The 242,943-nt window shown below is 41.2% G+C and overlaps 2 protein-coding genes, 2 long non-coding RNA genes and 1 pseudogene across 6 annotated transcripts; 2 read left to right on the forward strand and 3 right to left on the reverse strand.

Moving 5' to 3' along the window:
• Window positions 1–3,249: 3,249 nt before the first annotated feature.
• RBM47 (RNA binding motif protein 47) lies at window positions 3,250–121,665 on the forward strand. Of its 3 annotated transcripts, XM_090266960.1 has the most exons (7): window positions 3,250–3,296; window positions 32,154–32,242; window positions 92,258–92,381; window positions 111,626–112,794; window positions 113,593–113,799; window positions 116,389–116,591; window positions 120,808–121,665. In XM_090266960.1, exons 4-7 carry the CDS (start codon window positions 111,666–111,668, stop codon window positions 121,045–121,047), a joined length of 1,779 nt encoding a protein of 592 aa, XP_090123086.1. In that variant the 5' UTR covers window positions 3,250–3,296; window positions 32,154–32,242; window positions 92,258–92,381; window positions 111,626–111,665; the 3' UTR covers window positions 121,048–121,665. The 3 variants fall into 3 exon arrangements, with proteins under 3 accessions (XP_090123086.1, XP_090123087.1, XP_090123085.1); XM_090266961.1 differs by lacking the exons at window positions 3,250–3,296; window positions 32,154–32,242 and adding an exon at window positions 49,091–49,150; XM_090266959.1 differs by lacking the exons at window positions 3,250–3,296; window positions 32,154–32,242 and having other exon boundaries at window positions 92,328–92,381; window positions 113,596–113,799.
• LOC150020203 (small nuclear ribonucleoprotein G pseudogene) lies at window positions 73,066–73,292 on the forward strand (annotated as a pseudogene).
• A 43,277-nt stretch (window positions 121,666–164,942) lies between the features above and the next one.
• On the reverse strand, window positions 164,943–177,873 carry CHRNA9 (cholinergic receptor nicotinic alpha 9 subunit). Its single transcript, XM_090268187.1, has 5 exons — window positions 177,454–177,873; window positions 177,000–177,145; window positions 175,894–176,048; window positions 168,542–169,074; window positions 164,943–165,527 (listed from the first exon to the last, which is right to left on the reverse strand). Exons 1-5 carry the CDS (start codon window positions 177,515–177,517, stop codon window positions 164,986–164,988), a joined length of 1,440 nt encoding a protein of 479 aa, XP_090124313.1. The 5' UTR covers window positions 177,518–177,873; the 3' UTR covers window positions 164,943–164,985.
• Window positions 177,874–220,513: 42,640 nt separating this feature from the next.
• LOC150020205 (uncharacterized) lies at window positions 220,514–222,157 on the reverse strand. Its single transcript, XR_016509327.1, has 2 exons — window positions 221,621–222,157; window positions 220,514–220,967 (listed from the first exon to the last, which is right to left on the reverse strand). It is a non-coding gene; the product is annotated as an uncharacterized LOC150020205 (long non-coding RNA).
• Window positions 222,158–236,429: 14,272 nt separating this feature from the next.
• Window positions 236,430–239,862, reverse strand: LOC150020206 (uncharacterized). Its single transcript, XR_016509328.1, has 2 exons — window positions 237,448–239,862; window positions 236,430–237,028 (listed from the first exon to the last, which is right to left on the reverse strand). It is a non-coding gene; the product is annotated as an uncharacterized LOC150020206 (long non-coding RNA).
• Window positions 239,863–242,943: the final 3,081 nt, after the last annotated feature.

Below are 242,943 nucleotides of genomic sequence, written 5' to 3' on the forward strand. Positions count from 1 at the left end.
CCCACACCACCCCCCATTTCCTGCTGGCCCAGGATTGCCCTGTTTAACAAATGAAAATTATTAGTTGTTTATCTGAAATTCAAATTTATCTGTCATCCCTCTGGCCACACCCCAGTACGTGTCAGGGCTCTGTGTTTGCTTTGCACCCCACTGGTCCTTTGAGTTGCAGGTCCTTACATCCAGGTCTGGGAGAGCTCTGCACACCTTTTGAAGGAGTGGGGAGCTCAGTGGGGAGGGCAGTGGGCTGAGGCCCCCTGTCCCAGCTGACACAGCCAGGTCTCAAGACTGGTCAGGCCAAACAGAGGTTCTGGCAAGTTACTGACAAAACAAACAAACAAAAACAAACAAACAAAAAAACATCAGTGCAATGCCACTCATGGTGCTGCCTGGCAGAGGGCCAGTCTCAGGGCCTAGCAAGTCACTACAATTCCTTGAAACTGCAGTTCAATGCTTTTTACTTCCTTGGAATGAAAACAGGGAAAATACCAAGTAACCAGCATTTGTTAAGGGCACTACTCTTTACTTGTGTGATTTAATTAGCAATCCTAAACAGTGGGGCATCCCCCTCACTCCATGCCCTGGGCGTCTTGTTTAATTTTTATGGCTACCTTTAATGGGTGTCATTGTGCCCATTATTAGAGAAAGAAACCATGGCTCTGAGGGTTAAGGAAAGTGCCGGGAAGGGTCTTTTAGTTGTGAGTTAAGATGCGGAGAATGCCCCCCACCCCCCACGCCACCCCTACATCGCCAATATTTTATTTATTGGAGTGAAGTTACAGTAAACTCTAAAACATGCCTGAAGGGGAAAAGAATTCTTAGAAGCAGAAGGAAAGGGCAATTCCTCTCTCATCCCTCTCTGCCTGTCTGTAGCATCCAAGGCCTGTCACAGGGTCTTAACGCATGTTTACTGAATGGGTAAATGCTTGGAACCGCAGGGAGGGGTGAAGGGAGTCAGGGCCTCTGGCCTCTTCCTTACCTTTACTCCTGCCCCTGCCCAACAGCTTCTTCTCCAGCCCAGCCTGTGGACCCTGTGCGTAGCTCCAGCCCCTAGCACGCTCCTCCCAACTCCGCAGGCAGGACTTCCCCAAATGCACCACAAGCATCCCCAAACTTAAGGCTGTGAGTCTTTGTTCAAACTGTTCATGCCTTTGTCCCTTCCCTTCCGGTGGTCTTACTAGATACGCAAATACCCGACCCCCTCATTCCCAATTCAAGTCCTTCTTTTCCACAAAGCCCCTTCCAACCACCTAGTACAGCGGAATCCTGCATTCTGAACTCTGAGCACTTAGTGTGTCAGCCATGTCAGAGCAGGAAATTCCCTTTGGTAAAAACATTCAGGCCAAGCCCTGCATGTTATGGATGAGGACATGGAGGCACAAGGAAGTCCTGTGGTCTGCCCAAGGTCTCGCCATTCTCTAAAATATTTGTTCGTTGCTTCTGTACATCTGTTCTGAATCTGTGGTTCACCACATCAAGCAGCCATCTTGTATTTACCTGCCGCATGCATGTGTGTGGACTTGTTCTGTACAGAAACTCAGAAAACACCTTTAAAAGGGAACTCAGATCCTCCAAATGGGCACTGGAGAGCGTCACAGTGGATGGGTGTCTGATCCTCCTACCTGTGACTCTTATTCCTGGACAGCTCTTACCCATTACCATTACCCCCACCTGCTTGTTCTCAGGAGCTCCACTCCCACTTTAAAATTTGAGTCCAAGCTGGATATAGGATGCTTGAGGGGGTGGAATAAACACAGAAAGTTACATGCAGACTACATACTCTGATTCACAAGAGAATGCTTTTGCGTCTTTGTTGGTAGTTGGGCCTGTGCTCCAGGTCTCCCTCCCTCTTCTCCATGAAACGAAGAGGCTATTAACCCCTGTTATCTAGGAGCGCCCTCCAAAAGTCTGACTCCACACCCAAAAGAACACCCCAAGTCGCAGGAATTCCTGCTTCTGGTGGTCAAAGGCTTATCTTCCAGATTCTCTTTCTGATTTGAGGAGCCTGTTCTTTTCATAATTACATTCTTTAGGTGACCCCAACCCCCACCCCACTACTCAATAGGGTTCTTTATCCCAAACCGCAACAGGATGAACCTATCAGATGCCTTCATGGCATCTCCCTAACATGTTAATTCTCTAGGACATGCACCCTCTCTTTCTTATGAATTTTTGCCCCCTTAGCATTCAGCACTGTGCTGGGCATTTAGTGAACACTTGAACCGAGTGGATTTGACACATCAAGTGTACCTGAGGGAAGGAGCTTGGGGTGGGCGGGAAAGGTTGGTGTGGAAAGTGATAAAGGGTGCCATCCTGTTAACCACCTCCTGGAATACTGAAGGATGCCTACTCCACTGTTGTTCCCCAGAGTGTATTCATTCATTCACTCATTCATTCTTTCATTCTTTCATTCATTCATTCATTTACTCATTCACTCAACAAATATTTCTACAGTTCTTGTTATTTGCCAGGCATTGTATTTAGTGCTGGGTGTCAGCAATGAATAAAAAAAGCTCTTTGTCTGCCCTGAAGAGCTTTGATGGATAACCTGTCATGATCTCATAAGTAGTAGTAGGAGCATGGTTAATGAACCAGGGTTATGTGCTTGAGCAATTCTGTCTTCTTTCCTTTGGTTTTGTTGTGAAGTATGGATGTGAAGATGGGTTTTGCTCTGAGAAGCCCCACAAATGGGGTTACTGTGGTTAATAAAGACCACCAGGAAAATCATAGGCAGTTGTGTTATGTATGTGCTTTTTCTTTATACAAGACCTTTAAAGGTCAGTTTATTGGAGCCCAATGAGACAATTAGGTATATAGGGGGTAATTTAGTTGCTTCTTCCACAGTAAACGTGGCAGTTCTTGATGTTGGTGAACTTGTTCTGGTGCTCTGAAATGAAAAGGATACGTAAGACTTAGGCCCAAAGGAATTTGATCTTATTTTCCCCTTTTCTTTTTTATTTGGCTCATGAACTTCATTCCATACCAGTTTTTTTTTTTCCTGTGCACAGTAAAGTTTTAAAATAAACAGCAGCAACTCTGTTTTCCTAGTATAACTAACATGGAAACACATAATCCTCTTAGTTTTCTTAATTTTTGCAAACGGGGATTTGTTGGGATAAAATCTTTAAGTAGTCCAGTCACATGGACTAGATATTCATTTAATGACCTCAAGTACAACCTATTAGAAAAGTGAAGTAATGAATTAATAATGTTCCTCACAGTTATTTTCTCTCCCTTATTTTCAGCCATAGTCTGTACAACTTTAATGGAAGTCGTGAATGCACAGTTAATTCACCCCTGTAAGTAGAGGGCAGTCAGTTCATATTGGCTAGCATTCCATTCAGCTTTCTGACCTTTCCATTTTGAACATTTGAAAACAAACAAACAAAAACCATTATTTGCAGCTGTGCTGTCTGAAACAGTAGCCATTGGCTGCTGTGGCTTCTGAAATGTGGCTAGTGTGACTGAGCTGAATTTTTGGTGGTGTTGTTGATTCTAGAGAGAGGGGAAGGGAGGGGGAAGACAGGGAGACAAACATCAATAGGAGAGAAACATCGATGGGTTGCCTCCTGCATGCGTCCCAGCCAGGGACCGAACTCGCAACCCAGCCATGTGCTCTGACCAGGAATCAAACCCACAACCTTTGGTTTGCAGGATAACACCCAGCCAACTGAGCCACACTGGCCAGGGCTGAGCTGAATTTTAATTTTAATTAATTTAAATTTAAAAACTGAGGAGTGTAAAGTATTTGTTTGTTTGTTAAATACAACTTTATTGGGATGCTTGTAAGTATGTTTGGAACAACTTCGATGTGTGAATCTACATTTTTCAACTGTAACATATATAATACAGATTATTTATTTTTTAAATTATTTATTCTATTATAATTGTCCCAATTTTACAGATTATTTCTTATGAATATTTAGCATCCAAATTGGGGTGTGCTATAGGATAAAATACACACCAGATTTTGAAGACTTGGTTAAAAAAATGAATGTGAAATACCTCACTTAGTAATTAATTTTTTTTATACTGACTTCTTTTTGAAGTGATAATGTCTTGGATATGTTGGGGTTAAAGAAAAGATATTAAAATTAATGTCACCTGTTTTGTTTTTTTTCTTGTACTTTTATAATGTGACTACCATAAAATTTAAAGCCATATCAGTGTTTCTCACGATATCAATACAAAACAGCCTGTTAGATCGAAATGAAAGGTCCCATGTCATGGTCCACAGGGCTCTCACCAGTTTACCTTGTGAGAACATCGTAATGAGCTCAGATAAAAACAGTTACAACAAATTCTATGTCTTAGCAAATCATAAAACATATTTAGTAATTTGTTTTTTTAAAGCTTGTCCAACCCAGGTGGTCTTGGATACTTTCTGATTACAAAACTGTACCATATATTTAATTTTACTTATCATGGGAGAAATCTCATAAATATAAACATAGAATTTTAAACAACTCAACTGGTTAAGAAAGCTGTTCAACAGTATGATTAAATGAATCTAATCACAGATACCACTATAAAGCATTTAAATAATATTTTATGCTATGGACACCATAGTACCTGTGGTTAAAAGCTCAGGTTTTAGAGTCAGGCAGTTGTGGGCTTGATCTGCCACTTTCTAGTTGTGTGACCTCGGACTAGGATTTTAAACTTGCTAAGCCTTGGTTTCTTCATCTATAAAATGAAACAATAATAATCCCTACATAATAGCATTGTTACAAGGATTAAGTTATAACCTATGTAAAGTCCCTGGCATATGAGATGCACTCAGTTGTGGATAACTGTTGTTGATTACAAAGTTATTGTTATTATTATTATTGGCCTTATAAAGTACCCAACATTGTCTTCAAGGTCCCTATCAGCTGTCTTGCTGTTGTATCTGGGAGGTTCTGTCAGAGCTGCCATTCATCTACAAGTTGTTAAAATTATTTAGAGTTAAAATTACGTGCTCTCCTTGTGCCTATCCTTGACCTTGTTTTGTTTTTTCTCTACCCTTTGTTGTTCTTTGTCTCATTCTGCAATTAGCCTTTGATCCTGAAGTTTCTCTTCTCTTATTTTGTCTTTTCTATGTGGGCACATTCCATATCTCTACTAAAGTTTTATTTATAAGCATGTGTTGAACACTTATTATGTGCCAGACTCTCTGATGGGTGCTAGGAATACAAAGACGAATAACAAAGCTCCTGTCTTCAAGGTGCTTATACTAGTCCAGGGAGAGAGTTTATAAATGAGGACAATAAATGTCACAGGTGCTCTGATAGAAGTTGCAAGGGAGTCCAGTGTGAGCAGGGGCAGGAATGAGACAGTAGATTCTACCAGGGTGGCGATCAGGAAGGACTTCTTAGAGGAAGTGACAATTGAATGGTTTTGATAGATGAGTGGGAATTGAGGATAATGTATAAGGTTGGAGAAGAAAAGGCAGGCACAAGAAACAGCCTGACACCAGAATAGTGTGTTCAGGCAATGCCAATAGTTTGTAGGGACAGTAGGGTAAGACAGAGTACAGAAAGATGGAGTTGGGACAAGACACTTGACTGCAGAGGGGGCAGGGAACCGATCCCAGAGGACTTGGTATGCTTTGCTAACTCGTTGGTCCTGAGTGACACGATCAGATCCCAGTTGTGCAATGATCGCTTTGGCAACAAGGTCTAGAGTTAGGGGTGGAACCCTGTAAGGAAGCTATTGTAAGAGTCTGAGTGAAAAGCCTGATGTTGGCTGTAGCAGTAGAGACATGAAGATTCAAGATAACTACATGTGGCGATGGATGTTAACCAGACTTACTGTGGTGACCATTTCACATTATACACACATAGCAAAAATTACATTGTACGTCTTAGGCAAGTACAGTGTCCACTATGGTGAACTGGGGCAGCTGTGAGGAGAGAGGTCCAGCAGGCACTGGTCTACCAGCTGGAGTTCAGAAGAGAAGCTGGGTCCCGAGCTCTGCAACTGTTGTAGCTTCTGCTGCTTCTTGTTTTCCTTCCTATAGGACATGCCACTCACTACCACCAACCCTTTCCCTGAATGCTCTCAGGGTTATCTTTTTTTTCTTTTTTTTAGGGTAATAATTTATTTATTTTTAGAGAGAGGGGGAAGGAGAAAGAAACAGAGGGAAAGAAACATCAATGTGTGGTTGCCTCTCACGCATCCTCAACTGGGGACCCAGCCTGCAATCCAGGCATGGGCCCTGACTGGGAATCAAAGCAGCAACCCTTCGGTTCACAGGCTGGTGCTCAATCCCCTGAGCCACACCAGGGAGGGCAGGATTATCTTTTTAACCACTTTCTGTGGTAGGTGGTTGAGCTCTGTTCTAAAGAAGAAATCATTTCATCTTAGTGCCCCTGCCCCTTCTCATCATCTCACAAGCAGAAGGTACCAACCTGGAAGCAGACTTCCTCCAAGAAACCAAAGCAACCATCTCTATGTGATGCTCTCTAATTCTTCATCTTCCCAAGTGTCCCCCTGTGAAGCTTAATACTCCCCAGTGACATGTCCTTGTATTTAGAATAAGACCTAAACTCGTGACCATGGCTCCTTAGGCCCTTTACCACCAGACCCCTGGCCACCCTCCACCCTCCCAACTCTGCTCTTTCTCCTCTGCCTCTATCACCAAATTCCAGCTGCAGACTCCTGTTCCTGGAATCAGAAACAAAACATACAAGCCAACTTGTCCTACTGCAGGGCATTTGTGTCAGGTGCTCGCCTTGTGTGTGCCCAGACTCTTCTCCCCTCAAATCTCTGCTAGGCTTCCTTCATTTCTTCATTCAGTTCTCGGCACAAACATCTCAGGGATCTCACCAATCCCTGTCAGGCTCCACCCCATCGTCCTGCCTTACTGACCTCACCGTACTTACCGCTCTCCAAAATGATCTTAACTATTCACTTACGTGTAGTCTGTCTTTCCCCTTCAGTGTGGAGGCCTTGGCTCCCACCTGTCCCCACCACCTAGCACCTGACACATAGCAGGCACTCATCAGGTGTTGTTCTAAGAGCTTGAAATCTTGGCAAAATATCCCTAAGTGAAGGTGTTCTCCCCAGTCAGTTCAGCTAAGTTGTTTTGAAACAAACACTAGTTTTTGGAGTGACTCTCTTTTGTGGGAGGAAGGGGAGGCAGCTCTATTGGTCAGATTCCCAATAGGAAACAGATGTACACTCAACAGGATAATTGAAGAGAGATTATTAAAGGGATTATCAAGGTTTAGGGAAACCAAGAAGGGATTGTGAAGTACTGCCAAAAACCCAGAGAAAATAGTTGCGTGGAGGAGGCCTTGGCAGGAGCCTTCAGTGACGGGCTGCAGCCAGCCCCCTGTCACCCGGAAGTCGGGGAGCCCAGGGCATAAATGCCCCTCCCTTTTCTGCTCCCAGCCTCTCATCTTCTGCCTGTGCCCCTGTGGGCTTAACTCAGTGGGGTGCCAGAGAGCAAGGGAGACAAGTCCACGTGGATCAGCCTCCAGCAGTGGAAAAGAGTGTGGAGTAAAAGGAGAGAAAATCATATGATGTGTCCCTGCCAATTATTTTGTTCCTTAATCAAACACTGTTTTGTATTGTTACTTATTCTAGGTGCTTGTATGTGAGAGAAAGGTATTTGAGAACAGGGAACATGCTTATGACTCCTTTTAAGACTCCAGAATGATGTGAGAGGGGATTATTCCTCCGTATGTGTGAAGTTGCAGCCTAACTGACTCTGTAGAAACTTGTGAAATAAATATGTTTTGAAACCAGACTATTTTGAGTAAATCTTGGGAATGACAAGCCATAATTTAACCCTCCATCATAGCTTGTCCGTAGTACCCCAATGCCTGATATAAAAGAATGATACATGGTCATTTTTGTGGGTTGTTTGCTTGTTCTAGTGCATCATTTATGGCCGCAGTCATAAAACTCTATTTGTTCCCAGGTCAGACAGACTTCTCTGTAGGGCAGTGGGTGATTGATGAATCTTCCAAGACACTTTCTCTGTCTCAGCTCATTCTACTCTGAGGCTGACAAAATTCCCAAAGGGTTAGCGATTCAGCATTGTCCTGTCAAGTAATATATTTTAGGAACAAAAAAAAAAAAGTGATTTAATTTAATGTTAAAAGGCAAGGCTGAGTTCTAACATTTTTTACCCTTTGCTGAGTTAATGATGTAGACCATGAGTTCCAAAATGTCACAAAAAATAACAGCTACCTCCTTTGGGCTCCTGCTGTATACCATGCACTGGACTCTACCTGACATGGCATCCAGTACTCTCATACAGCTGGTATTAGTGCCGTGTTACATTTGAGACAGATTTAAGTCATCATCAGGACAGGCAGATTCAGGATTCAAACATGGCATCTCTCTGACACCAAGGACCGGGTTCTTGCAGCATGCAAGACAGGGGCTGCTGGGATCCCCATTTGAAACCTGCAGTGGGGTCCAGGTGGGACCGCTTAACGTGGTCAACAAGGAGGACAGGACTGAGGGTGGACACATCACTCTCTTGCTTTGCTATGCGGGGGGAAGTAAACCATCACGGAGAAGGATGAGAGGTGCGAAAGGGCCAAGAGGAGGGCGGCTGCCTTGTTGGGGGGCACTGGCAACCATGTTTCGAGCCCCTTATCCTTCCAACCTGTACATCCACTGCGACTGTGCTTATGGTGATAAGGCCTCTTCCGTGTGTCTGAGGTTTCTCACTTGGTGCCCAAAGGTTATCCTGTGCTGTTCTCAGAAACTGTTGAAGCCTGAAACCAGAAAGAGGACTGAGTTTAGGTCCCAAGCGAAGAACCTAATAAACTCATTTGTTGTGCGGTTTGATTATCTTTCGCAACTGAGAGAGAAGGTATTAGAAACTGGGGGGAGGAAAATGAGAAAGGGAAAAGGATTCAGGCATAAAGCTAAGTCACTTGGAGTCTAAGACTGTCTTTTTAAAAGAGAAAGTAAACAAATTTAGAAAAACCATGAGGTGGAATCATTTGACTTCACTAGTTTTGTTAGTGAAAAGTTTCCTAGTAGAGAGAGGTCCGTGATATTCAGCAGGTTGGCATTTAAACAGAATTAGAATTTAGGAGCACTCTAAAAACATTTCTGGGTTTAAAAAATAATTACTAGATTTTGCATAAGATTTCTGCACAGTAATGATCAGGGTGGGAGAAAATGCCTTGTATTTCTGCTGGTCAATAATTACCCTAACGTTCACTTTCCCAGCACAGTAACCCCAAGGTCATTGGAAAAAATGGCAGCAAAGAAAGACCCATAGAGAAAAATGCTTTGTTGGTTTTCCCCAGAGCTTCTTGTTGATGTGGATCTACCCACGAGTGTGACGACGTGCTCGGATTTGAACGACCTCCACAAAATGGGCCCAGTTAATTCTCTAGTTCTCCCTGCAGTCAGATCTTATGTTTCATCATTACTTTTAAAAGTTACAAAATTTTGCCTACATGCACAGTCTGAACTAGTAATTCTGTCTAATTGAGGGGTTTTGTTCACTGACTGTAGCCATTATGTGTTGGGCTGTGCCCTGTGCACTAGGCATTGTGCCAGGTATTTTAGGAGCATTATCTCTGTCCATCGCACAGCAAGGACGGTTCCAGCACCATTGGCAGGTGGAGGAGCCGAAAAATAGAGAAGTGAAGTCTCTTGTCCTCCTGATGCCCTAGGTAACGTGGGAACTCTAGAAGCTAAGGTGAAAGAGAAAACGATAGAAAAAGCCCCCAAATATAAGCTTTTAGATGCAAGAACAGTGAAATTTAAGTAGGCTGTGACACTAGGTAAAGGATATTGAGAGAAAAAGCTAAGAAAATGGAAAATGAATGAACACAGAGAATGGAGTCAGAGGGAGACCATTTATTCAACAAATATCTGTTAAATGCTGGGGTTAGGGTTGGAGGGACCCTAAGTGTGTGTTTGTTGGTTTCTTTACCAGGGAAGAGCACTATGGTACTCCCATCTATCTAACCCTAAGCTTTGGGCTGAAGTAAGAGGAAACCCCAGAGTTTGAAAGTGTCTGTGATAAGGCTGAGATGGGGCTTTTGGTTTGTTGTTTGGCTGCATTCCTGTCTCTTGGTAACTATAAGGTTATTCCAGACCTTTTTAAAAAAGCTTGAAGCACCATAAGTGGATTTTTTTTTTTAATTGGGAGAGAATAAATGGCAGAGGGACATCTTTATATTGTAATGGAATCTGATCAGGAGCCTATTATACTCTCTGCATTTGTTTGGACTGTCACATGAGCTGTCTCTAGAACTGTCTTCATGAAACTGTTAACTCCTGGATCTTTCTGAGGCTGCCTGCAAGGTGTTTGGTGTGCCAACAGGCTGTTGGTCAAGGGCCCTCATTGGTGAGCAAGCGTTTCTCAGTTTGAGGAAGTCTCTGTGGCTGGCCGTGCTAGGCTGGGGTCACCGGCTTGCAGAGAGCTGGAGTGTGGGCACAGGGACTGGGGTTTAGCCTCTTTCCCAGAACTGAAACCGGCCCCGTTCGTTGGCTCAGCACTCGAGGAAGCTGTTTCAGGAAACAAACCCAGGAGGAACTAAGAGCACAGTCATGTGTTCACGAATGACTCACTCAGGGTTTCTCCTGCAGCACATGACCCTCAGGCCACAAATGCAAGCGGTGGGCTGAAAGTTAGTGATACATTACAGGGGTACCTTATTGGAGCAACTCCCTTTCTCCTGCAATGGCTTGAGTGACAGGTAGCATCCAGAGGGAACTTGGGAACCAGCCTGCCTGAATCTAAAGGTTATTTAATATCATTTTGCCTCCCTTTCTTCTGTAAAATGGACATCGGAATAATAATACTTCATAAGGTTTTTGTGAATATGTATTATATGAGCCAACACTTGTGCCGTGCTTATAACAGTGTCTGCCACATGGTAATTATGAATGTTTATCAAGAAAGAGAAACACAGCTGTCCAACGCTGATCTTAAACACAAGTGATTTCTCATTATGACGTTAATCCATTACATTCATTTTATACTTTACAGTTTGTGAAATGCTTTCCTATATGTCACATCCCGTGATCAGAGGATAGTCTATAGAATATGTTCCACATTTATAAGGAAGAGGCTGAGGAGAGAGTATAATCTAGGAAAGATAACGGGAAAGGACTCCCTTCTGGAGGAATGCATTTCATGGCCTGGGGTACCGCCCAGGAGGAGTTCAGGGAAGGGGCCCCACCACTGCTGCCTGCATACCCTGTCTCTTAGCAAGCCCTTCAGGCCTCCAGGGCAGGAGAGTTCCCCCAGGGCTCCTATCCAAAGGAGAACCTGGACCAAGGAACTGGGTGGGGGGAGCTGGGTGGGGACCAAACAAGATGCCAAGAGGCTCCACCCTTCGCACTGGGGCTGCTTGCCAAGAGGCAGCCACCAGGCACAGGGAGCATGGTCTTTTCTGTCCTGGAGCCTGCCCTTTGGGAGCTTGTTCCGTGTGAGAAGGCACAAAGCAAACCATGAAGGGAACCAGGTTTTTCGCTTCAAAAGAGAAAAATTCCAGATGACCAAATGGCACTGTGCTCTTGGCCAACAGAGTGGCTTCACTTGTCCTCTCAGTGCTAAAACCAGGGCACTTTCAGGAAAACCCATAGAGGTTCGTCACCCTGGCATATAGCGGGCCCTGATCACATGGGCCAAGGCACATGAAAGACAAAGCCATTCCAAGGCCAGGCAACTTGGTGAGACTCCTTATAGGTAGCTATGGTAATAATATCCCCTTTGTGAATTATCTTGTTTTTGTGGGGCCAATATCCTCCCTTCCTGTACCTCCCACCGACCCCAGATCAGGGGCTTTCTACCCCGGCACAGTCAATACTTTGAATTGCTGCGGGATGCTGTCTCATGCATTGTAGGATGTTTAGTATTATAGTATCCCCAGCCCTATACCCACTAGATGCCGGTAGCACCCACCACCAAAAACATCTTTAGGCATTGCCAAGTAACTTCTGGGGCAGGAAGGGAAAATGACCCCAGTTGAGAACTATAATAGCTCCTACATTGTAGGAAAATGACCACCTGATCATCTCTGTAACCTGTCTGACTTGGTCTTCATTTTGTGTTCCTTCCCTCCAGTTATACTTCTTCCACTATCTTGATAGCTGTCTTGAGCGCTCTCCCCACCCCTATCATATATGATCTTGTGATTACTTGTGAAATTTTCAAACATACCTACAGAATCCAAGTTTGTCCAACAGTCTGGAAGGAGTCATTTCTTTGAATATTTTAGAATCTGGAAATTCTTTCTTGCCTTAATTTTATTGTCTCAGAAGGGTTCTGAAGTTCATTGGAATCAAGCAAATACAAGTCTTCAAGTTTTCTTAGAAAAACTATAATTAAAAAGGCTTTCTTTTTTTACTAGAAAGCCTGTTTCTCTGATGGTTCTAGCTTACTAGCTCTGCCCAGGCTATTTCTGAAATAATTCAGTAATGTTCTATGGAGACACTTTAGGAAGAGCTTTTTACATTATTAGAGAAGCTTTTAAATGTCAGAAGTCTAATAACCCTCAACAGCTACAGAGAGGCTGCAGGACTGAAGACCATTTGCAGAATTTATATTCTTCCACCTGTACAGTCAGCACTATTCTGTTTTTTAATGAAAAAATATTCTCAATGCTGCTCTTCAGTTGCCATGACAACTTTGTGACAAAACATCATCTGATTGACCTTTTAGCCTAATACTGTTTTTATAAAGTCATGCAGAAATAGAAATTCCAATTATCTTTATTAGTAAACTGTTCCAGTTTGTAATTATCCTTAGAGTAGAAATTTTTTCCTTTTCTTAACCACTGAAGATCATTTCCTCTTTATAATGCTGCCTTTATTAGAATGAATTTTAATCTAATTATAAAATGATGCAGGCCACTAAAGAAACAGAGAACACAAAGAAGAAAATAAAAATAATCTGTAATCCCACAACCCAGAGATAATTGTGTTGGAATTATATGTCTTTTAAAAATTCATATAATACACGAGTAGGCTTAAAAGGTTAACTTTTCCCCTGTTCATATCTTAATAGGGATAGAAAACAGTTTCACAATTTTGTGGTGAATTTTAATGTATCGTACTTTTAAATGAATAAATAAGGAGTTTCATAGGAGAATTAAATTAACAAAGAATGCATAACGATGGGCACACACAGTTTTTTACTGTTGATTTATTCAAATAAACCGGGGCCTGGGTACCAACGGTTTTTAGTTTCTTATGTATCCTTGTAGCAAATATTTGTATCCTTGTAGCTTCTACTCCTCTTCCCCCTTTTCCACAAAAGGTAGAATATTAGCTGAATAGCTTTGCAATTTGTTTTCTTCACTTGGCAATACTTTTTGGAGATCTCCCAATCTCAGTGCATCGAGAGCTTCCACATTGACTTAAAAAAAATAAAGACATAGTTTTCCATTGTATGCATTTGCCATAATTTTAACTAGTCACTGTTGATGAACATTTGGTTTGTTTCCAGTCTTTTGCTATTAAAAAAAAAGCCCCAATAAATTATCTTGTACACGTGTCATTTTTGCAAGTATTAAATATATCTATAGGATAAATTCCCCAAAGTAGAATTGCTAGGTTAAATAGTATATGCAATAGTAATTATAATGAACATAATGGATATATATTAGATATGGTCATTATAATAGATACATAATAAAATAGATAAGTATCCTCTGTAAGGGTTGTGTATATATATATATATACACATACATATATATATATATATATATATATATATATAGTTTCATCAGAAATGCATGAGAGTATCAGTTTGCCAACATATTAACATGTTACTATATTACTTCCAACTTCTGGATTTCTGCCAATTTGATAGATGAAAAATGATATTTCAGTTAGTTTCAATTTGCATATTTTAATAAAGTTAACGTCATTTATACTTTGTGAATTATCTGCTCATATTCTGTGCCCATTTTTTCTATGGGCTTATTAATCATTTTCTCATTGATTTGCATAAGCATTTTATACATTACAGAGACAGCTCTTTGTGTTGTGAATTGTGGACATTTTTCTGTTGATCATTTATCCTTTGATTTTGTTTGTGGCTTTTAGCAATATTGTATGTACTTGAAATTATGAGGCTTTTACTAAGGCTTTTGGTTTATGAGTTGTAGTAGAACTCTTATGAAAAGAATTCTTATGTTTTCTTATAGAACTTTTGTGGTTTAATTTTTCACATTTAAATATTTGATCTATTTGGGATTTATCCTGATATGAGATAGAAGGTACAAGTTCAACTTTGTTTTTGCCAAATGAGTATCTAGATGTCCCGACACCAAGTCCTGTCTCCATTGGTATACAGTACCGCTTTCGTCATCTATTGAATCGCCTTATGTACTTGGACATATTTCTGGATCTTCTATTCCATTCCATTGCTCCAGCTAGTCCTGTGCCAGTATTCTATATTTGCATATAGTGTCTGTTTTGTCATTCCATTTTCCCCTCCATTAGTTTAGAATTGTGTCTTTTAAAAAATTTTTTTAACATTTATAAGTTGATGGATTTTAAGTCCATTTACCTACTTTCTGACTTACGTGCTACCCTTGTCATGTATTTTAATTCTTTTAAATAGTATTTTTAATTTATTAGATCTTTGTCTGTTTATATTAAGACTCCACAAGACATTATGGAGGTTTTATATGGCAGTGTTTATATAAATTTATAACTTCTATTGCTCTTTATTTTATCCTGTATTCTCTGACTTTCCCTCTTGGACTATTTTTCTTCTGCTTAAAGAATGTCCTTTAGTGACTGTCTACTTGTGATAAACTCTCACTATTTATTTAACCGAGCATGTCATTATTTTCAGCTTCTTTTTTGAATTATTTTTGATGAGGACAGAATTCTAAGTTCGTAGTTTTGGTTTGTGTTCCATACTGGACACATCCTACTGGTTTCTGGCCTTCTTTGTTGTTGCTAAGAAGGCAATTGTCAATCTAACTATTAGTCCTTTGAAGATAATAATTGCATTTTTATAGTAAGCATAGTTATTACAGTCTGTCTAATAATTTTAATATCAGGAGTCCCTGTGAGTTTAATTTTGTTTCCTATATTTTTTTCTGGTTCTCATTCATGTTGTCTGATTCTCTTTGACTGGATGCTGGATCTTGTACTTAAAAATGGTTTTCTAGAAATGATTTGAGGTTTAGCAGTAACTTATGTTTCTCCTAGATCACACTATTTATTTATCAAGGCTTTATATTATGTTTCAATATCTGATAGTGCTAGTTGTCCTTCAGTCAGAATTTGCCTGATTATGAACTTTGGGATTAGCTTGTCTACTTCCAAACCTCCCTTCCTTAAAAAAAAAAAAAAAAAAAAATCTATTATTTTTTGGGGAGGTGAACATGTTAAATTTATAATGGCATCTCATGATGTGAATCTTCCTATACAAGAGTATGATGGGAGAGAAAACACTTAAAAAGAATGTTGTATAAATTGTATTCATTTTGGAACTTTAGAACCATTCTCTGAGATCATAGTGGAATCCATGTTAAGGTCTCATTTCATATAGAAGTAATCATTTTAGATTGTCTCATTTATAAAGCATGGTAAGTTTAGAAATGATGCGATATTAGACTTTTGGCCTCTTGATTCTCCAATGTTAGATTCTATTTTCATACCTCTCTCATCTGACCCCGTCCCGAGTCATGTTACACAACAAAAAGCCCTGGGCTTTACCTTGATTCTGTTGGGCTAACCCTATATTTCTTTGTTTTCTATGAACACTGATAATATTCCTTTCTTCAAATACACTTGCTGTGCTATACACCATAGTATATGATATCCTGCAAGTATATACTTGCAGTGCCATTACAGCATCTTGGGGTTAGAGATGACAGTGCACAGTGTTTAAGAGAGTAGGATCTGGTGTGTCTCTGAAACGGCTTCAAGTCTTGGCGGGGCCTTTCCCCAACCTTTCAGCTTTGGGCTAGATATTTAACCTTTTGAAGACATAGCTTTCTTTGGAAAATGGACATTATCATAGGAAATCTTGATCAAACTATCACTGTGAACATTAAATGAAAAAAAAACTCGCAGTATGTACAGCCATAGGCACATACTAAGTGCTCAGCAAATTTTAGTTATAATGCAGTCCTTTTATATTACAGATCACTTCTGAGGTTCAGACACTTAAGTAGCTTTTCTAAAAATCAACATTTTTAGGAGGTGGCAGAGCTTTTGCCTCTGAGTCCAGTGTGCTTTCCATGGTGCCACTAGTGAATAATAAGAATAAAGAATAGCTAGGGTGTATGGTCCTTACCAGGTAGGCCCCATTCTTAGCACCTTATCTATATTAATTCAGTTTATCCTTATGAGCCAGAAGGTAGGTACTCTTGTGTTGTGAATTGAACTAAGATGTTGGCCTCAGAACTGGCTCCACAGTCCAGTTTCTAATATGTTACAGAGCTTCTAGTCAGTGATATTCCAAGAATGAGCACCTGGCTACCCCAAAAGTCTAGTTTGGGCTGGTAATACCTCCCACCGGGAGCATTGCCCTATTTTTGAAACATTTCTCTTCAACAATGTGTAGCTTTTTCCTCTAGTCCCTCTCTGCTTTCTTTTTTTCTTCGGTCTCTCCCAGTCCACTTATCCTTTTCATTCTGTGATCTTATTTATCCTTTATCCTAATCTATGTGTTTGGGGCTTACCGTGAAGATTATGTGAGCTGGGGAGGGGCGTCAGGGGGACTAGCTTTCACTAAGCACCTACTAAACATCAGACATTGTACAGGTGCTTTCTTATCCACATTCTCATCTTCATTTTGCAGGGGAGAAAACTAAGGCTCAGAGAATAGAAGAAATAAGTTACCCATGCTTACGCAGTTGGATGGTCACAGAATTAACATTTGAGCCCAGGTCTGTTTCCAGAGCTGATAGTTGTATGCACTGGCTCAGCTGTGCTGGTTTTTAAAAGCCTGGGATCTTTCTGTCCCTCTTGGTGGATGGATAGTTGCTGCCTCAAGCCTCCCATGTGTCCCTATCACTACCGGCCTGGACTCCCTAACCCCTTCCCAGGAACCCCTGGGCCTGCCCACCAGCCAGCAGGTAAAAGGTTAACATCCATTCCAGCAGGGGCGTCCAGGCCCCTGCTCCAGCAGCAAGGCTGCAAGCGCAGCTGTGTGTCAGTGCCCTTGAGGCCCTCCTGCTCTCAGCCACGCAGCCCTGTGGTATCGGGTCTCCTGCTGAGCACCTCTTAACATCACTGGGGCAGCACAGGATGAATGAGAAAGTAGCTTCACAGCTCATTAATGAAACTGCCTCTTGGGATCACATCAGACACACAGGGGAAGCTTAGCTGAATTCATTGCTTCCCTTGATAAAATGCAGGATGAAAAACATTACATCTGTGGACAGATGGATTTGTGCTGTCACCAAGACTGAGGTTGCTGGAAGGAGCATTTCCTCAGGTCCTGCCCAGCCCCCACTCGCCCTGCCTAACCTACCCAAGCCACCCATGCTGGGGCCCTCCTAGATGTTCAGGCACTGGGGTCCTTGCCTGGAAACTCCTCTGCCTCTTTCTGTGCCCTCTCCATTCACCAAGGCTCCTCAGGTCTCAGAGGCCCACTAGACTGGTGTTATTTTCAGAATCATTTCTGTTGCACTTGGGCAAATGGATTTTTTGATAGGGCCTGGGGTTGTGAACATCATTTCTAACATTCTTTCTTTGGAAAAGGTGTTCTCTGTTTCAGAAAGCAATTTATAAATGAACTGTTCTGAAAGCAAGATAGGGATTTTTCTTATATTCTGGAAGGAAACTAGTTAGTGTATGTTTTACTCTTCTCCAAGGCTTGTTTTATGGTTGATGATAAACAATAGATGTTACCCATGCTCTTTATTTCTCTTACTTTAAAGCCATACTTGCCCCTATCTTCAAATATTCCTTGTTTTCATTAGGATAAGCTAAGTAGCAATACCATAGATTCCAGTATGTCAGTGGCTTTACCCAATAGAAATATATTTCTTGCCGATCTGATGTGTGTGAAGGTTGGTTGGGGTGCTCACTTCCAAGAACTCATTTGGAGGTCCAGACTGAGAGTGGCTTTGCTTCTCCAACCCATGGTGTACAGAGTTGCCCAGGCATTGCTCTCCCAGTCAGCCAGGGGAGGAAAAAGCCAGAGGACAGTGCCTGGGAGATTTTTAGGGTCAAGACCGTATTGCATCATCATGGCCCACATCCTTTCCTCTCCAACCATGGGCTAGAGCTAAGTCAAATGGTCAGACCGAATGGTAGTGTGGGGACTGTGGCCTCACAGTGCTCCATAGAAGGGAGCAACCTGTCACCTTGTATTTTTCATAACTTTCAAATACTTTGGGCAATTACACTTGTAAATGTGCCCGCTGAAGGTCGTACTTAGGAGATGTGACACAGAAGCTCTGCCACTCTTTTGTTTTAATTTCAAGCAGTAGCCTTGGTTACACAGCCACACTGGGAAGAGTGTTTACTACCTCTCTGCATTAGGAAAATGTGAAGAGTAGACCAGGTGGGAAGTTAGCATGTGGGCGAGTCCACCAGGTTTTGCCTCCTGGATACATGCAGTGGGAGAGGCTTCACATCTGGGCCACACTGATTGGTGGTATGACCTTGAGCAAGTCACCTGTCTGCATCTGTTTTCTCATTGCATCAATGGATAGATATCTAAGGTATTTCACTGTTTTGAGAATTTGGCCTCTGGTGATCCTACAGGATAATTATCACATAGCCACAAAGTTTGGAGAGCGTTTTACAGCTTTTACAGCCACTTAATTATTTTTTTTTAAATGAAAAGAAAAGCACTACAGTACATCAAAGTGTTTATTGCTTAAATGCTACTTATGAAACAAAAAGGAATTATTTGGAGCCTGTCTAGTTGAGTGAACAGTTCAGAGGTCAGCAACGACACTAAAATGTACTTCTTATTTTAGCAAGGGCAAAAGAACGTCAGTCAAATATAACACGTGAATTCATATACTTTGCATAATTTTAAACTTTCTGCTTATGCTGCCTTGTCATTGAACTTAACTCTCTTTGGGATATGGCATTTGAAGTTTTCATACCCACCAAATGCGACTGTCACCCCTTGGAGTAAATTCTTTATTGATGTCTCTTTTAAGAATAATGTTGCTTCTGAGGAGTCCTGAGTATTGAACCAATACTACTCAGCATGAAAAAATATGTTATCAGTGAAATAAGTTTTAGTTTCAAGGGATTAGTCATAAAGCCCTTTTATGGGCAAGTCACATGTACGTGTGTATGTTATCCACTATCAGGAACAATCTTTTGTGCACCTAAAAACTTCTATAGATTTTGACCTGGAAAGGGACAGGCCATGCTGTTGCAAAAAGTTTTGAGTGCTCATTTGCTGAAAGCACTGGGCTAAGGGTTTTGTTATCCTTCAGACTATTAACATTAGCTTGGCCTACCTAGCACTAACCGATCTTCTGAGTATTATGTCATATGGGATTTCAGTGGGACATGTCATATGGGATTTCAGTGGGACAGGATCTAAATTTCTGAGATTTGGGACAGAGGAATGTGGGAAAGGGACCTTGATTTGAAAATAAGAGCTGTTGTACAATTCTCAAAACATTTTTTAAAAACCCTGACTCCTCACATAATCCCATTGCATTGACTATTCCTGGGCCCACCCCCATGACATCTAAGTCGGTTGCCATAGAACCGTGGTTCACAGACTTGTCTAATGAGTAGACTTACTGGGACATTGTTGAAAATGAGAGATTTCCGGACCTTTCCTTTGGTGGCGTTAATGCAGAAGCTCCAAGGCGAGGCCTAGGAATCTGGTTTTTAAGGGGCTCTCCAGGTGATAGAGTGAGCTTGAGACACAAGCAGGGATCCCCCCGTTTTCGATGAGGGCTCTCTGAGGGGCACTGTGGGGATGAGTGTCCCACTCTATTGCACAGAGACAGACGATCTGGGTGACACCTAGCACAGCGATAGCTTGAGCACACCCTCCATCGATATTTGTAGACTGTTGAAAATTTTGGGAAATGAGCACATTCTCTCTCAACCTTAGGTGGACTAGGAATGGTAAGTCATATTCAAAAGAACCCTGAGGTGAGCCTGGAATGAGAGCAGGGTGGGGGGGGGTGTTCTAGAATTTAGTAGCTCCCACCTCCTTGGCCTGGTGTAACCCCAGTCTGTTTCACAGTATGTTGCTTTTGTTTCCCATCTGAAGTCCAATGACGTCAAAAGTTCCTGTCCTCATCTGTGCTCCAAGGTGCACTGCCAGCTTTTCCTAGGTTTCCAAAGGAGGACCACCTTCCTTCTGATAGGCACATGTTTTCCTTCAATCACATTAATCTTACAGTCTCAGATCCAGGCAGACCAGGTGTTCTTTTCCTGTGGACTTTGTTTATCTTTTAATCTAGTGGGTCTTGGAGATGATACCTCAAGGGGCTTCCCTGGATTGTCATCTAATTACAGATTGTAAAATATGCCATTGATTTAGTGACTTAATATTAGCCTTTAAAGTGAGTAAATTTGCACATTGGCTATTTGAGAGATGTTAAAATGTAAAATTTGGTGTATTAAAGAGTGGAAGAAACAGGTTTTAAGTTATATATAAAAGAGCAGACCATGCTTTGTGGACTTCTAATAAGTGTTACTGATTGGATGAACGAATGAATGGATGAATGACATGAGATTTCTCACCTCAATCTCTTATTGTAAGACAATGGGATAATGCCAGAAAAACCAAAGTTTAAGTCTCGGCCTACTTCTTAGAAGCCTTCTTTTTCCAGGAAGACAATCTCCCCAGGCTTTGGTTTTCTTCACTGAAAGCGGGGTCAACAGTTCCCACCTTGTTTGGTTGTTGGTAGGATTAAAACCAGACACCACACAGTCTGTTTTAATACAGTGTCTGGCACTTAGCCAGTGTGAAAAACATGGCAAATAATGAAAAAAAAGGGAACAGCATCAACTTGTGATCTGTTATGGTGGTGAGCAGTCAAAGACAACGTAGACCAATACACTGTACAGACCAAATTAAAACTTGAGATGCACAACGAGAAGGTAGGGGAGGGTCAAGGAGCAGGTGGGACCACCACCTCCTGGCCGCTCAGGCTTACAAGTGACGTAAGGGGGGCCCTAGGGGCAGTTGGGAGAGCCAGGGCGTCTGCCATCCCTCCCAAGGAATTGGATATATTGTTAGCTCCAATCAGGTTTTTAACAAAATTGATCTTCTCATTTGACACCATCCTGCACCTTGGTGCTTCAGTTTCCCCACCTGCAAAGAATGCCTTGGGCTCTCTTAGTCTTCAGAGGAGGGTGGGAAGGAAGCGCTGGGCCACCAAGATCTCACTTCTCTGAAAGCCCTGTGCCCTGGGGAACGGGAAGACAGCCCAGCTCATGATTTCCATGCCCTTGTATCTTAAAGGCTGACCTTAGCAAGTGCTTAGAGCATGTGAGGGGGCTCTGCACTTTCCATGGAGTCGACTCAGGTTCTGCAGGTGATGCTGGTGAAGCCCCTGTCAGTGACCCTGGCCATGTTAGAAAATCCCTAACAACCGTGAAACTTCTGAGTGGTCTGGCTGTGTGTTGACAACAGTGTTTCAGCTGACTTGTCTGGTTTTTAACTGTTGTGCTTCTCTGAGGGTTGGGTCAGAAAGCGAGAACAGGGTAATACCCGAAAGTGAGTGCCTGGCTGTGGGTGAATGATTTACAGACCTGCTTGCTAATTCATTAACATCTAGCATAAGTATGTTGACCCCCCCCCCCACAAAAAAAAAAAAAGGGGAAAAAAGGGAACATTAAACACTGCTTGAAATATATAGATTTGAAAGAGCACTGAGTTGTCTATTTCATGTGTGCTTTGCTGGGCTTGAGAGTCAGGGCTGGGCATATTTTGTGCTGCCAGCAGGAATGAGGAATTGAGAAATCAGGAACAAGTGTTCTTTCTACCCTGTAATAAAGGGCCTGACTTGGCAAAGTGACAAAAATCCTCCTTTTGTACCACCAAGAGCCTTCCCGATTAGGGTGGGACCAGAAGGATGGCGGGAGGGGTACCTCATGAAGCTAAGAAGGAACTTTGATGAATTAAGATTTTCTCTGCCCCTGTGTTGGTCACTCACATAGACAAAATTAGAACCAGTGTTTTATATTTTATACTCAGTCTTTCTTCTGGGGCACTCAACTCATTTTTTTAAACTTTCAGACGAAATCCCCAGTGTTCGCTTCAGGTTTCCTCATGTGACAACACTGTCCTGCACTCTGTAACTTCAGTTTCCCCACCTGCAATAATACCTGTTCTGAGCACTAAAAAAGCAACCATATAAAAAAGGGTAGATGCCAAAGACTGGTTAGGGAGCTTTGAGGAATTCAAGACAGAATGGTTTATACTCAGCGTGCTCCTAATCTAGTCGGGAAGACAAGATCTAAACAGGTTGAAAGTTAAATACTATAGAACAATAGAGTGAAGTAACCACCCAGAACTGTAGAGATAACACATCACTGGGCAGCATATGATGAATTACCAAACAGAATTGCTCAGGCAATACGGCTTTCACAATTCAGAGGTGGGCGAAGACCTCGTGTATGTCTGCTGGTGAGGTGCTGCCAATGCTGGGTGTTCTGTTGTGAAATTCAAGACTCATTCATTCCTTCACTCATTCAGCAAATATTTACGGAGCTACTAGGATGTGTCAGGTGCTGGGGATACAGAGGTGAGCAAACAGACAAGGGCCCTGACGTCACTGAGATCAGTCTGGTGGGGACAGCCAGACGGTGAACAGATGAACTTGCAAATATTTAAGTACAGATCACAATGAGTGCTATGAGAGAAGGCTTACACCAGGAGGTGGGAGAGAATGAAAGGGGGAAGCGATTTAATTTGGGGTGTTGGGAAGGCTTCCCTGAGGAAGTAGCATTTGAACTGACATCTGAAGAATGGAGTCGACCCCAGGTGCTTGGCAAAGTAGAAATACTGCTGGGCCTAATAAACTAGCATCTTTAATTTCCACAATTAATTAGTTTAGGCGACAGAAATAAAAGCCAAAACACAATGATCATCATTCTGCATTCTGGACATGAGGGAAGTCAGTTTGCAATGAGCATGTGCTTCCATGTATTCACAAACATACAGCCCTTTCTGCCTACACAGTCCCTTGCTCCACCTGGGGCTCTCCCATCCCACTTCATAGGGTATATAAGAGAACATTGAAAAGTCATGCCAGATCCCTGGCAGGTTTGCCTCAGCATCTCCCAGAAGCTCCTGGGGAGGCATTCAGGGAGGCGAATGTTTTGGTACCAAAAGCTTTGTATGTCCTCTTTCCTGAATGTGGCCATGACCCCCTAGAAAGTCCACTGTGCTTGGGTTACTATCCCTGACCCCTCACTTAGCTGGGGTCATGGCTAGTCCTAATCAGTCTTTATGGGTGACAATACAAGTCCGCCCCAGCCATTCATCTCGCTGAATCTTATTTCCTGGAACCACATCAGAAAAATTGTTGAGGCAGTAATTGTTATTCAGGTGACACTGTCATCATCAATTAGAGAGGCAGGATACTGCGCCCGAAGCACACCTGCAGAATTACACTGCCTGAATTGCAGTTCCAGCTTTGCCGCTGCCTATGCGTGCGACCTCTGACAGGTTGCTTCCCTGAGTTCAGGTAAATCTGAGCCATCCGCTCCTGAAACCAATTGAACCAAGTGTGCTTTGGAATCCAGAACATTTCAGACTTTAGAAAGCTAATGTGTTGCAGACACTCCACATTGCCTAATACCACTAGCTGAGTCTGTAGCAATGCCCCCGATCCAAGCACTTCACTATCCCTTTAGCAGAGCATGTGGGTACCGAAGACATACTGGAAAAACAGCAGAGAGTCTCGTTGGAGACTCGAGTCTAGATCTGGCTGCTCACTGATTTCTGAAAGCAACTTGGTTTCTCAGAGTTGTAGCATCTCTCTCAGAGATGAGTCATTTGTCCTGGGAGGGTTCAAGGAGGAGAGGGAGGTAAAGTGCTGAGGACGGAAGGCCCCGCGCACGTGTCAGCCGTTACTGCAGACTTACTGTTATTACTGAACCACTGTAGGCTGAGTATAAACTGAATCTGCACTGTCATTTTCTTCTCTTCTTCCTCCCAACCAGTGGGCCCTGTGTGCTGGGCACACTGCTAGGTGCTGCCAGAAGACAAACATGAACAAGACTGTGCTCCTGGCCTTGTCACATAGTCAGGGCGCCTGTGGCTGGGCACACTGCCAGCTCTTTGTTTCCCGCTCTCCCCCACCATCTCTCCCCCACTCTTTGTTCTTAGTTTGCTTTGCATATTCCACTTTTTCCTTAATATTTCCAGGCCAAGCTATTGGAATTATGATAGAATCAAACCAGCCCCCAGATATACTGTTTTGCCTTGTATGTTGTCAAGTTGCACATTAAAAGGAGAGCGGACAGGAAACAATGACACGCGACACAAGTGCCTGGAAATGGTTCTCGGATACGGGGTCAGAGCTGAGTCAGTCATGAGAGGAAGTACAGTTCAGTTGAATGAGCACTTAGAGCAGGATGGAGCGTGGTTGCTACTCAGGCGCGCTGGTGCTGAGTTCACTCTTTGTGCCAGGTACCGTGCTGGGTCCGGGGATTATGAACATAAACACGGCAGGCACTGTGCACCCTTTAAGTGGTCTGGTGTTGGCTGATGTCTGCTGTTTCTGTGTGTGCCTGGAGGTACCAGCCAACTTCTCTGAGCCTGTGTTCTTATCTTCAAAACAAAAGGGCTGCAGGAGGTTATAACTAAGGCCCCATTTTACCTTCGAAAGTGTGTGGTCCTAAACATTACTTAACAGGGCCTGTTGGCCGGCCGCTGTCTGTCACTCGGGGATTCAAGGAAAGATGATGGGCTTTTGTTGCAATAGGAGAGACTTGACGTGGATCTGAGGAAGGACTTGTTGGTAGTGATAGTGTTGGAACCTCTTTTAGTAGGGTTTCTCATCTCCCCAAGCAGGGTCATTTTATGTCTCAAATAATGAGTACTGGCTTGTTACAGACTCTGTTTAGGAGAAAAAGCCTCTTCTCTCATGGAGCTCACATTTCATTGGGGGCAGAGAGGTAATAAAAAGTGATAAAAATGAATACATAACATAATTTCAGATACTAATAAATGCAGAGATGAATAAAAACAGGAAGGGGAGGAGAGTAAGCAGAGTTAGGGATTGGAGGGTTGTTTTTCAAGAATGATCAAAGAAGACTTCTCGGAGGTGATATCAGAGTAAAAAGCTGAATCCAGTGGTGGCGGTGGGAGCCCTGTGGCCAGAAAATGAAATTCCAGGTGGAGAGAGAGCTGGGGTTGGAGGAACCGCCAGGATGTGGGTGGTGTGCCCAGAGGGAACAAGGGAGTGGGAGGGGGGCAGGGAGTGAAGTAGAGAGAAGCATGCAGGCTTCTGGAGGGAGTCCTGGGAAGGGTTTTGGATTTTATTCCAGGTGTGAGGAGAAAACACTGGAGAGTTCTGGGAAGAGAAGTGGCATGACTTGACTTAAAAAGAAAGACAGCTGAACTAGAATATGGATTGAGCAGTATCTCATCAGGAGTGAGTGTAGCCCTGGTGTCAGTTAATTCAGTCCAGCCTCATACTACTGATCTGGACTAGCTGCATTTTTAACATCTCAGCAGTTGAAATACAGCATGTTTGCATCTGTATTCTTATGTTTTCTCTGTGTCTTTTATAAAAGGTTTTGTATGAAGATACGTTGCTCTCGAAAGAGAAAATGTTGCTTTTTTTTGAGTTAATGCTGGTGCCATCTTTTGTCTTTTCCTTTTTAGTGCAACTTTTGAAAGATATGCTATTTGATCCTCCCTTTCATCCTTTTCTTCTGGTCTACGGTAGCCCCTCTCTATATCATGGTTCACTTACCACGGCCTCACTGTATCACGGGATTTTAAAACATATTATAATTAATTATTTATCACAGATTTTCTGGTATATCGCGGGATTTTGTGGTACTGTATACGTATATTGTTAAAGTTACATAGGTTTAAGAGTGTAGGATATGTTTAAGAACATAAGTAGTGTTTATAAAAGTGTGGAAAAGGTTAATAAGGGAGCAGGAAAGGTTAATAAGGGACTGAGAACGGTTTATACGTGTGTGGGAAGGGTTTATAAAGCCTTAAAATATATATAAATACTAAAATAAATGTAAGGTTCCTATTTCACGGATTTTCGCCTATCGCAGGGGACGGGGAGTGTCTAGAACGTAATACTCGAGATAAGTGAGGGGATACTGTACTTCCTTCTTCCCTCTCTCCGTCCTTCCAGCTTTCCTTTTAGTAAACAAATGCTTAATGTTTGACAAGACACCTAGATTCCCCATGTATGAATGTTAATAAAACCCAGTGTTTTGGGTTGTATTTGCTTGGTTGTTGTTTTCTTTCTTTGTGCAAAAATATCTTGGGAATATTGAATTATACTGACAGATGGTGGAACTGAAACTTTGAGTTGTTTTCTTTGCACTCACCCCGTTTGAGACATATGCTTGCTTGTGATACGCAGATTCGGTTTGCAAAAGTGAAAGTGTTTACTCAAGTATGTTAAAATTAACCAACAATTTCCAGGTCCATCAATGCTGTTGCTAAAGTAAGATTTCCTTCTTTTTTTACTGCTGTGTTGTATTCCATCATGAAATGTACCACTGCTTTTCTACCCACTAATCTGCTGATGGGCAGTTAGGTTGTCTCCATATCTTGGCTATTGTAAATAACACTCCAGTGAACATAGAGGTGGATATTTTCTTATGAATTAGTATTTTGTGTTTCTTCAGATATATTCCCTGAAGTGGGATTACTGAATCAAAAGGCAGTTCTATTTTAAATTTTTTGAGGAGATTTGTTACTCTTTTCCACAGTGACTGTACCAGTCTGCATTCCCACCAGTAGTGCACAAGGGTTCCCTTTTCTTCACAATCTTGGCCAACACTTGTTGTTTGTTGATTTATTGAGGGTGGCCATTCTGACAGGTGTGATATGGCATCTCATGTGGTTTTAATTTGCATTTCTCTGATGATTAGTGACATTGAGCATCTTTTCATATGTCTACTGGCCCTCTGTGTGTCCTCTTTGGAGAAGTTTCTATTCAGATCCTTGGCCCAAATTTTGTAATTGGGTTGTTTGTGTTTTTGGTGTTGAGTTGTAGAAGTTCTTTATACATTTTGGAAATTAATCCCTCATCAGATGTATCATTGGTGAATATGGTCTCCCATGCATTGAGTTGTCTTTTCATTTTGTTGATGGTCTCTTTTGCTGTGCAAAAGCTTCCAATTCATGCTAAGTGAAGTAAGTCAATCAGAGGAAAGACAAATATCATATGATTTTATTATATGTGGAATCCAATCAACAAAATAATGTAACAAACAAAATAGAAACAGAAGCATAGATACATAGAATAGACTGACAGCCGTCAGAGGGGAAGGGCATTGGGAGACTGGGGGAAACACAGTGAAGGGATTAAGCAAAAAAATATATATATGACACATAGACATGACAGCAGTATGGTGATAGCCAGAGGGAAAGGGGCGTGGAAGGAGGTGGAAGTGGGTAAAGGGGGAATAAATAGGGATGAAAAGAGACTTGACTTTGGGACGTGAGCACAGGATGCAGGGTGCAGATGGTGTTTTAAAGAGTTGTACACTTGAAACCTGTATGGTTTTATTAACCAATGTCATCCCAATAAAGTTAAAATAATTAATTAATTAATTTAATTAACCAACAATTTAAATTGAGATAAAATGTCTTTTGAATACATCAACCTCAAACCATATGTATTTTGTAGCAACCCTCTTTTTGTAGATATTTAAAGCTCAGCTGTGACACAGCCCATAATGGCCCGTGTGCTCTCTTGTGTGGAAGTGACACCCTCTCAGTTACCTTGAGAAATATTTGTGGGCAAGCCGGGATTGCTTCTGGATTAACTTTTAATAACTGCCCGCTTTTGTGTTCAGGAAATATATATCAAAGCCACAAGAGGGCAGCTTGTTCAGTGAAACTTGGGGTAAAAAGTGCTGTTCTTTAGTCATAGGATAATGAGGGTGAATTTTCAAAATGTTTCCTGCAGGAGCACACTCTTTTACTTTCCTAACCAGCATCCCATAGAAGAGGTGATTGTGGAAATTGGAAGTGTTGAGGCAAGTTCTTTCATGCAAATCTGTTTTTCCCTTCTTTGGAATATAAATATCCATTTTTATGTGAATTCCTCTTCTTCCTGCCTTTCATCTCTTCAGTCATTGTTGAAGTATAATCTACATATAATAAATTTCACACATTTCAAGTGATTTTTGGAACACGTACAGCCTTAGAATCACGGCCATAATCCAGACAGAAATTTCTGTCTCTCTAGAAAGTTCTTTTATGCCCCTTTTCAGTCAGGTCCCACAGCCCCATGAATCTTTAAGCTCTGAAAGAATTTTACATGAGACAAAGGATTTTATAAGTTTACAGTAAAATCATGATCAGGTAGAAATAACAGGACCCCTTCTAAGAGGCTGTGAGATAACTCTGGAAAAATCAAGGAAATAGAGGCTGCTCTCTTCCAAAACAATTACTGTAGATAAGTAATTGTGGTTGCGGTTGTTGGTTTAATCTGGCTCATATTCACTGAAAGGGAGGACTGTTAATTGCACAGTCATTAATGATGCATTTGTTCTTTAAAGTTTATTTCTGCTTTAATAATCAGTAGCATTTATCGCCTTAGCAACTATTTGTATTAATAAACTCAAGAAATCCCTAGGAGGGAAGTGCCATTGTTATCATATTCACAGATCAGGAAGCTGAGGTACAGTCATGTATGGTTTTGACAAGTGAAAAGTGAGTAGAGGGGTATAAGGGGACTAAATACTAATGGAAAAGAATGCAATAAAGATTAAATTAACCTGGCTGCTGTGGCTCAGTGGATTGAGCGTCGGCCTGCGAGCCAAGTGTCGCTGGTTCGATTCCCAGTCAGGGCACATGACTAGGTTGCACGTCAGGTCCCCAGATGGGGGCTCAAGTGAGAGGCAACCACACAGTGATGCTTCTCTCCCTCTCTTTCTCCTTTCCCCTCTCTCTAAAAATAAACAAATAAACAAACAAACAAACAAATAAATTACTTAAAAACACACACACACCCTTTTGCATATATCATCTTGTTAAGACACCTTGAAAAATAAAATAAAAGCGATTTGCCATTGGGGAAAAAAAAAGAGTGAGTATAGTTAGTTTCTTGATATAAGATAAATGAAATTAAAAGCTTCTTAAGAAATGCACGTTCTCATTGATCAAAGTACCCAGCTCAAAAAAACTAGTGCTTCTCTCTACCCACATACCGTCCTTGGGCAATGTCACCCAGGGCTGTGGTTGAACACCATGACGATTCCAGTTCTGAATCCCTGACCTTGACCACCAACCATCCTTCTTTCTGTCTCCCTGGTTCCTGCCTTCATCTTCTCCTGATGGGTTGCCCTCCCTTAAGCCTAACTTTTGGAGTTGTGGTCAGAGTGATCTTTCTAACGTGAAATTTTGGCAATGTCACCTTCCTGATTAAAATTCCCCAGGGGTTCACTGTGCAACAAAACCTGAGCTCCTGGTTCCTTGCCTTGTTCCGCTGCACGCCTCGCCGCTCTGCACTGCCTACCCTCAGTCCAGTTATTTGCCATTGTCTAAAGATGCCATGGCCTCTCAGTCCCTGTGCTCAGGAACTGGCTGTTCCTTCTGTCTAGAAAGTGCCCTGTCTTTGTTTGTCATGCCTGATAGCCAGGCAAACTGCACCTCAGCCTTCAGGAGTTGGCTGACATCTTCCTTGACTAACCTTGGCAAATCTGGAATCGCCTTCTTCCCACTCACCATGGCCTTTAGCGTATTAAGCTGGTGCCACATCATTTCATAATGTTCTCGTCGCAGCTCTGCACCCTGCTAATCTGTATGCTTTCTAGATGGCAGCAACTTTGTCTTTCCAACTTGGTATTTCTAGCCTAGCTCAATACCTGGACTGCCTGTCAAGACCATTACATACTGTGAAGGCAGAGAAGACACCTATTTTATTCAGCACCTGGTATTCCCAGTGTCTGGCAAAGGGCCTGGCCTATAGTAGGTGTTCAATTAAAATTTGTTAAAAGCATAATTGTGGGTTTCTAAACATCAGTTGTTAAATGTCAGATCATAATGGTTTAACCCAGGGATGGCAACTGAAGGGTCACCAGCATATTTCAGCCACGAATGTGTTTTGTATGTCCTCAGAGTGTTTTAAAGTTTTAAAATCTGATGGCTGTAGATAGAACATGTCTTCTCCTATTGACCAGTGTCAGCACCACTCCTATTATCTTGCTCTTTGTCTGCTTCACTCAACTGTTCCCTGCTTGGTCCTGAGACATAAGGTTGAGGGGTGTAGGGATTGGGGCAGTGTACTAGTTTGTCACAAGAAACTACCACATAAACAAGATAAGTTTATTTTCTCACGTTCTGGAATTTGGGGGCTGGAAGTCCAAGACCAAGGTGTCAGTGTGCTTATTTTCTTCTGAGGTCTCTCTTTGGCTCTCATACAGTCACCTTCTTGCCATGTCCTCACATGGTTGCCCCTTAGTCTGCATGTGAATGTGTCCTAATCTCTTAGAAAGACATCAATCGTATCGGATTAGGGTCCACCCATATGATCTTATGTCATTAATTAATTACCTCTTTAAAGGCCCTGTTTTTAACTACAGTCATATTCAGGCCAGGGCTTCAACATACGAATCTGGGGGGACACTATTAATTTCTTAACAGGCAGGACCATGAACTCTCAAGTACTGTGGCCTCTGCCTGCATCTGATGCATGTTTTACATAACACATTAATAAAGGCAGAATCTGGACACACCTAACATGCACCTGCTCAAACACCTGATCTACACTCTGATCACTTTGATCTTGGGACCATATTCATGTCTCTTCAACAACAGACATTTAGTTAATACTCCAGGTAGAAGTTAGGTGCTTTTCGGTTTGGAAATATATATTCTTTCTTCATTCTGTTCACTCTGAAAACTGGCATGCGGGCCGCAAGCCTTCTTTGTCCAGGGTTCAGTGCACAGCAGAGGTAAAAGCCAGATAATGACAGGGCACCGCCTCCGTTTGCTGTAAGCAAACAGCTAGGTCCTTTATTACCCTTGAAACTGGCATTTGTGACACAGGTTGGACTCCAGAGAAGCAAATCAGATGCCAAGTTTCTGTGGGCCAAAGTTCCTTCAAGCGCTGTATGTTAATCAAAAGCTAAACCTTAGTTAATTAGGCCATTGAGTTGGGAAGAACTTTGGAACAAATGATTACTGAATTGGACCACAGGAGTTAGCAGAATTCAGTATTTTATTTCCCAGAGGTGGGCTGTGGGCTCATGGTCTTTTTGGAGAGGGTGGCAGTGAGACTCTTATGGAGTTTTATTTATTCTTCATGGGGAAGTAGCATAAGAAAATCTACTGTATAGAGCCCAACTAATCCAGTGCATTTACTTAAAGATGAGCTGAATAGTTATAGAATATTAGTTATATAGGAGCAGAAAAGCCAGCCGTAAAGGGCTTCCAAAGGTACAAGAACACTTAAAATACTAACAGCTCACAATGCTTTAAACAAGTTTGAGTGGTGATTTACCGTAAAAGACCACAATTTCATGTGCCTCTGCAGAAAGAAATTTAAATGAGTATAATCATCACCATTGCCCTTCGTGAGTGTTTTCTTTGATATGGGGCACCAAGGGCTTCATAGCTGTCATTTTATTTATTGTCACAATGTCCTTAACAAGTAGGTTACATTAGGCCCATGTTAAATGACTTAAAGAGGGCTCCGGGAGGTTGAGTAAAAGGCCAACGACCACCAGCTAGCAAGCAGGAGAGCTGAGTTTTGGGCACCTGGGCAAATCTGTGATCTTTTCTTCCCTGTTAATAATCCCTCTTTATACATTTCCCTCTTCTCTCTTTGTCAGAGTAAGATTTTCTTCCTTGAATGTCCTTTAGTTAATATGAACCTGAATAGCCTTGCAGAAGTGACCTATTTTCTCCATGTATGTGGGCTACTGGAAATTTCCTATCCTGTCTGGTTATGTAGTTTTCCTTGTAATCCATGCACACACACAGATGTGTGATAATATAAAACACTGTATTTTTCTTACCCTCTCCTCCTCCATTGTATTCAGCAGTCATTAATCACATATTCCTTATGAGAGGTCTCTGGTTCAGTGGTGTTATCTTTTCCATTTCACAGTTCCTGTAACAGAGGCATTGGAAGGACAGACACCGTGTGTCATTCGCCCAGCAGAGATCAGTCATTCGTGAGCTCACCAGAGAGGTTTGGTAAGTCACACTGGCTACAACTTCACCATGGATCAAATGAACATAATCCAGGGGTTGAGAAAACTAGGTGAACTTTATATAGTGACATTCAAATGCTAGCCCCTCTATTTTTTTTTTTTTATTTTTTTTTTTTACTAACACATATTGGTCTGCTTCTGGGTGTTTGCTCAATTTACTAGACCACAGTGCTCTGTAGATTTATAAGCATGAATGTCTCCAGAGAATTCAACAGACACAAAGAATAAAAGAATCTATACTTGAATGACTTTTCTTAAACTCTTAATATCAAATTTTTCTTACAAAATTTACTGCGTTTTGTCAATGCTAGAATACATTCTGCCCCTGCCCCCGACAATTTAAAATGTCTGAAATTGGAATGCATTTTATGGAGACTGAGATTGGGTGAAACACATCATTCCTTTCATAATCCCCAAATGACCAACCTTAAATGCTTTCTATCTCCTCCTTTTCACAGAGTATAAATGCTCCCCCCCCCCCTTTTTTTTAAGGTAGGGAGTTAGTATTTTCCTGGTAAAGAACAAATCAATAAGAATTCTGTACTAACCAAAGAAAGAATTTTGGATTCTAACACTTAAAGAAAAACTAATTTCTTCAGTGACTTCAGGTGATGATCCTGAGATTAGTAGCCCTGGGACCTCACGAGCGGTGGCAATGGCGCTCTGAACAGCTGGTGTGAGATCCTGGAGCAGCCGCCTCGGCAGCAGATCTCAGGATCAGACACTGTTACCTGAAGCCGGGTTCCCCTTCAGCAATCAGCATCATAGGACTTGCAACTAAAATAGTGCACTATGCCTTCCAAATGATTTCTCAGCATCCAGTTATCTGGGAATAAGTTCAAGACCACATTTATACTACATGAATGGGAAAATAGCATCTTTATAGAGTGAATGCCACAGAATGAACAGGAATCCCAAAGCCACAGGTTTTTAGAAGCTTGAAGATTTGCAGAACTTCCATTTTGTAGGGCCACATGGGGGACAGAGCCCCTGAAATCAGCAGGGATACAGGAAAATGGGTTAATAGACATTTTCTGAGCACCTACTTTGTTCCAGGCTGTGTGCTAGGTACTGGGTAATTAAGAGATAAAGACAGAAAATATTAGATTTCTGCCTTCCTGGAAGCTGGTCTAGTAGTCAATGCAGACATTAAATAATAAGAGTAATGAGTGAACTGAAGAAGTGTGAGGAGTAAAGGTAGCTTAAAATCAGAGGCCTTAACCTAATCATTAGTTGCAGGAGCAGCCATCAAGGAAAGTTTTTTTGGAATTGAAGTGGTATTTTAACTGTGACCCAAAGGAGAAGGAATGGTTTCCTAGGCAGAGGCAGATTGGGGGCAGGTGGTAGTGACTGTACCAAATGAGAAACAGCCTTTCTTGAGGGTCTCAACATGGGAGTGTGTCAGGTTCAAGGATTAACTATGAACCTAATGGGGGAAGGGGTAAAAAGACAGTGACTTCAGATAAACAGACCTCTGTTGTAAGGACTTGGTCAAATTTCTGGAGGAGTCTTTAAAACTCCTTACAGATTGATTTCAAACTGATAATCAGATTTTTTTTTTTTTTTTTTGGTTGAGACATAAATTCTTTCTTCTCTATTGGCACTATTCCCCAGAGCTGGATCCCAAGTCCTGTTTTCTTACTAGTCCTTTAAGTTCTTTCCAGTTCTATGTTCTGAATTTTCCTCACCTAGGAAGGTGATCAGATCCTAGTGAGAAGTTGTTTCTGTCAACAAATGTGTTGTTCTCTTTTTTTCTGCTTTCTTGATGGCATCAGGGATGGGTACTCATTTGCATGATCCCCCCACCCCCCAAAGGCCAGATTTTTAAAAATAGGCAGTTTATAGAAAACAGAGGCCACTACTTGACCCTGTTTCCGCTCTTGGATCATTATGAGATTCTCAGGTTTCAAATCTTCATGCTCTCTGTTGACATCTTCTGTCAAGAGTACTGCTGAGCTGAGGCATTTTGACCAGAAACTAAGCTGACTGATTCAGAAATTCACACACGTACATGTATGTGCACACACGCACATACACGGAACCCCAATTCCAGTGAATTGGCCATCTCAGGCTTTCTGGTTTCTTAATCATGAGTGAATTTTTTGTGCTCGTTTTTTGAGACGTCTCTTGAGTGTAGGGCATGACCAGAGCTGGATCTCTCTCTCTCTCTCTCTCTCTCTCTCTCTCTCTTTCTCATTCTCTCCAGATAACAGGCCTAATTCTTCTTGGGGGGGCAGGAAAGGGGAAACAGTTACCAAAGTCTGAGATAAGATTGGTCTATTTTCCCTATACATAAGGAAAGAGAATCACTGGTTATGAGTGATATAAAGAAACTTGAACTTTTAGTATGAACTTTTGATGACCTCTTTGAGCAGGCCCGTCCAAATGTTAATGTCTAGATCATTGCCTGATTTTTCTCAAGCCACGGAAAGTCTGTGTTCCTCCATCAGGATGCAGGCATCAGAAGTCAGGTGGTGGAGAATCCTAGGAAAGGCAAAGGGAAAAAAATCATGGAGTTTCTGATGGAAACTTTAATAAAACAGTAAAACATTTTGAATGCTGACCCTTTCCTAGTCATGGTAGTCTAGATTTCTATTCCAAGTAAGTTAATAAATGAAGAAGTGCATATTATTTAATCTACAAATTGAAAATGCAAGTTGCTTTTGAAAAGGAGGAAAAGGTAGGCAACTTAAGACATTGTTTTCCTAGTGAATGGCTCTTCATACTTCTGAACTGTAGTTGTCATTTAGTGGTCACAGCTCTCTTAGAAGCAAATTTCTTCAAAATTTCTACAATTTACCAGAAGATATTAATTTTAGAAAATGACCTTCCCAGCACTTTTTCCCCTGAGAAGGCAGACTGAAACTCAAATAAGGGTTAAGATAAGCTTCATACAGCTGCACCACTACGTCCTTGTGAAGAAGACTTACTGATGATCAGATACAGGCAAATGAGTTGAAACAGATTTTCTTTTGTTTGGTCAGCCACTAATAGGGATCTGTCACAAAATGATACCAGGATGCTGAAGGCAAACCCCCAAAGCAGCTTTTAAAAGTGATTTTTCTGCTTTTTCACCTGAAAATAGAAGAGATATTTTCCTATCACATGTTACTTCTTACTATTTATTTGGAATGCATGACTAAATACTACACAGAAGGGGAAAAGAAAGGCCTGTGATTTAATTTGAATAAACCTACAAAGGACCCCCATATGAAAGATACCAGTGCAGGTGTATAAAGGGTACATAGATGATTCAGACATGATTCTTCCACCAGAAGAGTTTAAGAATGAAAGCTTAAGCCTCTAGTTAATAAGAAATCTTAACAATAAAATAGGAGTTAGAACCAGCAACATCATAACTCAGATATTTAATGGCATGTTTGAAAATGCAGTAGAAGTTAATGGTCCTCTTTTCTCATCTGTGTCCAGATATATCACACAGTGAATTCATCACCCTGTTATCTGGACCTCTCGCTTTTTCTGATCTCTGATCCAGTTCAACAAAGTGCTAATTCAGGTATGAGGCCCGGTGGTGTTGAGAACTTACATAAAAGTAGCCCTGAAGTCTTTTGCAGTTTATCATGACCCATGTTCAATTAACACGGTCATATAAGCTGAAGAACTTTCCAAAATGACTTGGTGTCAGAGTAATCGGACCCAACTGACCATAGCCCTTTGCGGATACATTCAACCAGTGACTTCATAACAAGGTATTTCTGTAACTAAGATGATCCGGAAGTCTGTTTTCCAGACCCAAATGAACATAGGTTTGGAAAAACTGGTTTTCAAAAGGAATAACACGTTTTCACAGGGAGTTTGTGGTTAATCACGAACTGGATGATTTCCCTTTTCAAACTTATTTCATTCACATGGGCAAATTTTCCTAGTGCCAGTGGCTTCTTTGGCAGAGTGCTCCTTGATGACTTGCTATTTGCAAAACAAGCTAGCCCATTTTCAAAACTGAAAAGGTAGAGCCCTAGCTGTGGGCCATGACTCAACCAATAACATGGCCAACAAGGGGATGTTCACCCACAAAAGGGGGACTGTCTTCCTAAAAGAAAGAGGTTTGTTCCCTCCATGGACAAGGAAAAAGAAAGCTGTGGACATCAACAAAATCTGTGTGTCTTAACAGGTCGATGATGGCGTCATGCTTTGTAGGAGGATATTTGGTGCTGTGGAAAGCCAGAATACTCCAAGGGTATGGGGCTGAAATCTGCAGCTCAAGTCAGCGTCAAACCTTTAGGCAAATTTCATGGGCAACACTCAAATGTCAGCCTTGAAGTTTCCAAGAACAAGGTCTTCAAACCAGTTATTAGACATGCATCAAAGTCATGCCGAGCTGGGGCCTCCTCTGAGGCTGTGCGTTGGTTCATGCAGGCTGCCCACAGGTGTAAGCGGTTGCTTCAGCCAGGGGAGACAGAAATAGCAGGTCCGACTTGACTTTGACCATACTCATGGGTATCTGTGCTGCAAAGAGATAACAGTAACAGAGCAGTCACATTGCTTTTGTAAAGAATAGCAGAAATTCTGTGTCTGCAAAATAAGTGAGGTCCTTTTGAAACTAAGACTTATGTCAGCAATATATAAGGGATATCTTAAGGAAAGAATGAAGTGATTACTGAGGACTCAGGCTGGACTGAAAAGGGGCGGAACACAAATCTTTAAATCTAGGCATGGCAGTCAGACTCCAGCCGGTGTGGCCTCATTTGGTTGGGCATTTTTCTGCAAACCTAAAGGTCACTGATTTGATTCCCAGCCAGGACACATGCCTGGGTTGAAGGTTCAGTCCCTGATCAGCATGTGCAGAAGGCAATCAGTCAATATCTCTCTCTCATACTGATGTTTTTCTCCCTCTCTTTCTCTCTCCCTTCTCCTCTCTCTAAAATCAAAAGTAAAAATAAAATTTTAAAAAGGTAAATAAATCTAGGCATGTCAGTACCTACTGATTCTGTCCATTTTTATTCATGCCAGCAGTGACCAAATGTTCTTAGAATCATAAAATGTTGGCGTTAGAAGGAGCCCTAGAGGTGATGATGAAAATAAATGATAAATAATGATAACATTTATTGAGTGTTCATTATGTGCCAGGCACAAAAAGAAATTTTTTACTTGTGCCATCTCTTTTACTTATATGTCCTCATTTAATTTCTATAATAATCCCATAAAGGAGATATTCATCAAATAAGGAAGCTAAGGAATAATAGAATATGTCACTTGTAAAAGATTGTACAATTAGTGCAAAAGCTGGTTACACACACGTAGGTCAGTCTGATGCCAGAGTCTATGCTTTTTTTCTTTAATAAGAGAATTTTTTAAATTTATTTTTATTTATTTATTTTTTTAGGGAGAGGGGTAGGAAGGAAGAAAAGAGAGGGAGAGAAACATCGATTGACTGTCTTATGTACACACTCTTGATTGGGTTCCGAATCTATAACCCAGGCATGTGTCCTAACCAGGAATCGAATTAGTGACCTTTCATCCTACAGGATAATGCTCAACCAACTGAGCCACAGCAGCTAGGACCAGAGTCTACACTTTTTAACTACTAGCCCCTTACAGGGCCAAGTGATCCTCAAGAAAAGGCACATTCATTGACCAGAGCTCATTAAGTGGTGAGAATCCCTAGGAGTTCTCTTATGCATGGTTCGGTGAAAATAACACAGGGATGTATTGAAAATGACAGAGCCTATACTCCGACATAGAACTGGATATAGTTTAACATTGGTTCTGTGTGGCCCCCAGTTACCCCTGGCTGCAACTCTTAACCAGGTGGCTAATAGCGCAGTTGGTCAGATCTTGATCTCACTCTGCTCCTTGAACTGTTCTTGCTCTGGGACATCTACTTGTGCTCCAGGTTTCAGTCATTTAGAGAACTTTGAAAAAACACCAATGCACCCAACACACTCACTAAGACACTGATTTAACTGGTCTGAGGAGGAGGAGTTCAATCGTCAGGGTTTTTTGAAAACGCTGTAATTGAGTCTCATGTACATCCCTTGTGGACAACTACCAGTTTATACTTTTATTTATTAACAGATGGTTGGCTGTGTATTGCTTTTTTCAGAGAGCATAATTTATGTTCTGTAGCGGCTGTTTTGTTTTTGTTTTTCCTATGATGTGAGAGGATGGGTTGGACCTTAAAAACTTTGGCTCCTTGGAAGATGCTGTCCCTGCTTGACACAGTCCTATCTGAGAATGGATTCCTTGTTTACACCACCCCATTACATGTCTGGGGAGTACATCTGCACTTCTTACAACACTGCTTGGAATATATGGCTTAATTACTTAACACCTAAAATCTTGTAGATTGCAATGGGCTATATGCTGTTGGTGCAGCTAAAGATCAAGGGAACATTTTGTTTTATGACAACCCCTCCTTTCTGGTTGTGATGTTCACTTAAAACACACATACACCTACACATACACGTATTTTAATTCCATTTTAGGTCTTGAAGGGAGGTCTCAAAAATCTCATCTTACCCTAGATTACATACCAGAGGTTGCTCTAGACCAGTACCTTGATTCTAAAATGAGGAAACCAAGTCTTGGGGTTGAGAGAGGGTACATATCGAGGTCTAGGACTCAGGTCCCTTCATGCTAATGGTCTTTTCTCTTTACCCTGCTGCCTTACCTAAAAATTTCTTTTGTAACCTTTCCTCTTTATTCACACTATCACCTTCCTAGTCCAAGCCCTGGCTGGTTTGGCTCAGTGGATTGAGCGTCGGCCTGCGAGCTAAGTGTCGCTGGTTCGATCTTCCAGTCAGGGCACATCAGAGAAGGAAAACTCTGACTCCAAAAAACCTCCGCTGCCTTGTGGCATACCTCTTCAGGGGAAAGGCTAAGGGAGTAAACCCCGACAGAAAATCCGGAGCCGGAGTCCCTAAGGCGGTTTGACGTTGTAGTCAACACCGGCAACTCCTGCGGCGCACCTGAAGCCAAGCTGTATTGACTCCGTCTTTCCCTTGGACCCTTCAGCTGCGAAGAGAGGGGGGGTCTGCTGCATGGGCAACAGCAGACTCTCCATATCACCCTGCCCAGGCTCTGTAGCTTCAGCTTCACTGGAGAGAACACTCCAGCGTCATCGTAAGATGTCGATTCAACACGGGAGGAGACAGATACCGTGTCACTCCCGAGTTGGACTGCACAGCCATTCTCGGCGGTGCAGATAGACTCTTAAGAAGCTACACCATCGTCTCTCGAGACGGACGGCTGCCGACGACCTTCCTAGTCCTAGTCCTAACTTTATTCCTAAAGTATTATAATATCTATGGAAAGAGGAAAAAAGAAACAAACTTGGAAGAAACCACATCAAAATGCCAACAGTTGTTGAGTGTGAATGATAGAGGTCTAGTTTTAATTTTTTACATTTGCTTTTCTGTGGTTTATACATATTTTTCAATAAATAAGTATTACTTTTCTAAAGGAGAACCAAATATCACTACCACTGGTCTCTGAATATATATATATATCCATTACACTGCCCACTCTGTGGTTCACTATCAGATCTGCCTTCCTAAAACATGTCTTTCTCCAGTCCTTATCCTGCTTAAATATTCAGGGACTCCTATTGCTCTTGAGAAAAATCCAAACTCCTGGAATCCAAAGGTCTCCTTAATCTAGCCCTACCCTCTGCCTGTTCCCTTATCTCTACCACACCCAACGCAGTCCTCCCTTGCCTGCCAGCATCTCTGGGTCAGAGAACCAAAACTCTATCCAGTTCCCTTGCTCATGCTGTTTGCTACTTGGAAAACCCCACACTCTGTCCTTTCCTCTTCACCTGTCCAAATGTTGTCTCTCTAGGTTTAGCTCAAGTGCTTCCTCCTCCAGCTCACTTTTGTCACCTTTTATCTGTTTCTGGGAGAGCAGATAGGTTTATATCAGGTCCAGGCAATTGGAAATATTGAATATATTGCATGGAGACTCCTGAGAGCCTGTACATGTTCAGAAGGAAAGAGTTCTGTGACCAGCAGTGGTTCCTGCCAGAGGCACAAGAGGAGAAATGACAGAGTGTATACTACATATTTTCCATTCAGACCTATAATCATTCTTTTAGACCAGTAGCTACATGTGGCTATTTAAGTTTACATTACTTAAAATTAAGTACAATTAAAATTTCACCTCCTTGATTGTACTACCCACATTTCAAGTGCTCAATAACCACATGCGGCTACTGGACACATATTATACAACAAAGGCAGAGAACCATTACGGGAACTTTTATTAGCCCTATTTTAGCCAAATAGTTATATAACAATGTATTTGATTGGTGTGTGTGCCTTGTTTTCTCAGTGAGAGCAAAAGCATTTCATGGGCAGGAATCCTCTCAAGAGAAATGTTCACAGTAAAACACCGGGACACAGGACTTGAGCCCCAAAGCAAGGCGTTTATTCACAAGTCTGCAGAGTCAGGCACACAGCCAGCCAGGGGCATGTGCTTGAAGTAGACAAAGTAAACTGGTTTTATACTAACGTGATTAGCTCCCCCTTTCTAACATGATTAGCTCCCACTCCCCTCTCCTTCTCCCCCGTTTCTCCATTACTGGTTAATCTGGGTTCACAATCTAACGAGATTAACTACTTAACTCAGGGTGTGATTAAGGGTAATCTAGTTATAGGTCTATCTTCAACTTATTTGCAAAGTTATCTAGCTACATCTTCCCATTTCTCTGTGTTTGGTGATGACAGTCTTCCTCCTTTTGATCCCAGAGATATGTGTGAGGAGCTGCGGAATGTCATTTCCTCGCCCCTTTTCCATGATTCATCTGTTAATTATCTCCTGCCGGTTTGAGAGTCACTGGCTTCTTTATCCCTTATACTCTTACACTTCTTTTGTATCCCTAAAGCACATGGACAGTGCTGGGCATGTTGGAAATACTTTGTATTCATTGAATTTAATTTTTAATAATAATTTGGCAATGCACTATAATGTAGCGTAGTAGAAAGAGAATTAACTTGGAAATCAGGAAACCAAGTTTCTGGATCCAGCTTTTCTGTTAGTTAGTATGTGACTTAGAATGTCTCATATAACCAAAGTAGGTCATAGTTTCCTCAAGTGTAATCAGTTATAGGTTAGACTACAAATTTGGATTCTTTCAAATTTGTAATTTTGTGATACATACGAGCATTCACTTTTAAACAAAAATGAACGCACACACACCCAGAATAAAAACCAGCAGGTTAAAAAGTATTCTAGCTTATTTTAAATCCCATTTATCTGATTTTCCAAATACATGACTGTCATTTGAGGATTTAACTTTTTTCCAGATCTACAGCCAAATTCTTTTTTGAAGAGGATCATAGCAAAGGAGAGATGACTCCACAAGTAGAGGGTCAAACTTGGGCAAGGAGGATTAGGTACCTTTGTCAGTGAGAAGGTGATGTACCATCTACTTGACGTTTGAATACTAGATTCAACCAAACCGTAGATAGAAGTCACTCACTAGTATGGCCTGCAAAGCCTAATATATTTACTGTCTGGCTGTACACTAGTGACTAATGACCTTCATGTACAGATTCAAGCACTTTTCAAGGGCAGTTGCTTTTCTGAAATGTCATCAGGGCCTGTGGCTCAAACACAGTGAAATAAAACTCCCTGTTACTGTGCTTTAGAGAACCCGGAAGACAGGAAGAGGCTGTGGCCCGGTAGGGGACAGGCCAGGTCACAGGTCGGGCCAGTTGGCTCCATCACTTATATCTGAAGCAGGAAGGGCCCTTGACTCTGTCCTGCAGGTGGAAAGTGAGTCCTTGAATCCAGAGTCTTGACTTTGGAAATCTGAGGAGTCAATTTCTGACTACGTCCTCCTTGACCTTCAGCATTCACGAGAATAAATTCCGAAGGCTCTTTGAAGGGGAGAGCTACAAGAATCTTTGGCTTCCCAGCTTTATCTAAGGCCTGAGCCCAGCCTTGCATCTCGATTTATTCTTCTTATTCTTTCCTCTTGCAGACACTCCTTTCAGCATTTGAGGGATCTAGATTGAGTGGGCAGATAAAGAGGCCTAATGGGAGAGGCTTAGGGCAGGGCTGGGCCAGCACCTGAACTGAGACGGCAGCCCTGCCAGGTGGGTCTGGGACGGACTGTGAAGATGACCATTTTAAAAGTAAAGGATGATTCTTTTCCTTTTCCTAAGAATGTCTTCTAGCCAGGCACCCCGGCCCCTGGGACTCCCCAAACCCTCTTTCTACCAATGCCTGCTCCCTCCTCTTTCACCACGCCTCAGTTTCTAAAATACACCTTTTCTAGATTTCACACTTCAGTTTGGCATCTTTTGTTTTCTAATCTACCCCCTTTTCCCCTCCCCTTGTCCACTCTTTCCTCTAGGCTATTTTTCAAAGTTTACAAAGATTTTTTTTTTTTACAAATCTTTTTTTTTTCCATTGCCCTTGGCTTCTGTACACACAACTGCCCTTAGTCTAACCCAGAGGCCCTCATCAAAAAATCCAAATTTACAAAACAAAAAGTATTTGAAAGGTAAATCTTCCCTTTGTTAAAGAAATCTTTCCCATATGACAGACTAGTATCTCTCTCCCTGCTTTCTATGTTTATCACTTTCTACATTATATATTGCCATTGGTCATTGGGGAAGACCACTAGTTGGCTGCAGTCGATTTCATTTCTGGATCTGCAGATCTTGTGGCACAGCGGAGTGCATGCCCTTTCCCCTGTGCTGGATTATAAAAAACACTTACTTTCCCTGGTTTGTTTGCTGTCGACCCTGAGCTCAGTCAATACATCCAGTCGCCTGAGTCACGATCATAGAAAAGACAGGGCCTTGGCTCGCTTACAGCAGCGGGTGCATTTGCTGCATTGGCACAGATTCTTTTGGAGAAATTCCCAGCTTATTCTCCAGGATGCTTCTCACTCAGCACCAAGCTCGCAGTGGCTTCCAAATAATAGTAATGAACAGTGCCTCTGCCCCATTGTTCCACTCTAGAATTCCCAGCCCAGAATAATGCTATTGTCACACCTAGAGAAGCATCCGGGAGGAAACTTGGCTCCAAATAAAAATGCTAATTGCCAGTTCTGGATAGAATTCCCTCCCGCTGTACTTACAGCCTTGGTTTTCACTATTGTTGAGATAGCAGAACACACAGCTGTGAGACAGAGTGAAGTTAAGCAACAGAAATTGATTTACTAAAATTTGAGATGCAAATATGCAGAAAAACCCATCATTTTGGGGAATCTCCATTACGTATCAGAGTTCAGTGTAAGTCTAATAGTTACAAACTAAGATTTTGGTGTCTGAGTAGGTGGGTTCCAGGCTTGTCTTCCACCAATAATTAGCTTCACTTATTTGGGTTTCTCTTTCCTTATTTATAAAATAGGGATTATAGTAGTAGTTGCCACTTAAGATTCTGGAGATGACTGAAGCAGTAATATATGTCAAGAATTTAGTGCTAGATCTGGTACAGAGCAATGCTTCGTAAATGTTATAATTAGTGTTTCAGCACAGCAGTGAGGGGCATGGTCTAGAGCAGTACTTCTCAAATGTTTTGGGCTCAGCACATCTTATCAGGCAAATGAAATAAAGGACACTCGATTAGATATAAACTTCAGATAAGTAATAATTTATTTTTGCTTTTAGTATCTGTATGTCCCAAATATTACATGAATACTTACATTAAAATATCATTTGTTGTCTATCTGAAATTCAGATTTAACTGGATACCCTACAGTTTTTACTGCTAAATTTGACAGCCTTATCTTTACATTCTTAAAAATTATTGAAGAACCCAGAGTGCTCTTATTTATGTGGGTAATACCAATTGCTATTTATCACATTAGACATTCAAACTAAGAAGTTAAAAATATTAAAATAGTAGTAGTAAAATCTTATGTTGACACAAATAACATTTTATTGGAAGAAAAAAAAATCCCTGTATTTCCAAACAAAGTAGATGGTGAGAAGAGTACATCACTTATATTTTTGCAAATCTATCCAATATTTTCCCTTAAATCGCTTTAATGACTGGCTTGATAGAAGTCAGCCATATTCTTTTTTTTTTTTTTTTTTTTTTGAGAGAACAATTATTAAAGCTGGTGACAGTGAAACAAGTAGGGGCTTAGGCCAGAAGTAACAGGAAAGAGCCTACATTGGGGTATGTTGATTCACTGGGAAATCAGAGAAAAGGGGGCCTTGGAGACAGGTGCAGTGGGCTAACTCAGGATGAGCTGCCGCTGCCCACTGTTCCCCTGGTTGCCAGTCTTGTGGGGACCCTTAGAGTTTAGGAGATGCCTTCCTGAGTGGGAAGAAGAGGGGGAAGGAAAGGCACGGGTGTGCTTCTGGGGGTCAGCTGTATTCTTTTCTTTGCTTTGCCTTCAGTCTGTTGAGATGTTATTGTCATAAAAGCATGTGAAGAAAATTGAACTTCACAAAGATATATAATGGGAAAAGGGAGGAGTATTTTAGTAGCTTTTTCAGATAATTGTGAAATTCTTTTTTGATAGTAAACCCAAACTCTAGAATAGATAGTTTCTTAAAGCTTAGTTGCACTATAAAATCTGAAGCCATATCAATGAAATTTTCATGCTCTGTTGCCTTCAAGTCCACTGGTTATCTTGTACTTTGAACAGGTCGTTTACCCATGCATGGCATGATTCTGTAACACTGTGAATTGGTCATCTGGAAAATATTGGTTTACTGAATTGTGAAGATCTTCCAAATATTGACACATTTCATTCTACAATATTAAAAAATCTCAGTTGTTAATGTCACAACTAATGTCATCATAGAAGCCATTAGTTATTAGCAAGCTGTCAGCCTCATGGTAAGGATTGCAAGTTCTCCAGAATTTTAACTTTTGCTCGAAAGCTCAAATTTTATTATGAGAAACAAATACTATCAGTTGCATTCTTTGAAGTGATAGCATTCATTTTCCAGAGCTTGTCTGCCTAATGCACAGTCTGCACCACGATAGTTTGTTTGCTGGTCATTTTTAAAAATGGTATTCTATGACAAAGGCAGGTATAGTTCTTTCTGTAACTCGGACGATTACACAAATGCTTTTCCTTTAGACTGTCGTCATACATTGGTGTGCAGCAAGACTGCTTTCTGCATACTTTCCCTTTCAGCACAGAGAATACTCAAAAGGCACATGCAAGAGTCAAGATGTAATAAAATTAATATTTTCCTTCTTCCTCAAGTACATTCTTAAGGAAAACTAACTCTTAAGGAAGTAAAACCTTTGAGCGCCTGGTGATGAAAAATGCTGTCATTACCAGTACAGTTTTGTGCCACTGTCTTATTTTGTGCCCAGATGCCAGCAGTGTACCTACCATTGCTTTTTCATCATTAGTGCAAATGACAATGCAGTGAAAAAGGCAAAAATATTAGAATTATTATGAAAATGGTTCTGGCCTTGCAGGCATCTGAAAGAGTCCAGGGTCCCCCAGGACGTCTGGGAGCCTCACTTTGAGAACTGCTGGCCCAGCGGATGGTGTCCCAGTGGAGACAATGCTGGACAGTGTGGCCTCATCATGTGTTCCCCTGGCCCGTCCCAGCCTCCCCCTTCTTGGGCAATGTGGGAAGACAGCAAGGGCTATTGGGACCCTGCTTGGGGCGTGGGTTTAGGCTGGAGTGGGTGCTGAGCAGTTTCTGAGGCCGCACTTGTGGAGCCTTTGGAAGCTCTCTCCAGAGAACTGAAGGGCCTTGAGTGATTCAGGAGTGTGCCAAGACCTTTGGCAGGATCTGGGAGTCTTAGCAGCTTGGAATAAAATCTTAACTTCCTGCTGCTTCCTCCTCTCCAATCTCCTAGTGTTGAGTGGAAACCAAAGTCCCTTTGGGATTCTGGAACCACCTTGCAGACCACATTTATGCTGGACTCGAGGCTATCCAAACAAGAAGGAGGCCCTGGAGCTGACAGAGACGCCAGACTAGGCCCAGGGAGCGGCACTCTCCAGAGGCGGGTGGTTCTGCCCTGTCAGAGCTCCACAGTTAAAAATCTCAGGGGCACATACACCCCATGCAGGCACGCCCCACACAGTGGAGCAGAGACTCAACTTAGAGCTGCGTGACTAGAACTGGGAAAATGCTGTTAGAAAATGTTCCTGTTGTATAGAAGGCACAGTTCTTTCTCAGGGCCTCAGGGTTCAGTCTCTGAGCGGCATGAGACGTGATGTGTGGATACAATAGCACACCAAGGGCTGTGTGTGACGCAAGGGATTTTAACACTGCCTACATTGTTTAAAGGCAAACATCAGATTGACGGCCACAGAAAAAATGAACATGAAGGCTTCCCTGAACTAGAGGACTCCATCCTGCCTATTAATAGGTTTGTTGGTAGATTTCAAAGTGAACAGGACAGACTGTCTTTGGGATAAGAAAGAAAGGTGGGGGAGAGGAGGTGGAGAGGCCAAGGAAAAGGACTGGAGTCGACGAACAGGGCCCAATGGGTTCTGAGCACGGAGTGGCAGGCACTGCGCAAGCAGCTGCCGATTTGGGCAACAGACCGGTGCCTAGAGGGAGGCCGCAGTGTGCCTGTGGCAGGCGAGTGCGGCTCAGGCCAAGAGCAAGGACGTGGATTGGGACCAGCCCTGCTATTATCAGCCGTGCGCCCTTGGTCAGCTTCTCTGAACCCATCTCCTCTGTCTGATGAAATTAAACGAGATATCACATAGCAAAAAAGTCCAAACCACCCTAAACTCTCAGGCCCCTACTTATACCTGGAGTGTGCAGTCCACTGAGGCACTGCTTTGGATTATACTATGTCTCCACTTTTTTTTTTTTCCATCAAAATTCAAATATGTTCCTTAACAGAGAGCACTGGACTCCGTGCTGAGGGTGTGGAGGCGGGTGCTTTGGGGGCCTAGACAGCTGCTGACACGCACACAAGTATGTGACCCAAGAGATGCACCAATTAGGAAAGACTCTTAGGAATTGATCTTATCCCCAGTCATGCAGGTTTGTCACTTTGGAGATAGTCTTCTATTGATTTGCCTAAAGAAAGGCATCCAGGGACAGCAGTAGCTAGGAGGTAGGTTATAGGGGTTAAATGAGATAGACTCTAAAACAGGATCAGAGATGGGCCAGCCCTGAGGGAGGAAGGAAGGAGATAAGAACAGCCCTCCGGGAGGAAAAAGCGGCTCAGGGATAATTGATTAAACCAAGTGGGAATGCTAGGGCACTGAGAACGGGCACATCTGAGGGCAGGGAGAGAGGGTCAGCATGTGAGCGGCAGCAGGGAAACCCTGGCCTGTCAGGAAAGCTGAGCTTCAGTCCCAGTCCCACCAGCATTGCCTCATGACCTGTGGCCAGGCGTTGAATCTTTCTAGATCTCAGGTCTCACTTCAGTGGAATCTGTATGATAAGAATGTCTGTCTTATCTCCCTCACTGGGTGTTTGATACGCTGCCTAAAATAATAGAAGAAATAGGACGATGAGAATAAATACTCTTCACCACCACGTTCCTATCATCTCTCAGGGAAGCAAGGCAGAGAAGGATGGAAGGAGAGAAGGGGAGAAGAAAATGAGAAAAAGAGAAAGGAAGGCGAGGCCAGGATGAGACTAGGAGGCAGTTTAGAAGGTAGGAGCAAAAAATGTGAAAGCAAAAGGGATGGCGGCCGGGGCTGGAGGCCAGGGAGGCCCCCTCACCACACCCTGCGGGGCAGATAAACGGTCATCCAGGGTCCCACCCAAGCCAGATTAGTCAATCAGACTTCAGTGAAGTGAAGTCAATTGCCCTGAGTCACAGCACTAACCTGAGACATCGGTAAATGAGGAAACTGAACAGAAGATGGAACCCACAGACGTAAGGTAGGGGGGACAAAACAATGGCAATCACCCTTAAAATGTCTTGAAAAGATCAAGAACTGCCCTGAGCCATTTTTCTAGGCACTCAGATTGGCAGAGCTGTCAGTTTTGGGCACATTATCCCTGGATGAGAGAAGGGGTTATTTTCACTCACCTAACCTGGTTTTGTGTGGGATTCTGAAGCCAAAGTGAATTCTTGCTCTTATAGATGGCCTTGGTCTCCCTGTAGCGAGTAGGTTTAACTGTTGCTAAAAAATTCTTTTTTATTTCTCAGACTGTTCTACCCACAGTAGGACAGCTCCCACAGTGTGTCAGACTCCAGTAGGCTGTGTGGTGTTTCTGTAAAGCCAAGCAGGTGATCCTGGGCACCATCTCTTTATTTTGTTAACCCTGGTGGTACCAAGCAGCACCTGACACTCTGGGTATGCTAATAATTCGGTGCCAGCAGGTTTCTGTTATCCTCCAGTTGTAATTGTTAACTTGAATGGAATGCAAAACTTCTGGTTTGAAGCAGAGTTGGTTTTTAACTGTGAATTTGCTTGAAGGATATGGGAAATGGGGAGTACATTTTGTTTATTGTGGAAGATGGTGTGTGAAAAGCTTTCCAGTTCCCCCCGAGAAATGGAAATATATGGTAAAATGTTTGGTTACTACCGTGTCTACAGACTCACCGGTGAACTCTCTCCTTTATTAACTCTTGCTTTGACACTTTGTCAGTTTAGCAAGCCAAGACTTGCTCGGGGATTAGAACAATGAGCTTATCATAAGGCTGCTTTAAGAAAAAAGAGTCACAAAACTCTTAACACTTCTAGCGTCAGGGTTTACTTCTTCAAGCCCTTCCTGCTTGCTTATCCCCACCCCTTGAAAGTTTGGTGTTTTTTTTGTTTGTTTGTTTTGTTTTTTTGTTTTCTTCTGTTAATAGAGCCTGCCTGTTCATTTGCATTATTGTACATCACACGCTATCTTTGTGACCATTATATTGTGTTCTCTCAGTGGTGTTTGCTCTGAGGGTGGGACACAAGGCTGTTTAGTGTCTTGTAAAACATTTACCAAAAGCACTGAGCCATGGTTTTGAAGGGCATTCCCTTGCCAGACTGTGGGAGGAGAGAGAGAGCGGTGGAAAGAGAGCTCCAGGTGTTTGCCAGGTACTTGTTTCATACTTTAGTATTTAGAAATGTTTAAAATTTCATATTACGTGTGATTCTAGGCCCCTTCTACTGAAAGGGAGGGGAGGATAAGGGGAGAGGAGGGGCAAAATAATTTCTTTGTGAAGTGTAATTTTCAGTGACTCAGAGTCCCCGGATAATTGTAATTCTTGGTTTCAGTCAAATGTTGTTTTCAGTTTTACTAGAGGGACGTATGTGTCATGGAGAGGGAAGTAAAGTCGACTTGCACTTGAGGTTTGCCCGTATGTCAGCATTTGCTTTAGCGCAGAACCAGGATCAGGTGTGGTGTTTCTAGGAGGCGACGTGTAACCTTGTGATTTGTACTTCATATGCCCCGTGACTCATTCCTTTAAAAGCTTTTGCTAAACGGTGGCTCTGATTTCATGAAAATACTTTTAAACTTTCTGCCCCTCAACCCCCGCCCCAACCCCATTCTGTTAAATTTCGACTAGATAACAAATTAAAGGTCTGCTTGAAAAACTGCTTCTTACTTTCAAATCTGTGTTTTTAGAATGCATTCAGTGGGTAAGAATGACTATACTCTAGTCATAGGTAGTTTTAGAGAAACAAATGACTAAATTCATCTTGGAAATACTAAGTATTTATTTTCTAGCTTGTTTTGTTGTAAAAAATAGGAGCATATAAGATAAAACTAGAGCCTTAATTAAATATTTGACTTTGAGCAATTGTAGTAATGATATCCTGGACACAGATACCTCGACCATGTTATTAGTGGCTAAAACGCAAATAGTAAATAGGAAAATGTAGAAAAAAGAATAGCTCCGAAAGATTCCTGTAATGGTCACTTCTTGGGGAAAGGAGCTGCATTGTAATATAGGCAGTACAGCAAACATGGAATCTTTGACCTGTTGACTGTGTCTAATGGCAGGAGACATAAGTACTAAGATGGTACTAAAGTTTAAGAGCCCATTGATTAGGAAAGAACTTGATTTTGGTACATTTTTGCCCAGTGACACTGGCAGTAAGAAGCCAACAAACAGTCTTTCTCCTGACAAGTTCCCGGTCATAGCAAAATGGCCGGAAGAAATTATTGTTTTAAAATTGGAGAAAACTTCCTTCATGGGAAAAGCTTCACTATGGCTTTGTGTATTTAGGCAAATAGGACTAAATCTAACAAGTTGTGGAGGTCAAAAGACATCAGGTGCACCCAAGGGATAGCACGTTTGGTTACTTGTATATATGTGTGTCAGAAAATTGAGTTTAGCAGAGTCATTTCACTACCCTGACCACTGAAATTGTCACTTTTGACAGGCAAATTAACTTTTTCTTTCCTCTAATATTTTGGAACAGAGGTAAGAATATGTGTTTTCTACTAAGTGCATCCCATAGATGCACATAGATTGCTTCATCTTCTGACCTTCTGTGAAACCATGTAAATTCAAAATATAGGCTCTGGACCAGTGAAGGAGCTCATGCATCAACTCCACTGTCTCTAAAAGAGATTGATGTCATTTGGAGTTTAAATCTTACCAGAGGAACAGAAAGACTCTGGAAAAAAATCTAAAAATAAACCAATTCCACATACATGTCATTCCTCACTTCCCTTTATTTCACCGAGAAAATTCTTATTCGGTGCCATTTCTTTGTTTAGCTTTTTCAAATTTCAAGTCTCAAATATCTATATGGAATTGTAAGAGACTGAGATCACCAAAAGCTACATTTATACCTCTTGTTAAGGGTTCTTACAGTTAGGTGATGGTTGTTTGATAGACCAAGTCACATTATCAAATTAAGCCCTGAATAACTTGGCCCATATCTCTGGCATTTTAAACTTTGCTACTATTATATATGATATGGTAGTAATGCTTCCCGTATCAGGCTGGTTTTATAAGGCATATAACTGAGTCAAGTCTGTCTACAAAGGCTGTCGTAATCTGTTCCTTCTGTTCTTTAGACTGTGAGTTCTTGTTTCATAATATGTCATGAAGGTGAACTCTCTGGAGACAATAATGGGCCCCACATTAGGTGGTGGTTTGCAATGTGCAGTAATGCCCAAGGAGTCAGGACAGTGTGGGCCTGGACAGACTGTCATGCACAAGCATGGATAGGTGACAATCTTTCAAGGTGATTTTGGTGACTGTGTCAGAAGCGGTCACATTCATGTGAGCTTGGGACAGAACTACGAAGGGAAAATGGAGGAATCGTCGTAAAGACTGGGGCTGTTTTTGGCTGCTTTTGTTTTGGTAGGATGACTATGTATAGATTAACCGAGCAATGACTAAAAATTTTTCACTTGCCTAGTGACCTCAGGTCTTCAGTAAGACAAAAAGTGGTGCTCATGGCAGCAGAAATTAATGCCATTAAGTCCACCAGAGTCTCACTCGGTGCCTGTTGGCTCTTGGTTTAAACGCCTTTGAATAAAATTCCAGGTTTCTCAGTGCACAGTAAAGTAGAATGTTTTCCTCTTAGTTGACTAATGATCATTCACTCATGATTCATTCATTCAACCAATACTTAGGTCTCACTCTGGGCTAAGTTCTTACCTGTCAGTTCTTAAATGTCACTTCCTCAAGGTGACCTTCCCAAACACCCTAAATCAAGTCCAGTATTTCCCCCTTTAAGATGTCACACTTGTGTTTTGGTTATGAGTATCTCATTCACCAATGTATTTCCAGGGCTTAGCACATATTAGGCATTCAAAAAATGTGTACCAAATATACGAATAAATGAAAGAAAGTAAATAAGAAGACTGGGATGGTTAGAGGCAGGCATGCAATAGTGAAAAATAGCCCCAGATAACAGGGGAGGGGCAAAATCTACTGTCATTCAGTATAGGAGCAATGGTCCTTGAATCTGTCACTCCATTTCAGCCCAGCTCAACCATGTACATTTCTAAGGATAACCTGGGTTCACCAAGAAGAATGTGCTTAATACCATCTGTTTGAAATAATAGTAAGGACTACAAAGCATTTTAAAAACTTTTATCCAAGAAAGTCATACTTTTCTTACTTAAATGGTTAAGTTTAGTTATTTGGAAAATTTTATATATGATTAATGCTTTATTCTTGTCATTATAAGGTACCAGTGAATACGTTTCTCACTCATATAAATGTAAAAAGAGACTTAAGAATGCATCAGAGAAGCATATTAAAAAAAAAAAAAAGAATGCATAAGAGAAAAACTTAAATAAGATTAAGTTAAATAAGTACTTTGAAAACATGTTGTTTTAAACCTTATATTTTGAGGTATAAAGACAGTAAAATGCACAATTCTTGAGTATACAGCGTGATGAATTTTCACATGTATATACACCTGTATAACCACCACTCAGACCAAGGTACAGAACATTTTCAGTGTCCCAGAAAGCTCTCTTGTGCTTCTCCTCCCTGTTACACACACACACACGCATGTGTGTGTGCATGCGCGTGCTCATCACAGGTAACTTCTGTCACCATTGATTAGCTCTGGCTGTTCTTGAACTTCATAAAAATGGAATTATGCAGTATATGCTCAGTTATATCTGACTTCTTTCACTCAATGTTGTGTCTGAGACATTCATCCACATCGTTTCATGTACCTGTAATTTATTCTTTCATGTTGCATAGTATTCCTTTGTGAGAATGGACCATGATTGAATAAATTTCAGAGGAATTAAAAACATAAATACATGAGCTGAAAATCATTCCCTATGTGTGCCAGCTCTTTAAAGTTAAATGATCTCATCAAGGGTAGGATGGAAATGTTATCCCCTGAAAGAGTGGAAGGAGAGGAGTGTTATTTCTGGAAGTGCATTTGCTAAGTGCTCTGCATGGCCTATTCATTCAAACTGAAACCATTGCCTATGGAGGTGACTGTTTTGCAGATGAAGAAACTGAGCCTGAGAAAAAAATTCATGACTTCACAACTTGCTGAACTAAACACACAAGTTGTTAGTTACAGCAGGTAGAAATCCAAGGATGATGCCAGATGGCTGTTGAGGCCATGCCCCCTCATTAAAGGAAACTGAGCTTTTATGCAGTAATACAGGCTTGTGTGTCTCCCCTGTCAAAACCTGACCTTGACCTGACAGTTCTTAGGTTATCACTCTCTTTCCCTTCAAAGTGTGTCTTGTTTTGAAAAGAAGGCTATTTGTATGAATATATTTTGTTGTTTATGAATAATTTATTTTCAGATGCACATGGTATATTCTAAAATATGTATTTAGCAACTTTTCAGGTTTTTCTTTTTAAAGATCAGTTTGTAATATCTGTGCATAAAGAAATATTCAATTACCATAAGAAAGGTAGGTGAATTTCAGGTCAGCATTGCTGAGAAATGTTCTGGGAGGCAAATGTCACGTTTTTCAAAGTGGGGTTGGAAACACTTTCAATTCTAACTCACAGAAGGCTCTGTATACTGACCCAGTGGGTGTCAAAATCTCTGATTCAACTGAACATCTCAGAAATGAACAAAGTTTTGAAATGTTCTTTTTATTACTACCCTCTTCAATTTTCCATTCTACAAATATATGCATTCACAAATATTATATTCTTACTTCAAAAGTTACCAAACACTTGTTCAGAATGTCCTTCATTTATAATAACAAAAAGGAGTGTATACCTTTTATATTTTTTCTAGTTGTGAATGAAAGAAGTTACCTTTCTAATTTTGCATTAATATCACGAGGCACATCAGTGTGGCTGGGCCATCCTTTCAGGGAGGCTACAGATAAGCTGGTTAGCCCACCCTTTGCCCAATGGAAGACAAGAAAATGCCCTGATAGCATCTCATTCAAATATTAAGCTTTGTTATTTTCACAGTTAGTAAGAAGTCCCTTTCATATGGGACTCTTAAAAGCGGTCATCAAAGATTTGATTTGATTTTTGTTAAGTTATTGAAAAACCACAGGAACAGTACCGTGTATTTGTATACTTTTAAAAATACTTTCTCAAATAATTTCTATGGTTACCTTTAAAAAGAAATTCTGAGATGTAAAATATACTCATTTTGTATAGGAGAAAGCTGAAATAAAGACACTTTTCCCATATGGCACTTACTTTTTCCAAATTTACCAACATGTGGCTGTTACTGTTGGGACTGAGATAACATGCAACATGTGAGAGTATCTGGCACATCATGGATGTCCAGTAGGTTTGGTTGACCTTCCCCTCAAACAGGATTCCCTGGAAGGAAGTTTGCACATGTGAATGGAACCGGACTTTTCGTAGTGAATTCAAAAGGCTGCACACTGTCACGTGTGACATTTTTTCTTTAAGGATTATGAAACGTCAACATTTCAGTTAGCCCTTGTTGAAGGAGGTGCCACCTCTGTGTTAAGCACAAATGCAAACTTGGCCTCTGAGGAGGAACAAGGCTTTTGTTCTACTTTTCTTATAAAATGGCTTCTTAGTGTAAAGCCTTAAGAAAGGCCTACTCTTTCATTTCTAAATAAAAAATATTAGAGTAGTTCATTTGTGCAGCCTCTGCTTTGGTCTACATATGTCAGAGAAAGTAGGATCATAAAATAAGGGTGTAAAACGTGGGCATCTACACACACATACACACACACATACAAATGATTGAATAGAATCCCATTTATAATGTGATGAGGGCTTTACTTGCCACATAAAATGACAGGGAGAAGTATTTTAACTGGAATTTTAAAATGAAATAGAATTCCTTGGAACAAAGAAACCATCAGGCTCTGAGGGAGTGGGGTGCTGTGGAAAGAACACTTGACCAGGAATCAAAGAATTGATCCATTCTGGGCCTTCCTCTTCACTAGTTCTCCCTTTGTGTGTTTAGCTGCTACCCTTTCCGTATGCCCTCACATTATACTCTATGAGGAACCTTAGAAAGGCTTAACCCATTCATCACACTAATGGGATTCTCTTAGAAATCATGCAAAGCAGAGGAACGCATCTGAAGAATCAGAACACCCAAATGTCCACCAATGATGATAGGGTTTACAGTTTTATATTTAATTACCCATATTTCCAGCTCATCTCCTCTTTCTTCCCTAAGGTCTTTAATAAGAAATCATCTACCATGGAGCTGGGGGTGGGGGGGGGGGGAGGTGTGGGGTGTGGGGGAGCATAAATATATATGTGTATGTATCCCCCCCTTTGTTTTCCATAGTGAACACGGATTTCTTGTATTATCAGAAGAAGCACATAAAAATGTTATTTCTAAAAACAACTACTGAAATTCAGAGTCATCTGCTGGCACATGTACAAGGTAATGACAGTAAACACAGTCCAAGGTGAAGGGCAGCAGAAAGCAGTGACCATGGGGAGGTTATTGACCTTCCAACTGTATGTACTGCTAGTAGGGCTTTTCAAGCTCTTGGATCCTGAGCTTTTTCAGAATGCACAAGACTGGCATTACCTCTGACCATGTCTGCCCCTTCAGCCCCCGCTCCCAAAGGCAAACCTGTAGTTCACCTGTCATGAGTAATACTCGTGCATGATCTGGAGTGCCCCTCTCCCAGTCCCTGCCCCTCCTGATGCTGGGTGTCCACACCTCGGAAACCCTCGCAGGCCTTCACCTCCATCTAGCTGCCTCCTGCTGTGAGGTCACCCACAGGGAGGGCTCCCCTGCCCGAGGCAGACCCACCACACTTCTGTTGCATCTGTTCTGTCCCTCAGCCTGAGGTTCTGATTTCAAGTCTTTGTAGTTCTTGTTTCAGAGACAAGGAGTGGAAGATGAAGGAAGGTATACCTATCAGATTTTAGTCACTGGTAGGTCTGTTCAAGCTTAACAAATTCAACTGTTTTTGAGTTCTGTATCATTGAACACTGATTGATTCACATGCAGTCATTAACCTCCCTCCCTGCCACCCACTCCTTCTCCACCAGAGAGATGGGACAAGCACATCTTAGCTGGGGAACACATTTTTCAGCAACTCTTGGGGAATCCAGTTCACTTCCTCCTTCATGCTTGACCTCCCCTCAGTTGAGACCAGGCTGGACTGATCAAGTGAAATTCTGTACTCCTTTTTCTGAACAGAGTAACAAGGACCCATCAAACAAATAAGCTTGGGAAATATGTCAACAATGGTTACAGTACAACAGGTGATCTGCAGCTTGGCATCCCCACCAAAGAAACCAGACAGGGAAACACAATTAAAACTTATATGAAAAACAGTTACAAGATGCCCAAACATGACCTTTTGTATGTTCCTTCTTATGAGCTGATGGGCCAGGATCAGGGGGTTTTGCTGTAGACCATGTTAGGGTTTAAGATGATCTGGATGGAAACTTTTGAGCTGGAGGAGGCAGGAGATGTGTGGAAGAGTACATGTGTACATTGGTGCTTGTAGTGAAGGTGTGTTGTGTCGTTGCTGGGGTGGTTTTAGGGCCATTTAACGTTGGTGTCAGAAAGGAATTCTGCCTCTGGAGAGGAAGAACTAAAAGATTGAAAAAAAAATCACTTGAGCTACTAAGCTTCATTTAACACTCATCTAACTCTATTAGATCTTGAAAAAGGCCAAAAATTTTAAGTGCATTACATGGAAAGGGCACTGATTACATTAGCTCCCTGTCCTCTACCAACGTGGGTACTTTTCTAAGACTTACTGGTCTAACTCTGCCCAAAATCTTTTGTCCAGGAGCTATCCTGTGAATCTAACCAGACTTGTGTTTCCCAGTGTAGTAGCTGATAGCTGCATGCAATGCAACTATTTCGATTTAATTAATTAAAATTAAAGGAAATAAATAATTTAGGTCATTGTTTGCACTAAGCACGTTTCCAATGTTCAGTTGCATGCGCTTAGTAGCTACTGTATTGGGCAGTGCAGATATAAAATGTTTCCCTCATCACAGGAAATTCTGTTGGACAACATGATCTAGCTACTTGTTTTCAGGATCTGACCATATGAAGTATGAGCTATGCATCTCTCTACCCTCTGAGGTTAGAACTGAAAGCTGCTGTTATTTTTCAACATTGTGAAATTTAGTGAAGAATGTAATTGCTACCAGAAACCAGTTTAAATATTGACCTTGCAGACATTTGTTCAAAAGTTAGAACTTGAAATTTGTAAACAAGTAAAACCTGACTAAGAGGCATGGTATAGAACCAAAGAATGTCAAGGACCATAGTCCATGTTTTCTGTGATGGATTTATTCCTGGAAAGTTGTGCTTAAAGGGAAACCTAGTAAACCAATTGAGTTTTAAATGTATTGAAGAAGTATACGAGAATATTGGGATAGATCACTTTGTAAAGAAAAGGATTATGTAGTTAGATGACCTAAACCACCTTCCAGTTAGTTCATCTGTTTGGTAAATTCAGAAGCTCATGTGTTGTGTGGTTATCTTGGTAAGGTTAAATTAATTAAATACAAAATTAAGTCAAGTTGTTTAAGGTCAAGTAGGTGAAAGTTTTATTGATTATATTTCTCTTTAAAAAATTCTTTTGGATGTATTTCTTATGTCACAACCATATTTGTTAGAAATGTTCAGGCATAGGTAGTAGCTGTGGAGGGTTTTTTCCCCTAAACATGTTTTAGGGCATTTTTCCATCTTTATATTAAAAAATATGTATTGATAGTTACAATTATACTACTATGGACTTTGCAAAAGAGACATTTATTGAATGCTTGAATGAATGAATGAATGAATGAATGAATGAATACTATCTCTAGCTTAATATGACTACTCAATTGATTCTAAGACAATTTATGACCTGGGTATTTCTAATTCATTTAAAAGATTCATTAAAATTTTTAAAAATTTTAGTAATAAATTAAACTTAGGTTCACTTTAATTTTTTAAAAGTAAATCTGTTGTAACAGTACTTTTAATGAAAGAGGTGTGATATTACATCAATCACAGAATGTTGCAATTTCAAATTTGTAGGATTAGCCATTTAATTTTTGTGGCCTTAATATAAATGTGTACTAACTGGTTTCAAAAGAACATTTAAAAATTTCAAATATAAATTGAAGTTTAGAGGGAATAAATATAATAAATTTCAATATGCCCATTACACAGATTTAATAGCTATTAAGACTTTGCTACATTGTGACATCATTCCCTTCCCCTTCTTTTTTTAAGGTTTTTTTAAAAGCAAATCAAAGACATCTATTATTTTTATTCCTAATACTTTAATACCCATCTTTAAAAATATGGAGATATTTTTACTTAACCACAATGTTATGATCATACCTAACAAAATTAACAGTAATACCTTGTTATCATCTAATACCCAGTTTACATATACTTTCCAGTTGTCTGAATTTCTTTTTACAGTTGGTTTCTTCATTAAGGCTCCCCAGAGAATGTTTATTTTAACTCTTTTTCACCAACATTTTATTATTATAATGTCAAACATACAGCAAATTTGAATTTTACAGTGAGCACTCACATACCCCAAACCTGGATTCTGCCATTAAGATTTTGCTATACTTGCTTTATCGTAGCTCTACCCATCAGTCCATTTCTCTGTCCATGAATTCATCACATTTTTGGATGACCTTCAAAATAAGTTACTGAAGATTGGGACACCTTCTCTAAAATACTTCATTAAGCTACTAAAGTTCAATATTTGTTTATAATTTCTTAAAGACAGAGTTTCATATAATGAAATGCCAAAACCGTAGGTATACATTTACTGAGCTTCAACAAAAGCATACCCTTGTGTAACCGAAACCCCCATCACGATAAGGAACACTACCCTCACCCTAGAAAGTTATCTTTATGCCCTTGCCAAGTCAATTCTTGCTTCTAACCCCTACCTCCCAGTCAACCACTGATGTGAATTTATTCCTGTTTTAGAATTTCATATAAATTCTCTTAGTATGTGATCTTCTGTATTAGACCTCTTTTCTTCCCAATAATGTTTTATGCTAATGAGCTAGTGAGCCATGATTTGCATGTATCAGAAATTTCTTTCTTTCTGTTGCTGAATGGTATTCCATTGTATGACATATCACAGTTTATTTATCCATTCTTCTGTTGATAGATGACTAAGATGTTTTGGGTTTTAGGCTATTATAAATAACACTACTATAACATGTGTTGTACAAGACTTTGTGAACATATGTTTTTATTTCTCTTGGATAAATACTTAAGAGTACAGACATATTTTTAAAATAAAATAATAAAGCTTTAACTAGAACATTAACATACAACATAATTATTGACCTTCATTGTTATGATGTTTAAAAACTTATTCCAACTGGCAAAAGTCATAATGCTTAATTAGAAGAGTAAGCCCAAGAAATTGCAGTGTTTCATCAATAAATTGGAGCTTTGAGACACTTGATTCTAAAGACATAAGTGGGCTTTTGCACTGAAAGTAAATAACCATCACAGTGCCACTTGGATTATAAATTAATTTGGAATTAATCATAAAATGGACTTTATAAGAACTTTAGATTGGGGTAAAGGAATTTTGACCTTTAGTCCTGGCACTAACTCTAATGAGTAGCTTGGTCACCTTGTGAAATAATCCAGTCACCACCAGGAAGTGAGGTGCTGAGCTAGATGATCTCTAAGGGGTGGTTCAATTCCTCAAACACTTCTCAAGTTTGTGCTAAGCTTTGAGGACACAGGTAAGAATAAGACATACCTTCTGGTCTTCAAGGTGTTTACTCCACAGACGTGCTAGTTGGTGTTCTCCAGCTATGAAGTGTCTGTTATATTGCTGATTCATTATGTACCTCCTGTTGGGCAAGACACAATATAGTCAATAGATGAATGAATGAATGGGTGGAAGTAACATAAAGACATTGTAATATGTCTGTGGTCACCAATGTATCGATAACCAGCTCTAATGTAATAAAGATTCAGTGTGCTTGGGGAACAGTGCAGGGAAATAATTAAATAAGATGGAATTCTGAAGTTATAACTGCTTCCTCATAGTTTTTAGGGCAAAAAGAGTCTAAATGAACAGCAGTCTCATTTCTTTCTTTCTTTTTTCTAATTGGGGTAAAATTGGCATATAACATCAGTTTCAGGTATCCAACATAATAATTTGATCTTTATATATACTGCAAAGTGATCACCACAGAAAGTCATTACCATCTGTCACCATCCAATTGACTCCCTTCACCCATTTTGGTTGCTCCCCAACCCTTTTCCCCTTGGATAAGCACTAATTTGTTCTCTGTATCTATGACTTTTGTCTTGTTTGTTTGTTTTGTTTTTTAGATTTCATGCATAAGTCAAATCACATGGTATCTGTCTTTTTCTTTCTGACTTATTTCATTTAGCATAATTCCCTAAAGGTCCATCCATTTTGTCAAAAATGGCAAGATTTCCTTTTATTTTTTTTTAAGATTTTATTTATTTATTTTTAGAGAGAGGGGAAGGGAAGGAGAAAGAGAGTAAGAGAAACATCAATGTATGGTTGCTTCTTGTGCGCCCCCAACCAGGGACCCAGCTGCAACCCAAGCATGTGCCCTGACTGGGAATAGAACCGGGGACCCTTTAGTTTGCAGGCCAGCACTCAATCCACTGAGCCACACCGGCCAGGGCAAGATTTCCTTTTTTATGGCCAAGTAATAGTCCATTCTACAGATAGATATACTATGTCTTCTTCTTTTTTAAAAAAACTAATTAATTAATTAATTATTTTAGAGAGAGGGGAAAGGAGAAAGAGAGGGAGAGAAACATCACTGTGTGGTTGCCTCTCACTCGTGCCCCCAACTGGGGGCCTGACGTGCAACCTAGTCATGTGCCCTGGCTGGGAATCGAACCAGCAACACTTGGCTCGCAGGCCGACTATGTCTTCTTTATCATTCATCCATTAATGGATATTCAAGTTGTTTCCATATCTTGGCTATCATAAATAAGGCCACAGTAAACATAAGGGTGCATATATCATTTTAAATTAGTGTTTTCACTGTCTTTAGATAAATATCCAGAAGTGCAATTGCTGAATCATATGGCAATTCTATTTTTAATTTTTTTAAAAACATCCATACTGTTTTCTATAGCAACCATACAGTTTACATTCACGCCAATGGTGTATGAAGGTTCCCTTTTCTCTACATCTTCTTCAACATTTGTAATTTATTACCTTTTTGATAATAACTATTCAAACAAGTGTGTGATGGTATTTCATGGTAGTTTTGATTTGCATTTCCCTGATAATTATTGATGTTGAACATTGCACATGCCTATTGGCCATCTGTATGTCATCTTTGGAAAAATGTTTATTTAGACCCTTTGACCATTTTAAAATCAGATTGTTTTTTGCTGTTATTTATATATTTTGGATTTTATCCCTTTATTGGATGTGTGATTTGCAAATATTTTGTCCCATTAAGTTGGTCGCCTTTTCATTTCATTGATGGTAGCAAGTTGCATTTCTTTTTTTACTTTTTTAGAGATAGAGGGGAAGGGGTAAGAAAGAGAGAGAGAGAAACATCAATGAGTGGTTGCATCTTGCATGCCTTCTACTGGGGACCTGGCCCACAACCCAGGCATGTTCCCTGCCTGACTGGGAATCAAACCAGCAACCCTTTGGTCCACAGGCCAGCACTCAGTCCACTGAGCCACACCAGCCAGGGCACAAGTTGCATTTCTAATGTAAGGCACAAGTTGCATTTCCATGCACCTGAAAATTTAAATAAATGACATATTTTAGAATCAAAAGGCCTTCTTGTTCATGTTTAAGACCCATATGCTCTGGATCTTAAATTTCACCCACTTTAATTTGTTTTTTAATGACCATGGAGTTTGTTTTTCTGTATGAAAAATTTTGCATTGCAGTACCCCCTTATTTGTGTATTCATTTAATAAATGTTTAGTGAGTACCTACTATTAACATAAGGTATGAGATGGCAAGGCCTTAGAGAGGGTAATGCCATGCAAACTAAATGAGTAGGACTTATCTGAAGCTAACTATAACACCTTCTTCAGTTTGTAAAATACTGATCACAGTCACACTTATACATTGTGTTAGAAAAGAAAACCTGTTTTTCTGGACTTCCAGCCAAGATGGAGGCATAGCTGGACACGCTGCCTCTCCCTCACAACTAAGAAGGAATTTACAACTACCCCAAAACTTAAAACAAACAAACAAAAAACACCCACAAGATCCAGGAAATCGAACTACATGGAAGTTCAACAAATGAAGAAATAAAGAAAAAATACTCAGCCTGACAGAGCGGAGGGGCGGAGCCAGGGAAAAGAGCACTTGGTGTGGCAGCAGTGGCTGTGGTGGCACAAGGGCTGTAGCTCTGGCAAAAAGCAAAGTCACATTTTAAAAGTAGAGAGGGAAACCTGGGAAGTGATACCAGCCCCAGACCAGACGGCCCAGCTCACAGTTCCAGCACTAGGGAAAATAGAGCCACATTGCTTCTGACTGTGCAAACCAGTAGGGGTTGGGGCGGAAAAGAAACTGCTGGTCTCTCAACAGAATCAGCTTGTTTAGTGTGGGAAGTGAGAGAAGTCCCCGGAAAAGGGATGAGTGCAGGCAAGCAGCATTGTTACCTCTCAGACCCATCCCCAGATACACCACCACAACATGGTGTGACGGGTTGCCCACACTGATGAATACCTAAGGCTCTGCCCCTTACAACATAACAGGTGCGACAGCTCTACCAAAGACACAGAGGCAAACACAGGAGGCTCTCAGGATGAGGAGACAGAAGTATGGCACAAAAAAGGGGTGGGGGGCATATCAAGGTTCCAGTGGGAGAACTGAGTGATGAGGAGATAGCCAACCTAACAGATGCACAGTTAAAAACACTGGAGATACTGATGGTCACAGACTTGACAGACAAGATTAAGCACCACAAACACATAAGGGAAGAAATGAAGGCTATGCTAAATGAAACAAGGGAAAACCCACATGAAACCAGTGGTGAAGGGAAAGAAACCAGGATTCAAATCAATGAACTGGAACATAAAGAAGAAATAAATAGTCAACGAGTACAGAAGAGGTAAACAAGAATTGAAAAAAATGAGGAGAGGCTTAGGAACCTCCGTGACAGCTTTAAATGTCCCAGCATCCAAATCATAGGGGTGCCAAAAGGAGAAGAGGAAGAGCAAGAAATCGAAAACTTATTTGAAAAAAATAATGAAAGAAACTTGCCTAATTTGGCAAAGGAAATAGACAAACAAACTAGACCCAAAGAGGACCACCCCAAGACACATCATAACTAAAATGCCAAAGGATAAAGATAAAGAGAGAATCTTAAAAGCAGCAAGAGAAAAAAAGAGTTACCAACAAAGGAGTTCCCATAAGACTATCAGCTGATTTCTCAGAAACTTTGCAGACAAGAAGGGACTGTCAAGAAGTACTCAAGATGATGAAAAGCAAAGACCTACAACCAAGATTATTCTACCCAGCAAAGCTATCATTTACAATGGAAGGGCAGATAAAGTGCTTCCCAGACAAGGTATAGATAAAGGAATTCATCATCACCAAGCCATCATTATATGAAATGTTAAAAGGGCTTATTTAAAAAAAAGATGATCAAAACTATGAACATTAAAATGATAACAAAATCACAAATATCAACAACAAAATCTAAAAAATAAAAACTAAAACAAATTAGGCAGACAACCAGAGTGGGAACAGAATCATAGATATGGGGAGCATGTGGAGGGGTGTCAGCTGCGGGGGTGGGGGGGAGATTAGGGGAAATGGTGCAGGGATTAAGAAGCATAGTAGGAGGGTACAGAATAGACAGCAGGATGTTAATAATAGTACAGAAAAGGGTAAAGTCCAAGAACTTATATGCACAATCCATGGACATGGACTAAAGGGGATGGGATTGCTGGAGGAGGGGCGCAGAGGGAAGCAAAGGAAAAAGAAATTGTGACAATTGTAACAGCATAATCAATAAAATGTACTTTAAAAAAAAGAAAACATCAGTGTTTATGTGTGTGCCTTATGTTACCTAGCAATTAAAAGCTATTATCTCAATATCATACTTAACTTTTAATAGAATGTTGTAACATTGTTTGCTTTCCAAGAATCCCTAAGGAGAATTACCAGATTTACCAATAATTTAAGTACATTCAGAAAGGGAATTTAAAGAAGCATCAGTTTTAGGTAACTGTTGTCATGGGATATGTATTACTAGAAGGTTCACTACTGATTATATGCCCAAATCAAGTGTATATTCATCAGACTAAGCAAAACCAGCTTGCTCAATGAAGTAAGTTCAAATTGAAAATGGACATTAGAGTTTTGAAGGTAGGCTGGTACTAGCTCCTGACATTTGTCTCTGCCTTCTAGAATTAGAGGATTATTTTAAAATAAGGAGTATATATAGTTTATATTACAAAAAGGAGGAAGCTTGTTATGAATTTATATTCTCTTAGTTTTCATTAGTTTTAAAACAATCATATAGCAATATTTGCACATGTGAGTCCTTTGAGCAACCCCAGTCAACAAGAGCTCAGGGCAGCAGACAGACATGGTATCACCAGGTGACAAGGCCTTTTAGGGGCTGCAGTTCAGTCATATTAGGTTGTGATCATTGCAGAAAGGCTCTCTAAAGAGAGGGGGGGGGCGGGATCTGAGCACTTATCAGAAGTTAAATATAAGGAACCTCTAGGAAGAACCTTCTTTAATTGGAGAGTCCTTTGTCAGTTTCCCGTTTGAATGCCAGCACTTCTCTTCAAAGATATGTCAGATTAACACCACTCTTCTGCTGTATCAAAAATAATGAAATGCCCTTTTCAGTAAGGGCAAAGAGGCATAAAATAAAATTTTACTAGGAGGAAAAATAACAGCTTATGAGACCTGGAGAGTATGTTTGTTGAATTGGAAAAAAGAATAGGAAGAATGAATTGGGTCAGGTGAGATTACTCTGGGACCTTTTTGGTAACCCCATCGCTATAAAAATATATACCAAAGAAGAGAAGTGTACTGAGGCCCTTTGTTAATTAGGACTCTTGGTTGCAAGTGACAGAAACCCAGTCCCAATAGCTTAAGGAATTAATCAACAAACAAATATATCAAATTATTTTCTATACATCAAATTACATGTATACATACAGACCAGGGCAAAAGTATGCAAAACAAGAGTTTATTCTTGTATTATTAAGTATTGCATTATTTTCCATATGAACAACTGTAAACGTACTTTTGCCTCACTCTGTATATATTTACTTACCTAGAAATTCCAAAGGGTAGACCATGACTGGATTAAAGGATTCAATAGAGGTCATTGGGATTCTATATATAAAATCAGTCTGTTGTCCTTTCTGATTTTTTTTTTTTTCCCCCCGGAAACTTCAGGCTTATATTTTTCATACAACTCTCATTCCTAAGGAAGACCCTACAGCTTTTTCATCACTAGAAGGACTCTGATTCACCTGCCTGGTGCCGCACCTGAGTTCTGGGATATGGAGGGGTTTTCTGTGACGTGGGAAGGTGGATGGACCGGGGAAAGTAGCTTCCTGCTATGCTCCTGTTCTTCCTTTTCTCAGTGCAGGTGCTTCATTGATCTCTGCTTTAGGAATTCCCATATCTTATGCCATGGACTCCAAAGTTCAATTACACCATGTTCCTTGAACTAGCATGGATTTACTGACTCTTAGGGTTGTTTATCTATGCGGCTAAGCCTCTTGATAACTGGTGGAGGTTTTATCATTTCAGGAAGATTTTGCTCTGGGTACACTGCGTACTTGTCTGTATTGAGAAACTTTATTATTTCTTCTTTTACCGAAGAGAAGCCCATTTGCAAATACCTAGTTCTAGAAATTAGTGTCCGAGTACATAGGTCTGATCAGGAGGGAGCCAATATTATTAACTTTATCTCCCTGTTTTGTTCTAAGAGTAAGAAAAGTTCCTGAGCAATTATTGAGTGAAAATAAATGCACCATGGTATTCTGCCATGTATTATGATTATTAAGAGCTTGTGTTTTCTTCCCTAGTCACCTGTACACTTGTTGAAAAGTTCAATTTTATGTCTCTGTTGCATAGAAGTTCAGTAAATATGTATCAAATGATTGACGGAAGATTCAAGGATTTTTTTTTTTTTCCATTTTAGTGGATGCTTCAATTTACCAAAATTAGAATTAAAGTTGAAAATGTGCAATATTAACCCCAGGACATCCACACTTACTTGTTATAATATTAATTTACTATCGTTCGTATCTATCTATATATTATCATACCTACATATTACAATATATACTCGTAGATATAATATCTTCAAAAATAAAACCCGAGGCCCAGCTTTCTTAAGTTGAATTAGGCCTTGATAATTAATGCTCTGGTGGGAGAAGTCAAGAGGCCTTTCCAGTTTCTTACTTCTCACCAAAACTTAAAATATTTTTTCTTCTAAATTCCTAGAGCCCTCTGTGGGACAAGAACTTCACACTCTTTGAGCACTTGCTATGTGCCAAGTGTTCTGTGGACACACTGTCATAGTGAAGTCTCACTGCCACACCCTAAGCCTCCCTCTCAGTCGTTACGAGAATTAATCATTCTCTCCTTCATACCATCTGTCATGACATTTATCACACTGCGTTGTAGGCATTATTCATTTGTATTTCTGTGTCTCTTAGTGGACTGTGAGTTTATCAACTGCAGAGCCTGTGTCTTCTTCCGGTGTGTATTTTCAGGACCCAGCTCATAGTGAGAACTCAAGAAATATGCGATCTTCATGTTATAAATTTGACATCGGAGGCTTGCTCAAGCTTACTAAATCGAAAGTGATAGGTTGGTTTTTGGGCTCGTGTCTGCCAGACTCAAGCTTGTTTTCTTACTGCTAAACCACTCTGGGAAAGCTCAGTTGGCTGGGGTAATGAGGATGGTGGAGGAGGGAAGGTAGAAGGGGATGAGGAAGGAGAGTTGTTGCTCGCTGGGGCTGGGAAAGGAGGTGCATTAGACCAAGGAGTGCTGAGTGAGCAGCGACCAGAGAAAGCATTTCCCTGGGAAGCTAGAACAGAGCCGGAGCACTGAGCCATCCACCAGGACATAACAAAGCTCATTGTCATCATGGGATGCTGTTCTGTGCAGTGAGATTTTTACCTAATAGGCTCTAGGCTCTACTCTGAAGTGAAGTTAGGAAATAACATGCAACACAGGCATCACAGTTCCCTCAGCTGCAGGCCTGAATTTTATTTCTTGGACGGAGGGGGTTGGAATGGGAGAGATTTAGGGGAAGCCTTTGAAATATGTCCTTCTGAAGTAGGGTGGTGAGTGGCACCATCTGCCATATGTCTTCTCTCACATGTTGGGCTTTTTTAAAATAACAGCTTTATTTGGGATATAATTTATATACCATATTCTTCACATATTGAAAGTATAAAATTCAATGGGCTTTAGTATATTCAGAGTTTTGTAACCATTAGAGTTAATTTTAGAACATTTTCATCACCTCCCTAAAAAAGCCCTGTGCCCATTACTAATTACTTCCCTGTTCTTCCCACCCCTCTACCTCCCTATACAACCACTGATCTACTTTCTGTTTATAGATTTGCCTATCATGAACATTTTAAATAAGTGGGATCAATACAATATATGGTTGTTTGTGACTGACCTCTTTCTTGGCTTAATGTCTTCAAGGTTCATCCATGGTGTAGCATGTGTCAGTTCCTGGTCCGTGTGTTACTGAGTAGTATTCCATTGTATAAATATACCACATTTTATTTACCTATGTATTTATTCACCAGTTGATGGACATTTGGGTTGTTTCTACTTTGGGTTATTATGCTGCTACAATCATTCATGTACAAATGTTTGTGTGGTCATAAGTATTCATTTCTCTTGGGTATACACTTAGTAGAATTGCTGGGTCATATGGTAACTCTTGTGTTCAACCTTTTGAGCATCATCTGTCAGACAGTATGAGGATTCCAATTTCTTCCCATCCTTGCCAACACTTGTTATCAGTCTTTTCGATTATAGCTATCATTTTGGTTGTGAAGTGGTATCTCTTCATGGTTTTAATTTACATTTCCGTGATGACTAACTATCTAGAGTAGAGTATTTTTCATGTGCTTTTGGGTCATTTGTACATCTTCTTTGAAGAAATGTCTATTTGAATCCTTTGCCCATTTTAAATCAAGTTATTTGTCTTTTTATTGAGCTTTAAGAGTGCTTTAACTACAAGTCCCTTATTGGATATATAATTTGCAGATATTTCCTCCCATTCTGTGGGTTATTCTTTTACTTTCTCAATCATGTCCTTTGAGGCACAAGAACTTTCAATTTGGTGAAGTGCAGTTTTTTGTTTTTTGGGGTTTTTTTTTGTTGTTGCTTGTGCTCTTGGCATTATATTTAAAAGGCCATTTCCTGATCTAAGGTCACGAAGATTTACACCTATGTTTTTATTCTAAGTGTTTTATACTTTTAGCTCTTAACTTTGTGTGATTGATTTATTATGATTTAATTTTTATATATGGCATTAATTAGGGTCCCAACTTCATTTTCTTGCATGTGGATATCCAATTGTTCTAACATAATTTCTTTAAAAGCCTTTTCTCTTTCCACTGAATGAACTTAACACCCTTGTCATGAATCATTTGGCCAAAGATGTATGTTTGTTTTATTCTGGACTCTCAATTATATCTCATTGATCTTTATGTCTTATCCATATGCCAGTATAATACTGTCTTAATTACTTAGCTTTGTAGAAAGTTTTGAAATTGGGAAATGTGAATCCTCCAACTTTGTTTTTTTCAAGATTGTTAGGGCTATTCTGGACCTCTTTAATTTTCAAACAAATTTTAGGATCAGCTTATCCACTTCTTCCAAGAAGCTAGCTGGAATATTGAGGGGATTGTGTTGAATTTGTAGATCAGTTTAAGGAGTACTGCCATCTTAAATATATTACATATTTCATCCATGAACATGAGATGTTTTTCTATTTGCTTAAATCTTCTTTAATTTCTTTCAACAAATGTTTTATAGATTTCCTATTCTTTTTGATACTATTTTAAATGAAACGGTTTTGTTAACCTCACTTTTTGGCTTGTTCATTGATAGTGTATAGAAATACAATTGATTTTTATGTATTGGTCTTGTGTCCTGCAGCCTTGTTGAACTTGCTTTATTAGTCCTAATAGTGTTTTAGTGGATTCCTTAGGACTTTCTACATACAAGGTCATGTCGCCTGTAAATAAGTGTAGTTTTATTTCTTCCTTCCCAATAAGAATGCTCTTTCCCATTAGGGATGTCCTTTATGTCTTCTTGCCTGATTCCCCTGGCTAAAATCTTCAGTTCAATGTTGAATAGATGTGACAAAGAAAGGCCATTCTTGCTTGGCTCCTGATCTTAAGGGGAAAGCCTGATTCAGTCTATCCATGCAGTCTGATGTTAGCTGTGGGCTCTCGTAGATGATCTTTTTCAAGTTGAAGAAGTTCCTTTGGTTTTTTAGTATGTTGAGTGTTTTAATCATGAAAGGTTGTTGAATTTTATCAAAATTTTAATGTCTATTGAAGTGCTTGTATAGTTTTTGTCCTTTATTAATATGGCATCTTGGATTGATTGACTTTCCTATGTTAAAACCTTGCGTTCCTGCGGTAAATCACTCTTGGTCATGGCGTATAATCCTTTATATGTTGCTGAATTCAGTTTGCTAGTTTTGTTGTTGTTATTGTTCTGGTTGTTGCTACAACAATTCAGCAAAATAAAATTCTGGTTTATTGTTGGGCAACATTGTTTCACATATATATCCAACAGGTCAAAAATATACATATAAATGAATAAACAGCAGCTACATAGACAAAAAAAGGAAGAAAAAACAACCTTTTATCTTTGGTCTTTTTAACCATATTCTACAAACCAACTACTTGTAGTATACTTAAGTCGTCGTCGTCGACGTCGGCAGCCGTCGTCGGCAGCCGTCTGTCTCGAGAGACGATGGTGTAGCTTCTTCAGAGTCTATCTGCACCGCCGAGAATGGTTGTGCAGTCCGACTCGGGAGTGACACGGTATCTGTCTCCTCCCGTGTTGAATCGACATCTTGTGATGATGCTGGAGTGTCCTCTCCAGTGAAGCTGAAGCTACAGAGCCTGGGCAGGGTGATATGGAGGGTCTGCTGTTGCCCATGCAGCAGACCCCCCCTCTCTTCGCAGCTGAAGGATCCAAGGGAAAGACGGAGTCGATACAGCTTGGCTTCAGGTGCGCCGCAGGAGTTGCCCGTGTTGACTACAACGTCAAACCGCCTTAGGGAATCCGGCTCCGGATTTTCTGTCGGGGTTTACTCCCTTAGCCTTTCCCCTGAAGAGGTATGCCGCAAGGCAGCGGAGGTTTTTTGGAGTCAGAGTTTTCCTTTTCTGATGTGCCCTGACTGGAAGATCGAACCAGCGACACTTAGCTCGCAGGCCGACGCTCAATCCACTGAGCCAAACCAGCCAGTGTATAGTTAAGTACATACACAAGAAGTAATAGGAATGCTTGGAATAAAATTGTTTTTGTTGTTGTTTTTGCTTTTTATTTTTTACAAGATTTTTTTCTTTTTTCTTTTTCTTTTTTTCCCTCCTTTGAGATTATAATGAACTTGGGCACACCACAAGTAAAGTCAGAAGTGGAATTAGGGAACACTCCAAAGGCTGGTTTGGTCATCCTGAAATCATTAAAAAGGGCTAACCCCTAACAAAATGTACAAAAATATAAAATGTAAATTTAAAAAATACAAACATTTTCCTTTCTAAAATACTTTTAAGAAAAAAAGCAGAGCCTTGGAAGTTTTGGTTCTTTTTTTCCTCCCCTGTTGCAAATTCATGTTGTGGTTTTGGTTGGGTGGTGGAGAGCCAATTTGCTAGTATTTTGTTGAGGACTTTTGCATATGTATTCATAAGAGATGTTGATGTAGTTTTCTTGTGATGTCTTTGTCTGGATTTTGTAGTAGAGAAATAGTCTCATTAAAATGAGAAATGTTCCATCCTCTCCTATTTTTTGGAAGAGTTTGTAAAGGATTGGTGATAATCATACTTTAAACATCTGGTAGAATTCACTAGTAAAGCTAGTTCCTAGGCTTTTCTTTGTGGAAGATTTTTTTTTTTTAACTTACTAATTTAATCACTTTACTCATTACACATCTATTCAGATTTTCTGTTTCTTCTTTGAGTCTATTTTAATAGTTGTATCTTTCTAGGAATTTGTCCATTACATCTAGGTTATCTAATTTTCTGGCATAAATGTTGTCGATTGTATTTCCTTATAATCTTTTCTATTTATGTGAGCTAAGTAGTGATGGTCCTTTTATTCCTGAGTTTAGTAAATTGAGTCTTTTCTCTTATTTTCTTTGTCGAGCTAAAGGTTTGTCAACTTCGTTGATCTTTTCAAAGAACCAACTTTTGGTTTTATTGATTTTCTTTATTGTTTTTCTAGTCTCCATGTCCTTTATTTCTATTCAAATCCTTATTCTTATTTATTTCCATTTCTTCCTCCTACTGTTCCAAGTTTCGTTTGCTCCTCTTTTTCTAGTTTCCTAAAGTGGAAGGTCAGGTAGTTGACTGCTTTGTAGTTGTTGTCTTCTTTCTCTGTCTCACAAGACAATTTGTGAGTGTGAGTGACCGATGCTGAATCTAAGTCAGTGCCTTCAGACCATCTCCTTTGGGGACAGAGTGACAAGGCAACTGAATATGTGAAGCAGGTACACAGAATAATGGAGGAAGCACTGACCTCTCACTACGATGGAATCTCGGTAGCACTGTGATTCTAGGATCAAAACATAAGGCTCTGGAGTCTGGACGCCTGGGTGCTAATTCTGTCTCTGCCACTGACGAGCCTTAATTGACACATCTGTAAAATACGCAGAAAGACATGTTAGTAACTCATAGTGTTGTTGTAAGGAGTAAATGAACTAGCATGTGACATACTTGGTCGAGAGTTGATATACAGTAAATGCTCACTAAGGATTATTCTCATTTTTGATGTGATTGTTAGGTCACATCTGTGCTGAGCTAACTCTGTGTCAGGTAGCTACAAAGCCCTGAGTTGTGTTAACATTAGTTTGTACTTCTTTGCTGACCATCCATGACTTCACCCGCATAAGGTACCAGGAAGAACGTCACCTGTGTTTGCTACCAGGTGCTGAGACATATTTCCGACTGGGGTGTGGCAGCCCTGGATGTTACTTTCAAACAAGAGATCCTTTCTCAGAAAGAACACAGAGCTTAATTATTTGATCATTCATCCAAATTCTAATAATCACATGAGAACAACGACAGGAAATAGATTTTCCTAACAAATTTAAAATAAGCTCAGGATGGGAGTACCATAAATTATGAAAATGGTATCACTAAAAAATTCTAATTTCTGTTTTATAGTACTTCAACTTCTCTTGAGGTGTGGGTAGAAATGTCCTTCTCTGAACTCACCAGAGGAGCTAACGTTAAAGTCCTGTTATCCAAGGCCTCGTGGGGTAGCATGTTCACCCGGTGCAGCTTTTAGGCACGTGGCTGCAGTTGTGTGCCTAACGGGCATTTCTCATCCTTCAACCAAAAGAATGATCATTACTTTTACAAGAAGAAAAAGGGTATAGATCACTTCTATTCTGGAACCTTTAGTTAGCGTCTTTTAAAATGTAAGTATAGCCACCTGAATAGGATTAGATAAAATAATCCTCAGACATTCAAGCAAAGCATTATTTTATTAACTATAGCTAAATAATATTGTTGTGTTATTACCATTTGAACATAAGTATTTCATATTGAAATAATAGGCAATTATTATTTTAATAGCAATATGTTACTTGTCTTCCTGAAAATTCAGAATATTTTCATGCATACTGTATATTTTTCCCCTTACAACATCTCTGAGGTTGTTATAGGGGAATAGTTATTTCTATTTTACCAATAGGAAGAAGAAGTAAAATATTCTAAAGAGATTTTTCCCAAGATTTTTTATTTAGAAGGGTATGTACAACCAGTACTCAATTACTTTATTATTCTGCCTCCCTCGCTCATGTCCTCTCTTCCTTCCCCTTTCTTTCTCTCTTTCTCTTTCTTTAACCATTAAACCTTTTTATCAAAAGCATCACTAAGTAGTAGACAGGATGGGGACGTATCTTTGAGCTCGCTGAGTAGGCACCATGAACAAAGCTCACTTTCCCAAGTTAAAAAATTTATGGACAAGAAGTTATGATTGAAATTAAATGGTGGCAGACATGTCCAAGGAATATTGTGGGCATTTGATCCCTTTATAAATCTTGTAATAAATGAATGTGTAGAGATGGCAACCAGTGGGTAACAAAACAATATTGGAATGGCGGTAATGTGAAGCAGTAGTATCATCATGTTAGAAGCCTTGGAATGAGTATAAAGAATGGCTGTGTTCACTGGAGAAATCAACTTCTTCCCTATCCCCTTTTCAGATCTCCTGTTTTACTACAGTATAAGGATTGAGTCTTGTACATTTTCACATTGAACTTTTGTTAAATAAACTTTTGTATTGGTTAAAAAAAAAAAAAGAACACAGTTTACAAATGGATAATTAGCTTTCTTTGGTATATTAATTAAGAAGATGAATTTTATCCAAATTGGTGAAAAGTATACTTGTTTTTTGGAAGACTGAATTTATTATGAATCGTCAAAAGATATATTAATACTAACAATTAAATTCCATTTATGTCTCCATACGTGGAGCATGCCATTCTTGTTCTTTGCGTAGTCATGCTTACAAACAAGTGTGCAAGGTTGTGAAAGATGGGGTACATGAGGTGCTGAGGAGACTGCCAGGCTGTGGGTTCTACAGGAGACAATGAGAGTGGCCTGGGGTCAGCAGCACCAATGCCTCTCCAGGTCTGTAGTTCAGTATTATTGCTCAGTATATTTATTGGCTGTCTACTATTTTCCAAAACTTTTAGGCCACTAGCACTTTATATTATTTTTAAGAATGCTGAGACATCAAGTTAAGCCACACACACACTGAGGCACATATAAAGGTGTGTGTGTGTGTGTGTGTGTGTGTACTATACATCATAACTAGACACTGATTTTTGACAGGAAAGAAACAGATGATGTAGAGGTGAAATCACTAACCACAAGGAACATCGCAGTTCCTGAGAATCTGATTCATTCTAGTTTCTTTTTTGTATCATCACATTTTATCTGTCAATCCTCAGTAAAAGTTCCACTGTGGCATAAAAGAACTAATAGATGGCCCTTGACCCTCCTAAGGTAGCTCATGGTATATTTCCCTTCCATGGGAGCACAGGGAATAATTTTTGGTGGCTTTTGGAATTTTAGGACCCTGCTACTCCAGTGACTACTTAAAGAAGTACTGGCATTGACTTCTGAGAACCAAAATGAACCCGAATCCCTGTTTATTATTTAGATTTCTATTTAAAAATTCAACTTGAGAATAAAGTTGAACATACTTTTATGTTTATTGGCCACAGAATTTTCTTTTTCTGTAAATTGCCTATTCATATCTTTGCTCATTTATACTGGGTTATATTTTTCTTATTTTTGTAAGAATTCTTGCATATTAAGAAAATTGACTCTTTATTATATGTGCTGCAACTGACCTCATTGTAGTGGTCTTTGATTTCATTTTAGTAAATATTTCTAAGTTTCATTTAATGTTCAGTTCTTGATAGAAAGAAAAATTCAATTTGAAATTTAGATAAATTCTCAGTTTCAACCTTAGCTAGTATATTTGGTTGTTTAATTTTTCAACCTAAGTTCAATTATTAACTGATGTGTCTCCTGGCACATATGTATGTGCATATATAGAGTAAAAAATGGAGATTAAAATATTATAATTTTTACTTTTCATTTCTATAAGAGAACTAAATACCATTCATGGTATTCTATTTCTTCAATTAATCATGATTTTTTTTTTTTAGTTTTACTTCCAGTCAATGCATCTGTGACAATTACTCAAAATAAATGTAATAAGCAGTTACTGTTAATCACATGCTTCTGTGTTTGAGGGATGTATCTACTTTCTCTTCATAAAAGTGTATTTTTACATTAATGTGTATTTCCAATTCGAAAAAACTGTCCATTTGAGAAATTATAAGGAGTCATGACACTATTATTTTTATCAACACTTCAGATCAAAGTGATTTTCATATGCCTTTTCATAGTTGAAACTCAGGGACTGACGATTTCAGTGTTGGCATTTCTAAGACCGTGCCATTAAAAAGTAACTCCACTGCCATTTCTTGCTCTCCCTGGCTGTGAAACAAAGCTGGAGAAATGAGGGGCTTGTCAGAGCACTGAGGTCTTAAGGGTATGGATTTGAAATCAGGAATTCATAAAGTAGAACTGCAGAGCCACACACATGCATATTCCTACGAGTCAGCGATTGCCACTATTGATGTGGTTTTCCTCCTTCCTGGTTTTTCCATAGCTGCTCACCAAACAGTTAAAAGAGATTGAACTGTGAGGTTTTTGTTCCACAGTGAATCTTAATAAGCTAAAACTTCTTATTATAATTTTTGGCTCCATGTTGTCAATCAAAAATATTTTACCAATAGTTTGAAATTCTTGTCAAAGCAATTAGTGAACTGCTGTGTGTAGTCACTGGCCAGGGGTGAGAGGTTGAAAGCAACTGCCTTGCGCATACTTCCGAAGTAGCTGTCATCTTGTCATGCAAGCAAATGACAATATGAACAAACAAACAAAAAACCTGGCTACTGATAGGTTTATTACAAGATGGTCTTAAACTTTGTGTATAGGCTTAATTTTCAGATGTGGACTTAGGGTGTTTGTACTCTAGAAGTGTTTGCTATTTAAGCAATGTTGTGATGAAACAGGAATTTCTATCCATTTTGCAAGTCTGATTGCAAATAACAAACACTGTTGCCAAATGTATTTAAAAAAGGAAAGAATGCTCTAAGCAATGTGGCACTAGAGTTGTTTGTAGAAAAGTAGATACCTGGGTAAGAAGCCTTTGGAAGATGATGATTCTAGGGGAGAGTTAGGAAAGAAAACAAGGGTCATTTTAGAGAAAACAGAATGGTAGTCCTGGGGATTTTGTGTGTGGGTGTTTGTCTGTTGAAGTCGAGGGGAACCAAGGGAAATTATGCAGCGGTGTGTAGTCAAAGATAACCAGAGGTTTGCAGTTCATGATCAAAAGCTTGTAGTGTCATGGATGACCAAGGATCACATCAAATTCCCTGTATGAGGGTAACATGATCCCAGTCCTACTTGAGGTGGACACTTCTTCCTTCTGCTCTCAGAATGGTTACAGGGAAAGTAGTTACTTAGGGAGGAAAGCAAAGGGGTGGAGGTGGGAGGCTGTGCATGGTTGGTGCTAACTCAGTCAGTGAGAAAGGGAAGCAAAAGAACTGGCAGAACTTAATGATGGGCTGCAAAGGAGAGAATGGGGGCTACAACAAAGAGATTTATTTTACCAAGTCATTTTTATTTTTCTGATGATTAAAGTTATATGCTAAAGATATATAACATAAATGTATGTGTGTATAATGCTAAAATCAGAGAAGGAAAACTCTGACTCCAAAAAACCTCCGCTGCCTTGCGGCATACCTCTTCAGGGGAAAGGTTAAGGGAGTAAACCCCGACAGAAAATCCGGAGCCGGAGTCCCTAAGGCGGTTTGATGTTGTAGTCAACACCGGCAACTCCTGCGGCGCACCTGAACCCAAGCTGTATTGACTCCGTCTTTCCCTTGGACCCTTCAGCTGCGAAGAGAGGGGGGGTCTGCTGCATGGGCAACAGCAGACCCTCCATATCACCCTGCCCAGGCTCTGTAGCTTCAGCTTCACTGGAGAGGACACTCCAGCAACATCGCAAGATGTCGATTCAACACGGGAGGAGACAGATACCGTGTCACTCCCGAGTCTGACTGCACAGCCATTCTCGGCGGTGCAGATAGACTCTGAAGAAGCTACACCATCGTCTCTCGAGACGGACGGCTGCCGACGACGACGACGATAATGCTAAAATCCAGAAGTATATAAAAGTTAAAATTTTAAATCACTCATTCAATATTCATACTACCCAGAGACAACCACTGTCAATATTCTGTTATATTTTTCTAGTTTTTTGTATAGTTATCAGTTGAGATCACATGATACATGCAGTTTTATGTACTGTTTTCTTAATCTGATATAAAACCTTTACTCATGACATTAAAATTCTTCACAAATATAATTTTTAGTGGCTTAGGTACCACCACCACCATTTAACTGTTCCTCTAAGGTCAAACATTTGCATAGTTTCAAGTTTTTATTTTAAAAAATTCTAAGATAATCTATCCTTGTATGTAAACTTCATTTTTTAGTATTTTTTTAGGAGAGCTTCTTTTTTTAAAGATTTTGTTTATTTATTTTTAGAGAGAGAGAGGAAAGAAGGGAAAAAGAGAGGGAGAGAAACATTAATGTGAGAGACAAGCATTGATTGGTTGTCTCCCATACATGCCCCGACCGGGGACCAAACCCACAACCCAGGCATGTACCCAGACCAGGAATCAAACTTGTAGCCTTTGGCTTTGCAGAACTACACCCAGCCAACTGAGTCACACCGATCAGGGCTTTAGGATAGCTTCTTCAAGACATAATTGCTAAGTGAAGACAGTGAACATTTTCTAAGGCTCTTCATAGGTATTATAAAGTTCACTTTTTAAGAATTTTTTGATTAAGTTATACTTGTCTTACCAAAGAGTGACATTTTAGCATTAGTCGTTAAAAATATTTGCTAATATTATTGGTTAAAAGTGATATTGTTTATAATATTTTGCTTTAGTATACATTATTTGCTTACCAATGTGAGATTGAACATTTTGTTGGGTTTGAGAGTCATCTGTGATTTCTAGAAGAAAGACATTAAAATATTTCACATATATATGATGTGTAAATTAATTGGCATACTTCATGTTACTAGCTAACAGGACATCTACACTGAATGAATAATATTTGTTTAGAATTGAAAGTAAAGGCCAAGTAATATAACTGAGGAGTGGATGTACAGGGACGAGGGAAGATCTTAGATTGCAGTCAGTGTAGAGGGTCAGAGAGAAGGGAGGCCAGTAACAAAAAATCTGCAAAAGCAAATCATAGTTAAGAACAGGTTTATGAAGCCCAAGATGAAAAGAGTATCGACTAGACAAAGCAGAAAACTAAGGGGAGAGGGGACAGATGGAGTTAAGGGCCAAACAAAGGGCAGAGGAGAAAGAGGCCTGCAGAGTGGAAAATGGCCGGTTGAGCAGGGGTGGGTAGGTGCAGTCATTACACCCTCCAGCTCGACTTCCATGAGGCCTTGGGAGCTTCCCAAGAGTTTTCCAGACAGGCTCTTATTTATGCCAGTCTTTGTTTCTCTCAAATTTGGCAGGGTGTCCAGGGTATGGACCTTTTGTATAACCTCTACCCCCCACCAAACCAGTGTGTCTCTTAAATTTGTCATTCATCCTTTTTAATAATCTAAGCCACTGTGACTATATTTTGGTGTTTCTTGGCCCTAATATCAGTTATCCATAGTGTATATGTTCTTTTGAGTTAAAGAACAATAAAAAGTACCAGAGAAAACTGGAAGGGAAAGGACCGATGAGTCAAGGACTGAGGACATTGGTTGCCTAAAACCTAAGTTTTTAAAAATAACATTTTAATATGCTGCCTGATGATTAGCAGCACCCATGCTGTATACCTGTTTGTGTTTTTACTGCTTAAGACTGAATGTACTGCTATAAAAAAAGGTCTTCCCTGTATTATTGACATGGCATTATGGCACCACCCTCCTCCCAGTGCTCAGGCTGAAAATATTAGTCCTCCTGCACACTAGCATCCTGCATGCCATCCATTCACCAGCTCTGTCCACTTGGCCTTCAAAAGGCAACTCAAAGTCAACCTCTCTTCTCCCCGCCAGCCCAGTATCACCACTGCCCTGTCAGCCACCATCGTCCCATCCCCCAGGTGACTGGAACAGTCTCCCAAACTACCCTTCTGCTTCCTCTTTTGTGTGCCTCTGATTTCTTCTCCACACCAGAGTGATCTCAAGAAAAAGAAAATCAGAGCACATGACTCCTCTGCTCAGAATCCTCCAATAAGCTCAATGGAACCCAGAGTCTTGCGGGAGGGCCTCACCTGCCCCCTGCCTGCTGTGCTCACTCTGCTGCTGCCCTGCCCCTTCCCCTTCCCTGCTGTCCTTCAGATACCCCAAGCCCCGGGTCTGCTGCCATAGTCTGTCCTTCCTTCTCTGGAACGCTTTTTCTCTGGGTCTCCAAGCATCGCGTCTCTGCTTGAGAGACAAAGGACTTCCCAGACCACCCTAACCAAAACAGCCCCATTTTTCCCTCCTAACCCTGCTTTATTCTCCCTTAGAACACTTACCATTCTGCTCTCCCAAAATGTATACATTTGTTCATTTGTTATGTTTCCCCAACATGATGGGAGGGACCTGGTCTCTCCTGGTCACCATCCATCTCCAGGGTCTAGAACAAAGCCACACACAGCAGATGATCAGTAACCATCTGTTGAAGGATTGAGTAACTCATAAAACCAATTCAAAATTGAGTGTCTTTGCAAAGTAACCCTTTGCTCATAGTTAATTAGGCTCATTATGTCCAAAGATTTGCTTCAGTACTATTTTATGTTCTTCTTTTCCTTGAACACACACTTGTTGCTAATTTTAGCACCCTATTTAAACTGACCAGCCCTGCAGTTGACATGTTATACGTTTTCATGTTTCTGATTAATGACCTAACCTGTGCTTACAGATCCACAGTAGCCAATATATTAATCCATTAGATTTTTTTGCATGGTTTCTACCATTTCCATATTTATTTAAAATTTCTTTAGAATATCCACTTCTATGTTCTCAAAAAGTAAGAGCTCATTTTACAAAGTCATTAAAGAATATGTTCCACAGATAAGCTTAAACAAGAACTGAACCCAAAGATCTTACCAAAAAGTGTTCACAGTCTTTTAAAGACAACATACCTATTTAGCACATGCCAGCTAGTCAAGCCTCTGGCAAGATTCAGTTTCCTGGTTGGTGACCGTACTATAAAATACATTATGTTTAAGGTTAATACCAATATTGATAATACCTACTTCTTGAAGTAAAAAAATTAAAAATCTTTAGAAAAAGGGTTGTTTGTTTTTTGTTTGTTTGTTTTTTAAATCACAATGTGAACAGAATAGTGCATATTTTAAAGTTGCGGGGTTGCGATTGCCCGTGGCTGTACCCTAGTACGACTGTAAATCAGAATGCGGGGTGCTGACATTTCTTTTGGTCAGCTCCCCACATGGCTCCGGTCACCCTGACAATGCTCTCTACTTGACTGCATGGCTGGCTCTTCATGTCTACACAGCACACAGTGCTTCGTTTTGCCTTGTATCTTACGTGTTCTAATTGTCTGACATTTCATTGTTTCTTTAAAAGGAATGATGAGGTCCTAGTTAATAGAGACCACATCAGCGTCCACGTCTTTGACTGCATTTCTCACCGCCCCCACCCCCACACCCTGTGCCCCTTGGAGTTATTGCAACATCACTGACAGTCCTCAGTAAACACCTGTTGGAATGGAGAAGCTCTACACTTGGTAAATCCAGAATGCTAGGGGATTTCTGTGGCAATTTTCAGGAAATTAGTAAGACACCATTTAATTGTAAAGAGCAAAACTCACATAATACTTGGCTAAACCACACACTTGCTGAGCCCTCGTTAACCTGACTGCCCATTCTAAGGAGGGAGTATCTGCTTTTATATTATGACTTAATGTTGCTGGCTTTTCTCTAGCCAGAGTGGAATACAGGGCTTGGACTTGTACACATTGTTTATGACTTTGTAATAGGTGTCTCCTCTCCACCTACACTCAATATTTATTCTGAACTTCCTCTTTTAAAAATAGTCTGTTCAACTGTTACAGGATATATAAAGACGGGTAATTGCTTAGCTTATAAGACACGACAGTTTGCTATGTTAGAGGGGCAGAAAGGAATCACTATAAAATCTAGCAGGTTTCTGAGAATTAATGATGAATGCTGCCTAGAACAGAGGAAGAGTTTAGGGAGAAAATGCCAAGAGAATTGTCTTTAGATTTAAATCCAATTCTGTGGCTTTTTAAAGTTATGGTTTCTCTCACCAAGCATGAAAAGGTTTTCCTACCTGGCTCCAAAGCTACCATCTCCAAAGTTCCTAAGCTCTTCCTGTAAGTACAGAAATGCCTGCCACTAGCAAGGTCAGAGAAGTAAGGTGAAGGGTGGGTAGGTAAATAGAGAGGCAGGTTTAGGAAGAAAGAAGAGAGGAAGAAGGAAGAAAGATAGTTATTCACCTAGGGGTGGTAAAGTGGGATCTACGAGCCAGTCCCTGGATTCAAATCCTCACACCTCTGTTAACTTGTTTGTCTTGGGCAAGTGACTTTATTTCTTGTGCCTCCGTTTTCTCCTCTGTGAAATGGGACAATACTAGTACCTACCTGAGAATGTGTTTATGAGGAGTGCATGTGTTAATATATGTGAAGCACTTAGTAACAGTGTCTTGTGTCTGACAAGGGCTACAGAGAGGAGTTAGCTGCAGAGGTGAAGGTGATGAATTTAAGTGAAGATCCTGCCTTGTGCCTCCCCATCGGCTGCCTCTTGTCAGTGTGGTATGTAATAAATACGGGTGCTTGAGGCCTGCAGGCTCTTCATGAGCGCCCACTTCACTGGAAAGGAGAGAACACTAGAATGACCGTGCTTTTCTGACACATTTACATTTTCAAGTAAAGAAAGAAAATGTTTCTTGCTCCAGTAAAGCTTGAGAGGGAAGGAGGTGGCTGGAGATGGGGTGAGGCTATACTTCATCTAATTCATTGGACTATTCTCTCATGCACTTTGAGAAGTCACAGACAGGCTCTACAGTAGGCACAAGACCATATAATATTACAAAGCCCTTGGATTAGCTCATCCAGTATCAGATACTGGAACCCTAGGCTCTGAAGAAAAGTTAGCAGTCTTGATCCTCTCCCAGCTCTCTCTTCTTCTCTCTGAGTCAGTGTTCCCTGTCCAGGTGAAGGTGAACATTTCTAAGGGTTATCTGCAAGGAGGGTGGGCCTAAAGACTGTGATTATAGGGGGTGAAGAATGAGCTAGAGTGACAGGCCATGGAGATTCCCAGAGCAGCCCAGCCTGGCCAACTTAAGCCCTCCAAAGTTCCTGCTAACCTGAGAGAGTAACGCAGCTTTCCTCTCACTTCAAAACAGTTCTCCCACTCTGGATTTCTTTCCACGGCACCATGTACCCAGCTCCCATTGCTGTACATAAGACGTCTGCTGCTTTGCCCATGTCCACAGGAAATTGCCACTCTGTAAGCAGAAAGTACTTGACATACAATTTAAACAAGTTTAGATATGTGCTTAGATTAAAAGCATAACCCACTAGGAATCGAATAGATTCACAAACTTAATATTTTAAATAAGGGATAACTAATATACTTTCCCTTGTAAGTCAGATTCCACGCAGACACCTCCCCCCCAACACACACACATTCTGTTCTCCTTCCCCGCTGTTTTTGCTCCTTAGCTCTTCCACAGCCTAACACACTGTATAGTTCAGTGCTTTATCCATTCAGTGTCTTCTCCCCCACGAGTCTGCAGGGTTCAGAGAGCAGGGATTTTCCTGTTTGCTCACAGCGATTGCCCCAGTACCTAGAACACTGCCTGACATATAAAAGGTACTTGACAGCACTGACTGAGTGAATGAAATACACAAATGCTACTCTTACAATTTTCCTCTTTAAAACAATGGTATCTACTAAGAGGTTACAATTTTAAATTTTAAAATGAAAGCGCTCAGATCCTTCCCTACTGTCCAGATAGGAGAAACTCTTCATCCCAGATACGGCAATGCCCATTACTTAATTCTTCCTGCTGACAACCACTAATAGGATATTTAACAAATTAACCAAAAGAGAATACTATGGTGGTTTTAATCATACAGGTTTATGAAAGGGTTTATGCAGGTTTATGCAGGTTTATAAAAGCAGAAAATGACTTTAGGTCTGCAGCACTGACAGAAGGAGGGGGATAAGGGGTGTGTGTAAATGCGTACAGCTGCAGTCACTGCCTGACATTGGTTGGGTTTCAATGAGTTTATTTATTATCTGTCTCTCAACCAGAATAAAACTCCAGAGGGCAGGGATTTTTTTCCTTATTAAGTGTTGCATCCAGAGTGCCTAAAATAGGAAATAGCACAGGGTAGAAATTCAATAAATGCCCTCGAATATTGAATGAAGTAAAAGAGATCAATCTCAAAAAGAAGGAAAAAAATTCCTGTCACCCAGACAAAGCCCTTGTTATAATATTGCCGTTCTTCTGGTGGGTCCTGTGTGTCACTTACATCCTTCAGGACTCTCATGGGGTAGCACGCCCTCCTCTCTCTGAACTTGCCTTTCCGGGGCTGGTTAGTTAGCCTACTGGTCAGCCATTACTGCTGACACCATCAATACAGTTCTGTGGCTTTAGTGCCTGTCAGTGACACCTTTTCAGAGGGAGGCTAGTACTTCATTATGTGTGTACAGTATCTTCCTCTTATTCTTTAGTCATGAGTAAATATAATAAACAATTTCAGCAAAGGTTTTGAAATTCTAAATAGTGTAAAATCTGGAAAATGATATACTACGTACTGTTGTATAGAGAGCAAACACATGTTCCCTTGATCTTTACATCAGTATATCCTATCCTTTAGGTAAGTTAAAATACTAAAAAAAAGATAGTGCTCTCTTAGTAGGTTGTAAAGGTGACCTTACTAGTTATTATTTAATTAAAATAGACCACATTACAATTTCCTGCTTTCATATTACGTATTCATAGGCGCTTCACTTCCTCCTCTCCCAGAAGTGCCGGAATATTGTTCCTTTTTTTCAAATCCACGTAGGGCTTATCTGATCTCAAGCTTCTGTTTTGTGTCCATTTTTTTTCTTTGTTGTTGTTTTTTTCTTTTTCCTACATTCTCAGACCTCAGATTTGCCCACTGTCACTCCAACTCTAGAAATAAAGGTGACTTGTTAAAACAAGGGACCACTCCTCCAGGGATGACTTAAGCTTGTTGTAAGTCAGATCTGTCACAAGTTAGGGCAGCAAATGTAGCAGGACACATCCACTATGATGCTGTTGACATTCAGTTTTACACGTTTGCCTCCACTGGGGGCTTTGTAGTAGGAGTCAGTGTCAGTGGCAATTGGAGAAACAGTGACTTTTACTTTTCATGTATACTTTTCTATACATGAATTCATTATAACTAGTGTGCATTGTTTTTTACAAAGACCATATCTTTAATCAGAACCTAGCAATTCAGTTTTATATAATATTTAACGTGATTATAATCTTAGACTTGTTCTGGATTTTGACCCTTTACTAACCTTATGGTATTTTCTAGTCACTATTGATAGCTTTAGATTATATTATTTGTGAGTAATAAAACTGTTTTTAAAATACATAGGTTGATAAGTAGATTTAAGACTTTCTTGTTCACTGTGGCCTTTTTATTCCCCATTGGGCTACTTCAAATTGCTATGGTTTATAGAATTTAATGCAGTTAACAATTACAGAATAACCACGAAGGGAAAACTGGAGACCCCTACTCTGAAATTTTTGTTTTAGGAAGAGTTATAGATTTGTTTATCTCTTAATATACTATGGAGCTCAGTTTATTCCTGGTTCAGACGGTTTCTAATCCCAGATGTCCCACTGCTTTCGGGAGCCCTCCTGAGTTTTTCTGTTCCTTTGTCCCCGAGTGCCCCACCTGGACTGACAAACTCAGCCTCTAGATGAAGTTCCATCTCCTACCTGCTTGGAAAGGAGTGTATTTACTCTGCTTAAGCGCCTCAGGTCCTTCTGGTCCGTTGTTAGGTACAGACTGTTTTATTATTATCAATGAATCATGTTTTACCACTCCTTTCTTTTTCTTTCTACGCCCCTTCCTTTTTCTCTCCACTTCTTACCAGTAAATCCATTTCCAGCTCCACATTGATATGATAAAGTAAAACAAAATGAAAGTTTAGGTCATGTGCTATTTTTGCCAGTATTTTTTTCTTCCAGGCTTATCATAAACATGAATGTTGGTAGTGATTAAGAGGAAAGATAAAGGGTATCCAATCCAGATCATTTACCCCAGAAATAATAAGAAAAAAAGCAATATTTGCTAAATCTATAACATTTCTAAGAAACCATAGTAACATTTTTTGAGCACTTTATATATGCCAAGAAATTTTCTAAGAACTGTACATGTATTTATTCATTAATCCACATAACAACCCAGCTGAAGTAGGGATTACTGTTCTTCTTGTCTGCATCAAGCAGTACAGGTAGTGGGCATCCATCTTATTCTGCGAAGGTAAATTTAAAAAATCACGTGTTTCCTTTTAGTCAGTATTGGTGATTGAATAACATATTTCAGTTAAGTTTCCTCCTGTGAAATTCTAGAGCTGCTGTGTTCTTGGGCCTTCTGTTACAGTGGGTCTTCCATGAAGTTTCGGGGTGCTGTTGAGCATGTTGTATCTGGCGATTTTTACACCTCCCTTCTTTCTGTACCACCCACTCAGAGCTCATTCCAGGTGCCCTTAGCAAATGACTCCCAAGGCATTTAAGTGGCCAAAGCTCATTGACCAATGAGGAGACGTGTGCCCTGTGTAGCAGGTTTATGCAGTTCCTGGGATCAGAGCGAAGGTTGCTTAAGCAAAGCTTTTGTTGCTATTAGCCTGCCGCATCCAGTTTTCAGGACTGGAAAGGTAGGGAACACCTTATTTGTTTTAATTGTATGAGAGGAGGGGATGGTTGTGTTTGGTAAAGGTAATTTAGATCAGGCCGTATAAACAAGTAATCCATTTCTTTTGTTTTTAATGGAAGGCAAACAAATGTGAGGTTTGGGAGAATTTCAAATACTGTACAGTTTACCTTACCAGCAGCAAAACCAAAATTTTTAAGTTATAAACATTTTTTTAAAAATCAGTTCATCTAGCAGCTCTTTACCAGACATTTAGAAAAGCTATGTCTTTACTAAGTCATTATTTCATAAATTGCTGCTATTTAAACTATGGGGGAAAATCAAGAATGTATCAGTGAGGTCCACATTTGTTTTCCACAGTCATTTCAGAGTCTGCCTCTAAAGGAGAAATTTGTGATTTTAAGACATGAGATAATGAAAAAATTAAAGAAGTTACTGGAATTAGTGTTGTGATAATTACTCCATAAAGGTTAACAACAATTAAGACATTTTTGCTGAGAAATTTCTGGGATAAGAAGACTCATATCAATCACTTTTACAAACTAATAGTAAAGTGTATGAAACAGAATTAGTTAATGTTGATTATATGCTTTAAAGACTACAAATAAGTTTCACTTTCATTATAAAGAAAAAAAAGTAGTTTAGTTATATTTTATGTGCTAGTTGAGATTTGTTCTAATATTAACTCAAAGAAACAAGGGAAATAGAATCATTTGCTTCTTTCTATCTGGAAATGGAGCCATTTGAATAGCATTTGAAGCTAATCCTCAAAAGAAAAACCTTCCTCATTATGAATAAAATAATAAACCAATATTGCAACAAAATGTATACCTAAGAAATGTATGTTATTATTGTCATTAGTCTACACCTAATGCTTAGTATTAGAAGGTAAATTTGGCTACACAGAAAAGTGTAACTTGTTCCCATTATTGCTTTTCCCCAGAGATATCTTAATATGGGCTGTATTTTATAATATAAATTAGATAATACATTTGTTTAAAAAGATAACATACAAGAGATGGTACCGTTTGGTAAAAATTTTTAAAGTACTTAGTTAAAACTCTGTTTTTGTCTAATTTGTAAAGAGAATTTTTAGTGTGCCTATTAGTATAAATGCTCAATGATTTAAGGTATCTCAGATTCCCCCTCTTATTATTTTTAATACTCATTTAAAAGGTGTACATCCTGAAACTTTCTACTTTTATTAGATTTGTTAAAATGCCATTTTTTGATAAGTCACTCTCAATGTCTCCTTCATAGTCTCTTACTCTGGGTGACTCCTTGGGGACGGTAGTGTGGGGTGACCAACAGTCACAGAGTTAACTATTCACAGTGGAGAATACTTGCTAGCCATCTTCTCCAGTACAAGTAATTGCTGTTTCTCAAATCCAAGCTGAGGGTCAAAGGTTTTAGACTAACCTCACAGATCAGAGGTCAGGCACGAATTGCTGCAATTTGTAGTTCAATTCTGCCGATACGACAGAATTTCACAGCTATGATGATTGCTTTTTTTCCACTTCTGCACACAGGCCAGGCCAGGCAGTTAACAACGTAATTTGTACAAGTCAGCCCTTGGCACTCAGGTTTAATGAGTAACTAGCTGGTGCCTTAGGTTTCACTGGTACAAGGTGCATATTATAAAAAAGGTCAAATGTTAATGCACAGAGACGGAAGGGGGACTGGGGAGTGATATCTCAATAACCACCACCTATGAAGCATGTAAAGAATTACAATTTGTATTTATTTTAAAAAATCCTATTTGTATGGTGTGAATGCTACTAAAAGGGGTAGATCTTCTTTTTTATTTTTTTAATGTAGTAAGAAAGAAAGGTCTGATTAGAGATTGAGCAGTAGAAAGTGAAATTTCAGGCTCTGTTTACTCCTTTTGTAGGTGTCTGAGATTTCTCAAAAGCTTTCCAAAATGTGACAGCATTTCACAAATCTAGGGAACAAACTGGATAATGAGGGATTTCTGGACCTATGATATTTACAAGTCTCCTACATTCTCTACTCTTCAACCAGAAAGCTGAACTTCTATATTTCTAACCCAGGTTGAGAATATCTATTACTGCTTAAAGCTGAATATCAGAGCTCGAAAAAGTTCTTAGACAGTGGGCTTTGACAATCCGTGGATTTGCCATTCACAGTTTCGAGTCATAAGTGACTCTGAAGCTACAATATAAATATGTATAACTCACCATTTTTGTTATAGCACAACTTCTACTCTTTTAGATTCAGGTGTAGAAGCAGCTAGATTCTTCCATACAGCAGAAGTGTCAAGAGCACAGATTCTGATCTCAGAACTCTTGGGTTTGAATCCCAACTTCATCACTTACAGCTATGGGACCTTAGCCAATGGGAAGCCTCCCCGTGCCCTAGTTTCCTCATCGCCAGGATGAAAATAACCATGGAGTTTGCATCATGGGGTTGTGGTAGAGATTAAATAAGACAATGTACAAGAAGTGCTTAGCACAATGCCTGGTGCACAATAAGCACTCCCTGGACATTAGCTGTTATTAATATTGTTAATATGATTAAATTATATAGTTTGTGAATAAGCCTAGTCTACCCCACATATCATTCCAGCTTGGTTTAGACTTGGTCTTGGCTCTGTTCATTTCACGAAGGACACCAGATATGGCATAGTTGGATACGTTTGAGGATGCATTCCTTTTGAATGTCATGGGCAAGGGTATTTTAAAATTCCTGTTTCAAGTCTAGCACTCTTTCAGATGCTATCTTTTTCACCCCTAGCTGGTTTGCTGTTACAGGCAAAAGCTGTAAAGAGAGATAAATCCAAACCATCTGGTTTCCTTTCAGAGTTGTTTTCATTCTGCCCTTCAGTGGGAAACATTTGAGTTAAAAAAATTCGAGTGATACCACACCAGTGGGCTAATCTTATTCCTGATGATATGTATTTTACTTACTAGGATTCATGCCTCCCAGAAATACCAGAAGTGAAAATCTTAAAAAGTATTTTTTTTTCGTTTTATTCCTGTGGCACATAGAAGTACCACATAGAAGTAGCACTTAGAGAAAAACATAATTTTTACTACCAATAACAATATAAAAATTACATGCTTACATTAAAAAGGGAGTAATATCCCAGATTAATTAAAAGAAGGAAGCACTTACTGGGGGCTAGGACAGAGTGCGGGACACTGGGATTGTAAGAGTGAATCAGGCCTAGATTTTGCCATGGTGAAGTTTACAATTGACTGGACATGATTGCTATCATACCAATTACTGTAAAGTTAAACACTGTAATAGATTACCAATAGTCTAGCATTTCTGTCCTCCAAAGTGTCCATTTCTTTCAACCTAGCGTTAGGAGGAGTGCTGCGAGGGATTATATGATGTTACGGGAATGGATCTCGGGGCTCCAGGGGTGACTTCTAAGGAGTGAGGTTTGAGGAACAATATACGCTGGCTAGGCAGGGGACTGGCGAGGGAACAGCGTGTGTGAGGGGGAAAGTGACACAGGATGGGGCCCACACAAGGAGCCAAGTCTTCCTTACAGGACTTACCAAGAATTTTGACCTTATCCCACGGCAGTGGGAAGATTGATCAGAGGCTTAAGCAGGAAGGTGACATGATCCTATTGTGTATTTTCAAAAGGGCACTTTGCCTGCCATGAGCTAGATTTAGTGCAGCGGGCAGGAGTGGAGGGGACGAAGCCATTTGGGAGGCTACTGCCGGCATCTAGGCAGGACGCGGTGGTTGGCAGTGTACAAGATGCTTTCGAATGTGGTATATTATTTTATCCTTATAACAATTATTGCCTGAAGCGCTACTGTCAGCTACAGTTGAATGGCATGCCTGTCATCAGATGGTGCTGGTGGCAATGAGGACTAGAACTCAGTTATCTGACTCCTGCCCGTGGTCTCCTGGGAGCCTTAGGCCCATGTATCAGCAACCCTGGGTGTGGGTGATTAGTTTCCCTTGAGAAAGGATTTGTTTTTAAGAAACAGAATTATCATTCCTTGGAGGTGGAGGGTGGGGATGAGAAAGTCAATTTTAGCTGAGGTTTATGACTGAAAGTTGAGAAGCAAGCAGAATGTAACATGGGACTTGATATTAAACTGGAGCATCTTTATGGAAAAAAAGATACATTTATTAATTTCATGTATGTATTTATACCCTGCCTCATTTCCAAAAATGGATTTGAAACAACTTTGAAAGCTGCATATGGTATGACAACAAGAGAGGGTAAAATATTGGGGTAGGCAAATTAAGGTGATGCCACAGGTGTCTTAAGCCCCAAAACATTTGCTAAAGAGGGACTCATAATCAACTCAAAGATTCACATGCCCCCACCCCAAAATAAAAACGAACCAAGTGATCTGCTTTGAGTAGCTTTTCCTTCTACTGGGATCTAGGAAAGTTCCCCATTTGGTCATCATAAAGACTCCATGATGTAGTGAGCAGTGTGCATACCTGCTTTATAGAATGAGTGAGTGAAGGAATTAGAGTGAATTAACCCAATTAATGCCTGGAAACCATTTCTTGTTAGTATACCAAGTTACGTGACCTTTGGGTGAAACAGTTTCCTCCACTGTAAAATCAAAGATTTGGACTAAAGCTAGACTTCTCAAAGTGGGTGCCATGGGGTACCTAACAATGTGTCAGGGGGAATGTGAAGCCATAGGGAAGAAGTGGCGTATGGGTTTTGCTTGAAGATTTTAGTGACAAAATAACATTAAAATTTTTTATGAAATGTATTTGGAGTCATTCTGGAAACTAAGAATTGAACCTAAGCGTTTCATTGGAGGGAAATTTTCTCTTTCTTACATAGCCATGAGAAGCACATCAATAACCCTTCTTTCTTTCATAAAGATATAACAAACTATATAAAGCCTATAATTTTATGTATATATGAATAATTTGCTTTCAGTTCATGGAGTTTACATGTCCATTACTTTGATACTAGTTTTTAAACAGGGAAATCTTGCCATTATGCGATGAGAGAAAACACAATTCTGTACAAATAATATGTGCCAAGAATGATGCTTTATAAGTATCTTCTCTGTTCTCCATACAATTCTGCAAGGAATTATCTCCAGTTTATGGATGTGGAAACTGAAGCTCAGAAAAGTTGAATAAATTTTTCTGGATTCACTTAGCTAGTAAATACAGGAGTCTAAATTTTATTCTGTTGCCTCAGCAGGATAGGATAATTTCAAGACACAGCTTGCAATTTGTACATTTATTTTTACTTATCAAACACTGTGATGTTGATCATTAGTTATTATCCAGGATACAACATTTAGGAAATTATCATCACAGACTTGGGTGTGGATTATCTACTTTAAACAGTAAATAGTTTAACAGCTGTTACTCTATGATTTATGTGAAGATGTGGCACTTTTTTTCTCTCCAGTAAATCATTAATAATAAGGATTAAAATCAGCTCCTGATTTGCTTTTATTGCATGTGTCCCCATCAGGTCATGGATCCCACTGAATGATTTGTCTAAGAACACAGAAAAAGGCACCACAGAGCTAAAATTAAAACTCATCTATCAAACTATCATGCTCTACATTTTAAATATATGCAATTACATTTGTCAATTATTTATTCCTCAATAAAGTTGGGGAAAAAAACTTTTTTAACTAGTCTTCTAGCCCTAAGTCTGGTGCTGCAGTCACTGCACCAGATTGAATGGCTCAGTGAGGGAGCTCAGTGTTGAAAGAGAATATTCTTAAAGTTGAGCAGGTTATGTATCCAGATGTGAAAGAAAGGTAAAAGTTTTGTGCATAGGATATATTTTAATGTCTCATCTAAAATGCCCTTATCTTAAAGTTTCCTAATTTGAATATATCATGACTTCAAGTCCTTTATCCTAGGGACCCTAAATCCTATTTTTGTAGGACTCTCCATGCAAAGAACATTCTCAGCAATCTTTTTCCCCCCATTTTTTAATTGTTGTTCTATTACAGTTGTCCCGTCCCACCTCCCGTTGCTCTCCCCTGCCCTGCCCACCTCCCCCCTCTCCCACAGTCAATCCCCACCCTGGTGTCCATGTCCATGGGTCATTTACATTAGTTCTTTGTCAGCAGAGTCTTAATTCCACATTTTAGGGCAGAGTATCAAGTCACTTTCATAGCAACTCTGATCAGTTGGTAGAGTGTGGTGGTTCCTGTCTCAGTGGTGTTTGAGACCTTCTCTGGAATCAGGAGGAAAGAGTGTGATGATCTATCAGTGATGTGTAGCGTAAGCCCCCAGATGGGGAGGGGAAGTCTGGACAGTCTGTGAGCTAGATTTTACCATCCTTATAAAGGGAACCACCTCATCTTTTAAGGGTCTATAAGCATAAAATACGGGCTGTATCTGTATTCCTTCCTAAACATTGTATTGTTTATCTCGAAGTCATGGGTGCTCTAAAAAAGGCAGAAGGAAAAATATAAGAAATGGAAGAAAATGCTCATTGTCTTATTACTGTTCTCTGTTCCAGGATACGAAGAAGAAAAAGTGTTGCATTTCTTAGTTTGTAGAGAATATGGTAGAGTAACGGCAGTCCATTTTTTTGAAGAAAATGGTCCCAAATTTGTAATACATCTATGAAAATTATATTGAAATAGAAAACATTTTTAGCTTTGTTTTTTTCCCATAGGATTTGCTTCAAAGGATACTCCGAAAATTGAACTGAGAAACCCCAAGCAAGCTGCCAGAATTGCCCTGCATATTCTTGTTCCACATCCTATAAAGGACCAGAAAAATCAAATTGGTGGTTTTGGGTAAGTACATCAGCTGGTGTCCTTTTATTCTTAAGGACAATTATAATTTTCATTCCTATCAACCAAGATATCTGCTATTTAGACAATGTGTACCTGGTGTGTCGTTATGTGGCAACATGAGTGCTTATACAAAGTAAGTTAACATTGAACCCACAATGTAAATTCTTATTTCTTTGTTTAGTTAACATGTTTGTGGCTCGAGAGGAAAAACTACTGCTGCTGTATGCTATGCGTGTGTGAGTGTCTTAGGAGTTAAGAGATGAGGACTAATATGTGTTGCTTATAATTTGTCTTTTATATACCCGCAAAAGAGGTCAAGGGTATTTCAGTCCGCCTTGCCTCTTGAAAGGGTTGGACATAAGGAAGGGTTCTTTCTACCAGTTACAGATGACATTTGGAGTTCCTTCAACAATCCTCATCACTTTTCTAATTTGTTTCCTCACCTATCATATGAGGTAAAAGTGATTGCCGCGTCTAACTCACGGCAATCCAGTGAATTACAACATATGTAAATATATTTTGACAGCTATATAATTCTTTACAGATAGAGGTATTATTATTCTGTGGGTGATCATTTTAAGTATGCTATGGCAGGGGGCAGGCAGCATAAAAAAAAAAGAGATAGCTTGTATCATCTTTACCTGGAACCTTGTATGGCCAGCCCTCTGCACATTCCAGAGAAACCACATATAACATGGTGTATTTGTTCCTATTTTGTTTTTTAAAAATATTTCATATACATTCTAAAATGTGATTTAACAAGGTTAACATAGTTGAGAACATGAAATTAATATTCCAGCCTACATCTATACCATAATTTACTTAGCCATATCCATACTATTGGACAGTTTGTTACATCACGTATAAATATATATTATTATATTCATTACATTATACAATAAACACCACTGCAATAAACATATTTGACTATAAATTTTACTTGTATCTCTGATTATTTTCTTTTATTATTATCATTATTTCTTTTGAGAGAGAGCAAGGGAAAGAGAGAACATCAATTAATTGTTCCACTTATTTATGTATTCATTTGTTGTTTCTCGTATGTGCCTGACTGGGGATTGAACCCAAAACCTTGGTGTATTGGGATGCTCTAACCAACTGAGCTACCCAGTCAGGCTCTTATTATTTTCTTGGGGTAAATTCCCCTAAATGGAATCATTGGGCTAATGAAAATGAACTGGGGTTTGTTTGTTTATTTGTCTTTAAGATTTTATTTATTTATTTTTAGAGAGAGGGGAAGGGAGGAAGAAAGAGAGGCCGAAAAACATCAGTGTGTGGTTGCCTCTCACGTGCCTTCAACTGGGGACCTGGCCTGCAACCCAAGCATGTGTCCTGAATGGGAATCGAACAAGCAACCCTTTGGTTCACAGGCTGATGCTTAATCCACTGAGCCACACCAGGCAGGGCGAAAACAAGCTATTTTTAATGAGCAGTGTAAATCTCTTGATATTGTCACACTGTCTTCCAGAAATGTACCAAATTATACTTGTTCTCACATTACATATGACAGTGCTTATTTCATTGCACTCATGTCATGATTAAGTTCTATCACTTTAAGAGGTTTTAAAATCATAAATATTTCTACAGAAACTTAGGAAATAAAAGCTTGTTCCCTTCCTCTGGCCCACCCCAGCCTGAACCAATATCAGGTCTCTAAAGTAGAACACAATGTCATTGATCAACATTGTGCATCAACATCAATCTCTCATCAGACATCAAACTATACTACAAAGCCACTGTGATCAAAACAGTCTGGTACTTCCATAAGAACAGACATACAGATCAATGGAACAGAATAGAGAGCCCAGAAATAAAGCCAGGCCTATGTGGTCAACTAATATTTGACAAAGGGGGAAGGAGCATAAAATGGAGTGAGAAGAGCCTCTTCAACAAATGGTGCTGGGAAAACAGAACAGGGACATGCGAAGAAATGAAACTAGACCAGCAAGTTACACCACACACGAGAATAAACTGAAGATGGATAAGAGACTTAAATGTAAGCCGTAACACCATAAAAGTCCTAGAGGAAAACATAAGCAGGAAAATTTCAGATATCCCACGTAGCAATATTTTCACCGATACATCTCCTAAGGCAAGAGAAATAAAGGAAAAAATAAACAAATGGGACTACATCAAACTAAAGAGTTTCTGCTCAGTAAAAGAAAACATTAGCAGGATGAAAAGGAAACCAACCACATGGGAAAACATATTTGCCAATGATACCTCAGACAAGGGATTGATCTCCAAAATATATAAAGAACTTGCACATCTCAACACCAAGAAGACAGACAGCCCAATTAAAAAATGGGCAAAGGACCTGAACAAACACTTCTCCAAGGAGGATACACAGAGGGTCCATAGACACATGAAAGAATGCTCAACATCACTAACCGTCAGAGATGCAAATAAAAACCACAATGAGATACCACTTTACACCAGTCAGAATGGCCATCATCAACAAATCAACAAACAACAAGTGCTGGCGAGGATGTGGAGAAATGGGAACCCTACTGCACTGTTGGTGGGAATGCAGACTGGTGCAGCCACTATGGAGAACAGTATTAAATTTCCTCAGAAAACTAAAAATGGGACTGCCTTTTGAACCAGTGATTCCACTGCTAGGATTATACCTGAAGAATCCTGAAACCCCAATTCAAAGGAACTTATGCACCCCTATGTTCATAGAAGTGCTGTTTACAATAGCTAAGTGCTGGAAACAGCCTAAGTGCCCATCAGTAGATGAGTGGATCAAAAAACTGTGGTACATTGACACAATGGAATACTATGTAGCAGAAAGAAAGAAGGAACTCCTGCCATTTGCAACAACATGGATGGAACCTAGAGAGAATTACACTTAGTGAAATAAGCCAGGCAATGAAAGAAAAATACCGTATGATATCACCTAATACAGGAGACTAATGAACAACACAAACAAATGAACAAAATAGAACAAGGAACAGAATAACAGTCATTAGGGGGAGGGGGGAGGGAGAGAAGAGGGATAAGTAAGGGAAGGGTCTAGTCAAAGAACGTGTATAAATGACTCATGGACATGGACAATGGGTGGGGATTGACTGTGGGAGTAGGGGTGGGCAGGGTTGGGGGGAGCAATGGGGGAAAAATGGGACAACTATAATTGAAAAACAATAATAAAAATAATAATAATAAAATTTAAAAAAACGTTAATCTCTCAGATCTGTTTATGGAGAAAAGCATACATAAGGTTTGCATTCATTCACTACATATTTGTTATCATCGCTTTTGTTCATTTCTGTACTATGTACTTCAGGAGAACAAAAGAACATTCCTTTCATTATCGATGAGAAGCTTAATTCAGTTGGAAGTCCAAACAATGAACTTAAAAAATATTTAACCTTCAATAGGTCACTTAATCTTCTCAAGGCCTGTTTCTTTTTTTAAAGTGAGAGGTTCAATTTCTCTATTTCTAGAAAATACCTGAAGCTGTTTTTAGTAAAAAGATGTGAGGACAGCTCTGGCTAGCGTGGCTCAAGTTATTTGGGTGTCGTCCCTCAAAGCGAAAGATTGTCGGTTCAATTCCCGCTCAGGGCACATGGCCTGGGTTGCAGGTTCAGTCCCCAATTGGGGGCGTGTGCAAAAGGCGATTGATCGATGTTTCTCTCCCTCTCTTTTCCCTTCCTTACCCTCACTCTAAAATCAAAAATAAAATAAAATTACAAGAAAAAAAGATGTGAGTCCACACGGTAGTGAAAACAACAATAAAGGTCATTCTGTAATATCTAAATTTAACTGTAAACAACATGATGTGTTGTATGACTTCCATTATTCAGCAATGAAAGCACATTAGTTTCTTTAGAAACAAAACACGTCCCTGCATTAAATACTAAGAAAAAGTTTTCAAGTTAATCATTTTTTAAATGTAAAATTAAAGTAATGGGAAAATCCTTCAAGAAGGCCTCTAAGTTTTTCTTTACCTCTAACATCTATAATTCATACAGAACAGATAAATTATCAAAGGCTGAGGACCCCCAAAGCAAAGGAATGGTCAATGGCCTCACAGAAAGGTTTATAGAATAATAACTAGAATTTTAAAAATGATAGACTCTGCAGATGAGTTCTGTCTAATCTTCACCCTCACCGGGTACCTATTGCCTCCCCGGACACACACTGAAAATCTACACCTGCACTGTTGGTGTTTTGTTTGTGTTTTTTAATCAGATTTTCGAGCTTTGGAACACACCATACAGGTTTAAGGCGTTAATAAGTTCACGAATATTTAGCTATCCTTCCCCATTACCACCTGCATCTGCCAGAAATGTTAAAATTGTGTGATTACACTGCTGAGCTATACTGAGCCATTTTGGGGAGACTGGGCCAAACCTCAGTGAGAAAGTCTGCCACCTAACAACCAGTGTTTCCCTCTCAGGTAGCTTGTCCCTTGCATATTAACATAGAGTAGATGCTTCATAAATATTTTTTGGATTCCTCTCTCCTCAGATTTTTTTGCTACTTTGTAATACTGGTTTGCTTTGCACTTTCAAAAATATAGTGATGTTGATCATCTTTTAATTTATGTTGGGAAAACTTCCAAAAATCTTAAAGCATGAAGGAATTGTAGCAGTTCCCCAAAATGGCTCTACATAATCTTAATCTTAGAACAACACAGACACTTTTTTGACAACATTTTACACAGGTAAAAAGTCTCATTTGCTAATATATTGGTCATCTGTTTCTCGTTGCAACTTGAATTGCAAACATGAAGAAAAGGCTGTATAACCCAGAACATCATTTTTCTGATCATTTTCCCATCTTCTCATAAAAAGCTGCATTCGTTTTTACTTTTTTATTTCCTATAATAACTGCTGGTTTTCCATTACTCTCTTTTTACTTATTGTGGTAAAATATGTATAACCTAAAATTTACTATTTTAACCATTTTTAGGTGTTTATTTTGGAGGCATTAAATATAGTCACATTGTTGTGCAAACAACACCATCCATCTCCAGAACTTTTTTATCTTCCCAAACGGAAACTCTGTCCCTACTAAATGATAACTCTCCGTTCCCTTCTGCCCCCAGCTCCTGGCAACCATCTTTCTACTTCCTGTCTCTATGAATTTGACTAATCCAGTTCTCTCATATAAGCAGAATTATACAACATCTATCCTCTTAGGTCTGGCTTTTTTCTCCTAGCATAATGTCTTCATGGTTCATCCATGTTGTAGCATGTGTCAGAATTTTCTTCCCTTTTAAGGTGGAATACTATTTTATTCTGTTTGTATACCATATTTTGTTTATACATTTGTGCATTGATGGACATTTGGGTTATTTTCACCTTGGCTATGTGGATAATAATGCTATTTTCATGGGTGTACAAATAACTTGTTTGAATTCCTGCTTTCAATTCTTTGAAATATTATACACTGTAGTGGAATTGGTGGATCATATGTTAATTCTATGTTTAAATTTTTAAGGAACCACTGTACTATTCTCCACAGCAGCTGCACTATTTTACATTCCCATGAGCAATGCACAAAGCTTCTAATTTCGCCACATCTTTGCCAGCACTTGTTATTTTCTTCCTTCCTTTCTTTTTTTAATACTGGTCACCCCAATGGGTATGAAGTGGTATAGCAGTATGGTTTTGATTTGTATTTCCCAAATGATGAGTGATGTTGAGCATATTTTCATACACTGGTTGGCTATTTGGGTAACACCTTTAGAGAAATGCCTAGTCAGCCTTTTGCCCATTTTTAGATTGGTTGACTTGTTTTGTGGTTCTTGCATTGTAGGAGTTTCTGATATATTCTGGATATTAATTCCTTAATGTTTTAGGGTTTAGTTTCTCCCATTCCATGGGTTGACTTTTCACTCTGCTGACAGTGTCCTTTGATTCACAAAAGTTTTCCATTTTGATGTCGTTTATCTATTTTCTCGTTTGTTGCCCGGGCTGTTGGTGTCACATCCAAAATCAATGCCAAATCCAGTGTCCTGAAGCTTTTCCTCCATATTTTCTTTGAAGAATTTTACAGTTCTAGCTCTTACATTTAGGTCTGCAATCCATGTTGAGTCATTTTTTGAATATTGGTGATGTTAAGGGCCAGGATTCTTTTTACAGAGGTACTTGTCAATCCCACTAAGTGTCGGTGAAGCTGTACATCAGCCAGTTAAGCACATGGCACACATCCTCCCTTATCTTTCTTCCCAGTGTGGGCTTTGGTGGTTTCCCAACAGACAGGTGAGGGGAAGCCGAAGCGATTGGGGAAGTGGGAGCTCAGCTGGCTGGGCCTCTGTAACTAGGATACAGCAGTGAGGCAGAGGCTGGGATCAGGGCACGGGTTGATGTAAACATGCTTGATAAAATCCCCAATGAAAGAACAACAGAGGTAGATAGCATTTTAGGCTAAAAAGAAAAAAGTGTGTGTGTGATTGGAATGTACATCTAGTTAGCAGCCGAGGAAAAGAGAGAGGACACTCCACACGGAATGTGGCTGTGACAGGCTACAGTCAATATTTATTTTTGTACAAAAATAGATTCTCTCCGTTCTCTCCGTGCTGCTTTAGAGAAACAAAACTAGATTAGCCACAGTTATATTTCCCAACAGTTTTTCTAAAACAGTTATCCTAGCTTTGTTTTATTGTGGACAACGTAACGTGAGTAGGTCTGCCTAGCCTTCACATGCAGACTCTTGAGAAGTAAGAAGGAACCTCCCAGGCCATGTGTGCTGTCACCCTAGTGTCACCAGGACCAAATGTCTACACCTAACTGGCTGCTCTCTGTCAGGTTTGGAGATAAGAGCCCATGTGAATAAAACTCAGCTGCAGGATTCTCCACATGAATAAGATTCTCAACATTAGACCATGGTATTAACAGTGGGATGTCCAAATCCCAAACAAATTAGAGTTAAGTCTACTAAGACTCTGGCTTCAGGGTCAAGGAGAAGCTGTGATCCAATCCGCCCCCTCTTGGTTTTCAGGAGGACAGGTTTATGAGAGAGAAACTGTTTGCTGCTGTAGGTCCTCATTTTCTCTTTACCATATAAGGAGGTTTGGAAAAAGAGGAAATAACTAAGCCTATTAAATTTCCTGGTGCAGGTGGGATAAGATAAACCATGCTTTCAAGAAACATTTTGCAAGATTGGTACTGTATACTATATTTCCCTTGAAGCATTAAAGTCATTTCACACTTTATTAACTCAAGGAATATCCAATATTTCTCTGTGGGTCTGGGAATAAATGACTAGCTCAAATCAGAGACATATTAACTCAGTGCACACAATGAAAGTAGAGTACACAAGACGTGAAAGGCAATTATATTCCAACACTAGTCTCGGGAGTTTAATACACCTGAAAAACCATAAGCTTCCTGACACACGTTTCATTCCAAATGCTCTGTTTTCTTCCTATTCTTAAAATTTAACTCTACATTCATGAGCTTCTTTTATTAATCTAGTTCTGCTTTCTATGCAATTTTTATGTAAATTTTCAACTCACTTAACTGTCCAATTAAATTATAGAGACTGGGAAAACTGGTTTTCCCTCCTCCTCCCTCCCTTTTTTCTTTTTAAAATAAGTATCTTTCCTCGGAATAGGACAGCTTTGTCTTTTCCATATATCTGGTAATTCTACCTCAAAATATATATATAAATTTAGCACTTTAGTAATTTATAATTGATAAACTCTTGCCCCATCCCTAGTATTACTACATTTTGTCAAATGGTGAATACCTGTTAAAAACTGGTGTGTGTGTGTGTTTGTGTTTATTTAAACAACGATTAAAACAACTGCCAGTCAGACAGTAGCATTGCTCTCTTCCTATATATTACTCTGGGGTGCTTATTAACCAAAGTTATTACATTAAAAAAACCAGGAATAGTAAATGAGAATTTAAGATGAGAAAGAGAAAAAATAAGTAAGAAAAGGAGAAGGTGAAGGAAGCATGAGTAAGGAGGAAGGATGACAAGTGGTAATGCCTTTTTTCCACTAAAAGGTATGCTGTTTCCCGGTCTTTTTCCCACTGCAACAAGAGGTGGCTTCCCTGTGTGGCGCTGTCCCATAGAAAGTGGGACACTAGCTAAGTGAGTGACATTATTAGATCGAGAACCTTAGATTTCATACATAGACATTTGTGAATGTCTGTATTATACTGTTAGTATCAGATTAATTTGTGATCTACTTTCCAACTAACTCATCAAGACCCACCCCTTCCGGTAGAGAACTGACTGTCCCGGAGAAGAGGAATACTGGGGAGGAAAGCATCCTTCCCAAAGTTGTGAGCACCTCAAGTACTGCATTACCCAGCTTCTCGAAATACCTGCACATAAAATGACCTTTGGAAACTGCCTTTGGTCAGGCACCATCTTTGCACCTATTTCCGTGTGGCATAAAATCTCTACCAAATCCTTGAGGCAATGTAGCAAAAGCTCAGCCTATCAACTCAGGCCAAAAAAGTCACAGAGTTCTACAGCTGCCTGACCAGTGCCTGCTTCACCAAGGAGGCTCCAAGGAGGTTGACCTTTGCATTCCGTATAGTCCCCATCAGTGGTTGGTGTGGCTCTCACTCTTGACACTGCTGGTGCCTAAGCTATCTGTTAGGAACACCAGCTCCCATACCAACGCTGGCCTCTCCCTTCTTTAATGGGCCCTTTTTGGTCATATAGATACACTGCTAGACAATGCTCTATATGACTATTTGTACCCAGCTCTGGATTCAGGTAAACCACAGAGGTTAAATATAAATAGATACATGAAAAAAAATTTGTTTCAAAGCAATTTACTGGTAGTTATTATGATAAAACTATTTTTGTAATTCTGTTCTACCATGTCTCTTATAAAAGACAGTGCTCATTCATTGGCTCGTTCTGTCATTCATTCCAAACAGTAAATATTTCAGGTTTGCAGGCCACATTGTCTCTGATGCAACAACTCAACTCTGCTATTGTAACATGAAAGCAGTCATAAACAATATGCAAGCAAAGGGATATGGTTGTGTTCCAATAAAACGTTATAAGAACAGCCAGAGGGTCGAATTTGGCCCACTGGATGTAGTTTGCTGATCCCCCATTCTGAAGTCCACATTTTAAACTCATAGGGATGTCATAAAAATCAAGTAACTTCCTTAAGGTGTTTTATGTATATACTAAGTGCTCAAAGATGGTAGCTATCATTAACCTAAGTTTTTAAACTGTACAATATTAAGGAAACCCTTTGCAAGATTATTTCTAGTCCATTTCTTTCCCACCAGGGAGAATTGCATTTTACTCATCTATACCCTTAAAGCCACTCTCTTCTTAAGCATATGAGTGAAACACAGTCTACAGTCACTTTTCCAGAAATATGAGACATGCCGTGGATAGCAGCCTCCTATCCAGTCATCTCACTGTACCAAACGATGGCAGTCAACAGAGCGTCTGGCTCATGAAGATGTTCAGTAAAATCAATGTTGATTTTCATGATTTTTTTTTTAACGAATTTTTTAAATTATTTATTTGTTTATTTATTTATTTTTAGAGAGAGGGGAAAGGAGAAAGAGAGAGAGAGAAACATCACTGTGCGGTTGCCCCTCACATGCCCCCAACTGGGGACCTGATGTGCAACCTAGTCATGTGCCCTGACTGGGAATCGAACCAGCGACACTTGGCTCGCAGGCTGACGCTCAATCCACTGAGCCACAGCAGCCAGGGCGATTTTCATGATTTAATAAATTCATTCTATTACAACATCATTGCTTATGTATTATATTTGTAATAATGTGACATATAACAAGTTCTGAAGTGTGGGAGGATAAGGAGTGCTCTACTCCTGCAGATGTTCCATCTCTAAGCAATAAAATGAGGTGCCTGCTGATGTGCAGCCCTTGTCCACACATTATAGCTGGGCCACTCCTGCCAGGAGTCACCATTGTATCCCCAAACCCCTGAGATGGCCTGGCATACAGCAAATGTTCAATCAGTGTTTGAATGAATGAACGCATATACAAATATTGTTCTTCTTCCTTATAAGACCATTTTGCCTAATGGGTAGGGAGGTTGGTTTTGGTACCAGTGAATGGACTGTGTTCCAGGAGCATATTTTTAGTGATTGTTCATAGTATACCTAAAAAAACAAACAAAAAATAAAAACAAAAAACCCTCAGAATCTTAAATGAGGTTGTCCACATTATTGAAGAAACAAGCAATGACATGTGAGCAAAGTCCAAGACTCTAAAACCAGATTGTCAGCAGTTGTCATGTGTCCAAAAAGCAAAGGGGTCTGAATTCTGAATTTAAATGAGGCACTTCCACAGCTTGGCAGATACTCAGCCTGATTTCAGAAGTGGTGTTTGTGTGACCCATTTGTCACCTTATCTGTAATGACAAATCAATTTGACACCAGAATCAGTCTGATAGGGCTTTATGGTGGTAGTCATTTGGTTTGAAATTTTAAATTCATAGCTTTTCAACCAAATTAAATGAATAGCTTGGCATCATAGAGACACTACCTTGGACTTTTGAAAAATGTTGCATATTTCTCAGTCTTGATGGCCTTGACAATAAGAACCAGATCAAGACATTGAGCCCATGCTTGGGATGGAGAGTATATAAAATAACAACTTCCCCAACTATTTAATTTCATACTGCCATGTGCAAGTGCATAATCTGCGTATAGCTCCAAGTCTTGATCAGGAATTCACAAGAGTGAGCAATTTTTGGTTATCAAAATGTGAGTGGGGGGCTTCTGGCATCTAGGATAGAGGTCAGAGATTTTATAGAGCACAGGACAGACCTCTGCAACATGGAATTATCACACCCAAAATGTCAGTAGGGAACAAGGTTAAGAAACCCTGGATTAAATGATACTGAAAGTCCATTTGCAGTTCAAATTCTGGGATATTATGAAATTAGGTGTACACATGAAATAATTTTATAAATTGAAAAAAACACTATAAATTTAAGAAGCTATTATACAAGCCATTGCTGCTTCTCCTCTTCCATCTCCTTTCTGGTATCTGTCTCCTGGTCATCCTTTCTGATCCTTGCCAGATCTCAAAGGTTTAGGTCAAAGGAACTAAAATAAGGGGTGAAACTGGAAGTCCCTCCACCTGCTTGTTCAGTTTGGGAAAGTGTGTTAATCCAGGAGGCAGATGTGTGCCAAATTTAGGGTTTTGTTATTTTCAGCATTATCCCATCAACCTGCTGAGAAAAAGTGTAAGTGCATAATGCTTATTTAAAGGGAACAAGATAACAGATTCTTAATGGGCATTGGTGTGCAGCCAAACACCCACAGACAACCCTCTCCACCCCTTTCGGATGGGTGACTTTATCCCTGGGAACCCACAGCAAAATGCCTCATTTTCAGGGATGTGTTGATAGAAGTGCCTGGGAAAAGTGAGCCCCTTGGCTCTGCATCTGTTTATCAAACACAGTCATTCATTGAATGATATGCTTTGCCATCACAAAGCCTGTACTGGCATCAACACAGTTTAAGACCCAGTATGGACAAACTCTTCTCACGTGGGCCAGGAGTGGCAGAAGGTATGGCCCAGAAGAGAAGGTCAGTATTCCATTGCCTCTTTATCCTCTCAGGACTTTACCTCAACAGGAGGGTCATGGAAGGGTTTTTATGAGTCCCAAGGGCCACATTCTCAAACAGAGTAAGGTTGCCAGCTGAGATAGAAGAAAGAGCCTGAACTTCCATCTTCAGCTTATTGTTTGGGCCCCCAGGGAAATCCCAAGTGTTCTGCCTCCATCTGAGCAGAACTCCATTTACACATTCAAACTCTGAGGGAACAAAAACGTCCCGCCGCGGGGGGCCTGCCTGCTGTTTACTCCAATGGGTGGTGGCAGCTTGGCACCAGGCAGTGAGATAGCCAATCGCCCAGGGTGAGGCCAAATCTTGGAAACTTTATGCAGAAGCTGGTCATCAATTCCACACCCCTCATCCCCGGTTTGTGGCATTAAATGTACATTAATCCTGAAACCAGTAATCTGCTATTACTAGAGCCATTTTAGATATGTGGAAATGAAACCCAGGCAATTTACCTTGTATGATACAGATAGTAAGTAGCAGGCATGATTTGAACCTATATTTCTCTGACTCCAAAGTCTTTGCTTTTAACCAGTATGGTATGTGTTCTTTTATATCTGTGCATTTTGTGTATCAGGTCATGTCTAAGAAGCAACTATTAGGAAAAACAAAAATTTTATGGCATGAATAAGAGACATCAAAATAGAAATCTAATTGCAAACAGAGATAGAATTACCTCTTGGATGAATACACTTTAAAACCTTCCATTGAATTAAATTCCAGCTAGTGCTGGAAGACACTGCTCCTCACTGAATATATCTTCAAATTGCAACATGTCCATTGGTTAGCAAATAAAACTCTCCCAAAAATTCCAAATTTCATATTAATCTCAAACACACACACCTAGACAAGGGAACGATAGTTAACTGATAGTCTGGATAATTCCAGAGTAAATGAATGCCTGTTTTGAATCCTAAGTAATGACTGGTATTAGAAATATTTTCCAGTACAATGGTATCCCTTGCCCTCTCAAACACCCCAGTTCAAAGTTAAAATCTTACTGAAAAGTACTCTGAACCAGTACTAAGAAAGGAATTCAAATTCTTGATGATTTTTGCTTTAAGTCTGAGTTAATCCTGAAGTTTTCTTTTACCCTGACAAGCTCAAACTCGACCTCCAACAAACACAACAGAAATTCCAGTTAAATAGTTCAGAATAGTAATAGCTGGATTTGAAAGCGTATGTTTCTGTTTTATATACCAAACTGTGCATAAGAGATTTGTTTCCAATATATTGCCACGTTTGTTCAGTGCTAGCAGCCTTCAGTGGACACCAATGCGTTTTCAGTGTGCGCATGAGAATGGCTGCAGATTAGGAGGGTCATGCCTCAGGGGGCCTGGCCCCGACGGATGATCGATGGGACCCTTTGCATCCAATTCAGCAAGTCTCTTCAGGTTCATTCTGGAAGAGCTTCTGCACACTGCTATGGCCAAGGGTTAAATGAGAAACACGCTTACACTTGGATGCCCAAGCCACATCCCCAGTGGAGAAAGCACACTGCCAGACAGCTTCCCTGCAGTGAGCGGAATCTGGGAGACTCTGGTACGCCGGTCTGTACCAGAACCCACAGGGCAGGCTTCTCATACTGACTAGTTTAAAGATGACTAAAATAACCTCCTGCCTGTTGCCTTGTAAACAGAAGAATCCTACACAAGTGCAAGATTCTTACAAGTTCAAATTTTTTTTTATTTTTTATTTTTTTAGTTTAGTTTGAATTTCTTATGGTAAGATTTCTTGAGCACTTAGTGTCAGGATCTACCTAGGAGTTTTACATGGGTCATTTCCTCACCACAGCCCTCTGATAAGAACCACTTAGGGGCAGTTGCAACAGACCTAAGCCAGACTGTCTGGGTTCAAATACCAGCTCTGATGCCCAAGAACTGAAAACCTACTTAATCTCTCTGTGCCTCCATTTCTTTATAGGGTAGACACCCTAATACCCCATACAGACACTGTGAGGATTGAAGTGAGTTAAATACATATAAAGGACTGAGCATACCACCTGGAACATAATAGGCATTCAATACACATCAGCTATTTTTGTCACCATTTTAAAGATGAGAATACTGAGGCTTAAAGCAGTTAAATGGCTCTTTCCCAGGTTCATAGCTAGTAAGCAGAAGAGACAAGATTTGGAGCAGAGTCTCTCTGACTCCAGAGACTGTGTATTGTTTTAGTGGGCTAGGCACCCGAAATCAGACTATCCAGTCCATTTAAAAACTGTCATGTGCTGAATGGATGAAACTGGGTAATTCTGTGCCATTTACCCAGGAATTTTAAATTATTATTCCACATACAAGGTTCAGCTAATGAAGTCTGCTTATTACTCAATTTGTGTTCACCTCTGTTCCAAGAAGACTACTGCCATTAAAACGTTAGTATTACTTTATTTCTCACTACTGTTCAGTCACCCCCCCCCAATACACACCACACACACACATGCATATTTACACTCTCACCTTTCTAAAGAGGGTTTTTAAAGCATAATTCTGATGGTGGCTGGGTTTTAAATTGAGGAGCTATACTATAGCCTTATGAGAAACAAATTGTTAATATATTAAGGTACAGATACAACTCTTTTGAAGCTGTCTCTGGTCATTGAGCATGAGTTCAAAATATAACTCTTATATTGGAAGCATAATTCTTTAGTTCCATTAACTCTGAGTAAAACTCCATGAGGACAAGATGTATCAGTGCCTGGCACATAGCAGGTGTTCAATAAATATTTGTTGAATGAATGAATGAATGAATGAATGGACACAGACTCTTCTATTAGTGTCTCCTCTGAAATCTTAAGAAATTTTGTTTACATATGTGTTAGAAGCTGAACTGACAAACTTGGCCAGATATCTTTTATTTCAGACATCATAAAGTGGACCATGCAGTTAAATGGAAAACAGCTTAGAATGAGGGGGAAAAGGCAGGTCAAGAAGACTGTCTTTTAAATATGTTAAAATGTTAAACTTGGTCCTGAAATTAAGACATTGCTCAGCATAGGAAACAGAGGGAAAGGGAACTTTAATACTTAGGAATAGGAATCTATGTTATTTATCCTTAATGATGTTCTCTGCACATGTCCTAGAGCAGAGGTTGGCAAACTTTTCTATACCTGGCCAGACAGTAAATATTTTAGGATTTTTTGCAGGCCATATAGTCTCCGAACTATTCAGCTCTGCCATTGTGGTGCAAATGCAGCTATAGAAGATGCAGTTTATATAGATAGATAGATGGCTGTGTTCCCCCCAAAAAATTTATTTACAGAAACAAATGGTAGACTATATTTGGCCCATGGCCATAGGAGGCCAAAGCCTGGTGTAAAACATGTCTAATTGTAGTTACACATTCTATTACATCTCTAAGAGAAAGGTCATGTTAGCTGTATATAGTTCCTTTTTTTAAGGCATTAAATAAATTATCTTTTATGTATCTAAGCCTTTGGGCTCAAATTTATTGCAGCACACAATATAATTTTTCAACTATGCTATATTAGCCATGAAGATAAGGAGAACAGAGTTTGTAAACCATAAAATTGTCTTGAATGTGTTAAACTCAATGTACCATTTTTTAATTGACTTTCAATGAAATTCTAATTTTATGGCATCTTATTTTTGTCCATTTTGCATCTCTGAGACTTATCACCTTTTCTTTAAATTGTGGTAAAATATACATAACAAAATTAACCATTTTATTTTTAATCCCCACTCAAGGGCCTCTTTTCATTGTTTTTAGAGCGAGAAGAGGGGAGAGGGAGAGAGAGGAACACTGATGTGAGAAACATCAATTGTTTGCCTCCATATGAGCCCCAACTAGGGATCAAATCCCAAACCTAGGTATGTGCCCTGACCAGGGATCAAACCCACAACGCTTCGTTTTACAGAATGACACTCTAGCCAACTGAGCCACACTGACCAGGGCCCATTTTAACCATTTTTAAGTGTTCAGTTCAGTGGCATTAAATACATTCACATCATTCTCATCATCCCTAACAAACTTGGCAAGCACTAATTCCTCATTCTCCCTTTACCCAGTCCCTGGCAACCACCATTCTACTTTCTATTTCTATGAATTTGACTGTTCTGGGTACTTCATATAAGTGGAATTATACAACATCTGTACTTCAGTGTCTGGCTTATTTCACTTAGCATAATGGCTTCATGGTTCATCCATGTTGTAGCATGTGTCAGAATTTTCTTCCCTTTTAAAGCTTGATAACATCCCATTGTGTATATCTACCACCTTTTGTTTACCCACTCATGCGGCAATGGACGTTTGGTTTGTTTCCACCTTTTGGCTATTGTAAATAATAATATTATGATCATTGGTGTACAAATATCTGTTTGAGTCCCCATTTTCAATTCTTTCAGTTATGTATCCTGGAGTGGAATTGGTAGATCATATGTTAACTCTGTGTTTGAGTTTTTGAGGAACAATCATGCTGTTTGCTGCAGCAGCTGCACCATTTTACATTCCCACCAGCAATGTGCAAGTGTTCCAATTTTTCCACATTCTTGCCAACACATAATGTGAGTTTTTTAAAAATAATAGCCATGCTGAGGGGTGTGAAGTGGCATTGCATTGTGGTTCTCACTTGTTTTTATGTCAATATTTGTAGTTAATGTAATAGTTTAGATACTATATTAATTAACGTCTGGTGCAAATTAGATTTGTGTGTATGTGTGTGTGTGTGCATTTATTCCTCTCCTAGCTTCAAAATTATGTGAGATGGCTTTTAAGAATGTGTAAACAATAAAATTAATATAAATAGCTAAAATTTTGGTATATAGATGACTAAAAAATATATAACTGTAGCCAAAATTAGATGAGCTTGAAAATGTGTTGTAATGTCCTATACAGGTACTAAAACTGAGGTGACAAATTTAATCCTGAACTTCTTGTTGGCCAAAGAGGGAAAGACAGCCAGTAACATGATTGATTTATTACAAATAATTGAAGTTCAGGGAAAAAGTCTTTTCTTGACTCATAAATATAAAAAATAAGCTATAACTATTTTAAATGAGATGGTTATATTACTGATACCAGAAGATTTCAGACTAAAAGCAAACAGAATTTTTGGTGAATTTAATGGTGTTGGAATTGGGATTGACTCCCATAGTCTGACCATTATAAGACTTTGTGTGTGTGTAAAATGGTAGTTTTAAAGTACAATTGGGAAGACAAAAGTCGATTCTCCATATCTCAGCAGAGTGATAGGTCTGTCTATTCCTTTGTACTATAGGCAATGTTTTAGTAGTACAACACTTAAGATCTTGAATTGCCTCATACATGTTTATCTATGTATTTAGCATTTTCAACCAAGGACAAAGATGATAAACACATATGTGTTTATTCAAATAGTGTCCTTAAGAATATATCCTACCTATCTTCCATTTAAAAGGAGAAAAAGATCTTCATATTCAAATCTGATATTGTAATTTGTGTTTCAAGTTGAAACTATAGGAACTAATGTATCATTTTCAAATGCATACTAAAAAAACCTTCAGGATAACTGGATATGTTGTCAAATCAGCTTTCAAGCACATGAAAAGCAAAGAAAATTTGAAAAGAATAGAAGCCATATCAAACAGATGTTTCTAAAGAACTGAGAAAGTGTCAAAATTACTCTTGAGAAAAATTGATCTGAAGTGTTAGCCAGAAGTTTGGATGAAAGATAATAATTACATTTCCTGAGCACTTACAATGTTCTGAGCAGTGTTCAAAGCGCTTAGTATACACTAAATCACTCCTCTAAACTTAATACCATCGTCAGCATTTCCATTTTATAGATGAGGAAATTGAGGCATGGAGCTGCTAAGTATCCTTGCTCCACGTCATGCAACGAGGAAGTGTGAGAGCTAGGATTCATACACAACCATAGAGCCTAGGTCTAGAGCCCACACTTAACCACTAAACTGCACTGCATCTTCATGTTACAGCAGATAAACCAGAGAAGTACTTACTAGTTTGGCCAATTGGCAAATAAACCTCTCAGATTTTTGGTGTGTCATTGTAATTTGTTTTGTTTTTGTTTTTGTTTAGATGGATTTAATTATCCTTGAAATTTCCCTCAATACTCTTGAATACAATTCCTAGTGGTATATATATTTTTTCTTTTCCTAGTGGTATTTCTTTTAGTAAAATGATGCTCCAGGTTCTAGTTAAATGATGAAATCTTAACAGCTATTAATTTTTATGTTTTTATAGAGTTTTAAGACAATGGAGGAATGCTGATAAAATGACATAAAGAAGCAGGATATAAATTTGTTAGAAGCCAAGCTCCACCTGCCCCAAAAAACCTATTTTAAAAATAGATGGGAAAGTTTAATTTTAGCTATCACCGAGTAGCAGAATTAGAAATGATTTATTTACTTTTCTTAATTGTCCATAAAATTTACTTGAATACTTTTATAGTTAAAAAAAAAACAACTTCATTTTTCAAAAGGCCAATAAGAACTTTTCATTACAAAACCACAGTACACAGCACCTAGTGATAATCTTATTGTATAATTTAAAATAATTTCCACTGGAAAAAATCAATTAAAAATGATCATTTCCATAGACCCCTGAGCTGTATGAGTAAAGGCGGCACAGTTGAGACCTGTGTTGTCATATGCAATTCTAAACTAATTAATTAATTAACTCAGTTTATCGGTCCTGCTAGCTCCATTTCAAGTGCTCAGTGGCCACACATGGCTAGCGACAGCTTTCCCATCATCACAGCAAGCTCTATTGCACAGCGCTGGTTTAGAAGAACACAAGAGTCTGAGCTAGACGACTTGGAATCAAGTCCTGGTTCTCGCAGATACTTGCTATGTGAAATGGGCAATTTAGTCAGCCTCTCTGAGCTTACTTCCCCAGAGACAAATTGGGACTAATGATAGTATCATTTACCATGTAAGGCAATTAAGATCAAATAAGATAATACATGTAACACTCCTCTGAAAACTATAGTGGTTTACCAGGCAGCTGCAGCTTCACAAGTCTGCCAGTTTGAACTTAATCTCTTTGTGGACCGATTCTAAACCCATGAGTGGTTCATACCAACAGTTTTGCTTAAATGGCACCATTAAAATCACAGTATGCTGCTCTTTGCCACAGCTCCTAGGCCAAGTCTTTGGTAATGTGGATATTCCATTTCTTCCTTGTGAAAAGCTTCAGCACACAGCTCTGTATCTTGTTTAACATCTCAACATTATTCTTAACAATGTAAATGCATTGTTTTATTTCCATTCCTAAGTGAAAAAGACTATCTTAAAAAAGAAAGCAAAGAGGCTTTGTCTGCCAAAGAAATAAATGGGGGCTAAATGCCTTAACTAAAAAGAAATCTATCTGAGCTGCCAGTGCAGGAATTAAGGCAAAGATGTTGCCATTTGCTGCAAGAACATGAGGTTTCCGCTGACAATTATAGCAGATTCTCTGTGCTTCAAAGCTGATTAAGCGGAAGTACTTGTTCATTCTGAATTTTTTTCCAAGTCACTTCCGGTTCTCATGCAAAACCACTTGAGTAATCTAGACTATTTTAGAGCTGCTGCATTTCCAGAGCAGTCTCCATCTTACTTCTCATTTAACCACCTGATGGATAAGAATGTCTTGTATGTCTTCAGAAAAGCGGGGTGTGGGGTGGAGAGTCAAGTTCCGGCTCCCCTCGGTGCAGATTCCACATTCATCCTCCCTTTGCCTCCCTTAGGTTTCTAGCAGCCGTGGATGCCTTTGACGCCTTTGACGTTATGACCGCAGAAGATTCTACCGCAGCCATGAGCAGCGACTCGGCCCCTGCGTCCTCGGCCAAGGTGCCCGAGGGCGTGGCGGGCGCGCCCAACGAGGCGGCGCTGCTGGCGCTGCTGGCGCGCACGGGCTACAGCATGGTGCAGGAGAACGGGCAGCGCAAGTACGGCGGCCCGCCGCCCGGCTGGGAGGGCGCACACCCGCAGCGCGGCTGCGAGGTCTTCGTGGGCAAGATCCCGCGCGACGTGTACGAGGATGAGCTGGTGCCCGTGTTCGAGACCGTGGGCCGAATCTACGAGCTGCGCCTCATGATGGACTTCGACGGCAAGAACCGGGGCTATGCCTTCGTCATGTACTGCCACAAGAACGAGGCCAAGCGCGCCGTGCGCGAGCTCAACAACTACGAGATCCGCCCGGGCCGCCTGCTCGGCGTGTGCTGCAGCGTCGACAACTGCCGCCTCTTCATCGGTGGCATTCCCAAGATGAAGAAGCGCGAGGAGATCCTGGAGGAGATCGCCAAGGTCACCGAGGGCGTGCTCGATGTGATCGTCTATGCCAGCGCAGCCGACAAGATGAAGAACCGCGGCTTCGCCTTCGTGGAGTACGAGAGCCACCGTGCCGCAGCCATGGCACGCCGCAAGCTCATGCCCGGCCGCATCCAGCTGTGGGGCCACCAGATCGCCGTGGATTGGGCCGAGCCCGAGATTGACGTGGACGAGGACGTGATGGAGACCGTGAAGATCCTTTATGTGCGAAACCTCATGATCGAGACCACAGAGGACACCATCAAGAAAATCTTCGGCCAGTTCAACCCAGGCTGCGTGGAACGCGTCAAGAAGATCCGCGACTATGCCTTCGTGCACTTCGCCAGCCGCGAGGATGCCGTGCACGCCATGAACAACCTCAATGGCATGGAGCTGGAGGGCTCCTGCCTCGAGGTGACGCTGGCCAAGCCGGTGGACAAGGAGCAGTACTCCCGCTACCAGAAGGCGGCCAAGGGGGGCGGGGCAGTCGAGGGGGCAGCTGTGCAGCCGCCCGGCTACGTGTACTCTTGCGACCCCTACACGCTGGCCTACTATAGCTACCCCTACAACGCGCTCATCGGGCCCAACAGGGACTACTTCGTGAAAGGTTAGTGGGGGCAGTTCTCCTGGGCAGGCCCCAGAGAGCCGAGTCTGCTGGGCGGGCCGTGGTAGGGGCATTGTGGCTGTTATGAGCTGGTGGACCTGACCCCTACCCACCCTCATTTGGGTGTCAGTTTTGGGTTCTGTTCTTTACTGGCACTTAAGGCATTCACTTCCATAGCATTGGTAGAAATGCAGGTCCTTCCTACAAGCTCTTCCTGCATGCTGCGTTTGCAAGATCTACCCAATTGGGACCTAAAACCTGCTTGTGAAATTAGAACGTGGGGAAGTAGGGGCACAATGTTATTGATTTGCTTGTTTGTTTGTTTTTAAATCATTGGCTAGGGTACAGTAAAGCTCTTACACTGAGAAACAAAATACCAAGAGTCTGGGTCCTGCTCACAGAGTGACCAGCTCTGTAAGTTTGTGGGTTTAAGGCAGTTCCTTCACCCTCTCCCCTCCCTCCTCAGGCCTTCTTTCTCAAACGTCAAATGAGGAAGATAAACCAGCATTTCCCTTCTGGTTCTAAGTTTTTTACAATCTATGACGTTTTTCTTTATTGAAGTTGCAATTGCAATCCTAGGAACTCACTCTGCAAGTTCATCTCTTGCATCAGCAAGTAGACATACTTAGACTGCAAATCTAGGCTGGGATAAAATGTTCGAAGTGTCTCTACCAGCAAAGATTAGCCCCCTGTAACTTAGACGCAGGGCAAACACCTGAATGCCAAGAACCTTGAGTTAAGGTCTGTCTCCTGGACCGTCACTGTTGTTTGCTCATCATTTTTTTGTGTTGTTATTATAAGCAGGCAGCATAAGAGGACGGGGTCGAGGTGCTGCTGGCAACAGAGGCCCAGGGACCAGGGGTTCCTACCTCGGGGGATATTCTGCTGGCCGTGGTATATATAGCCGATATCATGAAGGGAAAGGAAAGCAGCAAGAAAAAGGATATGAACTTGTACCGAATTTGGAAATCTCTACTGTTAATCCAGTTGCCATTAAACCTGGTACAGGTCAGTATAAACCAGAGCGAGAATGCATCCATTCAGCCAAAACCCCCAACTCTCTCTTTGAAGTGAACCTAAGCCTGCCTTGGGCTCTTGCCACAGGGGTTCCTCTTCTCATAGGGAGCCAGAGATTAGGCAAAGAATGTGGCCTCCTGGCTGTTCTTATTCTGGAACTCAAAAGGATTGTCTAGTTTTGACTTCGTTCAAGTCAAACTTTCCAATAGTGGGTTTTTCAAATGTCTGTCACTGGTTGTTAGGCTTTTTCTCAATCTGTGACTGAGTAGGTAGAGTCGTGGGATAAGAGGGGAGCACAGGAAATGGAAGAATATGAGGCTCTTCTGTATCTTCTATCAGCTAAAAACTGTCTTTTCCTTACTCAAGCCAGTTTCTACTCCAGCCATGAGAAGCCAGAGGGTTCAGCTTATTGCCATTCTGAGAGTGGTAGAAAATTCTCCTTCTGGAGCAAATAACACTAACATGAACTTCACAAACCAGGAACATCTGGGAACAAGGGGACAAAGCAGCGGTGAAAGATTTTGCAGCTACTTATTGCCTGGATTCCAATTTCCAGCATTCATGTCCTCCTCTTTCTGGATTGGGGTTGAGGGTGCTCAAGTGATTCAAACTGGGATCTTGAACTTTGCTTTCACCTCCAGGCCTCATGAACCAGTTTGCCAGTGTTATTAGTGCCCGTTAGTGAGACAGGTCTTTCTGACCCTAACCTGCAAGGAACTTGATATAACTCCACTGTATGAGAGCCTAGCACCAACTCCCTGTTAGCACACACCACGGAAAATCCAGTTATGGATAATCAGAGTGATCCTCCTCCAGACCGCTTCCTGGTTTCACTGAGGTAGATTGAAGAGCTCTTTGAGAGGATCTTTACTTCGAAGTTTAGCTACTCTTGAGTTTCTTCTGGTTGAGGATTGCATGCTCCTTTTAGCAAACAGAGTCAAGGAATCTGCACATTTGGAGCATAGGTTTGCAAAGACCACACAGGGCTTAAAAGCATTTTCCCAGCAGATTCTTTTTGAATTAATTCAGCGATATGATTTGGGCTTTCGATTTAGGGGAAGGGGTTGTTTGGTTTTTTATTGAGGTTTTTGTTTGTTTGTTTTTTGTTTTGTTTTGATATTTTGCTTGTGAAAAAATTCTGCAACTTCTGCAAGTGACTCAGACTGGATTTCCTTATAAATGTCATTGACATTAGAAGCATTGTAAAACTGAACCTGCATCTCTGTAATTCCATAAAACAGAGCCTGGAGACAAGAATTGTCACTTGTACTCGTTGGAAAAGGGACTCCTGTTGGCAAGTTGCAGTAGCTTAAGCTTTAACTAGGGACAAGAACTCTTAAACCATCTTAAAGTGCATAGTTGTGTTCTGGGGTCCGAGGTAGCAGTTCCTGTGGGCTGATAACCAGAACAATCCAGAGTTACTTAGCACAACCCCAGGGTAGCTAAAACTCATAACCCTCTCTAGGCCCCTTCCCCTTTGCCTCTATTTCTGTTTGATCCAGAAAATTAGAACTTTTGATTTCTGAAGAACCACCAGCACAGTGGTGAAGAGTCTAGGTGCAAGACCATGTGGTTGGAAAGGCAGGTTAAAGATTTGGTTAAAGTTTTAGGTAGATTTTATTGAATGGCTGTGCCACTGTTTAGTCTACAGTCAAATTTGTCTCTTTACCTTATATGAAGTCAGTTTTTATTAGAATAAATATACCTCCAGTTGGAGAAAAACCTGAAATGAAAGGATATTTTGTGTGTGCATTTCATATTCTTGCTTTTCCCCTGCACACACACACACACACACACACACACACACATACACACACCCCACATACTCAGACTCCCCCAAATCAGGGCCAGTATTGTTTTCTTTTTACCTGCCTTTTTCATACACTGACATTCAGTAACTCCTGTCTGTTTGACTCCCTGGTTGAAATGAGTCCTTTGGACTCTACTCACAGGAGCAACTCCTTGAACTGGCAGGTCCTATCAAAAAACCAGCCACTACTGCTTTGCTATTATGAGTGGACATTAGAGAATTAGGAGAATCTTTCATTTCTTTATTATGTAGTTCTCCCTGAATCGGTAATGTTGAAGTCTGGAACACAGGGCGAGGAAGGTGTACACAGACCTCTTGAGTTCTCAGAATGAAACCTTCAATAGCACCTGCTTCTTAAAACGTGTTGAAAGTGAAAGGGCTGTAGATCTGGAGAGGAGGGCGGCTTACTCTTGCAGTCGCAGTCGTTGGGCCTCAAGCCCTGATCTCACTTCTTATTCTGACCCTGTTTTCTCCGTTAGAAGGCCCATTCTGGCTCTGTACCGAGAGTCAGATTCAAAACTTTTCTGCAGAAGCTGTAGGAAATGGTGCAGAAACCTAACTCTAGACTTCTTCCATGATGATCTATTGGGAGCCTCCATCCGTGCCCACGTGGTTCCTTTTGAGAGAAAAGCAGGGGGTTTCCTGCCACCTCCCCTCTCTTCCTTACCTGTACTGAGAAAGCATAAGAATAGCCCATGCCTCCCAAACTTGGTTTTGTAAACATCCCGAGAAACTGATGGATCTGTTTGCCACTCTTACTTGTCTTGTAGTGGCCATCCCTGCCATTGGGGCCCAGTATTCCGTGTTTCAGGCCGCCCCCGCTCCTAAAATGATTGAAGACGGCAAAATCCACGCAATGGAGCACATGATCAGCCCCATCGCAGTGCAGCCAGACCCAGCCAGCGCCGCTGCTGCCGCCGCTGCCGCCGCCGCCGCCGTCATTCCGGCCGTGTCAACGCCGCCGCCTTTCCAGGTAGAGTTCCTGCCGCGTCGCGTTGTTGCAGTTTGTGTGTGAGGCCTCCCATTCATGGATTCATTTACTACTCAGCAGGAGAACTCATTGTGTGCCCAGCTCTCTGTTAGAACTATGAAATCAGGTGACAGAATTTTTTAATATAAATCATGACAGGACAAAAAAATTTTAAATAATAATTTTACTACCCTAACATTACCACTGTATTAAAAATGGGAAGCAATATGCAAAAATGACATGTGTAATTTCTCAGTATCATAATATCATCCTTACTACTGTTTTTTGTTTGTTTTTTTAATGACACAGGATAATTTTTAACTCATGTGCTTATTGTTAAGGTGCTGACAACCAAAGTCCAGGGAGAGAGTACCCATTTTCACAGCCCAAATTGCAGTTCAGTAAAGACTTATTTTAAAAAAAAAATCTCTCTCTCTGAATATATACACATGTATATATGTATACATAGATAAGCATGTATGTACATGGAGATATAGCTGTAGAGATAGATGAAATTTTATAAAATCTGCCCTTAATCATCTCCTCCCACCATATTCAACTGTTCCTGAATCTCTCCCAATCCAGTCTCGCCATCCCAGCCTCCTTCCCCACCGTCGCTCCCAGTGTTCTCCTCCTTGAGGCTTCCTCCATCTCCTCTCTTTGTGGAATCTTGCCCGTCCACCTAGCCTTGAAAATCATCTCTCCCGCACTTCTTATTATCTACATTATTACTTGGCATCTGACTGCCGGTATGTTTTATCTCCTCAATTAAAATGAAGCTCTCCCAGTCCTGATTGGTGTGGCTCAGTTGGTGGGGCATCATTCCACAAAGCAAATGGTTGCCAGTTCAGTTCCCAGTCAGGGTCATGCCTCAGTTGTGGGTTCAGTCCCCAGTCGGGGTACGTGCAAGAGGTAAAGAAAGTTTCTGTCCCCTTCTTTCTCACTCCTCTCCCCTGTCTCTAAAAATAAATAAATAAAATCTTTTAAAAAATAAAATGAAATGAAGCTCTTCCAGACCAAGAACTATATCTTATATTTCTTTGTATCTTCAGTGCATAGCTATTCTTTGTGAGACAGTGACTCTCAAACACTTTTATCAGTCAACAAGCACAAATACCCAGGCCTGGGTCTCTTATCTAATTGGAAGAATTATCCGAGGAACAGAGATTCTTAGACTCAAACCTCAGAAGATTACAGTTCACAGAATTGAGCTGGGGTTCTAGAATCCATATTTGGTACCAGCTCCTCGGTGATGCTGACACAGAGCCGGTCTTGTGAACCACTGCAGCGGGATGCTGTTGGCTTGCATTTGCCCACTTGAGCACCAGCCTTGACTGCACTATTCAGAAAGGTTCAAGTTTATTCATCTACCAGTACGTCATCAAGTATTCTTTAACTCAGGACTTCCTACAGCCAAAAAAGGAGTAGGTTGTAATTGATTCACACTATACAATGACAGCTAAGTGTCATTATTTCTTGTAGACTGTAAATATCTACAGTAACCTGCAAGCAATACGTGGTGGAATCCTGGTTATAATTTCTAATTCCTCTTTACTGAGAAATCTGTGGACTTTTGTCTTTGGCATGTAGTATCTGTTCTGGTCAGGACCGCATTCCAGGCCTCATAATCCTGTCTGAATAGCAGACTGCTGCTACTGTTTGTCTGTCTGCACTGGCTGTCACTATCAGGGTCTTTATTTGAAGTCTTTGCTTGAATTTGTTCAATGTACAATCATCAGTTGATTCCTTTGGAGATGTGTTCCCTCCTTCAGTATATTCTGCAGAATGCCTGGTGCTACTTACTTTTTAACCTGGGAATGGCGTCTTTGAGTGGGTTTGGCCTTGGTGCTGCCCCTCAAATCTACATACTCTGTGGTTCTGAGGTCTTTGACCTGGTTCCCTGCTGTGTTTGATCCTCCACCCCCTCTGTGTTCTCTGCCACACTGCAGCAGAGGAAAACGCATTTTAAGCACTACTTACTGGTTGGTGAATAGAACACATTTCTGAGTGGAAAGAAGTTCCTAGCATGGCTTCCAGAACCTTCCTGTGGAACACCTTCAGTCATCCTCTGTCTTCCAGGAGCTCAGGGGTATTCCTGTGTAGCCATTTCATATCCCAATTTCATGTAGCCTTCATAAGTAACATAGGAAATGTTTGCTGACATAGACAGTCACTTTTTCAAATTGATTTCTCGGTGTTCTCAATCTTTACAACAAATCTGTGGTATAGGTAAAACAAGGATAACCAATTCCTCTTTGAGAGGAGAGAACACTGAGGCCTGTTTTCTCCCCTCTCCATCTCACACACCTGAAACCAGGGGTTGAGCTGGACTAGAGTGTATGAAAAGATTCCTCTCTGATGTCACTTTCCCTGCAATTACCTCCCCTTGTGCATTTGTCATTAAATGTGTGTCCACACATTTAGAAAAGATCGTTTTTGTCTTGCTGTGAACCACAGTCTTCGCAGTTCCAAAGTTTTTCTCCCTGGTTGTAGAACGTTGCCAGTGAGGTTATTCATTGCTATGGGTTATAGGAGGCAAGGTAATGTAGACTTTTAAAAGTGCAGGCTCCAGAGTCCCAATGCCACTGCTTGAAAGCTGTTTCACCTTGTGCAAGTCAGTTAGCACATCCGAACCTCTCCTTGTAATCAGAGGACCAGCTTCATTAGTGGTTAGAATGATTCAATAATGCCATACAAATAAGCCACTTAGAATAGTGTCTGGTAGCCCATAATCTTTCTGTTATTATTATCATTAGTATAATTATTATTTTGGTTACAGTTGAAAAAATGACTCTTAGATTATGAAGTGCCTTTGAACATAATTTTATGACTCTAATCTGCAGAGTTTGTGCAGGAATGATAACTTACTCATTTATAAAAATGCAGAAGGAAATAATTTTTTAATAATTTATTTGTTTGTTTGTTTACTTATTCTACCTTTAGAGAGAGGGGAAAGGAGAAAGAGAGGGATAGAAACATCTCTGTGTGGTTGCCTCTCACTCGCACCCCCAACTGGGGACCTGATGTGCAACCTAGTCATGTGCCCTGACTGGGAATCGAACCAGCAACACTTGGCTTGCAGGCCGACACTCAATCCACTGAGCCACAGCAGCCAGGTCTAGGAAATAATTTTTTAAATCTAGTTCTTCATTTCATATATCCTGCATTGTTTATTTGAAGATGCATTAAGACATAGAGACCGCAGCAGCATTTGCACCAGCTGTGTTCTTAAATGTATGTCTTACTTTACCAAAAATCCCCTTCTCCGTCACAAATGCTCTGGGAGATACTGAGCCACAGTGCTCCCTCTCTATTCTTATTCGCTCCGAAGACATAGTATGTTCCGCTTTCAGGTAGAGAGGAGGAAGCAGCAGGGACTTTTACAGTCAGTGTGGCCTCAGCAGTGAGGCGGCTTCAGTTGGCTTGTTTTCCCCTTCCTCCTCCTGTGAAAACTCCTCCTCATCCTTTAAAACCCCGCGCAAGTGCCCCCCATTCTGAGATGCTGTGCCCAGCTTCCCAGGTTACTTGGTTTCTTCTGTCAGCGTCTACAACAGTGTGTGCGTCTAGTGGTGCTATATCTTAGGTGGGAGGTGGTCGAAACCGTTACATTTGGGGAAAATTGTGTCGTGTCACAATGTTTTTAGGAACAGCTTCAGAAGCTGCCCTTTGGGAGAGCTATAAACTTTGTCCCATAGAGTTGTCAGTCTGTTCTCCTCTTCGTTTTTGAAATACCACGTTCCTTCAGTTAAGTGTGAGTTGAGGCAGCTGGCATGTGTTTTAGGTCCCTGTTTTAGGAAAATGCTTAATTACAGTAGACCAACCTAGTAAAGGACAGATTCTCCACTCCATTCTCGAGCTCCCTCTGGGGCACATGCTGACTGAGTGGAATGGTGGGTAAGAGATTCCCAAGTATTAAACTTCCCTTTAACGTTTGGTTCTCTCGACTTTCCCCTGTTGAAATTGAATGAATCTTGAGGATGCAACGCAGCCTCACCTCAGTGGCCCTTTTCACAAGCCCTTTAAACAAATAATTGTTATTTGTTTACCTTCTTACCTCCCTACCCTTGAGCATGGAAATCTTTGTTTTTACATCTGGGAGTTGAACGAATGAACGGGGGGGGGAGCTGAACGAATGAACGGAGGAGTTGTTAAATGAACGGAGGACTCAACGGGAAAGGTACTGTGGTCAGTAAGGATCCTTTTCCTCTCCCCTCCCCAGGGCCGCCCAATAACTCCAGTGTACACGGTGGCGCCAAATGTGCAAAGAATTCCCACCGCCGGGATCTACGGGGCCAGTTACGTTCCCTTTGCCGCCCCGGCCACAGCCACGATCGCCACACTACAGAAGAACGCGGCCGCCGCCGCCGCCGTCTACGGGGGTTACGCGGGCTACATACCTCAGGCCTTCCCTGCTGCTGCGATCCAGGTTCCCATCCACGACGTCTACCAGACGTACTGATGGCGCGGACGCCGGCGGGGACCCACCAGCAAACGGCCACTGAAGGAACATTTACTATTTATGAAGAAAGAACATGGTGGCTTAGCACACGGCTGACACCTGAAAGTGAAGAATGTAATCAGATATCATACTGAAATATTTTATACACATGAAGTTTTCACTAGTTTTTTAAGACTATTTTCAAGTTAGCGGGCCTGTGTTCATACATTTCCAAGAGACTTGCAATGGTTCGTGCCTTAATACCATCTCTTAAACGTTTGTGTGCCGTAGTACGTTTGTATAGAGGTTTTTTTGTTTTTGTATTTTTTAAGGATATATTTTCAGTATGAAGGTTATTTTCTTAACTTCTGCACTCCAGAGATTTCTATTTTGTAGTACCTTCAGTAATATATCAACTATATATTAAAAAGCACACTTGAGCAGCTAGGGAACTATTTTGAAAAATATATTCAATATTTAAAGATACAAACAATAGTGCTTTAAAATACTACAGAAAACGTTATTTTAAAAATTATACTGGAAAGTGCAATTTTAAAATGAGTAAAACCTCTGTTTTTGCTGGCATTAAGGGTTGACGGTGTTACCATATGTTATCCATAATGGTTCTTTTTTTTTTTTTTTTTTAAGAAATTAAACACTCAGTCTCTCCTTAAGCCAACATTGAAAAGACTTGTCACTCTTCTGAGTCCAAACACTGGAACGCTCTTGCCTGCCACCATTACCTTGGGCCCTTGCTCATTCTCTATGTGACTTTACTCTTAAGCTTGATGTTCCCTCCACCCAACCCTCCTCCTTCCTTCCTTCTGTCCCCAGCCCCACCTCCCTATGTGGCAGGTCTAGAGCAAATGAATTCCTCTGGTAAGATAAAACATCAGTGGCTTTTATACTTCTTCCTGGGGTTTTGTCACATTTTTGTTTTGGTTGGGGACATATTTTCAATAGAACTGATGTGTAAGCACAAGACTTTAATAGTTTTCATAAGATCTTTGCATAGCTATTTAATTGTCCATTATAGAACTTCAGTTCCTTTTCTAATGCTTTTATTTTATTCATTTTTGAAGTATGAGTTTGTAGAGACGATGAATGTTGCAGAAAGACTCTTATTGCAGAAAGTTATGCTTCTAGTTGCCTTATCATGTTTCTTGCAAAATGTCTGTAGTCGCCAGTGGTGTTGGAAATGTTATGTTTATTGAACAGGGCTTTCCTCCGTTGCTGTGCACGTAACAGGAGAACTGAATGGGGGCATGGGGACCAGGCACTCTGAGGAGGAGGAGGAGGAGAGACCTGCAGGAGTTGAGATAGTTTGTAAATATCTCCCAATGCTCCTTTTAGTTTTTTATGTTGCAGAAGTTTATGGTATATAGTTTAATGCAAAACAAAACCATTTTATTTCAATGTTATTAAAAGTTTTGTTTTATTAGGAAGTAAATATATTGTTGCAGTGTTTTGTGCCTGTTTGAAAGGCTTTTGTTTAGCAGAGTGAATGTAAAGTACAGTAAAAATATTACGATTGTCATCTACTTTATGAAATACATCAACTTAGAATTTTTTTAAAGGCTCTATCAAGGAAGTGAGGTGTGCAATAGATAGCAAGTAACACAGTTGTGTTTTATGTCATATTAGTGATCCATAAACTCTTTCCACTTACTGCATTTTTGCTGATGGCTGAGTTCCTATTTGTGGATTAATAATAGGATCATGCCTCTAGCAAATATTTTAGTTTTGCTTTTTAAATTTTAAATTAAGAGATTCCCAAATGCCTCCCTCTCCTGCCCCCCCCAACTTAGGATGGGATGAATTTTTTATATATAGGCAATATTTATTTATTGTGTGAAATTACTGAGAGCCTGAAAAGGCCTTTAAACATTCCTAACATTTCTCTCCATCATTCTTAAATGACATAAAGTAATCGTGCAATGTTCCTGATCATGTACCCAGCAAGCTGCATCCAAACTCAAATCTGTTGGAATGAATAATCCAACAAAATGCAATTTGGACCAGATCCTCATCCCTTGACCTTGTGTGAAAGAAATGGTCTCCCTTCAGTGTAGGACTGTCACAGAGGTTCACTGGATGAGACTCTGACCCAGCAGTCTTACTGTATTTTACATGTGCCTGTAAATTATTTTGGGGGAAAATTTTTTTAAAGAAAAGCAATTATATCTTTACATGGCCAATACCAAACTACCTTAAAAACAAATGTTGGTGACAGCTAGTTAAGTATCAGTGAGCCTCTTACCTGTTTCTGTTTCAAACCCATTTCACATACACTACTGAGGTAAGTTTATAACTTGAAATGTGAACTTTTTTTTTTTTAGGGTTAAGAACAAACTATATAAATGTTAAAAAAAAAAAAAGCTTTAGAGTTCTGTTTTCAAACATGCTAGCAGTTTAGTTCTCTTTAGTTGCTTTGTATTTGAAAAGCTTTTAAATTTATTTAGATCCTGCTCCATTTACAATACATTCTTAGGATGTATATAGTAAATAAAGCTTTCTTGAAAGCAGTTTCAAGACCTTATTTTAAATTGTCTTTTCTTTATACTGATATTTTTTTCTAACAAAATTAGAAAAACCCTTAACAGCACAGTAGAAATGAACTAACTGAATATTTTCAGCTGGAGAAACCAGCAAGTTGCTATCATGGTTTTGGTTTGGAATTACTGTTGAAGATGGGGTACACAATAAAAAGTGTGTATTATTACTATATCAAACTTGGGCTCAGGTGGTTGAAAGTTCAACACTCACACTGCTCAGCATCTGGACTGGATGGAATAGGATGCGGCAAAGCCTGTCATGGCTGTTATTACTTGAGTTTGTCTATGATCCCTACAGCTTTACACCCCACTGTAAATGGAGATGGTTGATGTGACATGGAGCTGTTCTGTGGTTTCACACAGTGCTGGGGTGACCTGCATGTCGATCACTGCGTAGGAAGCCAAAGCCTTCTGTTTCTCCTTTTCACAGTGCACAGAACACTTAGCAGAGCACTTCCTTCCTTTTTCTGTCAAGTTCATCACTCACTTCAGACAGTGTCCATCAGCAAAGCCCACCAAATGATTCAAGGGAACGCAGTGGGTCGTCAATGGAATTACTCCTAGAAGTTGCCCCACGTTGTTTTGCCATTAAGATTAAGAATTTTACCTTCTTAGTCTTGAACTGCCTGAGATGACCTCCTGACCAACATTCTTTGCGATTCCTTTAAAAAATATAAAGGTCTTTTTTAGCGGCAGAAGAGGCTGGGAAACATTCCAAGAGACTGATCAGTAGGCACTATTTTCAAGGGCAACAAGATCTGCTGATTCCTTCTTGTCCTAGGAGAAAAGTACAGATGCCCTTCAAGTTGCAGAATCATGGAGTTTGATTAATCTCATTAGAAAAAAAGCTAACAATCCTACAAAATGTGTGTTGCACTCTACCAGGTGCGAAGCTTTGTTCTAGGTGCTGCAGTGGCTACAGCATGAACAAGTCCACAAAATCTCACACGCACAGAGCTTACATTCCAGTGGGGGAACACAGACCAAAGGAGCAGGTAAACAGCATGTCAGGTGGGGATGAATGCTACGGTTTTGTGCTTCATTAGGCTCTTTGGCTCAGGTGGGTCTCCCAGTAAGTCAGTGAAGTAGGTAGGCAGATAATGTGACTGGCCAAGGTCACACAGCTGGTAAGAATCTGGACTGGGATCTGGGCTGACTCCAATGCCCAGATTTTTTTCTAACCACACACTGACTCTGGAAATGGATAAAACTACTCATGCCAACGACCTGCTTCAGAGCGCCCCCCACCCCACAAAAGAAAGCTTTTCTACAAGAATAGCTGCTTTTTGGTGGCTAAAATGTGTGTTTTCATATGCAACCTCCTTTCTTGGGGGATGGGAACTGAAGGTAGAAGGGTTGAAAGTGCCTCCTCTCAGCATGGAAGACGTAGCAGCTGGCTGTGAGGCTGCTAAAAATGTAGACTGGTTGATTTAAGTAGTTCTGTCTGTCTACAGGCTGTCCCAGGGATGATGAAGGAGGCTAAAGAACTTTCATGGGAATAACTATGCCCTCTGATCCTTCACTAAAATAGGTGCCCCAGTTTTTTATTCCAAAAATATCTGCCATGACAACATACATAAGCACTTATTTAGTGGAAAGTCAGAACAATTAGAAAACAAAGTTCTGATTTTTTTTCCCCTCGTGAAAGAGATTCCTATGGACAGTCCAACATTCGTCAGGACGACGTCTGTGTGCTAGGTATATTTTGTTAGCTACAATTGACCTCACTGGCTTACCAGACCCTGTTTTAAAGACATTAGGGTATTTGACATTTTAAAAGAAATGTATATTCATGTATTGTGTGATATCTTTTTTATAGTCTTGTGGGCACTCAGTCTTTGTATCAGTTTTTATTTTAAACACAAAATGTGGCATGGCTATTTTGATGAAATGACATTTTGACACCATGACCCTGAAAATATATATAAATCTTTAGTTTTTAAAAACATTACCGGGTAAGATGATAACAGATATACCCACTTGAGCCTTGCCCTACCACTTCCTTGACACCTTCCCCATCTCTGACCACTCAAGGTCAAAGGCAGGATTAGGTTTAAGGACAGAATGAGACTCGAGATATCCACAAAATGTTTTGTTAATTCCAACTAACTCAGCTATCAAGACCGGATACAGCCTTTTCTTTGTCCTCTTTTCCCTCATTAGTTTAACCTCTGTTTCCTAACTCCTCACACCAATAAACCTGGGAAAAAAAATTGATTGCTCAAATACTTACCTCTGTGAGCAAAGACCGTGGCCTAGTGGAACAAGGTCGGATTTGCAGTCAGGGTGCTTGGGAGGTGAAACCCCAGCTTTGCTACTTCCCAGCCACGTGACCTTGGAAAAGACGTCTCGCTTGTCTGAGCACCAATTTTTTAATTGGTAAAGTAGAGATAATAATCCTGACCTCAGAAGGTTATTGTGAAAATCAGATGAGATAATGAATCTTTAAAAACTTTGGTATGTTGCAGGTGCTCAACAAATAACTTCCTTTTCCTTCTTTATAGACTGCCTGCATTCTGCTAGTACGCCATTAAGCCTTTTAATTTTATACCTTTGTATTCCCTTTGTTTCCATTTATTCAATAAACTGTTGAATGCCCGCTGTGTGCCAGCACAGCGTGAAGCGCCAGAGAGACAGTGATCAACTGAATTGACCTCGCTGCCCTCCAGGAACTCCCAAGCATGCTAAGACAGTGTTGTGAGTGCTATGAAATGTAGGGGACACCCACACAGGTTTGGCCATGGGGTTAAGGAAGATTGGGGGAAGAAGTGGCATCTGAGCCAAGATCTACAGGATGAGTAGGAGTTCGGGCAGATAAGCAGGAAAGAACAAAAGGTGCCAGGCCCAGAAGAAAACAGTGGTATATTCAAACCCCTGAAAGAAGTGTACCTGCCTCGGAGGAGAAAGAGAAAGGGGGTGGTGTGAAGAAACCTAGCCTTTGTTCCGTTCAATATGAAACATGGTTCATGGGCGTGTGTTGACTATGGAACAAAGAGAATCGGTCCCTATTACAGGGAAGTGGGAGGAACCCTAAATCATTTGTTCTTGGGACTTGGAGTTTCTTTCAGAAAATGGCCAAGCTCAGCATTGATCTCAACTGCAGAAGCTGAGGGATTGTCTAGGAATCAAGAACAGGTGCTTCTGAGTACTCCCTCTAGTGGGCAACACCCTCCCTTCGGCTTTCCTGGCCCCAGGTGATGCCCACCAGCCCTGATCTGCTGAGGGAGAGTTTGTAGGAGCAGCCAAGGCTCTTCGGGTTTCCCACACCCTCCTTCCTTTAGATCCAGGTTCCAGCCTTTGGGGCCATTTAGCAGCTACATGTGTTGGCCTGGGTGTTCTCACTCTCCCTCTGGTAGCCCTACAGGAATGCAGGCACCTCAGTAAAGGTGATGGAGGCTTACAGTCCCCCTGGTGACTGTGAGGGCAGAGGAGGGTCCCAGGCAAAATCTTCAGAGGCGCATGGGCTTCCTCGGTGTGATCATATTTCCTTGCAACTCCATTCCATAACAATTAGACCCACAATCAAAAGCAACACCAAACCCTGCATTTGCAAGAAATATGACCTTTTCTGAGCTAATTTTTAGCTACCTTTCTTTCTTGGCTTGCTCTACTTTTGTTTGTCAAAAAATCTTCATTAATGATTAACCAACCACGGGGTTTAAACAGTCCTTAGTCATTCTGAGGCAGGCAAGACAAGTTGCTGAAGCTCAACTGTGTCTGAGATGACCTTGCTGGGGCCGCTGGGTCAAGACATTTTGAGCCTATGGTATTATGATAACACTGGGCCATGCAAATTTGGTTCTGCTGGGATTTTTCCTCTCCTTTTCTAGAATCTTTATTTCAAACAGTGGTAGTACCTGGAAATCGGATTTCTGTCAGCCTCAACCCCATCTCAATTCAAATATGGTCATTTGACACTTTCTCAATCTTATACGAAGTGCCATGCAAACTTAGCTTCCAGACAGGCCCCTCAGCTCCCTTTTCCATATAAGATGCTCTCCAAATAAGAGAAATTCTGGAAGTACAATTGATTCTAAGTGTGTTCTAGCATTTATAGAAAGAATTGTTCTGAGCATAGGAGACAATAACAAAAATAACTCCAGGGCTGAGGATGGGAATGAGGGGTAATCATCATCCACCCATTTTTATAAGGGCTTAAAGTCATTTGTTTGTTCTAGAAGTTACACTGATTTCCTAAAAGAGTCACCTCACCATAAAGGTCACTGGAAAGGAGAGAAAAAAAATAATCACACATGGCAGAACATGGGGACAAAACCTGGAGTGCCAAGGAAAATATATGTGTATTTCCCCCTGGTTTCCAAATCTCATGCACTCTAATGTCCTCTTTATTAAACTTCGCTCTCAGGAAAGGAAGGAATGAACAAACTCACACTGAGGTGAGTTATGTATTTTTCACCAAGGTCCTTATGCAATAAACAATATTAGAGCCCTAATTTTGGAATTTAAGGCCATAACCAGTCAAGTAAAGAGAATTTCTCAAGGGCCAGGAGGTCCTCCACCTGCCCATGATGCTGTACCCAAAAGTAGCCCAGTCGAGGGAAGTCAGCTTGGGAATTCGGAGTTGCCAGGGGCCAAATAACTAGGCCCTCTGGAGAGTTAATTAACAATGTTAACAAACAGTGTCCCAAACAGGGACATACTGAATAAAATCCTGGAAAGACACTCTAATCAAGGAACTTCCCTTATTCTAAAACACTAATATCATTAGCTTACCTCTGAATAGATTTCACTGTCCACCAAAGGCTTTCTTCATCTCTGTCTCATGACAATCCTGAGACAATTACAGAAGACATTCTGCTGCTTTTCCTCCTCCTCTTCATTTAGTCATTCATTTGTTTATTCATCAAATGTTTTTGTGAGCTTCTACTGTGTGTCAGATGGTAGTGGGCTGGACTAAGGCACTAGCAAAGGGGTTAGAGATGAAATAGACTCAAAAGGTGTTCGAGTCAGTAAATGCTAGTGACTAGTTGGTGATGGGGTAAAAGGGAATGAAGAATAACTTCCAAGTACCTGGCCTGGTGAACTGGGTGAATAATGATGCAAGTTTATATAGCTAACATCATAGATCCCTGTGCTAGGCATTTTACGTGATTTGACCCACTTAATCCTCTTAACTCCATGAGATAGTATTGTTCTCATCCTCATTTTGTAGACAGGAAACTACGGTTCAGAGAAGGTAAATAAGTTGCCCAAGGTCACACAGCTAGTAAATGACAGAATCGGGATTTAGGCTCAGGCAGTCTGCATACAGAATCCACATTCTTAACCAGTATGAATGGATTGCAATTTACTGAAATGAATAGTACAGAGGGAGTCATAAATTTGGTTACACATAGGACAAGACCAGTTTGGGACATGTTGAGGGTGAGATGCCTGTAGAGGATCCAGGCAGAATCCAGAAGGGAGTTTGATATATGGGGGGTGGGGGCCTGGACTGACACAATGGGTTTTAAAAGTCTGACCCTTTATAACAAGATACTACTTTTGGAAAATTTCAATGGATGTATTTTTTATTTACCCTAAACCATGGTGTTCTGGGACTCCCCGTACATAGAATCGATGGGATTTATGCTTTAGGTGAGAGGAGGGTGCTAGCCATATAAGTCCAAGCCATCCCTCCGCTTTTTTGATTATCAGTTTCTTTTTGTCCATAATGAGACAATAGTTTTGAAAGTCATCAAAAGACAAGCAGAATTTCTGAGTTGTGGCAGCTGCCTTGTTAAGGGCCAGTTCTATCAAGTAGGACCATTAAGTATTGCCATGATTGTTCAGCTGAGAGCACACAGGTATTAGGCAATATTCACTGTGATTGGTCAGCATCCATTCTGATTGATGGATTCTGTGTCACGTCCACCCAGCAGAAAGGAGAAGGAGGCAAAAGCTAGGAGAAAGGACAGGGAGTCAGTGGCAAACATCCCAGTCCAGTATCAAAAAAAAAAAAAAAAAAACTTGACAAATGGGTGAGCATGGATTTTTAAAATATTTTGGTGCAGAGGAGCAGAATGAGATAAATATTCAAATATACTCTAAGAACATTGTAGCCAGTGCCCTGCTTTCCTGTGACATCCAACATACATAGAGAGACAGAGTGACTAGATAGATAGGTATGCGGTAGTGGAACTAGTTCTGAGTTCTCCACAATCTTATGATGATGTGTTCCCACGTGCTCCCCCCAACTCCCCACCATGCCCACCTGCCCAGTGGGAAAGATAACATAACTGGGGTGACCCACGGCCAAGGTTGTCATTGACACCCAAGGCAGGGGCCTGGGGAATGATGTGACTGAGACTCTAAGGGTCTGCCGCCCCAGCACCATCAAATACTCTGGTGAGCTAGGTAGAGCTCAACTTCTTTTTTGTGGTCAAGAAAACGGAGTACAGCATCACTGGCCACAGAATGCATTGACTGGCACCAGTATCAAACACTGGGGGATCAGATCATATCAGCTCACTGCATCAAAAACCAGCATGAAGATCCAGAGCTTCTCAACACCTACCAAAATGTTACATGAGCTCCCTGTTACAACAGCGCCATTTTGAAGGAGGAGGAGCAAGAGGGGAGAAAGAGCTCTGGCGGGGAGGTAAACTTTAATTTGATTGAATATTTACTTAAAAGAGACTTTTTAATCTAAAAGAGATTAATGTAAACCAGAAAAGCCTGAGTTACCTTTAATTGCAAGACCAAGTGTTGCTATTATCCTGGCTACCCAGGAAAACAAAGATGCAAACTATTACATAAAGCAAAGAAAATTTTTCTACATCTGAGTGCACATTATTAACAAGGAAACTTTTCCCCTGATGGTTCCTTTTATGTGGAGTGAACATAATACCTGTCTCTCTGTTTGCCTGTTTTCTTTTCTCTCCTGGAGTGAGTTTCACACCTGACTGATAAATATGGAAAAAAAGAAACTGGGACTTGAGGCTAAACAATTTTCTCTTCCTCTTGTCAGACCCTAATAGTAGACCACTCCCCTCTGTTCTTTCCTCTCCTAAATCTTCCCAGACCCAGTGTTGCCTGTGATTGGGTGGATAAATCTACCTAATTTGAGGCTCATTTATCAGATCTATTTGGCTTTGGTACCTCCCTAAGACCTCCAACACCCTTTGATTTTCTGGAATTTCCTCTGTCAGCAACAAACATATACTTTTACCTCCATTTTCTAAACTGAGGGTAAAATTAACATTGTTATAAAATTAACATTGTTATAAAATTCACCATTTGAAGTTAAAGTACACAGTTCAATGGCTTTTATTACATTCACAATATTTTATAATTATCACCATGATATAAATTCCAGAACATTTTTATCACTCCCCCACCCTTAAAAAAAAAACCATACCCATTAAGTAGTCCCTTCTCCATAGTTCTGGCAACCACTGATCTGCTTTCTATCTCTATGGACTTGCCTGTTTGTACATTTCCTGTAAATGGAACCATAACACGTAGCCATTTATGACTGACTCTTTTCTCTTAGCATGTTTCCGAGATTTATTTATGTTATTGCATGTATCAGTACTTCATTTTTTATGCCTGAATAATATTCCTTGTATGGACATACCACATTTTATTTGTCTATTCAACAGTTAAGGGACATTTATATTGTTTCTACTTTTTGACTAGTATAATAATGCTGCTATGAATATTCATATACAAGTTTTTCTTTGAACACCTGTTTTTATTTCTCTTGAGTACATACTACCTAGGAGTGCAAATGTTGGATCATAGAGCAATTTTATGTTTACTTTTGAGAAAGCACTAAACTTCTTGCACAGCACCAGCACCATCCTATGTCTCACCAACAATGTATGAGGAGACCAATTTCTCCACCTCCTCACTGACACTTGGTTTTTTTTGCTTTTTGTTTTTATTTTTAATTATAATTGTCCTAGTGGGTATGTGGTGGTATTTGATTGTGATTTTGATTTGCATTTCACTAATGTCTAATGATGTCAAGAATATTTTTATGTACTTATTGACTATTTTATTGTATTTTATTTTTTAATTTTATTGACAATTTTTATATCTTGGAGATATAAAAGTCCTTTGCTTATTTTTAATCGGGTTATCTTTTTGTTGAATTGTAAAAGTTTTTTATATATTCTTGATACCCATGTAGACACATTATTTTGCAAAGTTTTATCCCATTATATAGGTTGTCTTTTTAATTTCTTCATAGTGTCCTTTGACGACAGAAGTTTTTAATTTTGATGAAGTGCAATTTATCTATTTTTCTTTTGTTGTTTGTACTTTTGGTGTCATATAAAAGAATACATTGCCAAATCCAAGGTCATGACGGTTTTTCCTATGTTCTTTTCCTAAGATTTTTCTAGTTTAGCTCTTACATTTAGATCTTTGACCCATTTTGAGTTAATTTTTGCATATGGTGTGAAGTAGAGGATCAACTTTATTCTTTTAACTATTTTGTTGTCCCCACAAAATTTGTTGCAAAGATTTTCCTTTCCTATTGAACGGTCTTGGCGCCCTTCTCAAAAATGAATTATACATGTATGGGTGTGTTTCTAAACACTCAATTTCATGTCATTGATCTATATGTCTCTCCTTATGATAGTACCACACTGACTTGATTATGGTAGTTTTATAGTAAGTTCTGAAATTGGGAAAAGTAAGTTCTTCAACTTTGTTCTTTTTCAAGATTGTTTTGGCTATTTGGGGATCCCTTGCAATTCCATATGAATGTTAAGATCTTTTTCTATTTCTCCAAAAAATAGCTGTTGAGATTTTTGGTAAGTATTGCATTGAATCTGTAGATCACTGGAATATTGCCATCTTAACAAAATTAAGTCTTCCAATTTATGAACACAAGGTGTCTTTCCATTTAGTTACCTGTTTTAAAATTTACTTCAGCAATGTTTTATTGTTTTCAGTGTACAAGACTTAAATTTATTCCTGAGTAGTTTATTCTTTTTAATGCTATTGTAAATAGCATTGTTATTTTTGGATTGTTCTTTGCTAGTATATAGAAATGCATCTGATTTTTATATGTTTGTAGTATTCATGTTAACTCCTATGTTCAGTTTCTCAGTTCATACAGAACATGGCAGGGGAAAAGAGGTGCTAGTTATTGGGACCCTTTCAGAAACCAACAAATATACAAAGTCTGTCTAGAAAAAGTCCAACCATTGTTAATATAATGAGAACAGTTTGCACAACATTGATGTAACCTGGCAGCCAAGGCAAGCGAACTGGAATGAGCATGTGTGAACAATGACGACTTCACTGTACTAGTCAGTAGGGACAGTAGACACCATTGAGTGAGCATGTGTACTCTGTGGCCATCACATTCAAAATGACTGAGCAAGTAGAGCAATGAATTTGCATCAAATTTTGAGTTAAGCTGGAACATTCCTCCACAATAACTATTTTGATGATTCAGAAGGCTGAAGCCTATGCTCAAGTGGTGATTGACAGCTTCATCACAACAATGCACCGTTCATGCATCACATCTTGTGTACAGTTTTTGGCAAAACATCACATTACCCAGGTGACTCAGTACCTCCAACTACATCCCAGATTTGGCACCCTATGACTTCTAGTTTTTTCTAAAACAAATCACCTTTGAAAGGGAAGAGATTTGAGACTGTCTATGAGATTCAGGAAAATATACAGGGCAGTTGATGGCAATTGGAAGAACTGTGTGAGGTCCCAACATGCCTAATTTTAAGGGGACTGAGGCATCATTGTCCTGTATACAACGTTTCTTGTATCTTCTTCAGTAAATATCTCTATTTTTCATATTACATGGCTGGATGCTTTCTGGGCAGACCTCATACATATGTTTGGTAGCTGAGGACATGGAATGAAGATCAGACAATAAGAGTATGCATAAGGACAAAGGACGTATCAAGAATGGAACTTTGGTGAACACCAATGATTAGGGGGCAGTTAGAAGAAGAGTCACCATGCAGGGGTCTGAAAAGCCCTAGTCAGAAAAATAGGAGGAAAACTATGTGTTCCGTTATTTGTCACTATGTCAAAATCCACCACAAAGCTTAAAGGCTTAACTCAACAACTAAGCCATGTCTGCTTTCCCCTGTGGTAGGGACTAGGCTTCTGTCTGGTATTTAGCAACATAATTTTGCCCAATTTAAAATAAGTCTGGAGACCATTAAATTAGACTTATGTGTTATTTTAGTCCAAAGATTTAAAGGTGTGATGTCTGTGATGAGGAGGTGACGGGATAGGGCAATGGTTTGCTAGTAAATGTTTAACAACTGGCTCTCCGAAGGAAAAAGCCCTGCTCTGTAGCCTTTGCCAATTTCCCTGGTATAAATAATCCTACCATGGCTGATTTCAAGATACCAAGATGCTACCATTGAATGCAGAGTTGGGAAGAGAGTGCATTATTAGTCCAGCGCTATTCAGTATTTCTACTATACACTTAAAATAGGCATAAATAACTTTAACAGCATAAATAACAGTGGCAAGTTTTGAACATTTTTACCCTTGTTTTTATGAAATGTATTTCATTATAAGTTAATATAATTTGACTTTTAATAATGGCTGTGTTTAACAACTGACTCACAAAATTCCTGAAAATTAAACAATCAGCTCTCCCGAGCTAGCACAAGTCAGCTTCAGTCTGGCCTAGAGGCACCCTTTGAGTGAAAGGACACAGGTCCTTGAGTCAACAGAAGATCATGGGCAATGACATCAGACAGACCTCTCTCAGACTGACTTTTGAGCATTCAGGCAAGTCACTGAATCTCAGTTTCTACATCAGTTAAACATATCATAATATTTTTCCTTCGAGGTTGTATAAAAATTAAAAATAAATACACAGGGTCTGATCCACAAGAGGTGTTCAAAAATGCTAGCTTAATATTATTTTTCCATAGTTTTAAGCGTAGCTTCAACTTTTTGTTGTACATAGAAAGACACTTGAGAGTCACCCAGGGTACAAATGGGAGTCACCAAGTCCAACATTTAGTATAACTTGTGTGAGGACACTTGGAAATAACTTTCACTCACTATACATAGTGCATGGGCAGAGCCTTGGAAATCTTGCCCCTGGGAGTTTGGGAGTAGAGGGGGTGAGGTATCAGGCTCCTGGCAACTCTAGAAAGTGGGTTGTGACATAATCAGACTATGATAATGTGTCCCCCTACAAGCTCTTCCTGGCTCCCCAAATTTATTCCCGACTGATGTTCAAAAACTTGACCCTTCTACCTTTTAAATTTCAAATGTGTTACCTAAAGGGAGTAGGGGTTTGCCCTGAGCACATCACAGGATCATCTTATGAGTCAGCCTGCATGGAAGAGAGCAGGGCCCCAGAGAAATGTCACATGGGCAGGTATGTGGTTATGGAACGGGGGGAGGGAGGACTGGGTCAAAAGTTCTGGCGTGGAGTGGAGCATTGCTGGGGGCTGTTGGGGCATGAAGGAAGGAAAAGATACCAAGCAACAGTGAGAGGCAAAAGTCAAAGAGAGACTCAAACCCAGTTCTGCCCCACTTCCCAGAGCTGCTGGAGCCTCCAATTTCAACCACCTGTGAGAAAGCTACCGTTTTCTTCACTTCTCTGTGTCCTCACCTGCAAACGCCAGGGATACGGTTAATCAGGAAGTAAAGCACACAGTGGCTGGCACCAGACCCACCTTCAACTCGTTTGTCAACATTTCACAGCCTCTTTGGACAGGCCCGTGGAAAGATGAGCTAAGAGGTATAATCCTTTTGCCCTGGGGAGGCCAGGTGGTTTCTTTTTTCCCCTGGAATACTGGTCACTTACAAAACAGCAGTTGCAACCTATCAATCATATTTTAGGTATGGAAAATTCAGTATTCTGACAATGCCACCAAAACAGGGTCTTACTTCAGTGAGTGGTGGCCACGAGTGTGTTGGGAAAACCTGGCTTTGTGCTCAGGTTGGGCAAGTCACCTGGCTTCTCTGGGCTTCTGTACCTTTTCTGTAAATCAAAGATAATAACTTCGCAAGGTTGGTGTGGAGTGACATAATGCAAATAAAATGCTTTGCCCAGCAGTAGGTGCTAGATATATTGGAGAGTATTACTACCCTGTGTGACCTCGACAAGTTACTCCGTATCTCTGGGTCTTAGTTTCTTCATCTGCGTATTGTGGGCCGATGATCTCAGAGGCATCCCTGGTTCTAGCATTCTATTATTCATGACGAACAAGATTCTTTGCCTCCGCTCTGGCCCTGCCTATTTACAGCAAGCGATTAGGCCATTTGCTTTTGCTGTTGCAATGCTCAGATAGCAAAGACCTTTGACAGAGGCTTGTTTACTCCTCTCCTTGAACAGGGCTCCAAGGCTCTGGGACAAAGAGCAAACCAGGGTGTTTTTCTAACCACAGGATTAGAGGAGGAGACAGGGTGCTAGGCAGCAAGACGAATGTGAGTGCCCGTGAAAACAATGCCCTCAAAATGCCCCTGGAGGGGCATCAGGACACACATGTCAACATTTGCCCTGGGACCCAGCATCATCTCCTGGGATTCTACCCCAAAATAATGGTGGTGGAGAGAGGATGAGACAGCTCTCCTCTTTTGGAATAAAATTTCCCCCTAGACTATGGTTAAATGAAGCAAAGGCTTTTCTTTGTTTTCCTCCAAATGAAGAAGGGCTGTGAATGATTATAACAAAGTGAGACAGAGAAATGGGTGGGTGAGGTCAAGCCTGTATCTGTGGGCTGGAGGAAAGAGAGGGATAGGCTGAATGCAGGTGGAACCCAACTGATGCTCTTAGCCCTGCCTAATATTCTGAGTTGTCCCAATGTCCTTAACTAATGTTACATAATGGGACAAGGATTGAGTACCTTGGACACAGAACAGAAGGAAAGTCTTTTCCTCAGACCTGGGTCTCTAATGCAGGATTCTAAGGCATTCAATCTGACTTTTTCTCCATAGAGAAAAAAGAAAAGAAGAGAAGAGAAAAAAAAACCTATGATTCTCTGTGGGGCACATTTTCTATGATCTGCGTTTCCCCAGAGCCTCATTTCTTTGGGGCCTCCCCTAATTTTCATTAGTGGTTTCCAAATGTCAGTAAAGGAGCTGGGTTCCAGCTGGCAGAAAGCATTGCTCATTAAGAATGTGCACAAGGCCTTTGGATGACAACTCACAGGATTCTGTCACCCTCCCAGCTGGAAGGGCTCTGCTAAATGGCAGATGTCCCAAAATTTTTCCCTACACATCTTGTACTGTGATAAACTTTCAAGGTCACATTTCAGTCTTTCATGCTGTCTCTCATTTTGTGCCACTAATTCCAAACGTCCCTGTTGGTATGAAAGAAGCATCTGTCACAGAAAAATGACTTGAGCCTTGGCCAGGTAGTTCAGTTGGTTGGAGCATCATCCCATACACCAAAAGGTTGTGGGTTCGATTCCTGGTCAGGGCATACATCTAGCTTGAGGGTTGTTTCCCAACAACCCTCGGATGGGAGGAAACCAGTCGTTGTTTTTCTCCCACATCCATGTTTCTCTCTCTCTCTCAAAACCCAATACACATATCCTCTCATGAGGATTTTTAAAAAATGGCTTGAGTGGCTGCACCGAGCCATAATCCAGAGCTGTCTTTGTATGCCTCTGTCGCTCTGTCTCTTGCCTAAACTCAGAAGAGTGGGAGCTGCAAGAGACCTTAGCGATCATGTGTTCAACTTTAAGAACAGCCTGTCCACTGATCCATTACGCCACAGCTGCACTGTTATGAAAAAGAATGGCAATACATTCGGCATTCCCTTGAACAGGAGGATCAGCCTTGTTGAAGGCCCTTCCACTTTAAAAAGTATGCTCAATCTGAAAATTATATCATGGTAACCAATGTTATCCCAATAAATTTAGTTTTTTTAAAAAATGTGCTCATAATGAGCTCCATGGTGGTAAGGCCTCTCCTTACCCTGGAACGGTCCTTGCACAATGCTATCATCGGCACAAACTGAGAAGGGTGAGTGGGTTGGTTTTCTAAGTCAGCCATAACAAAACACCTCAGACTGAGTGACTTAATCAACGAAATTTACTTTTCACAATTCTGAGGCTAGGAGTTCATCATCAAGGCGTTGGCTGGTTGGTTTCTCCTAAGGGCTTTTTCCTTGGCTTGCAGATGGCGGTGTCCTCACGCAGCCTCCCCGCTGTGCTCGTGCATCCCTGGTGCTTCCTGGTGTGCCCAAATCCTGTCTTCTTTCAAGGACACCAGTCAGATTGAGCATAGGCCCTCCTAAAGCCTCACTTTAACTTAATCACCTCTTCAAAGACTCTCTCTCCAAATACAGTCACATTCAGAGGTACTAAGGGCTAGGGCTTCAACATACATATTTTGAGGGGACACATTTCAGCCCGCAACAGTGAGCTTTTCTACTTTCTTTTTGTTGTTGTTGAGGAGGAGGAGGAGGGAGAGGAGAACATACTCTAGAATTTCAGAAGAACATAAATATTCAGGGACTATCTAGAGGCCAGCATCTAGAACCAAGAAAGTAAAATAAGAAAAGTTAAAAACAAAAACAAAAACACACAACTCAGATCATTGGGCCTGAAATAGAAAAGGCTGTTTTGCTTTTATAGAAATACAAGTGTCAGGCTCAAACACAAGGCCTGTCCCGAAGGTATCCAGTCATGTAATATGAAAAATAGAGGCATTTATTGAAGAAGATACAAGAAACAAGAAATATTGTACATATGACATGATGCATCGGTCCCCTTCAAAGCAGGCACCTTCAGTCCTCAAAGAGTTCTCCCAGTCGCCATCAGCTGCCTTGTTGTATTTCCCTGAATCTCATCAATGACCTGAAATCTCTTCCCTTTCAAAGGTGCTCTTAGGTTTTAGAAAAGCTAGAAGTCACAGGGAGCCAAATCTGGGGTTGAGTTACCTGGTGATGTGATGTTTCACCAAAAAACTCTGCACAAGATGTGATGCATGAGCATGCGCATTGTTGTGATAAAGCTGCCAATCACCATTTGCCCATAGCTGCAGCCTTCTGAACCATCAAAATCATTTTGGGGGAGGAATGTTCAAGCTTAATGCAAAATTTGATGCCAATTCCTTGCTCTGCTCACTGAGTCATTTAGAATGCGACAGCCACACAGTACACATGCTCACTCAATGGCACGTCTACCACCCTCACTGACTAGTACAGTGAAGTCACCATTGTTCATGCATGGCTAGACTTTTCCTGAACAGACCTTGTATGCTCACTATACAACTTGGATGTGCAAGGAAAATATTTTCTTTGTGTTTTCACCTATTGTTACTTGCTAAAGAAAAAGGAGAAGTATAACTGAATGCCCAACCCAGCTGCAACCTTAGTTTAAATCAATCATTTAATTGACTCCTTCTTGTCCTGCTCAGAGTCTTCTATTTCTGCTGGCTTCTACCCCATTCTCCCTAAGGGGTGTCTGAACCTTTGGGCCATAGCATCTTGTGGGGTAGAAAGCACATTGGTGGGTCCTTGTCTCTTAGGGTTCAGCTTTCCTCACCACTGATGTCTGCAACTGATGTAGCTTCTGGTCTGGGCTTCCTATTACTTGTACCCTTGGATCCTCCCCTCCCCTCAGCTCCTTCCAAAGCTATGGAGCCATCAGAGTTCTACCCCAGCCTCCCCCTGCCATCCTGGTGTAGTGGATATCAGGGCTGGCTTGCTGGCTCTCCAATGGGAATAGCAGGGGGCCTGGGACTTTACAAGTGAACCCTCTCTCTCTGCATACCATGTAGCCTGTCTTTTGTACCATGTAGGATTACCCACTCTACCCTTGACTTGTCCTGGAGCAGAAACTGCCACAAGAGATGTCCTCAGTCTTAAACAAATAGGGAGAAGGGAAGAGACCTGTCTTCTCTGTGTCTCTCCCAGCTTGTTGGACATGCCTTTCGGAGAGACATCAGAGCATGTATATCACCACTTCCCGTCCTACCTCAGCCTCCATGACCCCCTCATCCCACGATGCCCCAGGACAAGAAGAGGCCGTGAACTCATTTACTTCCTCGGCTTTATAGTTTCCTGGCTTTAACCTAAGCCTAAATCAGAAACAGAGTTGCTGTCTCTGTCCTATCAGAGAAACTCTATGATTCAGACCAACTGGGAGCTAAAGTTATTTAGAAAAATATTTTTTCTCACCCAAGCCTAGCATTCAAGTCATGGTCACGCTGTGAAACCCTACTTAGAATGTCAGAAGCTGAATACTAACTCTCTTTCTCTTTGAATTTCTTCAGAAAGCATTGTATTCACTTCTCCAGATAGAAGCGTCCTACAGCCAGTAGGGAGAAAGCAAAAAAAGGAAAACCACATTAATCTCCCCTCCCACTGTAGTGGTGTGTGTGTGTACTTGACATGAAGGTTCCCTGATGCACTTGCTTGATGGTTTTTAGGAAATGGAGGAGACAAGAAGGAAGAAAATTAATATCTTGAAGATAATAATAAATTTTTCCTTGTTTTGATAGGGTAGAACAAGGGAAATTTGGATTGGATTGAAATAGAAACTGTTCTGAGCAGTTTGAGAGAGGCTGAGCATGTAACCATCCTTGGGAATTGGAGTCAGGAAGGGTAATCACTCCAAAGACGAAGAGATGAACTAAATGAGCTCTGCGGATCTCTTCTAGATCATACGTCTGCTCTCTCAGCCCTGCGGAGGCCCAGAGATGATGTTAGAGCTTTTTTTTTTTTTTTCTTTTTCTTTTTGGAGTCCAGTGTATGTGTGTGGTCATGGGACCAGCATGGTGGTCTCTGTGAAAGCAGAAATATTATGGGAACAAAAAGCTTTTGCTTTGACAGAGGGCCTATGAAATCCTTCTTAGCAAGGGGATTAAAGCTTGGTAACTTCAGGAGACTCGGAGGCTTTGGGGAAGAAGAAAATCTGAAAAGCAGCAGAGATTCCTTTACCCCTGGAGCTTGGGAAGCTGAGGGGACCCTGGGGAGAGAGAACCAACTTCGCCTGCTTGGTGACTCTATGGGGCTGATTGGCAGGGCTTTAGAGAAAAAGGCCACCTGGCTTTTCCATGCCTTGGTCTCCTTATCAGTGGAAAGGGAGTAGCGGTGCCTATGTCCTATGTTTATTGAGTAGGTTACACGAGATAATGTAGATCCAGCACCCGGCACAGGGCCTGGCACATAGCAAGTTGTTAGTGAATGATAGCTGTTTTATAACTGCCATTGTTTTTTTGGGAAAACCCTGAAAAAAACATACAAGGAAGGCAGGGTGGAAAAACCTGCAAGAGGATCCTCTGAAATATAAAATAACCAAAAGATTGCTTTGTACAACTTTTTTCCTCTCCTGGGTAAAACCAAGGAGCAAAGATTTGATTCTGAGGTTGCAGTCCATGTCAAAAAGAAACATAATGTAACCAGGATCATCTGGGTTTTTATCAAGAAAATGACAAGGATATTTGACCCCACACTGTAGGGTGAGGATCACATGCTGAGAGCTCAGCCCCTCTTCTGTCTCTCGTGACCCCTGAAAAGTCAGAATCCTCAGGCTGAGTGATTTGGGGCAATCTATGCATGATACTGAGTGGGAGGACTCCGGGTTGAGTAAAGAATGGAAAATTCCCATTTTTATTGGGGCTCTATAACTGGTGAGTTAAAAATGAACGAAAGGGACAGAAACAATGCAGACCAGAACTAGGGGTGGAAGAACCAGAAAAGTCAGGGACCCAGGAATTAGAATCAGGAAAAAAAGACACTCAAGTTAGAACCATGATCACTGTGATTCAGCTGCTCAAGAAATCTTTACAGCCAGCACACCTCTGATTTTCCAGATAAAGAAACTAGGCTCCTAAAGTCAGATGACTTGCCCGAGTCCACAGATAAAGACATTGGGCCTCCCAGCTTCCCTGTAGCACTTTTTCCTTATCCAGGGATTACAGAGGAGACCCTCAGAGAGAAGAGCCAAGAAAGGAAAAAAAAAAAAAGGTCTCTATCCAAGTTCCAAGATCTGTGATTGGTTAGCTAGCAACTAGCAGCTTCATGAAAGGAAACTTGACTCCAAGAACTGCAGCCAGGAGAAGGCCCTGGGGATGGAGGCCCAATGTTAAAACAACAAGAGGTTGGACCTGAGCAATGGATGGCAGGACTCCAGGCACCGGAAGGGAGCAAATGCACCTGTTCAGGTACTGAAGCATAACAGGACTTGGGCAACCCCAATCTCAACAGGAGGGTAGAGCAAAGGGCTTCTTGAAAAATTCACTTTATAACACTATATAATTGCATCATATTAGTGGACATTTTTTCCCGTGCTCTCCAGCATCTTAATTCCCTGTCCTAGTTGTGAGGAATCCCCCACTGTGAGTCAGAGCACTCTTCTGGCACCGGCACCTCAAGAGTTAACCAGGTGATATGAACCCAGGGTAATTACGCCATATCTTCGGATGGTTAACCAATGCCGACATAGTACAGAAGCAAAAAAGCAGAACTCCTTGCCCTGCTTGACCTCATCTGCCAAAGAGAACACACAGGTTCTAGGTCACAAAGACTGTGAACTATGCCAAGTCAAAGAAACGATGATCTTGGATCCTTGGTGGCAGCTGAGGTAGTCTGGCATTAAAATCAATGTCCAGGGATAGTGACCATAGTTGGCAATAATGACGGCATTCTCTGCTGTCACTGGCCAGTCCCTAACCACAGCTACCTGGCTGACCTTCAGGCACTGTTCCTCATCTTCAGCAGGAGGAGCCAAGGAGTGTAAGAAGGCTGGGGCTCAGCTCAATTGTGACTCTTATGAAAGCAGAAGATGTTAGAGAGGGATGGAAGATGAGAAGCATCACAGCAGAACACACACTGTGCAAACGCATTTAAAACCATCTGCTGTACTTGCTAAAACCACGCATATGGTGTTGGGGGAAAGATGGGGCCAGGCAGTCCTGCCTCTGCTGCTTCCCTTCGGGACATTCAAGTTGGAGGTTTAGAAACTTGCCCAGGGTCACACAGGTAGCCAAGGGGCAGAATGCTTGGAAGCTGCTGGGTTCCATTGAGCTTTGAAATGTCAGGAAGAAAAGAGGCTTTGGTTCCTTTTAAAAAGAAGCATTAGATGTGAAAGGTCTGGTCTGGATTATACACTCTGTATCAAGGACTTCCTCAATTCCATAAACAATGAAGCATTGACGGAGGGAGAGAGGGAGTGGGGAGTCGTTTCCTGATCGGAACAAAGAAGCCAACCCCAGAACTTTTAAGCCCTGCTGAGAAAGTTACACAGCCGTACTGTGTGCCTGCGTTTCCACGCTGGTCATGCAAGAGGAAGAAGGAAGAAATCCATGGTAGATATGGCGAAATAACCCTCTGAACTTCTGCGAGGCTTCCATTTTCTAGGTCCAGGTCCTGGGCTCACTTTTTCTTCTTTGCAACAAGTCCCAGGGGTTTACCGGGGGTGTTCAAAAGAAAACCACAGGCCTAGAATGGTGTCACTCATGCTAAAAGCCCATGATATCAAACCTAGATTTAATACCTGATTTAATTGCAGTTTCAACCTCTCCCAGAAATATAATTTTAATCAACCAGTCTGGAATTTTCTGGCCAAGCACCAGTAAGATAATCCCTCATATAGGCCCTCTCCATCCTCCATAAAAAGTGGCAACCTGCATGGTAAAACCCTCGAATTCTGCCCCCCCCCCAAAGATGTTAATGACTCCCTTCCATACACTTCTTATAAAAACCTTCTGTGTTGCACAGTCTTTTGGAGCACCTGTCTAGTTGATGGATGGGATGCTGCCTGATTCATGACTCACTTAGTAAGGCCAATTAGATCTTCACATTTACTTGGTTTAATTTTGTTTGTGTTTTTTTTTTAATGCCTATTTCCATTTCCTCCCTAAACCTGTTCCCATCCACTCATTACCACTCCATCCCACCCCAGTATGGCTACCGAGTGAGCATATCTCATTCCATCTGCCCCTACCCAAGACAAATATAAACCCTTATTCTCTTAAGGATTTTCTTCCTAAGGTTTTAAGGAAAACAAAGAGGGGGCAACAAAAATACAAAGGGATAGTTACAAAGTTTAAGAGTATTACAAGGTTCCCATAGTCCTGATTCTTGCATGTTGAACCAAGACAATACTAACTATAGTTAACACTCACCAGACACTGGGATAATGGTTTCAGCAGGTGTTAACTCACTTTTAATGGGACTGAAGCTAAGAGAGATTAAGTAACTTTTCCAAGGTCAACTGGTAGTTAGCTGCAAAACTGGAATTTGAACCCATGCCTATCTGACTCTATATCTTGTGCTCTTCTTTTCAATTTTATTTTATTTTTATAATGTCCACTTCCATCCTTGTCTCTTCTTCTAATGCCCTCGCTTCTTAATAAATAAATTCTATTAATATCTGATTTATATCTCTAGTATTTCTTTTTGAGAATATACACACACATATGCATAAACATATACACAGAGATTAAAAAAGAGCCAGTGCTCTTTTTACCAAGCATTCTGCCTACTCTATTTTTTAAATCAGTTTAGTCAGAAAGAAAGAGTTTTCCAGAACCAAATAAGAGGGGATTTGTGGGAAGTGAATACTTCTTCAGATGGCTGAAAAAAGATATACATGTATAAGGATTTTCCAACATTGTCTAAAACCTCCCAGATAGCTTTTTAAAAAAATATATGTTAGTTATTTATTTTTAGTGAGAGGGGAAGGGACGGAGAAAGAGAGGGAGAGAAACATCACTGTGTGGCTGTCTCTCATGGGCCGCCAACTGGGAACCTGGTCTGCAACCCAGGCATGTGCCCTGACTGGGAATTGAACCTGCGACCCTTTGGTTTGCAGGCTGGCACTCAATCCATTGAGCCACACCAGCCAGCGCAAGCTTTTTAATTTTTATTTATTTTTTTATCCTTGACACAGTGTAATGTTGTACATCTGAAACTAATATAATATTGTATGTCAACTATAAATGAAATTACTTTAAAGAAAAAGTGAAAAGATGAAATCAACTGGCATTAGTCTCTGACCACCTTAAACTTCCCAGAGAGGAATCAAAAGGCAAAGGATAAAACTTGATAGATTGAGTTGCCCTCTTAGTCTTAAAAAAGTACTTCTCATTATCTGCCTTGGTCTTTTATACCTCCATTAATGCCTCCCCAGTTCTCTTACTGGGTCTGTGGCCAATCAACACTTGCCCCCAGGCTTCTCTTCTTCCCTAAAGTGGTATTTCTCTCTTTTTTTTGTAATTTCCCTGCTTTAAGGCCTTAGAACTCAGAGCCCAGTGCCCTGCCCACTGAGCTTTCTCAAGAGCTCTCAAATTTGGCCTGGTCCATTCCTGATTTGCAGCATTTCTTTCTCTTCCTCTGTCATTTGGAGATTAGGAGAAAATATGTGAGCATCCCTCCCCTGGAGTTTTCTTCTGTGGTGTGTGTGTGTTTCTGTGTGTGTGTTTAAGGATTCAAACTTTTTCAGAGATCATGGTGATGATGAAGGTGATGTCACTTCTCTGCAGCAACGCCTGGCATTGACTGAACATTCCATTCACTGTGCTCTTAACCCTTACCCTATGGGATGAGCACTATTATTACAACCATTTGTAGATTAAGGAGATTTAGGGAAGGAGGTTTGATTTAGGTCACTTAACCAGTAAATGGCAGAGCCACACCTAAAGCAATGTCTGACTCCAAAGATAATGCTCCTAAACCTTCCCCTGGGTTTTCAATGTATCCATGCCAAGCATTCCAACATTTTCACTCAACATCATCATCATCATCATCACTATCATCATCATATCCTGAAATTACATCTTATATATTTGCAACAAATTTATTTCCCTTCCAAAGATTTTTTTTTAAATCTTGAGAAATGGAAAATGGGGTCTCCTCACTATAAACATCTGCTGCTTCTCATAACCTTTCTCCAGGCAGCGGTTCACCCCAAGCAACTCACACACCACCTGTGCCCCATCGTACCCACAGCTTCACTGTCTTCTCCTTTCATGATACCACTGCATCCCCGGTTGGTTGTGGATCACTCTGCGGAAGGCGTGGGTGGAGCCCAAGTTTATTACTGAACAGAACAGGAGAGCTTCAGGTTATTTTCCCCCTTTGCTCCCCTCCGCCCGGTACCCCCCCTTCCTCCAGCAATTCCACCCCCCTTAGTTCATGTCCATGGGTCGTGCATATAAGTTCTTTGGCTTCACCCTTTCCTATATTCTTCTTCTTTTTAAATAATTAATTAATTAATTTTTATAACAATAAATAAAAACTGCTGTTTTAAGACTAAGTGTGCATCAGAGAAAGAACTCACAATAGATTTGACTATATTTTAAAAATCTAAATTATTTTGCTTTAAAAAAAAACATTAAAAGGCTAACCACAATCTAAAAATATATATTACAAAATATGGCAAACAAAGGTTTAATCTCTTTAATATGTAGTTACATATACCAGTTTGTAATGTTTGTAGGAGAAGCAGTCATAATACAGAGAAAACTGTCTTTTGGACCCTAATTTTTAAAAATGGTCAAAGAACAAGAATAGATAAGACACAGAGGAGTAAATATAAATGATGAAAAGACTTTGGGAATAAATATTTGTATCACTGGTAACTGAAAAAGTCTTAATTAAAAAATTCTTTGTCATTTATTCCAACTCATTGTATACTTAAAAATTGCTGAGAGAACCCTGGCTGGTGTGGCTCAGTGGATTGAACATCGGCCTGTGAACCAAGTATCACTGGGTCGATTCCCAGTCAGGACACATGACTAGGTTGCACGTCAGGTCCCCAGTTGGGGGCACGAGTGAGAGGCAACCACACAGTGATGTTTCTCTCCCTCTCTCTCTCCTTTCCCCTCTCTTTAGAAATAAATAAATAAACAAGCAAACAAATAAATAAATGAATATTTTTTTTAAATTGCTGAGAGATTAGCTCTTAAGAGTTCTCATTACAAGAAGACAAATTGTAACTATATGAGGTAATAAATGTTACTAGACTATTGTGATGATCATTTAGCAATATATACAAATAGCAACTCATTATGTTTTATGCCTGAAACCAATATAATGTTATATGTCAATTATATCTCAATAAAATCAGTTATTCATTTATTCAACCAATAAATTCTGAGCACTTACTATGCAGAAGCCATTTCAGACCCTGGAGCTTCAGCAGTGAACAAAGCCAATACAAATCCCACCCTCCTGGAGATTTCATGCTAGTGTAGGAGGCAGACAATTAAAAATAATAATAATAAAAGATATAATATGTTAGATGGTGATAAGTGCTAAAAAGAAAAGTAAAGCCAGGGAGGGGAGGGCCTTAAGGATGGAGAGTAGGATGTGCCCTTTTAGATAGGGTGGCCAGGGATGTGGACGTAACTGCAAGAGATGTGGGAGTGATCCTCGGAGGCATCTGGGGAAAGGCTTCTCAGGAGAGATGCCACAACATGCAAAGGCCTTGAGGCAAAAGTGCAGCATCCTGTGAAAGGAACAGCAAGGAACAGCAAGGAAGTGGGTGGCTAAAATAAAATGAGCAAAGGCAAGAATAATAGGAGTAAGGTTAGAGAAAGGGGGTGAAGGCCAGATGATGCAGGGCTCTGTAGGAGCCTGTGAGAACTTCAGCTATAACTTGGAATAAAACGGGAAGCCAGGGGAAGATCTGGGGTCAGAGGATGGTGTAATCTGATATATTTGCTGGGGCTGCCATAACAAAACACCACAGACCGAGTGGCTGATACAACAGAAATTTATTTCTTTTTTACAGTTATAGAAGCTAGAAGTCAAAGATCAAGATGTCAGCAGGCTTTGTTTCTCCTGAGGCCTCTCTCCTTGGCTTGCAGATGGCCGCCTTCTAACTGGGTCCTCACATGATCTTTCCCCTGTTTGTGTGCACTTTCATGTCTCTTCCTCTTCATTTTTTATCCTCACCTGAGGATATGTTTATTGATTTGAGAGAAAGGGGAAGAGAGAGAGGAACAGTGTTGTGACAGAGGAACATTGTATGTGCCCCAGCTGGGGATCAAACCCACAACCTAGGTATGTGCCATGACTAAGGATAAAACTGCAACCTTTTGGTGTACAGGACGATGCTCCAACCAACTGAGCCACCCTGCCAGGGCTCTCTTCTTCTTCTTATAAGGACACCAATCATTCCGGGTGAGAGCCCACCCTAATGCCTCATTTTAACTTAAAGTCTACATCTCCAAATACAGTTGCATTCTGAGGTATTGGGGGTTAGGGCTTCAACATACAAATTTGGAGAGGATACATTTCATGCCCAACAACTGATTTACACTTTAACAGCATCATTTTCACTGTCAGGTTGAGCACAGATTCTAGTTTCTCAAGGGCAAAAGCCAGGAGATCAGTTACAAGGTTATCACAACAACCCAGACAAGAGATGACAGTGGTTAAGTATTTATCATTCCCACACTTTGTCCCACCTTTTTATTGTGAAATATCACACAAAGACATAAAATTACATAAATGAGCAGTTTGATGAACTATTACAAAATCAGCATCTATGGAAGGAACTAGGTGAAAGAATAGAATATTGCCTGCACCCAAGAATCATGAGCTTCTTTTTAAAACCTTTTTGTCTGGATATTCGCCCCCAAATCCATGTATTATTTTTCTATCAATTTTTTTTATTGTAGTAAGATGCACGTAGCATAAAATTTACCATTTTAACCATTTTTAAGTGCACAGTTCTATAGCATTAAGTACATTTCACACTGTTGTGCAACCATCACCATCATCCATCTCCAGAACTTTCCTCATCTTCCCAAACTGAGACTCGAAAACCATTAAACACTCACCTGCCATTCTCCCTCCCTCCAGCCCTGGCAACCACCACTCTGCTTTCTGACCCTACGAATTTGACTGCTCTAGCTAGGGTCCTCATGTAAGTGGAATCGTACAGTATTTGTCTTTATTATGAATCATTTCTTAAACTTAAAAAGGTTGTTAACATTTACAAAATAAATTGAACTCAAGAACGAGTTCCATTTGATTAAAATCCCATGATGCACAACAATCAACGGTTCAAACATGATTTAATCAGCTGACTAAATGTCTCAACATGACAAGACTTTGCAATCCTTTGGCAAAGATGTATTTTCTGTATATTCCTACCAATCCCAAGTTTCCTCAAACCTTTTTTTGGGAAGGGGGAGGCAGGGAGTGGAGCAGAAGCTGCAGAACAGGTTTAGGGATGTCAAAACATCATCACAGTGTGCCTGCCACCTCACCTCAAATGCTCCTTGACCTGCAAGTGCTCATAGCAGAAAAAGAGCTACAATAAGACTATTAATAATTAATCATACCAGCTATTATCTATTAAACACTTACTGTGGGTAAGGTACCCTGTTAAGCACTCTATGTGTATTAACTCATTCAATCCCCACAGCAGCTCTGTGAGGCAGATATTACCATTATCCTCATTTGCAGGTGAGGAAATTGAGGCACAGGAAAGTTGAGTAACTTGCTCAAGATCACACAGATGGTAGGAAGTGGAGCTGGCTTCCAATTTAGGGAATCTGGCTCTTCCCCGGCGGTTGTCATGTGAGTGCACACCAGAATCTCAGAACGGCTTGTTAAAACACTGATGGCTGGGCCCACCCCAGAGCTGCCAGCTTAGTTCTTAGGTAGAACTCCAGAATTTGCATTTCTAACACATTCCTAAGTATGCTGCGTTGCCCTGCTGGGAACACACATTGAAAAGCACTGCTTAAAACCAGAGACATGGAAATAAGGAACAAACTCACAGTGACCAGAGGGGAGGGGGCGGATAACGGAGGAAAGAAGAGGAAGGGGCTAGTCAAGGAACAAGTATAAAGGACACATGGACGTGGACATCAGGGTGGGGATTGACTGTGGGAGAGGGGGAAGGTGGGAGGGGCAGGGGAGAGTGATGGGGGAAAAACTGGGACAACTGTAAAAGAACAACAATAAAATAAAATAAAATAAAAAGAAGAAAAACACTGCTCTGGGCAAGGAGTTAAAGGTAACTACTATGTCATGAGCCTCTACTATGAATCAGGCACTTTACAAGAACACTGTGTGAGGTTGTTCCCATTTTACAACTGAGTATCTGAGAATCAACAAGATTGAGGACCTGCTCAAGTTCACAGAAATGCAACTGCTGCAGCCTGTGTTCAAGACCAATTTTGCGAATGCCAAAGCCCTTGTCTTTTACATCCCACTGCCTCACTGACAGAGAAATACTGGGTGCTCTAGGCGGGATAAGAGCTGGGCACCTCTTCAAAGCAATGTTCAGTAAATATTTGTCTGTTGTTTGTTTTAGTGGAGATGGGGGAAATAGATTTTCTATTAATAGAATGATACACAAATTCACACACACACATATCTTTATGATCAAAAATAGTATTAATTGCCTACACTGATTAAAGCTGAACATTTCACCTCTGCATCAGTGCCTTTCATTTTATAATATTTCTGTCATTCATAACTGAGTGGTATTTGGTCATTCACAGTCATTAAGGATGACTTAATGGATGTAGTTCAAAGTTTTGTTCAACATTTGTTAGATTTGCTTCTTTTTTGATTTTCATGTTGGCATAATATTTCCTTTGTCCTTAAAGTTTTTTTCTCCCTTCTGCGTTCTTACACAATATATCAGACCAGACAAATTCTGAGAAAACCTAGTCAAGGTTTTAATTTCAAAACTTTCAGTTGGCTCTAGGAACCAACTTTCTCTTATTATTGGCTGTTGGTCTCAGAGTGGGTGCGTGTGCAACTGAGCTACCTGTAACATGTATGGACCCAGAGAAGAGTTTCTACTCCTCGTTCAAGGTTGTTGTCTATTTGGTCAGATAAGGACAAATATAAATTTGTCCTGTTACTAAAAGAGTGCTATGTTGACATCCGGGTTAATTGGTGCCTTATTTTCTATTTTTTTTCCCAGTATTGTTGTGGTCTACACTGTTGGCTAACCAACACAATCTTTCCCTACTGTTGTTCAGGGATTGGGAGTGCAGCAATGTGGTAAGAGAAAGCTGACCCCTTCCCCAGCCCCAGGGAATAAACCTGATTGTTCTTAAACTGGCCATGCAACAGTATGGACTAACTTCTGTCAGTGATTGGCCTCAGGATGTACATGTCACCAAGTTCTCCCCAATGAGATATAGAAGGCTTTTGGGAAGCACTTTGTTCCCTGATAAATGTAAGGGAAGCTATTCTACTTATTCTTTTCCATTGCAAATGTTTACTGCCCTTGTTATATTTGCAGAACATTTTCTTAGACTAATAGAAGTTGCTGCTTAATTTTCTTAGTAAGAATTGAACCAGATGTTAGAACTGGTTCCCACAAAAAGAGAGAATACCTGGAGTTCTGTAGTTTTGACCCGATAATCATTAGCCAAGATGGGGCAGAAATTGGAATGCTGCAGGGTCTACTCCTAGGGACAGAGAACATCTGGATGTGTGCCATCTCTCTGCCGAGTAGCTGGTGTCTGGACCTTGACCAAGTTATCTGACATGAGAATCTCAATTGCTATATGTTTACAGCTAAATTACATATGAAGGTTCAGAGAGTCTTACAGCTTAAAGAACTTCCCACAAACCCAGCCGTTAACAATTTAATGTAGCTGGTGCAGAACAAGATAAATCCCCATCTATAGGTACGTTCTCTGGGTCGCAGGGACCCCTGTGCACTACATCTAGGTACTTGGAACTATTCAATTGCTTCCACAGTTATCTGCCATTTATTAAGTGAATTAAGAAAACAAGGAATATAGTGTCAGTTTGGGCCTGGACTTCATTTAAACCCAACCAAGACTGGGGTGGGGGGTTGGGGAGAAGCAGGGTGTGTATTGGCAGGGAGAAAGAGCCCTGTTTCAAATCTCCAAGATCTTAAAACAAGACAATTCCCTTACTTTGGGTTTATATATCAACCTTCTAACCTTGAGACCTGCAAGTGGTATTGTTATTATGCAAATGACTGGAATCAGCAGATTTCAACCACAGTCTTCAGGCCAGAGACAGGGCTAAGAAAACCTTTTCGTGGTTTATAGTCAGAAACGGGACCTCATAGACGGAGTTTGTCAACATGCTGTTGCGCTCAAACTTAAAGAGCCAGACTTGCATCATCTCCATGAGAATACTGACTTAGAGTTTATGATTGTGAATTACTTTTCTGGTCTCTTCTTCTTGCCTAGAGTTTCTCAGCCTTTTTCCACTCACATCCTCTTCGAAGCTTTTTACATCGAATTTTTTATCTCTCTCAGCCATGATGTAGTCAGATTTGTTTCTTGTGTTTGTATTAAGGAAAACAATAGCTATATGGAATAATCTTTTTTGAACCAAAGGCACTTCTCCATTCTGCTGCATTTCCTGGATTTAGGGCCCCTTCCCCGGTTTGAAAAGGTATTACTAATCTTGAATAATTCTAATCTTTGCACTTTCAACCTGAAGTGAGTCATTTATTTCTCAATGTGATTAAGGTACATACCGTGCAAAGTAGAAAGTTTATTATATTTGGGTTTCTCTGACCTGGATAAGAAAATGTACAAAAGAAAGAGATTTTTTGTTACATCTCTCATTATCCCTAGCACCATTCCTACCTTTCTTATTATTATTACTTTACTCCCCACAATTGGCATGAATTATTGGCTACAAATCAGTGTACATTTTGCTTTTATTACATTTTCTCTTAGATCACTAAAATTTTATTGCTTGTTCTATGAATTTTTCTTTTCATATTAAGATTCCATGAATATGACCTAATTTGGAAATAGGGTCTTCTTTGCAGATGTGACCAAATTAAGATGAGGTCGTACTGAATTAGAGCCCTAAATCCAAAGACTGATGTCCTTCTGAAAAGAGGAATTTGCATACAGAGAACACCATGTGAAGACACAGGCAGAGATTGGGGTGTTGCATTGCAAGCCAGGAAACACCAAGGATTGTAGGTAACCACCGGAAGTGGAAGAGGCCAGTCTCCCCTAGAAACCTGAGAGAGCACACACCTTGATCTTTTACTTCTAGCATCTAGCACTGCAGGACAATAAATTTCTGTTGTTTTAAGCCACCCAGTTTCTGGTACTTTGTTGCAACAGCCCTTGGACAGGAATACAACAACCAAATAATGACAAGATATAAAGATAAATAGGATGCAATTTTGTCCCCAAGGTCTTTACAATATAAGAGAGAACACAGCTGTGGACATTTTTAAATTACAAATTTTTAGTATGTCATAAATGTAAATATAGAAATTTGTACATGCTTATAGAGGCAACACACAAAAAAGGAGTAATTAACAAACTAGGAGTACAGGAGAAGCTTTGCAAAAAAATATGAATTTTAAAACTTCCTTTTTTTAATGTACAAAAGCAGTGGCCTTTTTAGTGACTCTTTTCTCCCTCCCTTTTCTTTTTCCCTTTCAACCCATATCTATCAGCAACATCCTACTTCAGTTAATCTTGTTAATGCTCTAATACTTATTTTTCCATGTTTTCTTCAAGTTTATCTAATTAATCATATTCATATAGATATCTATGCTGTTATTGTTCATTTTACAAAAATGTGATCATATTGTAGATATTTTATGTACCTTTCTTTTCTCAATAAAACCTTGTAGAAACCCTTCCATTTCAGTCGATACAGCTCTAAATCATTCTTTTTATTGATATTATTCCATAATATTCCATCCTGTAAGTATACCATATTTTACCCAACCATTTCCTTGTTGATAGGTGTTATAAGCATCTTTGCAGATATGTTTTTGCTTGCTGCTGCTTTTATTTCTATGCGCTAAATTCTCAGGAGGGGCATTTTGTGGCAAAGGACATACTTTTAATATTTAAAAATGTTATTAGGATGTATTTCAAAAGTATTATAACACTTCACATTTATGCTTGCAGCGTATGAGAGTAACCCTCCCTTCCCCCACCCATCCCCACCAGCCAGAGATGTCAAGATCTTTTCTAATATTTGCTGCCATCTAGGAAAGCACTGACATAGCATTTCTTAAATTTGCATTCCCTGGCTATTTCTGTGTTTTAGCAACTTTTCTATGACTTCTGGCCACATCAACTTGTTTTTCTGTAAATTGCCTTTTCATATTGTTTTTATTGTTTTGATTGGGTTGTTTACACATTTTGATTAATTTGTAAGAGTGTTTTGTCTATTAGCAGTATTAATGGTATAACTAAGTCTATCATATATCATTTGACTTTTTTATTAATGTTTAGTAATCAAATGTGTCTATTTTTCATATATTTTGATTTCTAGCTTTTTAATAGATTTTATAACTTCTGACATTAAGAAGATCTCAATAAATGTCATGGTGACTATAGTTAATAATATTGTATTGCATATTTGAAAGTTGCTAAGAGGGTAGCTCTTAAAAGTTCTCATCCCAAGGAAAAATATTTTATAACTATGGTGACATGTGTTAACTTGACTTATTGTGGTGATCATTTCACAATATATACAAATATAGAATCGTTCTGTTGTACACCTGAAACTAATATCATGTTATATGTCAATTACACCTTAATTTTAAAAAAAATCTCCTATGACACTTACATGTAACTTGCTAAATTTTCTTTTTTCCATGCTTTGTTGAGGTGTAATTAACTAGAGAAAATTATATATACATTTAGGTAGTACAATATGATTTTTTAAACACAAAACTGTCAGGATGGTAGAGATCATAACAGAGATCCCAGTGACACAACCGACCAGCCAGCAAATATCTGATTTAATGGATCAGTAGATAGGAAATCTTTCTGACGCACAGTTCAGAGTTTTGGTTATAAGAATGCTTACAGAGCTAACAGCAGATCTTAAACAAGATGGGGAAGGAATGAAGGCTAGTCCTGCTGAAATGAACAAAAACACATATGAAACAAGTGGTGAGGGGGAAAAAAACCAGGGATAAAATCAACAAATCAGAACATAGGGAAGGAACAAACAGTCAACCAGTGCAGAAAGAGGAAATGAAAAGTGAGGAAAATGAGGAGAGGCTCAGAAACCTATGGGACAGCTATAAGCGGGCCAACATCTGAATCACAGGGTTGCCAGAAGGTGAAGAAGAAGAACAAGAAATTGAAAAATTATGTGAAAAAATAATGAATCAGAAATTCCCTAACTTGGGGAAGGAAATAGACTTACAGGTCCAGGAAGCACAAAGAGTTCCAAAAAAAAAAAAAAAAACCTTAAAAGCAGCAAGAGAAAAGAAGAAAATTACATACAAAGGGGTCCCAATAAGACTATCAGCTGACTTCTCAAAAGAAACTCTGCAGGCAAGAAGGGACTGACAAGGAATATTCAAATGAAAATCAAAAACCTACAACCATGATTACTCTATCCAGCAAAGCTGTCATTCAGAATAGAAGGGCAGAGAAAGTGCTTGCAGGACAAAGTAAAACTGAAGGAGTTCATCAGATCCAAACCACTATTATATGAAATGTTAAAGGGACTTATTTAGGAGAAAGAGGATCAAAACTGTAAACATTAAAATGAAAACTGTATCACAAAAACCAACAACAGAAGCTAGGGAATCGAAACAAAGGCAAACTAAGTAGGCAATAAGAGTGGGAAAAGAATTATAGGTGTGCAGAACATACTGGGGAGAGGTCAGCAGGGAGGGGGAAGGGGGGAAGGGAGGGCGATGGTACCGGAATTAAGAAGCATAGCAGGAGGGAGTGGAGTAGATAGGAAGACGTTGAGAAGAACTATATGCACAACCAATGGGCATGGACTAAGGTGGGGGACAGTTGGAGGGAGGGGTGTCACTGGGTGGAGGGGAGCAGAGGGAAAAGAAATTGGGACAACTGTAACAGCATAATCAATAAAGCGTATTTAAAAAGATATGTCAGGTGATGATTTAATATATGCAAACTTGTGAACTGATTACCACAATCAAATTAATTAATGCATCCATCTTCACACACAGTTACTACTTGCGTGTGTGTGCATGTGTGTATGATGAGAATACAATAGGAAGACTGTAATTCCTCATTCTGTTAATACAATGTATCTTGCTTATTGATTTGCATCTGAGGGATAAATTCTCCTTGTTCATGATGTATGATCAATCACTTTAACGTACTGCTGAATTCAGTTTGCTGGCATTTTGTTGCGGAATTTTGCATCCATGTTCATCGGGGATATTGACCTCTAATTTTCTTTTCTTACAGTGTCCTTATCTGGCTTTGGTATAAAGGTAATGCCTACTTGGTAAAGCTCTCTACTCTTCAACTTTTTGGAAGCGTTTGAAAAGGATTGATATTAATTCTTTAAACATTTAGTAGAATTCACAGTGAAGACATCTGTTCCTGTGCTTTCTTTCTTGGGAGTTTTTAATTAGTGATTCAATCCCCTTACTTGTTATTAGTCATTTCAGTTTATCTGTTTCTTCAGGATTCAGTTTTGGTAGGTTGTATGTTTCTAAGAATTTCTTATAGGTTGTCCAATTTGTTGGTGTATAATTGTTCATAGTAGTCTCTTATGAGCCTTTGTATTTCTTTGGTATCTGTTTTAATGTCTTCTCCTTCATCTATAATTTTATTTATTTGAGTTCACTCTCTTTTTTTTTTTTCTTGGTTAATCTAGGATTGTCAATTTTGTTTATCTTTCTGAAAAACTGATTTTTAGTTTTGTTGATCTTTTCTATTGTCTTTCTAGTCTCTATTTAATTTATTTTAGCTCTAATCTTTATTTCCTTCCTTCTGCTAACTTCAAGCTTGGTTTGCTCTTTTGAGTTCCTTGGTGTGTAGAGTCCCTACACAGACAGGTGTGGCCCCAGACCATGGTGAAGAGGAGCTGGAACCAAACCATAGGTCTGTTTTACAATCTGCATTTGGACCAAGGTTGGTGGGGCTGCCTTTGAGGACACAGAGGAGTGTGTCTCCTGCAGGATTCCTGGGCAGGCAGGGCTAGTCCTAGACTGAAGTTGAAGGGTCTGGAACAGAGTTCTAGGGCTGCTTCAGGATTATGATCAGACTCAGGAAAGCGGGCACAGATAGGCATGTCTCCTAGTGGGTCCCTGGACAAACAGGTGTATTCCTGGCCCATGGCTGAAAGGGGCGGGAGTTCAATTACAGGACCATTTCAGGATCTGTATGTAGTCAGACAGGTTGATAGGCCATACCTACCGGATGGGTGTGTCTCCTGTGGGGTCCCTTGGCAGATGGTGCTGTGGCTCCAGCCAAGTCCACTGGGTTGTTTCCAGGTCTGTAGTTAGGACCACAGTTGGTGAGTTTCTTATCTGGACATGCACCTGCCTTCTTAAAATGGCTCTCCTCAGCCTTTGACTCCACCAGGGTTTCACAGTCTCCTGTCTGGATCCTACAATGCTCCCACAAAGGCACTGTTGGCTGTGAATGGTGGCCAAATTGCTGTTGGTCAGCAGGGATATGTGGAGGGGTTCTCCTTTCTTACAGAATTCATATTTTTTAATTTTGTTTTTTGGGTAAGTCTTGAATCCATTATAAATTAATATTTGTATATTATTTAAGATAGAAGTCCCTTTTTTTAATAGATCACCTTTCCCACTGATTTGAACTATCATTATTATGTATCAAATTCTTACATATACTGAGAATTTCTGAATTCTCAATTCATTTTTACTGATTTTTGTTTGTTTCTCCATTTGGTTTTGTCTATTTCTAGCCTGATCTTAAATTGATGTGCTTATCATGGCTTCCGATATCTTCTCAGGCAAATCTTCTTTTTCAGATTTTTCTTGGCTATTGGTATTTAGTATTCATTCTTCCATATAAACTTTAAACTTCAAGGTCTCAGGTGACGGTATATGTCACATGCCCAGGGTGGGAAGCTAGCCTTGCTCCTCTTTTCTGAACCATCAAATACCAAAGGTCTTATTTCTATTCCTCTTCTCATGATGAAGACCCCAAATGCTCCCAGAGGTTTCACACTCTCGCAGCAGAAAAGGTCTGATTACTTCTCTTGCAAGAGATAGTAGGGTGGTTACTTTCCATGCCAAAAAGATAACTTATACCCTCAGAGTGAACAAAGGAACACCTCTTAGTAGAGCAGCAAAAAAGAAAACACATACATACACAATTTTAATCTCTGCTATATCATATTAAGGAAGCTGGACTTTATCCAACTTGTAGGTACTTAATTAGCCATTGGAAAGTTTTAGGTGGCAGTCACAGGATCAGTTTGGCAGCAATGAAGAAGGTGGAATAGAAGAGGAAGAAACTGGAGACAGGAGGCCCGATTAAGGTACTATTGCAATAGTCCAGGCAAAAATGACAAAGATCTGAAATAAGGCAGTCACTGGAGGTATAGCAAGAGGAGGACAGATTTGAAAACCACTTATCAGGTAGAATTAACAGGTTTGGTGACTGGTTTCATGTTGGGTTAGGTAAGAACCTAGAATGACTGCCTGGTTTTTAGCCTGGGTGGTAGAATTGGTGTTGATACAGCTAAACACAGAGACACAGGAGGAGTAGACTTGGGTGGCAGTGTAGATAATGAGCTTAGTTTGAAACTTGTTGCCTTTGAAAGCCTGTGAGACATTCAAGTGGTGATACTCAGTTGGCACGAAGATTACATTGGGTTTGGGGTTAAGCAGAGCCCAGGACTGCACACGTGGTTTTGAGAACTATCAGGATATATGTAGGAGTAAAAAGAATGGAGGAGGAGAGCTGAGGATGGAACACTGAGGGACATCAAACTTTACCAGAAGAGGAGGAACTGGAGCCAGCCAGAGGTTCTAAGAAGCAGAAAAGGTAACACAGAAGATAAGAGAGAAAAGGTTCAAGAAGGAGGAAGTGGTCAGTTGCATTGAAGGCAACAGAAAGTATCCAGTGGATTTGGCAATTACCAAATAGCGAATTTGGCTAGAGCAATTTCAGTTGGGTGGGGTGAAAAGAAGTTGGGTTTTAAATGTAGAGATAAGTCAGAGTGAGGGAGTGTGTCAGATATCTCTCCTTTGTCCCTCTAAATCCATGCCGTCTCCTTCACCACCACTCTTCTTTCTGTCCCAGATCCAAGACAACGTCAAAAGTTCCCTGTGACTCCACTGAGTTTGGCCAATGGTGAGCCCTAGGAGGTTAAAAGGCAGACAGACAGTGAGGAGGGGATATATAGTCACCCAATTCCTTCCGTAGAGAGTCTGCTGCATTCACTCAACCCAAGTGACAACTCCCTCCAGCTCGGTTCAGGAAACCACCCGCTTCTGCCTCCTTGCAGGCCTCAGAGTGGTAACAACTCTGCTCTTCTAGTTCTGGGGTTTTCTACCACCCGTGGCATTTCTTTACATCTTGCCCACACCTTTATAAAGAGTTCTTTGTTAACCCTTCCTTGAATTATCCTAATTTGAACACACCATCCATGTCTTGCTGGACCCTGAAGGATGCGGAGAGAAACCTTGGCTGGGGAGATGTTAAGAGAGAGAATACAGAAACAGGGAAGGGGTTTTTTCTGTTTTGTTTTGTTTTAAGATTTTATTTATTTATTTTTAGAGAGAAGGGAAGGGAAGAAGAAAGAGAGGGAGAGAAACATCGATGTGTGGTTGCCTCTCGCACACCCCCAACTGGGGATCTGGCCTGCAGCCCAGGCATGTGCCCTGACTGGGAATCAAGCCAATGACCCTTTGGTTTGCAGGCCGGCATTCAATCCACTGAGCCACAACAGCCAGGGCAGACAGGGAAGGTTTTATCACGGGGTTTATTTTTTGAGTGTTAGAAAGTCTTGGATATATTGATTGACAGGCTTATGAAGTTTTCACAGCTAAGATCTACTTTAAAAGTGTGATCTGAGAGGAAGGAAGAAATAGGCTGAGAGCTCTTTGTGAGCCTCTGGAGTTGATGACATTGCCAGTTTCCTCACCACTGTTGCTCAAGATGTTCCTAAAACTTGTGTTTCCAGTTTAACCAAGACAGACCACTTGCCAGGTTTGCCCATGGCTGGGTTGGCAAGTGGTTTGGGCAATGAGCTGATGGAAAAGTAGACAGAGTCTAACAAAGGAGAAGGAACAAAGGTCAGGACCTCAACAAACCCAGGCACACCTCGTTGCACCAAGACAGTCACACTAAATGGTCATGGGTGTTTTTTAAACTTCACAAGACTCTGCCTGACCCAGCCCTGTTCTTGCATCTTTCTGGGTCACCAATTCTATCATGCTGCTCTGTCTCTCAGGCTTGCTTTCTCTTTCTCAAATAATAATAAGCTCTGTTCTGCCCTTAAGTTTGAACTCCATCCTTTCCACTGCCTGCAACCTGGCACTTTCCCAGCTCTTATCCTGGCAACTTCTTCTCCCCCTCGGATCTCCCATTAGCACCACTTCCTCCACAGCCAGCTACCCAATCCAAAATGGTCCCCTTTGTCACTTTCCAAGGCCCTGGACTCCTCTTTCCTAGCAGTCACACCTTAAAATTTAGTGAGGTGGAGAATTGTATTTAGAAAAGCCTCCTATAGTTTCTTATAAACTTCCCGTTGGTTTTCTATCTAACTCCCTAATCCATCTGGTGTTTACTTTTATCTAGCTAGGGTAGGCCTCTGTCACCCTCTGCACCGCCCTGGCACTCTGTTGGACCCTCCCATCGCTCTTCCTTGCACTCACTCATTGGTCCAACAATTGTTTAATGACTAATGACCTTGTGCTATGCCCTTTACTGCACACACAGGATAAAAGGAGAATATCCTTATCACAGAGGATAAGAAGAGAATAATGACAGTGTCGGGGCCCTAGTCCCAAAACCTGGTCTTCTTTGTTCTTCACCTCAGTTGTCTGAGATAAAAAGCTCAGCATTATTCTCAATGCCACATTCTCCCTAACCCCTTATCCAATCAGTCACCAGTTTTGTCTATTTTAGGTTATAAGTACTTTGTGACTCGTTTTCTTATTCCCACCATCTTGGATCAAACTTTCATTATCTCATCCCTGAATTGGTAAAAACAAAAACACTCCAACAGATCCGTCTGCCTTTTTTCTTTTTTCTCTACAATCTGTAGTCACCCGCACAGTCATTTCTGAAACACAAATCTGACACTATCACTCTCTGCTTTAAATCCTTTTGTGCTTTTCCAATGTTTTCAAGATAAAGTTCAATTTCTTTTTTAGCATGGCTCAATAAAATCATTTCAATCTGTTTATTGACAAATCGATCCCAAACAAATAATGTAAAATATAGAAAAAGGTATACACAGAGTTATTCATTGGGTCCTATATTAGTTTTCTACTGCTGTTGTAACATATTACCACAAATTTCATGCTTTAAAACAACAGAGGAAAAAATGGACAGATCTCTGGACTTTGTAACTGTGGATTTATTTTTGTATAGATGAATAATCTCTATCTATTTAAGACATGTCCACTGGGTTTTCTGTTATTTGTAGCCAAATGCAACTGTAACTGATAAAAGTACTTCTGTAATTAAAGTAAAGAAGAAAAATGGCCAGATTCCAAGTTTCGTTTCTCTAATTCCTTGTAGTCTATTCATGGACTCTGTATTAAGGGCCTCTGTTCTTCTAAGCTCTGCTCATACTCTTTTCTTTAATGCCTTCTAATGTCTACCCTACTTGTTTCTCTAACAAACTCCTACTCATCTTTCAAAGCCCAGCTCAAATATTATAATCTCACAGAGTCTTTTCCAAGCTTTCCCGCAAATGGAGTCATCATTATTCTCATGGCATTTTGTCCATAGAATATGATAGCACCTTTTATACTACCTTATATTTGTCTGTTTCCTTTACTGTCTTCTTTAAATAACTGTGAGCAACATGTGAGCAACTAAAGGGTTTAACTGCCTTCTATTTGTTCCTTCTGAGGCTGTTGAGCAATAAAGATTGTGCAAATAAATAAACACAAGAATTTTTTTAAATGTCTATATGTTTAAACCAACTACCATCCTCTCTTTCCTGGGATAACCACTGACTTCTCTCCACTTCTCTTCCTTTGTTTTTAATTGGTAAAGGAATAGATGAGGAGTTGGAAATCAGGAAGTGGGTATTAGTATTGGGATCATTTTAATCAAGTGCGTAGCTGGGGAAAATTGGAAAACACATTTTATTGAAAGTAGGAAAAAAGTTGAGAAGCAAAGGAAGTAATTTAGATCAGAAATTCAGAATTCAGAATGAGAATCCTCAGTCTCCCCTATCCTAAATCATGTTCTCCCATGGCTAAAAGCAATGTGGTTTTAGCAGACCTGGCCCCAGCTCGAAGTACCAGTGCAGACGGTTGGAATCCCAGCTCCGATTACCACCTAGTTGGATGCTGAGGAGGTAGGTTACTTACATCCACCATCCTCTGACACAATGTCTTCCTTTGCGAAAGAGGACTAGAAAGACCTGCCTGCCTAACTTACAGAATGTTGTGGAGATCAAAAGGGACTAAAAGGGACCAGCCTTATACCTAATATTTGCTATAACACCCAATGCAAATGTGAATCATGCAGCTTTGTTATATGTAGCAGAAACTCAATAAATGTTTGGTGAATAAATGGATGAATGAATGAATGAAGGAGCCTAATTTGCTGACAATCTTATTTAAATCAAAGACTAAATGCAGAAACAACTTCATCTTTAGGGTTTATATAAAGCATTACCAACATATAGAACATCATTGTTATGAAGAAAACTCTTCCCTGTTGAGCTGTTGATCCTTAGACTTCCTTTATATGGATCAACATTTTTTAATGCCATTATATGAGATATGATTTGAAATGCACCTTGCCTGAGAAAGATAACATCAAGACTCAAACCGCATTAAGAAATATACAAATATTTTTCTTTTTTAAAGAATGCTTTAATAGGGACTAAGGGGAAAATCAGTTTATTTTGTTTTAACTTTTAAACAGTAATATAGTTTACCTCATTATCTACATGGCTAAAGGGGAGAAGAATTGTGTGATCAAGAAGCCAGCTACTTACTGCTATGGTAGGCTATAAAAGAGTCCTTCTCAGACTTCCGACCAAGATGGAGGCCTAAACAGACACACTGCGTCTCCCTCCACAAGTAAGAAGGAATACAACTACCTCAAAACTACAGACAACCAGAAGTTTCAGAAAATTGAGATGCATGTAAGTCCAATAAGCAAATATATAAAGAAGAAATACTCATCCAGACAGGTAGGAGGGACAGAGCCAGGGTGGAGAGGACACGGTGTGGTGGCAGCAGCTGCAGCAGCGGCTGGCTGGAAGAAAGTGAGTCACACATTTAAAAAGGTCAATAGGGACACCTGGGGAGGACTCCCAGCACCAGACCAGACTGTATAGCTCATGGTGCCAGTACCGGGCAAATCAAGCCTCATTGCTTCTGACTGTGCAAACCAGTGGGGGTTGGGGCAGAGGCAGAAACTTCCTGTCTCTCAGCAGAGTCCACTTGTTTAAAGGGCCCCCACAGTCCTAGAATGTCTGCAGACCCACCCACTCTGGAACAGCCAGGGCAACAGCTAGAGAGGTGCCAGTCCCATACCAAAGTGGGAGAACTGCCCAGAAAAGGGGCGAGTGCTGAGCAAGCACTCTCAAACCCCTCCCCCCCACACAGCATCACAACGTGGTGAAATGAATCACCCTGTACTGACAAATACCTAAGGCTATGCGCCTTAAAAGTAACAGGTGTGACAGCTCTACCTAAGACACAGAGGCAAACAAACACAGGAGCCTGTCAAGATGAGCAGACAAAGAGGTATGGCCCAAAATGAGGAACAGATCAAGGTTCCAGTGGGAGAACTAAGTGATGAGGAGATAACCAACTTAACAGACGTAGAGTTCAAAACACTGGTGATAAGGATGCTCATAGACTTGACAGATATGCTTAACTATGGCAAAGGCATAAGGGAAGAAGTGAAGGCTATGCTAAATGAAACAAAGGAAAATCCACACAAAACCAATGGTGAAGGAAAGGAACTGGGTTCAAATCAATGATTTGGAACATAAGGAAGAAAAAAACAGTCAACCAGTACAGAATGAAAAAACAGGAATTGAAAAAAATGAGCAGAGGCTTAGGAACCTCTGGGACAACTTTAAACATGCCAACATCCAAATCATAGAGGTGCCAGAAGGAGGAGAGGAAGAGCAAGAAATTGAAAGCTTATGTGAAAAAATAATGAAGGAAAACTCCCCAAATTAGGCAAAGAAAATAGACTTACAAGTCCATGAAGCACAGAGAGTCCCAAACAATCTAGATCCAAAGAGGACCACACAAGACACATCATAATTAAAATGCCAAAAGTTAAAGATAAAGAGAATCTCAAAAGCAGCAGGGGAAAAGCAGAGAGTTACCTACAAAGGGGTAATTATAAGACTCTCAGCTTATTTCTCAAAAGAAGCTTTGCAGGCAAGAAGGGACCAGCAAGAAGTATTCAATGTGATGAAAAGCAAGGACCTACAACCAAGACTACTCTGGCCAGCAAAACTATCATTTAGAATGGAAAGGCAGAGGAAGTGCTTCACAGACAAGGTAAAGCTAAAGGAGTTCATCATCACCAAGCCGTTATTATATGAAATGTCAAACGGACTTACTAAAAAAAAGAAGATCAACACTATGACCATTAAAATGACAACAAACTCACAGCAATCAACAACTGAATCTAAAATATAGAAACAAAATCCAACTAAGCAAGCAACTAGAACAGGAACAGAATCATAGGTATGGGGTTCATTTGGAGGGTTATCAGCTGGGAGGAGGAAGGGGGAGAAATGGAAAAATGGTGCAGGGATTAAGAAGCAGAATTGGTTGGTACAAAATAGACAGGAGGGAGTTAAGAATAATATAGGAAATGGTGAAGCCAAAGAACTTATATGCATGATCCATGGACATGAACTAAGGTGGGGAGGATTGCTGGAGGGAAGGGGGGTACTGGGCAGAGGGTAGCAAAGGGAAAAAAATTGGGACTACTGGAATGACATAATCAATAAAACATACTTAAAAAATAAAAATAAAAATACATATTTTTTTAAAGGCCACACACACAAAAGATTTTTATGGTTTCAGATCTACTATTTAAGTCTTTAATCCATTTTGAATTTATTCTTGTGTGTGGTGTAAGAAGGTGGTCTAATTTCACTTTTATGCACATATCGTTCAATTTTCCCAACACCATTTAGTGAATAAACTAACTTTTCAGGTAAAAAATAAATAAAATAAAAGACTCCTCTATTTCCTCCATATTCCAACCGATGAAATGTTTTGGCCCTCCTGCATAATTTAACCTGACAGATATCTAAAATATTGATTTGATTTTTTCTCTTTACAAATTATTTTTATTGTATTTTTTCCATTACCATTTATCCCTTCATGCCCTCTCCCAGTTCACCCATCTCCCTTCCCCCTGCAATCACCACACTGTTGTCTGTGCCCATGAGCTCTTTCCCTTTTTTTTTTGAAGTTAAGAATTAAAAGCAAAGACAACATAACACCTAAATTATAAATTATATATATTTGTGTATATATATCATATATTATGTTTGTTTATATATCATGTATATATATATATATATATATATGACTTGGAAGAATTATTAGGGTATATCACAGGAAATTTTATTAACTTATCTCCACACACCAAATGCCTATTACTCTGCTCTTGCTATGACCAAAACAGTCATCACAAACACCATAATGAAAAATATCCACATGAAGAATCTGTCTATGACTTTCGCAACCTTCTTCCATTCACTCCCCTTGGAACTGGTGGCCTTGTGGTCTTTGAGGTACTTGGCAATGTATTTGATATTCCTCGTCAGCACTTTGTACCGTGCACAGTAACTGTCAGCATCCTGTGGGTTCTCTCCCTGGTACCCCAAGTCTTTCTTCAAGAGTTTGTTTATTTCCTTCTTTCTGGGAAAGCCTTTGTTCCCAGCTGTTTTCTGATTAGGCTCTGGAAGTTTGTCATAAACCTCAGAGAGGTGATCCCGCTCCCTGTCACGGCGGGGGCTAAGGCAGTTCTCACCCACGTCGTACACAAACAAGATCCTGGACATGTACTTCAGTATAACCACCCTGGCCCAATGTGGCACTGGCCGGGCCTCGGCCCCACAGAAGTGGATATTCATCACCATAATGGTCAAAGCAGTGGAGGCTGTGATCAAGGCCATGGTAGCAATGTAGTATTTTCCTGAAAAATATCAACAACCAAGTCAGCTTAAAACTGACCTAATGTTTGGCTCAAAAAACAACCCCTTTCTCTAAGGAAGCTACATATACTAATGGGTAGTAGTATACCCTTTTGAATCAAATTCCCTAGGTTCAAATTCCAGATCTGTCACTCAGTAGATTTGTGGCCTGAAACAAGTTACATATACATTCCTGCTAAGCCTCAGCTTCTTTCTCTGTAAAATGAGTATAACAGTAGTATCTAACCAATAGGAATATGGAGAGGCTCAGCTGAGGTGATACATGTAAAGTCCTCAGCATTGTCCTTTGTCCCAACTTAAAAGGTTTATAAATGTTTGCTGAGGTCATCATGTGAAAAACTTTCACTTTCAACAAACAAATAATTAACAATCTCAGCCAGTTCTCAGAATTGTCTTCAGACCTCATTAATGTGAAAGTCCATTACTATTGGATAAGAAGAGACACTGTGTCACTATGTCTTCAACATGCATATGTTTTTAACATTTGATTACATAAAACAAATATTCCTTAAGAAAATTAAGGAAAGGAGCAACAAAATAACAGTAAAAATATGTAAAATATAGAACAAAAAAACAAGAAGATGAACAAAATCAAAAGCAAGGTATTTGAAAAAGTAATAAAATTGATAAAGTATTGATAAGGCCACTCAAAATAGAAGCATATTGTAGTGGGGAGAGAAAGAGAGAGAGGATACAAAAGAGGAAATAACAAAATAAAAATTTATAAAACAATATAATAATTTTATAAATAGCTGTATGATGATACATTTGAAAACCTAGATGAAATTTCTAGAAATACATCAGATGTCAAATTTAGTGCAAGAAGAAGAATCACTTTAATAGAAATAGAATTAATCAAATACCTCTACTAACCCTCCCCTCAAATACTCTAGCGCCAAAAGGTTTGACAAGTGAGTCTTACCAAACTTTTAAGAAATAGGTAGCTCATTTTATTCAAGTTGTTCCAGAAAAAGAAAAAGAGGATAAACTGCCTGGCTATGTTATGAAGTCAACTTAGCTTTGAGTCCAAAAGTAACAAAAAAGGAAATATTAAGGACATATCACTTATAGACATATTTGAGAAAGTCCTATAACAATTATTAGCTAATTAAACCCTTTGGTGTCTTAAAATGATAATTCGTCATGATAAAGGAGGGCTTAGTTCAACATCAGAAAACCTAATTCACTTCGTTAATGGAGTAAAAGAGAAAACTTATATGTTTATCTTAACAGATGAAAACAATGGATTTAAAGTATCCATCATTCATTTATTATTTGTTAAAAGCTCTGAGTAAACAAAAACTAAATGGAACTTTTCTTAATATGAAAAAGGCTAAGGGCAAGACGCCTAGATCAAATGCTATACTTAATGAAGAAAACTTGAACATGTTTCTATAAGACTGGAAGTACATCTCATAGGTGTTGCAAATAAATTGTGATTGTTAATACATATTCTCAAGATCTGTGTGCATTTTTCTTTTAAAAAATACACATTTTATACTATCACAGAAACAGAAGAAGTAATGCTTGCAAAATTCCTCAGACATGTCCTGAGACATCTTTCTTTAGAAACAGTCAGCTTGCTGTTGAATGTCACCACTAAAGAAAAGAAAAGGATCTACCAATTGATGCTGCTTCAAGTAGGGTTATGATTGGATGTCATCACTGTCCATTATTTCTGCCTCTCAGAAGAGGTAATAAAAATGCCAATACACCTCTTCCTCTTTATTAGTAGTAGAGTAGGGGATACAGAAACTTTGAGATCTTTTTCTTAAAAAGGTACTTGTGTGTCTGTGTCTGTGTGTTGCTTGGAGAAACATAAAAAGCAAACCTCCAAACAGAGAAACCAATGTAGTGTCGTCTAAATACGGGATTCAGTAGAGGGTAAAAGGGAAATGCAATATCCCTTTGATATTGGTCTCTACATCTCTTGTTCTGAAATGTCTCCTCATTGCTTACTTTAAGGAACTAAAAATTTGGTCTAGCTTTTGATTTGGATCAGCATCTTTTACAACACGTCATTGACATAGAAGTGTTGGAGCTGAGTGGCAGGGCATGGGTATTGAAGTGTTAGGGGGAATCTCAGAAAAAAGTAGATTAAAAAAAAAGAAAAGGAGGCAGAAATGGTAATCTGTCTACACTCTACCAGAGGGGCATTTCATTACTGCAGATTGATAAAAATGTGATCTACTTTAGAAGTCACCCCAGGTTCTCAAAGCTTGCCCAAGATTGCTAAATTAAAGTCTTTCAGTATAAGAACCTCCATTTTAACAAGGCCTCCCACACCTACGAGATCCCATAGAAGTTGAGAATTATTCTATTAAAGGTAGACAGTGAGCTTAAAGATCCAGAGTATCATTTCTATCATGTTTGTCACTCTTCCCAAGAAGAGACCCCTTATGATGTGAAAAGATAAAAACAGTGACTGTTTTCTGGATACGTACCATAAGCCAGGTTCTGCACTAAGCAACGACACGTGAGGTAGCAGTTGCATGAGTTTTGCTGGCGATGTAGCAGAGACTCAAAGATTAAGTAACTTGTAGATTTCTTTGACTTCAAAATCAAGGCCTTAAACTGTAAGTCAGCGGTTTTTAGATTTGAACAAAACGTATATCAAAATCACCCAAAAGGCTTGTTAAAACAATTGCCAGCCCTCACTCTCAAAGTTTCTAATTCATTAAGTCTAAGGTGGGTCCCGAGAATTTGCATTTCTAAAACAATGCTGATGTTGTTGGTCTGGGGCCACCCTTTGAGAACCACTGCTTTAAACTATGTTGTCCCCCACTCTTCCTTTGGGTCAATCTGGAGACCACAAGACCAGTTTCGTTTCCAACGGCCACATCTGTATTCAAAGATCCTAACCCAAGACACTAAATGAAGTACGTGACAGCCTGTGTTGAGTGTGAAGCTGGCCTAATTGTTATAAGTTTAAAGGCACAGATATAACACCAGTCACTACAAAGTTAGGCTCAAAGTGTAAGACACATGAACTCACCTATCAGAGGGACATTTTCTGAAGCTGGCATGATCTCTGCCACCATGAGCTGAAATACAGTCATGGCCAATAGGATGGTCACTCCCAGGGAGACCTTTTCCCCAGAGGCCGCAGGGAGATAAAAACTCAGAGGAGCCAGAAAAGATATGAGGATGCAGGGGATGAGGAGGTTGACAATATAGAAGGAGGACCTCCTCTTCAGAAGGAGGGTGAATGTCACATCCGGGTAAGGCTCAGAGCAGCAGCCATAGGAGATCACGTTCTTCACAGCAGGCATGCCATGGACCTCCCACTCCACATCCTCAATGAAGTCAGAGAGGTCTCCGCTGTCTAGGGCATTGAATAGGTCCACCTGATTGCCATTGTAGGTCCAGGAACCAAAGGTCAGGTTGCACTGCTGGTTATCAAAAGGGAAGTAGGTGACATCCACCACACAGGAGCTTTTGGTGATGGCTGGTGCATCCCAGGTGATCAGCCCATCATATCGCAGGACCACGTTGGTATTCACAGGCTCAGAAGATTCATCGTCAGCCCTGGAGGTTAGAGGATGAAAATGAGAGCAGCTTGCTGGAAGAACTCACCTACTCCCTACTCCAGACAGTTCCCACACTGTGTCCATTACTTTAATGTCCTTGGCAATGGGCCACCATTCTCCCCAGCGCTTTGTCTTGAAAATCTGGAATCAACTCTAATTTTCTCTTCTTCGTCTTCTGTGACTAGGGAGGGGCAAGTTGTCCTGGATTCTTCCTTTAAAGCATCTCTGTTCCATGTCCCTTCCTCTCTAGTCCCAATGCCACTCTCTTGGTCCAGGTATGATTTTTACAGTCAGAAAAAAGCAAACCCGTCGAAGCTAAAATCTAAAAGGAAGGCTCTGCTTACCTGATTTTATTAACTTTGGGCACAAGAATTTTATAATAACTTTTTGTTGCTGTTGAAAGATTAGTACATGTTTATTGTAGAATATTTGGAAAAGAAAAAATTCATTCACCCATAATTTAAGAGACAATCATTTGTTCCGGATAAATTTTTATTGTCAACATTTATGCCTGGCATTTTGGGGTGCAGAATTTTTATTTCCCTTTAGGGAATTACTCTTTTTCTACCATCACTGCAAGGCAGATGGCCTGTTGATTAAGCCAGAACAGGAGTTGTGACTTTCTGTCCAGGGACAGCCAGACAAAGATAACTGTATAGGAAGGGAGCAAGGGGATGCATACCCTGACCTCACTTTTTCTCCCTTTAATTGCCCACTGGTGCTCCCCATTCATAAAAGCCAGAGGACAAAGAAGCCCACTATCTCTGGATGAGTTTAAAGACATTCCTATTTATTCATCCCATGACCAATATCTTATTCTATCTACTCCCATCCCACGTTCCAGCCAGATGTCTCCCACAGTCTCCTTCACTTACACGCCACCAGCCAAGGCTGAAACCATAACAGGTCCTGGGAGTTTTCCCTTTTTTATTCAAACGCTTTCTTCTAGCTATAATATTCTGCATGTAGAAATCTAATACATTGTTCAAGACTCACCTCCTAAAATGCTATTGGATGTCAATTGTAACTGAAAAATAAAATGTAAAAATAAATAAAACTACATTTTTAAAAAGACCCACCTCCTTTGAGAAGACTTCCCTGCCTCTCTAGTCAAAATGAAATCTCCATCTTTGAAGGTCCCTGGCACTTTATTTCTCTGTTATAAGGAATTTACATTTTTACCCTACATTATCATTTTTACATACATTTCTTATGATACCATTCCTTCAGGCCATAGACTGAGTTTTAAAATCCTAATTTATTCCTCAACACATTACAGAACGCACTGCACAAAAGAAAGGTAGGTAAGTTAGTAAATGGGTTGGCTGAATGAATAAGGCTCATTCTCCTTTAGAAAGTGTCATGACATCATAGAAATATCAGAGAGATTTTTGGATTCAAAATCTGGTTCAGGTTTTATAACATCAAGAAAGTTACCTCTCTGTCACTCACCTGTAAAAATAGGGATTATAATACCTTAAGTTTCTTTTTAAAATTTTATGTTAAGTACATAACTATATGTATTAATTTCTTATTGCTATCATAACATTTCCACAAACCTAGTGTCTTAAAACAGTATAAATTTAACATCTTTGTCATTCTATAGGTCAGAAACCCTAAACTCAAGATGGAGACAAGGCTGCACTCCTTCTGGTGGCTCTGAAGGAGAGTAATTTCCTTGTCTTTTCTGGTTCCTGGAGGCCGCCTGCATTCCTTGGAGCAGGGTTCCTTCCTTCCATCACTCTGATCTCTGTTGCCTTCAAAGCATCTCCTACCCTGACCCTCCGAGGGTCCCCCTTTTTTTATAAGGACTAGTGTTTACTTTGGGCCCACCAGGGTAATATCCTCATCTCAGTTCCTTAAATTAATCACACCTGCAAAGTCCCTTTGCCACTTTAGGTGACATATCCCCAGGCTTCAGGAATTAGGATGTGAACACTTTTGGGACCATCATTCTTTCCCCCGCACTCTGCAAAACCCAGCTCCGCCTGACACATAGTAAGTGTCCAATATATATTATGTACTTGCTTCTCTTCCCCTTCCCTCTGCTTCTAACTGGGTTCCATGTTCTCAACTAGAATTTGAAAAAATTACAGGGACCAAAGTTCAAAATGGAGGTCGAGAGAACAGCATGACCTGAGGAGAATATTTAAATTGTTTCCCTCTTTTCTTCCCTTTCCTCAGCTACTTGGTGTTCTTCAGGGCTTCTCTGCCCCTCCACAGCTGATGAGAGACTAAACTGATTCTAGTCGGCCTGCACTTGAGCACACAGGCCTCTCCAGGTGGGGGCTGTGAGAATCCCACCCCCAGAACTGCACGGGAGAGATCAGTGAGAACCGGCCAGGGTTTCAGGCACCAGAGAGCGCCCTGAGCCTCAGCATAGACACGTCCGTTCACTCAAGCCCACAACCCGTCCCTTTTTCCATCTCCAATGTCTCGGTCTTTCAAGTATCTCCTTTTCTCCCCTTCCACATTAAACAGAAATCCCCTTTTCTTCCAAGGCTAACTTCCCTTAGGTGCCATGATTGTTTTCCTCCCAAGTCTCCTTCAGGATTTCACTTTCCTTGGTCTCTTTTATTCTCTCTGGCTTCTCCAGTCCCTTCCCAACTTTGTTCCCAAGCCTCCTCTACCAGCTTCTCTTCCTCCCAGCCACTTCCCACCTCTCTCCTCTCTTTCCACAGACTGCTCTCAAGAGCAACTGATACCTGCTGCTGTCACTTCCCCGTCTTGCTTGCACTCCTGCAACCTGACTTTCTCCCTGCAGATTCTCCTTCAAAGGTCATTCACGACTCACAAACAGGCAAATCTAAAGATGGCTTCTAAGCCCCTATCCTGTTCAACTCTTCCCAAGCATTGCACACTGTGGCTCATTCCTAGACATCCTCTCTCCCTTGGTTTCTTTGACACAATTCTCCCTCAGTTCTCCTTCTATTCCTTTATCCATTTCTTCTAAGCATCCTCTGTAAATTCTTCAAGGAGGAGTTTTCCCAATTTTATCCTCAGCCATTTTTTTCTTCCTTCCCTGAATAGTCTTACAAGTGGTTAAAGAGCTTCTGATACCTCTGTCCTTGACCTTACTTTCAGGTTTAAGGCTTGCCTTTGCAATTTCTTTATTGATCTTCTCCATGTGAATGTCCCTTTGGTCCCCCAAACTGAGCAGGTCCCACACCAAATTTGTCATCTTTTTTTTCGAAACCTGTTCCTCTTCCTCCTCCCTTATTGTCAATCTTATCTAAAAGCTTCACTGTCAGCCTTGGCTGATGTGGTTCAGCAGGCCTGAGAACCAAAGGGTCATCGGTTCAATCCCCAGTCAGGGCACATGCCTAGGTTGAGGGCCAGGTCCCCAGCTGAGGGTGAGCAATAGGCAACCACACATTGATGTTTCTCTCCCTCTCTTTCTCCCTCTCTCCCCTCTGCCTAAAAATAAATAAATAAAGTCTTTAAAAAATAAAAAGTTTCACTGTCCTCTCAATTATCTAGGCCAGTAATTTTCAACCTTTTCATCTCGTGGCACACATAAACTAATTAGTAAAGTTCTGTGGCACACCCAAAAATATATATTTTTTGCCAATCTGACAAAAAAAATAGGTATAATTTTGATTCATTCATACCAGACAATTATTATTGTGTTGGCTGTTGTCATTTTTTAAATTTTATTTGGCAATCTAAGGGAAAAGAGATCAGTACCCCTGACTAAGTAGTCAGGTATTCCATGCTTTAGAAATTATTACAACACACCAGTTGAAAATCACTTATCTAGGCTACTTAACTAAAATTTAAAGCTAAATTCTAGAAAATCATTCTGAATACAATAGGGCACCCAATTCCTCAATAGGTCTAAAATCCAAGTATTAAAACCCAACAATTATAACTCACATAATAAATGCACATTTGGGATTTCTATAATCCACACTTCACCAAATCTAAAAATGTCAGAAATTTCTTGTAGCCTCTTATACTAACTATTATATTGACCATATACTTAGACTAAACAATGTCACTGGAACTTTGACCCCCAATTTCTTTATTCTTTTACTGACTTGGTAAAAGGGCCAGTATCTGCTTGAACCATTATATTCTTGAAGAGCTCACTACCTCTTGGGAAAATTTATTGCTCGTTATTAGTTATTATTTTTTAATTGCTTATCTTTTTAATTTCTATTTATTGTGTTGGGTTTTGTCTTTTGGAGCAATTTCTCTCTTTTCTCTACTCATTTTCTTTTTCTTTTTTTAAATTATTTTTCGAGAGAGAAAGGGAGGGAAAACAAGAGCAAGAGAAACATCGGTGTGCGAGAGATACATCAACAGGTTGCCTCTCGCACGCCCCCAACTGGCGACCTGGTCTGTACTCAATCCATTGAGCCACACCAGCCAGGGCTCTACCTTATTTTTGTTGATTGCCTAAGATAGCCATCACGTCTTGCCAAGGACTTTTATCTTCCAAACTAAGCATCAACAAATTTAACTACTACTCATATGTAGCAGTTTCCAGGCCTATCACCCCCTAACAAGTCTAGCCCTGTGGATTTAGGCACCAATGGTAAATCTAGATGTTAGACATCTTTCTACCTAAACTATCTTTATCACATTTGACTGGATCATCTGCCATATATGCCTCTTTTCCCTCCCCACTACCACTCAGAAAGCCCATTTTGTAGTCTACAAGGTTCTGTACCAGCTTCTGGGAAGTAGTGATATTATTTATATCTGGAATCAGAAGGTTCTGTGGGTTCAGGGATGCAGCTAGAACAACCAGGGTTAGGGAAATGGTTATGATTTGTGGTCCCTCTTTGCCTTATCATATAACTCTCTTCAATTCTCATTTTATTGGTTAAATAAAAAAACAAATGACATCCAACCATAGCTGCATTTAGAGTTTCCTTTAAATAGTAAAACTCTGATGTTACTGAGAAGGAGAACACAACTACCCATGACAGAAGGGCAGAGGAGATTAAAGGGTCAGCTGAGAGGAACAGAGATGCGTTGATTAACCAGTGTGGTGAAAAGCTTCTGTGTGTGAAAGGACAGGGAACCGAACTCATGCATCTCAACAGGGAGAATGGGGCCAGAATTTATCAAAGCCACAGTAGGTTTGTGGGAGCCCATGAGCATATAAGTGGTTTCTCTGATAAGGAGGAACTGGAGTAGGCTTTAACTTCAGTCACCACGCAAGTTTGCATGGAAGCATTTCAGTAAGAGGTGGGCACTGCTTCAGCCAATCAAAGCAGGAAGGAAAGGAGAACCAGCATGGTTTGTTTTCCAGGAGGAACTGTTAGAACTTACAGAATGCTATAAGTGCTCTATGTAAACTGTATTTTCTAATTACTCTCCTGCACCCTGTGGATGAGAGGAGGTAAGGGACTACATGGCTTATTCTCACCTTGTCTGTGGATGCATGTGGGAAGTGGGTAGGCAATGAACTGGAATGATAAAGCACAAGTATTTGCATGTTATCTTGCTTGGGAAGGAAAATGGAAGATTATTCTGGCCACTCAGAGTGGGGAATGGTCGGCAGGATCAGGGCTACGATTCAAGAGGTCATAACCCTCAGATGATCTCTCTGAATAAGGGGTGAGACTAAAAACCAGGCCGCAGCCCACCAGCGCCACTTCCTGAAGATAAACGCATGCCCATTAGCAGTCCGAGCTCTCTCTTAGGAGAGCTCCTGAGCTGCCCCTCATTCACCTTGTTCTGAGCCAAAGACCAGCCTTTCCCAACCCATAGAAACTTGAGTTCCAGAATAAAGAGACAGCCCTTTTGACAATGGATGGAGCAACTAATCCTGGATTGTGACAGACCAATGTGGTTCCTTCTCAAAATGTGGTCCATGGACCAGCAGGACTAACATCTGTGGCTTATAAAAATGCAGAACAAAAAACTCTACCCTAGATCAACTAAATCAGAATATGTATTTTAACAAGCTCCTCAGGTGATTCCTATGCACTTTACATTTTTAGAAACATAAATCTTACCTACCCATTTACTCAAGGCCCCTTGCTCTGAGAACAGCCAGCTAGTGACCTTATAATCTAGTTCATCCTCCACTCCATGCAAAGTTCAAAATACATAGGCCAGCTTCTAGAGGGCCCATTCTGATTTAATCTTAGGAGTATCATTATTGACACATGAGCTTGGAGAAGGGAACCGCACTATTATGGGTTAAGTTGTCCCCCACCACACACCAAATTCATATGTTGAAACCCTAGCCTCTGCCACTTCAAAATATGACGTTAATCAAAATAGAGTCATTCGAGATGTAATTAGTTAAGATAAGGTCACACTGGTATAGTAGAGTGGACACCTAATCCAACCTAACTGTGTTGGGTGTCCTTATAAAAGGGAAACACATGGACACCAACGACACAGAGAAAATGTCATGAGAAGATGAAGGCAGAGATTGGGGTGATGCTTCTACAAGTCAAGGAACAACGAAGATGGCCAGCAACCAACAGAAGCCAGGGGAGAGACCAGGAACAGATTCTTCAGAAGGAGCCAACCTTGCTGGCTGACACCTTGATTGTGCACTTCTAGCCTCCAGAACTGTGAGCTAACACATTTCTGTTGTTTAAGCTTCTTGGTGTGTGGCACTTGGTTACAGTAGCCCTAGAAAACTAATACAGTCTCTAATACAGTTCTTACCTGAAAAGAAGGATGTAGCTCTAAGCTTTTATGAGCTATTATTTTATCATCTAATATTTTATGACCATCATTTCAGGAATTGATACTTAAACATGTTTTAAATACTCCTTTTTAAATTATGTTTAAATTCTTTTAAATTAACGAGTTCATTCCTCAGAAACTACTGATTTGCGCTTACTTGTTATACAGGACAATGTCCGGCCTCCACACCAGGTCACTGGGGATCCTGATGGAGTCCAGTCCATCATACTGGTCTCGATCCCATGTGAGATACGCGTCATGCCAGATTTGGCGGATCCATAAATAGGCAGTCAGGATTTGGTTTCTTTCATCCTGCACAATGAACCCAGATATAATTTTGTTCAGCAGACACCTCACCTGAATGCCCTTCATCTCTAGAACACTTATTCTTCACACAGGAGTTCCAAGAGCACTGCTCTATTTTCAGTAAATATGTGAGAGCTTTCTCAGTCTAACCACTTGATAGAAAGCCAAGGCCATATTTCTTTTCTGCTCCATTTAGTATTCGAAATGCGAAGTGAAAAAATGTTTGTCACCAAATCTTTGCATGAATCAATTGACCACATTTCTCCAAAAAGGATCAACTGGGAATTCATTTTGAATGAAAAGTCAAGAAATATTTACAATGGATAAGAAAAGTCTTTCAAGTTTCATAACTTTATGTAATTAAACAAATCTAGGCACTAGGTATATCATCTTAAAACATCACCTATCTGTTTTTTAATTGGAATAAAATTCATATAACGTAAAACTCACCATTTTAACGATTTTGAAGTGGCTTTACAGTTTAACCATCCTGTGGCTTCCAGTGTATTCACAATGTTATGCAACCATCACCACTATCTAAATCCAGAACATTTTGTCACTGCCCCCCACACCGCTAAAAAAAACCCTAAGACCATCAAGCAGTCACTCACTATTTTCCCAGCCAATCCATGGCCCCTGCCAACCAATACTCCGCTCTCTGTCTCTATGGTTTTGCCTATCTTGGACATTTCATAGAAACGGAATTATACAATATGTAACACCATCTTTCTTTAGATGATCTAAGACTGGTACTGTTAATGACCAGTATATGTAACATTTAGTGAAATCCATTATGTAGAACACTTCCTTCCCTTGGCATCCCCTTCCTCTACCAGCATAAACACAGAGCTGTCTGTTCTCATTCTCTCTCAAATTCCCAGTTAACACATCCCTTTGGAAAACACTATTAGTTTCCTTCTAAGCAACATGCCAGAGTCATCACTTTATGGTACTCACCATGTCCTTAATCTGAGAAAGTGTAATCTGCAGTGTGACATTCAGGACATCATCTGTATCTTCTACTGGACGAAGAGCATTGGAATAGTCTTCAAAAAGGTCATTAAACAACTTCTGAGCATATTTTCCATCTGCTGTTTTTACAACTGCTCAAAAAGAGGGACCTGGATCAATATTCAGTGACATATATATTTCAAGACAAAGAACAGCAGACTGAGGACTATTAGAACTGGGGAGGACCCAGCATCAGCTAGTGACAAGCTTTTGGTCCTGATGGGAGTTGTTTTTCTAGAGTGACCCACCAGGATCAGCACGAGTCAGTAAGAAGCACGAACACTTCCTTGCACTTAGATCACTGGTTCTGTTTGCTGTGCTGCTCCCCCACCCACACCCCTCCCACCAAAGAAGTGGCCCCCAGTGAGCAGAGATGGTTACCCACCAACCTGTCTCTTACCTCTTAGTCTGGAGGCAACAAAGTAAATCCAACAAAAGGAGATGCAAGAATGGGGCCAGTTCATCTTTTTTCGGAGCCTTTATCAATTCCCAGCAAGGCAGCGCAGCTTCCACTTCCCTCGGTGGATGGGAAGGGCGTGGGCACAAAGATCCCGCCCTGGGGCAGTCTCACAGCAGCTGATGGGAGAGTCAGGTGTGCACCGCACAGAGAGCTGAGGTCCTGAGATCCCTCCTGTTCTGTAATCTGAGATGCCCAGCAGCTGAGATGCCCGGAATCCCAGGTGGGTTAGGTCAGGCAGTGCTGCCTTGGAAGGACTGTCACAGCTGAGGGTCCCTAGCCACCCTCAGCAGGAACATCCAGACCAAACTTCCAGGGAAACACAGGTAGGCACCCGACACCTTCAAGATCCTATCTTAAAAGAATGCATACTTTCTACACCTGCAGCAAGCAGATTCGACCTGAGTCTGGGGCTGAGGGAAACTGAACAGACCCAGCCACAGGGCAGCCATCTGGAAAGGCCATGAATGTTTTGAGCAGCATTTGAAGAGGAAAAGAGAAGCAGTTCCATGATCTTAAGAAACAGATTTGTGTTTGGCTTTCTTCTCTGCCTTCTGCTTCTCATCCTTGCTTCAGTCATCCCACTGGGCACAGATCCTGTGCAGTATGTGTGCGTCTATGTGTGAGGGCCGTGTTGGAAGGGAGAACAGCACTCACTCCCTTCAGAAACAGCAGCACTGTGATTTGCACCCGGGTTGGATGGCCAGCTCAGACCCTTCCTAGCTCTGCTACAGTACTGAGCCTTCCGGAACCAGACACTGGAAAAATACTGTGCCTTCTCTCCCGGAGTTACTAGGATACTGTATGCAAAAGCACTTTGAAAATTGTAAAGCACTATTTAAATGTTCTCAATTTTCACCTCTGATCGGCCTTGCAGATCCATAATTTCCATATTTACCAAGTTGCCCAGGGTTTACTAGCTCTAAAAAATGGTTCAAAGGCTACTAACTGAAACAGCATGAGAATGATTCATAAGTAATGATGATATTACTTATTGCATTATTACAAGGATGGTATTACCCATTGCATTGAATGTTACTTCATATAATTTTACAGCTTTCTCTCATATGTGATCTAATTTTGCTCCCACAAAAGAATGTCGGTTTTCAATTGCCATAGCCTGCCCTCCTCTTGCCTGGGGAAACTTTGCCTTGGAAAACCAAATTAGCCTCTTTCAGTTACCTAGAATCAAAGCAAGGGAAGTGGACAGCTCTCGTTCCTCAGGTTACAGCTGGCAGATGAGTCACCCTGTCCCTCTTCAGGAATATATGCTCCGAACGGAGCCGACACTCACGCTCTCAGCTAACTGTGTTTCTTGATTGCCTGTGCCCTTGCGTGGATGGTACAGGCATTATTTTCCCGACGCCCTGATCTGACTCACCCTTCAAATGGCACAGTTCCCAGTGCCCATGCTCGCTCAGGCCTCCTTCAACAAGCCGTCTGCTCTGGAATCTCAGAGACTGAAGGTACTTTTGAAATTGAATAGAAAGTCTCCTTTTCACATGAGGAAACTGAGGCCCAGAGAGGCTCAGTCACTAGCTTTTCCTCAGCTCCAAACCAGAGAGAGAGAGAGAGAGAGAGAGAGAGAGAGAGAGAGAGAGAGAGAGAGACCTGTAATATAACAGTCCTGTAGTTTGCAAGACACTAATGGAAGAAGAAATCCATTGAAGTCACTATTTAGAAACCAATAAGGCTAAAAATCAGGCAAGTATGCTTTTGACTGATTTTCTAAAATGTGGGTTCAGACAGCTTGGTGAGAGGGGGCTTAGGGTGGAAAAATTAAGCAACAAAAAAAGAGAGAAAGAATTCGTGAACATGGACAACAGTGTGGAGATTGTGGGAGGGATAGCAGTGGGGGCAAGTAAAAGAGAGTATGGGGGGATGAAGGGGGATAAAAAAATTTAACTTAATTTAATTTAATTTAAAATTAATAATAATCTGAATAAAACTTAGCCATCCAGAAGTTTGGAACCTCCTAAGTGCACCCTATTTCCCGAGCACCCCTTCATTTAGAATTGGTCCTATCTCCTGCCATGTTAATTCAGATTCACGGAGCACTAAACTATCCAGTCAGAAGTTCATGATTCTCAGGCCAGCTCACGGGTGGAACTTCTGAGCAGCATCTCACCACAGGGAGTACACTCTGGCGAGAAAACAGAGACCCACAATCCAGAGAATTTCTGGAGAGCACAATAACCTTTTCAAAGCCTGCACCTCTGGAGAAGCAGCTATCCCTGGCCACAACAGAGCAGGCCAACTCTTCCATATTGGCAAGGAGCCAAATCCTCCCCTATGGACGAACAGGCACTTAACTATTGCTAAGTATGATATTAGCATATTAGAGACATTTCACAAGATCTTACTATTTTTAAACACAATTTTTATTATATAAGCGATACATGTCTAGGGCAGAAATGTTAGAAAGTGTAGAAAAGCACAATGCAGGAAAAGAAAGGTCACCGAGAGGAATCCAGCCAGACAGAGGCAGAAGAAAGGGTTAACACAGCAGACATCTTTTAAAAATGTCCACGGGACTGTGTTGTCATGTCCTTCAGATCTGGAAGGACACAGACCATGAGCACAGCTCTGTCTTGCTCTGTACAGACCACGAGCACATAGAAGTGCTGAGGTTTCTAAGTACTCTTTTCCTGCTGCTCTCCCTTCCCCTCAGGGTCCCTGCTCAATTCTTTTTGGTTGAAGATGCTGAGAATGCTTTGCCCGTTGGGGTCAGGTCTCCTGGAGCACCTCTGGCTCTATTCCAGAAGGCTGATGACTGTGTTCCAGTCCCTTGGAATAGACCCCTTTCCTGACAAAGAATCCTAATGAATTCTTCTACTATGAGACCCTCTCCCAGTAGCAGAGGGGAAAGAGGGAGGCCCAACGGGTGAAGAGGACAAATACCTTCCTTCTGCTACCTGTATTTTTTAACAAAAATTGCAAAAGTCAAACATAATGTTTTATAAAGGATTCCTTCCCCCACAAATTAATATGGTATGAATATTTTCTCCCATTTCATTAAATCTATAGTCAGAATTTTAAAAAGATTTTTAAACTTATTTTTTGGAGAAAGGGGAATTGAGGGAGGAAGACAGGGGGAGAAGTATTGATGTGTGAAAGAAACATCTATCAACTGTCTCTCGCATGCTGGGACCAGGAACTGAACCCATTACCCAGACATGTACCCTGGCCAGGAATTGAACCTGTGACCTTTTGCTCTTCAGGATGATGCCCAGCCAACTGAGCCACTCCAGTCAAGGCTAGAATCAGAATACTTTTAACCCATGAAGAGCTCTTGGAGACCATCTAGTTGAGCTCCCTCACTTCACAGATGGAAAAACTGAGGCCCACAGAGGGGGTAGATGGGAAAGGATTTTGGCTCTCCATTGAGAGCCCAGCCAGAGCCCCTCAGCCTCCCCTATGGGCCCAAGCTCGTGGCAGAGGAGAACTGTTTTGGATGCTCAGAGCTGGGGCACCCGCTCACCACCGCTTCCCAGTTCACTGAAATCTCAGCGATGGCCCGCGGGCCTCCATGCCCACAGACCTATTTCCCTGCTACTTTCTAAGTTTGCTGGATTCATCCTGGGTATATGCCTTGAAATTAAAACATCAAAGTTTCTTTCAAGGAGTGGTCTCCCAATTCCTTCACCCGCACCAGAGTTGGGATAAGGGCTGGTAGCTGGGATGCCAAGTCATGACCAAATGGCTACCCACTAAGGCAGAGCTTCTCTCTGTCCTGGTTTTCATAGTCAAGAAAAGCAGGGTCATGTTGAGTTTAAAAGCATAAACTCTGGAATCAAACTGCTTGGATTCAAGCCCACCTGCCTCTTACTAACTGAATAACTTTGGGCAGATTACTTACCTCTCTGTGCCTCTGCTTCTTTATCTGTAAAATGGGGACAATTATAATATTGCATGCCTCTTAGGGTTGTTTTGAGAACTAAATAAGTTAATATATGTGAAACCTTAAGAACAGTGCTTGGCCATAAAGCGTGCTAAATAAGCGATATTTAAAGGAGGAAAATGTACCCCGGCGTTTTTAAAAATGAGCATGTAACCTCTGGCCACAGCTCTTATCTACTGTCTATCTATCCATCTATCCACTTCTAGCTCTTCTCCAACTCCTTCCCGTCTCTCTCCTATCTCTGTTTCTCTAACTTTTTGCAAGACCATTTAGAGCAGGAGTCCCCAAACCCCCAGACCAGGACCGGTACAGGTCCGTGGCCTATTAGGAGCTGGGCCACACAGCAGGAGGTGAGCCACGGGCAAGCAAGTGACCAGTCCCTGGTGCCAAAAAGGTTGGGAACCTCTGAGTTAGAGGATAGTAGCTTCACCTGACAAGCAGTCTGTACTATGGGTGGGAGAATATCAGTCCTGGCGTTTCCTTGTTGTCCTTTTTTATTGCAATGTTAATACTATTATCAATGTAACATCTCTACGTAGTTTTGTAGCCATCTTTTTTGTCCTCTTACCTACTCTCTGAGAGTTTAACCAATCTAAGTCTGTCACAGGGGTTGGCAAGCTTTTTCCGTCAAGGATCAGATAGTAAATATTTTCAGCTTTGCAGGCCATATGGTCTCTGCATCAGTCACTCCTCTCCGCAGGGGCTGGGAAAGCAGCCTGGGGCAATATGTAAATGAATGAATGTGCTGTGTTCCAGAGAAATTTTATTTACAAAAATAGGGGCCCAGTCATAGTTTGCTGACCCTTGATACAGGTCTGCAAATCCTTAAATCCACTTCAACAGGCTCGAGAAAACTGCAGTAGGGGTCGGCGTTCCAGAGGAAGACAGAGCACAGCCTGAAGGAAAGTCAGTACCACCAGCTTGAAGTGGAAAGGCTCCTGGTGAGGCCAGACTGACAATGACTGAAGCTCAGCAGGTTCAGTTCAAATTGTGTCCCAGCACAGGCTCTCGGGGGCCCTGTACCGGGTTCCCAGAGAGAAGAAGCTCTCACGCATGAAAGGAGCCTTTCCATTGGGATCTAGGGAGTGCACAGTAGCCCCACTTGATGTCTGGAGGCTGAGCAGGCCTCCTCACTTCCACACAGTGACCATTAGAGTGTTATGGGCAAGGAATCACAGTCCCCAAATATGGGCGACATACATACCCAGTAATGACAGCAACTGTGGCTACAGCCAGGCTAGGGGCTGAGAGGAGAAACAGCAGGGAAATGTTCCAGAAGTACATGAGTCTCCCTCAGTGCCCTCACAAAGGCAGGGCTCAAACAGTTTCACTGGGCTGAGTCCCAGAGAACAGTTTGGTTTCTATGATGGTGACCCCCTCCCTCCATTGGATCCAAATCCACTTGGCATGGGGAAATGCAGGGGAAATCAGAACAAAAGGGATTTCAGAGAAAAGGAAGGAAGAAGGGCTGCCTAGAAAAGAGGAGTAGGAGGCTACGTGTCTCAGTGTGGTGCTGGCACCAAAAAGTGTTTGAGCTGGTGCGGGCTGATGACTCCTTTGTAACTGCACAGGTCTGGGTCTCACTCTTCCCCAGAGGTCTTCGGGCAGTGTTAAAGGGGTGTAGTGCACTAGAAAACACTTTGTGGCAAAACCCAAGAGGACAGCCTCTCCCAGTGCTCCTGAGCAGGGTGAAGAAAATGCCCAGCTTCCGAACTTCTCTAACCATGACGTAAATCAGGGATCATCTCTGACCCCTCTCCCCCGACCCCTCGTATTCATTTTCTAGGGCTGCCCTAGCAAAATACCACACACCAGGTGGCTTAAACAACTGAAATGTATTTTCTCACAGTTCTAGTGGCTAGAAGTCTGAGATCAGGTGTCAGCAGGGTTGGTGTCTTCCAAGGCCTCTCTCCTTGGCTTGCAGACAGCCACCTTCTCCATGTCTCCATGTGGCCTTCCCTCTGTGTGTTTCTGTGTGCCAGTTTCCTTTTCTTATAAGGACACCAATCATATTGAATTAGGATCCACCCCAATGACTTCACTTAATATTAATTACCTCCTCCAAGACCGTATCTCCAAATAAAATCACATTCTGAGGTACCATGGGTTAAGACTTAGCATCTGAATATTTGGGGACACAATTTAGCCCATAATACTCTACATTCAATCTCTCAACAAATCCTGGCTGCTCCACCTTCACAACATACCTGGGACCCAGCCACCTCTCATCCATTTCACAACTGTCACCCTGGTTCAAGCCATCGTCAACTCCCGTCAGCACCACTGGGCTCGCCTCAAACAGCAAACATTGCTCCACGTTCTAGTCTCCATATAAAGGCCAGTGCTCATTTTAAAGCATGAGTCTAACCAGGTCACCACTCTGCTCAGCCCTCTCCAGTGGCTTTTCACCTTCCTTGGAGCAAAACCCAAATCCTTACCCACAACTACAAGACCACAGACTTCCCAGCTCTAGCACTCTCCCCTTCACTTACTGCACTCCAGCCACACTGGCCTCTGCGCTATTCCACAGACACCCATGTATACCACTCCTGCTCAGGGTTTTTGTTCTTTCTGTTTTCTCTGCCTGGGATGCCCTTGGCCATATCCTGTTGGATTCCCCTCTCTCTTCTTTCTTGGTTCAGCTCAAATGCTACCTTTCCAGAAGGCCTTTCCTTGATGACCCTACATAAAGTAACACTCCGCCCACTCTGTCCATCTTTCCTGCTTCACTTTCCCACCACACTTACGACCCGCTGATGTATGTGCACATGTGTGTCCTTGCTTATTGTCTGATCTCCCTACAAGAAATCAAGTTCCATGAGAGTGGGAACTTGGCCTTGTTCCATGCTGTACTCTCAGATACAAGGAAGATTATTTATTGATTGAATGAATGTGTAATATCTAGAATGAGGAAAAGAAATCTAAGGAATCAAAAAGTGGGGGAAAGGCCAGCTTTCAGACAAAAGAAGGTGGATTTATTTCCAATGATTTATAAGCTTATCAGAATCTTTTTAGCACTCATGACTGGGTGTTCTTTTTTTTTATAACCTGACATTGCTAGTCTACTGCTGTGTTACATTTTCACCTATGTCAAAGCAAAATTTCTTGAGAACATGTATCATAATTTCTACCTCTCTATATGGAGCCTGTGCTTCATTCATAGTCCTAACTCAAGAGACCCCAGCACCAAGATCAATTAGCAGCAACTGCCATGGATGCAGGAAGGGGACATAGAGGCATCTCCCGTGTCTCTGCTGGCCTAATGCAACAAAAAGAGCATAAAGACAAAGGAGTTGTCCTGTGGTCCAGGTTCAAGTCCTGGAACTCATTAGTTATATGCGCTTGAGCAATGACATAATTTTTTCAAGTTTTAGTTTTGTCATTTGTAAAACAAAAATGTTAATTACAATATTTACTTAAAAGGGTATTGTGAGGATTAGAGAGAAAATTTTAAACATCAAGCACATACTTAGCACACAGCAGGCTCTCAATAAATATGGATATGATGCCCCTGCTGAACTACACAGGCTCCAGTAGCGAGCAAAACCTCCACTGGTAAAAAGAGACCCATTAGCTGCCGACAGAAGAGCCAAGTTCATGAAGAGTCATGAGCAGGTGATAAAGGATATGCAGTTTTCTGGGTCAGAAGAAGAGCTGATACATGATACAGGGTATCCAATGTGTCCATGTGAATGATCCGGGGACTGTGGCAGGCTCTGGTGTCCGTGCTTTGTCAGAGGGCACATACTCCTCTCCCTGAAATCTCCTAAGAGAATAAAGTTTACACAGTTGTATAGGCAAGTCCTTCTGGCTTCCTCTTATTTCTGAGTTCTTTCTTCACTGTATGCTGAGGAGCCCCATCCATGAGATCCTTGTTAGGCCACTTGCTTCTTGAAACTTTTCTGAATCTTCTTTTCTTTCTTACTTGTATTTTTTCCACTATTGTTTATCCCCCTTATCCGCCCCCACCCCAATCACCACCCCGTTGTCTATGTCCACGATTAAATTTTCCTTTGTTCTTGAGTTTCTGGTCCTTTCTCACCCCAGTCTGTTACTTCCTCTTTTCACAGCAGCTTGTGTGGTTACAATTGCACAACTATTTTCCTGCTATTTGCAGTCACCATCCCTCTGATGACAAGTGTGAGTTAAGAGAAGGTCAAGCCCTGTAGACTTAGGGAGGAGGCAGAAGGGGAAACCTCATCTGTTAACAGTAGTTCAACCTCCAGGTTGCTGATCCTCATGAAGAGGAATGGGGAGATTCAGAGACAGCACCACACAGACCAACCTCACACCCTTCCCAGGCTCTTTGGGGAGATACCAGCTACCAACATCTCCCACTGATGTCCCCTCCTCCCAACAAGTAGCATGTCCCCATGGTCCCGGATCCTCACTTACCCCACCCCACCCCCTGCCCTAGTCCCAGTAAACAGGAACAACTAAAGGGATGTGTTAAACAGGAAAGAAGCCAGAAGGGGCTCTCTCACCAGAGCCACGTGCTCCTCCATCCCCCATTCCCACCTGTCTTTGGTGCCTGGGCCTGAGGGGCGCAGGCCCACCTGGCAAACAACAGCTCTGTGGGAACCATAAGCATGTTTGGGAGGAAGGCAGAAGAAGAAGGGTCCTGAAAAGCAGGAGAACCGGGAGATTTCATTCCCAATTTTTCCCCTCAAGGCCACTTTTCAATGTTCTACTCTCTGTTTCTCTTTTCACCTACTATTGCCATTGACTTAGACCCCTTACATTTGATTCAAATGTGAGAAAGACCCAGTGAGCCACAGGAAGGACAAGGGAAACTGTGGGTGTGTGTCTAGGGGGTGGACACACATTCGCTGATTGTGAGTGAGCCAGGTCAGGGACTGGGCCCTCGAGTACTTTCGCTCCTTCCAGTGCCTTTTGGAGCCACAGTGGAGCCTGAGGTAAAAGGGAAAATCACTAATACTAATCCTGTATTTATAATTTTGATGTGTTTGTTTATCATGACTATTTTTTTTTGCATTAATTTTGATTTTTTAAAATAGTGCATTAAATACTATTTATGTCCATCACTGAGAATCCAGCGCATGCTTAAATTTGTGTTTGCCTCACGCTAGTCCAAGCCCTGGTTAGATTTAACCCGGCAGATGGTGCTGGTCACCTGGTTGATGGAATCTTCAGGAAAGAAAGGCTGGAGGGTATAAAAATAATCTAAAGAAATTCATCTATTTTTAAATATACAATTTTAGTCCTACAAAAATAAATGGAAGAAAGAATGAAATTCTCAATCACAAAACTAAACCAAATTTTAGACACAATTTCAATTCTTTCTTCTCTAACAAAGCCAGGGTATTTCACTTTACCGGCCACCAGGTGTCTCTGTAAACTCCCTGCAGGTCCTTGCACAGGATGCTGAGAATAACGTCATAAGTGAAATCTGAGGTCTTTAACCAGCTCTAATGAGATGGGGTGGAAAAAAACAGTTTGAAATGTAACAGGCTGAAGTACCAAACCTATAGAGATCCATCCATTTATCCACGATTTTTGGCTAATAGCTAAATGTTTATTAAAATAACTTAAGAGATTTAAGCTATGAGATAGATCAGTTTGTCAATATATTTTCTAGAATATTTCTGCATTATTCTTCCCCCATTGCTTGGCCAGATTAATTTCTAACTGAGCACAACCCTCCAAGACCAAAACAGACTATTTCAGGAGCATTCCAGAACTATCTTCACCTGGTCTGTAGGACTAGATCTCTCTACTCACTCCTTTAGAGCAGGGAATTTTGAAAACAGTATTCAACCCACTTGCGTATGTTAAAAAAAAATTCATGAAGGCCCTGACTGGTGTGGTTCAGTGGATTGAACGCTGGCTTGTGGATCAAAAGGTTGCTGGTTCAGTTCCCAGTCAGGGCACATGCCTGGGTTGGAGGCCAAGTCCCCAGTTGGGGGTGAGCAAAAGTCAACTGATCAATGTTTCTCTCCCTCTTTCTCCCTCCTTTCCCCTCTCTCTAAAAATAAATAATTTTTAAAAAATGTCATTAAGTGCTGAAGTCACAGTCCAGAAAACAAAGTGGTAGACGAGCTGTACCATTCTTTAAAATAAGCTCACTTAGGCGCGTTCTCATCCCCTCCCTTTACCTCACCCTGCCCTTGGAAGGAAATGTCAACACTGAACAGACTACTTCCTCTGACCTTATTTTTTTTTCTATGTTTATTCTGCCAGTCAGCCCTTCTTCATTCCACACCCGGGAGAGGCCACAGACACTTCCTCCCAGGGTCCGGGAAAGTGACTCTGGTGGGAAACCTCTGTGATGATGCTCCGTGAGTTTCCCCAGCCTGTCCCAGACCGCATCAGCTCTTCAAGTTTAAGTGACGAACAGCAGTCCCTACAGGAATGATGATTAACGTCTATAGAGCGCTCACTGCATGCTCGTCAGTGCGGTAAGGGGACCTGACAAAGCTATGTCCTTGAAATGTCTCAGCTCTGGGCTTCCCTGACCGTCAAGCTCACCTGGTTTTCTCCTGCTTTCTGGGCAGCTCCTCCTCATCTACCCCCTTCTTCAGTATTAGATTCCTCCGATTCAGTCTCAGCCCTCTTCTTTTGGTCAATGCAGCAAAAAATGTCAGCATTTAAAATAAAAAGTCTCAAACACTAAGAAAAGAGGAAGCCACAGTGGGTTCTGATACATTAATTGCTTGTCCTGAAGGGACTACCCACTGCAGGCTTGAACCTTCCTCTCCAGGTTGATGAAGTCTTTATATTAGTGCATCTCAGCTTTGAAATGCAATCAAATCACGTATGGGGGTGGGGTGGTAATGTCTTGTTAAAATGTAGGTTCTGAGTGAACTTGTCTGAAATGAGGCTGAGATTCTTCATCCCACATGATGCTGACGCTGCTGGTCCATGGACCACACTTTGAGTAGTGAGGCTCTAGGAGGCTCTATGATTATAATGAGGTACTCATAAAGCATACCTAAGTTGCCAACTACACCAACAGACCAGATTAATTACAATAATGGCTTGATTATTTTTAAAAGGGCATCTGAAGACTAACTGTGCAGGTTTGAACTGCTAGACCCAGTATCCTCACCAAGAATTATTGACTTAATAACTCAGAATCTGCAACTTCAGTTAACCTAAAATTTTCTTTTTGGGGCGGGGCAGGGTGAGAGATGATCTGTATGATTATTGCAGCCATAAATCAATGTAGAAATTGGAAACTCAAGAAGGTATAAAATAAAAATAAGAATTAAAATGTGGATAACAATGGGTATGATGAATGAACAACCTTAAATCTATGATAGTAGCAACTTTAAAATAAATTTTTTTCACAATAATTTGGCAATCGTGATAATTAGTGTGTGTTTTGTCAGCTTTTAAGGTGTTTGATGTGTGTATTTAAGAAAACCCTATGTGTTCCTGCTGTAATTTTAATTAATGGATAGAAGAACTTAATTTAGGCTTGCAATTGATGCTTAAATGTTTGGAGAAAGTTATTTTCTTAAGAGCATAAGTTTTGCTTTATTAAATATATACATACTATATAAAGAGAGAGAGATGCTGATTGTTAAATATTTAAAAGAATGCTAATTCCTTCATAAATTTATGAGACCATCTTGTTGAACTTTTAGTGCATCCTACATTCCAAGTTCCCCACCAAAGCAAGACTTCTGCAGTTCCTTCTTCCTAGAAAGCACTTCCCCAGTGCTCACATGTCTGTTTGTGTCTTAGCGCCCTGAATGACTCTCCCACCCTGGACTGCAAACTCAGTGCCACTCCAATTCTTAGAGCCCTGAAACGTTACTTGTATTATCCCATATACGGATAAGGACAGGGGCTTGGGAGTTTTAAATCACATGTTCAAGTGGCAGAGCTGGGATGGAACCAAGGTTTCTCTTACTCTCAAGTCCAGGATCATTATTAGTAGTATTATGCTGAATCAAATAAACAGGACTCTAATGCTGAATGATAATGCCGCTTTGGTAGTCTGCTGTGGTCTGCAAACACAAAGCCACACAATTACAGAAATTCCTGGTGCTTTCCCCAAAAAGATAGAGACAAATCTTTAAACACTGTCTTCTTGAAGGATAAGTTATGGGAGAATGTAATGAAAATATACAGCTATAATTTAGGCCTTAATATAAATTATGTCACCTGCCCTTTTATAATCCATGCACTGGTAAGAAATTGATGGCCGTGAAAAGGCATATTTTCTAACTTTTTAAAAATAATTTTTTAATTGTTATTCTATTACAGTTGTCCCAATTTTCCCCCTTTGCCCTCCTCCGCCTATCTCACCTCCCACTCCCACTATCAATCCCCACACCATTGTCCATGTCTGTGGGTCATTCATACATGTTCTTTGTCTAGTCCCTCCCTCTTCTTTCCACCATTATCCCCCTCCCCTCTCTGTTCTGGTCATTTTCAGTCTGCTCCATGCCTAACTCTTTTAACATGGAGAGGCATGAAAAAGCACAATAGTTAATTGGCTCTAAAAGGATTCTGGGTCCAGACTGTTTGGATTCAAATCTTGGAACTGCCGTTATTTAGCTGAGTGACCTTGGGTAAGTCACTTAAACTCCTTGTGTTCGGTTTCCTCATCATCAGAGGAGGCATAATAAAGGGATTACCATGAGGTTGTTCTGAGGATTGAACAAGGTAATGCATATAAAGAACTTAAAACTGTAACTCCATCTCTAAAAGGGGTAGCAAATGTTTACTTCACCCAACTAGTTAGTTAAGGAATCATCTCTTGAACCCAGGACATTAGACTTTCGTCTCTTTGCCACTGGATCAGACCACTGCCTTTTTCATCTTGGCTGGAACTTGCTAACGTGTTCACCTTGCAGCCATGTGCCGCTCTTCCTCATTGCCACTACTGCATTTCTTTTCTCGGTGTCAGTGAAAACCGGCTGCAGAGGAAGGGTTATTTATAGCTGGAAAAAATTAGTATTCTTTAGCTGAAGCTTTTCTGCAGCCATCAGTCCGTTACTGTGAGAGCATCCACATTTACATTGCAACATCATTCTGTTTTCCCAGTGCCTTGTAGTCATTAATTAACTACTCAAAACAATGTTTATTGAATGTCTACAGAGTGAGAAGCCTGATCCAGCCTTCTTGCCTCAGAAACCAGCGTCTTCCTTGAGCCCAGACTCCCATACACCAGGTGCACACCAGACAGAGAGCCTGCAGGTACTTTAGACATGGCCAAAATTTAACTCACCCTCCCCACTGACCTCCCCCCCTCCCATTTGTTCCTCAGTTTGTTGAATGGACCCACCATTCCCACCTCTCACAGCAAAACTAGGAGCTGTCCCAGACCCCCTCACGCATCACCCCGTCTCATCTCTTCGCCAGGCTCGATTGGTTCTGTCTTCTAGACTGCCTCCCTTATCTCCTGACACACAACAAGGAAGTGTGACCTGGACTGTTGCAAATCGTCTCATGGTTGGTCCCTCTCCTTCCAACTCTTCCTCCTCTAGTCCCTCCTTCACGGTGTCAGTACACAGGCTTTTTGAAATCGGACCACGTCACGTCGCTCTCCCTGTTCGAAGCCCTCCCATGTTCCTTCAGCATCCACGGGACGGAGTCACACTCTAAGACACAGCATCTCAGGCGCGTCCTGTTCTCAGCTCCGCCTGCCCCGCCCGACTCATTTCCTGCCATCCGCACATCACTTCAACAGCGAGGTGGAGTCTGCTGCACTTCTTCACGCCTCCTTGTACGCGTTGCTCCCTCAGCCGAAATGCTCATTCTACCCTGCAGAGCCACCTAAGCTCGGAAGCCTCTCCTCAGCCTCCGTGGGCAGAATCCTGTACTTCCTCCCCTGCGCTCTTGAGGTTTCTCATACGTGCTTCTATTCTAATCCCTATCTCGTCGCTTAATTGTTTACACGCTTGTCCCCCAACCAGACTGAACACCTCCCAAATGAGATGTTTGTCTTGGTGTCCCCAGTGCCAGGCACACAAGAGGTGAAAGAAGGAAGGGGAGAAGCAAGTTGAGCTCCTTGGACTAGCTTTTAGTAGTACTATTGGTGGAAACCAGACCCACCAGGGAGCTTGGGGAAATCTCAGAAGAATCAGAGCAAAAGGATCAGACCTGCTATAAGTGAGTGTTGTGGACATTGGGCAAAGAACTGCACTCGACCATTTCTGGGACCCTGTCTTCTATGTAAGAACATCAGCCCCGACCCCTGGCAATGGAAGGAAGACTGCCCTCATTCCCAGAGTGGAAAGGGTCCATCACTCAAAGCCATGGCTACTCTTGAGGACTGAAGGTGCCCAGGGGACAGGGTGGCCCCAGGCAATACTAACACTCCCATCTCTGCTGAGGAGCCCTGAGTAACTGGATGTGAGCTACTGTACTTTTGGCCAGGAGGACCTCATGAGTATCAGTGTCTCTTCAGCTGGGATCACGAAGCAAAACTGCTGAGAGAGGGGAAAGGAGAAAGAGAGGGAGAGAAATGTCACTGTGTGGCTGCCTCTCATTTGCGCCCCCAACTGGGAACCTGATGTGCAACCGAGTTATGTGCCCTGACTGGGAATCGAACCAGCAACACTTGGCTCGCAGGCCGACGCTCAATCCACTGGGCCACAGCAGCCAGGGACTCTGACACCAAGTGGGCCATCTCTACTCCTGTAAAGGAGGAAAGAGGAAGGACATCTCTAAAATCAGAGAAGGAAAACTCTGACTCCAAAAAACCTCCGCTGCCTTGCGGCATACCTCTTCAGGGGAAAGGCTAAGGGAGTAAACCCCGACAGAAAATCCGGAGCCGGAGTCCCTAAGGCGGTTTGACATTGTAGTCAACACCGGCAACTCCTGCGGCGCACCTGAAGCCAAGCTGTATTGACTTTGTCTTTCCCTTGGACCCTTCAGCTGCGAAGAGAGGGGGGGTCTGCTGCATGGGCAACAGCAGACCCTCCATATCACCCTGCCCAGGCTCTGTAGCTTCAGTTTCACTGGAGAGGACACTCCAGCGTCATCGCAAGATGTCGGCTCAACACGGGAGGAGACAGATACCGGTTATAAGCTCATCCGATTGGTGAAGGAAACGAGCGCCAGGGGTCTCCTCTGACGGTGGGAGAGGTCATCGCACCTCACTGGACAGCTACCGCCCGCCTCAAGCTGGGCAGCCCCAGCCAATTAGGTGCCGGCTCGCCATGGCTCGCCTGCCCCACTGGGTGCGTGGGGATCAGAGAGGCGCCTCTCGAAAAGTGGGCCACAAAACACCCGCACCAGTTAATTCCAAGCAAACAACAAGAAAGAAGCCTCCGGCTCTTCGCCTCGCTAGCTGGAACATCAGGACCATGTGCCCCGGACTTACTGCAGACCTTCCGTGGATCAAGGGTGCCAGGAAAACCGCTGTCATCGATAGGGAACTGGCACGACTAAACATCAACATTGCGGCTCTACAGGAGACCCGGTTGGCCGACAATGGAACTATCAGAGAAACCAACTACACCTTCTACTGGCAAGGGAAGTCTCCGGACCAACCAAGACAGCACGGTGTTGGGTTTGCTGTGAAAAACAGTCTTGTTAACTCCATAGAGCCACCCACAGGAGGCACAGAGAGATTACTTACCCTCCAATTGTCAACAACTTTCGGCCCAGTCAGCATTCTTAGCGCGTACGCCCCAACCCTCTGCGCCACCATCGAAGAGAAAGAACAGTTCTACCATGCACTGGACGAAGCGTTATCCAAGATCCCCAGAAGTAACGCTCTCTATCTCCTTGGAGACTTCAACGCAAGAGTAGGAGCCGACCACATGGCCTGGCCCACCTGCCTTGGAAACTTTGGGAGAGGAAAGATCAATGAGAATGGTCAGCGACTGCTTGAGCTTTCGTGTCACCACGGCCTGTGCGTGACAAACACATTCTTCAAGTGCAAAGAGATCCACCAGGTGTCATGGAGGCACCCCCGCTCCCGCCATTGGCACCAGCTTGACCTCGTCATCACCAGAAGAACGGATATTGGCAGCACCCTCCTCACCCGCAGCTACCACAGTGCAGACTGCGACACGGACCATGCCCTCGTGGTAAGCAAGGTGCGCATAATGCCGAAGAGGTTGCACCACTCCAAGATGAAGGGTCGCCCACGCATCAACACCAGTTGTGCCAGCAACCCAGTTAAGACCCAGCAATTCATCAACAAGATGGAAGATGCACTCGGCGAGGGAGTGGCGGCAGATGACATTATCGAATCCAATTGGCCATGTCTCCGCGACGCCATATACAACTCCGCCATTATTGCTTACGGGAAGAAAGAGCGGAAGAACGCTGACTGGTACGAGGCTCACTGGGAAGAAATGGAACCCGTGATCGAGGCTAAGAGGAAGGCCCTACTGGCTTACAAGGCCACGCCCACTCCCAGTACACTTCAAGCTCTACGGGCTGCCAGGAACAAAGTCCAGAAGACCGCCTGCCACTGTGCCAACACCTATTGGCTAAACCTGTGCAGAAGCATCCAGGAAGCCGCCGATATAGGCAACGCACGAGGAATGTATGAGGGTATCAAGAAGGCAACAGGCCCAAAACCCTCCAAGATCGCCCCCCTTAAGTCCAAGACAGGTGAGGTCATCACTGACCAGGAACAGCAAATGCGGCGGTGGACCGAGCACTACCTCGAGCTGTACGCAACGAAGAACACCGTAACAGACACTGCTCTTAAAGCCATCCCAGACCTACCAGTCATGGAGGAGCTAGACACCCCACCTACTGCGGCAGAGCTCGGCAAAGCCATCGACCGCCTCGCTTGCGGGAAAGCACCAGGAAGCGACGGAATCCCTCCAGAAATCCTAAAGAGCGGGAAACCAGTCCTGCTACAGCCGCTCCACCATCTACTCTGTCGCTGCTGGAAGGAGGGTTACATCCCCCAGGATATGAGAGATGCCAACATTATCACCATGTACAAGAACAAAGGAGACCGCAGCGACTGCAACAACTACCGGGGCATCTTTCTCCTCAGCGTCGTCGGCAAAGTATTCGCCCGGGTCGCTCTTGCCCGCCTGCAGACCCTTGCTTCCCACGTCTACCCAGAGTCCCAGTGTGGCTTCAGAGCTGGCCGATCAACAGTGGACATGATCTTCTCCCTACGCCAGCTGCAGGAGAAGTGTCACGAGCAGCATAAACCACTCTACCTCGCCTTTATCGACCTCACGAAGGCGTTTGATCTGGTCAGTCGAAGCGGACTCTTCAGCTTCCTACGGAAGATTGGCTGTCCACCACATCTGCTTGCTGTGGTCATGTCCTTTCACGACAACATAATAAGGGCTCATGAAATGCATGATTGTAGAGGCAAGAGTCCGTTGGGAGGTCCCCTGCTTGCCAGTGGGCTTCCTCCCATGCCATACTTTCACAGGCCGCCTTGGACGGTGTCCCCTGAGAAATGGCACTGTCTGCTGTCTACTGGCAGAGGATGGTGGCAGCTGAGTGCTTTGGGTCTTAACCTTTCTGTACACGCACCTGTGCCAAGCATGGCTCCCTAGAGGGCAGGCTGAAGAGAAAGATGAAACAAGCCCAGATGGAAATGCTCCGGGCAGACAACCCAGTTCCTTGTTCCCAGGTCCTGTAGGGTTCCAGCTTGTCAGAGCAGAACCCTGGTTCAGATGGGTTAAGCTGTGTTTGGCCTGGGAACCAACAGAGTCCAGTTAGAACAGAAGTAGCCACGGAAATTAGATTCTACCTTTGGCCCAAATCCTGTGTTGCAATAGCCAAGCTATGTATGTGCTCAAGATTCTAAACTCCTACAGATAGAGATCTGTATTTAACTTATTTGGTTGCAAGCCCTCCATCTGGGGAAAAAGTCACTTAATTAGGTGTTTTGATGAGAATCCATGTTTTCAAATAAAAATTTAAACTGTTTGCTAGCTTCCTAGCACCAACAGGCCCTGGGAGGTAAGTTCTGACTAGAACTGTGCTGTTAAATTGACTCTTACTGCAAATATTTACTAAATGCTGGGTAGAGAGTTTACAGAATTAATGCATTGTCCTTTCCTTCAAGGTGCTTATGAACTATTTGAAGAAAAAAAGATAAACTTCTAAGAAAAGTTGAGTAATGATATGAAAATATTTGAACAAGTAATATAAGAAGAATATGCCCTGAAAAGGTGACTCACTGTCAACTGAGAGATTCTGAGAAGGGACCAGATGTCAGCCTCTAGGGCAGGCTGACTCAAAGGACACAGAGGTCACAGGGCTCTCACCTGGCAAGTTGGGGAACACGATGGGCGGGGCATCTTGGTAGAAAGAAAAGAGCAGATTCTTTGGAATTTGGGGTTTGAGTTTCTCTTCTGTCATTTATTAGCTAGAGATCCTAGGCACTTGTAAAGCTCTCTGCACCTCAATTTCCTCATCAGAAAAACAAGAATAATGTTATCTACTCATGGGCTCCACATATTATTCCAAATGGCAAACATTTAGCACAAACAGATGTTTTAAGCCCTCAAGAGCTAACACATGAGGAAGGGTAAATAAATATTGGTCCCCCTCTTCTTCTACCCTTCAGGTATCTGTTGCTTTAAAGGAGGGATGGCCATCCCTGGCTAGTGTGGCTCAGTTGGTTGGAGCATTATCCCATCACCAAAGTCTCTGGGTTTGATTCCCAGTCAGGGTACATACCTAGGTTGTGGATTTGATCCCTGGTCTGGGCACATGTGGAAGTCAACCAACTGGTGCTTTTCTTTCACATTGATGTTTCTCTCCCTTCCTTGGGTGAGGATATATAAATGTCCTTGGGTAAGAATAAATAAATAAACAAATGGTGGCCAGACCCAGTGGGCCATTAAGAAGTGGAATGCAGGATGTGGGATCAGAAATTGGGAAACAGAATAAGCTCTTCTTCACCCTCCCCTTTGAATGATTCCTGCCTTCCTCTGACACAATCTATTAGGAAGTGGGTCTGTGGTTCCTGAGGCCAGAGCTCCTGATATGGAGCCTCTCCCTGTGCTGTGATGAGGCCTGCGGGGAGCCAAGGTCAAAGGCAGTAACCTGCTATCATTACCCAAAATGCCTGCTGTTTACCCCCTTACTTAATTTTTTAACTGTAAAAGAGAACTGCTAGGGGATCTAGGTATGAGAGTTGGGCTCTGACCCCATTAATTGGGCAGAATGCCTTTCATTCCTGCTGGAATATGTAGTCGTCAAAGCCAACAAAACATACATGTGGGCCGAGAACAAAACTTTCTGCACCTTCTGCAACCTCTTCCTAAAGAACACGGTTCCCCAGAGGCTAAAATGCATTCTTAACTCAGCCCATCCTCCACAGCGCATGAGGGCTTAGTCCTGATTCCATTTTTCAGTGTTGCCTCCTGACTGAAAGCCCTGTGGCTCAGCAGGATTATCTATAATGACAGTAAATGGCTCACATGATGATAAGGCAATCTTTTCACATCTGAAGCTGCAATCCATCTTGCCACTGTCTGAGCTCACAGCCCTGAATTCTCAGCAAAGCCATCCACCTGGGGTTATTGGTTGGGGCTCTTGTTCCCCACCCCCAGTTTCCCACAACCAGAAGCAGAGACTTCCATCTCTCTCACACTTCACCGACTTACAGCAATCTTCATTAAAATCATTTGCCAATAAAAAAATAAATAAACCCCTCAGGCTCCTATTGTGCCCCTGAGGTCAGGATAGTTCAACTCCCCATTACCAAAACTGGGTGGCAAAGCTTGTTTTTCCTTAGCAGGAGACTGCTTTCACAGAGTCCGTCTAAGACATTTTTTTTTTGAGACACTCACGCACACTACCAGCAACAATGGAAAAGAACATGATTTCCCAAGCAGGTTGCCTAGAAACCACTCCCATGTTTCTGAAGCTAATTTAAACATGAAAATTCAGGTCCTGACTCATGCCAAGAGTGCATGTCATGGTTTTCTCAGTGTTTTACTTTCTTTTTCTTTTACGTTACAAAATAATGCATGTTTATTGAAGAAAGGAGAAATTGACAAGAATATAAAAAAATTAAAGTTTAGAAAAGGAAACATCCCCTATCACCTCACTATCAGAGGCAGCTACTGTTGTCATTTGAAGGTATTTCTTCCAAGCTTTTTTTCTGTGCATTTTTAATACCTTTGATATTAATGCTGAATTTACATAGATTATGTTTTTTTCCACTTAGCATATTGTCAGCATTTTCCCATTTGGCTAAAATTGTCAAAAACCTGATTTTTAAAAAATTACTACATTATATTACAGTCCATTTTCCTTTATTTACTTAACCATTCTCTTAATGCTAGACATTTAGGTTATTTTCAACCTTACACATTTTAACAAAAGTCATGATTGTTTTAGTATAAAATATTCACTTATCTCTATTTCCTCAGGATAAAGTTATAAAAGGAGTTTCAAAAAGCCTGAACATTTTAAAATCTTTTTTTTTAATTGAACTAATACCTGTTTATGATTTTTTTACAATTTCGTGGAAATGGTGAAGAAATTAAGCAAAAAAACAAACAAACATATATGTATATACCTCAGACAACAACATGGTGATTACCACAGGGAAAGGGGGTGATGGAAAGAGACTTGACTTGGGTGGTGAACACACAATACAAAGACAGATGATGTATTACAGAATTGCACCCCTGAAACCTATATAATTTTATTAACCAATGTCACCCAAATAAGTGTAATTTTTTAAAAAGTAAATCTCTCTCTCTTTTCTATCTCGTATCATTTCCTATAGGTAACCACTGCTATCAGAAGTTTCCTATGAATATAGAAACACATATATTGTTTATCTATTTGATACTATAAATGTTCTACCCCACTTGCCTTTTTTTCACTTACTGGATCTTGAACAGCTTTCCACATCAATCCAGATTTATCTATTATTTTTAGAAATTGCACAATATTCCATTAAGTGAGGTACTATCACTTATTCCCCTAAACAGAACTTGTTAATGCCCTCAATACATATTCAGTGAGCTGGCTTCCCAGCAGGGATTCTGATTCTACCTTGCTGACAGAGGGAACAGTATTGTGATCTAAGAGGTCTCCAAACTTTTCCTTTTTTTTTGTTTAACTGATAGTTTGTATCTTTTTACTAATCTCTCTCCGTTTCCTCCACACACAAGTGATAGCATGCAGTATTTGTCTTTCTCTGGTTTATTTCACTTAACATAATGCTCAAAATAAACATATAATTATATAAAAATAAATAATAAAATTATACTCTTCTTGATAAGAGCAATATGATTGAATGTGTTATTATATTTAAAAATATTGGCTTAACATCTTGTATCACAGCTATTCTGAGATCTGACTCTAAGTTCAGCTTCTTTCCATAGTTGATTTTAAGGGTTACATCACAGAAAAAGACCCCTCACAAATAGATGCATATCCAGATGGAAGGAGAATGTTGCTGGCCCCATTTACAGTCCTGTCCACAAAAAATGCCAAGTTGTTTTGGAAATTTACTTGTGCTTGCATTGTTTAGATTATTTTTGATTCATGGCTACTTTGGAGATAGCTTTTAAAACTAGTTATCCATTTTATAAGTGTTTGCTTCATTAAAATTAGGTAGTATATTCCATAAATCCAAAAGGTATATGTCCAAAAGCAGACTCCCAAGCTTCTACTTCAAACCAGCTCCTCCCACCATCTTCCCTGTCCTAGTTGCTGACCACCCCACCACCCCAGTAGATCAGGTCAATAACCTTATGTCTCTTCCTTGCCTCCTTTCTTTCTCTCATCTTCATGTGAAATTTGCCAGCAAATTCTACTAGCTCTACCTTCAAGACATAGCCCAGAACCTGAGCATTTCCTATCTCTTCTGTTGATGTCCTTGTCTAAGCCACCATCTTCTCTTACCTATGATGATTGCAATGATACCTTGACCTTGACCACTTGCTCTGCTCTGTGCTTTCCCCTCCATAATTCCTGCATCACTGCAGCATGTATGAGCCTTTTAAAAATTGTATTATTTTTTTATCTGAAAAATTTCAAACTTTACAGAGGAGTTGCAAGAATAAGAAGAGTATAAAAAAACACCCTTTTCTCTTACCCTGTATTTATTTACAAAGGTCTGTCTGGAAAAAGTCCAGCCATTGTTAATATAATGAGAATGATTTGCGAGATATTGATGTGACCTGACAGCCAAGGAGAGTGGCCTGGAATGCGCATGTGTGAACAACGATGACTTCACTGTACTAGTCAGTGGGGATGGTAGATGCCGTTGAGTGAGCATGTGTACTGTGTGGCCGTCACATTCCAAATAACTGAATGGAGTAACAAAACTGCATCAAATTTTGCATTAATCTTGAAAATTCCTCCAAGGAAACTATTTGGATGATTCAGAAGTCTGCAGCTATGGGCAATTGGTGGTTGGCAGCTTCGTCACAACAATGTGCCTGCTCATGCATCGTGTCTTGTGCAGAGTTTTTTTTTGTGAAACATCAAATCACGCAGCTGTCTCAGCCCTCCTACAGCCAAGATTTGGTGCCCTGTGACTTCTGACTTTTCTTAAAACTAAGATCACCTTTGAAAGGGAGGAGATTTCAGACTCTGGAGCAACCCAGCTGGTATCCAAGTTGCCATCTCTGCCCTAGTCAAAGTCAGAACAGAAACAGCAGTATCAAAACCAGGATCATATACAGCACTGAGCACAGTAAGTGCTTGATAAATATTTGTTGAATGAAGAGGCAGCTCAGTTAGAAGCATGGATTCTGGAGCCTGTCAGCATTGGGCTGGAGTACTTACTGGCCATGCCATGGATTGGTTGTGTGGCCCTGAACAAATTATTTAAACAGTCTGGGCTTTAGTCACCTTACCCGTAAAGTGGGGATAATAGTAGTTGTAAGATTAAATTAGAGAATATACAGTAGAACAATGCCTGGCACATAATAAAAATTCAATAAATATTAGTTATCAATGTCAGCTGTGTAGCATTGGGGAAAGGGGTGTGTCGGGGGACTCAAACCAAAGTGAGCAGTTATCACAGCTGACATGGAGGATCCAGGCTACTAGTCAGGCAGAAGGAGGCCACAGAGTCAGCCAGCCCCAGGAAAGAAATTGTTCTCCTTTAACTGAAGCCGGATAGGTTTTACCAGAGTGTAAGATAAAATCTGCCTATTGTCATGGTGTGAGATGGGCCATTGCAGCCCCAGCTAACACTGGATGTAAACAGAGACTTGACAACCACGAGGTTCTCTGCTGGTCAGTTGCTTTAGCCCTCTTGCTCCCAAAGCTCATGGGAAAATGCAGTGGGTCTCTGGGCCAAACAACCATGTATATATATAGCCAGTTCCTACAGGAAGAAATCCTGCTGAGGGAGACAAGGTTAAAAAGATATGGGGGCCAGCAGTTGGTTATCTTTTCTTAATTATCCACAACACTTATGGTCACAATGGAGAGGAAAAAGAACGCATTCATTTTCTATTTCATTGCTTGATTTTAGATGCCAAGATAGTGTTACATAAAGTCAAGTTTGAGGCTTTTTGGAGACAATATTAGCGACTTGTCCACAAGCCTATTGCTTTCAGAACTCAGATCAGGCTCTCACTTTCCTCTTCTGCCATTGTGAAAATGCCACTGGGGCGAGGGGACAAGGCTTGAGACCAACAGCCAGGATACTGAGGCTCTGCTTTTGGCTCTGCTGCCAGCCAATGTCACAGCCTTGAGAAGTCTAACATCCCAGGGACTCAGTTTTGCTAAAATGAGGTTAGTGGATTTGAACTCCAGAGCGGAGCAAAGAACCTGGTGATCAGGGAGCCTCCATACCAGCTCTGGGGAGCCTCTCCTTCCATGAGAGATACATTTTTATCTTTCTTAAACCGCTGTAATTTAGGGTTTTCAGTCTCAAGCAAAATAATGTAACTCTGACTTTCACCAGAAATGAAAGTGCAGTATTTTGAAAGTTTCTTGCACAATTTTTCTGAAAAGAAATACTATTTCACTCCAGGGAACTAGATGCCTAAAGAGCAAGGTGGATGCTAAGGAAAGATCCTCATTGCAAAAATATAGCATTTCAGTCCCTGCTCATTTGACGTCATTTGGTATTAAAACAGTTTCTCTTTTAAAACAAATGTCCCCTGGGAAGGCATTTACCGCTGACTCACACCTGAGAATCAGAATATGCTCTACTGATACATAAGGAGTTTGGGGAAGGGGAGCTGTGTGACTAGGCTGGAGGAGGAAGTGACGCTTTGGGGAGGGTAAGCCAAGGCCAGATGGGACTGATGGGTGTGAAAAAGGGGCCAGAAAGGGAGGTGCATAGGTGCTGGGGGCTAAATCATGGTGGGTCAACTTTGACGTGTCTTCAGGACCCTGGGACCGTCCATGACCACGAGAGGGCAGCAATGAGAGACAAAACTCCCAGGGACCACACGCAGGGAGGCTAACTGCAGTTCCCAGTATAAGCCAGCCCTCCCTTCCAACCTGGGTCTCTCTGCTTTTCTTTGTTCCAAGTCACCTTCCTCAGCCTGCGGAAGTGGGGAAGGAGTCTATTCCCTGAGCAGAGGAGGCTGGGCCAGCAGCTGTCACACACATCAGGTCACGGTTCCCTGACAACAGTCGTTGTCACGCCTGTATCACATGTTTAACATTTTATTAAAATGGTCTTTAAATTGGATTTAATTTCCTTACTTCGCCTTGCCCTAAGCAACAGAACCTGTGAAATGACAGGTTTGATGTGTTACTTATATATGTGTGCCATAATTATTGCACTAAAAAATGTGTATATCGCCAGAAAATCATCTTGCTATCATGAGAGGTATGCATATCATACTTGGCAAAACACTACATTATGTCTTTCAATCCCCTCAATGACCCAAAGGAATAATATCATCCCCATTTTATAGATAAGGAAACTGAGGCTCAGAGAGGTTAAATAATTTTATCAAAGAGTTCCCACCAGAACTGAGATTTGAAACAAGGTCTTACTGGCTTAAAAGGCAGTGTGGTCCCAGTTTCTTCCAAGAAGGAAGGCAGAGACCCCTAAAGGTCAAGAAGAAGAGCAAAGACTCCCAGGGTGATGTGAACATCCTCCCTTCAGTCCCTCTTTTCTCCCTTTTCTTCTTTGTCTTCCATATCTAAGAATGCCTCCCTCTCACCAAAATGGAACATTCTGAAATGTACCCTTATGAATAAAGGCTGCCAACTCCACGCTGGGAATAAAATTCCCTTTGAGAATTTTTATCACTTCTAAAATGATCATAAAGAAACCCAGCTGCTTGTGGTTTTGGGATGCAGTGGGAGCGAGGAAGAACTGGAGTTTCTGGGGAGTCTCTCAACGTCCCCATGGGAAGCTCAGTAAAGTGGATGTATCACACTCAGCCCAGACTAATTCTGGGAATAGAAAGCCTAGCGTTTATCTGAAGTGACGGCTCATACCTGAGAATTATGGTACCAGGTATGACTGAGAGAGAAACCCCAGACTCTGCCACATACCCACTGTGTGACCTTGGGCCAGCCACTTACCCTCTTTGAGCTTCACTTTCTTCATCTCTAAGAGCGTATAGCAATCACTGTCTCAGAGGGTTATCGTAGCATTAAATGAGGCACCTGTAAGTTAGTGCTAAAACATGCTACTGCTGTTATTATTTTTAATTACTGTGAGAATAAAAAGGGCCTTCACGTTCTGAACCCAGTTGGCTTAAAGTAAATTGTAGTACTTGACAAATACATATTGCCTTTTCTACTTGGAAACTTCACTTAAAAAAAAGAAAAGAAAAAGTGAGCCCTGGCTGGTGTGGCTCAGTGAATTGAGTGCTGACCTGCAAACCAAACAGTCACCAATTTGATTCTCAGTCAGGGCACATGCCTGGGTTGTGAGCCAGGTCCCCAGTTGGGGGCGCACGAGAGGCAACCACACATCGATGTTTCTCTCCCTTTTTCTCCCTCCCTTCTCCTCTCTCTAAAAATAAATAAATTCTTTTTTTTTTTAAGTGAAGTGAATGAGCAATCCCTAAAGCAAAAGCAAATTGTTAAATTTTGAACTGTCCCTGACCTCAGCATCCCATTTCATACATTGTTTCCTCTTTCCCTAATGTTCTAGCTCAACATGCAAAACCCTTTGCTTCTAAGCCAGGGCCTCACAGGAAGAGTGGACAGGGCAGACAGGACATGTCTTTGCCCAAATTAGTTTCACTTCCTCCCAACCAGGCCAGGTCACGGGCAAGGGGGAACTGCTGACGGGCAAGGGGGAACTGCTGAGTATGGCGCTGAGGGCCGCAGTTCTGACTTTATCAACGCAAGGCAGGCAAGAGACTTAACTCAGAGAACTTGGTGATGCGATGCATTTAAGCTGCCAACTGCACTAGGACCTCATCACATTTCTTTGTCTTCTTACCCCAAAGCTAGTGGGCATCCACATTCTCATTTAAAAAGCCACCTATAAGCAACCTTTGATGACTACCTAGCTATCCTCTGGCCTCACTAGAGGGAAGCTCCCTGTTGAAAATAGCAGAGAAAAAAGAGAAGGGAACAGGGTCCCCAACATCACAGAGCCTCATACTAGCTCTGGAAAGCCTATGCATGGTGAGGTCATCAAGAAGTCTTCTGAAAACTGGCTGTCCCTGTCCTTCTCAGGACTACTCCATCCCCTGTAACTCCCTGCAAATCTCACCTCCAACTGCCCCCTGCTCAAACGCAGCATCAAGGCAAGCTCTGTAGAACTACAGACAGCCTTGTTCTCTTAGCCTCATCAATGTTTCCATTTTATATCCTTTTCTGCTCTTGTCTGGAGGGTGTTTATTCAGTCACCTGAGACGCATTCTGTAGAAAAAGCTCAAACAGCCTAGGGGAGAGGACATCATTCTTGTTAGAGCTGGAATATGATATATGGGACCCCAGCCTGTCCCCACCACCACCACTAATGTGTAACAGCTACATCTTAGACAACTCCTCCATTTCTGAAGATTTTATCTAACAAATTGGCTTCGTGTTGGGGAAGTTGGAGCTGTCACATACCTGTCCATAGCTGAGAGAGAAAAATATATTAAAAGATCTCTTAGCAGCCAAACAGAGCTCACATTTGTCTTATTTCTAAAAAGCTGGTCTTTGACTTTGAATGGGGCTTCACTGCTGCTGTCAGAAAATATTTTACCACTAAATGGGAATAAAGATGAACTGCCTCTCTGGAGAGGCAGAAGGTAAGAGATAATATCAAAAGGGACATTGACACAATTTTGGCTGATGCTTGATGACATTCAGTGTCCCAGAACAGTGCTTTGGGAACTGCTGTCCCCTTTGATCTTGCAGAACAGTATGAAGGGACACGGAGGCCATCCATATCAAAGAATAACCTGGGGGCATGTGGCATAAGAATTTTCCAGCGAAGGTAAAAGCACATGTATTTAAATAAGCAGAAACATGAACAACTCTGTCTACCTAACTATTAAATTGTAATTTCTTCTCTACTTCATGTCCTACCAACTGATTACTCAGCAATATCCTTCAATGTACAGAGCACAGTAGAACTTAGTCTTCAGATTTATCTCCTCTTGCTGCCAGGCCAGCTCTCCCTATGCGTATCTGCCACCTGCCTCTTCCACAATCCCTTCTCCCTTGGGGACAAGGAAGTTGCACTTATTTTGATATTTTCTTTAAATTGCAGGGCATCAGGATGATCTGATGCAGGTAGACAGCCGCTTCAACATGTCTCTGCCACTCTCTTTTCTTGCTTCCCTGCATCCATTACAAACTTCCGCCTCACCCAGATACTTCCATCCCCAGCAGTGTTGTCTGTGGTCTCACTTGCCTCCACCTTCTGGTCAGGCCAGCCTTAAAGTGTCCACGAGGCTGCATGATATGGAAGGGACACAAATCACCAGAACATCAAAATCCTGGCTTTTTACTTCCCAGCTGTGCGATCTTTGACAAGTTACTTTATTTAGCATTTCAGCCTTAAGAAAATATATTTATAATACTTCCTCATAGGGTTTTTGAGGTGACTAAGTGAGAAAATGTACAGAACATTTATGGCACATTAAGTGTCCACTAAACAGTAGTTCTTTTCTTCCCCTTTCGGTTTCTCCAAAATAGTCCTGGTTTGGAGGACTCTACGTCACAGGTTACACGAAAGAGTTGGGCATCATTATTGCCTGAGTTTCACTTGGTACTTCCATTCATCATTCCCAGGAACACAGTAAGTGTGTTGTTTTGGCACCTGCCCCTGGGGAGGTAGTAGCATCTTCTTTGTCAGAAGTCATTTCCATAACTGGTCTCTGGCCCTCACAGAACGCAGCAGGGTCTGCTCAGTTTGAGACTGTGAGGACCCTCAGCGGTTTCACACTCAGCCGCAGGAGGTCTGTGTTGGCCCCTCGGGAGCCAGAACAGCACCAACCAAGAACTTCCTACTTCTCTTCCACTCAGCGGGCACTGCTGAGAAAATGTAGGAGGGCTGTCTTCTCAAGTGTGGCCTTCAAAGACAAGTAGAGATGTAAATGTGGCCCAGTGACCTGTGAACCTGAGACACGGTAGCTGTGGGGAATGTTGGCCCCTAAGTAGCCATGTGTACAAACTCATCCACAGCCGGAAAATGGCACCACCTGCAAATGGAGACTGTGAGACATGGGCAGGGTTTTCCAATGACACATTTACCTTCAAGAGGACTACACATTCCCTCAGCTCTCGGTGCAATTTGACTCAATGCTTTCCTCGTGGGTCTCATTTACAAGGAAAAACTACTATATACGGATAGATTAGTTAAGAGGTTGCTGTACAAAAGAGAAGCAAAAGTGGAAGTTTATTTTTCTTCTGTAACAGTCTGAGCATGAGCTTTCCAGAGCTGGTATGTGGCTCCCCGTGGGAGACCCAGCTTACTCCTCTTTTTTGCACTGGTATTCTCATTACACAGCGTCCATCTGGTGGTGTCAGATGGCTGCTCCAGCTCCCACCACCATGTTCCTCTTCCAGCTGGCAAGGAGAAGAAAAAGAGAAAGAGAGGGCACCCTGCTTTACTTCAAAAGCAGAGTTTGGAAGTTCCAAACATCAATTCCACTTTCATACCATTGGCCAGTACTTAGTCACATGATGACACCTAGCTGCAAGGCAGACTGGGAAATGTAGTCATGAGTCCAGCTGGAACATAACTATAGAAGATGGGAAGAATGTAATACTGGGGGACAATTAGCACTCTCAGCACAAAGGACAAGACAGGAATTTAAATCAGTGAAGCCTGCTGGGTAAAAAGACATACGCATATTTTGTGTGAGTGGTAGAGCCTAAAGTAGACAGGAAAGCCCCACTTTGAGGGGCAGCCACTTTTACCCAAGCAATACTGTCAGGCAGAAATTTATGTTCAATGTTCCAGACTGTTGGTTTTCAAGAGAAGTCAGAAACCGACATTTAAATATATATATATCTTGTAATTTTAAAATATTAGCTGAAAATAATTTTTTTTAAACACTACAGAGACCAGACATATCTGTGGACTCACATTTGGGGCCCTGTGGTCTGCGTGAAAGTGTCAATGTGCTTAACTTTCTGCCTTAAATGCAAAACTTTTGAAATTCAAAGTTAGAGCTAAAAGGCAAATAAGGCTAATAAAGAGCTGTGATCAAAATAAACTCTTTAAAGTAAATATGTTTGGTTTGTTAGTTGGGCATTGAGACAAGAAAATCATAAGTTGGTGATGATTCAAATATCCTTCAAATATCATATTTCACTTACAGGTGTGAAACCATCTTAATCTCTCTCTGGGTTGCAATGATCAGGTAGTTAGTTAACCAGATAAATGGACTGGAGGAAATGCTCAGGACCCATTTTTCATTGGTAAGATGAAGATGAGAGTTGTTTGTATGGAAAATAACACAATAATTAATACAAGAAGAAACTCGGGTACTCATAACTGTAAACCTACTTTTGCCCCACTCTTTATGTCGCTCAGAGCTCCTGCTGTGGATGGACAGCATAATTAGCTGTCGCCTCAGATGCTGCCTTCTGGATCCACCACCATGTTCAAGGCCACACTTCCCGAGAGTTGCTCCCAACCAATGAGTGAGCACAGAAGAGGGACTTCTCCAGGGTTGACTTTGGCTCCAGGACTCCTCATTGCCTGGCCAAACCTTTCTTGTAACTGTAGTGTGATCAGGGACTCCGCCAGCCCAGACTCCTTCCTTTCACAGGTGGCAGAACTTCCCCACTTTCTGCTGCCTCCCTCCTCCTTTCTCCTTCACAGGCTCCTCCTTCCTAAATCCCTTGTTTGTCTAATCCCGTCTTGATATCTGCTTCAAAGCAGACACGAACTAGCACATCGGGCTAATAACAACAGTGATTGTAGGAGCAGTTATAATTTACTGTGTGCTGTGCTTGTGTAAGCACAGTTCTGAAAAGTGGAAGTCGATTCCCTGGCAATAATAACAATAAATTTATTGAGCATTTCCTATGTTCTAGGGTCATGCATTATAGCCCTACATGCAATCTTCACAAGAATTCTAAGGTGGATAATGAAGTGTTGTTTTGATTTTACAGATATGGGATTAGGTTAACTAACTTGCTCAAAGTCTTACATCTAGTAGGTGATAGACAGTGATTCAAACTGAAGTTCATCCTACTCTAAAGCCCTATCACTCACATGTCAGATATTTGTGTAATCCCTTCCCAGTCTCTACCATATCCAAATATCACCACAGAATCTATTATTTATGAATAGCACCTGTACAATTATTTACATAATATTTTTCTTTATATTAACTGATTTTAAAAACTTAAATATATTTTAAAAAGAAACATAATATCCCTGAAGTAAGTAGTGAAGTGTTATCTCTAGCCATAAATTGAAGATAATCCTAAGAATCATCACACTAAAAACAATATTATCAAATTTTACCTGACAATATTACAACATTAAGTAGATACTATAACTAAAAACATCAAATCTGAGGTCTGCACTCATTTTGTAGTTGTTTTTTTTTAAAGGGAGATTAGCAAGTGTTAGATGTTAAAGAGTACTAGCTTCAAATGAAGATTGTTTTTCTTGACAAAACCAGAAAAACTGAAAAAATTTTAAAAGAACTGACTTTCTCAGTCTGTGGCTTAGCGCTCTTTAATACTGTGCCCATGGATTGTGAAAATTGTGGTTTGCTTTAGGAAATAATGTCTGTGAAATAATGTGTAAGTAGGGAATGCTCATTTGGAATGAGGAGAATAACCAATTTTATATAATTGTCCCTTGCCTCCCAAAGAAAAAAATAATGTTTTTACTCTCCAACTTCCTCAGGTTCTCAGTGCATGCAGTTGTACCATCTGGTTTATCTGGAAGGTGTAGTCTTTCAAAAGGAAAAGGGCTGGAGCCTGAAAGCAGTGTGAGTGAACTCTGCTATTCAGGCAGGTGTATCCGGTAGAGAAACAAAACACAGCTCTGTGGTTAGGCTGCCTAGCGCACTGGAGTTCAGCACATTCACAAATCGGCCTGCCTGGGAGGGGCACAACCACACACCACAACCAAGTGGGGCGTGTGTGAAAACCTCCCAGCCTCTTCGGGTTTGGAAGACAGCGCTGATCCAGAGCTAAACAACACCAATGGACAAGGGCAGGCCACACGACCAGCTGGGCTCTTTCCCCAGCCATTTCCAGCCCAGTGCTCCATAACATAGAGTAATGTACTCTGTTACTCACAGAGACAACAGATAAGGTCCTACTGTAACAGATTACACAGCCACGCTGCAGTGTAAACACATTTCAGGAAATCATACTCCTGTTCTCTCTCAAGGGTTTATCCAGAAAAAAAGAGCCTGGTATCTGGCCGCTCTGTGAATTGGACAGTGCTCTGAACCCAGCCATGCATGAGGTGAGGAGGGCTTGTCACCAGACCCTCCTCCTCCTGACTCTGCGCTCCTGGATCAATTTCCATTACGTATTGTTCCTGTCTCATTTGGTAAGTGGTTGGCAAATTTAGTTGGACCTGGAAACAGAGAAAGGGCTGGGATGCCATAGCGCAGAAGTTTCAAGTCCTCCATTCCTTGTCACAAAGTCCACTTTGCAGATGGAAACTCAGTCACTAAGGACTGAAATGAGTGGCTTAATGCTGAGGGCTGACAGTGAGTCTATAGCAGGGTCCTCATTCTTTACTTCCTCAAACACCTGGGTCTTTAGCATATTATTTTTTGAATAAATCACCATCCCCAGCAGGCATAAGTAGAGGAGGTGGAATAATTAACATTTATTGAGTGCTAAACACCTTAAAGGCCTCATTCAACTTAATGTTTAAACTCCTATCAGATTAATCAATTGATTGATTGATTGTTCCCTCTCTGCCAATGAGAAAATTGAAACACAATGAGGTTAATTGTCAAAGATCATCCAAAGCAAGATTCAGGCCAAAGTGCCCTACCCTAGAGTTTGACCTCATAACCATTATGCTGCCTTTTGAGTCAGACACACCTGAATTCAAATCCAGGCTCTATTTGCCAGTAGCTGTGCAACTTTGGGAAAGTCACTTAACCACTCTGACCACTGTTTTCTTATCTACAAAGTGCCTACCACTTAAGGCTAATAGGGCTCAAGAAATATTGAGTGTTAATAGCAACATAATGGTGCCTCAGATTGATCACTTCCTCTTCACTTCCCTAATAGCTGTTCTCTTTACAGTTGCTCCCAGTCGTTGCCAAAAGCAGAGCCTTCTATTTTAACTCAGCCACACCATGTGGCTGATCTGAAGAGAAGAAGCCATAAGACAAAGAAAAACTCATCCATCATCCTTGCACAGTTTTTCTTTCTCTTTTGGAGCTGCATGCAGGGAGCCATGGCAGGCCCTGCAAATCACATTCAAAACCATCAAGGATTTTTAAAGGCACTGACAAAGCCCATAGAGCTGTTTGTCATAGAAGGTAATGTACCTAACATGGGAGCCACTGAGAACAAGTCAAATTGTGCTACAGATCTTCGTGTGCCCCTGGGGCACTTCAGACATAAGCCCATTTTAAGAAGTGAACTGAAGAATGACCATTCTTTGAGAACCATAAAGTTTGCAGAATTTCTACGTATTATGGTTTTTAAATATGTCTGTGAATTCTTTGACACTCTTTACATCAAGATATGGAGTGTAGGACTACCGGCCAAGATGGAAGCCTAGACAGACACTCTGCATCTCCCTCCACAAATAAGAAGGAATACAACTACCTCAAAACTAGAGACAATCAGAAGTTTAAGAAAATTGAGCTGTATGGAAGTCCAACAAACAAAGATATAAAGAAGAAATACTCATCCAGACAGGTAGGAGGGGTGGAGCCAGGGCAGAGAGGACTTGTGTGGTGGTGGCAGCAGCAGCAGCAGTGGCAGGCCAGCGGAAAGTGCAACTACCCGTTTTAAAAAGTCAGGAGGAATACCTAGGGAGGGCTCCCAGCACTAGACCAGATCACACAGCTCACAGTCCCAGCAGGGAAAAATCAAGCCTCATTGCTTCTGACTGTGCAAACCAGTGGGGGTTGGGGGGGGGAGAAGAAATTGCCGGTCTCTCAGCAGAGTCCGCTTGTTTAAAGGGCCCCGATGGTCCGAGAATGTTCTCAGACCCACCCACTCTGGGAACAACAGCCAAGGAAACAGCTAGAGAGGTGCCAATCCCATATGGAAGTGGGAGAAATGCCTGGAAAAAAGGCAAGTGCTGAGCAAACAACATTGTTCCCTCTCAGACCCCTCCCCCACATACATCGCCACAATGTGGTGAAATGGGTTGCCTTGTATTGACAAATACCTAAGGCTCCACCCCTTAAATGTAATAGGTGTGACAGTTCTACCTAAGACATAGAGGCAAACAAACACAGGAAGCTGTCAAGACATACAAGGAGATAGCATAGAGTTCAAAACATTGGTGATAAAGATGCTCACAGGCTCGACAGATATGCTTCTGTATGGCAAATGCATAAGGGAAGAAGTGAAGGCTATGCTAAATGAAACAAAGGAAAATCCACACAAAACCAATGGTGAAGGGAAGGAAACTGGGGTTCAAATCAATGATTTGGAACATAAGGAAGAAAAAAAAAGTCAACCAGTACAAAATGAGGAACCAAGAATTGAAAAAAATGAGGAGAGGCTTAGGAATCTCTGGGACAACTTTAAACATGACAACATCTGACCCATAGGGGTGCCAGAAGAAGAAGAGAAAGAGCAAGAAATTGATTAAGTCTGAGGGAGGGCTTGTTATTTTTTATTATTATAAAAAATTAATTAATTTTTTTTAAAGAATAATATAGGAAAGGGTGAAGCCAGAGAACTTGTATGCACAACCCATGGGCATGGACTGGGGGTGATGGGATTGCTGGGGGAGGGGGGTACTGGGAAGAGGTGAGCAAAAGGGAAAAAATTGGAACTATTGTAACAATATATTCAATAAAATATACTTAAAAAAAAAGATATTGAAAGCTTATGTGAGAAAATAATGAAGGAAAACTCCCCAAATTTGGTGAAGAAAATAGACATACAAGTCCAGGAAGCACAGAGAGTCCCAAACAAGCTATACCCAAAAAGGACCAAACCAAGATGCTCATAATTAAAATGCCAAAGGTTCAAGATAAAGAGAGAATCTTAAAAGAAGCAAGAGAAAAGCAGAGAGTTACCTACAAAGGGGTGCCTATAAGACTATTAGCTGATTTATCAAAAGAAACTTTGCAGGCAAGAAGAGGCTGTCAAGAAGTATTCAATGTGATGAAAATCAAGGACCTATCACCAAGATTACACTATCCAGCAAAGCTATCATTTAGAATGGAAGGACAGATAAAGTGCTTTCCAGACAAGGTAAAGCTAAAGGAGTTCATCATCACCAAGTCATTATTATATGAAATGTCAAAGGAACTTACTTAAGAAAAAGAAGATGAAAATTATGAACATTAAAATGACAACAAAGCCCTGGCCGGTGTGGCTCAGTGGATTGAGCACTGGCCTGTGAACCAAATGGTTACTGGTTTGATTCCCAGTCAGGGCACATTCCTGGGTTACGGGCCAGGTCCCCAGTTGGGAGTGCACAGGAGGCAACCACACATTGATATTTCTCTCCCTTTCTTTCACCCTCCCTTCCTCTCTCTCTAAAAATAAATAAATAAAATCTTTAAAAAATAAAAATAAAAAAATAAAATGACAACAAACACAACTATCAACAACTAAATCTAAAAAATAAAAACAAAACCAACTAAGAAAAATAAAAAAGTGATGGAGTGTAATTCCCTTACCCTTGAATAAGGAGTGGACCTAGTAACACTGTGTGACTTTCAGGTGAGGTTATAAAAAATATTTTAGCTTGCCACACTCTCTCGGGATTTTTTGCTCTTCAAACCCAACTGCCATGGTATGAGGAAGTGTGAGGGCCCTGGAGAGGCCAAGCATAGGTGTTCTGGTCCTCCACGCCAAGTGGGGTCCTAGAGAGCAGGCAGCCTTTAGCTGACTCTAGGCCCAGTCACCATCTAACCCGCCACCTCATGAGAGGCTCCGAGTGAGAACTGCCTCCTGAGCCCAGACAACAATGTATGATTTTTGGGTTTATGCCACTTAGTTTGGAGTGATTTGTCATTCTGCAATAAATAACTGGAATGCTACAATGTATTTCACAAAGCCTGCATATGGGTCGCCATTTGCTACCATGAACTTTATGTTACTATTGGTTGTTGTTTCCTAGAAACTATTAGTTTAGCACATTTTCATCATGCATAATAATTAATTTTTGTTAGGTACTTATCAAATATTTTTATGAGCCACATTAAGTATTGTAATCAATTTATTTAAAAATAGCACCATAGCCCTGACTGGTGTGGCTCAATGGGTTGGGCATCATCCCACAAACCAAAATGTTGCTGATTCAGTTTCCGGTCAAGGCACATGCCTGGGTTGCAGGCCAGGTCCCAGCTGGGATTGATGTTTCTCTCACACAGCAATGTTTCTTTCCCTCTTTTTCTCCCTCCCTTCCCCTCTGTCTAAAAAAATAAATAATAATCTTTTCAAAAACTTCATAACGAGAACTGGAAATGTGAATCACTGAATATGTTCTCCTGAGGGAAAAGCAGCTAGGTAGCCCCTCCTCAGAATAAACCTGAGAAAGATTCTTTAGCTCCCTAAGCCTCTTTGAAGCAGGACTGCAGCTAATAGAGTAGCAGAGCCATGAGCCCCAGGCAGCCTCAGCATATCAGGCTGTGAAGTAATAATAATGCACAGGTTCTCTGCAAACCATCATCAGCTGTTTTCTAGGAACTAACTTTGTCTTCAACACTTAAGGATATAAAACTTCCCATCCTTGCCAGCTACCAAAAAATAATGGGTAGCTATAGGAACATTCGTACAAACACACATACATACCTAAGTTCCCACTACCTTGCCTATTTTGTGTCCTGAACAAATTACTTAACCTCTCTTGTCTCAGGGTTTCTTTTCCCTCTGTAATGGAGATAACAATAATAATACTTTCCTTATAAACTGTTATAAAGTAAATGAGCTTAGAATATTTTAATTAAAGCAGCAGAATACAGCATGCTCAATGAATATTAGTGATTATAAAAACCATACATACACATACACACATAAAAAGAGACTGGAATAAATTACTCCAAAGAGCTACTGTGGCTACTTCTGGGTGGAAGGATTACAGATGGATTCAGTTTCCTTCTTTACGCTCTCTTACATTTTTAAAATACCCTATAATGAACCTGTATTTATTTCATTAATTTTTAAAAAACATTATTTCGATAGAAACTATAAGGAAGCCCTAAAAAATGGAGGTGGTTACTGCAAAGATGGTAGGATTATGGATAACTTTTTTAATGTTTTAAATATATGTTTTAGGGTTTTAATTTTTTTTAGTTGACTTAATCAGTAGAATTTTTAGGGCTAGCAAAGTGAAGATGGAGGTTGAATTTATAGTCACCCATGTAATATAAAATCAAGATGTTATCGTGTTGTAGAGTTTCATTAGATGGTTAGATGCAGGTCAATGAGGCCTGCAGTATCAGGGAGGCTTCTGCTGGTAGTAGGGTTCTGGGCAGACATGGGGGAACGAGGGTCTTTCCCAGGGGACTGGTTCCATTCACACACTCACACACACACACCATTTTGAGCTCCAACTACACCAGGCGCTAAGGGAATAAAGAGAAATCCTTGTTTTCAAGAGTTTACTGCCTATTGGTGAAAGATAACACATAAACCAGTATTCTTTCAATTTAATATAGTGAATACTAACAGAGCTATATGCACAGGTGTCAATGGGAAGGTAGACAAAGGACATTAACATACCCTGGCAGTCATATTGGCTTCTTAGAAGCAGAGTTTCTTGAGCTAAGAGTTGAGGAATGTTTTAGTCAGCTTGGGCTGCTATAACAAAACACCATAGACTGGATGGCTTACACAGCAGACATTTATTTCTCACACTTCTTGAAACTGGGAAGTCCAAGATCAAGGTGCTGGCCAATGCAGTGTCTGGTGAGGGTCCTCTTCCTAATGTGCACATGGCTGGCTTCTTCCTGTATCGCACATGGTGAGTGTGTGTGGGGGGCTCTGGTCTGTTCTTCTTATAAGGGCACCAATCCCATCATGGAAGCACCCCTCATGACCTCAATATATAGACTTGGGGAAAACAAACATTCTGTTTAATAGCAAAGGAAGAGTGAATTCCAGACATAGAAGGATGGGCATTCCCAGAAGCAGGAATAGCACAAACAAAGGAATAGAAGTGTGAAATGACTTGGTGTATGCAATAAACTACGAGCAGTTTGGTATTACCAAAAGAATAGTCTTCAAACATTTTATCACTCCCAGAATCCGTTCCTCAAACAGAAAATCTTATGTTAGAACTCAGTAGACAAAATAGGCTAGCTGTGCAGGGCAGTAATGGACACCTCTCTTCAGTGGCGGCCCCTGAGGTATGTCCTCGCAAGGCCCAGCGCTCCAAGGCTGCAACAAGTGGGTAGGACTGGAGATCCTGCAGCACAGAGGGCAGACCCGGTGACCCTGCTGTAGCGGCAGGTTGGGGCCAGGTCTTGGACTGCCTAATGCACTTGGCCTTTGTAGGAATGCAATGAACTGCCACTGAGGGGCTTTTGCCTGAGAAGTTTGTGCTCAGGTTAGTGCTTTGGAAAGAGGAGAGGTTCTGTTTCTCTGGAGAACTCTGACTCATAAGTGGTTTACTGCACTGTCCAGCTAGCTAGGCATAGAGGCAGGAATAAAAGTTATTTTGTAATAATTTATTAATACAACTTCACCACAGTGCCTCCCACAACAGTGAATTGAGCAGGTCATGCTCTTAATTGGCATCCTAAGGCATGGCTCTGATAACATCACCAGCCTGCTCAAAATCTCCAATGGTTCTCTGTAGCCTTCCAATAAAGCTCCAATTACATGGTCTGATGTTCAGGGATCTCTGTGCTCTAGGTTCAATATCCATTTCCAGTCCTACCTCTTACAACTGATAAGTCAATTATTCACTCCAAGCTAGAAAGTGGATTCTCACCACTATTCACTCCCTCCTCAAATAAGATTGTGTGTCTCCATCCATTGTCTGCAACTTATGGTTCTCCCATAAGAAGAGGGTAGATTCCTGCTTCATGGATTTGGGGCTTGACCTCGTAACTTGCTTTGCCCCATGAAATATAATCAGATGTGAAATCTATCCATTCTAGCAGAAACTTCACAGGCTGTGTGGTTTAGCTGAACTGAGGGCAAGTGGCATCTAGGAAGATGGGGAAGAAGAGGGCAGATCTCTCTCACAAAGATTATTTTACTTTTTTCAGTAATAAGAGTAACAGCAGCCTCTTCTGAAACTTTCTTGTAAGTCCAGATTTTTATGATCTGCTGTAGTGTGAAATTGTTTCATTTTAAGCAATCAGTAACCTGTGTTTCTTGAGAATTTGTGAAATCATTTATGATTTGGGATATTTACATTACAAAGCAATGGATTTTCTTGAATCTTCACTCTGTTTTGGGAAAAGTGTCTTAAAACGTCTTGTTTTATTTTGCCATGTAGCAGAGTAAGAAAATAAATACCTTAACAGCTAGTGCCAGACTCCCAATCTTAATATAAAATGTCTATGTTTACAACAATAGCTTATAGGTCATTTGTGATGGAAAGTGAGACCCTAACACATGGGAGAACAGGTGGGGGGGGATGAGAGATGGCTAAACTGTTCTGCATTAGAAATAAATAAAAATGGGGGCAGAGGCAGGAGGCAGAGTGAGAGAGCTGAGCTTAAAGGAGAGTGAAAGAGAGAAAGAAAGAAGAGCAAAAGATGAAGGGCAGGAGGCTGGAGACCAGACTGATTGAAGCGGACACCTCCAGTGGTCTTCAAAATCTTGTTTTCCCTTTCCTGCATGATAACAGAGTTTCAGCAGGACACATGACTTCCCTGTTAAAGACTACATTGTCCAGACTTCATTGCAGCCAGTGTGATCACGTGACTACATTCTTGCCAATGGGATAAGAATGAAAACGATGTGTGCAATTAATTGCTTAGAAGGAACTCCTTGGCCTCCATTCCCTCCTCTTCTCCCCTTGCAAAGGGCTTTTGTGGATGTGGTTTGACCCAGCTATTACAATGCTGATGAAGACACAGGTACTTATTCCCAGGGGATGGCAAAGCAACAAGATAGAGGGAACATTGGTTGGAGTGATGGGTAGGAAGCAAAACTGCCCTTCAGCCTGAAGTGAGAGAGACAGAGTCACAGCAGTTTTTCACTGTGGGGGCTGAGGGGAGGATCTTGTTTCAGCAGCTTAGCCTAAATTTTAACTAAGACATCGGCAAATCACACTATTGAAAAATAGAGCTAGCTATTACTCAGTTTTTTTAATTTTGTATTTTCCAGTGTTGTATATTCTCCATCTTTTGACTTTTGGCAAAAATGTGTTACAAATATAAAGGCCTGTGTGAGTAAGAAGCGTGGTAGAAAACAAAGAGAGTAACCGGGTCCATAGCTGGGCCTACCAATCACAGACAAGACACAGCACACATGCAGGATTGTCCTGTGGGAAATGACATGAGTGGAACCATATTAAAATAGAGCTGAATGAGCCATTTCAGAGGGACTGTGCTGCGTGTCTTGTTTTACTTATCTTACAAACTAGGCCAAAATACCAACATTCCAAGAAGTCAGTAAGAATGAGAACATCCTGTTTGTAAGCACTGATGAAATTGGACTTGGCTGATGACCAAACCATTGAAGTACAAATCTAGCCTTTTGTCTGGTGACCGAATCTCAAGCCACTCTGTGAAGCACAAATCTAACCTTACCTCATCTAGCACCGGCGAACTTTTCTTTAATAGAATTTACCTCATCTTCCTCCCTCTTTCCCTTAAAAACCCTGAGCCCCTCTCCTATGGAGGGGAACACTATTTGGGCTTCTGCCTGATTCAGTACTCTCAGAATTGCAATTCTTTTGATCCCAAATACAAACTTTTGTTGGATTGTTGCCTCCTAGATTTATGGCATATTTCACAGAATTAGAACAAATATTCCAAACATTTTTATGGAACCACAAAAGACCCCAATAGCCTCAGCAATCTTGACATAGAAAAAACAAAGTTGGAGGTATTATGCTAACTGATATCAAACTAGTATATTACTATATACTTCAAGGCCATAGTAATCAAAACATCATGGTCCTGACATAAAAACAGACACATAGATCAATGGAACAAAATAGCCTGGAAGTAAACCCATGCCTATATGGTCAATTAATATTTGACAAAGGAGGCAAGAACATACATTGGGGTAAAGACAGACTATTTAATGAATGGTGTTGGAAATATTGGACACATATATACAAAAAAAGAAAGAAACTAGATCGATCACCTTCTTATACAATACACAAGAATAAACTCAAAATAGATTAAAGACTTAAATGTAGGACTCAAAACCATAAAAATCCTAGAAGAAAACATAGGCAGAAAAATTTCAGACATCTCTCAGAGCAATATATCTCCTTGGGCAAGTGAAGCAAAAGAAAAAATAAATGGGACTATATCAAACTAAAAAATTTTTACACAGCAAAGGAAACCATCAATAAAGTGAAAAAACAGTCAACTGAATAGGAGAACATATTCACTAATGATACCTCTGATGAGGGGTTAATGCCCAAAATTTATGAAGAACTTATAAAACTCAACACAAAAAAACAAGCAATCCAATTAAAAAATGAGCAGAGGATCTGAACAGACACTTCTCCAAAGAGGACATAGAGATGGTCAACAGATATATGAAAAGATGCTCAATGTCACTAATCATCAGAGAAATGCAAATTAAAACCACAATGAGATGCCATATCACACCTGTCAGAATGGCTATCATCAATAAATCAACAAACAAGTGTTGGCTAGGATGTGGAGAAAGGGGAAACCTTCTGCATTGTTGGTGGAAATACAAATTAGTGAAGTCAATGTGGAAAATAATATGGAGTTTCTTCAAAAAATTAAAAATGGAACTGCCTTATTATCCAGTGATTCCACTTCTAGAAATATACCTGAAGAAAACCAAAACACAAATTCAAAAAAATATATGCACCCCTCTGTTCACTGGAGTGTTATTTATAATAGGCAAGATTTGAAAGAAGCCCCAGGTGTCCATCAGTAGATGAGTGGATAAAAAAGCTGTGGTATATTTACACGGTGAAAAACTACTCAGCTATAAAAAAGAAGGAAACCTTGCCTTTTGCAACAATATGAATGGACCTGGAGAACATTATGCTAAGTGAAATAAGCCAGTCAGAGAAAGACAAATACCGTATGAGTTCACTCATATGTGGAATCTAATGAACAAAATAAACAAACAAAATAGAAACAGACTCATAGACACAGAGAACAGACTGATAGCTGTCAGAGGAGAGGGAGGTTGCGGGGATGGGTGAAAAAGGTGAAGGGGTAGGGCAAAGATAGATTTATAGTTGTTCATGTTGAAAATAATATCATAATTAATAAAAGTACATGAATAAACAGTTTCACGTACTCATAACAGTAAACCTACCTTTACCCCACCCTGTATGTTACTGTATCACAATTTAAAAATATTTTAGTAGCTATTTCAATACACTTTGTTTTAAAATAACCCTCTGTATTTATTTTATGCATTTAAAACCCATTAACCTGGGACACAATTCAACCCATAACAACTCTCTTCCTCCATCTCCCAAGCCAGCAACTGTGGGTCAAGTTCCTCTTCTGTTTCAATCCTCCTCCTTCTTCTGCCACCTTATCTCTCTGACCGACTGCTCTGCCTCCCTTCCTCTTCTACTTTTAAGGGCCCCTGTGATGACACTGGACTCACTGGATAATCCAGGATAATCTGGATGATGGAGCTACTGAGACTTGGTCCAGCACACCCCACATGCTGGAGCGACACCCTTCTCCACCCACTTTCCTCATGTCAGGTCAGAAACATTTAAGCCCATGACTTTTACAGAGGTGGTGGTTTTTCTCTAAGCCTTGAAAAATGGTTTGGGTCTTATTATTGTTATGATGGAATTGATGAATATTATTAATAATAAAAGCTACTCCATTTGATCCCTCATCATATGTCACATACTCTATGTACATTATTCCTTTTAATTCTCTGTGATAAATTGTGAAGTAGATATTGTTACTATACCCAATTTGCAGATTAGTGCAGATTATTGGCTTTATTGGGGAGACAATAGTTAATAAAATTTAATAGGTTTCAGGTTTACAATTCTAAATACATCATCTGTTTATTGTATTGTGTGTTCACCACCCAACGTCAAGTCTCTTTCTGTCACCACTATCCCTCCTTTACCCTCTTCTACCTGCCCCCACCCCTTTCCACTCTGGTAATCACCATACTGTTGTTTGTGTCTGTGAGGTGTTTTTTAATCTAAAAAGACTGCACAGCCATTCTCGGCGGTGCAGATAGACTCTTAAGAAGCTACACCATCGTCTCTTGAGACGGACGGCTGCCGACGACGACGACTGTAAGTTCATATTAATGATCAGCATAAATGACGTTTCAATATATCTGTAAAATGGTAGTATGACAAAGTACACACTACGTACAGTTCATACAACTGTGATTTGTTGCCAACATTCATGATGGAAGGAAATGTTAAATTTCAGTTAGGGGTTAGTGAAAACAAAGATGTAATTCACATTCTATCCACAGACTCCAGAGGGTTCCCAAGATTAGGTTAAATCCGGTAATATCATAGAAAACACAGGAGCTTATGTTCTAGTTGGGGAAGACTAATAATAAACACAATAATTCAGATTGTGATGAGTTGTTTAAAGACAATAAGAAGTAATTTCAGATAATAATGAAGCATTTAAAAAAAAAGTGACAGAGATTAACCAGTACCTAGGGTAGTTGATTAAGATGATTAGAAAAGGCCTCCAAGGCTCAGATGAAACCCAGAGGAAGAGAAGGAATTGGTCCAATGAAATGCCAGGGAAAGTGTCATAAAAGAGAGGGGGCCATACAAAGGCAGGACAGGGCTTTGCAGCCAAGGGAGAGGAAGTCAGAGAAGCAGGCACACCTCAGTCTTAAAAGCCAGGGTAGGAAGTCCTTGAGCTCCTGCTTCGGGTTGCTCCTCTGGAAAATGAGGCTGGCAGTGACACCGCTTCTCTGGCTTTCTGCTGGGAGCTCTTCAGGGAACGTGAGCGAGAGGAGCTGGGAGACTCCCAAGGGCCGCACAGCTTTTCATTTCACCCTCGGAGGGTGCACTGTTGTCCTGTGGAGTGCACACGGTTAGGACCCACTTCTGGGAGAGGCTGGTTGTCATTTGCTTAAGGTCGCATAGGTGGTACATGACAAAGCTGGGAATCGGAGAGGCTGACTCTAAAGCCCTTTCACTTGACTACCACCCTTTCCTACCTCTTGTCTACGGACAAAGCATAAATTCTTTCAAATCATATTCACCCACCCACCCCCCGCCCCACGCCACAAGCCTGTGAGCCTCACTGCCACCCCTAGTCTCCCAGAAGTTAAAAATCCATACACAGCCGCTAAAAGCCACAGGGCCTGAAGGAAGCCATTTAGCCCTAATTCCCTAACTGTTAAAAGCAGCAGAACCATGGCAACCCACTCTCAGGGCTTTTATTAAAGAGTCCAACAGTGAAAATCTGCCTAAATAAATGTAAGGAGGAGAGGTGTTCTATTCTCTTAAGCACAGCTGGTTGCGCCCTCCCCCAGCACCCTGAGGTGCTAAAAGCAGCTCCCCGACGCCCTGCAGGGTGGCCTTCAGAAACTCTCCCTCCTTTTGTGAGCGCAGAAGCGCCAGTGAGCGCTTCCGTGCACCCTTGGGCCCATCCCCCTCCTGAGAGAAGGTTCTCTCCCCAAGCAGATAAGGGCCTCAATGAGGGCTCAGACGTGTGCGGAACTCACCTTCCCCAAACAGCCCCATCCCAGCCAGGCATCAGCTCCTGCCCTCTCTCAAGGAGGTGAGAGACAGAGGAGAAGGCGCAGAGCGAGCGGATTTGGGTCAAACCTTCTCACTTTTGGTTGTCTCTCCCTTTCGCCATTTCTCTCCAACAACTTGACCTCAGAGCCTTTCCCTCAAGATGCCTCTGGGGATCTCCTTCCTGATGCCCTTGGGCCTAAAGAATTTGAAACACAGGTTTCCCCTGTTACCCGAAAGCGGAGCGTTCCTATGAAACCTCTCCTAACTGAAGTGGCGAAAGCGAAGAAGCCGTTGCCTCAGGACACAGCTTGCTGAGGTTGCACAAAATGAACGGAGATAAAGCGCAGATGCTCACAGACACAGTTCGCAGTCCTGGCGGCCTGATGCCGAGATGCTGAGTGTTGTTCCCGGGGCAGGAGCTCGGCGGGGCCCCTCCCACTGCAGGGGCTGGGGGGCTGCCAAACACACGCTGAACGCTTGTTTCGCTTTTTGCCTTTTTTCATAACATTGAAAATCCTCTTCTGATATCTTTCAGTTAGCGAAAACAAGTACTAACTGAGGTCTTTTGTAAAAGTAGTGACGTAAAGCAAACTTTCAAAAAGCAGGGGACGTCTGCCCGGGTTCTTCCTGCTTCATCCAGGTGTGTGGGGTCCAGAGGAGCCCCGCCTCCGCCTGCTGCCGCCAGGACAAGAAAAGGCATCAGCAGCTCTGTGCCCTGGCTTGTTTCAGGCCTCCACTCGATTCACAAAGGCCCCACTGGACGGGAAATATTCCAACACCCTGGCGGCAAAGTGCATTCTGTGCACTATGGGCCACCTATTGTGGACCAGGGGGGCATCTTCAACCCCTCTTATCTCATCGTCACCAGCAAGACTGAGGATGCCCCAGAAATGACAGAGGTGGACTTTTTACTGAGTCTCCATACGAACCACCTATGTGCTAAGTGCATCACCTCATTTAAACTTAATTACATTAGGAGGTGTATACTATCTCATCCAATAAAAAAATGATTATTTTACAGGACAGAAGACTGATGTTTAGAAAGTTTAATAACTTGCCTCAGGTCACTGAGTTTTAAACTCAGGTCATCTAACTGTGGCTTTTACTTCCCCAGATCTCGATCATTACAGTGGTGATTAGACCCAAGTTTACTTATGGCCCGGAATTGATTTGTCAACATGAAGGCACGTGGGTAATGTGTCATGGGGATTATTACACATGTACTGTAAGATGGTCACAGATGCCTTTGTGAATGGAAAGTATTAACTGTCCCTAAGCTGCAGGTGCTCATGGAAAACAGGGCCCTCACTGACTCATGGGTACTGCAGATGCTTAATGGTGGCAGCAGCCTCTTTCTTTGATGTGGCTTTGCTCTCAAGCTTATCTTGCCAAAGAGCAAAAGAGAAATAAAATTCCTTCCATTGGACTAAATTCCTATGCGTCTTGGCTGCAGCCCGTAAGGAGGAAGGAAAGTGAAGAGAATTAAAGAGAGCCAGGGGGGTGAGCTTCCAGCTGCAGCTCTTCAGGGAGATGGGTACCCCAATCTGTACAACCTGACAATCTGCCGCTCACGTTTAACAATGGAAAATGTGTGAAGCGTTGGACGGTTGCCCTCAAGCTGTCTTCACAACACAGCAGACCCAGAGCGCTACCAGGAAAAAAATAAACACTGTGAAATAAGAACCTTCTCAGAAGAAATGCGAGGGTCACTCGTTGAGTATTTTTCCTCAGCCTCTTACTGCGAACCTCAGGATCTAAGTATCCCGTGGCCCTTGGTCCAGGGCCTGGGCCCTGGCATAGTTAGGGTTTCCCTCTCTTGGCTTCACATTTCTCTCTGAGGTGGCAGCTCCTGAAAGGCAGGGATATATCAGATTCACGTTCCATTATTTCCCCAGCACTGAGCACAGCACCCACCAGACAGTGGGTGCACAAGACCTTTTAGTGAATAAACTCATGAAATTCTGAGACACAGAAGGCAGACTAAAGAGTCCTTTAAAATCAAACCTATTTTCTCCTGGGAAACATAGCCCTTTGCTATGGGTGTAGAGGCAATGTGGGGACAGAAACTAGGGTGGAAACGGAGCAGATGATCATCATAGAGACTCCTAAAAGGAAAAGTAGATGCTAAAATATAACGAGCAATTCTGTAATGTGATAGGAAGCACTGCTCCACATTTTCAATGCCAGCTTTTATGTGGGTTAAGAACATTGCTGTTTCCTTTGCTTGAATATGACACTTACACCCCTACTTAGGTACAAACTGAAGGCAGAGTTATAGGAGGCAGCCCGTTGAAGGGTACAAGCAGTCAGAGCCCTCATGGTGCATGTATGCACGTGTGTGCATATGTCTATATATAGGCTATACATGGACATACTTATAGAAGACTCATACAGTAGTCCCTCTCTATATTGCAGTTCACTTATCGTGGCCTCACTGTATCGTGGGATTTTAAAAAATATTATATTTAATTATTTATTGAGGATATTTTGCTATATCATGGGATTTTGCGGTACTGTATACGTATGTTGTTAAAGTTACGTAGGTTTAAGGGTGTAGAATATGTTTAAGAACATAAATAGTGTTTATAAAAGTGTGGAAAAGGTTACTAAGGGAGTGGGGAAGGTTAATAAGGGACTGGGGACAGTTTATAAGTGTGTGGGAAGGGTTTATAAAGCCTTAAAATATATATAAATACTAAAATAAAAGTAAGGTTCCTATTTCACGAATTTTCACCTAACGCGGGAGTGTCTAGACGGTAATACCCACGATAAGTGAGGGAATACTGTATACATGCTCTAATTATAATCACAGCACCAGTGATGTCTCTGAAGCTGTCCTCCAATAAATAAATTTCTCTTCCCTATATGGGTCCTGAACAAGTTAAGAAATAAAATAGCCCTGGCTGCTGTGGCTCAGTGGATTGAGCGTCGGCCTGCGAGCCAAGTGTCACAGGTTCGATTCCCAGTCAGGGTACATTACTAGGTTGCACGTCAGGTCCCCAGTTGGGGGCTCGAGTGAGAGGCAACCACACAGTGATGTTTCTCTACCTCTCTTTCTCCTTTCCCCTCTCTCTAAAAATAAACAAACAAACAAATAAATAAATAACTAAATAAATTTTTAAAATTAATTTTAAAATAAATAAATAAATAAAATAGAAAAGAAAGCTGGAGGCCAAAATGTCACCTTTATTCCTGATAAGTTTAGTAGCAAGACATAGCTTAGTGTGAAAGCTAAATGAGCTTCCTTCCTGAACCCAGAATAGATGGACTTCCCACCCATTCTCAGCTGTGCTAATCGGGGGCAGGGGATGGAGAAAGGCCAGTGCCAAAGCACCGGCTCTGGGAGGACTTTCAGTCTGATGGAGCAGAGGCAAGCATATGCTCTCCCTGGCCCGATCCAGCCCTGAGAATATAGAGAACTGAACTGAACACACGCAATTGTTTTCCTGAAACTTACCAATGAGTTCAGGCACGCCACCTCCAGGGTGTGTAATGTATAAAAGGGGAGAGAGAGACACACACAGAGTTATATTAATCAAGTTCTCTTCACAAGAAGGAAGCAAGAAGAGTGAGAAAGAAGTGTCTTCCCAGTAACAAACATCTATTGCGTTTAATCACATGAATTAACTGTTTATACAGTCTCCCACTTATGACTGGAAACTCCTTGAGGGGAGGAATTGTGTTTTATTTATCTTTGCTTGCCAAAGCCTTGTACTTGGAAGGCATGCAAATGTTTGCTGGATGAATATGGACCCAGAGACAGACAGCCCTAGATTCAAATCTCCTTTTTGGCCAATTACTGTAGAAACATGATCAAGTTACCCAGAGTCTGCAGATGGGTGGCCCACAAACCACATCCAGCTCAGACAGAAAGCTTGGCCCACAGAGTGTTGGGCCACCACTGTCTTACAAGTTTGTAAATTAGATGACAATACTTAAAACTCAGGAGATTTCACATGAAGTCCTGGATTTCTGGCTTCTCCTGAAAACTTGGAAGATCTGATATGATAGATAGATTGTAAAAATGGACTCAATGACCGCCTCCACCCCCCCACCCCTGCCGCTCTTGTTCACACACTTTATAATGTTACTCTACAGTTCTTTCCATAAAGAATTGGAGTTCCTATCCTCCACCCTTTATCTCTGGATCGGCCTTGTGACTTGCGTGGGCCAATAGAATATGACAGAAATGAGAGAGTGCTGGTTCTTATCCTGGAGCTAAGAGGTCTTACACACGTTTCTTTCTTCGCTGGAAATTTGCCAGGACCCCGTGTCTGGGCTATTCTGCTGAAGGATGAGAGCTCCTATCAAGCAAAGACTAGTTGTCTCTGTTGTCCCAGCCAATATCAGCAAAAGTAACCCACAGCTCACCTGCCAGCTGACCACATGGGCATGAGTGAATCCAGCCAAGACTAGTAGAATCACCTACCTGATCCACAGATTGTGGACAATAGCAAGTGCTTATTGTTTTAAGCCACTGAGTTTTGGGCTAATGTGTTATGTAGCAATAGCTAACTGATACACCTGGCCCTCTTGGGCCTGCTGTCTGTTCCTCATGGCAACACTTTGCTGGAGTGAGCCGCTCCTGGAGAAGAGGCATGAATTTTGCAGCTCCCCACAGTTTGTGCCACTGTTTCTGTTGTCTCTCTGACAGAGGAACTGAGTGATAGCTAACATTAATTATCATTCTTGAGCTATTGTTTTTTTTATCATTGGGTTTAGAGTAAACAGAAAGAGTTTTTATAACCATGATTATCAACAGCAATCGAGACAGCTATGCAATACATTTTAAGCAAAATGAGAAAGTAGAGATAAAAATATCTTCTTATGTTAACTCTATTTATATGTACATAAGATTGAGTTCTTGATTAATCATCTCTCAGTCTCAGTTATCTCTGTAAAATGGAGTTAAGTACACATGCCTCAGAAGAATTGAGTTAGGTATAGCCAGACAGCATTGTGGTTTACCACACAGACTCTGGAACCAAATTGCCAGAGTTTAAATCAAAGATTTGCCATTTGCTAACTAAATTCATGCACAGTTCCTAGACAGATGCAAACTGCCCTCTGATAGATGTTCAATAAAACTACTTTAGTCTTTTACCCCTGTCAAAATTGTTTCTAATATTTACATTGTACTAGTAAATTATTATCAACCAAAGCTAACTCTAAAGGAGATTATTATTTTAGAAATATTCTAAGAACTGAGAGGGAGCAAAATAATGTCAAATTTCTGAATATTTAATAATTTTTATAAGAATTATAAAATATTTTACCACTGATCAAGGTATAAACACCTTCTGAAGATATCTCAGAGAAATAATATAAAGGCAAAAAGTACATAGCTATTTATAGCATCCATTCATACCATGTATTATTTAACCACAAAATCAATATCACCATGGGAAACAGGGAAATTTGTTCAGAAAATAATGCTAAATCAAAATAATATATATACATATACACAAAATAGCATATACACACTTACTGCCTTTCTATAAAATTATATGTTGAGAACAATTAGGAGAAAATATTAGATAATACAAAAAGTTGCTATTACAAGTTTGTACAATTGTAATAAAATTATTAACAAATATACTATAATTTTAAAATTTGGAAAATGTAGATTGTTATACCCCACTATCATGAAAAAGGGTATTTGTAGGGCATTACTGAAAGTAAATCACAATATCTTATTTTATTGGTATTCATCAATCAATTTAATTGAGTTTTAGCATGTTTTATTGGTAGACATAAGAACAAGCTATTATATAAGCAAACAATTTTCTTCTCTTAAAACTTGCAATCTGAATACTTACACTCGGAGTTTTTCCCTCACACCTGCCCCCAAACCTAAAGTCATCCCTCCTTGTCATTAAAAAACAAATAGAAGAAAACACAATTACAACACTTCTAGCTCCAGAGCAGATTATATCAGGGGAACTAAGTAAAGGTTTATCCTTACCGATCACTCTGCACAGAGGGCAGGTTGCTGTGTTCAGCCAACCAGGGGGAACAGCATAATCCCGGTCCGCCCCCTGCCCCTCCCAGGGCTCCGTGGTGTCTGATGGAACATTCCCACCAGTTGTGACACAGTCACACTCAACTTCGGGCACTTCCCCCTCTGGTTGCATGTGGGAAGGAACATCTCCCTCCCCCTGGATGCTGTCACTGAGTAGAAGTGCCTCTCTGCACTCACACACTCTTCCAAGAGAGTGGGGATGCTTTTGCGGTTTACAGTAACAATGGAGGAAGGGGCTGGTGACTGGAGACAGCGTAACCAATGAGTTAGGTGGGACTCAGCTCTCTTTCTGTATCTTGCAAGTTAATGTGGACTCTGGTTTTCCTGTCTGTAAAATGGGCTGATTCTTTTTGCGCTTTCCTGCTTCCACAGGTGGTGGTGGTGATGGCGGTGATGGTGGTGGTGGTGAGAGCAGCTCAGGAATGTCTGCTAAGTGCCCAATCCATGCTAAGCTCTTAACACTTGCTTATCTCACTCAGTCCCCACAAAGACCCACCGGAAAGGTTTGTGTATTATCTCCAATTCACATTTAAGAAAACAGCGTTGGAGAAGCTACATAATTTGCCTTTGGTCACATAGCTAACAAATAGCCATGAAAGAACTTAAACTCAGATCCATCCAATGATGCTAGGCTTTTACCTTTCATGCCATACACCCTTGATGTAAATTTATAAAGCATCATAGGAAAGCATGTTAAATATCCAATAAGGCTGAAAGACACATATTGGAAAAGTAATAAAAGGACAATTTTATCTTATTATTCTTGGTATGTAGTATTGGATTCCAAAATAAACTTTGTTTCTGAAATACTTTATCCCTACTTGTTGAGAAGAAAACAAAACAAAACAAAAAAAAAGTGGTTTTGGTTTGTTTGTTTGTTTGTTTGTTTAATTGCTCTCAATCCAAAGAACTTGCAGTCCTGTGACACCAGCCCAGGGCACCAGAAGGGACCTTAACAGTCATAGAGACGTAGAGTGGAGGGTCATGGCAAGGCCACATGGAGCTCCAGCCCAAGCCTGATTTCTCCAGGTCTCCTTCAGTTTCCTCCTGATCCCTTCCACAGACCTTTAATCTCTAGTCAGATGATTCTTGGAAGATAGAAACATTGACCTGCCTTTCCCTCCCTGTCTCACTTTCTCGCCCAACCCCCACCAACCACATGGCCCCGGGTCATGGTCAAGCTGTCTGTGCTGGCTGGGCCTCCCGCTTTCACAGGACTCTGCACACAGGCACAGGAAGGGCTGCAGGTATGAACTTTGATTACATGGTGAGAAACTTCCTCCAGCTATTCACCACTGCAGAGTGTGTCACCCTATTTAAAGGTAACTGCAGCCGCAATACCTGCAGAACTACATCTCCAACCTTTGGACAGATTCATGCAGTAACAAAGAAATGAAAGATAACTAATTGAAATAAAGAGAGCTATAGAAATACAGCTTATGAAGGCCCCACTTTTTAACATTTCAATTAGACCCAAACTGAAAGTTCACACACCCTAGTCAAGCTTTTGCCAACATATTTTGGCTAAAACTGTTCTTGATAAGGTCACTACTTCATTAATAAATCCAACAGATAATTAGTTCTCTTCTACTTAAACATCAGTAACATTTGACATAGTTGAAGACAGGGTCAGTGACCAGATAATGATGTCCCTTGGCTAAGAGTTTCATCAATGCCCCAGTGACAAAGGTTTGGCATTTAACACCAAAGAGGACCAGTATTCTTTGTAGTTGTTGGATATATATATGGTGCTTGAGTTAACTGTGTATAGGTCCCTCTATGAAATAAGTTCAGTTTTTCTCAATTTACTTTCTTTTTTCAATTACAGTTTACATTCAATAATATTTTGTGTTAGTTTCAGGTATACAGCATAGTGGTTATATAATCTTAACCTTCACAAAGTGGTCCCTTGGGTATTTCAAGTACCCAACTGGCATTGTGCACAGTTATTACAATATTATTGACTATACTCCCTGGGCTGTCCTTTACATCCGCATGACTATTTTGTGACCACCAACTGGTAGTCACAAAACAGTCAACTTAGCTTTTCTCTTGTCTTTAGGAAGCACCAAGTTTACAAAATCTGTATAAATCTGTTAACAAAAATCTGTTAATCCTAAGAGGATGTAATATTATCAACTACTATCCACACCCCTGCCACATGGTGAGAGTCCAGTATGCATCAGGAATTGCATGGTCTTGTGGTTAAGGTCACGGACTTGCTGGAGCCTTCTGAAGCTTCGCTGCCTGCATTCAAATTCTGGCTCTGAGACTTACCAGCTTAGAGAGCAAGAGAAATATAAAGCAAGTAAGGCCACCATGAGCAGTTGCATAAGTTGCTTACTGCATAAAAGTGCTCAGCCAACAAGTGAGTGGTGGCCGCAATTTTGCCCACACTCTTCTCACCGAGCCCTGTGTTCAGTGCAGGGTTATGCTCACCTGAAGTGTGTGCCCATAAGCTGCATCTCCTCAGAGAAAGTGATTTTTTTCTAGTTTACACAAAAGTGCCAAATGGCCTAGCAGCAACCCTGAAACTAGGGGCAACCCTGAAATTGGGGCTTCAGCCTTCAATAATTTGGTTGGGGGAACAGTTACATTTAGAACCCCAAAGCTTAGTACACTGCCTGGCACATAGCACTCAACAAGTATTTGTTGAATGAATGAATATAAAACAACCTGAGAACAAGATATAAGTGATGAGTATTGTGGAATATAGCAACTTTTCTCAAAGTGGGGGTCTCTGAGACTCTTTCAGGGAACCATGAGGTCAGAACTATTTTCATAATAATACTAAGGCCTTACTTGTCTATTTCACTCATTCTCTATACATGTACAGAGCTCAAAAAGTTTATTGATAGGGTTTCAATTCTGCATTGCAACTAACCTTTAAGAAACTATAACATTAATTTTTGGAGTACTATCAAAGAAAAACATCCACAATTATCTGGAAAGGCTATTAAAATACTTCCCTTTGTTCTAAATATATATATATATATGTGTGATGCCAAATTTTCTTCAAATAGTGCATCTAAAACTAGGTTTTGCAGATTATATCAGATTGAATGCAGAAGCAGATATGAGATCTAGCTATCACTTATTGTCAGATATTAAAGCAATTTTCCAAAATATAAAACAATGGCATTCTTCTCAGTAAAATATTTTGGTTAGGAAAATATAGTTATTTTTCCCTTGAGAATGTGTTATTTATGTCAACATTTAATGAATATATTATAGTTACCTTAAATAAACTAATAAATATTTTGTGATAAATAATTTATCTATTGTAATTTTAATTTGGTTAAAATTAATAGCTAGAATTCACATCAACAAAAACTCCAGGTTTTTCAATGATTTTTTAAGAGTGTAAACTGGTCCCAAGACCAAAAAGTTTGAGAACAGAGACATAAAGCAAACTCTAGATTATCAGAATCACCTGGGGAACATTGTAAAAATACAGATTCTGGGTCCCACCCCTCTAGAGTCTGATTCCATGGCTGTAACAGGGCTCTGAGAATTTATGTTTCCTAAGAACTCTCCCAGTATTTCTGATCATCAGTCACTGGTAGAAGCAATACATATAGCGGAAGTTTGGGAAAATTCAGGATCAAAATGCGCTACCATTGTCAGAGAAGGCTTTGTTTATCCAGCATTTATCAAGCACGTACTAAGTTCCAAGCAATGCTGAGATCATTGGCCAGACACAGGCCCTGTTCTGAAGAAATTCACAGACCACTGGGAGAGATAGGCAGGGCAGGCAAGGGTTACAGTACACAGTCATGGGGTCTGTGATGGGGAAAATAGGGTGCTATGGGCAGAAGCAGGGCACCCCGCTCCAGAGAGGCTGTCCTTAAACAATGGAAAGGATGATAGCCTATCACAAGTGATGACCTGGAAGCAGATGGTCACGATGCCCACATGGTGGGCAGTACAGGCTGTCATGGGGGGCTGTCTAGGAAACAGAGCAAGGAAAGGACAGACAGGTTGGGTGGGTCACACCACGCAGAAGTTGAACCCCAGTGAGCGAGCTGCTTGCGGTTTGGTGGAGATGTGATGAAGGACAGGCTTTAGGGTTACAACTCTGGTGTCATAATAGAGAGTGATGGGCTGAAGAATGGGGCACCTGTGAGCTGGCAGTTAGAATAATAAGATTCTGGGAGTCATCCAAGCCAGGAGGCAAAATGAACACAACATCCATGCCCATGGTGTACAAGAAATTAGATAATCTGCCGAAAATCAGACAGTGAGATAAAATAAACTTAATAAGTCCTCCCTGAACTTTCTGTGCCCTTTGTATTTGAATTTCCTGAATCATTTTATAGCAGTGGCTCTTGATATTTTAGGGTCATATTCTTTTATGAGAATCTGATTAACATTTTAGACATTCTCCCTGAGGGGGGAAAAAGTGAATTAAAGCAAAACAAAAACAAAAAAACAACACTGTGTGTGACTAGGCAGGATTCTCTCCCCCTTTATGTTCCCTTACCCTCACATCATTTCTCCTTTTTTCTAAAAGAGGTGTTGTTAGGCCCGGGGAGAGTGAGAGGAGAAATGACAGGAGAAAAGACGAGGAGTCTAAAAGGTTTATTTGGCCAGCTGCACAAGCGGCTGAGACCAGGAAGGGAGGGAGGCAGGAAGGTGTCAGCAGCGAACGAAAGAAAGGCAGGGGTTTTAAAGGGGTAGAGGGGAAAGGAATTGAAGGAACTCTGTTGATGGCTTTGGGAGAGCTGGCCCCGAGAACAGAGAAGCTTACTAAAACAGAAAAGTACTAAGTTCTTGCCAGCAGGCTAAGATATCTTTGAAGGACGCAAGCAGTCACTAACATCAGCAGTTACTGGGGGGCAGCAGATTTATTGGGGGTTCGGCAGTCCCTGACACCAGCAGTTACTATGGGGCCTTGCTAAAACCAGACTTGGATTCCCAGAACTCAGATCTTATTCCTAAGGTATCATTTGATAAGGGGTGGAGAGAGAAAAAAAAAAAAAAACTCTCTCTGCAGAATAAGGCACCAAACTTTTCCTATAAGAAATAATGAATATTAGCAGCAGAAAAGTTGAGGGTAGAAATTTCACTCTGAAGCTCAGGAAGCAGCTTCGTGGGGAGCCCAAAGGAAGCAAAGCAGGGGAGGAAATGGGGACAGAGTCCAAATTTGGTGGAAGAGGCGGGGTGAACTGGATTGTGCAGGGTTCGACCGCTGCCTCTGCGGAGAAAGTGCAGGGCTGTACCCAATGAGTGAGAGCCATCACCCGGGAGTAAGGCTTGTTTTCTGGAAACGGACTGCACCTTTGCACTCACCGGACATGGTAGCCACAACCAAGGACAGCTGTCACCTCTTCACTTATCTCATTCCTTGTGAGCCCTCACCTTCCACAGCACTTGGGACTGGTCTTCCCCCATCAGGGCTGCTGGTCACAGTTGTATAGGCTGTTCCCTGGACAAGGCTCAAGGCAGCGAGGACAGTGGACACTGGAAGGCAGCCTGTGCTGCGCTTGCCCAGCTCTGCAGGCGGGCCTGGGCCCTGTGCACCCAGAATTGGCTCCCAGGTGAGCGGTGCTGTGTCACCCGCCTCACACCCTGTTCTTTCTCTTCTTCCGCCTCCATGGCACAGAACTGTTAGCTTGTTACGTCTCCACAATATACTGTGGGCTGGGAACATTGACCAGACTCCCGTCTCCCCGCATACCTCTCCCAGAGCATCTTACACATGGACTTCACTGTCTCAGAAAAGTAGATTGAGGGTGAAGCACCAACTTTACTCACTACATGACAAGTGTGCTTCTTCTACCAAGAGCAGAAAGAAGAAACCAGACCCACATAGAATAGAGCAGCCTCCCTCTTCCCCGCAGCCCAGGCCTCACACTAAGAGAGAAGATGTGAGAAAGGACGGCCTACAAGCAGTAGCTGAACAACAGCCACAGACCCGAAACCACAGGAGAGCGTGGCCTTCTCCCACAGCTGTGGGCTGAGCACAGGTTTGGCTGGGATCTCACACCTGCTGCGGCTCAGGCTCCAGTGCAAGCCCGTCGGCCACAATCAGCCCCAAGCTCCTTCCCGCTTGGTTCCCTCCTTCTTCCTTACGAGGAGCTTTGAAAGTGTGGGAAATGCTGGTGCTACCCCCACATGCCAGCCCAGCTGACTCACTGGCTTCTGGCAGCCCCTCCTCCCCCTGAGGGACTGGGCTCCTGCCCCTTCAAGTCTCATCCCTGCGAGAGCAAGCTAAATCCCAGCGCTTGGTCTGCAGCCAAGTAGGAACCCAGTACTACAGGAATGTTTACTTCAAGGAGACCAGGAGTCCACAGTCATCATCTTAATAATGGTGAACATATAGGGTCCGCTTGATTGCATACCAAGCCCTTTCCCTTCACTACCTCACCTAGTTCTCACAACCTGCTCCTGAAGTGTTACTCCCTTCATTTCATAGATGAAAAATACTGAGACTTGGAAACGTAAAGCTTGCTCAGGGTCACCTGCTCCCACCAACTCCACCAACCCATCAGAATGATCTCCTTCCTCTTTAAATGTGACCATGTGTTAAATTGTATTGTGTCCTTTCTTCAAGGGAAGGGGCCTCAAAGAATCCACTTCAAGATTCACTTTGATAAGAATGGCCAGATAATTATTATTAGACTAGACACAAGAAAAAAAAAGCGTCTGTTTAAAGGTCAACCAAACTGTTGTCTGACAGTCAGCTAAGGGTGGGAGTAGGTGACTAGTTTCCCAGAATAAGTCTTAATTCCATTACAATCCATCAGAAAATTGCATAGGCATTTCATCAGGAGCACTGATTCTCTTCCCAGAAAGAGGTTTTGAATTATATTATACACTGATGGGTCTGGGACAATTTTTCTTTTTAATGCTATTATGGTGAACATCACATTACGTACATTGACATATTACACGACTATTGCAATTTAATTATGTAATGATAACACATAATTATGGTGTCACAGAAATCCCAAGAAAGTCAGGATCAACCTATCTGCCTGGCTTATAACAGGTGCTTAATAAATGTTTACTTGGAGAATGAATGAGCAATAGAATGAACTTCCTCAGAGAAGAAATGAATGAACTTTACCAAGGCTGCTCAAATTGTGGTCCAAAGACCAGGCAGAGTAGGTCTGTAAACTGTTACCAGACCATAGTAAGATAAGCACAGAAATCAAGAGTATATATTCAAAAAGTTTTTAATAATTAGATGTCTATTGAATCTAATAATAAAATATAGGACTTGCATTTTATATGTCACTTTGTAATCTCATTTTTTCCTATTAATACTTTGCCTTTTTCTTCTTCTAAGAATGCACTGTGCTTTTAAACCAAATTGGTCTGCAATGATTGGAAATTTATTTTTTTTAAAGGTCATTTACCACAGCAGTTTAATCAGATAATTACAGACCCACTGGAAAAGCCAGACAACTTTATCACATGAAAATTTCCACTTAGAAGAAATATCCTGACAGAGGAAAAGACCCTAAGTTTGCCCCACACAAACCTGTAGCCAGCCAGCTCTAACAGGAGCCTCACCTAAGATGACCAGGCATATTTTGGAGGGGAGGGAAACAGAGGTGTCCATCACAGGCCCCTCATCTGCGGCTTCTCAGAGCTACACGCCATCACTTGGAGGCTGTCACCTCTCACAGTCTCCTGCCTACCCCACCCCCAAACTTCAGAACGAACCAGGGAGAATCAGAGACGTTAGCATCAAAGCAGAGCAAAATCCGAGGCTCTGTGTTGTGGCAGGATGGGGGTTTTCTTCCCCCTTCACCTCCTCCTTTCCTTCCTCCCCAGAGCCCCCCTCCCAGCCCTTCCTGGGAGGAAGTCTGGTCAAATGGAGGAAAGCGACTATTCTTTCTGACGGGTGTCAATAGTAACAAAAGACAGGTGCGGTTTTTTCATAGCTGTTTCCATCTGAAGGGCTTAGGCCTCTTCCAGGGATGTTCCATGTGGAGCATAACCCTGAGGGAAGGGCAGAGAAGGTAAAAAAAAGGAGGGGTGGTGTGAGGAGACATAGAGAAGACCAGAGAGAGAAGAGCTGAAGAGCTAGATGGTGGTTTTCAAACTATGTAATGAACTTCTAGGTGACTTGGTAGGAAAGTAAACAAATCTCTGGACTTTACATCTGTCATATTAAGGTTTTTCTTTCTGGGGCTGGATGTTCCTACAGGCCCTCCCAGTTATGTCACTAAGGAGCCTGCACGAGGTACCAAATAGGTGGAACCATTATTGGGAGGGTGGTGGTCTGGAACATAGGCTTGAGTCAGCTGGTTGGACTGAATCTTGAGTCTGGCACGTGCTAGGTGTCTGACCTTGGGTAATTCTCCTCATCTGTAAAATGAGGATGATAATGGTGCCTTTATCTTGGGGTATTACAAGTAAATACATTAATCTATGTAAAGCACATGGTGCTAGATCTGTGGTTTTTACTATGGTTTTAAGCAAGGCTATACACACACATACACACACACATACACACACAGCATGCATGCACACATTTCCAGTACAAAGTTCAACAGACAGCTTTAGATACAATTCACAAACACGCTTCCAGGTTCCTTGGGAAAATCTGGGGTCGTTACCATGCTGCTTTTATACACAACAGCGTAGGAGTATGTATATCCATTAACACGCTGACATTGAAAGCTGTTCACAATGTAAGTGAAAAAAGCAGATTGGAAATCAGATTGTACCATATGATCTTATTTTTGTAAAAATTCACACATTTGTGTATAAGAAAATTCTGGAGGGATAAATACAAAAAAAAAAACCAATATGACTGATTATCAGAGTGATTTTTATTACTGTGTTTTTGCATTGCTGTTTTTTCTAACCTTTGAACAATAGCATGCAATATTTGTAAAATTTGGCAGGGGAAAGATATAGAGATATATTCCTGTATGAAGAATCTTTCTTTCCTTTATGGTTTCTTTAATCTTCCCCAACCAGGCTGGCTTGCAGATTTCCTTTCTGAGCATGGGCGTGAAGGGTGGGAGAGCGTCCCTCAGGGTCCCCCTGAACCCATGTAGCCCCAGCCCTGAGCTGTTCAGGCTTCACGGCACTGGCTGTTGAGCTTGTTGGTAACAGGCAAGGCAGTGCTGCCGGCTGGCTGTTGTGTCCTGGGACTTTCTGCTCCTGTTCTGTTGCTGGTTTCACATGCTGGCCTTTGCCTCTGACATTTCCTTCTTCTTCTTTTTAATCACCTGCCAATGAACTGACATTTTAAGCAAAGGGTAACCCTTTAAACTTCCATCATTGAAACTGAAACAAACAGACAGGGAGTCCATAGCTCAAGTAAGAGCTGAAATGTCTGAGGCCTGAGGGAAGAGCTGCAATCTGTCTCTCAAGTCCCAGTTTTGCCTGAAGCCAGTTGTGTGTCCTTGGGTAATAGAAATAGTATTTTATATTATATTATAATGTTAATAATATAATATATCATATATAACATATTAACCTTCTTCCAACTCCAAAAGTGTGAGTCTAGTAATAATATAAGTAATATAATATATTGTATATTACATAATATAGATAGTAATACCAGATAGTATAATAACAGTAATAATACAATAAGAATAATAAGGAAGCAGAAGAAAATGCTCTGATCATGTTGATTTAGATATTAGACTCTCAATAAAAGTATATACACTAATGGAGGAGAGAAAAGTTAGTGTTAGTCTGCAGGCAATATCCAGAGAATTAATGAAAATATGATTTGGGGCCTGGATTGGCAGATAATTTCCTTCTTTCAGGTTTTTCTATTTACTGAACAGAGATACAATCTATGTCTGTTTAACTCACCTAATGAGTGCTCAGCAGACAACCACACGCAGTGGTGGCTCCAATTTAAAAATGTGTTCGGATAATAAGGATGATGAGGATGAGGAAATGGAGACCATACTTCTGTCAGTAACTGTGTGTGGGGCCTGGACGCGCCATGTGGCCCTCGTGGACCTTATCTCTTTCACTTCAGCTTCGCAGGCTCATCTTGAGCCTTGGATAAAAGCCTGGTGGAGTGGAAAAAGTGGGGTTTAGATCTTGGTTCTGCCAAACATTACTTAGGTGCACACACAGGCTCCATTTAGCCTTCCCAAGCCGTAGCTTCCTTGCCTGTAAAATAAACCAGATAATAGTAACCCACAGCATTGTTGGGAAGTCATGTGGGACAATGTACATTAAGTACTTGCTAACCAAGAGAATGCTAAGCAGATACTTGCAATCAGTACCATAAGACATGGAAAAGCCCTTTGACCACTTTTAAAGTGCTTATTGGATGAACATGTGAGATGAAGATATAAGGATTGAGTGACTCGAGAAATCGAGTCCAGAAGGTTCTATGGATGGGCTGGCACCATTTCAGACACTAGATCAATCAAAGATGGATGGAAGGGCCACCTGACAGCAGAGAAAAATGATGAAGGAGAGAGGAGGCAATAGGAAGGGCAAGAGATGTATTTGAGATGTACATGTATACAGTGATTTATCTGGGGCTTTCTGAAGACTTTTCAAAAACGCCTTCTATCCAAATCCTTAATAAATCTTCTGTTCCCCGAGACAACAGCTCTACCATCCAACAACTGCCCTTGGGTTTAGTCTGATGACTCACTCGTAAATTGTGCCCCTGCCTTCTTCTACCTTATGAAAGTTCCACAAATTGGGGCACCGTACATAAAAACACAGCTATAAAGGGCACACACATCCACTTGCATGGGCAGAAGGGCCCCAGCTGCTGCAGAGTGGCTGCTTCTCAGCCTTGTGCTACAGCGTAGGTGCACAGGTTCTTGGAATTGCTCCGCAGGGCCTAGCAGGCAAGCTCTTGGCTGTATTTTGAGTCCCATCTAGACCCTGAGTTCAAGTCATTTCCTTCCTTGTTTTCAGAAACCACTTGCCTGTGTAAACCCCAGCAGCACTCTGCTTCTGCTAATCATGTCACTTTTCTGTTCCCGTCTATTTACTAAGTCACTCCCTGGAACAACCCTAACCCAAGAGGCAGGTAGGTTGGCATTCCCCCATGAAATCAGTCACTTCTGGGGGGAATTGTGTATTGAGCACTGATTGTTGGTAAAAACATATGTGTCTGTCTCTTGGGGCCAGAAGAGAAAAAGTTAAGCCTGCTGTTTTTGTTTTTGTTTTTCAGACGGGTAGTTTATTTTTAAATCAGGTGTGCCAACATCATGTAGGCGTCTCCTCAATTAGGAAAATAAACTACCAAATATTGTCTCTCCCCTTTCCTAATTTGTTTTCTTCATAGCACTGATCACCCATCCACATTTATCTGATTTGTTACATAATTATCTTCTGCACCAATCCCTGCCTGACTGGATCCTAAACTCCACAAAGGCAGGAACTTTGGCTGTTTACAGTCTTAGTGCTGAGAAGGTCATGGTTCAATGGTGGACGGGAAACATAAACACATAATTATGAAACAATGTGGTAAATCCAGCAATGGAGATAGGCTCAGGTCATTATCTCTTTACTGCCTGGGCCCTCTGCTTTCTTTGAAACATCCCCATAGGGAGCCCAAGGAGCTTTATAAATGTTGAATGAATAAGTAAGCAGATGGAGATCTGTTTCCACTGAAGGAACTGAGCTTCTGCTGATCTGTTCTGGCAGATCCTGAAAGGCACCTGCTTTGCGCTAAGCAACTATACTACAGATTGTGAAGTGCAGGAAACCTGGATTAAAAAGCAAACTTATGAAAAGTGAGGAAGTTAAAAACAAAACAAAATTAAAAATAAAAAAACCCTCTCTACTCATGAAGCTTAAAGAAAGGAGCACCCAAAAGAACAGTAAGATGAGGAAGGTGGTCAGGATCTGCCACCGACTGGTGGAGCTTTGGGCACGTCATTTAACAGTCCCCTAGTCTTAGTGTCTTGCTCCATGAAAAAGCAGGGTCCTCTCAACTCTGAGGTATATAAAATGACCACTGAATAATACAGCTGCCATTTATTGAGCATATACTCTGTACAAGACATAGCACTGCCTTTACCCATATTAATTCTTTTGATCCTCACTACCCATGATATCATTTTCTCCATTTTATAGGCAAGGAGATGGATGCGCAGAGAGGTCAGTTAACTTGCACGGGCTGCAAATCTAGGAGTGGCAGGGCTGGAATTCAAGTCCAGGCAATTTGACTGTACAACCTAAACTTTAAAAAATGGATAAAATTGTGAATTCTATCAGGCACACAAACAGTGTATAAAACACATGAGAATATTTTTGAAGGATAAATAAGAGAAAAAAGTTAAATGATCACTCATGTACCCACTTCCCAAACAAGAAATAGAGCATTAGCAATGCCTGTGATACCCCAGGAGTCCCTGCTAAATTGTATTCCCTTCCTCTCCAGAAGAGGTAACCACTTATTTAAATGCTGTGTTAATCATTCTCACGCTTTAATATTTTTTGATCCTAAATATTATATCGTTAAGTTTTGCTTATTTCTCCACTTCATATAAATGGAATCATACTGGATATATTGTTTTCTACTTTCTTTTTTCTCAATATTGTTTGCATTCATTTATATTGATAGGTATAGCTACAATTTCTTTATTTTCATTGTGGCATAGTAGTCTGTGTGTGAACATACCAAAATTTATTTAGCGATTCTCTGTTGATGACATTGGATTATTTCTGGTTTTTGCTGTTACCCACAATTCTTGAACATTGCTATCCCAGAGCTATTCTTTTGTTTCTTCAGATTAGTATTAATCAATATACTACTCCTCTCTCTTTCAAGCAAATAGAGTGATATTTCCTGGGTTTTGAGGCTAGGACAGGGCAGTTACCCAGACTGGCAAGCCTATACCTTCATTAGAAATTTGAGTACACACTTAATGCCAGAACATATAGACTACTTTCAATATTTAGTGAGTGTGTCAGTTAGAATCAGTCAGAACCCTGTAGGAAACCAAATTTAATCTAGATGGGTCAGATGAAGAGGCTTGAAAAAAGGCACTCTTGGTAGAGGTCTGGGTGAGGGGACCACATGAGGGATGTTGCTGCACCCCAACACGAGCACCAGCAGGGAGCCATGATGTCCTCTAGGGCTGATGGGCAAGTGAGGAAATGATGCTCTAGAGCCCAGAGTAAAACTTCAAGCCACGCAGGAGAAGCTGCCCAGCAGGAGCTATAGCTCCTCACATGGAGGAATCACAGCTATTGACAGAGAGGCATCGCCAAAGCAGGAAGGAAATAGGATGAAAAACACAGCTGTTCTCTCTTCTCCCGCCTTCTGACTTCCAGTCTCCCATGAGCTGAACACAAGCGGAAGGCGGCCAGGAGGAGATTCTGGACAACTCAGTCCTCAGCGTTCGCCATTCATCACAGGGGAGGGCAGCAAAGGGTGGGAAACAGACAGGGGAGGAGTGGGGACAGCCAGCACGAGCCAGCCAGGACAATATAAAGGAACCACCTGAGACTTCACAGGAAGAATGACAAAAAAACTCCCACAAGAAGGCCTCTGAGCCCTAATCGTCACCATGTCCTTGCGGTGTGTAACAGTGGTCACTCTTGCCTTCTTAGCTAAATTAGCAAGTGTAATGAACATTAAGTACAATTCATCATATACTTTGTAGCTGGTCCAGTTTGATTACACTGAAATTACATGGTAAAACTGGGACACTTTGCAAAGTAACTGTACAAGGGCATATCTCCATTTATCTGTTAGTTTCTTATCAGCAGAAAGAGAAAAACATCTATCTTATGAATGTGTTATGAGGATTAAATGAGATGATGAATAGAAAGTGCCCAGCACAAGGCCTGGAACCTGTGAGCATTCAAATACAGTTGTTGCTATTATCCTTATGTTTCATTTTATTCACCTTAATCTGCATGACATTGCTACAAATGGGCCCACCAGTTCTAGAATATTTTCATCTGATCTAGTATATTCAGCCTCTGTATCTGCATAGGAAGCCACCAAAAACATAATGACACTGCCATTTGAACAATGGTTTACAGATCTAAAGCACTTCCACAATCATTAACTGTATTGAATTAATTCTTCGAGTAACCCAGGAATCATCTCTGTTTTAAGATAGGAAGGCTAAAAGATAGATGTCGCAGACTTTCCGACTCTATAATAGGTCACAACAGTCTGGTCTTACTCCTTTGTTATGGCTCTCTCATCACCAGTGAGTATTAAATTCCATGTCAGGATATATTTTAGAATCGACTAAAAAAGTTAACGTGGACTTCAGGTTTAATCAAGTACACTTTACCGAGTAATTGCTATGGCTTATTTTATCCTTTCTGGTGAAAAACTGCTTGAGATCTTAGCCAGTGATGACATTGCTTTGCTTTGTGAGGAATGTGACAGCTTAAGGAAAAACAGGTCCCTACCCTTGAGTTGTTCTGCTCTGACTCAACCCATAGGATTGATTGCCCTCCAGGCATGAACACTCACAGAACCGGGTCCCCTCTGTAGTATCACATAACCCTGCCAATGTGCCTAATTGGAATCCTTCTATCACATCTTATGCTGGGAAATGTGCCCCTTCCTGGTGCCAGACCCTTAAAATGAAAGAACCCAGCTCTGCTCTCCCCTATCACTCCCTCATTCAAAGGAAATACCTGAAATCAGAGGGATAGAAAAGTGAGATAAGAAAAAAAGAATAATTTTCCAAGCTTTTTAAAGCATCAAATCACGATGTATTTCATTTCTGCCAATTCGCATGTAATGAACCTATAAAATTATACTTAAAAGCCAAGGGTTGGATCAAGGACTTTGCCAACGATGGTGCTCTGTGACTTAGCAGGGTCCTGTTCTCATTGCCAGAAAGAAAGTGAGGACTCAGTGCAGGCTACCCGAGATCGGATGTGGCAAAGCCATACAGTCGGGCTGCTCTGGGAGGAAGTGGGGCCCAGCGGGTTTGAGCAGAGCTCTGGAGTCCGACAGAACCACGCCAGAGTCCTAGTGCTGCCACTCACGTGCTGTAGGGCCTGGACTATCACGTCAATGCACCGAGCCTCAGTTTCCTTGTGTACAATCGTGCTCACTATAGTGTGGCCCCTGCACACCACATGGTGACACAGTGCACACCCAAGTGCTGAGAACACAGTGCCAGCACATTCGAAGCCCTAGTAATAGTTACCATTAGGGGGCTTGTGAGTCTCCTGCCACTCACCCTAACTTCATCACACTCGATTCTGCTGCCCCATTTAAATAGTCAGTATGAAGTAAAAAAAAGAGGATGAATAACTCAACCACTCAAATCAACTAGTGTAAACAAGAGCATATTTCATGTTGTGGCTTGGAATAGTTAATCAATATAGTACAGTCTACCAAAAGGT

This window comes from Furipterus horrens, unplaced genomic scaffold, assembly GCF_987537825.1.
Source record: "Furipterus horrens unplaced genomic scaffold, mFurHor1.1.pri manual_scaffold_2, whole genome shotgun sequence".
NCBI classification, from domain to species: domain Eukaryota; kingdom Metazoa; phylum Chordata; class Mammalia; order Chiroptera; family Furipteridae; genus Furipterus; species Furipterus horrens.

Coding starts and splice junctions, on each gene's coding strand:
- RBM47 (XM_090266960.1), top strand. CDS start 111,666: ATGACCGCAGAAGATTCTACCGCAGCCATGAGCAGCGACTCGGCCCCT. Junction 112,795..113,592: donor CAGGGACTACTTCGTGAAAG/GTTAGTGGGGGC, acceptor TGTTATTATAAG/CAGGCAGCATAAGAGGACGG. Junction 113,800..116,388: donor TGCCATTAAACCTGGTACAG/GTCAGTATAAAC, acceptor CTTGTCTTGTAG/TGGCCATCCCTGCCATTGGG.
- CHRNA9 (XM_090268187.1), bottom strand. CDS start 177,517: ATGAACTGGCCCCATTCTTGCATCTCCTTTTGTTGGATTTACTTTGTT. Junction 177,146..177,453: donor TGTTGCCTCCAGACTAAGAG/GTAAGAGACAGG, acceptor CTTTTTGAGCAG/TTGTAAAAACAGCAGATGGA. Junction 176,049..176,999: donor TTTCTCAGATTAAGGACATG/GTGAGTACCATA, acceptor TTCATTGTGCAG/GATGAAAGAAACCAAATCCT.